At 38.0% G+C, this 263,888-nt stretch overlaps 8 protein-coding genes and 1 long non-coding RNA gene across 15 annotated transcripts; 4 read left to right on the top strand and 5 right to left on the bottom strand.

Annotated features, from left to right (window-relative positions):
* Positions 1–32,251: 32,251 nt before the first annotated feature.
* LOC145994999 (protein GVQW3-like) lies at positions 32,252–32,620 on the bottom strand. Its single transcript, XM_083131531.1, has one exon. It carries the CDS (start codon positions 32,618–32,620, stop codon positions 32,252–32,254), a length of 369 nt encoding a protein of 122 aa, XP_082987657.1.
* Positions 32,621–52,087: 19,467 nt separating this feature from the next.
* Hsc20 (iron-sulfur cluster co-chaperone protein HscB-like protein, mitochondrial) lies at positions 52,088–68,976 on the top strand. Its single transcript, XM_083131757.1, has 3 exons — positions 52,088–52,597; positions 62,078–62,331; positions 68,646–68,976. Exons 1-3 carry the CDS (start codon positions 52,328–52,330, stop codon positions 68,773–68,775), a joined length of 654 nt encoding a protein of 217 aa, XP_082987883.1. The 5' UTR covers positions 52,088–52,327; the 3' UTR covers positions 68,776–68,976.
* A 12,281-nt stretch (positions 68,977–81,257) lies between these two features.
* On the top strand, positions 81,258–82,451 carry LOC145994998 (zinc finger BED domain-containing protein 5-like). Its single transcript, XM_083131530.1, has one exon. The coding sequence runs from the start codon at positions 81,258–81,260 to the stop codon at positions 82,449–82,451; it is 1,194 nt and encodes a 397-aa protein (XP_082987656.1).
* Positions 82,452–85,106: 2,655 nt separating this feature from the next.
* Ak6 (adenylate kinase isoenzyme 6) lies at positions 85,107–101,345 on the bottom strand. Its single transcript, XM_083131756.1, has 4 exons — positions 101,103–101,345; positions 89,591–89,742; positions 87,932–88,077; positions 85,107–85,464 (listed from the first exon to the last, which is right to left on the bottom strand). Exons 1-4 carry the CDS (start codon positions 101,164–101,166, stop codon positions 85,272–85,274), a joined length of 555 nt encoding a protein of 184 aa, XP_082987882.1. The 5' UTR covers positions 101,167–101,345; the 3' UTR covers positions 85,107–85,271.
* A 499-nt stretch (positions 101,346–101,844) lies between these two features.
* Naa35 (N-alpha-acetyltransferase 35) lies at positions 101,845–157,619 on the top strand. Its single transcript, XM_083130907.1, has 13 exons — positions 101,845–102,382; positions 104,669–104,766; positions 118,386–118,534; positions 118,957–119,180; positions 122,887–123,067; positions 127,931–128,135; positions 131,554–131,735; positions 133,235–133,426; positions 144,317–144,457; positions 146,065–146,243; positions 148,069–148,273; positions 152,352–152,615; positions 157,138–157,619. Exons 1-13 carry the CDS (start codon positions 102,327–102,329, stop codon positions 157,276–157,278), a joined length of 2,217 nt encoding a protein of 738 aa, XP_082987033.1. The 5' UTR covers positions 101,845–102,326; the 3' UTR covers positions 157,279–157,619.
* Positions 157,620–164,013: 6,394 nt separating this feature from the next.
* Positions 164,014–199,061, bottom strand: LOC145994715 (uncharacterized). Its single transcript, XM_083130905.1, has 5 exons — positions 198,947–199,061; positions 173,366–173,474; positions 170,101–170,286; positions 166,140–166,451; positions 164,014–164,288 (listed from the first exon to the last, which is right to left on the bottom strand). Exons 2-5 carry the CDS (start codon positions 173,454–173,456, stop codon positions 164,062–164,064), a joined length of 816 nt encoding a protein of 271 aa, XP_082987031.1. The 5' UTR covers positions 173,457–173,474; positions 198,947–199,061; the 3' UTR covers positions 164,014–164,061.
* Positions 199,062–202,717: 3,656 nt separating this feature from the next.
* On the bottom strand, positions 202,718–219,254 carry LOC145994712 (uncharacterized). 2 transcript variants are annotated; one of them, XM_083130903.1, is made up of 5 exons: positions 219,110–219,254; positions 216,064–216,225; positions 212,510–212,821; positions 204,337–204,429; positions 202,718–203,158 (listed from the first exon to the last, which is right to left on the bottom strand). In XM_083130903.1, the coding sequence occupies exons 2-5, from the start codon at positions 216,206–216,208 to the stop codon at positions 202,893–202,895; spliced, it is 816 nt and encodes a 271-aa protein (XP_082987029.1). In that variant the 5' UTR covers positions 216,209–216,225; positions 219,110–219,254; the 3' UTR covers positions 202,718–202,892. The 2 variants fall into 2 exon arrangements, with proteins under 2 accessions (XP_082987029.1, XP_082987030.1); XM_083130904.1 differs by lacking the exon at positions 219,110–219,254 and adding an exon at positions 218,938–219,095.
* LOC145994714 (uncharacterized) lies at positions 209,176–230,225 on the top strand. 2 transcript variants are annotated; one of them, XR_014442393.1, is made up of 3 exons: positions 209,176–209,578; positions 225,010–225,188; positions 230,181–230,225. It is a non-coding gene; the product is annotated as an uncharacterized LOC145994714 (long non-coding RNA). The 2 variants fall into 2 exon arrangements; XR_014442392.1 differs by lacking the exon at positions 209,176–209,578 and adding an exon at positions 223,264–223,341.
* Positions 230,226–238,312: 8,087 nt separating this feature from the next.
* On the bottom strand, positions 238,313–262,969 carry LOC145994711 (uncharacterized). 5 transcript variants are annotated; one of them, XM_083130901.1, is made up of 6 exons: positions 262,827–262,967; positions 261,167–261,240; positions 256,302–256,429; positions 254,471–254,677; positions 252,686–252,778; positions 238,313–241,040 (listed from the first exon to the last, which is right to left on the bottom strand). In XM_083130901.1, exons 3-6 carry the CDS (start codon positions 256,390–256,392, stop codon positions 240,586–240,588), a joined length of 846 nt encoding a protein of 281 aa, XP_082987027.1. In that variant the 5' UTR covers positions 256,393–256,429; positions 261,167–261,240; positions 262,827–262,967; the 3' UTR covers positions 238,313–240,585. The 5 variants fall into 5 exon arrangements, with proteins under 5 accessions (XP_082987027.1, XP_082987028.1, XP_082987026.1 ...); XM_083130898.1 differs by lacking the exon at positions 238,313–241,040 and adding an exon at positions 245,812–246,550 and having other exon boundaries at positions 262,827–262,969; XM_083130902.1 differs by lacking the exon at positions 254,471–254,677 and having other exon boundaries at positions 262,827–262,969.
* Positions 262,970–263,888: the final 919 nt, after the last annotated feature.

Genomic DNA, 263,888 nt, shown 5'->3' with positions numbered 1-263,888 from the left:
GCCTTCCAATAAGTTCAGCGGAAATAAATAATCATCGATTACATAACAATTATATATTGATTTATTTAATTTTAGTACTTGGTGAACTTTTCGGGGCGGACCCCCCCTTAAATACGTCGTTGCTTCCAATGATATGCATCATTTTATTAGCGTTTTACTATAAAACATGCAATTACACCAGAGTATTAAAATACATCGTATGTAATCGTAACATACAATTTGTCCACACAATATTGGTGCAAAATTGTGCACAAACTTGGAATTTTGCACAATTTTCAGGATAATTAGACTCCGCTAAAGTTCCCTGCTGCATTTTTTTGCAGACCCCGTAAAGACTAAAATGCCGAAAAAGCAGTGGCGTGCGGTGACATTTAGACTAGGGTACGCAAGAGAAATACGTAAGTGAAATCCTTAGTGGATAATTTACCAAACTTTGAAAACAATACTAGTTGCTGTATCAAATGCATTCATATGCACATAAAAAGAAAATAAAGATTTCTGCACATTTTTTGGTATGTTAAAGGAAGCAGAATTTAAGCTTCCTTTATGCACACTAAAGCTGATTGAAGTTAGTTGAATTGAAATGGGATCTAATTCAGGACATTTTTATATAAAGATATAACATTAAAACGCTACCGGAGAGATTCAGATGTAACACGATAAAACATTTGTATGATATTTTACTTACTTGCTTCGCAAATATATTTTCAAAAAACGTGCAGCCCAACAATTCAACCTTGATTAGTTTCTTCATGCAGCGCGATGTACATTGAACGGGAACGAAAGGACATACAAATGTTTAAATAAGTAATATCTTAATTAAGGGTTGAGGAAGAAATACACACATAAGTAAGTTTTTTTCCTGAAAATGTCTAACATACTGCTTACCATCCTTCGTAACTCCTGCCTGAGACAAGTCCTCCAATTCAGGAACAGGCCTCTCATTTCGGATTATTTCCACTTTCTTTTCATAACTATATGACGAAAAACCCCTCTCCAGAACGTCATCAGCAACTCCCGATTTCATATCATTTCTATTTCACCTCTTCACCGCACTGACAAAACAATAACAATAAGAACGAAACACTACAAATTTCACACGCAAGACGGTAGAAACAAAAAACGTCAGTCTCTCGCGGTAACAAGTGTCTCCTTCCTCGAAATAGCCACTCACATTTGTAGATGAATGAATCAGGGTTGTCAGTCGACGAGATATTTTGTAGAATGAAGAAATTAAGGAGACTCGTAGAAAATGCATCAGAATAGAATGGTATTAATCCCAACACACTTCAAAAGCTCAAATAAACGTTGGGCAGGGTTCGAAGTCCTGAGGGGGAGAGTTTTTGTTATAACAATGAGAGATGAAGGATAATATTGAAAACATACACTACCTCTTCCAGAGATCTTTAACAGATCTACACCAATAGCAAAATATGCACAATAGAAGTAAAACAAGAATGCAAGACAAATATAAATATGATGTTAATAGAAAAACTATTGCATAATAAAACGATTCCAACTATTTTTGTAATTTATTGACATCTTTAACCCGTTAGTAAATGAATTAGTTTGCTACTTTATAAGTATCTCATGTATATAAAAGTAACAGATTGATTTCTTTCTATGTATTTATTAATAATGCATTTTTAAATATTTAGAAATTCATTATTTTTTTATATTGAATGACATTATAAATATGTATATCATAATTATATTATGTGTATATGTAATATATGCGCGCGTGTGTGTGTGTAGATTGAGATATCCCCCCCCCCACCACCAATATGATTTTGCACCCTTATGTTGGGCACAATGTAACGTCTATTTACATAACTTTGCAACGTAAGGGAGCGGGAGTACATTCGAATCCCATAGTAAGCAATGTGTTTATGTTTTTTCTTTCGTTCATTTATATCGTCGGGTCAACAGTCAACACCCATCCTTATCATAAGCTGAAATGCAAAGTGACACGAATACAATTTTGATCTCTAGAATGAGAAAGACAGGTACTGAGAATGGGGTGAAACATGCAAATTGTCCATATAATTTCCCTCTGACACATTGACATGACGACGCCGAAAAGGGTTTCAGGTAAAACGCAATGCTCAGTCGATCACTCCATTTCCCTCACCTCCCGATAAACATTTTCTTGCCTTCCGCTCCGATTTCTATGTCAGTAATAAATTTTTATAACGCATTTTTATTGCAACCAAAGCACAGGGATTAATTTATCTAAGCGTGTCTGTCCAATGTTAGTAAACTAAACATTAGAGAAAAAATATATGTTGACTACTACCAACACTGCAGACGCTGCCAAAATCTTAGGTACCCTGGCTTCTTAGAACCATGTGCTTTGAACAGGAAAATGCACCGTGGGATGAGCGCGGGAAGACCCAAACATATGGTGGGGGTTGATCGGAGCCAATGGGGATTGCCCTCCGAATTTCTAGGGTACCCAACAGAGGCAGCAGCTTTTGCTCGTGGAAATCGGCAGAAGCCACGGTGGATGGGGTGGGTGCGGGCAACACCGAAGGCACAATCGGGATCATTCGGGCAGACGTTCGGGACTGCCTGGAGGGCCAAGCTACTCCGGCAAGGCAGCAGCGTTCTCGGACGGAAGATAGAATTTCTGGCAGTGGAAGGGGTTTCGGAGAGACGATAGTTGAATTTTCATGCTCCGAGAAGGTGGGGAAAATTATTATTTTTTCTTACGGTGTTGTGGATACGCAGTGCGTACCTTGCGTATCCAGAATGCACGCCGCTGCGAAAAAGTATAGGCAGGTATCGGTAAATAAAATCCAACCCAACAGATACTTTCCGATACCGATAACACTGGTTAAAAGTTGTTCAAAGACAAAAATGGTAATCGGGGGTTGTTTTACGTAAGCGTTTTCGGTTCCCACTTTGGTTTTTCCCGAGTTCTTACTGCTTTTATTGGATTTTTTTTATTTTCTCGAAATTTCGGGAATGGCTGTATCCCCATTAGCTCCCCCTCCCCCCTGAGTACGCCAGTAGCCTATATGCATGCTCTTGTTTTACGATTTATAGATTTCTATATTTATTGTGTTCTTGTGAACATTTCTTATTAATTATTTGTAAAGCATTTCTTATAAACAACGCACACTCTAAAATAGATCCCATTACAATTGCGGTATTTCTGCTATCTAAATACTACGCAATTTAGATGGGATGAGAAAAATACAACTTATCATTCTCACGAATGGCTACGTGACAACATGTGGCTTCAGTTTCAACATAGTTTTGAGGCGCTGTTCATTCAAAGTCAATCTTTATTAAACAATTGTTTCAGTTACCTCCTTTTAAAAGGTAAATTTCCCAAACGTGAAATTCATTGCTATTTTAAAGTCAAATTGATTTATAAAATGCTGGGTAATATTCATTACAATCCAAATTACAATTTCCGATATCTGATCGAAGTACCTAACATTTATGTCTTGTGAGAATCAATGTGAACATTAGCACTGCTGCTTGAACAAAGATTTTCCTTGATTAGCATTTCTCTTTGTGTTCAAAAACAGTGAGATAAGCACTTACTGAGTCCTGTGGAATGCGCCAATTTACACATTTTTCGTTCTCTACCAATGTTCAACTTGTTCTAATAACATTATTCTTTGTATGTTTTATGGAACCATTTGTGCGGTAATGAAGTATCCAGAAACAAAACTTAAGTTCCATTATTGTCAGAATAAGCGTGGCAGGGATGATGCGAGACAATACGAAATTTAGAAAAACACTGTTTCATCTCATGAGTGAGAAACTCTGCTTTGTTCTCGGTTTCGTCCGGATCATGGGCACCGCGAAGGGGATCGAACCGATCGGTTACCCTCCCCACCCCCCACCCCCGAAAATTAACATTCTGTCCTTAGAACAAAGTTACCATTATTTTGATAGTCGACATCAAAGATAAAGTTCAGATATTTTATTTAATATTCCAGAAGAATAACCAAAGGAAAAAAGACAGCTTGAAAAATCATTTCAAGAAATAAATGGTTTCATTGAGTTATCAAAATCCCAAAATTACATCTCTCAGAAAGAGGTCACAAAATGTAAATTTTATGACTAAGATTTTTCCTTAACTTTCAAAGATTTCCTTGAGCAAGATATGAAGAAGTTCAACAAGCAATAAAATAGCTATTATTTCCGTATATTAACGGTACGAAATGTGAAAAAATAAAGAAAAATGGTTGTGCACAAGTAGAAGTCTCTCCCCACGGATCTAATAATAAAATTGATTATTAATTTATAGTAATTCATTGCTGTAAACTTTATACCAACACCCTTACAGTCCCTACGAAAATTTCTGGCAACGCCCATGATCAATACCTAAACGTAGTTTCGGTCTCGAAGTGTAATTAAAAATCTCATATTTAAACAAGTAAAAAATAGACGCTTTGCACTATACCAGCATGTATTTCCAATCTATAAATAATCAGATAGCCACTCCTTTGGTACTGAACAAGTTGCATAAAATGGAAATTTTGGTTCCAGCAGAATTTTCATAGGCCTCATATTCTAATATGCAGATGTAAGTCGTAATGCTTCAATGTGACTTATATTCTATTCATAATATGCAGACGTAATGCTTCAAGATCTAGTAGCTATTGTTTCGTCTAAATCAAATCCCTGCCTGTACGAGTATTTCTTTGTGTTTGCCCCCTCTTTAAATTCAACTACATCATCACCCATCCTCTAGCCAACCTCCGTGGCGGAGTGGTTAGCACAGTGCGCTACGACGCCAGGACTCCCGGGTTCGAATCCCGTCCTGAGCATGGGTGTTCTTTGTGAATGTCCATTCGCCCATTTCATCATATCATTACTCATCCTCATCTTCGCGATTCGCCAACAGTGTCAGAAAAGCATAATAAACCAAGTTAATTAATCACCCATCCTCGTCGTCACGATTAAGCTAAAATGGTAGAAATGCGACATAAAGTATCACGCGAATATAGGCTAAACATCAACAGGCGCCTTTGTAAATGTAAATACAGAGCGAACTGAAATCTACATAAAAAATATTTTACAAAAAGAATTTGGATTGATTGAGTTGATGTTAAGTCCACTTTATGCACAGTAAAGCTAATGGGGACTGGACCTACAGTTTAAAATGTGTATCAAGAAGCATTTGGACTATTTCAGGTGAATGTTCACACTACCGATTCAGGTACCATTGTAGTATTCCACGTGTACGGACGTATAAACCCAGATTTATTTTTCCACAGATATTTTTACACTATGTTTCGACCTTGCAACGTTCTCCGAACCAATACCGTATGGAATAGTGATTTCCTTCATGCTTTATCCATGTTACCTTATCTCGGGATATAACTTCCGGAAACAGGTTCCTGTCACCACGTCAGAGATGTTGGCCTTTCGTGTGCAAGATGAACTGCTGAATGTGCTTATCTGTGAGGTTTTCGAGGTCGTAGATGCATACGTAGCGCAAAATACATGCTGAGTACGAGCAGATGGGTATCTTGTATTCGTATTGTTATTTTACCTTTTACGTCATTTTCTGCCACGGCTAGCTGCGACGATGAGCATGAATAGTGATTGGATCATGGATGAAATTGACAAAGGGTCATTCACAAATTCCCAGTCCTGTACTCGACCCCCGTATCTTGGGTTTCGAGATGGTTAGTCTACGGCAGCTTTCAGACCGAAACGTCATGTGACAAGCGACTGGCTGCTAGCGACACGAGGGTTTCACACAGAAGTGTCAAGTGACACAAGCATTTCCAGAAAAAAAACAACTATTAACTGCGCAACCACAAGACCGAGGCGACACGATGCACAATATTGAGAAAACGGGCCACTCCGAGTGACACTCAAACGATAACCGTTACGTGCAGCTTGCTGTGTCACTTCGGTACGAAAAGTTTGCTTTATTTTACTTCGCCTTTTGTGCTACTTTTGGCTAATTTGCTGAGATGGGGATGAGTGATGATATGATGAAATTGATGAATGGACACTCACAAACATCCATGCCCAGGCCAGGATTCGAACCCCTGGCGTCGTAGCGCGATGTGCTAACCACTGCGCCACAGGGGCCGGCGGTACGAAAAGTGCATTTATTTATGAAGGTTCGTGCAAAGTGGCACGTCTTCTGTCTGAAAGCTTCCTACCAATCAAAGCGCTGAGCCAACAAGGTGGCATGTGCATAACGTGAGGGAGATTTCAGACCCAAGCGACGCACGACACATGTCGCTTGGGAACTAGCCAATAAACAGCACATTTCACACCGAAGCAGCAGGACGGATAAGCTGCACAAGCCCGCGTTCGATTGGTGAAGTGTTCAAGCGACACTTATCTGGAGACATAGTGTTTCACAAATAACTGTAGCAAATGCACACAAAGCGCAGTAGTAATGTCTACGTGGCATGTATGTAAATGGACAAGTGTAGTGAAAAGGATGATATAAAATTTTTGAAGTTTCATTCACTCTAGGGCTGAGTATATTATTTTCAAACTGGGTAATCGAAAATACTCCACCCTGTATAATAGTTAATTTAAAAAGTGAGATGGGAGGACCAATGCGTAGGATTCTTAAAAGGTAGATTTGAATTTTAGTTCGCAGCTATTGCTGATTCTTTATCTTGGTCAGTTTGAAAATTTGCTGTCTTCTTACCACATCGCAACTGTGAATAAACATTCTCTCATTTTGAAGAATCGTGATTTGACGAAATAAGTGAAGGAACGAACACAATTAAACAATAATCTCCTGATCGAGACTCGAAACTAGTAGAACCTTCCGGTTCCTTCGATGGCCCACTCACGAGTCACGATATCTCGCCAGCAAAGGTACACGCCGCAACCGAATTGCTCACAATTTAGATCCAGAATTGAGCACAGATCTCACTGACCTGTTTTGTGCACAGATTTTGATCCAAAGTTGCCACTTTGATAGCTTTAAAGTCTGTGCGCAAAACTGTTTTTTTCTTTAGACAAGAAGAGAGAGAGAAATTAGAAATAAAATAGTAAATCTCTTAAGGATTAAATAAAAACTATAATAATTTGACCAGTAAATGTAGCAAGTCAAGATACAATTTTCATACCAATTTACATAATACAGTAAGTCACTATTGATGTTTTCAAGATACAATTTTCATACCAATTTACTCAAACTCAAAAGTTAGGTTAGGTTAGGTAAATGACTGCACAAGAAACACTTCTGTGAATCGAAGCTCGTGACCTTCGGTATAAATACGGAGATACAATGACCATTACTTTCTTGTGACAGTCAGATTTACCGTCATTATTATTATTATCATTATTATTCATGTATGTAGCGGTAAAAAGACGTGTTGATTCAAAGTGTTGAGTGTTTTAATTTGTAAGATTACATATTTGATTTTTGCCAAGCCGACGGGAGGAACGAGACGTTCGCGTGTGTTAAGGGTGAGCACCTGAAGGGTCACGCTATGCGTCTAAAGCTTAGGAAATTCGACCGTAATGACAAACATTTAAATATCTCGGTTTCCAACGGTCAGATTCATGTGAAACTTATACCAGCGCAGCGGCATGTGTGCAAGGACGGATGTGTGGAGTTTCGTCACGATCAAGCGACAATTACGGACGCCAGATCAAATCGGCTCTAATTGATCAGTTTGTGGACAGCGATCGCAATTGAGCTATGGGCGACAGCCAGGCGGAAGCTTAATCCACACAAGTAAACTTCGGACACGGTCCGTCCTAGTTTGGAGACAATAGAGCGTGGTGGAATAACCTCTTCGGAAGCGTCACTCCAACGTGCGCCTAGCGTCCTTTTTCAAAATCCAAATAAAACGAAGGACATGGTTTTTCGTTACACAGTCTTACAGCGATCCTTGTAGCGAAAGCAGCTCCGTGCCTCTCCATATACAGTTTTGCCGCGATTCTTGGAACGAGAGCACCTTCGTGCTACCTTTCGTGTACAGTGGACTTTGTTGTGTTGTGCGAACACCAGTGTGTGTGATAGGCAGTAAGTCTACACGAGTGCGCCTACCTCAACCGCTGGGGGAAGTTGAAGCGAAACCGTGTTTCCGTGATTACCTTACGCCATTTATAATTTTTGAGAAACGAGGAACACCGGAAACTATGGCGGGCTAGAGGAAGAAGAGAGATGGGGGCGTTACGTCGATTCGCCCGATGTCAGAAGAAGCTACGCCGATGATGCCTATCCGCCGCCATGGAGAGAGAGAGAACGTCGAACGCCGCCCTATTGATACGCCGACGATGCCTGCCATCCGCCACGTTGACGCCCCGACGACGCCGACGACGCCTACCAGCCGCGACAGAGAGACGTAGAGAGAGATGTTGACGCCCCGACGACGCCGACGACGCCTACCAGCCGCGACAGAGAGACGTAGAGAGAGATGTTGACGCCCCGACGACGCCGACGACGCCTACAACGACCGCTCAGATGCGACGTCCGAACCGCGCCATACCACGGAGATCCACCGATCCCGAGAGGAAGAGGAGCCGGGGAACTAGGTGTTTGAACCCTTTTTGCATCTTCATCGTCACGACCAAGGAAACCTTTCGCGTGGATACTATGTGTTTTCAATCGCCCGTAAAGACGCCAGGATGCACCCCGGAAGCTGAGAGATGGTAAAGTATTCATCTGTGTGAACCTTAACACGTGACGGCCCGATTGATTTAGAGAACGCCCTTGAAATTCGTCGACATTTTGAAAAACGCCCACTCAACTCGAACTTCATACCAAACTCCCGTCGCGCTTGTCATTTGTAATCTATTCGTCTCAGGTCAATTTTTCTTATTCCTTGTGATATTTTTTTATGATCTTAAATTCATTGTTGTTTGTGCTCCTTTGTATTTGTTTAAAGTGCGTACTATTAGAGTAAAGCGCCGCCCGCTTAATTGCATATTCTACTTGAGGTTTGTTCATTTTTATGTGTCAGCGCTGTGTCGCTGCTAGCTATGTCCGGTCGCATATGTGGTTATTTGTTAAAGTATTTGCCTGGTAATGTGAATTGCTCGTCGCGGCGAAGTGTTTAAGTCCCGCCTGCTAGAGAGTATATGTTTGCGCCACTCAACGGAGGTTATTTGTTATGTTTGGAACCACGTGAGGTCTTGTAAAAGGAAAACGTCCGCCCACGTGAATGTAATTGCCGTTGAGACGCCTTTGTTTATACTGGTCAAGTAATGTATGGTCACCGCGCCGACTAGTTTCTTTTTTAAAAACAAAAGGTGAACTTAAGTAAGGGCTGGCTAGGATTTAAGTAGCACTGGAGCAAAATCACAAATGACCTGATTAGACAAAAAGTAAGATAAAATTAATTGAGAATGCAATAATTAGGGCTTGTCGTCATAAAACCTGTACATGTCATGTATAATTTCTTGTGTCGATGACCCCATGAGGATTGAATCTGAGAGAGAATGTGAGAGTGCAAGTGTGGGGACCTGTAATAATTCCATTTTTTGTTGGTTATGAATAGAATATACTTTTTATTTTCATGTTAATTTTGGGCTATATCATTTTCGTATGCATGTCGCTACCCGTGATTTTCAGGTATACAGCTAGCCGCTTCCCGGCTACAGGTAAAGAGGTGGTAATTTGAAAGTACATATGTCTTTGTTTTTATTCGATATGGCTTATTACTATGCACTGTTGGTCACCGGTTCCTACACACGAACTTAACCTGGACCGTAACGCTATTTCGCTTGCCCGAGGGAGATTTTGCCGCCTCTATCTAGGTAGTGGTAGCATTTGTTTTCCCGGGCAAGGGAGGGCGTAACATACATTCTAGTCCACCAAACGGGTTCATCCTCTATGCCTATCTAATGCTACCCTTCCAGCAAAAACACGTGTAAGTCCACACACACACACACACACACAGTGGCGCAGGAACGTTTTTCATTTGGGGGGGTACAAAATTCAGCCTCCCATATATATATATATATGTCCAATCAAGTGTCGCAATAATAATAATTAGGATAATTATATTTAATTAAATTAATATATTAATTAATTAAATGTGTACATTAATTAATATTGTATTGTTATTATTACATGAATAGGTAAAAGATAGTAAAAGAATAGAAATATAACAGCAAGTATTCATTATCTAACTTACGTGTAGTTAAGATCGCCAAGATTTGCACAAAAACAACTGCCCTGGCAAGGAATTTAATGTCAGATAGAAAAATAATTGAATATTTATTGAATAACAAAAAAAAGGAGTTAGATCCAATTAACGAAAAGTAAAGTTCCTGATCAATATTGTATGGATATTATCATTAGTAGTGTGCATAAATCTTTGGAATCCTTCAAAGCCATATGAGCCAAATTTCTTGCCTTCCAATAAGTTCAGCGGAAAAAAACATCGAATATACAGGGTGCAGCAGAAATAACTCCCGGATTTCATTCGTGAATAACAAAGCAACGATAGATGTTGTGCAAAATTTTATTTCACAGTTGGAAAGAACAAGGATTACCATTTTGTTTCCCATATGTACCGAGACAACTCCATGAACGCCCCTAGTTTTTTTAGGAAGACGGCACGCAGTTAATGTAACGTCTGACCGTTATGTATGGATGTTACGCAACTTCCTGCAGCCGCAATCGAACGAACGTGGCAAATTGGCTGTGTGGTTCCAACAGGATGGTGCCACAGCACGCGTATCGATGAACGTGCTACGTGAAATGTTTCCAGGGCGTCTGATCTCACTTCGAAGTCACCTTCCATTGCCAACTCGTTCCCCCGAGCTCGCACCCTGCGACTTCTTTCTGTGGGAGTACCTGCAGGCTAAAGTTTACCAAGGAAGGCCGAGGACAGCCAATGATCTGAAAGATGGTATCAGACAGGAAAGAGCGGCAATACCGACCAGACATGACTAGGAGGGTAATGCAGAACTTCAGGGCGAGACTTCAGAAATGCGCAAGGAATATAGAGATTAGGTAAAGCCATCCGAAGATTGCCGATCTTGCACGAACGCGTGACGTCACCGGAGAAGCAGTGAGCTCGGCTGAAGCAGACGGCCCCTAGCATTTATATGGGAGATTCAGAGAGCGAAAGTATATTATTACTTTTAGGAGGGGGAAAATAATAATTGTCATCCTCCAAGATGATCTTGAGGCATCCTTTTAATGATTAGTAACATAATTGAAAACGCGCTACTTTTAAAAGGGGGCAAAGTACATGTGAAAAAAAGTATATGGAAAATCCATATTCCTGAAACTTTCTGACCGATGCGTTACAAAGAAAGTTGCCTGTTCTCCTAAAGAATTTCGTCATTTTACAAATCGTAATATAATTTTAACAAAAACGTGGCATGCTAAAGAATAATTAAAGAGTTTAAAAAATAATTGATTAATAGACTTAGTTTATTTTACTTCGCTTATCTGTCACATATGGCTAATCGCAAAGATGAGGATGCGTGATGATATGATGACATTGAAGAAAGGAAAGTAAGACCCATGCCCGGGCGGGGATTCGAACCTGGGGCCACTTGGCATCGTAAAGCATTGTGCTAACCACTTCGCCACGGAGGTCAGCATTACAAGGAAATAAACAGAAATTGGCATCTATGTTTTAATATGCGAGAAACATTTGCGAGGAGGTTATTGAAGTAACAAATAATTATTACAAGACGTTGTGATGAAAATTATTAATATATCTGAAATATCGAGAGTTGACCTCGCAGTCTCTAAATGTACTTTTAGGGTTACGCAAAACCTTTACTCAAAATTGCTAGTGTAAATTTATGAGCTATTAAAATTTAAAACTTATTCCTGTTCGAAAAGAGAAACTACCAAGTCAAATTAATATTTCGTAGAAATAAATATATTTGTCTTCCATGAGGCCAATAGAGTATTTGGAGGGGACGCAGGCTTGGGAAGGCTATAGCCCCGGATCTCGATCTGCAAAGGGGCTTCCAGTGGGAAAACATTCCTATGAAATAGTCCAGAAGAAGGGGCGAAATGATTTTTTTTAAATGGCTCAAGAATACAAAGATATAAGTGGATATTTGACAAACTTAGTCTAAAACTTACAACTGAAGTCGTAAGTGTGTATGTGGGGGGGGGGGGGGCTACGTGTGGTAACACAGTGATTCACAATAGTAAAATTAAAATAAATATGTGGGAACAATAGAAATAAAAATATGTTGTAGCTAGTGACAGCGCAATAGTAAAGATGGAGGGGTAAATCATATTTTCCCGGGGCAATCATTTTTATTATTCCGTTACATACGACACAAAAATGCATATTTTGGCTAAAAGAGCATTCATTCATTTATTTATTTTGTCGTTTTACTGGGGGCAGATAAGAGAGAGAGAGAAATTGTCGAATGAGAGTTGGGGGCGTTCCTGCCCCCCTCCCCCCCGTAGTGTGGTCACTGCCTATAGCTATGCTGGAGAACAATGCACCAATTAATAGGCTATTAAATAAAACAGATACTTTTAAAACTTTTAATCAAATTATTTGTGAACTATGATTTAAATTTAGAGAGAGCACATACCTGTTTAATTTAATTTGGATGAGTTAACTTCTGAAGTCTGCCATTTCCGAGCCTTCTTCCGGTGTAACTACACTGCCCTTTGAGCCCTAGCTGCTGCGTTCAGGTGGCGGAACGTGCAGAATACTAATTAAAACAAATATGTGACAAATATATATAAAAAAAACAACGTGTTGAAGCTATTGACGGCGCCAAAGAAAAGACAGAAGAAGAAGAACGTGGAGTGTGCAGTGATATTTTACGGGAAGCAGCAGGCACGTATCCAGGAAATTCTTTCGGGGCGGCGGCTGAACACCATTTTTTAAAGGGGTATCACAATTGTATGTTTAAGGCCAGTGGTGGCCTTAAACAAAAGTATTTTTTATGCCATGAAATTCTCGGACTGCATACACAAAATTTGGTCCTGGCACAACCAAATCATCACTCAAAACTTTGATTTTGAGTTGAATGTGCAGCTTATCTCTTTTTTAATAAATCGCTCCAATGCCCAGCCCGATACTGCCGAAATGTTCACTTTAGAGAGAGAGACCTTCTATCTCTTCGTCTTTCGACCCGAACTACTCGTATCACTACTCGAAGTTCCGCTGTCGTCAATGTCTTTAGCTTTGGGACCGAACTGGAACTAGTAGTAGACTTCGTTACTTTACGGTATTTAGTCCATTTCATTTTCGAATCACTAGAACTTATAAAGCAACCAATGGACACTGACTGATCACTAATCGACTGTATGAATTGTCACACTTACCTCTGAAGTCTCCACCTATTCTGTTGTACAGACGGGATCAAATGAAATGTACTTCCCTTTTCCTACCAACTCAGAAGCGAGTTGGAAACTCTTCATTGCTCCTGTATAGATAAGAAAGTGGGGGGAGGGCAGTAGCAGACAAGGCCGTCACGCAAACTTGTTTCCAGCAAGCTTTCTGTTGGAGTCTTGGCAGTTTGTGGAAGGATTTTGTGTTCTTACCCCCCCCCCCCGCCTCTCTCTCTCTCTCTCTCTCTCTTTGGATTGAAAAACAGGGTGTGACGATTATGCGATGAAATACGGTAATATATAACGATAAAGCTTTATTTGAAAATTGTAATAATAAAAACAACCCGTGGCGCAACAGTCCGTGAGGACCAGGTCCTACCTACCGACTGCCGACCTCACTTCCACCTGCCGAGGTGGGAATTATGGGGTGACGTGTGGTCAGCAAGACAAGCCTTCAGTCGTTGTAGGTTTCCGTGACCGCGTTACGCTACTCATTTGTAGCTCCCCAATTTCCTCACGACGGTGGATGGCCACCGGTCCAATACACAAGACCAGGTGTCCCGGGTTTGAATCCCGGCCTGAGCATGGATGTTTCTGAGTGTCCATTCATCAATGTCATTATAACGTCACTTCCCCATCTTCTCAAATTAGCCAAAAGTGGCACAAAAAGCGAAGTGAAATTAAAGCAAATCAATCAATCAATTGTTAGGGCAGAACCATATATCACACAATACAGGTGAAATTGTTGTTGGTTGACGTGAATTTTTAATATGCCTAAACTCTTAAAATACTCTAATATCAGTTTTTCTGTTGCAATTATTATTTCAATTTTGAGGGCCTCCATGACCGAGTGCTTTGTATTGCTCTATGAAACCGGAGACCCTATGTTCTATTGATTGATTGATTTGCTTTATTTTAATTCGCTTCTGGTGCCACTTTTGGCTAAACGCGACGATGAGGATGGTAGATGAAATGATGAAATTAATGAAGCGACACTCACAATGAGACACCGAATGAACACAATGCCAAGGCCGGTCATTAAGCAAGCTGTGCTAACCACTCTACCACGGAGGCCGGAATCCTTTTTAATGTATAGCAAAAATCGTTCTTTGACATCGAACTAAGAACAGTTAATATGCGTCACCTCGGAATTATTATATTTTAAATTTCGAACAATCAATTCAGATTTATTCTTAACCATTCTTTTACCTACATCAAAACTTCCACACAATAAGATCAATTACACTAAGGACAACAGCGTTAGAGTCTATGCTTTTAGGAATGATTAAGCACACGATGATGACGGAAAATAATTCACATGATTATAGTGATGCATTACATCAGCGAAACATTAATTTTCGGTCATGGTGATAAATTGAAAAAACGCAGAGACACAATAACCGATTGATTGATTTATTTTATTTCGCTTTTCTTCCACTTTTGGATAATGAAAGGTGTGTTAAGATGAAAGTTGTGAAAGGACAACTACAAACGTAGATGGATAGGACACAGTCCAAACCCCACAGACCATTATACTGACCTTATGTCTAGACGCCAGATCCTCGTTAGTGTGCAAAATGCACTCCATGGTCACAATGACGAAGCATTCGTAGAATTCATTTGTATATTTTGTTTTTATTATTATTATTATTTTCGAAAAACGCGAGCCAAACTATTGCGCATTATGTGATATGCTCATTACTTCTCAGGAACACTCGCGGCCTTCAGCCAGTTTTATCCTTAAACAAAATTGCGGGTTAGGATGTTAACAGACACTTCCAAGACAATATCCAAAGAATACTCTCACATACGCGAAATGTAAAACATTTTTATTTTCTCGTTTCAACTACATCCCTGGGGAGTAAAAACGTCTGGAGCGTGATGCTGATCATTGACCTCCAAAATGGCCGAACTCGAGAATATGCGGCGCCCTACTGCCACATCCCCTAAATGTGCCTTCATGGCACGGTTCTATACGGACGACGAACATTGCCTTACCTTTACTACTACTAACTACTCATGTCATGAATTCTTGAATTTTTTGATCCTTCATTATGTCTCATTGCTAACCTGGTTCATACCCAGTCACAACAGCAATTAGTCAATGCAATAAAATACGTCAAACTTAAAATGAAACAGGTGTTGGCGTGCACACACACACACGCATTCACACTAGGGGTGGCCAGATCCGGATCCTGGCGGATCCGAAATCCGGATCCGGTTGGTTCCGGATCCTTAGGATCCGGAATTTTCAGATCCGGATCCGGATCCGCGGATCCGGAATTTTCAGATCCGGATCCGCGGATCCGGAATTTTCAGATCCGGATCCGGATCCAGAACTTTCGGATCCGGATCCGCGGATCCGGAATTTTCAGATTCGGATCCGGATCCGGATCCAGAACTTTCGGATCCGGATTCAGAACTTTCGGATCCGGATCCAGAATTTTCGGATCCGGATCCAAAACTTTCGGATCCGGTACTTTCAGATCCGGATCAGGTACTTTCGGATCCGGATCCGGTACTTTTGGATCCGGATCCGGAATTTTCGGATCCGGATCCGTTTTGCCATCCCACATGCGCTTCTTTGGAAAGTAAGAATGTGCTTATAACATATTGTTACCTGCTAATATACATATATATATAATATACATACACACACACATATATATATATAGTGTGTGTGCTCGCGTGCGCGGTTTGTAATTAATTAATACACTTACTTACTAGGGAGGTCTAAGTCTCCCCCTCCGATTTCCATGAAACTTGGCAGGTGTATAGAGCCCCCCCCTCAAATGTCAAGATGAGGAGAAATTGAAGTCCCCGAAACCACGTAAATATGGCATAGGAAGAAACAGGGGGCATACGGCCTCTCTATACACCTGTCAAATTTCATGGGAATCGGAGGGGGACACAGGGGTCAGATGATTCCCACGGCAATTTGTCCTAATCTTGACATTTGAGGCGGGTTTTGCCCCCTAAAACAGTATTTTAGCCGAAACAAAAAAACACGTATTTCTTCCTTTGGGCCCCTCTATACACCTGCGAAGTTTCATGAAAATCGGAGGGGAACACAGGGGTCAGATCCTTACTTCAATTTGTCCTCATCTTGACATTTGAGGGGATTTTGCCCCCTGAAACAGTTTTTAGCTCAAACAAAAAAACACGTAATTCTTCCTTCGGGCCCCTCTATACACCTGCCACGTTTCATGGAAATCGGAGGGGAACTCAGGGGTCAGATCCCCACTTCAATTTGTCCTCATCTTGACATTTGAGAGGAGGTTGCCCTCTAGAACAATTTTTTTTCCGAAACAAAAAAACACGTATTTCTTCTGCCAAGTTTCATGGAAATCTGAGGGGGACACAGGGGTCAGATCCCCACTTCAATTTGTCCTCATCTTGACAATTCAGTGGGTTTCGCCCTGTAAAACCGTTTTTTAGCTGAAACAAAAAAAAAAAAACATGTATTTCTTCCTTTGGGCCCCACTATACACCTGCCAAGTTTCATGGAAATCGGAGGGGGACACACAAATCAAATGCCCACTTAAATTTGTCCTCATATTGACATTTGAGGGGGGTTGCCCCCTAAAATCGTTTTTTAGCCGAAACAAAAAAAACACGTATTTCTTCATTTGGGCCCGTTTATACACACACCTACCAAGTATCATGGAAATCGGAGGGGGACACAGGGGTCCGATCCTCACTTCAATTTGTCCTCATCTTGACATTTGAGGGGGTTGTGCCCCCTAAAACCGTTTTTTAGCTGAAACAAAAAAAGCACTTATTTCTTCCATTGGGCCCCACTATACACCTGCCAAGTTTTATGGAAATGGGAGGGACACAGGGGTCAGATCCTCACTTCAATTTGTCCTCATCTTGACATTTGAGGGGGTTTTGCCCCCTAAAACCGTTTTTTAGCTGAAACAAAAAAAAACACGTATTTCTTCATTTGGGCCCGTTTATACACACACCTGCCAAGTATCATGGAAATCGGAGGGGGACACAGGGTCAGATCCTCACTTCAATTTTTCCTCATCTTGACATTTGAGGGGGTTTTGCCCCCTAAAACCGTTTTTTTATCTGAAACAAAAAAACACGTATTTCTTCCATTGGGCCCCACTATACACCTGCCAAGTTTCATGGAAATCGGAAAGACACAGGGGTCAGATCCTCACTTCAATTTGTCCTCATCTTGACATTTGAGGGGGTTTTGCCCCCTAAAACCGTTTTTTAGCTGAAACAAAAAAACACGTAATTCTTCCTTTGGGCCCCACTATACTGCCAAGTTTCATGGAAATCGGAGGGGGACCTTTAGATAACCTCCCTTGTTAGTCTTACACTTTGTAATTATTTAACACTACATATATTATAATGTTTTATTTTAATTTGTAAAACTGTAACTGTAGAACAATTGTATAATTTTTCTATAACATTTCTATCTTGTTATATGTGTTAAAGGTTTCATCCTGGAATGGAATGTCTCACATTTATGTGTGTTTTCATTTCCAATACATTCGAATGAATACATATTCGTTTCAATGGCATTTACAAAATCACTTCGGACATTTGTGCACGAGTGTGTTAGCCGATGCGTAGCAAAGTATTTTAGGAACAACACTTGAAAAAAATTCTTGTAGGACTAAGGTGTGGTAATATTATAATGGGATTGAGATACGAAACTCTTGGATCCGGATCCGGATTTTCGGATCCGGATCCAGATCCGAAACTTTCAGACCCGGATCCGGAACTCTCGGATCCGGATCCAGATCCGAAACTTTCAGACCCGGATCCGGATCCGCGGATCCGGAGCTCTCGGATCCCGATCCAGATCCGGAAATTTCGGATCCGGATCCGCGGATCCGGAACTCTCGGATCCGGATCCAGATCCGGAACTTTCGGATCCGGATCCGGGATTTTCGGATCCGGATCCGGAATTTACGGATCCGGATCCAAGTAGATCCGGATTTCTCGGATCCGGATCCAAGCAGATCCGAATCCGGATCCAAACGGATCCGGATTTTTCGGATCCGGATCCGTTTGGCCATCCCTAATTCACACAAGGAGAGAGAGAGGCGGGGGGGGGGGTAGGAACACAAAATCCTTCCATAAACTGCCAAGACTCCAACAGAAAGCTTGCTGGAAACAAGTTTGCGTGCTGGCCTTGTCTGCTATTGCCCTCCCCCACTTTCTTATCTATACAGGAGCAATGAAGAGTTTCCAACTCGCTTTTGAGTTGGTAGGAAAAGGGAAGTACCATTTCATTTGATCCCGTCTGTACAGATCAACCGGGAAATTGAAGCCGCGTATTAATATCCTCATTATATTCTAGAACGTTTCGCAGATAAAACGATTCGTAAATATTGCCAGTAGTTCGACTCTTTCTCTTCTTCAAGAACGTTCTCTCTCGCGCTTTCCAGAGATTAAAAAATTACAATGAATCCGAATCGCCCTACCTGCGGCGCTACCTTTGTTGTGCACCTTCCAAATGCTGACAAGTCTCTTCTACATAGTGTTCAAGTTCGCTACGACAACACCGAAAGCGTAAGAAAAGTTTACGTGCAATATTATCAACAACAGGGTTATAGAACATTCTCCGTCTTGCCTCGATAATTATTTATCTCCTTAAATTATCGTCACATTATTCAAGAAGTCTAAAACCTAATTTTATCAGTGCAAACTGAAAAATTTCCTTGGGGAGCGGGGGGGGGGGGCGCTCGAACCACCTGATCCCTACCTTGGATACGTGCTATTAACAATAACAGGCTTATAGAACATTCTCCGTCTTGCCTAGATAATTATCTCTCTCAAATTATCACCATATTATTCAAGAAGCCAAAAAGGGGGGCTTGAGCCCCCTGATTCCCACCTTGGATACGAGCTGTTACCAATAACAGGGTTATAGAATATTCTCCGTCTTTCCTCGATAATTATTTCTCTCCTTAAATTAACGTCACATTATTTTATTTTACACGACAAGAAACAAAAAATCTCATTTTATCTAGTGTAAACCGAAAGCTTTCGGGGGGGCTTGAGCCCCCTAAGCCCCCCTTGGATACGTGCCTGGGAAGCAGTCACGTTTATTACACCCTTACATTTACATGCAATATTATAAAGTTCTGCTTTTAGATCTCCCACAATGCCTTTTTCACAAAAATGGGCAATCTCGCATTTTTTTATATCAATCAAGCTGTGATATTTTAGTTTTCTTCCGTTAGTTTTCTGATAATAGTTTTCACAGCTTTCCATAGCATTTAGGCATGATTTCAGTTGACAAGAACAAAATAATCTTATTTCAAAACATACAGCAAAAAGAAATCGAACGCGCTTAAGTTAAAACTCCCTTACATTGGAAGCTTGGAGAGAACAAAACAGGGGTTCCTTCGTAACACGATTTCTTGAAAATCATTTTACACATTTGAATCAACTTTGTGATAAATTGATTAGAAACGATGAATCTTAACAGTAAAAGTTGTATCTTTTCCCTTGCTACTATATTTTAGAAGATATTCGTCGTCAAATTTCTCAATATTTGCATAAGGAACCAGCCTTTTCCGTGCCGAGTGTTTCGATGATGACGTCATGCATCCACGGACAACTGCGCATACGATCTGCGCCGCCGAACGAGCACCCCCTGAGAAATGCGTACACCGTGCAGATCGGCATTTGGACGATATCATTTTAAAACAAAGTCAACTATGTCACCCAAAATGGTGACTTGTGGCAATTTTGTAAAAAATAATTGGAACATTTTGTTCTTTGCAAATGTGCAATTAAATGGTAAACCTTGTTCTTTCCAACTGTGCAATAAAGTTTTGCATAACATCTATCGTTGCTTTGTTATTCACAAATGAAATCCGGGAGATATTTCTGCCGCACCCTAACTTTTAATTGTTACGCTGTTCAAGCATGGTAATGGCATTGATGGAAATTGAGTATAACAAATGCTAAACAATTATATTTTGATAAATTACTTTTACTACTTGGTAAGTCTTTTGGGGGGAAGGGGTCCGGACCCCCTGGACCCCCACAAAAACGTCCTTGATACCTAGGTATAATGTGAAGCCATGAGAAATATTCTCTTTTAGAACAGCACACACGAATGTCCTGTTATTTAATGCAAAATATGCATAAATATTTTTAATTGTTTTTGTTAGAATTTAAGTTTTTTTTTTTAAAAAAAAACAGATTTTAAAATCAGATAACAATTCTGAAACATATAAGGCCAGTGGCGTGGCGTGACTTTTTAAAAAGTATTACCGGCTATCAGTACGACATTTATGCCTGCTAGACGTTATTACAACCCCCCCCCCCTTTCGGTAAAGAAAACATTTCTTCGAGCTATATATTTGTTCATTTCGTTCTTGTTTTGCTATCAGCACATTGATTTAGCTACAAACACTCCTAGAAAGAACTACCACTCATGAGACAGTTACCACGAAAATCCAATGAATAGTGGTAGACCCTTGTCAATTCTTCATCTGTCTCCGTTTCTTTGCAATGAGCTGCGAAGGGGAAGAAGAAGAACCACACTTTTCTTGGGTCAGTTTGACGTTTGTGTGGTGAGCACTGAGCAGACGACAGAACTCCGCTCCTTCGTGGAAGGGAAACTCAGCTGTACGTACTACTCAGGGGGTGCTCGTTCGGCGGCGCAGATCGTATGCGCAGTTGTCCGTGGATGCATGACGTCACCATCGAAGCACTCGGCACGGAAAAGGCTGGTTCCTTATGCAAATATTGAGAAATTTGACAACGAATATCTTCTAAAATATAGTAGCAAGGGAAAAGCTACAACTTTTACTGTTAAGATTCATCCTTTCTAATCAATTTATCACAAAGTTGATTCAAATGTGTAAAATGGTTTTCAAGAAATCGTGTTACGAAGGAACCCCTGTTTTGTTCTCTCCAGGCTTCTAATGTAAGGGAGTTTTAACTTAAGCGCGTTGGATTTCTCTTTGCTCTATGTTTTGAAATAATATAATTTTGTTCTTGTCAACTGAAATCATGCCTAAATGCTATGGAAAGCTGTGAAAACTATTATCAGAAAACTAACGGAATAAATCTAAAATATCACAGCTTGATTGATATAAAAAATGCGAGATTGCCCATTTTTGTGAAAAAGGCATTGTGCGAGATCTAAAAGCAAAACTTTATAATATTGTATGTAAATGTAAGGGTGTAATAAACGTGACTGCTTCCCAGGCACGTATCCAAGGGGGGGGCTTAGTGGGCTCAAGCCCCCCCGAAAGTTTTCGGTTTACAATAGATAAAATGAGATTTTTTGTTTCTTGGGGTGTCAAATAAAATAATGTGACGTTAATTTAAGGAGAGAAATAATTATCGAGGCAAGACGGAGAATATTTTATAACCCTGTTATTGGTAACAGCTCGTATCCAAGGTGGGAATCAGGGGGCTCAAGCCCCCCTTCAGAAAATTTTCAGTTTACGCTAGATTAAATTAGGTTTTTGGCTTCTTGAATAATATGGTGATAATTTGAGAGATAATTATCTAGGCAAGACGGAGAATGTTCTATAAGCCTGTTATTGTTAATAGCGCGTATCCAAGGTAGGGATCAGGTGGTTCGAGGCCCCTCCCCCCGCTCCCCAAGGAAATTTTTCAGTTTACACTGATAAAATTAGGTTTTTGACTTCTTGAATAATGTGACGATAATTTAAGGAGAGAAATACTTATCAAGGCAAGACGGAGAATGTTCTATAACCCTGTTATTGTTAATAGTGCGTATCCAAGGTGGGGAACGTAACTCGTGGACTCCCCCCACGAGGAAAGTTTTCATTTTACACTAGATTAAATTAGGTTTTTGTCTTCTTGAATAATGTGACGATAATTTTAGGAGAGAAATACTTATCAAGGCAAGACGGAGAATGTTCTATAACCCTGTTGTTGATAATATTGCACGTAAACTTTTCTTACGCTTTCGGTGTTGTCGTAGCGAACTTGAACACTATGTAGAAGAGACTTGTCAGCATTTGAAAGCTGCACAACAAAGGTAGCGCCGCAGGTAGGGCGATTCGGATTCATCGTAATTTTTTAATCTCTGGAAAGCGCGAGAGGGAACGTTCTTGAAAAAGAGGAGTCGAACTACTGGCAATATTTACGAATGGTGATATCTGCGAAACGTTCTAGAATATAATGATGATATTAATACGCGGCTTCAATTTCCCGGTTGATCTGTAGAACAGAATACGTGGAGACTTCAGAGGTAAGTGTGACAATTCATACAGTCGATTAGTGATCAGTCAGTGTCCATTGGTTGCTTTATAAGATCTAGTCATTCGAAAATGAAATGGACTAAATACCGTAAAGTAACGAAGTCTACCACTAGTTCCAGTTCGGTCCCAAAGCTAAAGACATTGACGACAGCGGAACTTCGAGTAGTGCTGCGAGTAGTTCGGGTCGAAAGACGAAGAGATCGAAGGTCTCTCTCTCTAAAGTGAATATTTCGGCAGTATCGGGCTGGACATTGGAGCGATTTATTAAAAAAGAAATAAGCTGCACAGATCAACTGAAAATCAAAGTTTTGAGTGATGATTTGGTTGTACCAGGACCAAATATTGTGTATGCAGTCCGAGAATTCCATGGCATAAAAAAATACTTTTGTTTAAGGCTACTGGGTTCGACACACAGTCAACAGGCAATTTTGGACACTTGCGAGTGCTTAGGCATGAATATGAACAATTTGGTGGGTTTCGGCTTTTATAAGAGCTGCAAACATGGGAGGACAAGACACATTAGTGGTGTTCAGGCTCGAATGAGAGAGAAATATTTGTGAACTGTCTGATTCCAGTTGCCAGCACACAGTTTCAATCTTGCGTTGTCGAGTGGATTGTGCATTCCGTGCATGTGTAATAACTTCGTAAAAACACTTCTGGTACATAGATGTTTTGATGCCTGATGAGAAGAAATGGACAAACATACATACATACTGAGATGGTTCCGGCACACAATATTAATGCATGGAAACAGAGGAGTTGAGTGGTAGAAAATGTCCCGATTTCACGTTCTTATTAAAATGACAGCCTTAAACGCCGCACCCCGTGGCCGAGTGGTTAGCACATCGCGCTGCGACGCTGGGGGTCCCGGGTTCGATTCCCGCTCGGGCATGGTTGTTTGTAAATGTCCATTCATCAATTTCATAATTTCATCCCTCATCCCCATCTTCGCAACTTAGCCAAGAGGCACAAAACGCGAAGTAAAATAAAACAAATCAAACAAACAAACAAAGACAGCCTTGAACAGTGGCGACGATTTAGGAGATAGTTTCTCCCCATTCTTTTGCCTCCACACTATCACACTATGGCCTCTTAATGCTTGTCTCCTTGTCCACCCCCCCCCCCACATTTTGGAACCCAATTGCCACCACTGGCCTTAAACATACAATTGTGATACCCCTTTAAAAAATGGTATTCAGCCACCGCCCCGAAAGGAATTCCTGGATACGTGCCTGCTGCTTCCCGTAAAATATCACTGAACTCTCCGTTCTTCTTCTTCTGTCTTTTCTTTGGCGCCGTCAATAGCTTCAACACGTTGTTTTTTTATATATATTTGTCACATATTTGTTTTAATTAGTATTCTGCTCGTTCCGCCACCTGAACGCAGCAGCTATGGCTCAAAGGGCAGTGTAGTTACACCGGAAGAAGGCTCGGAAATGGCAGGCTTCAGAAGTTAACTCATCCAAATTAAATTAAACAGGTATGTGCTCTCTCTAAATTTAAATCATAGTTCACAAATAATTTGATTAAAAGTTTTAAAAGTATCTATTTTACTTAATAGCGTATTAATTGGTGCATTCTTCTCCAGCATAGCCATAGGCAGTGACCACACTACGTGGGGGGGGGGGGACAGGAACTCCCCCCAATTCTCGTTCGACAATTTCTCTCTCTCTCTTATCTGCCCCCAGTAAAACGACGGAATAATAAAAATGATTGCCCCGGGAAAATATGATTTTACCCCTCCATCTTTACTATTGCGCTGTCACTAGCTACAACATATTTTGATTTCTATTGTTCCCACATATTTATTTTAATTTTACTATTGGGAATCATATTCCACTGTGTTACCTCACGTAGCCACCCCCCCCACACACACACGTACGACTTCAGTTGTAAGTTTTAGACTAAGCTTGTCAAATATCCACTTATATCTTTGTATTCTTGAACCATTTAAAAATATATATATATTTCGCCCCTTCTTCTGGACTATTTCATAGGTATGTTTTCCCACTGGAAGCCCCTTTGCAGATCGAGATCCGGGGCTATAACCTTCCCAAGCCACCGTCCCCTCCAAAAACTCTCTTGGCCTCATGAAAGACAAATATATGTATTTCTACGAAATATTAATTTGACTTGGCAGTTTCTTTTTTAGAACAGAAATAAGTTTTAAATTTTAATAGCTTATAAATTTACACTAGCAATTTTGAGTAAAGGTTTTGCGTAACCCTAAAAGTACATTTTGAAACTGCAAGGTCAACTCTCGATATTTCAGATATATTAAAAATTTTCATCACAACGTCTTGTAATAATTATTTGTTACTTCAATAACCTCCTCGCAAATGTTTCTCGCATATTAAAACATAGATGCCAATTTCTGTTTATTTCCTTGTAATGCTGACCTCCGTGGCGAAGTGGTTAGCACAACGCATTACGATGCCAAGGGCCCCCAGGTTCGAATCCCCGCCCGGGCATGGGTCTACTTTCCTTTCTTCAATTTCATCATATCATCACGCATCCTCATCTTTGCGATTAGCCATATGTAACAGATAAGCGAAGTAAAATAAACTAAGTATATTAATCAATTATTTTTTAAAACTCTTTAATTCTTCTTTAGCATGCCACCCTTTTGTTAAAATTATATTACGATTTGTAAAATGACGAAATTCTAAAGGAGAACACGCGAATTTCTTTGTAGCGCATCGGTCAGAAAGTTTCAGGAATATTCATTTTCAAAATACATTTTTTCACATGTACTTTGCCCCCTTTTAAAAGTAGCGCGTTTTCAATTATGTTACTAATCATTAAAAGGATGCCTCAATACCATCTTGGAGGATGACAATTATTATTTTCCCCCTCCTAAAAGTAATAATATACTTTCGCTCTCTGAATCTCCCATATAAATGCTAGGGGCCGTCTGCTTCAGCCGAGCTCACTGCTTCTCCGGTGACGTCACGCGTTCGTGTAAGATCGGCAATCTTCGGATGGCTTTACCTAATCTCTATATTCCTTGCGTACTACTGTTGCCAACTGAGTATTTTGGAGCAAGGTTTGTCCAAATCACGAATCACACAAAGGAACTATACTTTCGTCTATTACCTAACTGGTCTCAGTTGCAGCCTTGGCTCTGCCTCTATTTGCTTCGCAGAAATTGTGTTTCTATTTAGGCGGGATTTAGCTCTTTTCTGCCAATCCGATGTGACAACACTGGCTGCTCCGGTGGGTCTGAACGGAAAATCAGGAGTGAGGGGGATCTTGAGCCACCCCAACCAGGAATAATCATCTCCCACCCACTGGATATAGAAACTACATTATATAGAGTTCCACTTCAGTTCCGTTCATTCTAATTTTAAAAGTCCCATAGCTACGCATACAAATATCTAAACAATTTATGGCAGATGTGTACCACATCCAATGCCTTTTAGAAGCCATGTATTTGGTATTTTCTCAGACATCTATAGGGTGTTGTATTAAAAAAGAAAAAAATGAGTTCAGATGGTTCCCAATCAACTCGTAGGAAATCTAACTTTGAAATATTTGCGAAAAATTTGACAAATCATTTATTTGTAATATAATTAGCTGTACCTAATGACGCTCTTCAAGTACTGAAAGTAATACACTAGACTCTCGCTAATCCGGCCCTCAATAGTCCGCCCTCTCAGTAGGCCGGCCCACATCCGGCCTGTAGTCACTCAAGCAGAAATGACGCGCACAACAATGAATTATCGTGTTCAACAATGTTGTTAGTTAAAAACGTTAAGCAATGCTATACATACGTACATTATTTGAAATTGTGACTTTCTTACAGTAAAGTTCAGTACATACTATGGCTTCTAAAAGAAAACACGTTACGCTTGACCTCAAGCAGAAATTCGAAATTTTAGATAAGTTGAACCGAGGCTTTCCGACCCTCTCAATAATCCGGCACTTCCGCGAATCCGGCACCCATATGTGCAAGGAATGGCCGGATTAGCGAGAGTCTAGTGTATCATTCGGTACATTTACAAAACCGAAATCCTTCAGCTCTCAGAAGTAGCAAGGAAAGCCATACGCTCAAAAGTTTATTCTTTCTTTTCAATTTTTGGTGGACAATGTGAAGAGCCGGCCAAGATTTATTTTCGTATGTAGTGGTATTAAATGCAGATACATGCGTGTGTTTTAGGATGACATGTCAATTTCTCGTTCATGTGAAAATGTAAACTTTAATGTAAACAGAAGCATGTGCGCGTCACAGTTAAAGATTTTCGCATCTACAAAGAAAATCCAAAACACATTCCCACCTCGCCGTACACCGTGGCGGAGGGGTTAGCATAGCGCGCTATGACACCTGAGGTCCCAGGTTCGAATCCTGGCCTGCCCATGGGTGTTATTTTTGAGTGTCCATCAATTTCATTATATCATCATCACTCATCCTCATCTTCGCGATTAGCCAAAAGTGGCAGAAATTCGAAGTAAAATAAACCAAATCAATCAATCAAATATTCCCATCTTACTCCCAGAGACCTTGTAAATCTAATCCAAAATCTACCAATAGAACCTGCAGTGAGTTTCATTTATCTCGTGCATTCATCTGACTAATGTAATTTCCTTACAATTTGACTTTAGAGTTTAACATAAAATGGCGTTGTGTTTGTGTTGCATTCGATATCACAATTAGATTTTAAGCAATTAATGTCCAATTATAAGTATACCTAATACATAGGTAAAAAATAGTCCCCCCTCTGATAAAATCGCAAATTGCACCCTGTTTAAATGTCTAGGAAAGATTTCATTTCACCTAGGAATGATATCGCGATGCGATGAGTCGAGAATTGTCACAGCCTCATCTCGTCTCCTGTGTGGTGAGGTCCTTCTCGTTCTTGTTTGTGCTTATTTTTCTTTCGGTTTCCACTCTGAAGTTATGAAACTTATTCCAAATTCACCTCATTCTCAGATAGGCTAATCGGCACTCTATTTTTTTAAAAAAATATATATCTTAATATATAGGTTTAAGTATAGTTTTCCCAACACCCTCTTACAAATTTATGAAAAATATGGGTGAGGTGCAGGAACAGTGGCGTGCCCAAGGGGGGGGTTGGTGGGGGTTATAACCCCCCCTTTGGCCCAGTATTCCTAAAAAAAGAATGTCAAAGTTAGGAAAATATGACAAAATGAGGGCTAACTACCAAGAAAAAGTATACATAACCCCTCCCTTTTGAAAATCCTGGGCACGCCACTGTGCAGGAGTGCATTGTAACACCCCCCCCCCCCCAGTTGGTCTGTCGTGTCTCGTCTCGTTCGTGTAAGTGTTCCGTTTCGGAAAATTCCATTATAAATATTCAAAAGAACATGGGGTCAGTCATATACTCTTCTGATGAAGATTTGTACCTTATCTTCGAATCGACGCGACCACTGCTTTAGAAATGTGTACCCCCTCCCTTTACGCAAAGCAGCAATCGTCTGCAGCGTAATTGTCTGAGAGTCAATCTGATTCCATCGTTCCACACATTTTAAACAATTTTCATCTCCTTAAAGAGGTTTCCAAGAACTTAGGTCAATGAACTAACTAGTAGCAAGCACAATGTAGTATAATAAGTTTACAATTAAATGTTTTGAATTTCTGTGGTAAGGACTATAATGCTTAATATTTATAAACAATAATACATTTTTTATTGGGCGAATTGATAATAGGTAATTTTAACAGTAGCGCCTTCCGTCTGCTGTCAAATTACCAAAGGGGGGTACAGGGGGTACAACTCGATTTACGGATCTAGGGGGTACAGTACCCCCCTTCAAAAATTTGCGGGGGTACAATGTACCCCTGTACCCCCCGTTCCTGCGCCACTGCACACACAAACAAACACAACAAAAGTGAGAACGGCTTGAGAACATTTTACATCTGACATCATCGCCTCAATTTTTTGTGTGCAATCCTGTACATTGTGACAGTTTGTTAACGGCTTATCAGATACCACTGATAAAACCGGAAAAGTGTGCGCAATCCGGCTGTAACCAAGGTACCGGGTTCAAGTCTCGTCCAGGCCCGTAGCCAGAATTGATCTCCAGGGGGGGCTCACGGGTTATCAGGGGGGGCTTTGTAAATCAAGTCAATTTTTCAAAAGTTTAACAGTGTTAAATGAAGGTAAATTATGTGTGTGTGTGTGGGGGGGGGTCATTAAGTTACATAAATTTTAGAAATATCACACAAATACTACATTTTTCTATACTATCATTTAAAATATCACTTGAAGTGTTAATTCGCTGCTACTGAAATCATCCCTTACTATACCCTCCATACTACATTTGATGATATCAATCATAGTGCCTACCGTACATTCCACTCTCCGACCGAAACAATAAAACTCCCCTTCGTTCCCAAAACTTGGGAGCTGTTAACCTTTGACGCAGATGCATAATTTGCATAATGACATCAAAGTCACAGATTTTTGTAGAGATGGGGGGTCGCAACAGGGCCAACGAAGGTACAGATACAGAAGCTCCCCTGTGAAGAAACTTTCTGAAGTCTAGAGAAGAGAATCTCCTAAATACTTGCCGCTACTTAGACTTCTTCTTATAAATAAGATGAACAAATGTAATAGCTGCTGTTCATGCTCTCTGAATATATCCTTCAGCAAAGTTGTGAGCAAAATATCTGCTGTCTACATTTTCACTTTTCACTGCAAACAAATTACACAAAATAGTTTTATCTAATGTCAAGGGGGCTGACCTCAGTGCCAGGGGGGCTGACAGTAGTTCCAGGGGGGGGCTCAGCCCCCCCTGGCCCCTGCCTGGCTACGGGCCTGGTCTCGTCCCCGAACACGAACGTTTCCTTGTGAATGTTCTCTTATTAATTTCTTCAGGTAATAATTCATCCTAATTGCCATGATTAGCTTAAAGAGTAAGAAAAGTCATGCAAAATAAGAAAACGCAGAAATCTCGTTAAGCAAGATGTTGTATCGTGCAATTAGTGGCATGCCCAAGGGGGCCTTGGTGAATTTCATAACTCTCTTTAGTCCAGTATGTCTAAAACAAGGAAAGCCAAAGGTAGGAAAATATGACAAAATGAGACTGAAAACTAAAGAAAAAAGTATACGTATCTCCCCCCACCCTCCATCCTTTTGAAAATCCTGGGCACGTCACTGCAAAGATCTTGGTCGGACATTATACAACATCCCCCAAAGGCTAAAAATTTGCAATCAGATATAGTATTCCCCCTCTCCCTTCCCTACAAATATCACCCTGGGTGTATGCAATTTTGTTACAAAGTAAAAGTGGCATAAAGTTAAACCCAGTCCGAAATTATCCTATCTGACCGTATAGCAGATGTTCTCAACTTTAGTGAGCCCACGGCCCGGTGAATTCTTTTGAATGTCGATGCCCCGATGCCAATAATTTTACTCGTAAATAGCTTTTTATTTCTTTAAAGTTTATACGTTAATTAATATGTACCCTTCATTAATAAATAAATTATGGCATAATCATAGAGAGTATTAGTTCAATTATGTCAAGGGTTGTTGTCTAATAAAACATTTGGTTCAAATTAGTGGACAACGACTAATGGAATATTTTAGTTTCTTCTGGCCAATATCATTAAATTAATTTGCTAAGTGTTGATTTTCATTAGCATGTTCCAATAGTGACAATAAAAACAGCAACGAATGACAATAGTTTCGAAAGTAAACTGACAGAGATGCTTCTGCGCTGCCAACGGCTGAACACTGGCATATTACCAAGATTATTCAAGTTTTTCTTTCACCCTGCCACACAAATAACATTAACATTAATATCATTACTCACTGTTTTATTTGTACCTGTATATATTTTAAATATTTATGTAAACCCACATACGGTAGGCTTTATTGAATTATACTGTTAAGCGCTTTTCAAATGTACGTATAATATTTTAATTACCATGTTATCTTTTAATTATTGTATTATGTATTAATAATGTATAATCTTTTATCTTGAAATTTATATTTATTATACTTTACATGTAGATACTGACAAGGGTAACGTACTAGAGCAGGCAGAGGCTGCTGAATGAAGAGAGAGTATTATTATCATTATTATCTCGGTAAAGTTAATGTATGTAAAGGAAAAGTACTCCGTGCATATACAGCACCGATGCCATGAAGGCACATTTAGGGGATGCGGGGGTAGGGCCCCATACATTCTCGATCTCGGCCATTTTTGCAGCACGTTCTGGCCGCCATTACCCGCTAGGCAGTGCCGGATCTACAACCCGCAAAACCCCGCAGTGCGGGGAGGCCCGGAGACAAGTAAGCCTTAAGGGGGGCCCTCAGCCATTGACACAGTAAAGGGTTCGTATATGCGCATATAAAAAATAAACGTAGTTACTTAGAGGTACAGAAACGAATACAATATCACAGGTAAAGTTCCCTGTGGAATGTGCATGTAGCACCGTGTCATGAAGGCACATTTAGGATATGTGGGGGCAGGGCCCCACATATTTTCGATGCCGGACATCTTGGAGGTGATGTGATCAGCACCACGCTCCGGCCGCATTTACACCCCCTCCCAACGGGTACCATTTGATTTGATGCTGGGTGTACCCTGGATCAGCTTTTTGCGGGGACAAAGCCGGAAAAATTCCAACCTTAGATCAAATCAGGCGGTTTCGAAACCCGGAGGGAGTGGCCCGGGCCAATCCAGTTCTCGTTTGACCCCCTAATAAGGGGCCCAACGCATATCTCCAACATATTACATAACTTTTGCACACAGAAACTTCACACACAACAGGTGGGAAATTACGCAGGATTCTGCTCTGAAATGGGCAGAATCAATCATGTGGGACTATCACTCAGTTTGAGTGTCTTTTTTGTGCTTGTGCGTTTACTATTTCAGTATTTCCTTTTTCAAACTGACAATGAATTAAGGAAAACGCATGGCATATTGTGAATGAATATGTGCGAGAATAGAGGAAGAAGCATGGGAATACTGCAGTCTTCATGCTCTTAAATGAGCCAGTCCATTGCAAAATAGGCTCCTTTGTTTCTCTTCGGAAATGTCAAAAATCGCTCGCCCAGATGAAAATTTTATCTTGGGTCTTCCTTTTTTATGTAAATACGAGGGGATATCTTAAAGTTTTAACAATCGCCCTGTTCTAAACGAGCTAGAATTGGTATTTCATATTGAGGTACTTAGGACTTCTGTACATAGTAACCATCCATAGCCACACATTTCTCCCATCGTTTCTTGACCTTCCGAAGGTCCTCGTTGCAGAACTCCCTGGATTGCGACGAAAACCATTGCTCAACCTCCATAATGACGTCATCTGTGGTGTCAAATCGCCGACCCCGCAACGGTTTTTCATTTCAGGGAATAAGAAAAAGTCACTTGGTGCGAGATCGGGAGAATTGGGTGGTTGCGGCAAGATTTTCTAGCTACATTGCCTTTCCTTCTCGATCGCAACTTGCGAAGAGTGAGTGGGTGCATTATCGGCCAGGAGACGAACGACTTTCGTGAGCATGCCGCGCCGTTTTTCTTTCAGAACACCACGCAACTTGTCCAGAAGTGTGCAGTAGTAGTCGCCAGTGATGGTCTGACCCTTCGCAAGGTAGTCTGTGAATACGACAATCCCAGAAAACTGAGAACATGACCTTCCCTGCCGACTTCTGCACTTTTTGCCTTCTTGGGTGGGGGAATGGGAGTGCTTTCCCTCCTTGCTCATGGTTTCGTACTAGTAGACCCAACATTCGTCCATGGTTACCAGACGACCAAATAAATCATCTTCATCCTACTCCAAAAGGGTCAACATCCGCCTCGAAAGTTCGCGCCGTGCGTGTTTTTGAAAATGAGTCAGCTAGCGTGGAACCCAGCGTGCAGACACCTTTGTCATGTGCAATTCTTCGTGAATTATTTCTGACACACTACCATAACTAAGCCTCGTTTCGCTCATTATTGTTTGGATGGTTGCACGTCGAAATTCCAGGATAAGACACTCCACTTTCTTCACATTGACAGCGTCGTCTGTGCATGACGGTCTCCCACTTCTTGGCTCGTCTGTGAGTGACATGTGGCCAGTTTGGAAATTCCTTTTCCACCTCGCAATAGTCTCATATGATGGGCAATCATCACCATAGACAGCTTTCATTTCATCATGGATCTGCCGGGCATTATTCCCCTTCAAATGCAGGAACTTTATCACACTTCGGGCATCAATTTTATCCATCTCACACTTTCCTCTTAACTCATGCGATTTCTGAAGAAACAAAAAAACACAATCACTTGGTTTTTGCACCATTAGCTACATAGGGTTTAATAAGTTTACAGACAAAAATTCACGCTTGTAGCTAAAAAACTTCATGGTGATTGTCAAAACTTTACGATACCCCTTCGTATGTGTGAAGATATTCAACTCCTATAAAGGATTGTAAGAATAAGTATTATAAACAGAATATGATAAAAAATTCTCAGTCAAAAGTTACATGTAAAGTATTATGTTGTATAATTACATAATTACAGTAGTGCAGTTAATTTTTTGTCCAGCTAATAAAGTTCGATGTACCCTGATATACTGTATATGTTTTGTTGTCAAATACAATTATTGCAATTACTATTTTTCAAAGGTTAATTCAAGTGTATTAGGTTCCATCTTAAGGAGAAAATATTGCCCCTCTTCCCGCAAACAGAAAGAAATCAGTATTTACGCTCTACCCCCCCCCCCCCCCAATCTCTTAACAAATCAGTGCCTATGCACATCACCCATTTTTAAAAATATTGAGTTGAATTCAATATGGCGGCCACTAATATGGTGGACATCCGCTTGGAACACACCAACGTGGTTCCCCTAAGCCTATCAATTGTACCCAGCCTAACTCCTTTACCTTTTATAGGGGGTGTTAACGGACTTTTGAATCACCCTCGTATGTGAGTTTGTCAACATGAGATCAAGAATTACACACACTGATATTATATATGTGTAATATATATATATATATATATATATAAAGAAAAGTAAAGTGTTCCCCTGTGCTTAGCACCACGCCATGAAGGCGTATTGGGGGTGCGGGGGTAACGCCCCATACTTTCTTAATCCGGTCGTGAGTGGGGGTGATGTGACCGCCTTTAAACCCCAGGGTTTCCCCCAGGTACCCATGTTATTCGACGCTGGGTGGACGCCGAGGCCGCTTCCAACGTTAGAAAAGTTCCCGGATTTGAACCGGCCGGGGATCGAACCCGGGACCTTTAGCATGGTATTCAGACGCGTTACCGATACGCCACATATAATACACACACACACACACACACATATATATATATATATATGCGTCTCTGTGTGTGTGTGTGTGTGTGTGTGTGTGTGTGTGAAGGTAGGTAGAGGGGGCCTTTGGTAATATTTTGCGGGGGGGGGGGGCAAGATTTGTAGATCCGGCACTGCCGCCAGGTAGCTACAAGCCCTAGATCCGCTTTATGCGGGGGCAAGCCGGAAATATTTCGACCTTAGATCACACACACCGGGAATCGAACCTGGGTTTCCCCCGTGGCAGTCAGACGCCCTACCGCCTAGACCACTGCGGCGCTATTATTATTTCGAACACCAAAAATTTCCAATTAATCAGAATATTTTCATCAATATATTTAATAAAGGTACAAAGTGAATAGTGGAATCATAAGGAAATCGTGGTTTACGAGGCGTATATAATTGTACATACATAAGACCCGTTCCGAAAGTCGCACGAGTTTAACGCGTTAAACGAGTTATGGTAACTTGCTGTCTCATAAGTGCTTCCGTGCGTTTCATTATGCTGTCCCAAAAGTCGCATTCCGTGCGTTTCGTGCTAGAACGAGATTCACCAAACGCACGGGCCAGGAGGCTGGTTTGTTCCGTGAGAATCGTCTGCTCCTTGCAGACAAAGCGCGTGCTGATGGATTCAAACTGCACTAATTCGGAAAATGTATTATAATTTTAACAGAGACCGATATGAAGCAACGTGCACAAGATGAGTATGCCTTGACCGTTCTTAGAATGTGATTAAAATGAGTAACAGTGTCCACAGTAGAGTTTATTTTTGCCATAAGGACATTCCTTCCGCTGACGCAATGCGGAAACTTTCTCTAACAAAACGCTGCGCCTGCGCTTTCGCCTAGAGTGTCCCATAAGTCTGTAATATAACTGGTTTCACCAGATTCACGAGCCCAGTTATTTTCGTTGAATGCATTCGTTTCGTTAAGACTTTCGGAACGCACCCATAGTTTATTGTAAATAGTGATGAAGTGAAGATATGTTACTTCATATACAACGTTCTGGAAAATGTACATAATTATGTACAGTATAAATAGTCATGAAGAAATAGTGAAACAAAACAGGAGAGCTTAGTTGTTCATACATTACGTTCTCTTTGTACTTATTTTCGGGTGGGGGCGGCAAAATTCCTAGGTCCGGGGCTGTCTGTGCTAGCACTGGCGAGAAAGAATTTCCTCTTTATCGCTGGTAAACCACAAAGGAACGAAAGGCCATCTATCCAGTTGGTTGCCAGCTTAGGCTGCAAGTCACAAATTTCAGGAGAATCTCTCGCGGCCGGGGGCTGAGAAACACTGTTCCTTAGGGATTTGCGGGACGGGAAATTTTTAAAATCCTTACATTAGTAGATGTATTTACAATAGGATGAGCGCCACTTACAAGTGTAGAAAAGGAGAGGCTATTTGATTGAATAATCCGATTTGCTTACACTTAAAACAATGCCAAGAGGGGCCTATACCCCAATTCTTCCAGTGTGATATGCTCTTAATTTTAAGAATTTTGAATTCTAGTGTAGAAAGGGTGAAAGCCTCTCAGACAGATTTGCTTATACTTAAAACTATGCCAAGTTCCCATATGATCTTATTGTTTATAGTGTGTTTTTCTGTCAAAATACCAGGAATTGAATTCTAGTGTAGAAATGGTGATCCCCCCCTCAGATTGATTCTGCCATGCATATTAATATAAAGCTTATAGCTACTGGGTTCTGAGGCCCAGTGGAGTGTGGTGCATAGCCCCATGGTTTTTATTGCCTTGCAATCAGGAGGCCTCTGGGTTTGAATCCTGATAAAATGTGAAGCCTCTCCTGATGGCAAAATGTTAATATTGTTGCTTTGTAATCGGGAGGCTTCTGGGTTTGAATCCTAATAAAATGTGAAGCCTCTCCTGATGGCAAAATGTTAATATTGTTGTCTTGTAAACAAGGGGCTCTGGGTTCGAGTCCTGATAGATTGAAATATGTGTGGCAAAATAATATCTCCACACGTGAGATTTTGAGAATAATTATTCCTAGTTGATATACAACTCCCAGATCTGAAAACCTGGTAAAAAGTGTTTTACAACAATATATTGTACAAAAACTGAATTTCTCAGTTTTCTTATTTTTTCATGTTTTATAACCACCCGCTCAGCCATACAATAGGGGAAAAGCGGGCAAACATAATTAATTGTTTGCATGTCTTGCCGGCACGCAAGAGATAAAATCTACACGCTAGAAGGGAGCATTAATGATTTTTCTGTACGATCCACTGAAGGGGCCATTAATCTTTCTGTGTGACATGTAAAAATGTAACAAAGATTGAGATAAAGATACACATTTTCTGTGCAACATGTAAAAGTGTAACAAAGATTATTGAGATAAAAATACATATTTTCACACAGTGGCAATGAACTGCACCCCCTTCATGCTGAAAGCAATTCTATTCTGATAATATGAGCCTAGGCAAAGACTTAGAAAATATTATGGCAGTTCAAAATCCAATTTTGTCTGTATTAAGGTCTCAGAACCTAGTAAAATGTGGGCATATTCCATATTGAGAAGTGTTAATATTGTTGCATTGTAATCAGGGGCTTTGGGTTCGAGTCCTGATAAAATATGAGATTGAAATATATGTGGCAAAATAATATCTTCATATGTGAGATTTTGAGAATAATTATTGCTAGTTGATAGCCCCCAGATCTGAAACCTGGTAAAAGTGTTATACAACAGCATAAAAAAGCAAAATTATTTTATATTTCGGGATCACCCGAGCCTAGGTTTTGCTGTTGTTTGGGTATAAAAGCACCAGCTCAGCCATTAACTGCTGTTATAATTGTTTTGACATATTGTCCATAGTTCTGTTTTTTCGGACCAGGAAATTGTATATAATAAACAACAACAAAAATGCCAAGTCAAAAATATTGCAATCAGTGTAATAAAAATATATCTAGTTCTCATTGGGCTAGGCACCGGCATATTTGCAACCGTAAGAAAAGCAGAAAGTTCACAAAAATGTGCCCAAGATGCCATAAAATATTAAGCAAGGCATATTACAAATGGCATAGGTGTAATTCTTATGTACAGTCATCAGCATTGCCCCCGCAGCCATCTACTTCTGGTCTGAAAAGAAATCATGAAGCACCTGTTAATGCTGGACCTGCAAAGCAGCCACGCTATGCACCCATCCGTAGCAGTTTTAACGGCCAATTAAGGGATCACCGGTTTGTATCAGAGCCAAGATGTGGCATTGAGAATTTTTTGAACAGTATAAATCCTGATCTGCAGGCAATTCTAAATGCACAAAATGGCTCTTATAAGCTCTCCCTCAAATTGTTTGTACAATATAAGAAGCCAAATGGCGCAAAATTTACGCAGCCCCACATAACAGAAACTGTACCGGTTTATTCAAATGCAAATTCAGACACAATAATAAGCAGCTTGATAAATCAATTGAATATTAAACACTCTGAATTTGCAGCAAAAGAGTCAGGATGGAGCCTATGCGGTTCATCACACAAGTTATATGTTAATATTTCTGAATTCAGCCCATTACAAGGTTCCACTTATCTGCAATTACCTGCCAATATCAAAAACAAAAGAGCCGTGGTTAATATAAAAAATGCCGACCAGAAATGCTTTTTGTGGTGTATATTAGCTGCTTTGTATCCAGTTTCAAGGGATCCTCAGAGAATAACTTATTACAAACAACATGAACATGATTTTGACGATGCAATGGAGGGTTTAGAATATCCAATGTCTGTTCAGAATATTGATAAATTTGAAAAAAGGGCCAGGCATATCAATGGCAAACAATTATCTATTAATGTATTTATTTGTTCCACTGGCAATTGCTTGATAGATCCTCTCAGAATCAGTACACTTGATGATGATTCTGCTGTTCCGATTGATCTGCTCTTAATTGAAGGGGATGATACACACCATTATACTCTGATACATAATCTTGAAGCTTTAGTGAGAAAGCAAATAGACAAATCCAATACAATATTCAAGTTGTGCAGAAGATGTTTAACTGTATTTGATGGTCAAAAAATGGTGAAGGGGGTTCGGGAAGTGAATGCAGAAATTGCCAAAAACAAGTTAATTGAGCATCTGAAATACTGTGGCAACCATAAACCTGTTCATATGGTGATGCCCAATCCAAGTGAAAATTGCAAATTCAAAAAGAATGAAGCCTTGTTGGAACACCCTGCATATATTGTCTGTGATTTTGAATCGAACGTCGAACCTATTGCATCCTGCAATCCAGATCCCGAAGAATCTTCAAGTACACCATACCAGCTACATGAACCTTCCAGCTTTTGTTATGTGGTTGTACAGGATGGTGTTGTTACTAAAAAAGATTCATACATGGGACCAGATGCCATCAAAATATTTGCACATAGAATAGAAAATGTGTGCCGTGACATAGCATATAACATCTTATTAAAATCAAAACCCATGTTGCCTTTAACAGAGGAACAGATTGAAGATTTCAACAATGCAGAAAAATGCCCGGTATGTGATTGTGAATTTTCAGATACAAATATCAAGGTACATCACCATTCTCATACAGATGGTAAATTCTTAATGGCCCTGTGTAATAGCTGCAATATTAAGATCAAGAGACCAAGATTTGTCCCCATATTTTGCCATGGAGCATCCAATTATGATTTCCATCATCTGATCAGGTACGAGGGGTTTGAGAAGCAGAATTTAAACATTTTAGCTGAAAATGATGAGAAATATATATCTATTAGCAAGATAATTAAAGTTGATGGTGTTCCTCTTCACATAAGATTTCTTGATTCTTACAGATTTTTATCTGCTGGCCTGGCCACACTGGCCACTCAATTATCTGATGATCAATTCAAAATCACACGTGCATTGTTTCCAAATCAGGACCTGAAATTAATTAGGCGGAAGGGTGTATATCCATATGACTATGTTACAGATTTTTCTAAATTTGATGAGTGTTCCCTGCCACCACAAGAAGAGTTTTACAGCAGAATCAGAGGATCTGGAATCACTGATGATGATTATCACCATGCCCAATTGATGTGGAACAATTTAAAATGCAAGACATTTGGTGATTATCACATGGCATATTTGAAACTTGATGTGACCCTCTTAGCTGATATATTGCAGGCATTCAGAAAATCTTCCATGCAAAATTATAAACTGGACCCAATATATTTTTTCAGTGCCCCGGGCCTAGCATGGGCCGCAACGTTTTTGAATACCAAAAAGCAATTGGATCTGATCCACGATCAAGATATGTATCTGTTTATGGAGAAATGTATAAGAGGAGGGATGGTGCAATGTTCCCAGAGATATGCCAGAGCAAATAACAAATATATGCCTGATTATGATCCAGCACGGCCATCAAATTATATAGTGTATGTAGATGCAAAAAGCCTCTATGGTCATGCCATGATGCAAAAACTGCCATATGCAGGGCTTGAATGGGTTGAAAATTACAATATTGAAGATCTTCAGAATTTTGATGACCGTGAACATGGCCTCATCTTAGAGGTTGATCTGATATTTCCTGATAATGTACACAACAAATTTTCTGATCTGCCCCCAATTCCCGAGGTTCAGTGCTCACCTGGCTCTAAACAGAAGAAGCTCATGATGACTCTGGAGCCGAAACAGGGTTACGTTACATATTACAAAAACCTCCAGTTCCTAATGAAACATGGTGTCCAAGTGACCAAAGTTGGCAAAGTCTTAAGGTTCAGGCACTCAGAATGGTTGAAACCATACATTGATACAAACACAAAGCTTCGAACATCTGCAAAGAGCCAATTTGATAAGGGCTTGTTTAAATTGATGGTGAATTCAGTGTATGGCAAAACAATTGAAAATGTCAGAAAACATACCGATGTTAAAATAATTACTGACCCCAGCCGGAGCAAAAAATTGGTTGCAAAGCCCAACTTCAATTACAGAAGAATTTATGATGAGCACATGGCACTTTTCAACATGATGAAAACAAAGATCAAATTTGATAAACCTATTTATGTAGGGGCTGTGATATTGGAATTGTCCAAATTACATATGTTAATATTGTATTATGATGTGCTGAAACCTTTTTATGGTGATCGTGTAAAATTATTGTACATGGACACGGATAGTTTTATTCTTGATATTCAAACAGAAGATGTTTATCAAGATATGTCACAGCCTGAATTGTTTCAATACTTTGATACCAGTGAACATACAAAGATTCAACACCACCACAACAAAAAGGTGCCTGGCAAGTTAAAAGATGAGACACTTGGTGATGTTATTGTGGAATTTGCTGGGTTAAGTGCCAAGGTGTACAGTTTTAAAACATGTAGTGGTGTTGCTGCCAAAAAGGCCAAGGGCGTTGGCAAAGTAACTGTGGAAAAAGTTCTTGAATTTGAAGATTATAAAAATTGCATCAAATCCCAGAATTCAATCAGAACATCAGAAAATAGAATTCAGAGTGAGGATCACTTATTGACTAGCAATATTGTAAGAAAAGTGGCCCTGGACCCACATGATGATAAGAGATGCATTTTATCATGTGGCATACATACTTTACCTTGGGGGCATTGTGATTTGAAAAGTGGCAAACAATGCCCAATTACAGAGCATGATTTGAAATAAATAAACATGCCTATGAACTTATTTGGGTTCAAAAAACAGGCTATTATGGAGCTGCCGACACCACAACCCTCTTCTGATATAATATCTAAACTGAGTGGCTTGTTAATTATTCATCTGAACAGCATACTTACAGATGTTGATGATGAAACAGGTAAAATATTGTACATATTTAACAATAATTTAAATCATTACCAATTACCTGTAGGTGGGCAATTACAATTTATTACAACCCCTGAGGGTGATGTTAAAATTTCAGTAGGGAGAAATATTTATAGAATTAAACACTCAAACATGATTTCTGGCACTGTATATACTGTTTCTGCTGGTGACTGCTTATATATTGAGGTCCCTGGATCCTATGACAAGCTTATACCCTTTTTTATAGAATTAAGAATCAGATACTCTATAATAAATAACCATTAAAACAAAAATGCCTAATGATATATTTGGCCATACAAGACATGAAGATCACAGTGATGAGATTCTTATGCTTGATGTCAGAGTCAAGAAATTAAGAAGTGATTTACAAGCTTTACAAACCACACTCAATGCCAGTCTTCAACTAGAAATTACAAATTTGCAATCACAATGCATGGACCCTCTTCTTAAAATTGATTCTGAACTCAAAGTGCTGCTTCAGAAATATACTGATCTGGCAACATTAGATAATTTTCAAAGTTTGGAAGAAGCTGTAGCAGCTCTTCAAGCCAAATTTAAGACCCAGGCTACCAACTCTGAGCAATTGAAACAACAATTGGAAGAGCAGATAAATAATGTCCAGGCACAGCTCCAAACAATTGTCAAAAGCATAAAATCACAAGAAGATTTTGATCTAGTGATTTCCACTCTAAAAGAACAGATTCAATCATTACAGATACCTAATCTGGACCCTCTGAACAATGCCATAGCCGAGGTTAAAGAAAAAATTGAGACACTTGAAAATTTTATGAACAATTTGCCATCTTCTGATGCTTTGAATGCAATAACTCGGAGTGTTGGCAACATTAAGCTGCAACTTGAAACATATGAAGATTTTGGAAAAATTCAAAGTACCATAACCCATCTTGAAGGTACAATAGCAGCAGTGCAAAGTGATTTGACAAATGTACAAGAATCCCGCCTGCCTGGTATTGTAGACACACTTGTCAGTGTCCAGCACCAAATCACAAAGCTTGAAAACCTCAACACTGAATCTGAGCTATCTCATTTTCATCACTTGATCGATGATATCCAAACAAAACTTGAAATTTTACAACAATCCACACCCACTCAGGCAGATATAGCTCTGCTCCAAAATGCTATGCAAAATGTGGCTGATGCTTCTGAATTAAACAATGTGAAATTGGCACTTGAATCTTTGCAAAATACAGTATCAAATCTTCCCACATCACAGGAACTTAAAAATATTAAGAGGGCAGTGAATAGGATATTGAAATCAGAAGATATCAAGAATATCCAGACAGAGATCAAACATCTCACTCAGACAGTGGCCACTTTACCAACAAATCAACATATTAATGAACTGCATGCCCTGTTTGAGGATATCAGAAGACAGGTCCATGATCTTACTGCTCAAAATTCAAAATTGGCAGTTGTTGAAAATTTACAGCAAATTGTAGCTAATATCAAGCAACAGCTAGGGACCATGGAATCCAATCAAGCAAATGCTCTGTCTGTTTTTGCCACCCAGCTTCAAGAGATTGTGCAACAATACAAGAAACTTATTGTGGACATAAAAATCAAGCCAGGCCATGATGATGTTGTTAGGACCATCAATGAGCACCTTGAATCTGTAACAAGCAGATTGCTCACAGCAGAAAAGGAAATAACAGGCATAATCGAGAATCCAAAACATTCAGTAATTCTTGAATTGTACAGCATCCCCAACAAAGAATATGATTCACCATTTACACCAGGTGGCAAAATATATATGCTGTCCCCTGTACAATTTTATTACCAGTTTTTTGTTGGGGGCACACTGAGACCAATCAAGATCAAATATTGGCATCAGCCACAGGCACACCACTACCCCACCTTATCAATAACAAATGCTGAGAACAAAGTGAAAATCACCAGTGTAGAATTAGAGGATTTTACAGACCCCAATACATTAGAAACAGCATATGTTGAAGATGATGGCACTTTGGAATTTAAAATACAAATAGGAGACAAACTGTATTTAGAAAATCCTGCAGTCTCAGCTGCTGAACACCCCATAGTTGCAATATTCTTGTTTACATATTATGTCTAGACAAATTATTGTTGATGAATTACACAGACAGGCCCGACATAATTTTAAGAGACTGCCAGTAGTCACAAAGGGCATAGATGATTTATGGCAGAGCGACTTGATTGAGTTGTCAAGTGGGCAGCTGAAAAACTTAGACAAAATCAACAAGGGCTACAAGTATCTACTCACTGTGATAGACACATTTTCAAAATTTGCCTGGGCTGTGCCACTCAAATCCAAGACTGGAAAATGTGTTACAGAAGCCATCAGGACAATCATCAATCAGAGTGGAAGATCACCGCGCTATTTGCAAACAGATAATGGCAAAGAATTTTATAATTCTGTGTTCCAACAATTTATTAAAAGCCAGGCAATAAAACATTACTCGAGTTACAGTGATCTCAAAGCCTCAATTGTAGAGAGATTCAACAGAACTCTAAAAAATCTTATGTATAAACAATTTACACTTCAAGGTAATTATAAATGGCTTAATATTCTTCCAGAACTTCTACATAAATATAACAACTCTGTCCATTCCACAATCAACATGAAACCCTCTGAAGTAACTTCATCTGATGAGCAAAAATTGATCAGCACTGTTTATTATCCTAGATACCAGCCAACAACAAGAAAGGCCAAATTCAGGGTGGGTGATCAAGTAAGAATCAGCAAGAGAGGCTTTACAAGAAACTGGAGCACCGAATTATTTACAGTGGTTCAAGTTAAACCCGGGACCCTTAACACATATATAATAAAAGATCACCGAGGAGAAATTCTCAAAGGCAGGTTCTATGAACAAGAGCTCAGCAAAACTAAACAGCCTGACACATATCTCATAGAAAAAATCATCCGCAGAAAAGGCAACAAGTTATTTGTCAAATGGCTGGGTCATCCGGAAAACAGCTGGATCGATGCAGACAAAATAATAATATGAGCACCTGGGATGTTATAAAAAGGCTGCCAGAACCTGAACAGCAGAATAAGAGAAATGGCAAGTTGCTGCCTGAAAATATTAGGTGTCTTATTGTTGGGCCATCTGCTTGTGGTAAAACTACACTAATGGTTGATAATTTTTTATTGGCACCCAACTGGTTAGACTGGAAAAACAGGCACTTGTATGTTTTCTCTAAGAGCTTGGAACAATTAAAATATCAGCAGCTGATGAAGCTATATGATGGATTGGATATTGCCACTTTTGAATCAGATGTTAAGCCACTTCACGAATGTCTCGATAATTCTGTTGTTGTGTTTGATGACGTTATACTGGATAATCAAAACAAGGTTAGAAATTTCTTTACACAGGGGCGGCACAAAAACATTGATTGTTTCTACCTGGCACAGACTTTTTCAAAAATACCCAAGCAACTGATCCGAGACAACAGCAATTTTATATGTGTGTTTCATCAAGATCATACCAACCTCAAACACATACATGATGAATATGTAGGTGGGGACTTGAGCTACAATGATTTTTCCAAGTTTTGCAGCAGGTGCTGGAACCAGGACAGTTATGGGTTTGTCACAATTGATATGACAAGAACACCCAGTAGCGGCAAATACAGAAATAAAATCAACGATTTTCTAGACGTTGAAACATATATAAATAACCATGAAAAGGCCAATCATTGATGATCTTAAGTTAAGAGATTATCTTGTAAAAAGATTTAAGGGATGGAAATCAGAGAACCGGGGAATTTATGAAAAACACAAACAAACAGAACAGCCTGTCATTGATGCTATTAATAATTTAGGTAAGAATATCAAAACTGTTACAGAGCAAAATCAAGATTTGATCACAGAGCTTGTACCTGTAGCTGCAAGAAACATATTAGATTATCCATTCACCCCACTTTCCAGTATTCATGCACCTAGTCCTATTGCTCCTCGAAGAATTGAAGCAACACAGGATCCTATTGAATTGGGTCTTCTTGCTCAAAAATATTTAACCACACCTAAAGACAACAAAGATGAGGTCTTTGGCTTATATGCCGACACAGAGCTTGATGGCAGTATCATTCATAGAATTGGCAATTTCAGAGTAACATTTATGGGGGATGATATAATTGTATATTCAGAATCTCGTCTCGGAGAAAAAGGTGCTTTTGTTAAGTACACCGGCACACCTGGGTTGTGGGAACTGATGACTAGGAAAAGGCCTGGCAGCTATACAGATCAAGATTATGAGGATTACAAAGAAATATTAATAAAATCAGATGCTCTATACCAGAACAATGATCCCACACAAAAAAGAGTTAAGTCGAGCAGTGGGGCAAAATACAATAATTTAATCAAGCCCATATGGTCACAGATCAAGACTGGCAGTGGAATCAAACAATACAACACCCTGCCTAAAGAATTTGTGTGGGTTGATGATGTCAGGAAACTTGTAGATAGGTTATTGGTGATAGCTGGGGAGGAAAATGCTGGGAACCACAATTTTTACAATGAAAAGGTTGGAATTATGGACATGATAAGCACAAAATTGTCTAATTTTATAGTGAATGACCCTAAGGGGATTGGATATCTCATAAAAATTATTAATACTCTACCCCCCAAATTTTGGAATGTCTCTGAGGGTCGGGGCCTGGTTAATGACATCATAAACAAGCTGCCATTTGAACTACACATTCCAGGCTATCAGTATTGTGGTCCAGGCACAAAATTGGATCATAGATTAAACAGAGGGGATCCTGGTGTAAATCCCCTAGATGCTGCTTGTAGAGACCATGACATAGCATACAACACACATTCTGATCTTGACAAGAGACATGTTGCAGACAAGAAATTAGAAGAGGCTGCATTTGGTAGATTTGTAAGCAAAGACGCTTCTTTGAGTGAAAAAATAGCAGCATTGGGGACCACCATAGCTATGAGCACCAAACAAAAACTGGGGTGGGGGTTGTGAACATGTATATAATAAACCTACGATGAAGGCCAAGGGTGTTATGTATCAAATACCTTATGCAGGTCTCAAATCTCTTAAAACTATTGATAGCCTTTTGACCAAAAAGCAGCGCAAGAAAAAAAGCTCTTGTATTGCCAAGGGACATGGTATGAAATTGTTGCTTAGTACCCCCCCCAATTAAAAAAATTACAGCAATCAAGAAAAAAATCACATGTGGGGGGATTCATATTTACCATCCCTGCCATCTTAGCTGCTCTCGGGGCTGTGGGGAGCTTGGCTGGGGGATCAGCTGCCATAGCAAAAACAGTAATAGATGCCAAGAAAAATAGGGCAGAATTAGATGAGCAGAGGCGCCATAACCTGGCCATGGAGAAAAAAGGCAAAGGTGTTAAGAGAGCCATGAATAAGTTTAAAAAAAACAAGAGCCGCTTACAAACCAAGATATTGAAGCTTTAATCAAGCCACTGGGCATCAAACATTTTAGAGGTGTGTACATGTCTGATTCTTTACCAGAACAACCACTCAACAAAGAGTGTGGCATTGTTAATTTGGATGAGTACAAAAATCAGGGCACTCACTGGATCTGTTATCTTAAATATTTAAAAGATGAGGCATTTGTGTTTGATTCATTTGGAGGTGTTCCACCTGAAAATTTAGTAAAATATCTAAAATCACCTAATCTTTATTACAATAATGCCCGTGTTCAAAATTTCAAAGATGTTAATTGTGGACATTTGTGTTTATCAGTTCTTAGATATATGTCTCAAATAAATAAACCATCAATTGAAAATTTTCAAAAGGCCTTGTGGTATCTGAAACATCATGGGGGTATTCCATCTCACCAGCCAAAATTCAATATTGAAACTCAAATTGCATGATGACATAGTGTATCCCAAAACAATAGCTCTCAGAGCATTTTACGGCATGTACCTGATCCCTAATATTACACACCACAACAATACAATTGCAGTAGGGGATCAAAAAATTGTCATCACTCCAGGGCAATATAATCTATCCACTCTAAATGCTCAATTACCCAGAGGTGTAGTGTTAAGTCAAAATTCTGTCACTCACAGAGTAGAGATTGTATCTGCTACAGAAACAGTGGATCTGGGTACTATAGGAGAGCTGTTAGGCTTTGAGAACAACACAAAACTTGAACCAGCCATCAAACACACTGCTATGAATATACCTAAATTCTTAGCCATAGAGACTCTGAATATTCACTGTAATGTGGCGGAGGGTATGATCACCAAATCAAATGGCATAGGCACTCACAAACAAACCGGCATCATTGCAACATTCAAACCTAATTCCGAATTCATGGAGCCCATCATCTACAATCCATCCCCAACATTATATTTTCCTGTGTGCCACAGAAATTGAGGTTGATCTTGATGTAGGGGATGGCTTTATACACCCCCACAGAGCAGATTTATACATCAAATTTGATGTTGTAAAGCTCGATGGTACAGATTATTTGGCAAATTCAAATATAAGATTGGTGGACAATTTTGTGCCGCATCTGTTCTCTGAAATTGAGATCAGAAAGCATGGCGTTGTTATAAACAGAATAGATTATCCCGGCATTACCTCCACAGCTTTGGCCACACTAAAATTATCCAAAACCGAGGCTTCTTACTACAAAATCGGTGGATTTGAGGCTGGTGATAAGATATTATCTAAAAATCACACAGTGCTGTTCCCCATGCGCCTGTTGCCAGGATTCTTCTCGGATTACAAAGATATTATGTGGAAGGGCGGGTTAAGAATCACATTTAGAAGAGCTGCAAATGATAATAATGCTTTGATGAGGTACAGTACATTAAACTCTACAGGGGAAGCTCTGCCTAATACCTTACCAGATGCAGGCAAATGCATTATTCAGACTATGGAGCTAAGAATCCCGGTTGTTGAATATGAGGCCAGTTATGCTCTTAAATACAAAGCTGATATAATAAAAAATCCACAGGTTCCTCTGCAATTTTACACATATCAATGCGTACAGAAGCCCGCATCTGGCACATATTATGAGTTTGATGCTACAAATTCATTCTCCAGCATACAATACGACATGCCTGATTTTGTAGTGGTACTGTTTCAGACTGGGAGACACAATAATCAGGAAAAAAATTCAAGTAGATTTGATAACTGCAACATCAAGAACATATATCTTAAAAATGGCAGAAATGAGGTCTTTCCTAGAGAAAATTACAATTTAGACATTTCCAAGGATGATTTTCTCAAATTATATGAGGCATTTTCGGCTTTCAAGAGGGTCACTACTGGCAGTACTGACATGTATTACTCACCAGATGAATTCAAAACACAGAGACCCATGTTTGTAATCAACACTTCAAAAAGGAAACAAGTTGTGGTGAATGACAGGACAAACATTAAAATGGACATTTCCACTCAATTTTTTTTACAACAATTTTAAAAACTACACCCTGGAAAAATGACCCCTGCAAGTTCTCGCGTTTCTCTGCGTCCAGTTTAAGGCAGAAAAGAGACTTCCAAACTTGCGAGGCTAGCGTTGCGCTGAAAACACGCCGCCGCCATGTTACTACGTCACTCCTTAGGGAGAGCTCGTTTGTCGTCTGCTTCGAGCGTCCAGTTCCGGATGGGTAGCCCACGGTGGGCGAACACGTGCAGCAGTTTTACAAATCTGTACCGATTTAAATAATGGAAGAAGGAGCGATAGGAGAAAGGAAAGCTATGCTTTGTAATGATCATTCTTCTATGAAATATTCGTGCTGCTCACGTGCAAGATAAATGAAAGGGTTCAGCTGCGTGTGTGTTCTCAGGCTATGCGAAAAATATTGCTTATAAAATTGATTGCTGACCAGACACTCAAAAATATTTTTTTAACTTATATTTATCGATATTTACCGTAACCTATGTAGTGGAAAATAGGAATTTTCACATTCTTCACTTTATTTATAAAGCCTATTTAACTTTCTTTTCCATAAAGCAATTTCAGTTTGTGTTCCATTTCTGTTGCGCAAATTATGATCAAATATTTTTGTGCAGATAAGAGAAAATACACTGAGAAGATTACATTAGTTGCACAGTACATATCTATACTTAGTTTATGTATAATTATTACAAGGAAATAATGTGTAAAACCATGGGCGTATTTAAGGGGGATTCAGTGGGTCCAACCGCCCTCTTTTTTTGGTTCACTAAAATTACTAGTTTCCTTGTTCTATCCGCTTGTTCATAAAAAATTCCTTCGGATTTATTTCATTCTCTTAGATTAGAGACGTATAGGACGGGATACGGATGGGAAGGGAATTTTGAAATTCCACACACCAGATGGGACTGCAGACCAATATCTGCAATTTCCTGATAGGTTCGGAATTTCTGCGATAAGAAACTGCATTGAGACTATCAAATCAGTTATTTTTTCCCCCTCGAATCATATTAAAGCAATTAATTTGGTTCTTAAAAACGTAGTGACACAAGATGAACAGAAAAGTATCAATACTTCGTGACTACAAACACACAACTTTGTCGGGTCAAACATCCCCTCCCCTCATGCTCCCCAAGAAGCTTCCGCCAGCAGTGTCCTGGATTTTCACTTACGAAATAAAGCAACCCTAATCATACCAAAAGTTGATCCATCTCTCCCCCCCCCCGTGAACTATATATACGCCCATGTGTATAACAATATCCCATACTGAAATGGTACGATATAATTATTTTGAATTTCGTGCTGCGAAAAAAGCCGCCTCATCTCGTTACCCCGAACGCATTAATTGGTTGGTTCACAACTTCACCACTAAGGATCCTGACGAGACGAGACATGGCAGCCTTGGTCTCGTTCTCGTTGAGAGTTGTAAATGTCTGTCTCGTGTTTATTTGTATATGTCTCATTGACAGTCTCGTCTCAATTTATAAACATCCGTCTCGGTTTGGGAGGGCAATTCTCGTTCTCGTCTCAAGTCTAGAAAAATATAGAATTAACAACGTATGCAGAGGTTTATCATTATAAATACAAAAAAACCTTTCTTAATATTTTTATTAGTATTATTATTATTTTTTGACTCCTCGTTTCGACGGTACAGCTTTCGAAAACTAAATATTATATTATTATATATATTAATAAATAATATAATTTGGTTGCAAACCAAACTGCAGATTCAGAATTACCAGGAATGAACTGGCGTTGTAATTATTATACACAAAATTCATGATTTATCTGAGGAAGTCGCATGTTCCAGGTTTGACTCTCGACCTGGGCATGACTGTTTCCTTGTGAGTGACATTTCATTGAACTGGAAATTGTTACATGGGAGGATGTTTGCTCGAGACTTCGGGGACAGCTAGGGGAATGCTTCTATTGTTAATGTTAGTGTTGCTCACGAGACGAGGCATGTTCCGTCTCGTCTCATAAAAGGAGATGGGACGAGTGACTGAGATGGGACAGAATAAAAAGTTCGTCTGTTATCATGGCAGGTTGGGTGATACTTAGATTGTGCAGTTGGTGGTAGTGTGTGTGTGTGGGGGGGGGGGTACTCCTGCACCCCGACTTCGAATACAGCTTGTAGTTATTCATCTTCATTGTAGCGATTAGCCAAAAGTGGGAAGAAATGTGATGTTAGAGAAGATACATAATAAATTAACCGTGCGTTCTCATCGTTGCGGTTAAACAAAGTGAACGGAAAAGCGACGTAAAAGTAGGCTAAATACAAAAATTTGCAATATAACTGAAGAAAACTGTCATTTACTGCAGGAAATTTAAAAACTCACCGTACCTTTTTATACCGTATCACCTCTTATCTTGCAGAAATTGGCGTGTAAACCAGTGTGTTCTTAAAGTATTATCTTAAAATTTGTGAAGAATATATTATGACGAAAATAATTGTAATTCCAGAAAAGGCATTCCTATAACATTAAGTTCTTGCCAGTCAGAACTAACCTATGTATTCGTAATGAACAAGGCTGTTCACGTGTTCAGCCATTGACTGTTACAAGGTTTGCTTTGTCACCCTAATGGGAAAACCCTCTACCGAGTGGCTGAATTATAGTAAATACTACTATACTGCTAGGGCATAATTCATCTCCAAGAAATGGAGCACTGATTTTTGCACTGGAAGTTGTAAGATACTTGTTTTACACAGTAACAAGTGAATATGCTGTCGCTTCTGCGGCTCATGCTAAGTTGACGGGACGAGCAGAAGCCCCGCCTGCACGCATTTGTAAGTGATGACGTCAGAGGACCTGCTGTCTGTGGAGAGGACGTTTTCAAATCCGTGACGTAGTAGGTGAATTTCAGCGGTGTTTGAAGGCGTGTTTCTCGAGAACCGAAACAAATATCGCCGAGATATTTTGCACATCTCATGTTTGTGTCATTATCTGTAAAATGAATGCATTTAAAACGTTATTCATGTCAAAGTGGAAATGTCCATTATCTGTGAATTCCACGAGGCATTACCTGATGACACCATTTGTAGTGTTATTCTCATAGGTGAAAAATCATATGTTTATGATGTAAGAAATGAGAGAGTCACGGAGCAATTCTAGAAGATATTTATTCTATTATCCTGTTGTACAACACACAAACCTCAACTGTATTATCAGCTAGCAGTGAATATCTTATGTGTGGGCAGTTGTATATATTTCAATCTATCAGGACTCGAACCCAGAGCCCCTTGTTTACAAGACAACAATATTAACATTTTGCCATCAGGAGAGGCTTCACATTTTATTAGGATTCAAACCCAGAAGCCTCCCGATTACAAAGCAACAATATTAACATTTTGCCATCAGGAGAGGCTTCACATTTTATCAGGATTCAAACCCAGAGGCCTCCTGATTGCAAGGCAATAAAAACCATGGGGCTATGCACCACACTCCACTGGGCCTCAGAACCCAGTAGCTATAAGCTTTATATTAATATGCATGGCAGAATCAATCTGAGGGGGGGGATCACCATTTCTACACTAGAATTCAATTCCTGGTATTTTGACAGAAAAACACACTATAAACAATAAGATCATATGGGAACTTGGCATAGTTTTAAGTATAAGCAAATCTGTCTGAGAGGCTTTCACCCTTTCTACACTAGAATTCAAAATTCTTAAAATTAAGAGCATATCACACTGGAAGAATTGGGGTATAGGCCCCTCTTGGCATTGTTTTAAGTGTAAGCAAATCGGATTATTCAATCAAATAGCCTCTCCTTTTCTACACTTGTAAGTGGCGCTCATCCTATTGTAAATACATCTACTTACATTCGGGACGGAAATATTCACAATTTCCAGAGAAAAAGAGCTCAATATAGAAAAACATTTTTTTCCCGATGCCGGTCCCGATTTTTCGTGATCCCGCACACCCCTACTGTTCCTACAAATCACAGGGAATCTGCGAATGATAACGCCGTTCAAACAATCTACTCTTCATTGCAAATACGTCTGCAGTGATCTGTAGTTACTACAATTAGTCCCTTGCTACACAGTGATCGGTAATTTAATGATGTAGGATTCAAATTAATTACAGTTTTATTCATTTAAAGTACATTACCTTCATGGTTTCTGAGGATAGTGATATAGGGCTCATTGCTTTCCAAAAGTTAAATAGTATCTATTCTGTCACGAAATTTCGGAATTTCGTATTTGGTGGGATAATTTGAAACACCGCGTCTAGTTCCGCACTCGGTCTTTTGGAACTCTACTATTTATTTACAAATACCCATAAAATACATTGGGATTACACAAGTGAAGTTAACCAGTAGAACAATGAAATAAATAACATTCATTCTACATGAATTCAAAGGGACACGCACTTGTCTCATTATCTGTTACGTAATACTGGTTTTGGCTGGCTTATAGATTATAATGTCTTCTGTTTAAACCGGAGGAGATTGTCCAGGAGAAACAAGAAATGCTGTCGAGATCAAGATGGTTGAATTACTTAGTTCTAAGAACATTTTCTAATGTAAAACGAAAGTGTTGGAAGTGTGGGCAAACGAACAAACAGACTGCGTTATTTTGCGAAAGTTGTGAGGTGTTGCAAGAAATTGATACTGATGCAAGTTATTTTGACGTTTTGGAAGTGAAGAAGACTTTTGAAGTTAATTTGCGTGACGTAAAGACAAAGTATCTTCAATTGCAAACAATGCTTCATCCGGATCGATTCAGTAATAAAACGGAGGTATGACAAATAAATAAAAAAGTCGTTTAACACTGAATTACGATAATTATGTTCGTGACCCTAACCGGGCGCCGGTGACTGTGTCCTTGCTCGAAAATTATGTTGACGAATTTATTTAATAGATAGATTTTTATGTTTTATGTAACAAAATTTGTTTAAAAACACGTAAACCACAAAAATAACCGATATACATGGTCCCGAAATAAGAAATGGTCCTGCGTAAGATAAATCTTATCTCTGAATATTTTTACCGTTTATTTATTAGAACAGGCGGTAACACTTTACTATACCGGAGACGGATTTCTTCGAATTTACAGGAGAAAGTACTTACGCAAATCATTTTCTGTAGCATTGTTGATGTTCGGGAATGTAGTTTTGATCCATTTTTATGTGAATGCATGTAGTTTTCTACGAAAATCTATTTCCGACGCGCTATTGCTGCTGCTACAAGCCGATGTTGTCCGTATATGCTAAATTGAACGAAAGCAGTGCTAATGAAACCTAACCTAACAGGCCTAACTTAACCTAGTAGGCATACCTCATCCCCGTGATGGTTCGTGGGGCTATCGTGAATTTTTGGGCTAACATCAATGGTTTTTGGGGCTACCCGTGGATGGTTTGTGGGAAATAAGGAACAACAGTAAGTACTCGTTATTGTAAGAAATCTACATTATTTTCGTTACAAATTCATTATTTCACCTAAAGAAATGTTCCGCAATGCAGAATAGTACGTTAGCAATGTAAAAAATGCGAAATAAATCATTGATAGGTGTCTCCGGTATAGTAAAGTAGTACCATAAAAATGTAAAATTATTGTCAGTTCCAAACTTGATAACAGTTTCATAGATCGGAGACACATTAAATTCGGATATTTTGTGTTTCACATGGTTCGTACTTACCAATTGTGGATTGCGGAACATAGTTCAAGGCAGTGATCAGAACGCTACATTTTAAAAGTAGCTCCGCTACAGCTACAGCTACTCTTCCAAAATGTAGCTTCGCTACAGCTACATCTACATTTATCTAAAAGTAGCTTGCTACGCTACTCCTGTTCGCTACTCGCTACTTCGCTACTTTTTGCACTACTTCTGCATAAAAAAATGAAAACCATATTTGTATTAAAAAATGCCCTACTACTGGTAGGTATATTCTGTTATTTATTATCATGATTCCATAATTTTGATAGCAGTGTTACTTCAGTTACTTATTTTTACTATAGTTTGTGAGAATACCAAACCTATGCAAGGGGCATATCAATTCAAATTTGATATATGAATATTGCAATTAGGGTGTTACCCAAATTAATTATTACAACTATACACACATAAAATTTGGTAGGATTACATATTTATGTTCACATCAACATATTTTTCTTGAGAATAAATATTTCATTTTTTATAGACTGATATGAAGTCATCATTTTGAATGAAAAGTACCTGGAGCCCTTTGACTACAAAAGGGCCTCAGGTTCGATACCCAGCGGAGGCACATAGTGGTTAGGATCCAGTCTCGATCAGCTTATCTATGCATAAAATGGACTCAAAACAAAAACTAGGAAAGACTCCAAGTTGGGAGGATGAGATCCTCCTGCTCCTCCATTCTCCACACTGCTCATCATTCATCATTCTTCTTCGTTCTCACAATTAGCCGAAAGAGGCAGAAAGCGACTATAGATAAGAGAATAATTAAATAAACCATTCATCCTCATTGTCTTGATTGAGAGAAGTGGAATAATAGATGAGGTGGTAAACAGAAGAGGACAAATGGGTGGTAGACTATCAAAGCATTCGAAGATTAATACGGAACAGGGATGTACCTATGAAATGCAAGAAGGTAATATATAACACATACTATGTGCCAATAATTACGTATGGAGCAGATACTTGGACAATGACATAGAGAGACAAAGAAAATATGCAGGCAGTGGAGATTAAATTTTTAAGGAGTCTTTTGAGGAAGACTAGAAGAGATAGAATAAGAAATTAGGAAATCCGACAGACAGTGGGTGTAGTGAAGCTTCAGGACAGAATAGATCAGGCACAGGTGAGATGGTTTGGACACATGAAGAGGATGGATGCAGAAAGACTACCAGTAAGAGCTTACCATGCACAAGGAGTGGGAATAAGGCCAAGGGGGAGACCAAGATGTCGGTGGAAAGAGCAGATAGCGGAGAGTGTTAGGAGAAGAGGACAAGATTGGATCACCTTGAAAAGAGAGGAGTGGTGAAAGACCAGGAAAAAATGGAGAGGCTTGACTTCTATGCCGAACCAGCCAGAGGCAGGAAACAGCGAAGGATGATGATGATGATGATGTCATGATTATCAAAAGTTACAGAAAAGTGACGTAAAGGTAGGAGAAATACATAAATTTGAAAACTATGTATATTAACTAAAGAAAATTGTTGTTTCTGCAGGAAAGTCAATAACTCGTACATACTTTTTGCAATATGAAAAAAAATATTGAGGAAACTGTCGTGTAAACCTGAGTGTTCTAAACATATTGTAATTTTAAAATTTGTGAACAAAATACTATCCCAAAATAATTGTAATTCCAGAAACTCTATTATTCTTGTAACAATAATTTCTTGCTGGTGAGATCCTATATACTGACGATGATCAATGCTGTTAATGTACTGAGCCATTTATTGCTGGCACTATTCCCTTGTCAGTGCAGTGGAAAATCCATCGCTCGTTTTTGCACTGCAAGTTGTGTCTTACACAGCAATTAATGACATTTTGGTGTGTCTTTCAAATCCGGGAACTTTTCTAACGGTGGAAGCGGCCCCGGCGCCCACCCAGCGTCGAATAAAAATGGGTACCTGGGGGAAACCCTGGGGGGTAAAGGCAGTCAGGGGCGTGATGCTGATCACATCACCCCCACTCACGACCGGATCAAGAAAGTGTGGGGCGTTACCTCCACACCCCCTATACGCCTTCATGGCGTGGTGCTATGCACAGGGGAACACTTTACCTTTTTACCTTACAACATGAATATCCACAGGATTTGTTCCGAGGGTGACGCAAACGAGGCACTTTTTTTTAGTGGTGCAGCAATCGAGGCATGTTTCTCCCCAAAATAGCGATGCAGCTAAAGAAACGTAGCTGTTAGCCGGAATATATTCATATACACGTATGTCAGTTAGTTATCTGGATATATGAAGTATTCAGATACTAATTAAATAAATTACGCAGACATCAATAATCTACAATCTAGATAATCTGTATCTCCATGTAATAGACTGTCTTTATGAACCTCCTGCAAAATTAAGGGTTATTGTCGATTTTTCTGATGCTGTTGCCACATTCAAAATTCACCTCAAAATGCTGAGAAAAAATGTAGCTGTAGCGAAATTTTCGCTACAACTACAGGAATTTTGTAGCTTCGCTACCGCTACAACTACAATTTTCAAAATGTAGCGTCGCTACAGCTACAGCTACAAATTTTGTAGCTAGCTACAGTAGCGATGCTACAAGTAGCTCGCTACTTCTGACCACTGGTTCAAGGTGCCATTATGCTTTTTACACGAAAACAAACTCAATTTTTCACATTCTGAGTGCTTTTTTTTTATCCCTTTCTTCGCTTCCGGAACACACAATATGGCCGGCACATCTTGACTCACGTTGTGGGTATGCAGCATTTTAACCTTCTGCACCGAAAAATACCTACTATCCTGTTCATCACCGGTGGGAATTGTACATTATGCATGGGTAGCTGACGGATAGCCCAACGAACCATTCACAGATAGTCCCACAAACCATTATGCACGGTAGCTAACGGATAGCCCCATGAACCATTCACGGATAGCCCCACGAACCATTTCCGATAAGGTTAGGTTAGGTTTGGTTACGTTAGGCAAGCATAGGGGGTTGAAACACTGACAGGGGCTTACGTCATCAAACATACGCAGCATCCAGTTGTCGTAGGACAAGCAAATGAAAGCAATGGCAATTTTGCGTCGGTGAGATATTTCTCTTGAAAAATACATGATATCCTGGTCAAATATATTCCACGTTGAAAGAAAATACCTCGACGAACGTTGTAAAACGTGGAGAAACTCATTTCCGTAAGTAGTTTCTTGTGTAAAATTGAAGAAATGTATCTCCGATGTATGAAACTGTTACCCCAAACTTTACACTTTCAGTACAACAAAAATGTGAAGAACTATTATTAACCTAATAATATATATAAAATTATCAGCATTGAGCCTAACAAAAATGTCAAGAATCACTATCAGCATCAAATGTAACAATCCTAACCTAATCTAACTCCATTAAATCTACCATTCCTATAAAATAAAACTGATCACCTCTAACATAAACCCCGTCACCAAGAAATATACAAACATAACTTGAAAATATGCATTTTCCACTACTTGGTTCCAGGCTTCACATGTGGGAAATTCTAACAGCAGTAAACCCAACACTTCTAACAGAACAGAAACATAAACTATGTATCAGCTGTACAATCATGCTCATGCACGAAATTTACCTGCACAGGTCCAACAGAAACACCAGAAACAGAAACTTTATTTTTTTAAGATAAATAACTTTTTTCCAATCGAAACAGTGCTCATTACTTTAAGGAAGGTTCAAATTTCGTGTGACAATGATTTCCAAAATTCTGCGATAATTAGTTTTTCTGCTAGGAGAATTTGAAAAAAATCATAAAACAATTGGAACAGTTACCTCATATTTCATTTATTGTTCATGGTGTATCATTTATGTGATCCATCCTTTAAGACATATGCCTTCATGGCACTGGGAACTTTACCTTTTCACCTATTCTTTAATCAATAATAATAATAATAATACGTTAATAATAGCAATAATTTTATAATTAGGAGCAACCGATTTTTCAAAGGGGGAAGGGCTAAACTGATCTCCTTGGGATGTCCCGTTTCTGGTCAAAATATTATGCTCACCCTATACATAATTTCCCATCTGCAGAACATATCACACAAAGTTGGCAGTGATGTTATGATGTGGTAAAAAGTACTACATGAAACCATTAATTACTTAGCTTTAACACATCTGTGCAAGCTATATCAGCAGAAACCATTGACATTTGATACAATCTTCATAAACCATGCAAAATTTTCCACTTTCTTGTAGGGGTATGGAGAGTCTCCCCTACCACTAACTGTTGCACACATAGAAGGTGAACTTGAGACATTCGGTAGTTTTCTGGTGTACCTTGCTTCTTGATCTCGAGTGAACAGTATAAGTTCTACAGGCCAATATGGTGCTGCTCATATGTGGCCTGTACTGAAAGTAATGAAAAAGTGGGGACAACATTTTTTATTAAAAAATCATGTCGTTCAAATTGCACACATTTGTACAGTAACTCTTCTCCTTCATTGCTGGTAAAGAATGGCTTCTGAGGAGAAGCAAAATACAATCATCGATTTCTTGAAGGTAATTTCATATTCTATAATGATAATTCTATATTTAGTAAATAATATATTTATAAACTAAAAGATATGTATTACCAATGGTTATCATAATGAAGAACATGACTGAATACAAGTTAAAAAAAATGACATTTTCATATCGACTGCAGTTCAAAAAAAGTTTGGAGGTCTGGTAGCCTTGCATCAACATTTATGCAAGGACAAAAATGAAAATTATTGTAAAACCTGAAAAATCGTCAAAGCAAATTTGTAGCATGTTACTTTAGTGTGAAAGTAGCAGTGGCTGCTGATGCTTAAGTAGTAGGATTGAACTAAAACTTATTTATTCTCTTTCATTGTTAATTATTAATCATAAGTTGTAGTGAATAACAGTGTGTATAATGTAATCATGAAGCAGACTTTCTGGAATTTTTCTGTTATTTGTCTACTCATGCTGTGATGTTATTCTTAGCTTCCACAACTTTACAGGGCATTGTTGGAGGCTTTCCTTACCTTTTGCATGTGTTTTTGGTACTATACCTACCTTTCTTCCTATCCTAGTTAATGGTGGTTCCAGGCTGGTTGCCACCACTTCAAGAGCGGAGGCAAATAAAAGTGCAAGAATGGGCTGAAGAAAAATACCTTTCTCCCTAGCTATGCTTATAAAAGTCTGCTGTGGCCCCTTTTCATGTTACTTCCAACCCACTTTTTTTTTTTTAAATCTTAAGAACATGATAAGGTAAGTTGCTTCAAAAATAAATACTGAGTAAGCTGTGGCAGCGAGGGGGGCAGTTGCCCCCACATATTTTGCCAATTTTGTCCCTGCACTATGCTAAACCTAATCTGTGAGGGAAATTAAACTATCTCTGCTCCCCTAGTTTTGGAACCCAATCGTCGCCACTGTGAGTGAGCAATAACCCCCCAACATTGTGGAGAGAAGGAATAAAATAATGGTCCCATAAGCGTAATGCATTTCTCCTTCCTTCTATGGCCATCCTGGCAGTCTTGCCAAACCTGATGTGCATAGAAGAGCTAAATTTAACCTTAAAAATAGAGCTAAAGTTGACTTTCAAGGAGCTAGATTAAGGAAGGCTGCATAAAGTGCCTCCCAGGGTAATTTTAGGTGTCACCTTTAATTTTAAAGTGATGACAATTTATTCTTAGTTTTCACCGTCTAGATCTGGCGGTATCACCCATCTTAATAATCCATCAATGGTTGCATGAAATTGGAAATAAATGAATCCCTGATAACAATATTGTCAGCTACGGTGCTATAAAAGAGCAGCCGAGGAGGTAAGAGGGGGTGGGCCAATATAACAATATCACACAACGTGCAAAATATATACTCATGGCGAAAGTTGGTTTTTGTGGTCCGCAGTCAGTGATGGGGCAGGGGGTGGGTGCCATAGTTCACAACCAAACGAGTGCATGAAAGAGCCAGATCTGGCTCCAAAAGAGCGAAGCAGGCAACAATGCTTGGCAGCTGCCACAGAGAGAGGGACCTAGGGGCATTTATTCCTCTCCTCCTTAAGAGGATAATAATAATAAAGCCCGTGGCACAACAGCCACTGAAGGCCAGGGCCTACCTACTGACTGCTGACCTCTCTCCCACCTGCCAAGGTGGGAGATCATCCAACCTGTTACGGGGTGACGTGTAACCTGCACATTTAACCCCCCCTCGTCGTCGTAGGTTCCCATGTCTGGGTTAAGCTACTCATTCGTAGCTCCCAATTTCTTCATGATGGTGGGTGGCCATTGGTCATATATATACAGGGTGGGGAAAAAGCCCCAGGACACCTGTTGTTCAGAAATATTTATTGGCCGTAGACACAGCAAATGAACAAATTACATTGCAACGTGATGAGTACAAACAATAATAGTAATAATAAGTACAAATTACAAATTTGTATCTCTGCACAAATACAAATGGAAATGTGATTGTTATGCATCGAGGACGTCCGTATGACTTCCCCCATGATCATGACACAATCTAATACAACACCATGTTCTTTTATGCATGTTGTGAAGCATCATCTATTTCACCCCTTAGAAGGTGTCTTGAACAGCTGCTTTTAAGGCTTCGTTGGAAACATAACGGCACTGCCGCACCTTCTTAATGATGTCCAACAATGCATTATCTGGTGTGGTGAGATCTGGACTGCGTGGGGGCCAAGACAATAGCGCAGGTAACTGTTCACTGCCGTGTCCAATCCAGCAGTGTGGAAATGTTGTTTCGAGCCATTGACGGACGACAATAGCTAACAGACGACAATAGCTAAGTGTGTGGGTGCACCGTCGTGTTGAAACCAGACAGTGTCCATAATGTGGGCTACTTGCAGCTGTGGAAGTAACCAGGTCTGCAGCATGTGAAGATACGACACTTGATTCACTGATCCCTCGAAGAAGTAAGGGCCAAACAGATGATCGGCATTCATACCCGCCCACTTCACCACATGTGGAAGATTTGCCTCAATTTCCTGATAAAAATGTGGATTTTCCTTAGCCCAGAAGAAGATATTTCTGCTTCGGGAACTCCTATAAATTGCGCATTCAAACAGGATGTCCTTTTGCCTTGCCTGTGTTGGAAACATTTTCAGCAACGCTGCACATGCGGGCTGGCGCCTGTCCAAATCTGTGTCTGTTAATTCATTCACAGGCACAGGGCAAAGAGGTTTCACTTGCAGCTCTTTCTTCATATGGTCGCGCATGGTTGTTCGCGACACTGCATCTCGGTAGAATATTTCCTTGTTGACTTCTTGGACGATGGAGCAAGTGATTCTGCAATGGCCACACACATTTCTCTCAGAGTAGACAGTCTCCCACTGTGTGGTGTGTCTTTACCATGCTAAAGGCTTTCTTTTCCCACTTACACAAGTTACTTCTGCTTGGTTGTGCTTTACCAAATTGAGCCATGAAATCCTGCATGATGTTCTTCATGGTTTTACCAGTCTGTGGGTGCTCATAGGACCTACAAGGCAGCCACAAGTCTCTCCTCCACACAGAACACACTAATATCCACCATTCTGACATCTTCACAATGACTTTCAGGTGCTGTTTTCCTCAGCATCCACCAGATGTCTCCCGTCACTCACTTCCGACGTCTCCCGATCTCTGACGAAGGTATCAAGAGTACAATTTCCAACACAATTTTCATGCACACATTTGTTTGCAGACAAAAGACAGCAAGAAAACAGGTGTCCTGGGACTTCTCGCCCATGCTGTAGACCGAAATATCAGGAGAAAAGTTGTTACGATTCTCCCAGGAGACTCAAATCTGCATGTGTCCCATAGCCGGAGCCCAAAGCATGATGCCTTAGACCACATGGCTATGGTGCGGGAATAATTAAGAGGATAAGGAAGTTATTAAATGAAATATTCATGTGTGTGTGTGCAAATGCGTGTACATTTAATTTTGCTGCAACTAGAAACATTCCAAACCCACGGATCATCACTGGAAAGGATGTTCATCAAGGTTTAAGTCCACAGTCTGTGTATTCAGATAGGCTGATCAGAACTGGATTTGCAGTTTAAATGGGATTGAATCTGGGAACCATTGATTACAAAGCAACAGCCATTGGGAATGTCCCACTGGAAAGGACTGATCAGTGTTGACTGATTGCTTGTTTTTCAGTCCACTTTATGCACAGAAATGCTAATTGGGACTGGATGTTCAGTTGAACGTGGAATCTGAACCACCATGTGCCTGCACTGGGTCCCTTTGATCACAAGGTGACGATGCCACCACAACCACTACACCATCCCAGAGGCATTGTATTGACTGATAATCTCATATTATTTTATTAGTCCAATATTTCTGTAAATAGTTCGTAATTGAGGAGGCAACTCTACCATTTGATTACTATTTTTCTCAATATATAAAGACTTATTAAAATAAATTATGGCCATTAAATATTATTTTATAAGCCAAATCCTAACAGAGTTAAGGTGAGATGAATTAATAATGGATGTGAATGAATCTTCCAATTTCTTTGTTAGACATTTTGATGTGATGTTGGGACAGTACCCATAAGTTAATAGTAAACATGTATTTTATAGTGTCTGGTAATTTATTATTTCCTTTCCTTTTTCAGAGTGAACAAATTTTGTCCGCGAAGTATTCTTCCTTAATAAATAAAGCATATAACACTTTACTTCATCCTCTGAGCCGTGGAATGTATATGATACAGTTGGAAGGAAGAAGCATTGAAGAAAGTGATATACAAATGGATTCAGAATTCTTGTTAGACATTATGGAAATAAATGAAAAACTTGATGGACTTAAAGATGTGAAAGAAATAAATGACATGGAGGTATCTAATAGAGAACAACTGGATAAATTAATTGAGTAAGTATTATTTTAATTACAGTTAAGGACCTCATATAATCCAAATGGATTGGAAGCTCTAAAATTTTGGTGTTAACCAGCATCATGAATACAATTGATGAGTTACTTGGTAACATTGATGGGATTCAGTGCATTGACCACATGCCACCCAGTAGAGAGTTAATACAATTTCTGTTTCTGATTGTTATCATTTGAATTGTCTGATATAACGTATGCATTCTAATATCCATCTGTATACTCTCGCACTCACTCCCAAATTATACTTGGTTCAATACACAGTGGAGGCACATAGTGCTTTGAATCCCACTTTAAACTGTAGGTCCAGTCCTGATTAGCCTATATGTGCATAAAGTGGACTTAAAACAAAAATTCAAACTCAAACCCAAATTATTATTTCTTTTTGTGCCAACACAAAAGTACTTTTTGATGAAACCGAACTGTAAAAAAGTGCTGAAACGTTGCCACAAACGAAAGAAAGTGCTTGTAATTTGTTTTTTGTTTTTTATGGAAATGGGGCTCAACACACAATATGCTGATCTAATATTTATATTAAGTAGCTTGCTATTGAATGCACTATTCCAGGGTTTTCTTATTTTAAATATAAAAGTTAAATTTGTTTACCGTACTTTTGTAAAGAAAATTTCCAATGCATTCTAATATCCATCTGTATACTCTCGCACTCACTCCCAAATTATACTTGGTTCAATACACAGTGGAGGCACATAGTGCTTTGAATCCCACTTTAAACTGTAGGTCCAGTCCTGATTAGCCTATATGTGCATAAAGTGGACTTAAAACAAAAATTCAAACTCAAACCCAAATTATTATTTCTTTTTGTGCCAACACAAAAGTACTTTTTGATGAAACCGAACTGTAAAAAAGTGCTGAAACGTTGCCACAAACGAAAGAAAGTGCTTGTAATTTGTTTTTTGTTTTTTATGGAAATGGGGCTCAACACACAATATGCTGATCTAATATTTATATTAAGTAGCTTGCTATTGAATGCACTATTCCAGGGTTTTCTTATTTTAAATATAAAAGTTAAATTTGTTTACCGTACTTTTGTAAAGAAAATTTCCAATGTTCAGCTTATTATTGTAACTCAAAGCTCGTCACAATCTTACATTAATTGAGTGAATAAATAATTCAGCCTTCATGAAAGCTTGACACTTAAAAAAGATCAATACTTTAAATTTTATATCAAAATTTTATCAGTATCAGTAAAAATTTCATATTTGTCCATAGTAAAACACACACACATTTTAAGATCATATACAGGGTGTCCAGGCTTCAGTTAAACAAAAAGAACATGCTATAACTTTCGAACGAATTGATAGAAATGTGCAAGCAAATACTCATTCCATAGGAAATATCTTCAAGATTTTATAGGCAACACTGCAATTGTCACGCTGCATGCTGCATGATGGGAAATCGCAAAATCGTTAGGTATCGGAGCATGCTTGCTTGCTTTGTTATTCATGATGTGGAACCCACAGCGGAAAGTGCAGTGCGTGCTTTGGCTAGCTGAATTGAAATCCGTTACACGTGTTCAGCGGCGTGTCAGAATGGAATGTAATGTGGATCCTCCCACGCAAAACCATTTACGAGTGGGACAATACTCTAAAGCAGTGGTATCCAACCTCAAAAGGTCTGAGGGCCAAAATTATATCCAGCAGTTGATTGGCGGGCCGCATTTTTTGTGGGGGGGGGGGATTAAAAATTACAAAAATTGTAAGTACTGAAATGAAAATATGTAGTACTTTCACATGACCTAAATTTCTAAAATGAGGCAATAAAAGCAATGGAATCACAAATCAAAATTGTATAATTGCAATTTATTTAACAAAAGAACCAATACTTATGGATGAATTGAAAGAAATGAAAAACCACCATACAAATGAGAAACCTTCATAGTAAGTGTTCAATGTAAAAATTGAGGCCGATATGCTTCTCTTATTAAAGTTATCTGTATTTGAAAGTCTCGGAAGGTGAAGCAGTGAAGAATCTGCCAGTCGGCTTCTGTAGCGGTTCTTGATGAACTTCATTGAAGAAAAAACACTTTCAAACATTCATTCCGCATAGCGAAGGGGTTGGAATGCATGGTGTGAAGAAAGTTACGTCACTTTAGATTCTTCTGATGATCATTATTGACTGCAAAATCAATTCTACCTGTGATATGGTCTTTCTTCACAGAGCTTCCGTTCCTTCAGCAAAAATAGAACGTATTTTAATTAAAATACATAAAATTAATGTATTTTGCAAACTGGCTTCGCGGGCCGTAAAAGAAGGTTTCGTGGGCTGCATGCGGCCCACGTGCTGCCAGTTGGAAACCCCTGCTCCAAAGGAAACTGGCAGTTTGCTGTCTCAGGCAGGGAAGTATCCAAAGAAGCGCGTAACTGAAGAGACTGTTGAACATGTGCTGGACTCGTTCTGCAGGAGTCTATGGAAGTCAGTGAGACAGGCAAGACTCTATGGAAGTCAGTGAGACAGGCAAGACTCTATGGAAGTCAGTGAGACAGCCAAGTAGAGAACTAGGGATTCCTTGTTCAACAGTACACAATATTGTCCACAAACGTCTATGTTTGCGTGCATACAAAGTGCAACTGCTTCAACACCTTAAGCCAGACGATCCACAGAAGAGAAGATACTTCGCTGTGACAATGCTGACCCGGATTAAATATGATGAAAATTTTCTTGATAAGGTGTTTTTTAGTGATGAGTCCTTCCATGTTTGTGGTAAGGTAAATCGATATAATTGTCGTGTGTGGGGTAGTGAGAATCCTCACCAGCTGATGGAATATGAAATTAGAATGGTGTGGTAGGATTTTTTTTTCCCATAGAGCCTGCAGTGACTGGACAGGTCTACCTAGACATGTTGGAGAACTTTGTACTTCCTCAGATACCGCCGATACCTTTCACCCCAAGATCCCAAGATTTGATGCCATTAGACTTTTTTGCTTGGGGGATTCATTAAGGACATTGTGTACCAAACAAAAATTCGAAATGTGGTAGATTTGAGAGAACATATCAATAATGCAGTTCAGCTTATAACGCCCCAAATGCTTGTCAACGTGTGGCAAGAGGTAGATTATTGTTTTGTTATATGTAGAGCTACAAATGGTGCTCATATTGAGATTTATTGACACATGAACACTTTCAGCTATTCTTCTACGATTATGAACAGTTCATACATAGTTTCCTTTCATTATTTGTAACTTGTAACGTGAAAATCATTTCATTCATAACATGGCTGCTTAAGAAATTCTACTCTTTTCATTTGTATACCTAACGATTTTGTGATTTCCCATCATGCTATAACGAATACTGTTATAAAGATCTTTAATTGTGTACTGTATTTATTTTTATGATGTGTTTTATTTTTATTTTTAAATCCAGGTTATAAAGGAGTAAGTTAAAAACACAGATTTTGATGTAAACTGTACATCGGTATATTGAAGCAGTTCAGAATTTCCTCACTAGGTGGCAGCAGTTTGTGGCACTGTCACAAATAATGTGATTTTACTCAATAGATGGCTCTTGCTATGTCTGCGTGCATAGAGAGCAGGTAGAAGTATTTAAGCGAATTATTACCACATTTTATTGATGGTCGGTGTGATGATTGCTGCGGCAATAGTTATGTGATAAATTTAAGGTTTTACGTCGTTTTTGCGAACTTAAATTGGAAAGAAAAGTGATTGACACGAGGGAGAAGGAGTGAGCATAAAATCTCTTGAAAATAGAAGAAGAAGAAAAGGATAGACGGGAACCGGAACTAGAGGTTTGGACTTCCGGAAAAAGTAAACAGAAGGGGAAGGCTGTCAAAGAAGATGATGGTACAGGAATCGAAAGTTATCGGGATTGCAAAGATAGTGCCAAATCTTAAGCCTATCGCCTTTTAATCACTATGCTTTGAGAATCAAGTACATGTACTTATATTAAGGCGAACGTCCACCAGATTGGAAGATGAACGGAATTTTCAACGGGCGACAGTAGTCACATGGTTTGTATTGTATGAAGACATGTGAGTACAAAATACTGCTTATATCTGAATGTCAATTGGAGGGTTGTATTTGGAACTTTGAAAAATCCACGTCCTGGTGTTCTACGCATGCTGGCATATGTTTGGTGCGACTATGGCCATATTTCGCGTACTTTCCGTGTAAAATCCTGAAACTTAACAAAGGGCATTGAGCTGTTTATTTCTTTGAAACGCTGCTAATTCAAGATTGAATGAACTATAAATCACTGGAAAGGAGTAACATTTGGACTCGTGTACTGAAGAAGTTGACATTTTTCATATCTGTATGTTAAAATAAAAAATGTTGAATTTCGCTCTAGGTCATGTGACTTTTCTCGAGCGTTTAAGCAAGTATTAGTAGAGGCATGGAACCTCTCATAGCTAATGACAACTTTGAAATGTAAGACAAAATGTTTGATGGCATGTTTTCGTGTAATAGTTAATTTTGAAATCCGTCTGATTTTTTTTTTTAAGGAAGTCAATGTTGGGTGGCATCTGTATGAAACATTCCAACTTGAGTGATTATTCAGATATGTTTGTTATATATATATAGGTGCATGTGTGCCTTCTGAAAAATCTGTAAGCTATTGAGCAGTTGCTTATGTGGAACATTTACATGAACAATGACGGAAAGTCAGTAACATTGGGGGTCAACGTCTGTGTATCTAAAAGTGATTAATACTCTTTTTGTCAATAAACTGGTATTTTTGAATCGCGGTGTGGTATTCCACCTAAAGGTTTTTCCCAGTGTATATTTTGCATGTTGTGTACTAATGACTGTCTTCCCTTCCAGGAAGGGGGGGGGGGGGATTCTAGTTCGCACTGGTCATTTAAGGTAACGAAAAATCTATGCGAGTCATCATCAAGTATTGAGAGCGGTATAGAGTAATTTTTGGTAAATCTAATTAAAATTCAGGAGAAGATTCGTCCGTGGCACTTACCATTGCTACCTATGCTACAGATTAGGCGAATGAAGACTGGTTGGTGGGTTTGATATATTTTGTTGGAAGTTAGGGACAATTCTGGAAGGTAAATAGGGAAGAATGGATGAATGCGAGACAAGCCTATCATAGTGAATTCGCTCATAATGCAACGTGGCAGTTGCAGTGTTTGCTATAAAATCTTGAAGATATTTCCTATCGAATGAGTATTTGCTTGCATATTTCTATCAATTCGTTCGAAAGTTATAACATGTTCTTTTTGTTTACCTGAAGCCTGGACACCCTGTATTATGAAATATCCATCATTCAATTGAATTGTGACGTGTCATTGGAATTTGAAGGTTGTTAGTCCAGTGCATATCTCATGTCTAGTTTTTTATGCACCAATGTGTTCTATCTTGTCATAATAATTCCATTGCAGCCACCTAAATGTTCTTCTAGTATACAGTTGTTGCAAGCATTGTTAGTCCAGTGCATATCTCATGTCTAGTTTTTTATGCACCAATGTGTTCTAACTTGTCATAATAATTCCATTGCAGCCACCTAAAAGTTCTTCTAGTATACAGTTGTTGCAAGCATTTAAACATGCATTTTGTTGTAATGTTTCGGGAGAATGCACACTTCCTTCACCAGACTTTTGTTTGTAGTTTGGTCAATGTCATAGTCATATCAAAAACATGTTTAAATGCTTGTAAAGAGAAGAATTTTACAATGGAAGCAATATGTACACATAATAATAATCTATAAGTTTGTGACTTATCATATTTGGAGCAAAACATCAATACTATTGCTTGTCAAGTGATGGTATACATCTTCAATACATAAATATTGCTGTGATTTGATTTTTAAAATTTCATATTGATACTTTTTGAGAGTATGCATTCTACCTTCACGCTTGAATTTGTCCTTAATGTATAAAAATGCTCTTATTTTGGAACTGAATGTAAATTTATATTCGAAGGTGTAGGATGACCTTTTGGGAAAACATTCAGTGCGTCAGTCTCTTTTCCCCATCGAATACCCTTGAGAGTAACTTTCCTATACTCTTTCTTTTGGTCAATTTCTGGCAAATACTTCACATGATCATGCATGTTAGATAAAGAATACATTTTAAAAATAAAATCAGTTTCACTAATTTACCAATAGTCTGTAATTAAATTGGTCAGTTTTCTTTTTCTTCTTCTTTCTTTTGTGGAGTCAGTGATTTCTGCTCATTGACTAGTTTCCACACCAGATATAATCAAGTTTTTTGTATTTCATTTTTAGTGTGGGATTAAATTTCATACTTCTAACTTAGCAAGTTTTTTTTTTTTTCATATGTATGTATTTTCTGACATTTTCTCTGCTCTTTACAGAGACTTATCTAGTGCATTTCAAGATGGCAGACTAGATGATGCACAACAATTACTGGCCAAGATGAAATATTATGCAAACATAGAAGGCAAGCTTAAAGATATAAATATAGAACTAGGAATAGTAAAATAATTGAGTCTGCAATTGCAGAAAAGTTGCAGAATCTGTCACAAGTGCTTGTAATTTGTTATAGCTTATATTAGAACTTGATTGTAAATTATATCTGTGATTGTGTGTAATATATAGGGAAAATAATATTTTTTTAACGAAAACTATTGGTCATGATTATTTGTTCTTTTGTGTTGAAAAGATTTCAAATAAACTTTGGTACAAGTGAAATTTTCATTTTTCACCTGGTATGTCTTTAATAATTTTCCTGCTTTAACATATTTGCCTCAAAATTTTCCACCACAGAGAACTTCCCTGGACAGATTTTAATGCCATCCACTTTTCACATTTCTACAGTACTTTACATAATACTTAATATTGTAAACATTGACATGAAATTGTGAATTCATCTAGATGTGTATTCTTAGAGCATGTGTTTATGTTTGTGTTTGCTCCAGCTCAAAACATTCAGGGAGACGGAGAGGAATTTTTGAAATTTTTTGTAGAGCTATACCGATACCAGTGGTATTGGTATCAGTTGAATTTTCTTTGCCGATACAAATGATATTGAGCCTTCCCAATGGCGTAGTGGTAACATCATCTAGGAGTCCCAGGTTTGATACCCGCTGGAGGCACATTGCACAGTGGTTCAGATCCCACTTTAAACTGTAGATCCAGTCCCGATGAGCCTATCTGTGCATAAAGTAGACTTAAAATAACAATTAAGAAAATGATCTTGAGATCGTGGACGTTTTTCAAAACCAACATTATTGTCATGCTAGGCTGATTCCAGAGTTCTTGGAAAAGGGATGAATGTCGCTGTGGGATTTTCTTCATGTGCTCTACCTTCTGTGTAAGTCTCTTCTTGTGCTCCATCTACCCTTCTGTGTTTTTGTGTGCAGTGGCCGATACAGATGCTGCAGTGACTTGTTTAATGACAGAGAATAATGGATAGCAGGGCATAAACAGAGCCAGACAAAGGAGAATTATACAGTGTGTCCGAAAAGTCACGCAACCTGGTGTTTACGACCGTATAACGGAATTAGAAGAAACGCTTTCTGCCAAGAGAATGCCCTGTATATTGGGAAAATTTAGAGAGACAAACATATGTAAGAACATGCATATTTTAATAACAAATAAGCAAAGTGTTGCCAAAGGCGGATTTTTTTTTTTTTTTTTTTTGCAAATCGTGTGTATTGATGCACAGAACTCACTGAGGTAAATCATTGCAACATTTCACAATACCAACGAACAATTTGGATGGCCAGGTATTGCATTTGGCAGAAAAAGAACTTTGACGAAGTTTCAAAAACATTGCACAAGGGAATAAATGGTCTGTTCCAAAAATCGATGTTTTCACAACATTACGAGGGACACTGGCAACACTGTTGCTGTCACGTGTCACTAACAGACGTGTTTCACCTCAGGCTATCACACTAAGGCACTTTTAACGACAAAGGAGAAAGTTGGTTATTCTTGAACATATGCAATAAATTACATACACTTTGCAACCCTGAAATGTGGGTATCCCTACAAATTAAAGCAAATGTTCGAAGTGTCCACCATTTTCTTGGGTACATAAGTTGGCTCGCTTGATCATGTTCTCAGATACCTTCCTGAGGGTTGCAGCACTGATATTATTAATTTCCTGTGTAATGTTTTGTTTCATCTCCTCCAATGTTCTGGGTCTCGTTTGGTAATTAACCCCTTTAAGAACCCCACAGAAAAAAATCTGCAATGTTAAATCAGGCGAGCGACTGCGCCATAAATCCTTGGATATTAGATGATCACCAAAAAATTTGCTCAGCATACGAAGAGATTCATTAGGTGTATGGCAAGTTGCTCCATCTTGTTGTAGCCAAGCATCACGTTCGTCTTCTTCCAGGAGAGCAACAAATTGCATTATGAGATCCCCATACACAGCGGTATCCACTGTTGTCTCAAAGAATAACGGTCCCACAATACGCGATATTCCACATCATACACCGATTTTCGGAGAGTGCAAGGGTAGTTACAACTCATGTGGGTTTTCTCTCGCCCAATGCCTGGAATTTTGGCTGTTGACATATCCATCCAATTGAAACCAGGCTTCGTCGCTAAAAAAAAAAACTTTATTCAGTACATTGACACCATTTTGTCGAACGAATGATAAAAACCAATGACAGTAATGCAACTGTGCCGGGACATCCACCGCTTTCAATTCATGAACAACACGAACTCTATATGGGTAAAATTTCAATTTCCGTATAGCCTTGTGAGCAGTTGATTTGCGTAAGTCCAATTCTGAGGTGAGCTGCCGAACAGACTTTTGTGGCGACTTCATCTTTCTTTGTTCGACATGCTGCAGAACATCAGTTCCTAACACAGAAGTTCACCCTGAACGTTGGCTGTCATGTACTGACCCAGTTTGGCGAAGCCTTTGCACAAGACGAAAAATTGACAACTTATCTGGAGAGGGAGTAGTCGGAAACTTGGCACTAAATGCTTCTCTTACGCCAGAATATGACTATGTTCGGATATATTCTTCAACAATAAACACATTTTCCTGTGTAGAATATGGCATTTTGAAAAAACACACACGACGTCAGCATAAGTAGACAATCTGGAATGCTGTTCGCGGCAAACAGCAACCACCTAAGGCACAGAAAACATAACAATAGATACACGTTCTTCTGTACCCACATTTCAGGGTTGCAAGGTGTATGTAATTTATTGCATATGTTCGGGAATAACCAACTTTCTCCTTTGTTGTTAAATGTGCCTTAGTGTGATAGCCTGAGATGAAACACGTCTGTTAGTGACATGTGACAGCAACACTGTTGCCAGTGTCCCTTGTAATAATGTGAAAACATCGATTTTTGGAATAGACCATTTATTCCCTTGTGCAATATTTTTGAAACTTCGCCAAAGTTCTTTTTATGTCAAATTCAATAGATGGCCATCCAAATTGTTCGTTGGTATTGTGCAATGTTGCAATAATTTACCTCAGTGAGTTCTGTGCATCAATACACACGATTTGCAAATAATTTGTCACTACAAACAAAAAATAATTTGTCACTACAAACAAATTATACAATAGTTTTACCTAATGACCGGGTGCTACCGACAATGCAAGGGGGGGGGGGAGGGCTGATGATGATGCCAGGGCGAGGGGGCTAAGCCCCCCCCTGGCTACAGGCCTGGGCAACACTTTGCTTATTTGTTATTAAAACATGCATGTTCTTACATATGTTTGTCAATCTAAATTTTCCCAATATACAGGGCATTCTCTTGGGAGAAAGCATTTCTTTTCATTCCATTTCGCTTTCCGTTATACGGTCGTAAACACTGGGTTGCGTGACTTTTTGGACACTGTATGTATGTGTGTGTGTGTATATATATATAGACACACACACACACACATACATACAGGATGTATCCTAAGTGATGGTCATAAATGAAACCAGAGATACATCACGTCAAACCCAGACGAAAGTCCTCTTCCACTTTTCCGAGAAATGCTCAGTGTCGGAGCTAGACACCACCAAAAGTGTGGGAAAGTACAGTTCACACCTCTGTAGGACGTGTACTATGGCAGTTAGAAAGGCGGTTCCAAAGAAATCATAAAGGAATCTTATGCGCTCTACCAGAAACGCACCATGGGAGATCTGTGGGACCTAATGCGGAAAGGACTCCCCATAGAAAATGGGGTTCCCCGTAGAAAGAATACCTGAAAGGGGTATCTGAGGAAGCAGGTGGACGTCAATTACATGATATCCAGATACCATTCACAATTACAGAAACATGAGAGACGAAACCGGGATCATTTGCCGGAGGGGCAATGGACATAGCAACACTGAGAGTAAATGCAATCAAAATGCTTGTTGGCTGACGAATGTCATGGGAAAACAGTGTTTAGCTGTGGTTGGTAGTTTGTAAAAGATTGAAAGAGTATGATGTGTGAAGGAGTCAACGAGGGCCTATGAAAAACCCTCCATCCCACCTTTGTGACGTAAGAAACACCCGTACAAAAAAAGTGTTGGTGTTGGTTTGAGTTGGTGTTTTAAGTCCACTTTATGCACAGTAAGGCTAATAGGGACTGGACCTAAAGTTTAAAGTGGGATCCGAACCACTATATGCTTCCACCAGGTATCGAACCCGGGACCCCTTGATTACAAGGCGATGGCGCAACTACTGCACCATCGGGGAGGCCCCGTACAAAAAAGAGAATACTTAACATGAAAGAAACAATACCAATACCAATACCTACAGTGGTAAAATGAATTTTGTTTTCCGAAGGCCACGGGAGTTGAATCCTCAACCTACTGGAATGTAAGCCAAATACTTTACCACTTGGACACTGTGACACAGTAGTGTTGTGGTGTTTATGCAGAATGTAGGGATGGTACCGAGCCAGAGATGACGAGACCACCACCCTTGAGATGTGTTCGAGACCGAGACGGCCACCTAGTACATGAGACGAGACCGAGATCACCCTTTTGAACTCGAGACGAGACAGAGACCAAGGAAAGTCTCGTCTCGATACCATCCCTAATCGAAACGTACATGACGTTATTGGAAATCACTGTACTTCATACTGTAGGTGCCTTTGAATCACGTAAAAGGTACGACGTGTTCTACTAGTATTATGTAATACGTAATTTGCGTAGTTCCTATCCTTACCATCAGGGGGCAGCATGCCTTGCATCAAGGCTAGAAGGCACACAGACGTAGTTCAGTAAGTGTGTCTGTTTGAGACGGAATACGTACCACAGTGTCTGTCAGTGAAGTGCATGTACTTCGTGGTTCAAATGGAACGTGTGTACACTAACGAGGAATATGCAGACATGTATTTCTTTTACGGAAAAGCAGACGGCAATGCAGTGGAGGCTGCACGCCTCTACCAGGAAGCTTTTCCTCGCCGACGGCACCCTGATCGTTGCGTGTTCATAAGATTACACCAATGCCTCCGAGAACACGGGAGATTTGAATATGGAGAAAGAAGCTGCAAGCCAACACGTATCACAGTGGAAGAAGAGGAAAGCATTTTACAACGCGTTGAAGAAGCACCAGGGACGTCAACTAGGAGGATCGCGGTGTTTCTCACAGCACTGTGTGGTTCATTTTACACTGCCAGTTGCTCTACCCGTACCATCTCCAACACGTACAAGGTCTCCAAGCAACGGATTGCAAAGCCAAGGTTAGGTTTTGTGAGTGGATGCTGCAAAAACTTGCATTACACCCATGCTTTTTAGATGACATTTTGTTCACAGGCAAAGCTGGATTCACTCGTGACGGAAATGTGAACTTTCATAATACTCATGTGTGGTGTGACGAAAATCCCCATGAAATGTTTGAGTCACGACATCAGCAACGTTTCACCTTGAATGTGTGGATAGGTGTAGTAGGTGATTTCATATTGGGACCTTACATCCTGCCACCCAAACTCAATGGTCGTGGGTACATTCAGTTCCTACGTAATCATCTTCCATGACTCCTGGAAGATGTTCCCCTTCACCAGGGGTTGTGTATGTGGTTCATGCACATTTTGCTTTACCTGTGCGGCAGCACCTTACGCGATGCTATGGTCAGCACTGGATAGGTCGTGCGGTGCCTGTATTGTGGCCACCACGGTCACCTCATTTAAATCCATTGGATTTTTGTATTTGGGGTCACATGAAGAGCATGGTGTACAGCTCTCCTGTCGATAATGTTGCCGAGTTAGAGGAACGTGTGATTGATGCATGTGCACAAATACAAAATACACCGGGGATATTGGAAAAAGTGCGGAATTCACTACACTGATGGTTGCGCTGTTGTGTGGAAATGAACAGAAGTCATTTTGAGCACTTGCTGTAACTTCTTGTACAGTGTTCTACCTGTGAAGTAAAGTGTATCATATGTGTTCAGGGTATTTTTTTTAATACCTTCCTTGAAACTGTTTCCCATGTGAGGTCACATTCAACCACAATGTTTTCCCATGACATTCATTAGCCAACGAGCATTTTGCTTGCATTTGCTGTCTGTATTGCTATGCCCATTGCTCCTCCGGCAATGCAACCATGCTAAAATTATCCCAGTTTTGTCTATCGTGTTTCCGTAATTGTGAATGGTATCTGGATATCATGTAATTGACGTCCACCTGCTTCCTCAGATACCCCTTTCACGTATTCTTTGTACGGGGAACCCCATTTACTATGGGGAGTCCCTTCCGCATTAGGTCCCACAGATCTCCCATGGTGTGTTTCCGGTAGAGTGCATAAGATTCCTTTATGATTTCTTTGGAACCACCTTTCTAACTACCATAGTACTCGTCCTACAGAGGTGTGAACTGTACTTTCCCACACTTTCAGTGGTGTCTACAACCTTGGTGACAATGAAGTTCGACCAGAAAGGAATACGTGATTAAATGCACAGAGGCATAGGCGGTGGAATGGGTGACCCGCAGAAGTGACGCATGTGTGTAAGAGGAGGCGTGTGAGCAGGCAAGAATCGTGATCCCCGCATGTTGCACCCAAGGTCACGTAAAGAACGAAAACGGGGAACTATACGCGTGACATTGAACTTCGACCAGGCACCAGACCCATACGGCAAATTCCAGATTGTGGCGCATTCGACGGAAGCATGACTCACGGACACGATAAGGGAGTCCGCTGTATATAAGCGCGTGCTGTGCACCGAGGAACCGCAGTGCATCATCACCATGGCCAGGGGCAAACCTATTGACAACACCGTGAGGAGAAGAGTGGTGGAGTTGCAACGGGATGGACTTAGTGAACGGGAAATAGGGTGCCAACTGACCTTACCCAAGTCAACCGTCCACTGCATCATCAAACACCACCAAAATACGGGTACTACAGAGCCAGGTAAGGCCCCGGTCGAAAACAACTGCTGAGCGTGCGTGACCTACGGATATTTAGGCGCTATATCCAGACCAACTATCATGTTTCTGTGGCCGAATTACGACTGTGGACTCGAGAACGCTTTCACATTGAAGTGTCAACCAGAACCATTCGCCGTTACCTACAGCGATGCGGTTACCGAGTGTACAAGGCGAAACGTAAACCCTTCCTTTCCATGTTGAACAAAGGCAATAGACTACGGTGGGCACGAATGTACCGGGGATGGACATTTCGGCAGTGGAACAGGGTTTTGTGGACGGACGAATCCATTTTCAATGTTGTGTACGGGAAAATACGGAAAACAGTCATTTCTCGGAAGGAGGAACAGAATGAAGCAAAATGTTATGCACGTCGGGTACAGAAACCTGCGTCAGTGATGGTATGGGGATGCATGACGGCATGTGGGGTTGGCCCACTACACGTCTGTGAGGGCATTGTGAATGCACACGCCTATACACGCATACTGGAGCGGCATCTTCCCACAGTGCGAAGGCACCTGTTCCACAGGCAGCGTCTCATCTTTCAACACGACAATGCCAGGCCTCATACAGCGCGGCTGACAAGAGAATTGTTGACTCGCCATCACGTGCGAACTCTGCCATGGCCACCATCGAGTCCCGACCTCTCGCCCATTGAGAATGTGTGGCGTGTTCTTAAGCGACGTGTGCAACAGAGGGGACCCACGACAGTGGCTGCTCTTATCGCCTGCCTGCAGGAGGAATGGCACCGCATCGATGTGGAATACCTTGAACAACTCGTCCGCAGCATGCCCCGACGTACTGCCACAGTTATTCGCCGACGGGGCAGCGTCACACCATGGTAAACAGGATCCCCTCTAACAGTGGTCGAACTCCAATGTCACGTGTAGATGGACGAAAATGTTTTATTTTGTGTGGACACCATACATTGCTGCGTTACATCGGAAATTTATGTTTTCCTTTGTTCCATGTAGCCTGCTGAATAAAATATGTTCACCATATGCATGTGTTCTCCTTCTTTCACAACGCACTCCTATATTTGTGACTGGTCGAACTTCATTGTAACTAAGGCTGTAGTTCTGACACTGAGCATCTCTCAGAAAAGTGGAAGAGGAACTTTCGTCTGGGTTTGACACGATGTATCTCGTGCTTTCATTTATGACCATCACTTATGATAAACCCTGTATATCTGTATTTCTATAGGCAACAAGAATGTTGTTTACATGAAATTGAAGGAGGCTTGCAACATTTCAAAACTTTTTTTTTTTTTTTTGCATCCTCTACTTCCAGGAAGACGTTCATATAAAATGTCTCAATACATTTTAAAGTGATATTAGGGTGCGGATTTATAGGCACTAAAAACCTCTCAAATAGGCACCAAAAATGATGCAAATAGGCACTTAAAAAGGTGCTATAAAATAAGAAAAGGCACTAAAATATGCACTTAAAAAGGCCCCCAAAATAAAATACATTAAAATAGGCATTTTCTACTTCCAATGCACATGCATACTGTATTAGTATTCCAGTTTACATATAAAAGTGCGCTAACCATTCACAAATTTCAGTGAATCGTCAGTTAAAGTCATTCTCACAAAATAACCTTGTGCTAACATTTGTTACATGAATAATTAATCTCATAATCTATTAATTTTAAATAGGTGGAAGAACTACTTTAATGACCTCTTAAATGTTCATGTAGGAGATAAATCAGAAGTAAATAAAGTACACACAGCAGAATCTTTAGTTCCAGAACCTAACTTGACTGAAGTTAAAGATGCTATTAAAAGGCAAAAAAATAACAAAGTACCTGGCATTGATTTAATACCAGCTGAGTTAACTAAATATGGTGGGAATTCGTTAATGTCAAATTCATAAATTAATGTTTAATATGGAATAAAGAAGAAATCCCTCAACAGTGGAAAGAATCCATAATTGTTTCTGTGTTTAAGAAAGGTGATAAAATGAACTGCAATAATTACCGTGGAATTTCTCTACTCTCAACAACATATAAAATATTATCTAACATTCTTTTAACAAGACTAACCCCATCTGCTAATGAAATTATAGGCTAATTTGCGAAGATGGGGATGAGTGATATGATGAATGGACATTTACAAACATGCTTGCCCAGGATGGGATTCGAACCTGGGACCCCCGGTGTCGTATCACGATGTGCTACCCACTCTGCCACAGGGGCCGGCAAACTTAGTATTGTTATATTCAGAACTGAGGCAATGTAAGATGAAGGCTCATCACAGTGTGCATTGTTCACCATTTATCCTTGTTCCTGAATAATGCGAGGGGTACAGTGGTATTAAAACAATTTCAGAGGAGTGGGTGTGGGTGAACAGCTCAGAGTTTTGAACAAGTCAATTACATAAAACTATACATATGTAGTACATAGGTACATTTGGTATTTCCCATGTAAAAAAAAGTTTATTTGTAAAGTAATTTAACAGTTAAACGTGTCTGCTTCATACAAGCTTGACAGAAAATAACTTTTCTGTGGGGGAAAGGGGGGGGGGGGGGCTCCGTGGCAGAGTGGTTATTCCAACAAGGCTACAGCTCAGGATTCCCTGGTTGGAATCCCGGCCTATGCATGGGTGTTCCATCCTCATCGATGCAATTTGCCAAACGTGGAGAAAAGCGGCGTTAAATAACAAACATCAAGTCAGCAGAAAACAACCTTCTGCAGCAATCCATTTTTTTTTTTTATTAATACACTTCTGGCCACCTTGTGCTTTGGCATTTTTAAACATATGAACACGATATCCCTACATAAACTGCCTACCTCCTTTCACACGCACAACAAAGCAGATGAGTACTGGTTGACTCCTAGATGCTTTCAGGTGGAAAAAAAGGAAGGGGTGGGTTGGCATCATTTTGTCCAAGTATGAATCACCAACAAGTTGTCCAGTTTGCTTAACGATTCAAGGACATTTGGTATTTCCAAAGATCTGACATCCCTTGAGACCCTCAAATCTTGCGAATACCGTATTTCAGTCACTTCAATGTAAACAATGGCTTACCTTATTCAATGTAGGGAAAGCCAAAGATGCATAAAAAAAAGGCTGGTTATCAACAATGACAGAATAGGCATGATTACGCAAAATCGGCACTAACCCTCAAAATAGGTATTTATAGGCACTATAAAAAATGCATTTTCAGACTACAAACACCATGAAATGAACTTAAAACATTAAAGCCTATGCTTTCCTACAAAGGAATAAAAAAATAGGCAACAATCCACACCCTAGCTATAATGCTAATGAGAATAATTTGACAGTTATTTAATGTTATGTGATGTGATAAGTTGTTACGACTCTGTAACTAGCCTTTGTTATTTTAAACTGGAATTATACAAGTATCGGTTGGAATGAGTCAGATTATCGGTATCGGTTCAGCCCCACTTTTTCCCACTGTCATGTGCAGTACAGCCAGGGTAGACAAAACTAGCTGGAAAGGACAATTCCAGATGCGAGAGGGGAAGCAGATAAAAGCACTCGCTAAAGTAAAGTGATATTTTGTTTGAATGTGTTCACTTGTTTTCTTTCTATTCGGTTGCTATATTGTGTTTGCAATCTGTAATAGCTGTTACAATACGTAACAAACCTTTCGAAGTGTAACAAGTAAGGACAGTCCGCGATCTGCTGCTGCTCTGGAAAATATAAAATATACAATGGGAAACTTACGCTCTCCTCTTTGGATCTCACAATTTAAATTATGCATTCCTAACAATAAGACACGACCTAATCATCAAACATTTTTTGTGAATAGAGCGCAAACAAACAGTCAAGAAATCCCCTATCTGGAGAATGAGTGTTCTCTACAATGCCTTAGGAAAGCGTAACAAAAATATTGATTTATTCTGTATGTCTTATATGCAATTTAAAAACGCTGTAATGAAAACACTATCAAATAACGCTCACTGAAGCTTGTATGAAAACCTGTATCTCTGATCCATTATGTAACCTGAACTCTCTAACTGGGCATCAGCCTGTTGAGTTCATTAATGTAAATAAATAAAAATGATCTTTCTTAAGTATTATGCTGGCGATGTTACTGTGTTTAAAACTTCATTCTTGTTTTCACAGCAGACGATTTTAAACAGAACCCACTTCCTGACCAAAGACCAGTTAGCTCATGTGCACTTCTGTCCAGCTAAGGCAGCCAGGCAGTAGTCTGACTGCTTTCCTTTTGTGTAACAGAAAATACACATCTTTACTGAGTTTTTCTTCTTGAAAGCTGGGATATGCTTGAAGAAATATGCAGTCTTCTGGTGTTGCAATTAGGGGTGAAATACATTCATAGAAAGAAACAACAGACTAGCACAAAGGAAACTGATGCACAGGGTTTGTACTCAAACATGTCCAGGTAATAAAACAGGGAAGAAAGCAAAGCTAAGTATATGTACGAACCAGTGAAGGTGTACAATGAACACCATCCATTGACAACACTAGGAATAGACAAAAATAGCAACCTTTGTATGCTTACCAGACATGCCAAATGATGTGTATAGCAGACATAAAGAAAAGATGAATGAATTAATACTTAAACACACCTAACAAACTTTAAACCCGTGTTTAAGTTAAGAAGGGTGGTGGAGACGGTCAAGGATTTTCTTTATTTTATTTCTAAATTAACTTCCAACTGGCCTTCCCTCAGAGAATATATTACTATCATAGTTTTTTTAATATTCATTTGTATTGTTATAGTGTTAACAACTTAAGACGAGAAAGCAATAACTGCACTAAACACACTTCATTTCAGTCTTGTGTTTGGCATCTGGGAAGAATTTGAAAAAAATGGAAATGTGCTATATTAAGAAAATAAATCTTTAACTTGGGCAGACAGATATTTTAAAAAAATTGGCTTCTCACAGAAGCAACTTGAAAACAAACATATATTTCTATTTTCTACCTCGTAGGTTAATCAAAAAATGAGAATGAATGAGAGACTAATGAAAGTTATGATGAGAGAATTTTCAAATCAAAAATGTCCACTTTTATTTAGTCAACAGGAACACATACTGTACATGTTTGTGGACTTAAAAAGTCCTAGTTTTTGCATGTAGTATCATGGTAACCCTAGATCAGTGGTTCTCAACCTATTTCCTATCACGACCCCCTTTTATCACATCCTCTTGCCAGCGACCCCCATATGTAATTTCTGGTTTGTAATAAGCGTTTAGTGTGTAAGCACATATACAACTCTGCGAAGAACAACAAAGGATCCCAAATGAAACCAATCCCTTTCCAATTGTCGACGAAATCATTTCTCTATTGCAAATTGGTGCTTAGCCTTTGTAATTACCTCAGCACTGCCGAGAAAAAAATAATTTTCTACAAATATAGCTGCTGCAACCTCAATGCTTCTCCAAAACAATGTCAAGATTTACCATTGTTAAAGATTGCAGACTTTTTTCCTTCCCGTTCAGGGTTCTTTATTGTTCAAGCAGATTTTTACAACTGTAGTTGAAATGTAATGACATCTATCATTGAGTTCAATCAGCTCTTCCATCTGCATCGCCAGATTTATGTGCACAAATGTAGCTAATACACGGGTGTTGCGGTGTTGTCGGTTGACTTGTGATATTGTGAACTGTAGCGTCGTGATTTGAATTCTGTGCTATTAATGAAAAATCAAGATGAATAAGTTCCTTCAAAGACCTGGAAGTTCTCGTTCCGCAGATGATGAACCATCAAAAAGACAGGTCAGAAGATACGATGAATCGTATTTGAGGTTTGGTTTCACGGTACTTGGAAATCAGCCGCAGTGTGTGCTGTGTAATGAACTGTTGTCTGCTGAAAGTACGAAGCCTTCCAAGATGTTACAGCACCTGCAATCTAAACATCCTTCGGTGGAAGATAAACTGCTCGAATGTTTCCAACACAAACTGTCTGTACTTGAAAATCAGAAGTTAACCATCATCCACATGACCAATGTTAGTCAAAAAGCACTTCAGGCACCATATCAAGTGTGTCTGAGAATTGCCAAAAAAGGCAAACTACATACTATTGCAGAAGATTTGATTCTGCCTTGTGCACTTGATACAGTGTCAACAATGATCAACCCCGAAGAGGCTATGAAAATATCAAAGATTCCATTGTCGAATAATACAGTGGCAAGGCATATTTTTGATTTGGCCCAAAATGTTAGCGACCAGCTGAAGAAGATTAAAAAAAGTGAATTTATTTCTATTCAACTGGACGAGTCCACAGATGTAACAAATTGTGCTCAGTTCTTGTGTTTTATCCGATTCCAATCGACTGAATCTGTGGAAGAGGATATATTGTTCTGCAAACCCTTGCCTCATCATACAACTGGTGAATCTTTATATCAAGTGTTTCTTGAGGCTACAAGTCCATTTGAAATAGAATGGGAAAAGTGTATTTCAATCTGCAGCGATGGTGCCAAGGCCTTAACTGGTAAGAATAATGGGCTTGAGGAAAGACTGAGATCTATCATGCCAAATGTTAAATGGGTGCATCGTTTCCTACATCGGCAAGCACTAGCCGTGAAGAAAATGCCAGATGAGCTTCTTCAGGTTCTGCATGATGCTGTCAGAATTGTTAATTATGTGAAGAGCCGTCCATTGCAGTGTCGACTGTTAGAAAAATTGTGCGAGGAAATGGGTTCCATCCCCAAAAAATTATTACTGCACACCGAGGTAAGGTGGTTGTCACGAAGAAAGGAGTTGAATAGGTTGTTCGAACTGCGCTCGGAATTGTTACTGTTTTTACAGGAATTCAATCCCCAACTAGCTGAATTTTTTGCCTCTGAAACATGGCTGCTTCAGCTGGCTTATTTATCTGGCCGACATCTTCACTCATCTAAATGACTTAAATTTGACCTTGCAAGGATGGGACAAAACCATTTTATTTGTTCAAGACAAAGCAAATGCTTTTCAGAAGAAATTAGGAGTTTGGGCATCCAGAGTTAAAACCCACAATTTTGAAAATTTTCCTCTGTCTCAAGACTTTATTTCAACTTACGATTATTCTTGTGACAGGAAGACGCTGCCCAGTTTAATGTGCAAACATCTAGAAGGGCTTTAAGAACAGAAGATAGAATATAGTGCCTTTGATGAAAATGCTGGTTCAAGATGGACATTAAACCCCATCGTTGAAGAGGCCATCAAAATAGCCAATCTAAGCCCACAACTTCTTGACAAACTTATAGAATTATCGTGCGACAAATCTTTGCAACTGGCATTTTGTAATGAAGACCTGGACAAGTTCTGGCTGAAGAGAAGAGAAGAATATCCTGGTCTGGTATCTGCTGCTTTAAAAATCATAATTCCCTTTGGTTTCTCTTCCATGGTAATCATTAAAACAAAGACCAGAAACCGCTTGTCGGTTGAAAATGACTTGATAATGTGCGTGATGAAAATTGAACCGGACATTGCCGCACTAGTGAAATCACACCAGGCTCAGGTTTCACACTAGCCTTCATTTTGCATTGTATTTCAATATGCAGTTTTCACTAGTTTCATACCTCTTTTATTGGAATTGTTTTTTAAACAATTCTTCACCTGTTAAAAAAAATGTTTAATATTTTTTGCCATATTTAACCATAAGTATAGAAATAAAAATATGTATCAAAATAAATTCAAAATAATTCAAAACATATTATTTCCGCTACTAGACCCTAATAACATTTATCTTTTTCGCCTCCCTAAGAAACCCTGCCCTAGATATATCCAATTCTGTGAAAATAACAAAAATCCTGAAAATGTAAGTCATACAAAGTTGTATTTTTTTAATATAAAAAAGACATTATGCTTTCATTAAATATATCTTAAGTAGGATATTTTGTTGCTCTTGCTAATGTAAAGACACAATTTGAATAGACTTATATTAGGCAAGTCTAAAAACATACTTTAATAAAAATAAATCTGAAATCTACTCTTCCCTATGTTTTGTCCCATTAGAACACACTCTTAAACCATGTTAAACTTCTCTAACGAGAATTATCATACGGGAACGGAACTTTAGGTAAATAAATGTTTTTTCTGTGATAAGATAGAGACCCTCGTTTTTGCCAAAATTCTGATCTCAGCCTTATATGTCAACACAGCAAATTTTATTTTACATAAAAACACATATTTTCCAGTTTTCCGTATGTAAATACATATTTTGCAAATTTTCATTTTAAATACATAAAATTGCTCATTGACTTCAGCTTCCTCGAAATCCACGAAGGAAAAATGTTTATTCTCCCCACCTCTTTCATATTGAGTGTGTTAGGTTTGTTTCGTCTTTGAACAAACTTTGGCAGACTTCTGGCACCTCGCCTACGATCCTATTGGGGGAAAATATTACCCCCACTGGATCTAACGCACAAGTGCTAATGTCTAAATGTACAGAATTTTTGGGGAAAAACCAAGGTTTTTAAGCTTTGTGCCAAATTGCACGTGTTTTGGGGTGAAGTAAAGGAAGCTTTGGAAAACTTCAGCGTCAGTGGCATTTCGTGTTTCAAATATGCAAGAATTGTGTCGTGACGTGGAGCGATCTTTCTCACAATATAAGAGATAATTGTCACAGATTTACAATGGAGAATTTGGAAAAAAACTATGGTGATCCACTGCAACTCTTCCAAAAAATAGCTCATTAACAGGTAAGCATTTAGAAACTGATTTCAGGTGTTTAAAATGCATGTTATATTTTGCTTTTGTTACAAATTTTTTTTTATGTTTGTCATATTTTCCTGTTCTTATCACATATTTTCAAGATTTATGACACATAAGAAAATAAATATTTCTGAGATTTTTAGCACATCAAGTTCGTTCCCTAATTATCATAGTGTAATATATGGACTATTTTTTTTGTTTGTTTGTTTCTGAATATTTTCCTTTTCGTGTTTAAAGAAAAGAAAATGGAGGTGGTAAAGGTATTTAGCTGTTGTGTGATGAGGAAACAGCAGAAATCTTTTAACAAATGTTCCCTCTTTCTTTTTAAGGACAACGCTTCCCCTATCTTATGAAGATCCTTGGGTTTTGAAAGAAATTTATTGGGTAGCGCAATTCAGGCTAAAACATCTAATAACTACTTGAATTTCGATCATGGTTATTGTCTTCTTTTGGGCCATTCCACATAAAGTAATTTAGAAAAAGAGTAAATGATTGGTTGAGAATTTTTGAAAATTCTAATTTTTTGTGTTGTAAGCCTGATATGTTGGTAGTTCGAAATAGACAGATGCTGATTTCTAGTATATTTTGTGGTTTGTTTATGAGTAGTGGCTATTTTACTTCCGTCTTTTGCTATTTCAGAGCTTTGGAGAAACTGAATCATCTCAGCTACTGTTACTCGTAGAGATCTGGGATAAAAAAACATTATTTTCAGTGAAGTACAAGCTTGAAGTAGTACTATGTAAATAATCCGAATTTTGTCTTGAACCTGAGACTTTTGACAAGATGTGGTTACTGTAGGCCTGCTGCTTCCAACATTAACTCAGAATTAGTCTTCTTGATTATTTCCAATTTCATAGTACAAAAAAGTGAACACATATTTATTTACATCAATATGTACATTTACTAAACATACATATTATGAAAATATTTCATGCTTCATATTATTTAGCTCCAATGAACAGATCTGCTACTTTTTTTTTTCACAAATTATCCATGTGGCACATAAGTTGAGGTAAATACAAGCACTTTTTAACACCCGTGATCCTTTTTCCACTGTGCAATCCACATAGTAATCTTTTCAACATTACTTTCCATATCATCTGGAGTATTGCTTCTAAGTTCATACACTACGTCCTGCTTATAAGATTCCCTTGCCTCTTCAAGGATGGTCTGGAATATTTCGCACTGAATGTTGTCTTCCAGCTTCTTCCCTTTGTATCCTCTGAAACGAAGCACAGTTTTTAAAATCATGGAAAGATGATTTTCAATATTGATTCAAATAGCTGTTTATTTTGAGCCTAGGATACAGAACGTAGTTTAAGTATGCTCATTGGCTAAGTTAAGCTATTTTTTATTACTTTTTAGTGTACATATTACAGAAATATTGCCAAGTGGCTAGCACAGGACATCAGGGGTCCCTTGTTTGAATTCCAGACTGGGCATGTGAGTGTTTCTCAATCAATTTTATCATACCATCACTAATTCTCGTCATCGTGAATAGCCAAAAAGTGGCAGAAAAGCGACATAAAATACCGTAATTCAATCAATCAATAAATGTTCTTTTAAGGAATGGAATTGTGCTGATACTAAAATTATGCCGTCCTCTGCTCACTGACATTTTTATTTCAATTCATCCTCACATTGCAGAATAAGTTACCTTTTTCATCCATCCATTTGGCCACCTGCTTGTACATTCATGGCATGTTTAGATTATAGTTGATGGATTTTCAGGCTAGTTCATAGTTTCTTTATTATCAAGTTTTATTTTTCGCTCTTTAAAATTGGATGCTAAAGTTTACAAGTAATAGAGAATTATTATTACTGTTATTATGTTACACAAGGAGAAAAGCTTTAATATTGAACTGTTATGATCAGGGAATTTATTTATATGTAGTACAAATGTGCTAAATATATTATTTTCACCAAAATATGGAGTTAAATATGGACTTAAAATTGTAAAAATTAACCTTTTTAATACTATAAGACTAAACGAGCTACACAAAATACAGTACACTTACATTGACATTAATTGTAAAACAACACAAAATGTCTTTGCACTTTCTGTTTTGAAAACAATGAATAACAAAATTTTCTTTAGAAGACGTGAGTACTGAAAAGATTTCTGCGAAACTTACTTGTAAATGTTCTATTAATTTCGGTGGCCTCTGCCACCATCCACTTGGGAAACTCGATTATTCCCTCTAAGATGAAAATTTTGTTGTAAGTGTTTGAACATGAATTTCCTTCTGTTGTCTATTAAAATGGATTTATACTGACTAAAACTACGTTCAATATCGCAAGAAGTAATGGGAGTGTGTTTGAAATTTGTCAGTTATTCGCAAGGCATTCACCCAACTCTTTTGGTCACACGGGGACATGTAGTTATTGCACAAATATGGAGTATATGTTCAGAAATGTTCTGAAATATGTAAAAATAACAAATGTGTAAAATATGAGCCAAAACCTAATATATGTAAAATTTTGGAAAATAAAAACTGCATTTTTTGACTCTACATGCCATGGTGCGCAAAGATAATACAAAATGTAACAGATTTCAGCTTCATACATAAATATGTATTTACATATAAATCCGTTCTCTAGTTATGATACAACACCTAGTCTGTAGCCAGGGTATGACACACTGTAAACTAATGTATACAACTTTTAAAAAAAAGGTATCCTTCATATTAATTCACTACTTACCAGTGGTGGCAATTGGGTTCCAAAACTGCGGGGGCAAGGACAGTTTACTCTCCCCTGGTAAATAAGGTTTAGCATAGTGTGGGGGCAAAAAAGTGGGAGGGGGGCTTGGAAGTTGACCTAAATAATCTTAAAACATGGCCTTTAGAATGACCTAAAAAAAAATTGTTCTTAAAATGAAAGCAATTTTGTTCATATATTACAAGAGAGTAGTTGAATAATTTGATAAAACCTGTTGTTTGGTGGTTTACACTACCGAAGCAAAGGGGAGAAAAGAAATTCAGTGAAATTTTCTTTATTTTTTCTCCACTTTACTTAAAATGCAATGCCAATTTTGTTTGTGTAAGTCATTCACCTTCTTTCAAAGTGGACCTTGAATGATACAGCAGTCGGTTAGCATACAGTTGTGTTTTGCATGCATAAATTTGTTATGTTGTGGCTAATTTTACATTAAAACTATAGATTGAACAATAATAGTACCCAGCAATAGAACCAAAGTATTTTAAGTTCACTGGAGGAAAAATAAATTTACCACAATTAATTATTTAATCTATTGTCAAAGATCTGCATTGACCATACTAGGAAATTATGCTAGCAAATGCATTTATTTAAAGTTCACGGAACAACAGGAAAACAACAAAAACTACTAAAAAAGGCTGGAAAATGCATTAAAAATTGTAAAATAAAAACAATATTTCTGGTTCTAACTGAGGGGACATTTATTACTATCAGGTTTCACATTGTCAAGATCCAGAAGAAAATATCATCTTCAGAGCCATAAACATAAGCGACTCACCCTTGGTCTCTCTTTCATATGGAGCCAAAAGGTTTCATCGTGTGGGCTATGTGGAATAACATGAAAGGCATTTCATTTATGTGACAAGATACAACGAAGAGTGAATAAAATGACTCTTGTTACGCAGATATTAAAGAAATTCAGGCTTGATAAAAAACAGTTTTCTTTTCAATTTTTATTTTACTAATCTTACCGTTTCACTAGTCTGTCGTACAATGTTGTGTTGTCTGTCCTGAGAACAAATACGATGTCAAACCACCTTTCAGGGAAGAAGTCACAACCATGATAATCCACTATCTTTCCGCCTCCACTCATTTTATCTTCCATGTCGTCAAGAAGCTGAAAGAACATACACAAAATTCTAATTCACATGTCAGTTTATTACTGAACCTGTAACTCAAATTCCCAAGTGAATACAGTGTTTATGGTGCAGTATGCCTCTGCTGAAGAAAATGGGGCAAGAAAACTTTCATATTATGCTTCAATTTTAAGTAGTGCATGAAATGGACAAATGCTAATAGCATTCAATAGTGTTTGCTTGCATCTGTCACCTATTACCAAAATTACATAACCTTACATGTACACTCCTGTTCAGATAAAATGGCACAATCTTCAACTGTTCAACCTTCTAAAAGCTGCCACTTTATGTGAACAGGAGTGTACAAATACATTTTTAAGACTGGACACCATACTGAAGTAGCAACAGTTTTAGGTTTAACTTCTGCTTCTAAGAATGAGTGCATCAGAGCATCATAAAATTTAGTGCACAAATAATTACCCATTTTTAAAAATTAAGATTTGGAATTGATTTGAGCAACAAGAGAAAAGTCAAATATAATGGCACGTTTTCCAGAACAAGTTCTTTAAAAATGTGATTTTATGGTATAGGAATAACTTTCTCTTATTTCTGAGCATATTTGTTGCAAAATTATTCTAAATGTCTGCCTCTAACATTTATCATACTTCTCATATTGTACTTGTGAATCATCCTCCACCATGCATAACAACTTGACATGTGCTTGATATAATTTTTTTTTTAAAAATATGACATCATTCAGCACTCAAAACAGAAGCTGTCCAAGATTAGATTTGTTTGTTGACAGAGAGAGATGCTGTAATGGTAAATGCACACTGCATCTTTGTTTAAAACATTTTAACATTGATTTTGCAGACAAACAGGAAATAGCTTTTGACTTTACAAAGTTTATGAATAATTGTTGCAACTATTTAGAAAAAGTATCAGGACAGTTATTATTTTTCTTTACATTCATGACCAAAATTGATCTGTAATCAACATCTGATTCTGTGAGATAATAAATGCAACACAATCCTTGGAATTCACCTTGTTTTTATTTTTTGATTGTGAGCATCTCTACTCAGAACTTAACTCATTGTAATTTGTTCATGTAGCCACCAAAGTATTCTAAAATATTACACTTGCTGTTACTGTTTGTGCACTGAAACAATTTGAATTGACATCTAATGCTAATTTTTTTCTTTAAATTGTCAACAAAGGAGTCCTAAAGTCTGACACCTCTGTATTATCAATTTTAACACTGGATTAATGCCTTTAACCTCGAGGATGGGAGGGAGCTTTTCTGCCTGTAAACCATCTCAGCATGGGAGGTTTTCAAGCATGTGATTTTGAAATGTGCAGTACTGTGGGATCATGGAATAAATACTACTTATTGCAGGCAGTTGTAGTTTGTTTTGCACTCTTTGTGGGAAGGGAAATTAACAGACATAACCTAAATTTTGATATGAAAAAAAGAAGAGTTAATTAGGAATGAAATGATCCTAGTTCTCTAGTTTAAAAAATTACAATTCTTGAAGACTAGCAATTTTGTCTTACCATCTCTTCATTAAGGACTTGACACTTGTACACTTCATCATATCCTTCAAAACAATCATTTTCTGTTGCAAATTTTCCGATATCAATCCATTCCATCCCTGTAGCTTCAGCCAATTGTTCACATAATGTAGATTTCCCTACACCAGGTGTTCCTGAAACGAGAGAAGGGGACATTTCTTAATTCATCAATCAATACCACTGTATTGAAGGATATCAAATACAAATAACCACACATGGTGCAGACATTTCTCCCAGAGAAAAGAAAATCCATATGAGATAGAGAATAATAAATATTTTTATAACAACAACAATAATAATAAAAGCTCAAAATAGGTTGATTTTCTGTGTAAGGTACAGTGGTTTGGCCTGTTGGTGGTTGGAGTGAAAAAAAATGACTGAAAATATGTAAAATAAAAAATAAATAAATAACAACACTTTACAACAATACTTGAGTAAATTGCACTTTTCTTCTAATTGTGCCTGTATTGAGATAGAATGTCAACTTTGTACCTCCTGTAAAAGCCATTCAATCCAAAATAAAAGAAACTCCAGGTTTCTTTGGAAAACCTGCACTTTTGGGTTTTCTGCTACCACAACCATCCCTTAAAGGTTAAACACAGCTCAGTTGACAGAGCAATGGCATGGCATGCCACACACCTACCTAGATTTGAGTCCTGATAAACACTGAAATTTCTACAGAAACAACAGTTTTCTCCGCATGTCAAACTTCAATTTAAAAAAAAAACAACATTTGTATTAAAAAACAATAACATACTATGAGTTAGGATAAAGATTTTTGTATGATTTCCAAGCTGTAAAAGTAGATTTTTGGGGTTTGCAACTGTATTCTGATGAAACAACTATTTGAAGGTAACCTATAGAGATAGAGACTAACGGTTCCGAATGTTTAATGATTTTTTTCAAAGTATCATAGAAGAAAGACGAAGTATTGTAGAATTGGTTGTTACAGCAGTAAATTTGAACCTTGATGAAAATAATTCACTGTTTGGAGGGCAAGAGTCTAGTTTACGTCCTTTTAATAAGGAATACATGTCATATATCGTTGGAAAGGTTATTGTATAAGGAATTCAACAAACTAAATCCCAAGGCAAGGAAAAATTTCCTGGAGAAAATCGAGAAAAACCGATGTTGTCCGGATAGCGTGATTGAATGTACTGAGGACATTTTTCGATGATGAAGCACATATTTAGGGGTGAAATGAGTGCTAATGGAACCTAACCTAACAGGCCTAACCTAACCTCTGGTTAGTGACAGAAAGTGTAAAAAGAAAAACTTACGTACTCTACGAGATGCCGGAGCGCTGGCTGTCTGCTAGCATGGTTTTGTAAGCGGACAATAAGGATTTGTAAACATGCAAGAAGGAGTGCGCAAGAAGAACGTAAACGGGCAAGAAGGACGTAAACTAGACTCTAGCCGTTTGGAGTTCTGAAAAGTGCAATTTATCAGTGAAAAAAAGATGTACCGTAAAAAGTACCTTTCGCAAGTATCCATGCTTACCATCGACAAGGCATTTTTCGTTCATAGAAGAAACAGAAAGTACCGCAGAATAGTGGAAATGATTGGAAAGTACCTTTGAAGCTTTCTGAAAGTAGTTAGGAACTTTTGAAGTTCCGGAAATCCCTATTCATTGGCGAAAAGAAGATGAAAAGGTATGTTATCCCCGCTTCCCATAAACAAGGCACTCTACAGACTACTGTCGACATGAGGTTGAGACTGTCATATTCTCAAACTGTCATGTTCAAAGTTAATATTATTTATGTTATTGATGTTGTTTTTAACTTATGCATGTTTGTTTTATAGATATTGTTATAATCATCTTATCACGCTGTATAAAATACAAGAAATGAAATTGATGTAACCATAGCAACGAGAAATAATAAGTACTAAAAATGGTGATGGAAGTTGTGAGATTTTCTGCGCCTGTATTGTATTTATTTTAAATATAACGGTTATCGTTAATTACGCAATTTTATTTGCATTGATAATTGTTCTGCAAGTTTAAGCGCAGCGACGGTTATCAAGAGTGGCGACCCAGAAGCCAGGATTGTTCAAAAAGTGTGCAATCTTCTGATAGTGGTAAGAATGTCTGTTGTAATGGAACAGAATTTTTGTCATATGCTGAATTAAGACTTATGTCACAATCTTCATTGTGCTTGTATAACGTAACTTCTTAAGTGAATCGTCATATGTGTAAAGATCACAATGGCTGATAAGTTAAAGCAAAGTAAATCTAAATCGTCGCGTAAAGAAACAAACATTCAGGCTAATACAATGACTACTTACTTTGATGCTGGTAATCCCGTAGTCGCTTTCAGTAATGCAAATACTACAGAACATGATGTTTGTTCTACAAAACCCGACAAATTATCTTGTTGTAATGATCCTGACAATGATTTGAGATATGTTCAGTGTACACAGTGCTCGTCATGGCATCACATATCTTGTCTCAAACTTACAGTCACTCACTGGACAATTTATTCGACTACACTAGAAAATTATTATTGTAAAGATTGCAAACCAGATTATGATCCTTTTAGTTTGCCAGCTTATCTAGAAACTCTTAACCCGAATTTTGGTGATTTGTTAAGTACTGTTAAGAGTATTCAATTGCTTATGGTCGCTTCTAATGAAGACCTCAAGACGAAACTAGAACAGTCTAATGCTGAAATGAAATCGCAGTTAGAACAGTCTAATGCTGAAATGAAATCGCAGTTAGAACAGTCTAATGCTGAAATGAAATCGCAGTTAGAACAGTCTAATGCTGAAATGAAATCGCAGTTAGAACAGTCTAATGCTGAAATGAAATCTCAGTTAGAAAATTCTATGAAATCACAGTTAGAACAGTCTAATGCTGAAATGAAATCTCAGTTAGAAAATTCTATGAAATCACAGTTAGAACAGTCTAATGCTGAAATGAAATCTCAGTTAGAAAATTCTATGAAATCACAGTTAGAACAGTCTAATGCTGAAATGAAATTGCAGTTAGAACAGTCTAACGAAGAACTAAAAACCCGAATGGATCTTGCTAACCAAGATATGAAATTACAGTTACAGCAATCTAATCAAGAATTTGCAGAGTTTAATGAGAATATTAAGTCTCAGTTTGAACAATTGGAATTGGATATTTATAGTAACCTAACTTCAAAATTTGAATCGGTTCATCAAGAAATTAATACTGTTAATCAAAGATTAGACAACTTGACTTCCGATGTTAAAACACAACTTGATTCAATAGCTTCTGAATGTGTCAAGAAAAATGAACATTTGGGAAGTATTTTAAATAGCAATATTTCTCAAATCCGAACAGAACAAGACGTTCAAGGACAACAAATTTTAATAAATAAAGATTTGATTAGTGAATACGATAAATCTATTACAGTATGTTCATCCAAAATAACTGATATTAATAATAGATTATCATCGTTGGAAGTTGCTGGTAAGGAAAATGTACATTTTGGAACGTATCTTATTGATTGTAATAATAGGTTTCAACATATAGAATCTCGTATTGATGTTTTGCAAACTAATTATGCAAATTTTCAACGCAACACAAAAGGAAATTTGAAACCTCCCCTTGCACAAAATAGTTCTCAAACTAAGACATCACGTGAAAGGGCTAGAAATGCAGTTGACTCGGGGGTGACTAATTCATCTACTTATTCATCTGATGAATCTTTAACAACCCATGTGAAAACAACGTTCGATGAACCGCATGTTCGAAATCGTGTTCGCTGGAAGCGAAACAAAAGATTTATTCCAACCTGGAATGAGGAACATTATCGAAATAATATGTCACCTAATAGTGTACAGTTTAAGGATACAAGTAATTATGCGATTAACAATATGCAGACAACTTCTAGATTGAATTCTACCGTTACAAATATTGATAAACGTTCCAATGTTCAACAATGTTGTTCTGCTGATGGTGAAAATAGTTACATAAATCAAATGTTTACATACTCGCAAGAACCTAACCTCCCTGTCGTTCATCATAGTAATGTCCCTGGTGAAACGTGTGGGTTTCGTCATATTTCTTCCTTGCAGAATGAAGCTTGCAGACCATGGTTTCAAGGTGAAAGGCGTAATGCAAATTTAATGACTGGCACAAGTTGTCCAAATGCTGAAATTGGTGTTAATGAGTCAAATACAAATAACAATTACTGTGATAATCCACAAAGTCAGTTTGATCATTGTATTTCTCCAACGTCTTTACCTGTAATTACTGTTGGGGATAGAGGAAACAGATATGTAAAGATAAATGAACTGTCTCATTTACCCAAATTTTCTGGAAAAATAGAAGACCAATCAGCTCGAGAATATCTAGAACATCTTAATTCTATGCTTGATCTTATGGGCATTCCAATTAACAAAAGGCTACAGAGTATTCAGCAGTGTTTCACCAACAGAGCTGCGTACTGGTATAGAACTCACAAACGTATGTTTTCTTCATATGATCATTTTCAAAGGGAATTCATGAAACAATTTGCAAGTCCGGAAATACTACAGTCTCAGTTATCAGTATTAAGGAACAGGAAGTATGATCCTACAGTACATGGTGATTTAGAAAGCTTTGCGTTGAAAACATATTCCAATTATTGCAATTTAGTTGAGAACCCAAACGAATTGGATGTTATTCAATTAGTTATTAGCCAGTTACCAAATAATATAGCTAATAACATAACTTGTCATGAGATACGTTCTATGGACCAGTTAACAACTATGTTAAGGAAATTAGATGTTGTCCGAACTAGTAGAAGAGGACTTATTTTCCTACCGGAAGAAACCGATAATAGTAGTAAGGTTAAACCGAACAAGAATCCTGACAGTATGAAATCAAAATTTAGTGTCAAGCAAATTAATGTTAAACACACCAAAAACACTTGCTCATCTTCTACTCAGACTTCGTCGATGGATGCTCAAGTACCTTTTACTAATGAATTTGGCAATGCTAATTCAAGATATGGACAGTTTAGAGGTAGCAATGGTAGTTTTAGAGGACGTAGAAATAATCGTGGCTATTCAGGATTTACATATAATAACAGAAATAATTTCAGATTCCAAAGAAATAATGCATACTCTGGTATTTCCGGTGACATTACAAATAGGAATTATAATCAGGATGCTATATCTTCTCAGTTACCTAACAGTAGTCAGAATGGAAGGATTTTCTACAATAGGCAAGCGCAGTATACAAGTGAGCCTTCTCTCGCTCCTACTTACAGTCAACCTGTTAATGTGACTTCATTACAACCGCAAGATGCATCTACAACTTCTGGAATATCAAATTCTCCTTCTGGAAATGTATCAAGGACCTTTACACGACAATCTGGTATTGGAACTTCTTACCAATCAACAACAAATTTAAATTAAAGGAGCGGATGGAAGTGCCTCGTTCACTCTGCTTTCTTTCAGAGAGGCCAAATTTGAACAAACGAAATTCATTTCAAACACAGGAAATTATGAATGTACGTGATGGTAAAGACTTAATATCGGAACCACTACAAGTGAATTTTTTATTGGAATGGTTTGAAGAAGGACCACGTATAATTCAATACGTTAGCAGATCTCTTAAAGGCAATGAGTTATCATACAATACTCACGAGATTGAATGCTTAGCGATATTATTTGCTTTCGAAAAATTCTACATTTACATAGCTGGAACTAAGGTGAAATTGTTTACCGATCACCAATCTTTATCTTGGCTAGAATCTACTAAAACTTTGAATCCACGATTAAATCGTTGGAGTTTGAAATTACAAATGTTTGATTATAATGTATATCACGTGCTGGGAAAATCTAATGAAGCTGCAGATGCTTTAAGCAGATATCCTGATTTAAGTACAGGTTTTCCAACTCTATCGGAACTATATGTAAATAACATAAGTCTTGATTTTCTTGACGAAGATAGTGTAACATTTTGGCAAGAAAGCCAAAATTCGGATTCTTATTGCAGTGCCATTGTACAAAAGTTACAAAATGGGAATTTGTCGAAGAATATAAAAAGGCAATATTCGATTCAAGATAATATATTATTCCTGAAACATTTGAAAGAAGACAAGTGGAAACTTGTAGTACCTATTATTGTTGTACCCAAAATTCTTCATAAATTACATGACTTACAAGGTCATTTTGGATACTATAAACTATTTAATAAGTGCAGAAGTTTATATTATTGGCCTAAAATGAAAGTTAGTATCAAGCAGTATTTGAACGACTGTCTAACATGCGCAAAAACTAAACAAGCACACACAAAAATTTGTAAGGATGAATTGCATGTATATTCTACTACTCCACATGATATGTTATCAATAGATCTTGTTGGACCGTTACCCAAATCACAAGGATATAGTTACATATTAACAATAGTTGACACGATGTCCAAATTTTTAATGGCTTATCCGTTAAGGAAGGCAACGTCACGTGAAATAATTAACAAATTCAAGCTCCAGTATTTTTACCACTATCCAGCATGTAAGGTAATATTATCAGATAACGGTTCCCAATTTAAATCACAAGAGTGGAAGTTATATATGAATGACTGTAACATAAAACATATCACCACGTCAGTTTATTCGCCTTTCGCAAATCCTGTGGAAAGGTACAACAAAGAGTTAATACGATTGTTACGATTATATACTTCGCAAAATCATCAGGACTGGGTAAAATATTTGAATCATGTAACAGGACTTCTTAATAATTCCGTTTCGGAAATAACAAGTTTCACACCTAGTGAACTTTTTCTTCATCACGAATTAAAGGATTCAATTATCAGTCAAATTAACTGGCCAGATGATTTAAAGTTTGTGCCCTGGAAACATAAGTATTTTATCGCCAAAGCACGTATTAAGGAAAGATATAAGCCCAAAACTATTGAGTGTGATGCTAATAAATTGAATATTGTCCCAGGTGATATTGTTTTAGTGAAAAATCATGAACATAGTAGGGCAATTAACAAGAAAATTCATAAGTTTATGGAATTATGGCTTGGACCCTATATAGTTGATGCTGTGAAAAACAATTATACAATTTTGATGTCTATGGACGGAAATAAGATAACAACAAGGCAGAACTTGTCAAATATCAAGAAATTTAATTGTTCTGATGAGAAAAGGGAAGAATTGCTTAAACTAATGTAATTGTTATGTAGTAATGCATAAGTAGCTGTAAATTCGAACACTAAGATGACATTTTCAGAACTTTAGTAAAAAGAGTATTGTAAATTTGTGAATTGGTTCATTATGTCAAGTGAACTTTCTCATTATCCTGACGAGTGTATATTAAAAGCAGGACTCAAATCTTATATATTATGTAAAAAAAATGTTATGTTCATTTTTTTTTCTCAGGAGAAGGGGAGAGATTGAGACTGTCATATTCTCAAACTGTCATGTTCAAAGTTAATATTATTTATGTTATTGATGTTGTTTTTAACTTATGCATGTTTGTTTTATAGATATTGTTATAATCATCTTATCACGCTGTATAAAATACAAGAAATGAAATTGATGTAACCATAGCAACGAGAAATAATAAGTACTAAAAATGGTGATGGAAGTTGTGAGATTTTCTGCGCCTGTATTGTATTTATTTTAAATATAACGGTTATCGTTAATTACGCAATTTTATTTGCATTGATAATTGTTCTGCAAGTTTAAGCGCAGCGACGGTTATCAAGGTTCAAAGATAGGTAATGGTTGAGACCAGCACCAACTTGATACGATGTTGAAAGCATTTAGAGAAATTATTGTAATGCTAAAAGTCCTAAACTTGGCCTGCCTAACCTAACCACCAAAGGATTTAAAATATTAGTTGAATACTAAGAGTCCTAAAACTGACTCGTCTAACCTGACTATGAAACCCATTCATACTATACACATGACCTAGATGGCAGCAGCAGTCTGTAACCAAGATGACAGTAAATGAATGACTGGTTGCAAAGGAAGAACAATATAGGCGTATATGGAAGTGAAAAACCATTCTCAAGCAAACAAGCAATCACTAAAATGTATCTGTGGCAGAGCTAATCTTAAATAATTACTAAATTGAATAGATTTACTAACAATTATGTAACTATTTAATTGCAGTGGAAACTATCTCGTGAAAGTGAGACTATTAAACCTTTTAATTATTTTCAAACAAATGGAAGATTGAAACAAAATTGAAGTAAGTTTTATTTGATAAAAAAATATCTTTCACAACGAATGGAGAGTTTATCTTACGGGTTTTGGGCTACATTCCAAATCAACTTTAAGTTGTCTGACCGAAGTTTCTCAAATTCAATTTGATCAAAACTTAAATTACAACAAAGGCACTATTACACATTTCTTTATCTCGTCTAAGAGATCTAAATAAATGGAAGGGGGAAAAATTACAGATTCAGTAATGCAAGTGAGATGAAGTAACCCATGCTCGCGTAAATAAAGAAAACTAGAAACCCCAAACTAATTACAATAAAGAGAAAGGAAGGAAGTGCCACACATATAAGACATTTCAGCCCACCATACATTACCAAACCCTTGTAAACCTACGGGAAACCAAAGAGGAGTGACCAAGAGTCTGCATCAGAGGAAAGTGAAACCTGAAACAGCACGTGACATCACTCCCACCAAGTATGTGTTAACAGACATAAATAGAAATAAAACCACGAAAAAATGCCTGTGTACCATGAAGAAATCGGAATTAACCCCTTAAGTGGGTGTTTCGATTTTATAAATTGAGTTGGAAGTGGGTAACCCGAGCTGTGTTCGGGGTTGCAATGTGTAACGTTAAGCGGGTAGCCCGAGTTAGGTTCGGGCAGGAAAGTTTTTTCCAACTTCAGATCGGATAACGCGAATTGTTCTCGGGTATTGTTGTGTACACTATGCAGAATCCGATGCGGAGTTGTTTTTGAAATAGATAGAGAGAGAGAGTGAGTGTGTGTGTGTGTGTAACTTAAACCTAAATGGGAATTGAAACTACTGCACACATATTTTAAAGTAAACTGTCTCACTACAATTGTGAAGGAGGTGGGGGGAGAGAGAGAGAGGGAGTGAGTGAGTGAGTGAGAGAGAGAGAGAGAGATAGAGAGAGATAGAGAGAGAGAGTGTGTGTGTGTGTGTGTGTGTGTGTGTGTGTATGTATGTATGTGTGTGTGTGTGTGAGTGAGTGAGTGTAACTTAAACCTAAATGGGAATTGAAACTACTGCACATATAATGTAAAGTAAACTTTCTCACTATATTGTCAAGGGGAGAAAGAGAGAGAAATAGAGTGTAACTTAAACCTAAAAGGGAATTGAAACTATTGCACACATAATTTAAAGTAAACTATCTCACTACATTGTCAAGGGGAGAATAGAGAGAGAGAAAGAAAGAGAGAGAGAGAGTGAGTGAGTGAGTGTGAGTGAGTGAGAGTGTGTGTGTAACTTAAACCTAAATTTGAATTGAAACTACTGCACACATAATTTAAAGTAAATCATTTTCCTGTAGTTTACGGTTATTACAAGCATAAGAAAACAGTTTTTTCTTTGTGACGTTCTGTACAAAAACATTTGTGATGTTCTGTATCTTTAGTCAAAATGAAAATAAATGTCTGATGAAAGGAGCGTGTGTTCTCCTGAAACGTCACAAAGAAAAAACTGTTTTCTTATGCTTGTAATAACCGTAAACTACAGGAAAATAATTCTATCATGCAAGCAATGCGTACATACAAGAAAAACTATTAAAGTAAATCGTATGTTGAATCTTAAAACCCAGTTCAGCGAGCCCTCAGTCTGCCCCTGTCCCAGAGGGCACATAACTCTGGAGGGGTTAAACAATCAGAACTTGGACAGACCAGCTACAGTTTTGTAAGATCTATATAGCCAGGACAGAACACCAGGCACAAATCAGATGGTTTGAACATGTGAAGAGAATGGGGCAAGAACTATTGCCAGTGCACGTATAAACTACAGAAGGAAAGTTAAAAAAGCCCAGGGGTTACCAAAGATGTCAGTGTAAAAAGAGGGTATAAATTTACAATATCGGAAGTCTCTCAGATTGCTTTCAAATTCGGCATACTCACTAATTTTGGCCTTGTAATCATGAATCAGCAGTTAAATTAGCGGTCACCTCTAGAAATTGCAAAATGACATTGTTAATTACCGCTATGATTCTCCATACTCTGTAATGAAGACGTCTTCCTTTCCGCACAACAGTCTTGCTACCAACGTTGCTCAAGTGTTGTGCAATAAGTGAAACCTGTTGCATGGGGCATACATTTGCATGAGAAAATGGCATCTTGCATAAATGTGGAAAACATGTTTGTCCATGAACAATTCATGGTAAGGTTGGGTTAGGCAAGCATAGTTAAAATTAAGGGTCATCATAAACATAGGGAACGAGTTTACAATACCGGACCACTCTCCAATTTCTATGAAATTTCGCCTACTCACTAATTGTGAACTCCTAATCACGAATCTGCATGTAATAATTGGTGGTCAAGTATGGAAATCAAGAAGAAAAAAAAGAAAATAAATAAACTATGTTTTCTTAATGTAACTTAACCCTACCATAAGAACAATAGCTCCACTGACGACGCCATTTTCCCAACATGAAGAAATCAACAGGCAAGACAAGGTATAGTTCTCTTAGCTAAAATATTAATTTTGCTTTGTATTTATGCTAATGGAACCTAACCTAACCTTGTAGGCATTCTTCGCCTGATGTCAGCAAGATTGTTGTGCGTAAAGGAAGATCATTAGCGAATTGCGAAAGAAAGATGGTTCCGAATTGCTGTCTATAGACAATCACCGTGGTGTATCGCAAGGTTATTTTACAAGTTCTACACGTAAATGTACAATTTTAACAAGTGACCGCCAAATATGACATACAGATACATCATCAGGACACCGAAATTAGTAAGTAGGCGAAATTTTATAGAAATTGGAGAGTGGTCCGGTATTGTAAACTCATGCCAAACATAGTTTTGAAACTAATCATTGCAAAAAAATTGTGGTTTTCTTCATAAATCAAGGGTGTTTACTCCGTACACGGACCCACTTTTTTCGACTTATTTTGCAATTTCTAGACGTGACCGCCAAATTTTAACTGCAGATTCGCGATTACAGGTCAAAATTAGTGAGCATGCCGAATTTGAAAGGAATTGAAGAAACTTTCGGTATTGTAAATTCGCTACAAAAAGAGAAGGGTGGAGAATAGAGGCTTCGCTTGTATGTCCAACCGACCGCAGACTGGAAACGATATAGAATAATCATGAATCCAGCAATCAAAGTTCGGCCATATATTGGAGTGGGACATGTTAGCGAGAACTTAATACCAGTCGAAATGTTTGTTGACATGCAACAGATGGCAATTCTTATGATGTACATTCGACATGGACAAGCGTAAATCTAAAACTAGTTCCTAAATTATAGAAAGTTAAGAATTACTCAGCCATAGTCATAGGTTGGAGAAATTTAATGAATATCTATACTTTGGTGCTCATCGATTGCACCTTTACTTCGCAATGTCAACTTACCTGTAATCAAAATATTTGGTAGTTTAATTATTTGCACATCATTGGATATTTCCATTGCTGACATCTTGCTTCACTTTCACTTTCCCTCATACACAATGCGTTTACTTTTGCACGAACCACTGCCTTTTTGTCTTGTGACAAAATAAAGATACATACAAAAGAACCATTAAATCAAACGCACATGGATCATAACAAACTTCGTAGCAAAGAGCTTCGTAGTTTAGAATATGTCTCCTTGAAACCATTAATATACTCAATACAGGGATATTTGGAGGTTTTTTTTTTGTATGTGTAGAGAAGGTGTCTGAAAACATAAAACAAACTGTAAAATCAACGTGAAGGAGTAGACTTCTATTGATTTGCTATTACGTATAGAACTAGACACTTATATTACATATTTGAAAGTGTGCAAGTGAAAAAACAGTTAAATCTAATTAAATCAAAATCAGGATAATAATGACAATATGCATGCTTGTTGAATGTTGGCACCATCTATATTCAAGTCTTACAAATTATCCTTCGGAGCGAGCGAATGCAACAAAAAAGAAATCAATTAGAAAATTTATCGGAAGCAATATTACTTTATGATAATATGAGGACCATATGATGCAACTGGGATAAAATAACACATCTAAAATGAATGCAGGATGTAGTTTTTCTTTTTACATACGTTTGGTATGGGACTAATTGGAAGATCATTGATTTGCCATTGTGCGTGAGCACTGTTGCCAACTTGGCTCTGCAAGGAGAAATATCTTACTCTATTTGAATGAAAACCTGATTACAATTAGAAAACTGCTCAAGAGTTTTCTTATCGGGGCATAGTTTGTTATAAATTAGGATGATCTTTTCTACGTGATTTTGTTGTTCTTGTCCTGTACATATTACACTTGTGCTCTATCATAAGCCTAGTAGTTTGTCTATGATCATAAGGCAGAAGAGGGGGTCTTCCTCTCCGCACAACAGTTTTGCTACGTTGTGTTCTGACGTCAGTCGAAGAATACGTACGAGGTTAGGTTAGGCCTGTTAGGTTAGATTCCATTAGCATAAATACAATGAGAAATATTATTTAGGCTAAGAGAAGTAAGCATATCTAGCCTAACCTAACAACGTAGGCATTTAGCCTAAATTTTTAAAAAATACATCTCCCGTGACGTCAGAACACAAAGTTGCTCAAGTGTTGTGCGATAAGTGAGACCCAGCTGAAAATTGGGACTGAGAGCAATGGCAGCGATCTGCAACGATAATATAGTGGACACGGATGATGAACAAAAGGAAACGTAAGGAATTGCAAAAAATAGTTTAACAATTATATTCCACTGTAACGCGTGCTTTCCGTTAATAACCCGATACATTAACGTGAAACCCTTGTTTTTGGTGGTGAATTGTTTGCCCTTTTAAGCCTTGCACTGGTTTTACTTTTAGTGTGTCTGTCAAGTGAAGTATGATATGACTTGAGGGTGGATATTAAAGAAAAAAGTTGTTTCTGAGCATGTCTATACGGCGTGTATCTATCCAAGCGCGATAAAAGCTGTATACAGTGTCGGCTTGTCTAGTATATACAAAAAAAATGTACATAATTATGCACACACTGACACACTGTGCACAGACACAATACAAGATTCGGTACTATTATAGTATAAGGGAAACACCTATAAATCATATATTTCGCACTTCTTTACATTGCTAACGTACTATTTTTGAATGCGGAACATTTCCTAAAGTGTAATAATGCATTTCTAACTAAGATAATGTCTATTTCTTACATTTACGAGTACTTACTGTTACTTGTTATTTGGATTCTGTAACACATTATGGCGGTCGAAAGCGTACTGGTTCAGGGTGCGTTGTGCGAGTGTTTTGTCGATTTATGCAGTGTTGCAACCTCGTTCACCAGAAAATACCTACTTTCGTGCCCGGATTTGAGATTATGCTAATACGTCGCAAACCATTGATGTTAGCCTCACAAACCATTGACGTTAGCCCCAAGACCATTCACTTTAGCCTTAAAAACCATTCACGTTAGCCCCAAAAACCATTCACGTTAGCCCCAAAAACCATTTTCTGTAAGGTTAGGTTAGGCAAGCATACTTAAAAAAAAAGAAATTCTCGACACGTCATGTTCTAGTGAAAACATGGGGTTTGACATCGAAACTTTCCTACAGTTCCATAATTTACTTCCAGAATCATCTTGCACCTATGTATCCTGCAAATCTTGTCCTTCTTCAACAATCCGTTTTCCTCGCACCATGTCAAACACTTGTCTCTGGTCCCGAAAGTAATTGCCAAGTGCTTCCTGTTCCAGAAGCCATCCAACCAGACGTACGCCATTCTGATAATACACACACACAACAAACGCAAGAAACCAATCACCACTCCGAATGCAAACGAGCGAAGTACACGCATTTACAACGTGGACCCAAACATGAGTCTGCAGTGTTGTTAACCCCCATTGCTTACCACCGAAAGGAAAAAAGGATGGCAAGTAGATTCTAGAAAGAATTGAAATCCATCCCAAAAATGATTTAATATTCTAGAATGTATTGTATTGTTTATTTCCTGTTTTATGTATTATTGTTATTTTGCATATTGCCACTGCCAGATTAATATTATTTCATCATCACTAATATTATAATTGTCCTATGTCTCATACTCTTACTTTATATACGCATATACTCTCATATTATCTATATCATATTGTAGTTCCATGTAATCCCTCTATATGTGTAATTATATATTTTCATATATACAATAGCAAATAATATGTAACCAATAACTGACGATATCTATTGCATTGTACAATGTCTAACGATGAGTAAATGTATTGTATTATCATAGTGACTCTCATTAATATTCGGACAGCACATTTTCTGCATTTCTTTACGATATTTCAAAATTAATAACATGGATATAAATAAAAAAAGGCAGAAGATTTTATGCATGTATCTATTAAAAGTTGTATTGGGTGTTTACTCAAAATGCTGTATTTGTATGAATCACTTTTGTGTTTTGGTTTCAGAAAGGAAACTACATTGAGGCCAAAACACGCCCGCTCTAGTAAAGACAATTTTATTATTATTATTGATAGTCGGACCATTGTGGATGCCTTCTGAAATTGCTCAATCTGTTAGTGTTTTCATGAGGTGACAATAGTCGCACCCAGTAAGACCTTCTAAGAAATAGGGTGACATAAATATTTGGAGGGATGCAGATAGGAAGATTTCATTTTAAGACTTGTTACATACATTTTAAATGAAAACATATTGAAATTATGTTTACTATTATGGATGTATTATGCAATGTGAAATTATTCTACAAAAAGATAAGTTAAATTCACAAAAAAAAATACCATTAGTCGTGATATCTCAGCAACTTTAATATTAATGCTTTGTGTCATAATCCTTAGGCTTCAACTGTCTCAGCATAAGAATCACAATCTTTGTGAAATCGCGTCAAATAATCCATTCATGTCCCACCCTTCTTGTAAATCAGCTTTCAACTTAATCACTGTTTTCTTACCTTGGAATTTCAATTTTAGCATTAATACCTTAATTTTATATTTATAGATACAATATGGGAGCTGATGGTATTGCCAGCCCGCCGTTGTTGGAAACACACTACAATTGGGTGGACATAACTGATGAATTCTTCACTGCAATTAAGGGTAAGAAACTTCTATCTGTAATTCTTGTTGTAAAATTTAATTTGATGTAATGCACGGCTCGAAAAATCCCGGTCGCCATGATTATAAATTTCAGCCTGGCGACTGATCTTGTGCTGTAATATTGCAGTTTGCATGTGCAAAATTTTGAATGTTCTAAGTTCAAATTGCAGTACAGCGTAAATTAGCAAATTCTTTTTTTATCAACGTTGTAAACATTCCATTGAATCAGTAACAATTTCTTACTATTTGTCCCCCATTTCTCGCTTTCTCACATGATTTAACAATGTTTTAAATACGGTGATGCTCAGCTTCTAATAGATTGATGGATTTTTGATTGATTTGCTCTATTTTACTTTGTTTTTTGTGCCACTTTTGGCTAATTTGCTAAGATGGGGATGAATGATGGTATGTTGAAATTGATGAATGAACATTTACAAACATCCATGCCCAGGCTGGGATTTGAACCCACGACCCCTGGCATCGTAGCGCGATGTACTAACTACTGAGCCACAGAATTGCTAGTAGGTGGCTTCCTGGCGCCTGATTCTCAGAGCTGGCACCTAACTCTGAAGAAGATTTTTCGAGCACCGATGTAATGCTTGATGTTCTCTTTCTTTAGTGGCATTCCATCGTCACAGGTGGAGCACGTGGACAGCATTTTTGATATAAAAGTAACTATTCTACTGATAGTTAAGCAACATTTTTCTTTCAGTTTCTGTGTAATGAAATATGAAACCTAAAACTGTTGAGTAAACATAACTACCCTTAAAATACTTTCCCAGATTTGTAGCTATAAGTGAACAATTTTGTGTCACAAGTGGGACAGACGAAACACTGCTTCTTCACTTAATAAGAAATTCATTGTAATTTCTGTGAATTGTCAAATTTTGAAAAATAAATGATTTAAGACAGAGAGAGAAAGCAATTGACCTTTTAAAATTCTAGTGGAGTTTAGAGGGACAGTTGGTGTATATTTGTTTTTTTGGTGTTGCGGGTGGGACACAATAGACAACAAAAGTAAATTAAAAAGTTAAAATAAACAAACAACATGTAAAATACCTTCTACCTAAATTATGTGAAGGGCTCGGGTGTAAAACATGGTAAGTGACAAAATGCAGGTTTCGAGATATTAAAAGTTGATTTTTTAAAAAAAATCTGATTTAAAAATTAAAATAAATTTCTAAATTATTTACAGCAAATATGATTCACTTGTATGTTTACTATCATACAAACATGATATTTCATCCGAATTATTTTTTTCATTGGTGCTACATGCAATTTGTTTGAGGGTTATTCAAGGAATTGTTGTAGTTACCATGCTTTACATGCAACAATATTATCAAAATGAGTGATCAGATACCGCTTTATTCAAGCTAACTTGTGATGTCAGTTTAATAAAAATATTTTGACATTAGACTTTTTATAGCAACCATAACAAATTGCAACACAAAAATTAAAGCCTTTAATAATAATAATTTTATTCAATAAACAATAACCTGAGCTACTTGTTGTAACAAGTTTTTGCTTTCCAATGTCTGATTGAAATGATCACCATTGGAAAAGTAGATTTAATCGTTTTATTACGTTAGTATTAAAAAAAAAAGTTCTGAATGCTTGTGATTAAAAATAACTTCCTTATCTATATGGAGATCAATATTTGTAAAAAAAATGGTAATATATGAGCGGTTTTTCAGCTTCACGTTTCTACTTCACACACACAGAGGCTTTATTTATTACCTAAGCATGCCAAACAAATTTTTTTTCGAAAAACAAAAACGATTTTTTTTCGAATAACAAAAAAACTATTTTTTTCGAAAAACAAAAAACTATTTTTTTTAAAGAAACGACATTTTTTCAAAAAACCAAAAAACGAAAAATCGAAAAATTTCATTTTCGGAAATCGAAAAACATTTTTTTTCTAAAGGCCATCCTTAGTTTAAATATCTCTATCTTCAAGATAACAATTACCGCTCCCCGGGGCGGAGTGGTTTGGAAATTGTGCTACGACGCCAGCGGTCCTGGGTTCAAATCCCAGCCTGGGCATGGATGATTGATTGATTGATATGTTGTTTTAACCTTTAGTTGAAATTTGAATTAAAATTAAACCAAAAAAAATAAGTGACTTGTCGTAATTTGGTTTATTTTTGACCCATGCAGCTTTAGATAAAATTATCGAGGGTTTGCCGCACTTATATTTTTATATTGGGGTGGAAACACTGACGTCGTTTTCCGAACAAGTTTCGCCATCATGTCATCCAAACTTTCTCCCTTCCAAGAAGCACACGTGACGTGTTCGAGTCCTGAGTTGACAGAGAAGCCATAAATGCTTGCTATTTATGACGCTGTTTTCCTTCCAGCTAAGAATGCCGAATGTAACACACCAGTGTCAAGGCACAGAGTTGTCTTTGTTCTTGAAGTTTGGGAGCTTGCTTGCTACAGGAGGTCTCGCTAAGTGGTTGGGGGTAGGGTCAGTTCGGGTCATCTTTCCAAAATAGCCGGAGAAGAGGGGGCAAACTCCAGATTTTCTTTTTTTTCTCGCAATGAAATTCGGATGTCGCCTCCCCGCCTGAAACCTTCCTTGGTTGGGGGTTCTGAATTGTACATGTTCTGCATGTCCAGATGTTCTAGCTGCATAACGAAAGTTATCCGAAGTTGATTGGTCCCATAGTGTCCGAGTTATAACAATTTTATGAGAAATATGCAAATTGGCTATTTTTGTGAAAAAAACAGAGTTTTACATTTTGGCTCATTATTCAAATTGTATTGCACCCACAAACATGAAACAAGTTTCATTCTGTTGCGAAAGGTCCAATCATTGAAAGAAAGTCAAAAGTTCGTGTGATCTACCCAAAATAGCGAAGAAAGAGGGGGCAAACTATGCATTTTTATGTTTTTTTCATTGACATTCGGGGGTTGCGGCCCCCGCCTGTAACCCCCCTGTGGTTGGGGGTTCCAAATTGTACACGATTGCATGCGCTGATGTTTTAGCTGAAAAACAAATGTTATCCGAAGTAGATTGGGTCCATAGTGCCAGAGTTATTACGATTTTTCTCCAATAAGTATACGAATTTAAATTTCGTGCTCAAAAGCCTTGGCAACACTGGGCTTACTTTCGTCAGACCCGCACGGCAGTCTAAAGGTTAAGTCCACTTTATGCACAGTAAAGCTAATCGGGACTGGATCTACAGTTTAAAATGGGATTTGAACCACTTGTGCCTCCACCAGGATCAAACCCGGGACCTCTTGATTACAAGGCGACGATGCTACCACTGCTTCATTGGGGAGGCCCTTTGGCATGGATGATTTTGAGTGCTTATTGATCAATTTCATCATATCACTCATCTCCATCTTCGCAAATAAGCCAAAAGTGACACAAGACGCGAAGTAAAATATAGCAAATCAATGAAGATACAATTATGACCTTGTAACTTTCTGTTGTATTATTCTTTAACTTGACATGTTTGTAAAGAATGATTTGAAATGTACACAGGGCTTAAGTTTTGAATAGTTTTCACTGATATTTAGCTGTTATGGATTAAAATAGTTATAATTTCGAACCAAGAAGAAGACATATTTGCAATATCAACAATAAAATAATTTGCTTTCATCGAAGTCACACATATCATAAATATGAAAGTTTATTAAATTAGAAATATGTTATTAGGTCCACCATAAAAATATTATAACTTTTAAAATGCGCATTACAGATTTATGAAAGAAATATTTTATAAAAAACTAAACTGTTCCAAATAATTGATATGATTCAGATCAAATTACATATTCCTTAAGTGAAATACATTTTTGACGTTGCTTGTAAGGCCTGGTATCTTAAAGCAGCCTTAAAAGTGCATACCCAATTAAAAATGAAACAAATTTCTATGTGACTACAGTTATTTATATCAAGTAGAAGAAAAGTATGTGCTTCTCTACTAGCTCGCAGTTGACATCCAGGTACGAGAGTAAAATTTAATTCGAAACTGCCATTATGATCACTGCTGCATGTAAACAATGGTATCTACAGTAGATACCACGTTTTACATGAAATAGAATGGACGTGGCCATGCACAGTTTTAGTCGCATTTTTGATTGGCAACCTCTTCATTCTCCTCATTCTTAGTCAGTGGTACATATTCCGGGTCATTATGGGAATCATAGACACTTTCTAACTCGTTCTCATCTTTGCTGTTGCCTCAATACTCGCAAACTTTCTGAGAGACGTTGCAATTCAGTAACAGCCGTTTTGCTGCCATCTTTGCTACTTACCATAATTTACATGAAACAACTGGTAGATACCATAACTTTCAACACGTCTAGCTCTGTCATCTGTTGACAAAACGAAACACTTCGAGTACAAGTCGACTCCATTTACGTTGGTCTACACGCTACACATTGTAACTCCAAAATGACCAAAATGTCACTTACCATGTTTTACACCCGTGCCCTTCATGTATAATACTTGAATTTTTAACTTTTTGTTTCATTATCCCCTTTATATCATTTAATTTGTAATTTGGTTAGTTTTGCAATGGCAAGATGATAAGATATCCTTGTAGCCCTAGTGGTTGAGAATGTCCTCCCTGACATTTCTTCCGGTTTTGGTGTAATTTGTTGAAAGTTGAATTTTCTTACTGTGAGACTGAATGCGAACATTCAAGAAAATGTTAAAACAGTATCATTCTAAAGACATTCTTGGCCAATGTATATTAGATTTTATTAGGTATATGTTAGGCTTGAAATGTATGATTTATTTGTTCAAGATTATTGCATGTGGTAATTTTGAGTTTTCATGATTTTATTGTTTGTTTATGTTTATCAATTTCCTGCAATATGTATTGTCATTTCCTTCCTATCAAAAAGTCTGCATGTTGAATCTTATTTTACTTTACTCTTATTATTTTGTAGCTGTAATAATTAGAGATATGGGTATAGTTGAAAATAAAAATATGAAATTAATTCCTGTGGAAGAGCCATTCAGGGGTGCCCATCCTACCCCCCTCCCCAAGGCCTATGATGCACTCCCCCCAAAAGGTAGAAGAACATCCCCCCCCCTTTATGTCGAATTATTTACTCCATTTATTTTGGTCAGACATAATTTGTGTATACTTTAGGTATTGTTCAGGGGCGCCGACTTGTCAAAATTATTGGGGGGGGCTCTGATCACTGAAAATGAATGAATGACTCACTCCCTCCCTTTTTTAAAAATAAAAATTATGTCTTCGTATAGCAGTTTTTAAGCAGCTATTATATTTCTCATGCAAATGAAATGTAACATGAAAAACGTTTAGAAAATGTTTCAAAGTCTCTTTGTTTTTGTGTCTGCTCATTTGTTTTTTAGATAACAATTAACATTTTTTATTTAAAAGTATGTATTTGCATTAAGAGGGCAACTTAACAGTTTTTTGCCGGCCTCGGTAGCCGACCGTGTTGGGTGGTCGACTCAACTCGCTTTGATCCGGAGGTCTCGGGTTCGAGTCCCAGTGAGGGTATGGGTGTGTTTTAATGTCTCCAACAGACCTGTAAAGAAAGGACATGTGACGGGTGCAAATAACCTTAGTGTTGACGTACTCATAAAAATATCGAATATTTACAATATTTAACAGTTTTATTTAATTACTTACATAAATGCTAACACAAATTGCAGGAAAATAGTTTTACTTTCTTGTTCTTGCTACAATATTTTACTTTTTAAATGTAATCTTACAATAATAACAAAGCGCATAGCATGTACACTAAGATATAAAGTGACGTACACAAGAAAGACATATGTACATGATTTCAAAATAAAGCAAAAGTTGTTCTACGCACTGGGTTATTCTTTATGAACTCATTAACGAGCGGTCTCAGGTCCAAATTATCAAGCACAGTTTGATGTATGTGGAGTACCGCTAAGCTGCTTAGTCTCTTCTGCCTCATTGTAGATCTCAAATATGTCTTCAGTTGGCGAAGAGCACTGAATGACCTTTCGGCTGTGGCTGTCGTCACTGGTACAGTGCGGAGGAGCATCATGAATTTGGCAACTTCAGGCAGAAGCTCCTGGAGGGTGCTGTCTTCCAAAAGAAATTTCCTTATGTCACGCATGGTAGTTAGAACCACTTTCTTCTGTTTGGCGATATCACCAAGCATGGACAGATGTAAGGAGAGCCTATCGGCATCCAAATCTTGTCGAAAGAATTCTCGCGTTTGCTCAAAGTTTGTTGTGCAACTGTTTACAGCTGAGATGCATTCTTTCTCTACGGCTGTTACTTTTTGTAGTCCTGTAGATTCATATCTTTGTTTAACACATGATTTAACTGTGTCACACACGTCAGTGTATATTGATTTATAATACTCTTTTGGAGTGGAGAACTTGTGAGGTTTGGCAATATCAGGATTTTCAAGTCTCTTAGGAACGTGACGTTGCCGGGGCAATTCTGGATCATCAACGAGATTCTGGATTTGCCCTCTGTGCATTTCTGCCAGAACTACTCAAAACACATTCGTTTTTCTTGAAAGATGTCAGTCAAGTATTTTAGTTTTGGTTCCACTTCTGTAGCACCAATCCGTGGAGACTGAATCTTACAGTTTATCTCTTCTATTGGACCCATCACATGGCAGTAGAGGGAGAGGAAGAAAAATGTCTTGAAGTGAAGCATTGTCTCCAGGTATCCAGCACATTTTGATGCTGCATCAGTAGAATCTTCTTCAGAAAATTTCTCAAAAAAATTGAGAAGGTTTTCATAGTTCTTTAAGATCTGTTGGATACTGGAGGCTCTCAACATCCGCCGATGAGGGCAAAGTGGTCGCAGTCCAGTATGGCCAGTCTTCTCGTTCACATCAATAATATTCCTAAATATTTGCATTCTTTTAGGGGATCCCCTAACAGTCTTTAACAAGTCGTTGGCTAAATTCATTATGTCTCTGATACAGGAAAGGTGACGCAAGTTGTCCTCAACTGCCAAGTTCAAGCAATGAGCTGCACAATGTACATAAATAGCGTGTGGCTGCAGATCTGTAACTAACTTTTGCAGCCCTTTAAACCTTCCCCTCATACAAGAGGCACCATCGTAACACTGTCCCCTCAGATTCTGTATGGGCAAGTCCAGACGCACCAGAATGTCTTTTTACAACGTCAAAAAGAGTTTTGGCCTCAGTGTTCGGAATCTCGTAAAAGCCCATGAATTCCTCAAAAATATCAAAATTTTCATTCACAGTTCGAATGCAGAATGTTAATTGTTCACGGATGGATATGTCACAAGTTTCGTCAACCATAATAGCAAAATATTCCCGACTTTTAATATCTGCTACCATGGAGTACAAAACAGATCTCCCTAATATATCAATGATCTCGTTCTGAATGTCATGTGAGAGACATCTGTAGCCCGAACGTCCCACCCACTCCCCTAGTTCATGCACATCGTCTTTTCGTAAGTGCAGCAGCTGCTGAAAATTTGAACTTAGGTCTTCATTTCCACGGATTGCTAATCCCTGGCGACAAAGGAATCTCAACGTTGTGAAAATAGCCATAAGGGCCGAGCGTGCATTCTTCATGTCACTGTTCAACTGCTCGTTTAACTGTACTGCTACACTTGGTTTGGAGAAAGCCGCCAGCTTCATTAAACCTTCCTTATGGGCTTTGGTATTTTCATGTGCCCGAAATTTTTCAAGGGCCTTTTTCCAGTTACAAAACCCAACAGAAATAAAAACATCCTCCTTCTTAGTGCTAGATTGTAGTAGTCCATTGGCATCTGCTTCTTTGCATGTCTTGCAAAACACCTTGTCAATGGAGGCATCCCATTGCATCCAGGCAAATGACGCCATCCATGATTTTTGAAACGTCCTACCCTTACTAGTAAACATCTTCTTACCTGATTCTGAGCCGCTCGCAGTGGAGGTCGAAGCTGACAACGTGGGAAGAGCTGGGGAGGCTTCTGACTTCTTATCCTCAGGCAATACCAAGCGTGGCTTTTTCACAATATATTTATCCATCATGAAATTTTTCTGTTAACTCATAAGCAAGAAACACGTAAGAAGACCAACGCATGAAAATGCTCTGTGCGTTCTAAACTAGAGAACGATCAGTCAGTTGTGCCAGTACGTTCTCGTAGATATCATGCAATGCACAAAAGTCGGTCCTCAGTCGGCATGGGATGAATGGTGGAAGCGATTTTATTATTGAAACACTAGCTTTGCAACCGGCGGCATACTTTTTAGATTGAAACAATGAACCCCACCCCGCCTACTAAGTGTTGCGGTTCTCTGCCGATAAGCACAACAAATAGCGGCAAATTGTTTTTCATTCAAATGTGTTCGCCGTGCTTTAGCAATAATGCCTTTGATCATAGCCGTTTCCGCTTTCTCAATACAGACTTTTCATAGGCTTTGATTGCATACTTTACTACAAGCCAGTGTTAAATAAACTCAAAGACTAGAATTATTTTCCCCTTATTCTTTGGACTAGAGGAAGAGATTTCGAGGATAACTAAATATCGTACATATCAATATTGCCTGAAAGTCATGTTTATGACCTCAAATTGTTCAGAATTCACTAAACAACATACTGGTATAATTGTCATATCACCTCGTTATTTTGAAACTCTTTATAGTAAAAATGTTAACAATACTCATAATTATATACTTAGTATATAGTAATAAGTTATGTGTTTTGCTGTCTCCGGTCATAGCCCCCCCAAAGTTGATGGTTTAGCAGTCTCAGCCCTCTAAAGTTGATGGTCTAGAACATTTCAAATGTGTATTTAAAGTTAAGTTCATGTGGCACAAGTCAGAGTAAACTTTAGAAGAGAAGCAAAATAATACATTAGATCTTCTTAAGCAAAATTATTTTGGGGGGGCTCTGCCCCCACATCGTTAATATTGGGGGGCTCGAGCCCCTCCAAGCCCCATGGAGTCGGCGCCTATGGCATTGTTTAAATTGTAGACAATTACATGTATATTACTTTGAGATTGATTGAAATAACATTTTACACAAATGATGATAATATCTGACGTTGTTGCAGCAAGCTTATTGATAATTTCCTCAATTGGATCCACTTTTAAAATATCGGACTCACAGGATGGAATTAAGGTAGACATTAACATAGTCTGTTTTAATGGTTCTAATGACACTCATTTTGCGTTCTGCAGAGCAATTTGTCAACTTATTTTATATAATACCTGCAAATTTGGAAAGGTCGAAAACTGGACAACGACGCGGTATGGTTTAAGAAATCCATTCTTAACCCATTTCTGCTGATCCCATCTTCCCCATAGCGATTAACCACAAGAATGCAACGTTAAATAACTCAAGATGAATAATGTTTTCCATTGCAAAGCATCAGAAACACTTTACAATCAAATCATGTGAACAGGAAGGATATTATAAAAAAGTTTTAAAATTATTACCTGTCACTTTTCTCGTGGCTCATCTCATTAGGCTGATTTTCTTCACCTGGTCCTGAACCTGAAGCACTTTCATCGTTGCTGCAGTTTTGCCAAGGTCCACTTCGAAACCTAACGTCCACAATTTTGTACTTCGTGGGAAGATTATTGTTAGTTTTATGTACATGTTTAAGCTAACAGTGTTGTTTTCACTTATCCTGGCGATGAATTGTATTATCACAGCCCGCTACGACCTAAATACTTAAATCACAAGCCTCTCAATTGTAAAGTTCATCTGCTTTAGAAGCATCTTGGTGGAAGCAGACAAGTTGGACATCAGCGCCATTTGGTGACTAGCGGCAGAAATTGTAAGTTCTTGGAATAACATGCAAACTGGTTGAGTGCAGAGGCTGGTAGGATCGTAGCGGGCTATGGTATTACACATGTACTCCATACACCTGTGTTTGAACTGCCTTGTAGGACTTGTACGCATGACTGTTCTGTTCCTTTTCAATGTACATAGTCAACAAAAGCAAGCTTTTGACAACGAAAACTCACAGTATTTTACAATTATCCAGTCAGTCGTAGCACATGAACACAACAAGCGAACAGCGGCGGCAATTGGGTTACAAAACTAGGGGAGAAAGGTGCCCAAACTTAGGTGGGAGGGTGGGGGCAAGACAGTTTACTTTCTCTTGGTAGATTAGGTTTAGTATGCGCAGGGGCAAAAGTGGCCAATCGCCACCACTGAAATCGAAATAATTCAAGCCGAAATCATCCATAGTGTTCGAAGTTCCGAGCCGACTCGGAACTACCACAGAAAACACCAGTCATTGTTTACCACTGGCCAAGATGCTAACAATCTAAATGTGCATAACATTCGAAACTTTTCATTGCAGTTGAAATTAAAGGACTAAAGAGAAAAAACATGGTTCACTTTCATGTTTCCTAACATAAAATGTACACAACTGCCAAGTCTCACTGCCATTGTTAGTGTACTCAGCCTTATTTTTAACATTTTGTCTGCTTGACTAAAATTGTATGCAGTGGCGGTGATTGAGTTCCAAAACTAGGGGGGCAAGGACAGTTTACTTCCCCTTGGTAGATACGGTTTAGTATAGTGCACGAGGAAAATTTGCAAGAAGTTGGGGGAGGAGGCGAATGCCTTCACCCCCATAATCACCGCCATTGCTTGTATAAATGCGAACAGCACATCCCCCCATTTCCAAACAGATTCTAAAGGCACAAGCGGTGGTGTTTCATTTCATCCCCAGTGATCACCCACAGGCAGGTAAAAAAAACTGGACATAATAACCATAACTAAAAACCAATATGAAGTGAATCGAATGAAACGATCCCCCACCCCCATATATACAGGGAGGTTATTGCAGCATGACACCGCAAGAGCGTCGGCCGCTTGCCGGCCCAGTCATGCAACAGGTGCCGGCAAATTGCGTAACAGATAGCCCGTTACACAAACCGCTTGTTTTGTAATGTTTCCACTTTTCACAATTATAGTTACAATTACAACTTAAATAAGCACGTACCTTGCCGCAAGGATGCTGGAAAAGGTGTCCTCTAAAATACAAATATTTCTGGCACTTTATTTCTGCCCATATCGCTTCTGACAGCAATGACTCATCCAACATAAAGGATTCAATTTTTCATTCTTGTCTTGCCTTCGAATAAACAAAACCGTGACTCTTATTTTGCAGATAACACAAGATTAATCCTTTTGAACACTAGAGTCAGTGGCGTGCCCAAGATTTTCGAGGGGGGAGGTTACGTATACATTATTATGCAAAACGAAAGCGCAGATAAACGAATTATTTAACAGTGTCACTTAATTTTAACGTGTGAATATTTTTGAAGTAAAGTAGCGATCATACACTGTGTGCGTTTTTCTTTCTGAGAGCGCCATTTGAAATAAGCACTTTTCCCCTTTTGCTACTATGGGATAAACTGAATATAAAAGGCTATAACTGCTCAACAACTGCATCTTTTTAAGAAATTTAAATTCTAAATGTAAGAATGAACAAAAAGCAACATTTTATGTAAATTCCGACAATTGTGAGTCCAGGGGGAAACGGGGGCCAAATCCCAAAGTTCTATTTTCCCCGTAATTACGCAAAATTTCTGAACGTCGTAATTTCCATTTTTTTTTTTTTCAAAGTTGCGGCAGGAGCATTACATATCCTCATAGAGTAGTCTTTTGTTGTGCTTCCCTCAAAATTTGGTCCATCCAGTGTCTATAGAGCCGACGCTAGAAGCGAAATTCCTCAGATGTCGCAAGAGCGTCAGCGGCTTATCGGAGTAGTGGTAAGCCGCGAGAAGCCTCTCGATACTACGCGAATGCGACAGCTGTCGGCTACCAGTTGTTTAGACGTGTTCACTTCGGTTTGCGTTTATCAGTACTCGTGTTGTTTATACTGTGTTATTGAGTTGGTGTGCTAAAGTGCTAGTGCTTTATCGTGTGTTATTTGTTATTCATTCATTAGTTATGCCGCCAAACAAATATAGTCTTGAACAAAGAGTTTTTATGTACGATACTTACGTGAAAACGAACTCTTGCAGAAAAGTAGTCAGGCGATTCGCAAGAAAATTTCCTGGCAATCCTGTTCCGGACAGACATACTGTTTACAACCTCGTTAAAAGATTACGAGAGACAGGATCTCTTGAACCTAAGAAACGTGTTTCCAGACGACGTGTTCTTACGGAAGAAAAGCTAGACGAAATTGGTGAACGACTTGAACATACTCCAAAAAAATCCCTCCGTCGGCTTGCTCAGGAAACAGGCATTTCAAAATCCTCAGCACGAAATGCCACTAAATTACTTAGATTAAAACCCTACAAAATTACAGTGGTTCATGAATTGCAACCGCGCGATCACGCGACTAGAGTTTGATTCTGTAACTGGATGCTGGGTAATATTGTTGCTGGCAGAGTAAATCCAGAATTAATCATATTTTCAGACGAAGCTTGGTTCGAATTGAATGGCCGAGTTATTTCACAAAACAATCGCTATTGGAGCGCAGAAAAACCTGACCTTGTGCATGAAGTTCCGCTCCATCCTGCAAAAATTGGTGTGTGGTGTGGTTTGAATGCGCACAGAATAATAGGGCCTATTTTTTATGAAGGTACTATCAATGGTGAAAGGTATCGAAGAGACATACTACAACCTTTTTTTGAACAATTAACGGACATTGAATGCCAGCAGTCATTTTTTCAGCAGGACTCTGCTACTGCTCACACTGCTTATGAATCACTTAATTTTATTGCCGAGATTTTTGAGGACAGAATTATCAGTACTGAGTTGTGGCCCTCTCGTAGCCCCGATCTTACTCCTTGTGATTATTATTTATGGGGAACATTAAAAAACAAAGTGTATCAGAATAACCCGCGTACAATAGAGGATTTAAAAGAAAATATAAGAAGAGAAATTGCCAGAATCACACCTGAGGAGCTTATGGATGTTCAGAGGAATTTCATACGCAGATGCCGGAAATGTATTGGTGTTGAAGGAGGTCATTTTCAACATCATTTATAACACAGAAGGTTAGTGATCATCATTATTATTAGTTTTAAATATAATTTTACACTTTCGGTTTGCTTTATGCGCCGCGATGCTGTCTTCCCTTTCTGTCAACCGAGGATAAAGTAGAGATGTCTAAGAAAGATTAGATGTCTGAAATAAGGTTGTAATTGTAACTGTAATTGTGAAAAGTGGAAACATTACAAAACAAGCGGTTTCTGTTACGGACTATCTGTTACGCAATTTGGCGGCACCTGATGCATGACAAGGCCGGTAAGCGGCCGACGCTCTCGCGGTGTCTAAGAAAGATCACATGTCAAAAATAAAGTGCCAGAAATATTTGTATTTTAGAGGACACCTTTTCCAGCATCCTTACGACAAGGTACGTGCTTATTTAAGTTGTAATTGTAACTATAATTGTGAAAAGTGGAAACATTACAAAACAAGCGGTTTGTGTAACGGGCTATCTGTTACGCAATTTGCCGGCACCTGTTGCATGACTGGGCCGGCAAGCGGCCGACGCTCTTGCGGTGTCATGCTGCAATAACCTAATTGGTAGCTAAACTATAAAATTTTGTCCCCCCCCCAAAAAAAATTCCCATTACGCAGGCATGTCATGAATCCCCCCTGTGGGCACCCCTGGAGCCATTCACATTTTTGTGTTGTGTTTTCCTCATTTTTGCGCAAAGCGACTTGGAATTTCATGATCTTATTTTTGTCTTTCCTTATTCAGAACTTGAATTGGGAGAGTTACTGCATGATTCCATGTTTGGACTTTTTGAAGCAATGTCTGCAATAGAAATGATGGACCCTAAAATGGATGCTGGCATGATGTGCAACAGGGGAAGCAAGAAGGCACTTAGTTTTGATCAGGCTGTGCAGGTACAATGACTGTGAAATCCTTTCTAGTTGTATTCAAATTTTCATAATTTATAATTGGTAATATTGATTCCTTGAATTTCTGTGTGCATTTCATCCCCATAAATTATTTACATACAAGCATCATTTGTAAAGTGTTATTTTTATAACTATAAATTTGTATATACCCTGATGATGATAGCAGTGTAAGTGCTCAAAACTTTGGAAGCTAATGCTGATTTAACCTGGCTGGTGACCCGAGAACACTTGTTCATTTTCTGATGTCCATCCTTCAAATGAAATTAGCAGAAAATTTTAAAATTGGTGTTTGAATTTCTTTACTGTAAATATTAAGATTATATACAAAGTAACAGTTTACTTGGTTGTAAATTTCATATCTAATTTAATTTTCACTCTTTCCGTTAATCAAATATTCTTTCTTTCAGGCTGGAACTCTCAAATTGCAAGACCTAAGGTCTCCAGAGCAAATTGGAATAATTGACTGTACTTTAGCTTGCGTGGTGTCTTGGCTTGAAGGACATTCTCTTGCTCAAACTGTGTTTACAAATTTGTATTTGCATAAGCCTTACCAGATTGAGGATAGACCGATAAAGGCTTTTAGTATTTGCATACTAAAAGTTGTAGATATTATTAAGGACTTTGTGAACAGGTTTGTAGAAATCATACTATTTGCTGGATTTAGTTATTTGTAGATATATGACAATTACATATACAATGTGTGAGTAACTGTTGACTAGCATAACACCTGTCTGTGCATTCTTGTTATTACTTAGTCTTTGTTAGGTGTTATGCCTTCTGCTTTCAGGGACTTAGTGCTTCCGAAATATACAACGTTATTGACCATTTTATGCTAGGCTAATCATGATCACGAGATCTTAATCTGAATTGAGGGCCTCCCCAATGGCATAGTGGTCATCACCTTGTAATCAATGGGACCCAAGTTTGATACAGGCACATAGTGGTTTGGATCACACTTTAAACTGTAGGTCCAGTCTCAATTAGCTTATCTATGCATAAAGTATATTAAATAAACTTCAAGCTATCTATACAAAAGATGAAATTACCATCAAGTTGAAATAACATACACTTATTATGACAATTACTTTTGTCACCAGTCTTTTTTGTAGTTTATGTGAGTGTATTTTAGAATTTCGTAAATACTCTTAACAACTTTCTGTAGCCAGTTGTGCTTTTTGGCTTTTCTTGGATTTTTGGTTCTAGACGGCGAGTGTAGGAAAACAATACAGAGTTGTGGAATTTTGACACTAAGGGTGACTTTTACTTGTCCAGCAATAGGAAGAACGTCCAAGTTGCCGACCGAGGGGGAGTTCTTTCGCAACACGTGTGAGGACTGCTCTGTTTTTTCTTCGCCCCCAACCCCCCAAGTGGACAACGAGGCTGGAAGAAGGACCACTGTCCAGCATTTTTTCTAAGCTAACGGACTTCGAGGCGGTTGATTTTTGAAGTTTCAAGTTTTCCCTAAATACCCCTGGACTCCAGAGGACCAATACAGTTTAGCGTCATAACTAGACCGAACACCATCTCCGCGTCACTTTGCGCGAGATACAGAACTTTGCTTTAACTTTTTGACCACGTCGTGTTAATTGTTGTGAGTGTGTGATCACAGTGACAGTGCCAGGAATTGAGACCGTGTTAATTACGTGTTTCACGTGCTCCAGTTGTGTTTTTCCCTTTTTTGTAAGGAGGGACAGTGAATAAACATGGGCGGCTGAAAACTACGAGAGGGACGGGACCTTCGGGTTTCCGATTACTGCTGCCATGAAGCCAAGAGAAGAAGCCACAACGCTTGCTTAACTATGCGACGCCTTAAGTCAAGAGAACCGCACCACGACGCTTGCATAAAGGCGTCTGAGATGAAAGCCACGCCGCAACGACAACTCGCATTTCCAACCCAGATGAGAGACGACAGTACGACAAAGTCGACACCGGTGAGACGGATGCTACGCCGAGAAGAGGAGAAGAGATAGAGAGAAAGAGAGAGATGAAACGACGTCAACCCTTAGACGACCCAACGCCCTGTGTATCGCCGAACGGCCATTTAAGCCACAATCGGATGCAATGTCCCGAGCAGACAGATGGAAGCGAGGTGCTTTTTCCGCCCATCTTTGTCGCCGAGATGGAAAAAGGGAAGAAAAATTAATGTTACGTCGAAGTCGAAGAGACAGTTTTCGCTCGCCAGGAGGACAGACTGGCATGGCCACGAGTGTCGTCGGGACGCCGCAACAAGGACCGTTGACATCAGCGAGGACCACGCCGCCATTGAGTCGGTATAGTATCCTCCAGTTATCTCTTTATGTGTGAGAGTGAACATTTGTCCACCTACTTCGCCACTGGTTCGTCATAAGACAAAGTGAGATGAAATCGAACAATGTTGCCTGCAATTACTAATTATTTTGGCCAAACAAATCAAAAGTACTATAAATCTTCAAAAATTAAGAACCTATTTCGCTCACCCTTCGAAATTCTATAAATGTAAAAGACCTACGATTTGTTATTGTTTCTCCTATTCTCGCGCCGAGTATTTATATAATTAATTATTTGACTTTTACCGTGCTCTTTGATATATATATGTAGTAGAAAACTAGGTACTAAATAGTATAGCCGACTTAATCATTTTTAATATATCCTAGTTTATATTACTGTCGTTTTTAATATCAGCAATCGTGTACTTGTAATAAGTTAATTTCCTCTTGTCATTCCTTTAGTGTATGCTTATTCTTTTTGCATAGTAGTGCCTCAACAAGTGTAATGTCAATTATTATTTACTTTTGGAAACTATGACGCCTATACTGCTTTTCCGGATTCTCTGGAGTAGGGACGCGCAGAGGGGAAAGCTTGTGGGTGGGGCCAGACTAGGTGGGGAAGGGTGCGGATGAAAGTAACGAAGTGTTGTGCGGTGTAACGGCCATAAAGCAAAAAAGGCTTTCTCCTGCCAATTTCTTCTTTTATTCTTAACAATGACCAGTGTATTGTTTTACACAAATAACAAATAATATTGCACGTTTATTTGTCTTTTGATGCTACGAAGAACAGAAAAAAAATTAAAACAAATTTAAACATACATTTTCAAAAAACATGCAAATAACCACAAACTATGAAACATCATGTATCAAAATGTGTTTTAAACAAGTCTGAAAAACATGTTTCAAACACTTTGTTTTGAACATTTGTAAAAAACAAAGCCATGTGTTTTAAACTTTTCAAACAAGTTGTTCTCGAACACATGAGGCGCTCTCCTGAATGCAGAGTTCCCCTAGACTTGCGAGCTGACATGTTTACTACGGAACTACTGAACCGCGAATGAGCAGTCGAGTCGCCCCCTCCCGTGGATGCCCCTCCCCTCCGCGCGTTCATTGGACAAGGCGCACACCCTTCAACATGCGCACAGAACGCGTTCGCGTTCTCTTACTCCAGAGAATCCGGGAAAGGAATATAGCTAATCGCGTCTCATACGTGACAGAGCGCTGGCCGTGCGTATTTACATTGAAAGCAAGCCTAAGGGGCTAATAGAAATCCCAAATGTTCGAAGGTACACGGGAGATAAACCAAAGAGGCAGTTAGATATTTTATCATGTAATGGTATCTTGTGTTCACCCCTGCAGCGTGTGTGTGTGAGAGCATGATTGAATGAGTGTGAGGGGATATGTAATGTGTTATATTATCAATTGTTGTGTTTATTTTTACCGAATACACATATATATTCGTTATCCTACAGGTGTTCTTGATTCATTTATATATAGGTATAGATGTATATCCTTGTATGGTCGATATTTTTGGTTTTAGTCCTGAGTTTGAAGCATAGCTTGTCACCATTGACCAGAAGGGTTATAGTTTTCTATTATTACAACAATTATTATTATTTTTATTGCTATAAATGAGCAACGGCACCACTTTATGCACGACGTGGCTTACCGCCGGAGGTGTAAATAACCGACCCGGTGACACGAACCTGGAATTAAACCGTTACCTGGTGGTAGGATTCGTGTTTCCTTAACCGGAGACGCGAACCAAGGACCGACGACCATCCAATCGGGCGGCCGCGGAACCCTGAACCAACGGACCAGCGGTAGAGTTGTTTGGCACCTCGAACTGGGGACTTCGGTCTCCCGGACGAAGCGTCAAACCCTTTACATTATTTTAAATGGTATAATGTCTAATGTTAAACAAGTTCCTTTAACAACGATCCATATTTTTCATCAAAGACATTGGTAATGGAATAAATCTTACCTGTAGGTTAAAATGGATATTGATACTTAATAGAAACTGACTAAAAACCTTATAACTTGTGTTACCCCAGGAGTAACAGAGTTTATTTGCTAATGTGTAACTTACAGGGCTTCAGTGTATGAAGAAGAAGATTTTCAGCCAATGGCATATGGTTATCGTCTGGTGCCAGATGTTTCAGAATCTCGGGCTTTGGGCATGTTACGTGAAGTTGAAGAGGAACTACGTCGTAAACTGAAAAACACAAGAGCCAGAGCTGCTGAACAAAAGGACCCGGACACACAAAGAGAAGTAAGTGAGCATTTAGTTTGTGAGTGCATGCATGCACATGTATGTGTATATATATAAATCTCATATCAAAATTGGATGGGTGGGTATTAGTAAATATAGGTGGATAGACTGAATAAATTGATGTAGGTATTCATGAATGAATGATCTCGATTGAAGGGGTGACCGTCCGAGAAGGCACCCAAAAGTCAATCTCACTTACATGTAGTACACCCTTGTAACTACAGTCTTGCACACTGGCACCTGAACCCTATCCAGTATAACCCTCTATGGGGTCAAGATGACCCCACAGAGGAGACGATTTCGCAAATGTATTGAGCCAAATGGATGCAACTTTGAGCACTTATTGTAATTTGTATTTTTTGTTATTATTAGCGTAATAAAAGTTTTTGAAAAGTTAGTGATTTAGATTTATATATTTATATAGCAGTTTTTTTGGTGTTGTCCAAACTTTTTTGCACCCTGTATATCATCAATTCATCACAAGTAACTCAAGAAGCAGCAAAGTGATGAAGAATAAATCCAATTGAGATATAGATATGTACACTGTAAAAATTCTTGAAGCTTTCCTGCTTGCGAATAAAGAAGAAGTTTTCTCGGGCAGTCAACCAGGTAATTTCCGGATGTGGCTCCTAGCTTTCGAGAGCTAACGTCACTCTCATCTTCAGGGATTCAAAGTTCGGAACCCTATCCGTAAATTACCTGGTTGATTGCCCAAGGAAACTTCTTCTTTATTCATGTGTACTGTAGTTTTCATGATGGATGCGGCAAACACTGTTTTAATATTGCAGATCAGATGCCGTATCCTCAGTTAATGTAGGCAGCATGGTTTCGAAATTAATCAGAATAAGAACATCCCATTTGCAGCACAGAAACATGAAGCTTTACATATGCAATATTGTAGTTTGTTTGCTACCACATTTGGCATAGGAAAAAATCCTCACATTGCTCTATCCTTAAATGATACACATTTTTGTATATTTGCAGTGTAATTTTGATTGCCAGTTTAGAGGAGTTCAAACAACACTTTATCCTTTTTATGATCTTCAACCTTTTTTATAACAGATTCAATCTATTGTTTTTTTTTAATGAAATTTATGCAACTTGCTTTATGGATAAGAAATTAAGTCATAGGCAGTTAAGCCACGTGCCAGGTCAAGTTTGTAGCAGGTTTTATGTATTAATCCACGTGAGTACGGTGCTCAGAATCATCCATGCCAGTCTTACCTGAACCGCCGAGCTCTTCGTCTTCGTCAGACAATGAGAGAATCGGCAGTGTTGCCAACCCATCAACACATCAAAACCCGTACATGCATGTCAAGCGGAATGTATTTCTACTTCTTTAGTCTCCTAAACCACACAATTTTTAATTTTTAATCACTTTGTGTGCATAAACTGTGTAATAAATGTGTTATTGTTCAATCGTGAAATATCTTTGAAACATGAGGGTGCGTGTGCAGGGGAGAATTAGGTTGTATCGAGCAATCAAAAAGGAAGAAAGTAAAATTAACGACATGCGTCTCTTGAATTTATGATAAGTTATTGCTTTTGGTTTACAAAGATTAAATTTATTAAAAAGTTTGTTGCACCATTTGCAAGCATCCATTCCTTATAAGACATATAAACTTGAAGTTTATATACCACAAAAAACAGCGTGATTTGTTATTGATCGTGTTATACAATGTACCAGTTAACGACAAGTATGTTACGTAAAATAACTTGTTGAAAATCTGGAATGTGCAGTACAATTTTGTATTCAAAATTAAACCTATTTTTTGCTAGAGAAGGGCATGCACTTCTCACAAAACTATGCCATTTGTGCTACGGATTCCTTACAATACCAGAAGTTACTGTTTGCGCGATAATATTAAGGGGGTGCTAGGCAAGGATAATGATATTTCATACATCAAGCACGGGTGTTGTTTGAGAGTGTTCCTTCATCAATTTTTGATATCATCACTCATCCTCATCTTCGCGATTAGCCAAAAGTATCAAAAAAGCTAAGGAAAATAAATAAAAAAAATGTTAAAAATAACTTTTTGTGAGGAAAAAGGGTTCCGGTATTCTCCATAACACAACGTGTTATGTTCATAAATGATCGTGCATCCTACACACATGCACGCCCGCATTGTCACGTACACAAACTGCGTTGCTTGTCTTTGAAATAAAGGACCATAGATGGCAGCATGCAAGAGGAACAACGGTTATAAAAGATGCTGCATAAATACGTTTGGAAAGTGGGTAAGAGATGGCACCACCCAGGAGAACTTATACGATTGTAAATAGAGACAACGGAAAGAGTAGATGTGATGAAATAACGATTGTATATATTAATACTAAGTATAAGGAAATAAATAAACAAGTTTAAAATAATAACAGGATATAAATAAGGAGAAAAGCTAAGGAAATTCAGTAATGACATAAGCGATTAATATACAAAATTAAAGAAGTCGAATTGCAATTTCGATTTTGTGTCATAACCGTAAACTACAGGAAAATAATTCTATCATGCAAGCAATGCGTACATACAAGAAAAACGATTTTGTGTCTATTACAGTTCCCACGAACTGAGAGTTTCGTGCGGCTTTTGGGTTGTTTTCCCCAGGTGTAGCGCCATTTCTAGGCAGCACCCAAGCACATTTGGAGGCGCATACATTGTAGCTCCAAGTCAAGGTTAGCGCCGGCCAGGTGGCGATCTTTAACTAACCCCTTTCTCTTTGTTTGTCTGGAGACCGGTGTTATTAATATTTCCATCAATTTGAAAAGATCGATAAAGAAAAGAAAGAAGAAAAAGTACACAATATGAAGCAGCCGTAGCAATTATAAGAAGAAGAATCATTATTAATTATAAGAAGAAACCTTATTAATTGCAAGAAGAAGGTAATTTAATCATAAGAAGAAGATGCCATATTAATCATAAGAAGAAGATGCCATATTGATTATAAGAAGAAGAGGCTATAAGAAGAAGATGCCATATTAATTATAAGAAGAAGATGCCATACTGATTATAAGAAGAAGAGGCCATAAGAAGAAGATGCCATCTTGATTATAAGAAGAAGAAGCCCGAAGAAGATTGGTTAGAATTAATAAAAAATAAAAATAGAAGAAAATTACTGTATGAAAAGACTTCAAAGTTATTTAATATTTGCACATAATTAATCAAGAATATAGTACGAATTGTACCCTCAGTAGTGGGTTAAATCTGTTGTTTCTTTCCATATATTTGTAACGTTAGTAACCCTGATCTGTGCCCAGAGGTATCTCATTGTCTCTCTCCTGTTCTAAGCTGGTAGGTGTTTACGCGAGGGACGTTTCAGCATGCACACACATTTCTTTTGTTAAAAATGTTATTAATCAATTTTATTCTCAATTTTAAAACTCGCTACGACGCCAGAGGTCCTGAATTCTAATCCCGGCCTGGGCATGAATGTGTGTGAGTGTCCATTAATTTCATCATATCGTTACTCATCCCAATCTTCGTAATTAGCCAAAAAGTGGCATAAAAGCGAAGTAAAATAAAGCACATATAAATTTTGAAAAGGAGCCTCATTGAAGCAAAATATTATGTTTGGTTCAAAGTGGGTTCATTCATTCACGGAACTGTAAACAAGCATCTTCCACAAAGCCTTCGTTGCTGCCAATGTGTGTAACAATAAGCCTCCCCCCCTCACTTTCCCAGTCTGCTGCTTTAATCCAGTGCTCAGCCCTTCAACAAAAGCCTGGCGGTGGTTTCGCACAGTGGTATCCTCCCATGCTTTATTCAAAGTGTGTCCCGCTGTGACCCATGTCTCGTCCAAATAATAAATATGTTTTTTTGTTGGTTTTTTCCCCCGCGGCGATAACTTTTAATAGCACTGAGATACTTGTGTCGCCAAACAACAATATCTTCACTCTCCAGCAACACAGGCGATCGTTTCCTCCTACTAAACTCAAAACCCAAATCATTCAACACCCGGCACACAGTTCGAGCACTCATTGGTGGTAAATCACTCTCACTTCTTATTGCCTGCACCAGTTTTTTTTAGGTTCGAAGTTCATTGCGAAGGTAAAACTGGTGTACTTTCTGGCAAATAAGTCGCTTGGAGAAATCATCCAACACCACCATTAATGAACGATTTCCTTTAGCAAGGGGCCTCTTCTTGCCTGGTGTTTCCATATTACCTGTTTTAAAAAAAAAAACACTCTTCGCCGCGTACATGGAATGTTCACTGACACCTGTCAACACCGATGTCATGCTCATCACCTCACGTCCTGTCTTATCCGGATATTGTTGCCTTAAGGATGAATATACATTTAAAACAACTTGTTTGGCTTGACTTTGGAGAGCTTTCCCTCTTGAATGCTGCCTAAAATAACATTCGGGCGAAACCGCGTGCTCAACAGAAGTCCTCGATTCAGCCATTCTCGTTGCTGTGCAGCTCGATTAGCAATGAATCATGATAAATGTGGGGTTAAAATAGTACGGTCTGCAACACTGGTGTCAGACGGATTGATCATTCCACGCGTACTGCAACCGTATTCAAGTCCACCTCGACTAACTCTTGAGTTTAAGTGATCATTGACCGCTATCGACAACCTAGTTGGTGATCTGCGGTTCCAAGTTCGTCTGCTCAGTGATTGCAACCGATCAGGTACATATCTGCTAATGTATATATTATTTTGTCTACATATTACAAATGTATTAACTGTTTCCTTGCAAGTATGCAGTTATGTCGGAATAGAACCCATCTCAATGGAACTATATTCTTTGCACACGTTTGGATCTACATGTGCGAAAAGTTGCTGCAAAGTTGACCTGGCGCTCGGCTTAGTGGATGATTATTTTTATTGCCATTTTCTTACGCATTTAATGCTATTGTCTTTCAGCATGAAGATCTCCTGGCATTATATTCTCGAATAAAGTTTACAAGAATGTTTTACCAAGCTCTAATCAGTTTGGGCAAAAGAGAACAGCCAGCATTAAATGAATGTCAAAGATTTATAGCTGGGTGCCTTGAAGTTCTTTTGATTTTGCAAAAAACTGTACGAAAAGGAATTCAACCAGAAACTCATCCTGACCAAGGGCCAAAAAGTAAGTGCAAAGTTCTTTCTAAGGTGGTTGTAGTTAATAGTTACCGTAATTCAGTGTTTTCTCTTTGGTTTAATAACTTGCTAACATGATCTGTATGTCCAATTCTTCTGTTATTGCTGTAAAAAGTAAAGTAAAGTGTTCCCCTGTGCTTAGCACCATGCCATGAAGGCGTATAGGGGGTGTGGGGGTAACTCTGCTAATTTAGAGTCTTGTCTTGTCAGTTTAAATCTGGAAAACTGGAAAAGTTGGGGAAATTTGCTCTTCTTCTGAAAAACCAACAACAAAAAAATGAAAACATTTTTGTTAATAGGAGATTCATTCAATTTCAAATCAGGCAGGTAATGTGCAAATGTGTACAATAACCATCACATACTTCACTGATAGGGTTTACAGACAAATATCAAAAGCTAAAATATTGAAAATTTTGTAGACATTTTATGTTGTATGTGCATGTTAATGATTTTTCTTAAATTGTTTTTTTATATAAAAGTTGAAATCGTATTCACAAAATTTACTTTGTTCAAAGGAGTTTTCAGTTTCATTTTTGCATCTATGTTTGTGTATTTCATCCTTATTGTTACCACTAATAGTTGCTTTGTATCGGATTCATTATTGATAATGTTTCTACCGAACTTAGATATAGATATGGAAATGAAATTATGCATGGGCTGTTGGTTATAATTGAAATATTGCATAAAAATAAATATATATACCAGAAGTATAAACAAATTACCTTGTGTCATACATAGGGTATTGTGTAAACTTATGATATGACCCTAAATTCCAGATATCTTTTTCCACACCAATAACTGACCCTTCACAGAAATCTTGTGGAAAATTGTATTAATTTTAAGTTTTCTTACTATTTTGCTGATTTTCACGTATGTTTCTGAGTCAGAAATAGCATATCACATGAAGTATAATTTTGATTGATGTTTTGTGGAGTTGTTAATTGGGACTAATTTTAATGTTCCAGCCTGTTTTTTTGTGACTATTAACAAATAAGGTATGAGTTATTGTTTTTAATATAAATGTGCTACATGTCCTTTGTAATTTCAATAGTAGTTTTGCAAAATTTGTTTTCCATACGAATATATGGCCCTATGAAAAATACCACCAAATTGAATGTGGTGTAATTTGGTGGTATCAAATGCTGTTAGTATTTGTAAGAATATCTACGAAAATGTAGATTGCTTTTCTTGTATTCTTATAGGATATGACGATAAAATGTTGTCACGTCATGTTAAACATTCTGAGATGTATAATTCAATTTGCAGGAGTTAAACCCATGCATCTGGAACTCACAGGCACTGGTGGATCAATTTGTATGTTCCTGTGTAAAGGTGACTGTGCTGAAATGAAACAAGGCATTATTTATGCTGCGTTTCTATTATTGTTTATTCAAGGTTTACATAAGATTCTGTTGCACAGTCTGTGTCTGTCACACTGCACATTTTATTTTCTGCAGATGCATGGAGTAAGGATGGTTTCAGGTGAAATTTGGATCCTCATAAATTATATTTTCTTCACTTGTTAGAATTTTGTCTGGTGTAAAAACTGGAAGTGTTTAAACCCAACTGACCTGTGTACCTCATTTGTTTTAGTTTTCTTATTTACAAAGTTGCACTCAGAAGTGTTTTTTCCCCCTATTTGCTTACGTACACACAGTCATTTTTTTCTTTTTTTAGGTAAAGAAGTCTTGTTCTTCATGAAAATACCTGACTTGCATTCTATGGGTCCCTTCTCATTTCGGTACCACTGTCTACAAATTGGCATTTAACAAAAGGGACATACACACCAATACTGTATAGAACAGATTATTTTTTAATTTGAAACTACATTTTTCTATGAGTAAAGTTCAGTGGATAAACTTATTACCGCACTAGTGACAGAATGCAGAAATACAATGAAAATACCATGAGCCACCAAATTGCCCAAATTACCCCATAGCGGTGGTATCATGATCTTCCTAAAAAATTCCACTTAGTCTTAAAAGGGATGTTCATTGTGAAGGTTGGCAATCCTGGGACATATATTTCAGTGCATGTACTTTTCTTTGGTATTCATTGATTTTAAATATGTATTATTGGTATGGAGATAATTGTAATATTTTGATAATTACCACCAATTTACCCCACATGTTGTATCATTTCTTGATAATGATCATATTATCACAAGGCATCAGCAACTCCGCAAGTCACCAAGCATGTTGACTGTCAGTTTACAATCTCTCTATCCAATGTTATGCATTTGGACTTGGTCCTATACATGAACGTTGCTTTGTGTCACTTCATCAGTAACAAGAATAAGATAATTACAACTCTAACACAAAGCATAAAACATATTTTTCGAGTGAGTGAGTTTTGTGAATTAAGCCCACTTTATGCACAGTAAGGCTAATCGGAACTGGACCAGCAGTTTAAAGTGGGATCTGAACCACTATGTGCCTCCAATGGATATCAAACTCTGGACCCCTTGATTATAACATTACCACTATGCCATCGGGAGACCCTATCTTTTTAATGAGATGCCAAACTTTTCTCACCACATTTGTGTGTATGTCTAAACAAGAGGCTTTAGTTCTGTTTTGTGTTGGTTTATTTTAAATCCACTTATGCTCGGATAGTTTAATCTGGAGTAGACCTACAGTTTAAAGTGGGATCCAAATCACTATGCAATGTTCCTCTACCAGGATGAAACCCAGGACACATTGATTACAATGTGACGGTGTTACCACTAAGTTATCTGCAAGATCATAGGAGGCTGCAGTGTATGATTCTGTAAACTTGATATATGCAAAAATTGTTTAAATGATTTTTATCAGTTTCATCTATTAATCTTCCAGTTTGTGTCATATGAACAATCTCATCATCATAGAATTGTGAAATCAGAGTAAATTCCAAGCCACTATTTGCTGTTTTATGAAAAGAATGATATAATTGATTATTATTTTTGCCATTTTCAATTGAAAATGGCCATCTGTTGATTTATTCTGTAAAGGAATTCAAACTGTTTGATATCTAGTCATTGCAATCAAATAAAATTCAAATATTTATTCTAACAATGTTCTCAAATGTGTGGTTTGACATTTGGTGTGATCATGCCTCTTTTTAATCTATTTCCTTTTATTTTAACATATCAAATCTGTACTTTCAGCATTTTTCATTGTATAATTTTATCAGTTTACACCTATTTTACTGCCTGATAGTAAAACCATTTTTCTTTTCAGATTGCAGTTTTATGATAATTTTTTTTTCGTTGGCAAGAACTCTAATGTCATTTGACTTAAATTACATTGGAATACACTTTTTCCTGATTTCTTTGTTAATTTTGTTTGTCATCATGACGTGATCGGAAGATGTAGATAACATGTATTAGTGTTCATTATGTTGAAATATTTTTATTGGTTTCCTTGTAGGTGACCACCCAACAATCATGGGCTTCGATCCACTTGTTAATCAACGATTATTGCCTCCAACTTTCCCTCGGTATACAAAGATAAAGTCAAGGGAGGAAGCATTGGAGTATTTTGAGGAGCTGCTTAATCGACTGAAGGTTGTTTGCAAGATAACCAGCTGTACTTCATTCCACAGTGCTTTGGTAAGTATCGTTGATAGTTGTAAGTCCTTTATGAATATCAAGGAGTACAAGTGTATATTGGTAGCAGCATTAACAAATACAGTAGCACTTTGTATATTTCAGTCATGTGTATCTAAAATGTCTGGAAGAAGTGGAAGAGGCCTATGTATTTCTCCCTGGAAAGTAGAAAAGGAATGGCAGGCCAAAATTACATACTTTGTACATATAATTAAATTTTGAGGGTCAATACGAAGGATAGCATCATTTAAGGGGAGAGGGGGTTTCTTTGCTTGCCCATTCCCACAAAAAGATCATGCCATTGCCTTGTTCCTTTTGAATGTAAAATTAATAATAATTTGTGAATATTTTTAAGTAGGTTTGCTGTGCAGGATGTGGTAAATTCCCTGAGTCGCTATTTTAATTGATGCAGAGATGATGATTTCTGCTTATGTCTAAGCTGTTGTCTAATTTAATTAAGATTTCTATCAGCCTCTTAATAATGAGCATCCTATCCTAATTATCATCACAATTAAGCCAAAGAAGTAGAAGGGCCAATTATATGAATGAATACAAGCAAACAATATACTTAATCTATCAGTGGGGTATGAAACTAACGAATGTTGTGGACATTGCAAACTGACATGATTCTAGAATAATGGAGCAGCATCATTACTTGTTTGTAATAGCCTCACTACTAACAGCACAGCATATTTTCTTATGCTAAAGCTCTATTATTTTTATCCTTGAATTTTTCTTGTAATAAAGTTGTATAAAATGATATTACTCGTGTAGATTCAGGGTGTAACAGGCTGGGCGAGTCATTCCTTTCTGAGTGCACATGCAAGAAGAATTTGTGAATAACTTTGCTTTATAAGATTGCCTTGATAGGTGTTTCCTTAGAAAAAAGAAACTTTACATTTAGAAATATTTTACATCAACATTTATAATAACATTTATATTCATAAAATGTAACAATGAAATGGTAAAATTTTACATTGAGTTACAGACCTGTAAAAGTTCCTTTTTCTCTTGTTTCCATTTTTACACTTTATGCATCGTACAGTGGAAACCCAATTTTACATTCCCGGATTTTACATTTTTCTGCATTATACATTCAATCTTGATGGTCCTAACACAGCAAAATGTTACAAAATTTTCCTCTATTTTACATTTTCCCACATTTTAAGTTTTTTCAGCGTATCCCCTGAAAAAGTAAAATCGAGATTCCACTGTATCAGTTTCCTCTATATAAATTTGTTACAACCGTTTGTAGAAAATGGACATTTTATGTTTTTTTTAGAATATGGAAAAATGAATTTTTAAATACTTTTCTTAGCTCTAATTTTCATTGTGGAAAAGCTTGAAATGTGTGAAATTTGGTAAACTAAATGTTAACTTTTGAAATTGTAAGTGCTAAAAAATATAAATATATCATGAAAATGATCGCCTTATAACATTCCGAACAGAGTGGTTTGCAAGTTGCTCCTTTTGAAATTTCTTTGTTTTTCCATTTCTTTCAGGACTTCTTTATAGAATTTAGTCGGCAAAGTCCATGCATTCTCTCAAGATCCATTCTTCAGCTCTTGTATCTACCACATTGTAATCGTGTACTTGGGGTCCATAACTTTGTTGACGTACTGAAAGATGCAGCGAAGAACTTCATATGTCCTCCTGTTTTGATGCCAAAGTCAACATTGCTAAACCATTCACAGGTGAGGACGTGTGATTAAAATTTGAAGCTTTATAAATTCTCCATTTTATGGTTACATATCGTAGTTGTGAAAATGAATCTGAAGAAGCAAAATATGATCAAATGATTGTAGTGTGAGTTTGTCAATATAATTGTGTATTATAAAAGAAAATCCTAAAGTCCTTCACAACAGTCTGTTCATTTTAATTAAAATTAAAATAGTATATATATATCTTAATGTTCTTGGTTTTGAACTGAATTGCCAGAACTGTTAATCAAGAGAGCTTGGTGGTGGTGGTGTGATGACGATGACATTGTTTTTGTTGCTGTTGTCTGAATTTGAAAGGTTAATAATATAAAATCTGTACATAATGCATAATAGTGCATTTAAATCTGCATTTTTTCCCATTGAAAGCATTTTGAGTCCTGGAGTTTAGTGGAGCTAAATGATGAGCACCATGTTCTGATTGCCTTTACTTCCTAGTGTTGCATCTGGGTACCCATTAATGAGAGGCTGATTGAGCCCCAGAGCTGCTGCTTTCACGGACATTCATATGTGGAAACAAGTATAATATTTTCTCTTCAGCCCAGTGGACAGTTAATTAAATAAATTATTGTGTTTAATTGTATAGTCACAGATGCTTCTGGGTTGTAATACATCCATGGAAAGTAAATAGAATTTTTACAAACCAGAAGTGTCCTTGACTGTACATATATGTCTAAGAATGACAGAAATACTATGTGTTTTTACAAACACATTGTGTTTAGCACAGTGAAGACCAGTGAAAATTTCGTCCTTCCCCAAATATTCCCTGTGAATTTTTTTTTTTGAATTATGTAGATGTGGATTACTAAAGAATTAGTTTAATGCCACTACAGGTTGAAAATAGTTTGAAGCAAATGTGAAATAAGTGAAAGGAAGTTCCTGGATCACATTTAATTTTGGCACTTCAAATTAGTGCCAGAGGCAATGACCAAGAAAAAGAAAAATATAATATTTTTTAAATTTATTAGGGAAGGACCAAAAAAGGAGTGAGAATATTCTAAAGTTTGTGCGAAATTAGTCAAATGTCAGCATGAAACTGCTAGAAATATGCAAGGGATTCGCAAAGTTTAGTGCATCGAAATGAGAGCCCAGGCCCGCTACGGTTCCTCTTGAGTGCAATGCTGCTGTTACCCGTGAACATTCCGGCAGCCAAAGTGAAATCCGATGCACTGAGACTAACTAGCACATCCATGATGTCTTGGTAGTGTTTGGCATATTTTGGCTGATCTCGGCAGTCACAGTATGTGGAACCAGGTATGGCTTTGAGTGCCTGAATGAAGATGCAGAAGGTGTTTTTTAATTACAGAAAATCTGCTTGCTGACTTGGAAATACAGTTTAATCCATATGTTTTTGATTCACAAGGTATTAGAAATGAACTGATAGTGTTTTATAGAACTGCACTACGATAAATCGCCATGTAAATTGGTAGCATTTATGATAAGCGAAAATTTAGACAATGCTTTTAAAAAAAGTTTTCAGTTTATACTCCGTCCCAGCTTACTGTGGAGCAGGCAAACGAAAACAAGTCTCTACGCAAGTAGTGTCACAAGACGGTTCCACCAATGAACACGTGATAGGAATGAAATTGCATGGAGTTGGGGGAAACCGACTGAAGTTACCAGCCTTCCCATCAGTGTCTGCTGCTTTGCTCTGGCCAATAGATTTCCCTCACTTCTCTGACGCTATGCGTGGCGTTGCACCACAGTTAGCTTGTACAGGCTATAGCTAAATTATTTTGCGCACTATTGCAGTTGAGGTTGAGTTTTTTTCTGCTCTCAAGAGAACTCATACATACATACATTCAAGATCAACTGAAGCAAATGTGCAGTTTGGCTGTATTATCCACTGAAAAATTCCTCTCTTGGAGTAATAAGAGGAAATAAAGAAATGCACGAGTTGTAGATTTCACAAAAGCACGAAAGCAGGGAGGCTAAAGTTTCTGTTCAAGTAAGATTTTAACTTAATGAGACCTATTTTTCTTCATAATTCATTCATGTTAATTTGTTATATTTAATTACAGAAGGAATGCAAGTTAATAAGATTTCATAATTCTCATCGTATGGGTCAGCTTATTTTATTCTATTATTCCTTTGTCATTTAAATGTCTATTGTATTGCAGTGAGCTTTCAAATTTGAAAGGGCAATGACCTCGCCGTTTATCCTGCAGAATTATTGCACCCCATCTCCTTCCTGGTTAAAATATCAATCCTGAAATTCGGCAAATCTTGCAATGACTACGTAAAAATGTCACGCCTCGTCACAGATTAGTGGACCCTAGGCTCAGGCCTGTTGGTAAAGATTCTTATTCTGACTATTAAATTTTTTGTGAATTGAACTTTCTGCCTGGTTCTCGAATTGTTTAGGGATTAGAAAATGGATACTCTATTGTGTAATAAGCACTGTATCTTTTAAAATAAAACTAATATTGTTACAAGATTTTGTACGAGGATATCCACAAAATAAGTTTCATTTAAAAATATGTATCTGCTATGACCGCCTACCTATTCTCGTAGCACTTCTGGCAACTGGAGAATCGCAGGGGACCAACTTCCTTACTTGGATTTTTACCTTTCAGGCTTAAACCACATACGCTAACTCATGAAAAATGTCAAAAAACAAGTCTGGTGTTAGTAAATTCAGATTTTTATTAATTTTTACATGCAAACATGCTTGAAATTTGTTAGAAAACAATCCGATTCACATGCATCGCAAAAACTTACAGCCACCGCTTCCATTAAGCTAAGCCACTGAATATCTCCACCCTCCTATTTCTCTATTTTATACAATGCGATTGCCAATATGACTTTTCTTTGCAGTGCTGTCAAAGTTATAATTTGTACAGCGTGATTGCCATTGTAGTTTTTTACACATTGCTGGCAAAGTTGTAATTTGTACAGCGTGATTATTTTTATATACAACATTTTCAACTAGAGAACTTATGATCTGTCATAAATTCCCCGGGGTTGGGAAATTTGACTTTCTTACTGAGAATCAAGAAGAAATGTCAAATACTTCATGCATTACTAAAATTATGACATTGTCTACATGCAAGAAGTTAGTTACAAAACAAACACCACATAAACAAACATATAACATGTAAGATTATGACAAAATATCAGATTCATATATTAAATAACTTAACATGCATAAACACAAAACAGAATACACATATGTACAGTTTGTATGCATAATCGCAGAACCAAATTTGTACAATTTTCAAGAATAAACACAAAACAACACACGTGCAGTTTACATGCATCAGTAAAAAAAAAAGAAAACACATCATGTACAATTTGCATGCACAGATAAAATCATAACATATGCATCTCGCATACATAAATTAACATGCATACATTCATAACATGCAATAGACAACATGTATCCACAAACTCCACATATCACAAATATGGTACCACTATAATTTACAATTTGTTATCATGCTCTTAATAAATATAGTTAGACAGCATCATGCAACTGCTCCAAACCTAACTCATGAAGTTGCAAATCGTTACGCATGCTTAAAAGTTTGTTTATCCAAAGTTTTTGTTTGTCCAATGAACAATGCCAAGCTTTGATATTTTTTACGGAAATATTTGTAATGTCTTTTCCAGTGTTGCAGCATATGGCTTTCACTGTGTTATCATCATGAATTTGCATACAAACAAAAGGACCTTGGTATAAATTACAATATTTTTTTATAATGCAAGTGATAGTGTCACTTTGAGGATGCAGTTTTATGAAGATCAGATCGCCTTGCTTTACTGGATTTTTTGTTGCTTGTTTTTCATGCTGTTTTATAATATGTTTTTGTCTCTTATTGAAACTACATGTTTCTGCCATAAGCAGCTTATTTTTCCACATCTCTACATCAGGAATGCGATCCGTTAGTACTTTTTTACAGATATTTTGAGGTTCAATATTTAGCCTGAGTTCTATAGGAGCATAACCTGTACTGGAACAAATTGAATTATTTAACAGATGTAAAATGGCAGCAACATGGCTAGACCATTGCTTATGTTTACCATTGCAAAATATACGCATCAATCTATTTATTTCCTGGTGATATCTCTCCACTAAGTTAGCACTTGGATGATAACTGGGTATGTAAAAAATTTTTACATTGAGAGCATGCATACCTTTTGTAAAATGTTCTGCACGAAATTGTGGACCATTGTCACATATAATGATTGTTGGTATTCCCAAATGGATGAAGTAAGAATGTGTTAGTTTTCTAGTTACGATGGAAGCTGTACTATTGCCAATAGGATATGCCACAAGATAACGGCTAGCAGAATCTAATACTGTTAGTAAATATTTTTCACCTTTGGAGGAACGTATGAATGGACCTTGTAAATCAATAAATAATATTTCACCTGGTTTTGAGGGTTTGTGCATGATTTCCAGATACTTAGGAGGATGTTTATCTGGTTTATTTTTCATGCAAATTTCACAATCAGTGATGTAAGACTTTGTGTCTCTTTTCATATGAGGCCAGTAAAATATTTGGTAAATTTTACCGAGTGTCTTGTCTGTGCCAAAATGACCACCTTGATCATGATACTTGTGCAGTACAAGATTTACTAATGATTGAGGCACGCATATTCTTATCCGGTTTGTATTGTGAAAATCTTTGATGGTAAGTAGATCATTGTGAATAAGGTATATATTCTTCCAGTTTCGATGTTTGCTCTGTTGTGAACTTTCACAACTAGCGAGAACAGATTTAACACCACTGCAATACGGATCACTATTTTGTTCATTAACAAAATTGTTTTTATCACATATTAATGACTCATCAAGATACTCAAAGTTATTCATGAATATGAGTTCATTATCATGGTCATTAAAAGATCGGCTCAACAGGTCTGCCAAGAGGTTTTCTTTACCTCTACAATACTCGACATGCAATGAGTACTGTTGTATTTGAATAAACCATCTAGTCAGCCTATTGTTCCAAGTGTGTGCAGATTCTAACCACGTGAGGGATTTATGATCTGTGATAACAGTAAATTTTCTACCTAACAACAGTGATTTAAATTTGTCCAGTGTAAAGAGTATTGCTAACACTTCTACTTCAGTGGACGTATATGATTTCTCAAAAGGTTTCAAAATCCTTGACACGAATCCAATCGGACGCATGTTGTTGTCTACCAGTTGAAAACAATATCCTGCAATGCCTATATTTGATCCATCAGTTTGAACAAAGAATGGTTTGTTCAAATCTGGATGGTAAAGCATTGTTTCTGCAATAATGGACTGTTTCAACAACTCAAAGGAGCATTGTGCACTTTCATCCCATTCCCACTTTTTGCTTTTTTTCAATAAGTGGTACAAGGGATGTGCCATGATGGCATAATCTTTAACATATTTTGATAGCCAATTGAAACTTCCCAAGACTTTCTGCAGTTGCTTGATATTGCAAGGGACAGGTAAGTCTTTTATGGTTTGAACATACTTGGGAGATTTCTCATAACCCTGTGCACTGATAGAATGCCCTAAAAATTCCACCTTGACTTGACAAAACCTACATTTGTCCAGTCTCAGTGTCATGTTGGCATCTTGTAACTTGTCAAAAATAAGTCTTAAGTGAAAAAGATGTTGTTCGAAAGACGTGCTTTTGACAATTACGTCGTCTACATAACATACTGTAAAAGATTCCGTACCTTCCAAGGTTCGTGTCAGAGCATTAATGAAAGCAGACGTTCCATTGATTGATCCGAACACTACCCTTGTGAACTGGTAAAGTTTTCCCTGAAAACTGAAAGCAGTATACTTTCTTGCTTTGGGGTGTAAGGGGACCTGCCAGAAAGCATTAACCAAATCTAGGGAGGACAAACATTGACATCCATGGAAACTCATTAAGAGTTCATTTATGTTCATAGGATGTAATTGCTCAAGCTTGACATGTTTGTTGATATTTCTTTGATCTAAGCAGAGACGAATGCCTCCTCCGGGCTTGACTACAACTAGGAGAGGACATAAGTACTCTGATTCAGAATATTCAATAATGCCTAAGTTGAACATTTGTTCTATTTGCCTGCCAACTTCATCCCTATATGCTAATGGTATTGGATAGTTTTTGTTAACTATTGGTGTGGAAGTATCCAGTTCTATTGTGTGTGTATACTTGTTACAGAGACCTGGTAATTCAGAAAACAATGTTTTATATTGTTTTAACAACTGAAATAAAGCTATCCTTTGTGACTCATTTAAATGTTCACACTCTTTAACCCTTCTCCACAAGTCTTCATCAGAAGGATGAGAGGATGACCGTGGGGATATGTTAGATACAGAAGGTCTGAAATCTAACTCTTCTTCCGGACAACTTTCATTTGAGACAGCGATAAATTTGGAGAATTTGCTTCCTTCGCTCGATTCCAAGAGTAAGCCTCGCTGGACAAAGTCTAAAGTACTATCAATATTGTATAGGACATCTAAACCGAGAATAATGTCTACTTTTAAATGTCTGACTACCAGGAATTTAATGTAAAAGGAAAGTCCACAAATTTCAACGTTCAAATGAGTGGAACCTATTAGTTTGTCTTTCCTTTTCCCTGTATAGTCAACTAATTTAATTCCCGTAACTGGCAATAGCCGTGGTTTAGAAGCCTGAGTACAAATAGACTTCCACAGGGTTTCCGAGAGAACACTGACCTCAGCGCCACTATCGAGTAAAGAAGTATATTCCTTATTGTTTATTCTTACTTTTATGTGAGCAGAAGGTTTACGCTTGCTATTAGTATTTATGGGTTGCTTACAATTTTTGATTTCTGCACTGCAATCTATTTCATCACATTCACTTAAGTTTATAAAATGAATAGCAGGATTTATCGCATCACTCACATCACCTGCTTTTTGACATGAGCTCGTAACTAGTTTAACGAGTTAAACTGGTGTATGTCTGCCTGGACTGTGATTTCATTTTGATTGACATCATTGAACAGACCCTTTTGTTTCAAGAAATCAAAAACTACATTCATCCCAGACTTTGACCAATGAATTAAATCAATTCGGCCATTCCTTGGATTTCCTAAGTGTTTTTCAAATAGATCCAATTTTATACTGGAATCTGCATTCAAAAACAGATGACTAATATTCACTACAATGAGATTCTCATCATTCCCTAACTCCATTAGAAAATTATTCCACTGACTCCACAAATCAGGATTGTCAGCAGTTAATAACTTTGGGATTGGTGGTAATGTGAGTAATATTAACTGATTCGTTAAAGGTAATAACTTGTGTATTAAACCTTTGAGGTCACTTTTCATTTTGTGTAGCTCTGTATATCTCAAAAAATCATTGGTGCCAATAAGCAACATCACTTTATTACCAACTTTGGTATCTGGACAGATCTTTTGAGATAGGTTGGAAATAGTTTGGCTGCTAGTACATAACCCTATGTTCCGTTTACCTAGTGAATCATATGAAACAGTGTAGTTTGCCAAGGTTTCTGCTACGCGGATCATCATGGAATCACCTAGCAAATGGACATTATTGTACAAGGGTTCAATGACCTGTGCTTCGGTATTTGTTTTGACTGAATTGTAAAATTTTTTGTGTGTGTGATTAAGATTACTAGAGTTGGGTTGTTGCAAAGGAGGATTAGCAGGTACACTCATGACACCTCCCTCTCGACATGAGCGACTTACTCGTTTCCCGAAAAAGTAGACTTATTAGAATTGGTGATTACATTTCTTTTCGAGTTACGCTCTGTGCTGAAATGATCAACAACCTCGCACTTGAGTTTGTCACCTCTGTCTTTAGACTGATCAGTACATTTAGTTTGAATAACTGCTACGTTTCTATTACTATCAAAGTTTTTAGTTCTTCTGTTAAATACTGCCTGTGGCCTTTCACGTAATGAAGTTTTGCTAAGGTCTTCGGAATTTTCTATTACCGTTATGGCTTCACTCAGCTCGGTAACAGGTTTCATTATGAAAATTTCCTTGATTTTGAAAGGCATCAAAGTAGCAATTTGAGCTAGCCTTTGTGCTTCGTCAGTGGTAGGTTGAACAATCTGCAAAATTTTCCATTGGTCCATGAAAAATGTTAGCAGTGACCCATGAACAGACTTTTGATACTGGGAATTCAAGATTTTGGTGAGCATCGTTGTTTTCCAATTAGAATTTTGATAATGATTCAGAAACTGAATTTTGAAAGATTGGTAATCTGAAAATTTTTGCTTTGAGATCTTGTACCATTGCTTAGCATCTTTTGTTAGCAGCGTTGGTACATAAGTCATAAAATCTGTTTCTGCTATTTGAAATAACTCGAAATTCTCTTCGACATCATCTAAGAATTCAGATGGGATTAGTTCACTAGAAACTCCAGAGAATTTCGGAAACCTATTTAATTGATCTGACTTCAAGAAATATATTTTAGTAACATGTGAGGAAACTTGATTTTCTTTGCACCTAGAAACACTCTTACTTGTTCCATTAGGGAAAAGTGTTGTTACACTATCATTATCATTCACATTGGCTAAGGGAGACTTTTTCCTAGACCTATTCTTTTTTCTACTCTTAAGCCCAGATGAATGACAGCTAATTGTGCTGGGTGAACTATCTGAGTCACTTTCCCGAAACCTGTGTAGCATAGTAGTAGTTGAATTCTGTAGAACTTTAACTTGTTGAGCTACACCTGACAAAACGGGCAACACTGTATTGTTCACAATACCCACTAAATGTTCTACCTCATGGCAAAACATTACCATTTTGTAATTCACTAGTTTCGATGGGAATATTTTCACTTGTATGGGATTTACCAGCAATAAAATTAAACCATTCTTCAGCTTCTGATGGCTCTTCAGTAGATTCCTGGTGATCTACAGGTGAAAATGCAGGCTTCTTTTTGACAGACTCTGGTACTTGTACTTGACGATGACACCATACAGTCTTGGCTTGATTGTTTTCTATTCTTTCTTCCAGTTCAAAAAGTTTGTTTTTCACAACCACCAGTTCCTGATGCAATTCATCCTTTTCTTCTATCAATTTTCTCACTTCCATGTCAACTTTCTGGGTTTCACTCCTAACCTTCTCATTCCTAGAAATGCATTCTTGCCTGTATAGGGACACATCTTTCTGCATGACATTCAGTTGAATGTTCAGATCAGCTCTTATATATTTTTCTAGATTCTTTAGATCACTCTTAAATTCTGCTTTCACTTGTCCTAACTCCTGTTTAAGTTCCTCTTGTGACTTCGAGATAGCTCGTAATTCAGCCAATATTTGCTCCATATTTCTTATTTTTCACGTAAAACCACTTAAATTCACTTTGCACCAAACAAGAACTAGTTGAACACTATCACAATCGTGGAATCACATATTTCGTTTTTGCAAACTAGTTGCGATGATAATGTAAAATATTTCACATTATAATCTTTAGACGAATAATCTTTGAGACAGCGTACTGAGTCTCATGATCTTTCATGACCGCCTACCTATTCTCGTAGCACTTCTGGCAACTGGAGAATCGCAGGGGACCAACTTCCTTACTTGGATTTTTACCTTTCAGGCTTAAACCACATACGCTAACTCATGAAAAATGTCAAAAAACAAGTCTGGTGTTAGTAAATTCAGATTTTTATTAATTTTTACATGCAAACATGCTTGAAATTTGTTAGAAAACAATCCGATTCACATGCATCGCAAAAACTTACAGCCACCGCTTCCATTAAGCTAAGCCACTGAATATCTCCACCCTCCTATTTCTCTATTTTATACAATGCGATTGCCAATATGACTTTTCTTTGCAGTGCTGTCAAAGTTATAATTTGTACAGCGTGATTGCCATTGTAGTTTTTTACACATTGCTGGCAAAGTTGTAATTTGTACAGCGTGATTATTTTTATATACAACATTTTCAACTAGAGAACTTATGATCTGTCATACTGCAACACTACTGTCACTTTGGTGTACATGCATGCTGAGTTCAGTGATTCTTTGGCAAGGCACGTACACAATTTGCAGACATTTGAATAGCATTTACACATCATGCTCTATGTTTATAATGTTTAAAGAAAAAGTCGAGAAACTTGCTACAAGTGAAATGCTATCAGTAATCTGTATCTTCAAACAAGGAACATCAACTTTTTGAAAATTATCATAATCTTTGTGAGGCATATAAAGAACATGCCATGATTCAATGGTGCAGATATGGGTGTGACTGTCCAATGAATTATGCGGATATGTTGTGCAGTTGAAGTCCAGACAGTTCACCATTATGTCACTACCCTGCATTTTTCACAAATTTCAGTTACTTCTTCACAAAATTGTGTCTAATATACTTGAATTTTGGAAAATTGTGTGCATGCTGGGTGCTGAATATGCTTATGGAAGAACACAATGTGAAACAGTAGGCCAGTGCATGAGCCTTTCTGATATGATACAGTGAATGAAGCCGGGGATGAGTCATGAGTGTTACATGCAACCCCTGAATTGAAGCAGCAGTGCATGGAGTGAATTCACACTTCATCAACAAACACTTCAACCCATGGTTTGTATCACAGGTGGCATCATTCTGTGATGAAGGAATACACAAACTAGTGCCCTGCTATGACAAGTCTCTCAACAATGATGGTAACAGTGTCGAAATGTTGTGCAAATGATTTGTAAATATGTTCTTGTTTTTTCTTAATAGCCTACTAGAATTTACTTTATGGGTAACCCTCGTATAAACATATGATAACCTTTATTTTTGGTATTACTTTCTGGCATATATTTTATTCTTTGATTAGGCATTGTATTCACATAAGGTGTAAGCTTTATGTTATTAGTTATGTTTCCTCTTACATACATCTGTTTAAGCTTTCCTATTGTGTATAATTGATTCAGTTATTTTCAGTGTATTATTATTTTTTCCAGGCCAAAGAATATGTTGATACATTTCTAAGCCATTGTGTTCGACCTTTTGGCAGTTTGATACAAATATGTGGACATAACCGTGCTCGGCAGAGAGATAAATTAGCTCATCTCTTAGAGGATTTTGCAACTTTGCAAGATGAAGTAACTATGCTTTTGCTATGGTATTTTTCTTAAAGTATCGAATTAATGATTCTCTTCCATAAATAAATAATATATTTGCAGGATATAACTTGTGGGCAATAAGAGTTAGTGTTTGAAATAAGTTTGTGTATATACTGAGGGAATAAGAGTGGAACATAGTGCCTTTGTTTCTAGTTTGCAGCATGTTCATTCATGAACTTTCTACCCAAGCAAAGTAAAAATTGAGTTATTTTTGTGGAGTTCTAAAATAATTCGGAGAAGAGGATCAGTAGATTTATTAGAGATCATACAAACTAATTGGTACTCAATTGATAGCAGCCAATATAGGCATATCTGTTGTAAGGAGATAAATTAGTAAACATTACTGATAATTTTACAATCTGATATTTCTATAAGTAAGATAGTGAAAAATTCTGGCATTTTGTTACTATCATAAAAGTATAATTCATATAGCCTGGTTTTGTAAAATAAATGTGTTTCTTTTCGAAGGCAAAACCCACTGGAGTTGTGTAGTGTCAGAATTCTTGCAATTTTATGTAAGACCTGTAGAATATTAGTTAACTGTATCGACAAATTTTATGTAGGTATCCTCAAAAATTTCATATGGACACCTGTAAAATATATTGAATGTCACAGAAATGCATGTAGGACAATCACTAAGTTTTCAACACATGACACTGTGGGATACATAAATGTTATGAGGCAGCTTGTCCATCACAATGTCTACTCACTTTTTTTTTTTGGAATGCATGGTTGAAGAATTCAAACAAAAACATCCACAAGGCTGTTGATAACTTCTGCATGAAAATAGATTGAATTCCTTAAAAACACGAACAATGAAAGCAAAATGAATGAAAATAGCTATGGATAATTTGCCTGTTATTTTTTATGTTTCCCACTGTATGGAATCACGTTTTAGTTGTGATTTCAACTGTTGCTACAGAACGATGAAATAATTACAGAATTAAAAATCCTCTGACTAACCTACATAGAGATGTAATATCAATTTCTTCCAATGTCATTAAGATGTGGTTGGAGCAGTGAAAGCCAGAAGAGGTCAACTGACACCAGTAACAGGCTTGACTAGTCCTTTTAGGGAACTGCTGTGCATAAGTGCCTTCGTATTTGTCAGTGAGAATTTTTCATTGTAATCATAATCACATTTTACAAAATGAAACTGCACATTAAGTGATCGACTTTCAATCTCACCACCAAAGTTCCCTGGTTCTAATCCCAACATTGACATGGGTGTTCTTTGTCCTTTCATCAATTTCATCCTATCATCTTTATTGTTGCAATTATCCAAAAGTGGCAGCATGTGACACTAAATAACAAAAATAGAAATAAATAAATCAACCAAAACATTCTATTGTCAAAAGGACTGTTCAAGACAGGAGAGGGAGAGGATGCTTTTGAATGTACAAATACCAAAGAAAGCATTGCAGCATGAAGAACACTACTTTAGGATTTTGTATCAAGAAAATTCAGAAACATTTTTCTCTATTTCATCACTCACATTAATTCATATTGAAAGCAATGTTCATCACATTAAACAAATCTAAGCTAATGGATTTTTGTTATATTAATTCCCTTTCTTTTTGTTTTAGGCTGAACGTGTAGATGCATTCCTCCACAACTTATCTCTGAAGTCTGATACACCTCGTCCACATTTGGCATGCTTTGGAACATGGATTTTGTACCACACTTTAAAAATTATGATTATGTACCTCTTATCAGGCTTTGAACTTGAATTGTATAGTACTCATGAATATCATTACATATTCTGGTAAGAATAGCAAACTAGTACTATCTGCTATTCTGTATATTTGATAAAGTGAATATGTTGCATAAATGAAGATAAGTGTTTAAAAATAATCATATTAATAAAGCTTTTAAAATTTACTAGACATTAGAATGATACCAGAGCTAGGTTGCACATTCTGTGCTAATAGATAATATTTAACCTCTAGGAGCCCGATTGTCTCGATCGAGATGCTCTCATGTAACCCTGGGGGGCCCGATCGTCTCGGTCGTAGTTTTTACGTTATAACTTTGCTATTTTTGGCTAGAATTTCGATTTTCTTTTTTCATATTGTTGTTAACACATGTATTTAACAGAAATGATTGTTGCACGTTTCTTCTTTTCATGAAAATTGTGGGAAAAATGCAACTTCTTTTTTGCATCTTTTTTTCAAGGGAAAAATTTTGCCGACAAAGGAAGGCCGGCTTTGTTGTCCTAAAGCAATGCGTTTCCCTCACCCCTGGAAACTGCATTGGAAGGAAGTTTGTATATCGGTACCCGAGGTCAAAAGGAATGTTTTCCGTGCGGGAGCAAGCGGGGGTTGTGAGTTGGGGGAGGGGGAAGAGGGGTTGTTGAAACTGCATCGTAATAATGTTAGTTCGAGGCATGCTGAAGAAAAGCTTTTGTTCTTGAGCACTGTGTTTCACAAATGGCTAAAAAGGTTACCCTGCATTGTCTAAAAATAGAATTTGGAAGTAGCTGCAAGAATTGGCGTGCTTTTGTCACTCTGTTCTAGCTTTTCCTCCTGGAAGATTGTGCGTACGTGAGACTCGTTTTGTGCCCAAGTGCCATAGATTTGTTGAGTGAAGTGTGACTCTTCCCAAGACTTTATCATCATCTTTGCTTTACATGTCAGTGATAATTTCTATGTGCATGTTGACCTTTTAAATTCCTTGGGGGGGGGGGGCACCATTTTAAAAAAAAAATTGGGGGGTGTGGATTCCTCTTCCCCCCTCCATATATACACAGAATGTGCATAAATTTTATATCGTCTGAATCTGTGATTCATTCTGTGTACAACGGTATATCATTCATCTCTCTAGGGCAATTAGCCTCTGATCTACACACATTTAATTGGAACTCTGCATTTTGCTCAAAATCGGCTTGGGCATCAAGGGGGTTACATGTGAAAATGGCCTTGGGCTCCAAAAGGTTAAAAGCTGCTATGTTTCTTAATTATGTGCATGTCTTGTGCTAATGTTATGCCAATGCAAGTCTTGACTTGAATTTTGTTTGTGGCATAAAGAATTGATGACCCTGGTTTTTAGTCATGATAAATCTATGGACTGTGATATATTTTTCTGAAAAATAAAGATTTAATTACATTTTGATTTTGTAATATTCTGCTAAGAATATCTACTTGAGTATTGTTGTATAAGTTGAGAGAAATGTCCTCGCTAGATATGATTACTTACATTATATTTTACTAAGTTGACTTTTGTATTTTTATTTAATTTGCCATGTAAATATATTATTTTTATTAGTTTTATCTCTTACTGTAGGCAAATGTATATTTTAATTTATTATTCAACAGTTTAATTATGTAATACTGCAATTGCATTTGTTGATTTTGGTAGTTGCTCTGTTAAAGATAAATTGATCTAAGAGGTGATGTATTTTAAATCTGATTTAATTGATGTCTTTTTTTGTAAAAAATACAAATATGGCTTAAGTTTAATATCACACCAAAGATAAATTTGGTCAAATTTGATTATAAGAAAGATGTTTTTTTATAATTTTATTTAAAATATTCTAAAATAGACATATATATTATCAGTTGTCAATTAATTTTGATTTTGCTGTCTTCCAGGTACTTGTTTGAGTTTTTGTACGGTTGGTTGGTGTCTGCCCTCACTAGAGCTGATAGCTTTCTGTTGGAACAAGAGGTATTGTCTGAGAACCAGAAAGGCCGTGGTTCAAAGAAGAATAAAACAAAGAAAAAGAAAACAAGATCTTATGGAAGAGACATCACACTGTATCAAGCCCTTCAAAATATGTGTGGAGGCTATTACAAGGTAATTTTATGTACATATTTAAGTAGTAATGCAGGTTCGATCAGAACTTGAACCCAGGCATCTGGTATACTGTGTGCCATTGCTCTACCAAATGAGCTACCGAGCCACCCTGTTTTTACCTAACTTTTCATTTTCTCTGTTTTTGCCTGTGTGGAATTATCTCTGTCAATGAAAGCACAATGGGATCAGTTGCCTTTGAAACATTGATGTCATCGACCATGTTTACCGCTAGTAAACCAACCTTTTTCATATATTTAATTGCTTACATATTACAACACTAATAAAACAACTTATAAACCAGAATTTAAGTAAATTATTTAAAGAGCTTATCATTCTCCATTGCACCCTTCTGACAACTAGGTTTCTTCTCGGATTGTATACAGTGAGGCGAGGGAACCAAAGAGAAAGTGGGTGAGTGGCTATTTAAAAAAACACACAGCCTGCATGGTCAGTTCCACCTCGGGAAACAGCATAGCTGGGAGAACACAGCATGTTCCTCCCTGCTTTCTGTGACATGCTTGGCTACATGAAGGGTATTTTTTTCTTGGTACAGGAAAATTCAGGTCCAATTAGGTAAAAAGGGAAATTTCATGAAAAATATAGAAATTGCCGGAAAATTTGAAGTCCGACTTCTGTTTTTGTTTTACTTGCATTTCTGCATTGGTGTTTGTTTTTATTATTATAACGGTACCATAATGTGTACCATTATAAAATAAAATAATGCAATCATGTAAAATCTACGATTCAAATTCATATTTGTTGTTTATATTTGCCCAAAATTAAATTTACATTATTCTGCCTTTGTTTGAATTGAAGTGCATATCTAAACTTCAAGCATTCAAAAATGTTTAAAAACTCATCGAAGTAATTTGGTCTATGATAGATCAGGAATGTACTTAACGGTAGATTTCCAATTAATGCAAAAATGCAGTTAAGTTTGGTTTCACTAGGTTTTACTTGACTATTCATAGGTATATGGGTACGTACATGTACTTCATATGGATTACCAACACATACATGCAAATTGAAATGTGTTATGATGGAATTTCGACTAAAAAATTAAGATTTGGTACAACAAACATCTTAAATAGCAATCCTAAAGTGATAAAGTTGTTAAAGATAGCCAACTCTCATGGAGGGAAAAATCTAAGATATGCGTGAAAAACCTTTTTCCCACAAAAACTTTTATCTACCTTTAATAATTAAAAAGAAATACAAAACAAGTAATAGAGTATTGTAATATCTGATTTATTGTACTAACTTTATTTTACAATCATATTCATGTATTAACATTGTACAATTTTATACTTATTACTTAAAAAATATTAACAAGTTGCTATGCTGTGCATGTAGTTGTAACAGTGTGAATTTGGATACACTTATCTTCTAAAAGATCGCAGACTCTGAGAAAGGAGTCATAAAATTTGGGTTAAGATTAAAAATTGGTCTTTTATGTTTGAAAACGGAATGAATCCATAAAAACTTTGAAATATTTTGCATAAGGATTCATACGTTTGATATGTATCTTAAGAATTGGCATGGATACGTCTGAATGTGAAGAAGCATGAAAATAGTGACTCGTCATGAGGATAGTGTTTGTCGGCCATTTTGGGTCGTAGGACTTTCAGATAAGTATTGATAACTTGACAAGAGTATAAAATACTTGGACAATTGTGTTATCAATATTTGACACGTTCAGAACAAGTATATGATAATTATTGAAAGACGAAAAATGTAATTTTGTCCTAAAGATGGATTTCTGTATCTTTGATTTCTGTAAAAACGTGACAACTTGTAGTTTGTAAAATTGGAGATACAAATTGATTATTTTTATGCATAAGCATGTGATGCGTAAACAAAAAATGTAATTTTCAGTTATGTTCATGTATTTAATACATTGTTGAATATAAGATTTTTGACGTGAATCATTTTTGTTTTAAGAACTTTCAATCTGATTATTCGTAATGAGTCGTATATTTTGTTGGTAAGACTAAAAAATCCTGAGACATGATAAAATGATTGATATTGAACAATACATACCTATTGACTTGTAATTCTTTGGTAAACACATAATATGCATCACATTAGACATAAGTGCTGCAATTTTATCTTTTGCAAGTGATATACTGATAGCTGATTAATTCAATTTTATTTTTCTTGTGAGGGTAAAATTGTATCTATTATGTTACCGAGAGGTTTCGTATAACGTTAAAACTTCTGATTAGTCACATAGTTATACGGGCAGTCACCTAGAATGCATGAAATTATATCTAATTAATCTAGATGGAGTGTATAATAAATATGTACAAGAAATATGAATTGTTGTGGTAATGTGGTATAATATTGTTTTCAACTGTACATGACTATTAGTACTGTTCGTCGATTTTCAACCAAACAACCATACAGTGGCGGCTGCTCAATATGTGCTACCGTGCTATAGCACATTACTCAATTTGCTAAAATGAAAAGAAAGAAAGGGACACATTTCAGAGATTGAAGAAGTTCATTAAAACATTGAAGTGAAATAAAATTTCTCACGTTAAGAGGCTTAAAATTTGCAGCGTGCTGTGTGTTTTCCGCACCCTGTTAAAACGTATACCGGGCTATTGCCTTCATAGCATGTATTCGCCACCTCACGGTGCGCCTGAAAAAACTCCCGTCATGGCCCTCTGTTCTTCTTCTTACGGGGAAGGTAGGGTCTCAGCTCGGGAAAACTGTCTGCTAGCGTGCTATGCAGATCATCAGCATGGTTAAGTGTGGCCATCTCAATATAAGATGAAAGTTTGCGGATCTTCACAGATTCAGACACGATTTTTTTTTCGCGCAATTCATTGTTAGGCATGTGACAAGTGATCACTTGTGTTTTGTTGTTCCAAGCTACATGTCATCTCGAAATTTTGAGTTTCGGATGAAAGCATGAAGGTTTAAAACTGTGATTGCAAAATATGTTATAGTTTATTTCGTGCCTACCTAGAAAGCAGCTATATGATACCGACTTTTACAATTATAGTCCCCTCAGGAAAAAAATCTTGCTTATGCTAGTGATTCCAAGTGAGAGTGTGTGTGTGTGGGGGGGGGGAGGAGGGTGGGAAGGGTCATTGTAAATGGAAGAAGCATCTATCTGTAGCATGTATCTTTGAAAATCATGAGCTGCTGCTGCACCCATATTTTACATGGATTTTTCTCACAAATATATAATTCGTTTGCACGTATGATACTTAGTGAAATATTTTTGCACTCACGATTACAATTATATATGTGCTTGCAATGTTTTTCAAATGTGGAATCAACGAATTGTGTCATAAATTCAGGATGTACACGGAATACTAGCCTTGCATTTAGGCTTTATATGCGAAAAGATCATATACATTAGATACAGTTTGATACCAAAATTTGGTTATCGAAAAGAATTTGTGTTAATATGAAATCAACAGATTTTTGCAAATAACTTGTTTTGTTCTTTCCCATTCTCTTTGTGCGAAAAGTTACGCAATATAAAAATATCATATCTATGTTGTCAATAGTTATGTAATAAAAAAATATCAAATCTGTGTTGTCAAAACAAAAACACACATATGCCACTGAGAGTACGTTGCACTCAGGAAACTCCACGAACATGATTGTATAAAATAACGCCGTTAATACCTGACAAATTAAACTTACATACATCATTTGTACATGTTACAAAATTAACGTAAAGACACTTTACATCGATTTGCATTCTTTCATAAATAACTTCCAAAATCAAAGTAAGAGATTCAAAACCATCTTGAGTGAACTTGATGAAGTATTGTAATCGAGTTCACAGTAAGTACACTGTTCTGTACACACACATGACATCTGTCCACATAAGGACGAACTAAATGCAAATCTAATGACTCGTCATAATTCTGGTAATTAAATTTGAACCGATACTTTTGACAGTGACACCACTGGGATTGGCTAAGTTCTAGTTTTGATATTTATACACTATTTGTACAAATTTTCCTATCCTTTCGGAAAATTTGATCCATGTTTAATATAGAGAAACAAAAGTTTACGACATAAGTAATATATTATTGTGTGATTATATTTGCAGGCAATGGCAGGATTCAGACTTGATGGTAAAATCAAGTTGCCGCATCCAGAATTTGACAATGAGAAGGTGCGGTATGAACATCGCTTTGCTCCATTTGCAAGTCTCCTCACACCACCTCCAATGCAGTATGCTGAATTCAAGGATATGACTTCATTAATGAGATATGATCAGCCAGATTCAAGTGTAAATCTGTATTTGGCTGGCTGCAAATATTTTCATCAGGCAAAGTCTTTGCTGGAAATGATATCCAATCCTGATCAGGAAGTAAGAATGCTTTGTTTCTTATTTTTATTGAATTTTACCTATTTTAGTACAAGGTGCATTCAAGAACTAAGGTCTCCTTTTTTCTTACATTCAAAAGTTTTGCAATTCAGAAAGCTGTCATTTTTCAACATTGTCTTCCTGTAAACATACACATTTTTCATAACATTTATGCTACAACTGCATGGCTGCTGCAACATTTCTTTTGGAGGTCTGTTGAGACCTGGAAAATGTATGCTGCAAGAGCCATACAACTGGAAAATGTACAACCATAGAGTCTGTCCTTAGAAGCCAGGAAAAGTAAAAATCAGTAGGAACAAGATCATCCTTCACACCCTTATTATTATTATTATTTTTTTTTTTTTTAAAAAAAAGGCCATCTTCATTTTATTGGCACTGCTACCATCACATGTCACAATCGCCTTACTCATTGTTTCTTGTACAGCCTTGTGTTCATCAGCCAGCATTTGCAGCACCCTTCTGTAAGTAACTGAATTTTCAGGTTTTCTATGGTATGCACAGATCCAACAGAAATACCAACTGGCTGACTCCTCCACTTACAAAACCACCACTGTTGACCTGTCAACCACACATCTCAGCAAAATCCAGGATTCGATGCACACCTGAGCCCCACCTATGGGCCGCACACTTCTACTATATCCCACTAATCCCAGATAACCCCCCCCCCCTCACTTTTTAGTTACTGCCCAGAATTCACAAACCTGTTAACCCTGGCAGACCCACCATGTCACCAACCGAAATAATTTCAACCTCTGTGAAATTCAACCTTCAGCCTCTTGTGAAAGCTTTGCCCTTCTATCTTCTAGACACCAACCACTTCCTCCAGAAAATCAACATCCTTCCTGTTGCCTCCCGACACCATCCCTGCTATCTCTTACAACCACATATCTTTATACAGCCCACCTTGTACTTACATGTAACAACTTCACTTTGGAGGACAAACATTACCTCTAAATCTGAGGTATGGCTATGAGCACAAGAATGCAAATCTCATTATGAGCAAACTTGGAACAGGAGTACCTGGGTACCCAACTCTTAAAGCCATTCTTCTGACTCCATTTCATTGATGGCATTTTCATGCTCGGGACTCTTGAACTATCCCTGTCCACTTTTAGACCAACTCAACTTCAGTTCCATCAAGTTCACCTTGGTCCACTCCACCAATCAAACCACCTTCCTAGATGTGGACATTGAGGAAGGTCATGTGAAAACATCCATCTACATCCGACCCACCAACCACATGCAGGACAGCTCACCGCTCAGGAGATGATCCCTGCTGGAAGCAAAGTGACGTAGCGGCAGGCGACTTCACTATTACGGTTTGGGGGAATGTGCTCTAAACCAGAAATGCACACTATGGTCTCACTTTATGGTGTTGGTTTCTTGACAGAGTACACCGATTTTTTTTGGTATAAAGAGCCTGCCTATTGTACTAACTACAATGTTTAAGAGATTTTTAACAACGGAATTGGCTTGCGTTAGAAGAAAATGACAAAGGAGAAAAAAATTTCAAAAGCAGAGAACGTTTACTTGCACTTACAATGTGCAAAACTGCACTATTTTGTTGGTCTAGGTTTGGAATGAAAATTTTTGGGCTCATTGTTTCATATCGACATTGTTGATCATTTCTTTCATTTGAAAGTTTCCAACACAACATGACAAATATACTTCAGGTTGTAAGGCTAGTTTCAAGGACCCAATTGTTACGCACATCGTGTGAAGAGTTCCATCCTTCGACTTGAATAAAAATGGGGAATAATTTTGCAAAGGAAGAACAAGTTTGTTGTTAATCTTGATTCAGAACTATATATCAAGAACGATATTTTCCCATGGCAGATGGTTGACTTCCTTTGCAAACACACACGCAAATGACTATTTGGCTGTCTACAAAAATATGACCCTCAGTAAGTTTGCTTTTTTGATTGATTGATTGATTTACTTGTTCTTGTAAGTCCACTTTATGCACAGTAAGGCTAATCGGGACTGGACTTAAAGTTTTAAAGTGGGACCCGAATCACTATGTGCCTCCACTGGGTATCGAACCCGGGACCCCTTGATTACAAGGTGACGACGCTACCACTGCACCATCGTTTGCCCATAAGTTTGCTTTTTTATTTAAGGATTTTAATTGATGTGACAGCTTGGAAAAAGATAGTAACAACTAGTTCTTATGGTCATTGAAATTTTTTCATTGACTGTAATTGTAATTTGGTTGTTCAGGTTTTTTTTCTTTCAGGTACATGAAAGCGAATATTTTGAAAGTTTTTTTTTTTTTTTTACATAAACTGTCAATGCTGGCCTTGCTCCTTAAACGACGCAAAGAACAAAGAATCCTTCCACGGGAAATTAATTTTTTGTGGTATGACAGACAAAGTTTGACAGGTCAGCACACTTTTTTTTTTTTACTTATGAACATATCACGAATTGAATTCCTGATGACATTCATATCAAAATCATCAAGAGACATTACGGTGTGGTGACCTTTTTTCTATTCTTTCCAGGGTGGGGGGGGGGGGACAAATTTTCTCACCGGAGACCTGTCAGACCTATCCTGCAATTCTTTCTGAACTTTCTTGATCGTCAGCTCCGATAAACCTGTTGCTGCAGATGCACGCTTGATTCTCTGTGTAATTGGCACTAACTTAATATACTTGGGGGGGGGGGGGGAGCAAGATCAACATAAACAATACTTTATACATTTAAATAGACAATAAATGTGACCTTCTATGTGAATTTGTTCGGTGGGGGCCAGAAAGTGCCTTGCCTCTCCAAAGTTGCCACCTATGGCACCAAATATTGCTTTTCTTCAGATTCACGATCACAGAGTACTTTGCTGACAATTTCACGCACTTCACTATGCACAGTAACACTTTGACCACAGCAAAAGATTTTCTGCTACCCCTAAAATCTGCAAAGAGCCTCAGCCTTTAACCAAGGTAAAGAAATTTTAGTTTTCAGACATGCTTTTATTTTTGTTATGAGGAGGGGCTGGACCCCGTATAGCGTGATGGGTGCAAAATAGCCTCAGTTCTGATGTACCCAAATTTTTTAAATTCAAAATCAAATTCAAATCCACCGACACAAAGCCGTGGCCAATCATGGTTATCCTTCCACCTTGGTCACAAAACAATTATCCTGTGCTGCTCATACACCTCCACCAAAAAATTCTGCCACCAATTTCCCTGTACTTGTCACCCAATATCTCTCCTACCTCAACAAAATCAGAAACACCTACATTCCCTCCTCCCCATTCTCCACAGTGATTCTGACATTAGAAATATATTTCCTTACAAGCCCAGAGTTGTTTCCAATACCCCCATTCTGATCCACAACACCCCTTCACCCCACAACCAGTACATCCTGCTCACAAATTCAACTACCTAAGGTGCAAAATTTGTCCCATTTTCATCACTTCCCTTGCCATTTAGATCCACACTGCCACCCTCCACACCAAAGGAACCTATTACACACCACACCTCAAGGGTCATCTATATTCCTACCTGCAACATCTGTGGTGGCTTTTACCTGGGGGAAACATCCATAGCCATCAACCTGAGGATCAACAACCACTGCTCCTCCACCCAAAACCGGGAGTTCACTGTTGCTGTTCACAGCAAAAATCACAATATCCGTTTCAAAGACTGCTTCCAGGTTTGATCATCAACCCTTTACCCCAATCCACTAACACCTCAGCACAGAAAAAATGGGAGGCATGAGTGCAACCTCATCCCCTGGCTTGCATGAGGCCACTCGGTAACTTTCCAAACCAAACTCATCTCCACCCCTCATCCCCATTCCCAACTCTCTCTTCCTCTCCTCACATTACCCCCTTCCCCCCACACACCACATCCTACCACTCAAGAGAATCACGTTTCCCCATCTGGACCAGGCAACTTTGCAGCAAACACTCACTTCTGTTTCCACCATCTCTTTTTCTTGTGACTGAAGATGCTGCTGTGAAAATTTAAATATGTGACATTGCCTATAGAATTAATATTAGGTACCGTATTATAACACGTTTCCATGCAGATGCCATGAATTGCCTGGACCCATTTTATACAGACTGATACCAAGGGATAACATCATGGTGCAATCTGGTGAATTCTGAAGCATGCATCTTCAATGCATCGGCCTGCAAAGTATATTTAGTCCCACTGCATGCCTTCATACTGTTAACACAGGCATCATGGAAACACCAGTTTTGTGATCATACTGTGTTGTATTTACTCTTAATGGTTTGTAATGTAAGGTTCTACTATTCCTACTTTTCAGCTCCGTGATGTCTCTCTACATTTATTATACATAAACTATTATTATTTTAGATGTAGATGACGTGATATATTTTTTCTCCAAAGTAACTGAATCCTTGACTTGCATTTGGGATATTTTACAATTTGTAAAATTTTTTAAAAAATGTCTTTCTTTGGGGTGTGTTGTGTTTCACTCCCCTGGGGCAAAAGTCTCGGTATGCCCACAAGTATTATGTACTTCTTGTCTTTTACAGATTAATGATCTACTGAAAGTTGCCAAAACAAACTTTGTGGTTCTAAAGCTGTTGGCAGGTGGACATAAAAAGGAATCTACAATTCCACCAGACTTCGATTTTTCTGGGCACCACCACTTTCCAATTATCAGATTGCTGTGATAAAGTGCTAGATGGAAGATACTCTGCATTGCAAGTACAAATATATGAATCTAAAGTGAAGAATAACTGGTTGTAAGTAGGTAGCTAACAACAGATACCTTTGAATGAAATGGACACATTAGCAAGACAAATGTGCAGTTTTTGTTGGATTTTTGCACTGTGCCAACATTTCTCTACATATTTACATTGTTGCTTTTTAATGTTATTTTGTACATATTACATGTTAAAAACACACTAATGTATGTGTGAGTGTATTGAGCTTCAGTTTATTGTGAGGAAGCTCACTTGTTGCATGAAAAGATGTGAGAATTTTTTCAGTAAAACTGAAGTTATTGTAAATCATCAGAATTTTTATTTGTCAATTAATTATGAGTAGGTACCAGTTTTGCCAAACAATAGCTTAATAATTTTTAAAACCACATACGATAATATTTGCCACTTCAGGTAACTTGGAAGAGGGGTTAAATTTCTATATTTAGGGAAACTTTTTCATGCTCAGCCTGGCTATCATTGTATATCATCATTGAAAGCTTATTTATTGTAGAAGCTCTTTAACTCTCCCACCTGTATAGCCTCTAAGGACAGGACTTTTCAAAAGCATGCTTTTCAGACTCTGTGGGGGGAAAAAAGAGAGAGAGAGAGAGTAGCTCTAGAACTATTTATTGTAGACTTGAATTTTCTTTTCGGACGAAGAAAATAAAAAAATTACAAAAATAATTGGTATTCGGCAAAGCAGTGTGCCCATCACAATAGACGAAAGTGAATGAAAAATGTAGTATGTAACAGTGACATTCCTACATGCAAAGTTGCATTGGAAATAGACTGATTCTTCATGGGGGTAACGACATTAGCTGTTTTACCAGCTTACAGGGAAAAAAATGGAAAATTGTTTCTAGTATTGCCCTATGGATGCTGGATGGACCAAATTTACAGGAAAACATCACAAAAGGACACTATTTGAGGCCATGTCATGCCCATCCCCCAATTTTAAAAAGAAAAGAAGAAAATATACAACATTTCAGAAATTTGTAATTTTCGGAAAATTTTGAAAATTGAGCATTCCTGCTGAACCCGTAATTGTCACACGTTGGTGATATGTTCTTTTGGTTTTATTATTACATGTAAAAGGAAGTAAAATATATCATGAAGTGGTGGTTAAAGAGTGAATAGCCCATTTATATGATCTATCTCATAATACTCAGAGGGAAAGATGAAGACAGAACTGAAATATCTCTGAAGAAATGGCATTAATTGCTGCCATGTGGTGTTGGTAAGACTGTCTTACCAGTCGTCCAAAGTAGATTACATGTGCTAGTAAGACACCTTTACCAGCCATCCTCTAAAGGTTAAATTTTTGTTTTCATAAGTACTAAGTCTTGAAGCTTTCCTAATGGTAAATGATGATAAGATTCTATTGAGTTGGGCTTTTGGCCAGGTGAGTTGTGGTAAGCATTCTAAGCTTTCGAGAGCTAACATCATTCTCATCTCATGCAGTGATGAGCATCAATCTAGTGTATATGTCTTCATAGATGGAGGTTCCCGGTGAAGATGACAGACTAATCGGGAATCGTGTCTGATGCATCCGTGCTTGTTGACTATCACTATCCAGGCTGGTTCCAGTTTGAGCCCCGCGCTGATAAGAGAGTTTTTCCCCATGAATTGGGGATGGGCTATTGCTTCTTTGATGATGCAGTCCCGGTAGTTTGCTGTTTTGGCTGTAATTTCTGTGTCGTTGAAATTAAATCTATTTTCTGATTGAATGTTCCGCTAGTCCCGACTTTTCCGAATGAAGATTCTTAATGTAACTTTGGTGTTCTCTGCAGTGCTGTTCTATTGACCTACCCATCTGCCCAGTGTATGCTTGACCGCATTTTCAGATAATATGGTAAACTCCAGGTGTTTTAAGTTCCATAAAATTTTGGGGTTGTATAGTAGGCTTCTGATATTTGTAGGATGGCTATCTTCTGGTGTGTTTTTCTCTAGATTTCCTGATGTGTCCGGGTTTTCTGCTGTGCTGGTTTTCTTGGACAGATGCTGTATTTCCTCTGATAGATGCTCTGTGTCGCTGATGGAGATGGCCCAGTGGAATAAGGTGTAGAGTACTGTGGCTCGAGATGAGTGGTGAACCTATTGACATTGAGATATATACGAGTGTGAGTCAGTTTTCGGTATACACTGTGTCACAGGGATACATCTGGCTTGCGATTGATGAGAATATCCAGGATCGAAAAGGCTGTTATTCTTCTCTGTCTCCATGGTGTGAACAATCCACAATGCTGGGGGTCCAATAGAACATGATCGGTGGGGCCGGCGTGGTTTCTCTTAAGGTCAAAAATGGTCGGATATAAAGCGAACAACCTCTGTATTTATTCCCATTATCGTGCTTTTACTAGATGTGTATAAACAGAAGTGAAGATTTTATATCACAGAAAGATTGAAAGAAGTAACAAGTCTTTTTGTTTTAGATCAGACTCGTAAACTGACGTAATTTGTATAAACTACAATAATTGTCGATGATTCACTTCATTGAATTGCAAAACTGTTTCTTGTATTTTGAAGGAACCACTGAAGGAACACAGTTCCCAGTCCAAAAGTCTATGCCTGGACAAAATAAAACCAGATGGCAATGCAAGATAAGGTTACAAGCTGCAGGGTGAAACCTCCCTCCCCCACCCATCTTGCTGAGAACCGCAGATGGGAGGGATGACCATAAGTGAGTGGAATGTTGAGGAACGACAGCAGCGCAGAAAACTTCAGAACTTGTAGGAATAGGTCTTCCGGCAAATTCTTCTCTTTTTTGCAGTAAAATAGTGTGATTACCTTGAAAAATACTGGGAAAACAATTTGAGTTTTCTATATAATTTCACAACACACAGATCCACAGCATTGAATCTATCTCCGTAATATTTTAAAATTCTTCAAACACCCAACTTAGAGCTGTTTTGTACTTCCACTTAATGCATTTTTAATATTTTTTGTTCGCCAAACCAGAACACAAAATTGATTTTTTATAAATTACATATATTCATGTATCCTTGTAGAAAAGCTTTGCAGAGTATCGCAGAAATTGAATGTTTATGTTAGGAGATTTTTTCTAAAAAAGTAGAAGCCATTTTCAGCTGTTGAGACAAAGGTCCAGCCGGGGCTTAAGACATTTTACTCCAAAATGTAAAGAAACACAATTCTTATGAAACATGTCATTGTTTCATGCATATTTCTCTGTATGCACCATTGTTAGAATTTATGTGAATTGTAGTTAGGTATCATACAGGGTGTCCAAATTTTCTTACCAAAAAAATTACCGTATGAGAGACATATCTCCAAGCATTCAAGTGGCATATCAATTGAGAAGTACCCTTAAGAAGGAAATGCAACTTTCACACCAGAGTGGTGCCACATGATGGGAATACTTACACAAATTGTCATAGCTTAGGGGATGGTTTGTGCCATTCTCCCCACTTTGAGCACTGGCTATCAGCTGCACCTTAAAATCCATTCCCTAGTTATCAGCATCACATATAGTACAATACACGCTAAGAAGATAAGCATGAGATAAACGTGCTTTGACACACACCGTTTGGCAATACTTCCTTGGCGATTGGTTTCCATTTTCTACTTCATTGATGCCTTCCACTGACATGTCCAAACTTTCAAGTGCACTGTTACCTTCTTTCCTGTCGTTTTCCTAAACTGTTGAAGCTCTTCAAATCCTAAGGCTATCATGTAGTACAGTTGCCAACTTTTCTGCCAGTTGCGTGCACAAAATGGAAGCAAAATGTCAACCAAACATCATGTGTACTCATATTGAAACTGTGGTATGAGATTTCTTTTACAATTTTCTAAATACAGTGTTATTAATAAAATGTCAGAGTGGTGCCAAGTTTTAGATAAATAAACATTGCCTATACAAAGTGCAAGTTGCAGTAAGACTGTTGAACATATTGCTAAAGCGAGTTGAAGCATGTCTTTGTTGTGCCTTCCACACCTGCCCTCCAATTCCACCTATGCCAAACCCAGGTGGTGAAAATATAGATCGAGACTTTTGGCTCCATATGACTTGTGTTCGGTGTTGTCACGTTTGTTGCTTTAGGCTCATGTCATAAACCATCCTTCAGTCGGTCAACATCTGGTGTCCATGCAGCTAAACTTGAAAAGATCGGGAAGACAGAAGGCATTCCAGAAACTTAACTTCCTATTGGTATGTCGTTGCAACACCACACAATGCAGTACAAAACAAAACATTTACGTTTCCATAGCAGCACACTACCCTCTTCGTATTGGCTGCAAACTTTAACTTTTTTAAAATATTTCGATATCTTTATTATTGTTGACAATCATCTGTCCTTTACTTCTAGTTTCAAAGTATGACGAGTGTTGTCATAAGGCTTATTTATCTCACTGTTTTGCATACGTAGGCCGGAAGATTGAGTTAAACATTTTACTTCCAAAGGTCATACGCACATAAAGTTAAGAGAATTCACAATAGGTGGAGTGCAGATGCTGAAAGAAAGCATCTCTGCTTATGTTAATTCCGGGAAAAGTCACTAGATGGCACTGGCCATTCTACATATTTAAACCGTAAATTCTCAAATTACGCCTCACTTGTCTGTCAACTATATGGCAAAATCAATTTCATTGTTATGTTAGTTTCGTTGTAGTACAGTTGACCTAAGTTTATCGTTAGGCTTGGTGTCGGCATATGCGCTGGGACCTTTCAGTTTGATAGTGGTTTTACCGGGTTCTGCAATATGGACACGTAAATTTAGATAATAAAATATACAGCATGTTACACTCCATGCTATTGCATAAATTGACAATTAGAAGTATATATGGTATAATTACATCAAGTTCCGTAATACACACACGTACGTCCATAGAACTCAATTAAGCATTCATTAATATGTCATGCTATTTTTGGTCAAAAGTGTTGTGAAAGAGTGAAGGAAGGGAGTGGGAAGGTGGTCCCTCGAAAAAATGGTGGAAATAAAGCTACTTCACAATTGAAAGTGTGAGGTGACCACTGAACATATATTTCTTAAAGACTTTTTTCATGAAACAAGAACAGTTTTATTAATAGATCATCAGCGCTCAAGGTGTGTAAGGGATGACCATTCCATGTAGTTCACCCAATTGTTAACCCTTCCACATAGTACACCCTGGACTGCATTTTGCAGACTAACGAGGCTCTGGCATCTGGGCCTACGGCCAATATAATCCTTGTAGGACTGTGTGTGTGTGTGTGCTGGGTGCTCCTTTACAGTCTCGGCTTTTAGGCCAAGTAAGAATATATTAGTCCTCCGACATTACAGTTATGTTATGTTAGCAGTGGTGAAGCATGACATTTGTATGTAGTAATCGCAAGAGGTGCCAAATGTCAGATTGGGCATGGGAGATAGAACTGGGCTATCATTTCGATGTTCTAACTTGAGCTATTCTCTTGCGCATTTCGAGCTGGTTCATGGTGCCACTTAAATGGTAAGAGGATAGATTACATATAATGTGAAGGGTGCAAAATAGCCTAAGTGCTGATGCACCCAAAATTTCAAATTCAATCAATCAGTCAGTGCTCGAAGTGTGTGTGGGGAGTGGGAGGGAGAGAAGCAGGGGTATACTATCCCTTCAGCAAAGAAAAATTTCATAAAGCATCCCCCACAGCTAGGATAATTTATATAATCATCCTCCTCCACCTACTGCATTGTCTTCAAGTTGATCCCAGACTCGAACAAGAAAATTCGCAGCTAGGAATTTTCACTTTGAATACTGTAGATTACAGAATCGTAACACGGGGAAAAGAAGAAGTTCAAGAGAAATGAAGAAAAATATCAGTATGAAAGAAAAATTAACTTCATAAAATCCTCCAAAATAATGGTGACATTTAACTCTTACACTGTATACCCTGCATGATAGAAGAGGGGCTTTGGCCCTGCCCTGAGGGTAAAGGGATAATTGCCCCTGGACTCCACCTACTACTGAATTTTTGGTCCCCTTTGAAGTAAAACATAACAAGTGTGGACAATGTGACACATTTCTCTCAGCACTTATTTCAATATGAAAAAGTTTGGGATCCTCTTGAAAATGTTTGGTGGGAAGTTACATTTTATATATCACCTGTAAAACTAATATTAGTGGTAAAAGATCATGAATTACCAAGTTTGATTCTTAATTGTGTAGAAACAAGACATCAACTGGTTGAGCAACTGAATCGTTCTACTGGATTCATAACTGTAGACAAATGACACTACTACACTATGTTTACGATAAGCTGCAATATTTTTCTATCGATGGTCATATGCTAGCAATTAAGTTAATTCTGCTTTCGGAGGGATCTCCCATGTCAAGTTGCCTAGGCCTCTCTAGTTGTGATAATAGCTGCTGCTTATCACCCCCCCCCCCAAATGATGCCTCACTGATGGCATAGTGGCCACCTTGTAATCAATGGGTCCCGGGGTACCCAGTGGAGGCACGTAGTGGTTCAGATCCTGCTTTAAACCGTAGGTCCAATCCCGATTAGCCTATCTGTGCATAAAGTGGACTTAAAACACCAAATCAATCCATCAAACAAACGTTAACCTGAAGACAAAGAATGACATTCTCTCTTGATACGTGTAAAAATAGCTAAAGTAAAAACAGGAAAAATCACGATGTCCAATTAAGATTTTGTGCTTATCAACTCTAAAACCATGAAAAATAATGGTTTATTGTTTTTGTAGTGGAGAACACAATGAAAGAATAACATTTCTTTGTAACTACTTTATTTTTTGTTTAAAATTAAGTGAGAAACTTCTACTCAGTTTCAGTAGCATTTCTACCTTGAGACACTTTCGTTGAGTTTCCTAGCAAGTCACCGAAGTCAATGCAGCCAAAGTTTGCAGTACCCAGTAGTTTGCCATTGAAATCCATATTGGCGCCCAAACAGCCACTAAAGATGGCATCATGTTGTGAAGGGTCAGTGAAGCCAAAACAAGCTCTCATCCCAGCCAAACCAAAGCAAAATTCAGGATGTAGCAGATCTGTGGAAAGAAATAAAACCATAATATTCCGCCATGGTGCATGTGCAGATTTTGTAACATGCAGCCAATAATTGAGCGGGTAGGGATTAAAACTTGACCGCACTCTGTTCTAAGTTGGGTTAACGTTGGGTGCTGTCTCCTACACTGCACAGTTTCCTGTGGCATACAGTATCTTATCGCTGTACAGGTACTGCACGTTCCCCTCTGGAAAATGAATGACCACTTGAAAATTATATATTTCACACATAATTTCATTTCAGTTACAGTCATTTATGTTGTTATAAATTCGTTGAAGAAACATGATAATTTGAGACCGAAATAGTGTATTTTTGAGGGGGCATCACTATTATGAAAAAAAATATGGTCTCTTGCCTCCCGCCTGGAAAAACATTACCTTGCTTGCCCCTCCCTAGAAAAAAAACATCCTGTGGATGTCCATGGCACCGTCCCCTTTAGCTGTATGATTCTCTGTGCACACTTTGTGAGTAATTTGTTATAATATTCACAAGTCTCTCCGAAAATTGAACATTATTTTTCAAAGTGGCACCGAACCATAATAATTAATCAAAATTTTAAAATGTTAGAGTGAAAGTCTGTTTCAAGAGGAAATAATTTGTAACACAACACATTATTCTATGGTTCGCACAGAACAACCATTTTTTATGAACAAGTGCAGAAAAATATGGAGAAATTCTCTTTCAGAATGGTTGCAATGCAAACCTGAACAGGACTTTTTGGGATTTGTTGGGGATGAACAAAACTATTTAAACAAATCCCAAATGGCGCTGCTTCCCTATCTTGAATTTTATGTAAGTGCTTGACTTTCCATTTCAATGATGATGAACATGGAAGAATTGCCGATTTAACCAACAAAATTGTTTACCGTGGTAAAGCGACCTGCCTCACACACGGGAACGCAGAGAGGTTAACATAGCATGTCACGTCACTAGCGGGTCTCGGGTTTGAATCCCAGCCTGGGCATGAATGTTTTTTGTGATTGTCCATTCATCATATTATCCCTCACCCTCATCTTCACGATTAGCCAAAAGTGGTATAAAAGTGAAGTAAAGTAATGCAAATCAATCAATTAACATGTGGAAATGTTAATTGACATAATTGTCACATATGGGGAGACTAGAAACCAACAATTTGTCTTGAATTGAAACGAGACACACCGAAAGTGAATGTTAAGCTAAACGCTTTGAGCTTTGTAGACACTGATGTTTGCCATGTAGAGCATATAGTTTGAAATAAATATATTTTCTAGGTCTTAAGCCTGATTTTCGAAATTCCATTTACCGGTCTCCGTAGCGGAGTGGTTAGCACATCGTGCTGTGACGCCAGGGGTCCTGGGTTCGAATCCTGGCTTGGGCATGGACGTTTGTGATGTCTATTCATCAATTTCATCATATCATTACTCATCCCCATCTTCGCAAATTATCCAAAAGTGGCACAAAAGGCGAAGTAAAATAAAGCAAATCAAATCGAAATTCCATTTTATTTTACAAAATAGTGACTTTTGCAACACACTGTATAATTGTGCATGAACTTACTAAATTACTACTGTAATTACATGATCGAACTAGCCATTTAATAGAATTTTAATTGACTGTTTTTAATTAAGTCATTTTATGTTGCTTCTTCTGCCACTTTTGGCTAACCGCATTGATGAGGATAAGTGATGATATGAAATTGATAAAGGGGACACTCAGAAAAAACACACGTAACCAGACAGATTCGAACCTGCTGTGTTATCCACTTCGCCACAGAGGTTGGCTGATATAATATTAATATCCAGAAAAATCGACCTTCTCCTCATTCCTTTTTAGAGATTTAATTATTAGTCCTTACCTTTCATTTCATACTTTAATATAGGAGTATGCCTGACGATTATGCTAAATGGAGGTGGCAAGTGTTTAATGTGCTTTATTATATTCTGTGCAGAATCCGTTACTCCTTCCACAACTCCTGTGAAGACGGTTGCAGTTTGTCTAATTAAACTTTGTGCAAAGGAAGAAAGTGGCCTGTTACTGCCCGGTTGGAATATTGAGTCGAAGATTGCTCGACGACCACCACTTAATGCTGGAATTGGTATTGTAGGTCCCAGAGCCACTTCTATGCCGAAGGATCCTTCCCTGAAGTTGTACAGGAAGTCAACACAAACTGGAAAGCAGAAAACATAGATCTCAGTGACATAAATCCTAAAACATCCACTTTTCTTTGGTTAAATTGGCCATTATGTATGTGTAGCACATCCATACTTTTAAGCAGATCACTTGGGCTATAATTGGACTTTTCCGGAGGTGACAAATGCGAAGGGATTGGTTCTCACACTCCCAGCAGTTCAACTATGGTGGCAATATATTGTGGACAGAGAGGGAGATCTTGAAGTAGGAATGCAGGTGCGACTTCTGATCGGGCAATGTCATTGCTGAGTAATGGAAACTGAAAGACATTGGCCAGGAGGAAGTCGTGTCTGATCGGGGAGTAGTGTTTGGTGGAGCGTGGGGAGAAGATGGTGTTGCGGAGAGAGTGACATGGGGGAAGTAAGGAGATACCAGGACCAGAGAGAGAGAAGGAATTAGTAAGTGAGAGGGGTCTACTTCTAGTCCAAATTCGGATCCGCATGGTCAAGGTGTTTTAATAAATATTGAAAAGGAACAAAAGTGAGTGTCTCTTCAGTTACATCCCGGGCTGCCAATAGGTAGTTCAACATAGTGGCTGATTCGGGATTTTAGTGCGTTTTTTCTTTCTCTCGTAATGCCTAATGCAGAACGAGTCCCTCGTGCACCTCGAGCAAGAACTAAGTGATTCTCTAAATTCGATAGAAGATTTAGCAAATGCCGTCGTCACAATTACGCCCATCACAGATGGACGGCTAACGTCTGCAAGTACGGAGACAACGAGAGCTTCAACAGGCCATCACATCCATTCTTAATTCAGAAAATTTAGAACATCCTAACCCCACCACGGACATGGCTGAAAATATCTCCCCTCTCATAAGACCTTCAACCTTTTCGGGAGGAAGCCCAGAACAGATTAAAGCCCACATCACAAGGAACTGGATTTCCAGTAGGTATGCCCTAGTTTGCGCTGGAGTGGCTACCAATTTGCTAGTTTTCGCCTCACACGATACTTATCAGCGTACTTGTCGATAGACTTTTGTTCCCATACGAGGCAAGTTGTAATGAGATGTAAACAATGTATCACTTCACATTTTTAAAAGCCGATAACTATTCAACCGAGAGGAATAACGTTTCGTATAAAACGTTATTAGGTACAAACCAATGGCGCTGCTTAAATACATACTTTACAACGTTTACTGTACACGTATGGAAGAATATTTTAATTTCAAATGTAAACACCGTGCACTGGTGTAACTCAACGCGCCTTTCACGCTGTATACATTATACATTGCTGGAGTAACACTCGTAAACCACAGACAAAAGTGCTCCTTTGCACACTCACAGATTATCTTGACATTGCGAAACTTTGCTCTGATTGGCTGTTCCACAGAATCCAGTCGAGGAAAGCAAGTAGCAATTAGAACATGTCCTATTCCTCCAAAGCAGTCAGCCAGGCGGCCATGATTGCTACCTAGAAAGTTAGTTCAGCGCCAACTAGGCCATTCCTACTTGAAATCCAGTTCCGTGTGATAGGGGCTTTACTATTTTTTTTCCAGCTTCAAAATATAGGTGACACCCATAATTGGACAGATGTTAAAAGGAAAGCCATGTTGCCATTAGCATTAACGGAGGTAGCTCTCGATTGGATCACGACACAGAAATTGCAGCCAGGATATACAGAGAAGATGTATGCAGAGATTAAGAACAGCATGTATACAACATTTCGTGATAACAGCCAGTTTCTCCTTATAGAAGATGCGGTGGTACTCGTCAGATCCGGCAACACTGCAGTAAACTTTGCCCGGACACATTCCGAACTATTCATCGCTCTCAGAAGCAGCCGTACGGACTTCCATTGCTGCAATACAGGAACGACCAAGGGTACAAAGTCCAGATCCACAGATGAACCTGCAAGGACGTACTTCGAGCGGTACGACGACCTCAGGCGAGCAAAGTGTGCTCCCATCAGCTGTTCCCACTGACATGCAATGGCTCGGGTCCGCATGGTCAAGGTGTTTTAATAAATATTGAAAATGATCAAAAGCGAGTGTCTCTTCAGTTACATTCCCCAGCTGCCAATAGGTAGTTCAACAATATGAACCCGAAGTTCTCTAATCAAAAACACATACAATGTATAACTATGACAGAACTAAAATATTGTGCTAAATGGTAAAAGAGGTATATCTATCCTTCGATTCTTGGTGGCCCTCATAGTAGCGTATACTTCAATTTAAACAGTGTGCTCAATCCTGATTAGCCTATGTGTGCATAAAGTGAACTTGACCAATTTTTTTCTCACAATTAAATACATTCTTGAAGTCAATCGTTTGTTAATTTATTCTAATGGCCTGTGCTCCAGAAAGTTTATTTTAAATCCACTTAATGCTCATAGGCTAGTCAAGACTAGGGATGGCCAGATCCGGATCCGGTGGGGGAAGGGGGTTGCCCCTAAAACAGGTTTTTAGCTGAAACACAAAAACATGTACTTCATCCTTAGGGCCCCTCTATACACCTGCCAAGTTTCATGGAAATCAGAGTGGGATACAGGGGTCAGATGCCCACTTCAATTTGTCCTAATTTTGTTATTTGAGGGGGGGGGGGTCGTCCCCTAAACCAGTTTTTTATACGAAACAAAAAAACACTTATTTCTTACTTTGGGCTCCTTTATACAGTTGCCAAGTTTCATGGAAATCAGAGGGGGACACAGGGGTCAGATCCTCACTTCAATTTGTCCTCATCTTGACATTTGAGGTGGGGGGTTGCCCCCTAGAACAGTTTTTTAGCCGAAACAAAAAACACGTATTTATTCCTTTGGGCCCCTCTATACACCTGCCAAGTTTCATGGAAATCGGAGGGGTACACTTAGATAACTTCCCTTGTTAGTCTTACACTTTGTAATTATATAACACTGCATATATTATAATGTTTTATTTTAACTTTTAAAACTGTAATTGTAGAACAATTGTATAATTTTTGTATAACATTTCTATCTTGTTAAATGTGTTTAAGGTTACATCCTGGAATGGAATGTCTCACATTTATGTGTGTTTCCATTTCCAATACATTCGAATGAATACATATTCATTTGAATGGCATTTACAAAATCACCTCTGACATTTTATGTTAAACAAGTAAGATTATTTTTGTGCACGAGTGCGTTAGCCGATGCGTAGCAAGGAACAACACTTGAAAAAAAAATCTTGTAGGACTAACTAATGATTTTTTTTTAATCGAAGATCATCCTACCTTTTAAGGTGTGGTAATATTATAATGGGATTGAGATGCGAAACTCTTGGATCCGGATCCGGATTTTCCGAACCGGAACTTTGGGATCCGGATCCGTTTGGCCATCCCTAGTCAAGACTTGCGATACAGTTTAAAGTTGTCTCCTTCAAGGGAATGGAACTCGGAACCCTATGAACGCAATGGGGCAGCGTTAACGCATTGTGCTTCCGAATTAAAATATTCATACCTAACACACATAACTATAACATATACCCTTTTGTATGTCTTGTTTTATAGAGTTACAGTCCTTGGTATTACCTGCAAAACTTAACCTAATAGTGTGGTTTTCAGCCAATCAATCAGCTTATTTCAGTTTCCATATATATAAGAATATCTTGTTCTAATAACACATTATTTTTACTAAATGTGATAAAGAAGTATGTAAAAAGATCTAAACTTACGGTCAAGAACGATGAAAGGTATTCCTGGACAGCAACAGTCGCAATGCGTCCTGTAGCAGTGACAGACAGTGGGGAAAATTGGGATTCTCAGACCCTTTTCATCTGTGATCCCAAGCAAGTCCATTCCTCCTTCGATTAAATTTGCCATAGGCAGAGCTGTTCTTAACGTATTAGAATCATTACTCTCTGAAATATAAAAGTGTAAAAATTAGAACACATTTTATAGATGTTACCCATCCAAAGCCTGCAATAGAAATTCTTCCCTCTTCTATTTATTTGACAAGTACTTCAAGGTGCCGGCCCCGTGGAGGAGTGGTTAACACATCGCGCTACGACGCCAGGGGTCCCGGGTTCAAATCCTGGCCTGGGCATGGATGTTTGTGAGTGTCCATTCATCACATCATCAATCATCTCCACCTTCGCAAATTAGCCAAAAGTGGCACAAAAAGCAAAGTAAAATAAAGTAAATCAATCAATCAAGTGCTTCAAGGTAACTTACAAAAGTTTATGTGGAGATTATCCATGCATTCCTAACTCCTCCCCCAGTGTAAAAATGGGTATCCTAACGCAGTTGCCCGAAACGCCAATCTTTCAACGATCACACACACACACGTAATGTAAATGTGTAAATGACAATTCCAGATGGAGGCAGGTGTGTGTGTATATACAGGGTGTTTCGTAAGTTCGTTTACAACGCTTGGGAGGTGATTGTACGAGTGAAAATAAGGTGGAAAGTTCATGTAACAAAATTCCGGAAACTGCTTTGTTGCCGAGTTATTGACGTTTGAAAACGTGGGAAAATGATTTTCCGAAGTGAATAATGGCAAAACGGGTGGACAGAAGTCGTCGGTGTTGGGCGGTCCACTAAGAAATTGGGTACGCTCTTGTCAAAAAAGTCACGCGGCAATGTTGTGCAATGTCGGCGCAAGGGATTCCCCAAAGGACGCGAACGAAGATGTTGACGGGAGTGGGGTGGGTGTGCATTCTGCGTGAGCTTGTATCGACGAAAATTGGCATGTGTTGAATGGCACCAAAAAACAAAGAAAATTTCCTGAGCGAAGGGCACCATGACGTAAAAACGACAAAAATGAACTGTCATAGGTTGCATACCCTGAAGGGCAGATGGGTGTCCGTGTGATCTGACGTTAAGTACCACATTTCCCGCTAGGGCCGCCAACAGTGTAGGTTTCCTCATGAAGGAGCGCACGTGTCTGTGCCATTCGTGCTTCAGGTGTTGTGCCAGCAGCAGGTTGTTAAACATTCACGGTTGAATATAAAGACGTGAGATTCTTGGACAGTAGTGTTGGGCAAACATTTGACCTAGCAGTGTTACGTGTTAATTCTTAGCCACAGCCTATCGTGTTCTGTGAAGTGTACTAGTGTTAACGGCCATAAACACTTGTAGCCCGGTGTAAGCAATGGCTGCATACACGTCCCAAGAGCTGGCGGACATGCATCTGATTTATGGGGAGGCTGGCTGGAGGTAATAGCCGTGCTGGCAGGCGTCTGTATGAGGCACGTTTTCCAAATAGTGTGTTACCATCGCACACCTTATTTCAAACTGTAGACACTCGACTTCGGGAAACATGATCAGTGTTGCCACCTCGTCGAGAAGTTGGACGACCGCGAAGTGTGCGAACACGACGGTTTGTGGAAGATGTGCTAACTGCAGTGATGGATCATCCAGGCACCAGTACGCGCGCACTAGCCCACGAACGAAACACCTCCCATGTCAATGTGTGGCGAGTCCTGGCAGAAGAGGAGATGCACCCGTACAAATTGAAGAAAGTGCAAGATCTTTTACCTCGGGACTTTGGCCTACGTGAGGACTTTTGCCAATGGTTTGTTCATCAAATTAAAACTATCCCCAATTTTCAGAAAACGGTACTATGGACTGATGAGGCTATCTTCATGAAAACTGCTGTGTTCAATAGTAAAAACAGTCATGTGTGGGAACATGAAAATCCACATGCACTGATAGTGGCACATCATCAGCACAGATTTGCAGTGAATGTGTGGTGCGGGATACTGCATGACCATTTAATTGGACCGTACATTCTCCCTGTTCGCCTATGTGGATCCATTTATCAAGCATTTCTCAGTGAGGTTTTGCCTGAACTACTAGAGGACGTGCCCTTGGCACTGAGACAAAGACTGTGGTTTCAACATGACGGTGCACCCCCACATTTCGATCGGAATGTGCGCCATTTCATCAATACCGTATTCCACAACCAGTGTATTGGCAGGGGTGGGCATGTGCCATGGCCACCTCGATCGCCTGATATTACGCCCCTGGATTTCTTCCTCTGGGGAGAGATGAAACGCCTCGTTTACGAAACACCTGTCGTGTCAGCCGAAGACCTCGTTGCCCGTATCAATGTAGCTGCAGCATCGATAGCAGAAACGCCGGGGTTGTTGGGTCGCACTAGACAATCCTTGATTCGCCGTTGTCGCCTCTGCTTGGAAGTACATGGTGGACACTTTGAAAACCGTCTGTGATGAGGTTCCCTTCACATCTCCATTAAGCATACTGTGTGCCCTTCAGGGTATGCAACCTATGACAGTTCATTTTTTTTCGTTTTTACGTCATGGTGCCCTTCGCTCAGGAAATTTTCTTTGTTTTTTGGTGCCATTCAACACATGCCAATTTTCGTCGATACAAGCTCACGCAGAATGCACACCCACCCCACTCCCGTCAACATCTTCGTTCGCGTCCTTTGGGGAATCCCTTACGCCAACATTGCACAACATTGCCGCGTGATTTTTTGACAAGAGCGTACCCAATTTCTTAGTGGACCGCCCAACACCGACGACTTCTGTCCACCCGTTTTGCCATTATTCACTTCGGAAAATCATTTTCCCACGTTTTCAAACGTCAATAACTCGGCAACAAAGCAGTTTCCGGAATTTTGTTACATGAACTTTCCACCTTATTTTCACTCGTACAATCACCTCCCAAGCGTTGTAAACGAACTTACGAAACACCCTGTATAAATATGGATACTTTTGCTTTTACAGAGTTCTTTCGCAGTTAGTAAGCAGAGTGAAATTACTTTCGTAACATTTCCAGCTGTTCTGCATTTGCAATTTGGGAGCGAGTCATAGCACGAAGCATCCAATCAACAAGCGAGCCCCTGACGTCATCTCTTCTTAACACCTATCGCTAACCACTTTGCTCACATTCCACACTGTTGGTAGACTCGCTCGCTACACGGGCGCAGTCAGCTGGACATGTTCGGAAAATGTTGGACATTTTTAGTCTTACCTGAGAGTGATCCCCAGAAATCTTCTGGCTTCACTGGCTCTATCCACAACGTGCTACACAGGAGAAGAAACGCATAACACCGATACTTCATTTTCCAATTCGTCTACACCTGGAATGGAGTAAATACAATAGTGTCAGAAATGCAACTTCAAAGCTGCTAAAGAAAGTGGTATCACAATTCACAACCATTGGCGGATCTAGCAGGAGGGACTCGGGGCTACGTGCCCCTACCAACAGGGATGACTAAGTATCAAAATAAATATTGATAGTGACGTTCAACACAAATATGTTAATCGGGACTTGATTTACTAGACACTTAAACAAGGGAGCATAAGCGTAGCTAGAACTTTATATTTGGGTGTGCACAAAGAAGAAAAAAAAGGTATTGTACCTTTTTAATAGCATATTTTGCAACACAATCACTTGGCTCTTTAACTGCACTGATGTTTGTAAAGGAATATAAATTCACTAAATGACAGTGTTGAAAATTTATGAATATATGTAGTAGAAAAAAATCAAATTGCATAGAAATTACACACACAAAAAATGTTCATAAATGTTAGAAACAAATATATCAAAATACACGTCATCTATAACAAGAAACGTCTGTCAAAAGGTACAATATTCTTAAACTCATCAATAACTTCATTTACATCAATAGCCTAAGCTTTTTCCTGTTCCACAAATAGTAAGAGCAAGGCTTCCAATCTATCCTGCTTCTGAGTTGCTCTTAATTTAGTTTTAACTTGGGTAAGCTTGGAGAAAGCTCTCTCTCACACGTGCAGCTTCTGACAGGTATAGAAGAAAAGCGCTGCAGTACAGAGTAGAATGCAGTAAATATCTTCTTTCTCCAATGACATCAAAAAATGGAAAAACTATAGACACTCGTTTCATCAGCGATAATGCACACGTTTGTACCAAGTAATGACATTTTAAAATTCTTACAAACTGCCGCTTGTTTTCTCTCTTATTGAAATATCTGTCTTTAATTCTTTTTTAATAAAGGAGCCCATTAGGGTGTGCCTAGGCACACCCGGCACACCCCGTAGCTACGCCTATGCAAGGGAGTTTATTGGTAACATCGTCGTCTTGAAATGAAGGTGTCCCGGATTCGATACCCGGTGGAGGCGCATGGCACAGTGGTTCGGATTCCACTTTAAACTGTAGGTCCAGTCCCCATTACCGTTTCTGTGCATAATGTGGACGTAAAACAACAATTCGATACCGGAAATTAAATCCGGGACTTATTGCATACAAGACAATTACCGCAAAGCGAGAGTATTCTAGGTTAAATTTTCGCCATGTTTCTGACAGTTTCGCTTGAGGAACTCCGTATTCTCAAGTTTATCCCTTTTTGTAATTAGCTTCTGTTTCACACACACAAAAGCTATTAATGCTAGAACAAAGCGTCATGGGTTCGGTTCCTGTAAAATGGTTTACATGATTTCACGTTGAAGGTCCATTCCCGATTAGTTCATGTGTCCACAAATAGAAACTAAAACGATCCCTTGTAATTGTCTTGATGTGAATATTTTACGCAGACTCGCGTGTGTGTGTGTGTGTGTGTGTGTGTGTGTGTGTCGCGCAGGGCCGGATTTAGACGAAATTGGGACTGATGCTGTCACATCAAAACCTAACAATGAAATACCGTCGATTTTTTCTGTACAACTAACTTTCAAGGTGAAAAATTTACTACGTCGCACTTGCCGAACACTAATAAAGTGGCAACAATCGCCAGGATATTGCAAAAAACGCAGCTAAATTACTAAGTTAACTGTTTAACGTAAAATAGTTAGCATAAACTTTGAAATCATCGGTGAACAATAAACACAACGACGTTATACTTACGTCACTGCGCAAAGAATAATAGTTACTGTATAATAAGTAACGCTGTGTCTAGGCGTCCGAATTTGGGGCTCCAAATTTCATTCTAAGATTTATTTTCAGGTTAATATAACAAAAGAAAACTGTTCAGCTTTCGGAAAATTCTCGTCTGTTTTCATCTGGGCCTATTTCAGGAATGTGCCTAATGCTGCAGCATCAATCGCACCCACCTTAATCCGTCACTGTGTGTGTGTGTGTGTGTGTACACATACTAAAAATCCTATCATATGCTTACGGCATATTCTGTACCACTCCCAGAAAAAATCTAGATCCGCCTGTGGTCATAATGTATATCCTGTGAGCATAGGCGTATTTACGGGGAGGTCAACGGGTCCGACCCCCCCCCCCCCTTTTGGTTCATTAAAATTACCAGATTACCTGTTTTATCCGTTTGTTCATAAAAAGTTCTTCGGACTTATTATATTAAATTAGAGACGTATAGGACGGGATACGGATGGGAAGGAAATTACGTAATTTCACACGCCAGATGGGGCTGCAAACAAAATGTCTGCAATTTTCTGATAGTTTTGGAATTTCTGCGGTAAGAAACTGCATTGGGAATGTCAAATCAGTTATATTTTTTCCCCTTGAGTCTTCTTAAAGGATTTTTTTAAAAAGAAGCAATGCAAGAAAACCAGTGAAACACCGTAGCATTCTCAAGTTCTTTGACACAAGATGGACAGAAAAGTATCAATACTAAGTAGAGTGATTTGTGGAAGTGAAGAAACTTTAGAGGTTTTACAATTTACCAGTACAAGAGAAACATTTCAGCAATCTCTTCAGTTTATTCAGTGTGTAAACCTGTGGGGTGTATGATATATCGCCACTTGTTCTAACTAAATTGCTTTATGCAGTGCAACATTATTTTGAGCACCTCAAAAGGTGGACTGTACAATATTGTGAATATGTCAAGATATTTTTTTAAAAAAATTTAAGAGAGAGTTATGAGAACGTATTGAAATTTGTTCCAAAGCAGAGAAACTACCGTGCGTTCATTTCGATCTTCAGCCGAAAGATCGGGAGAAGCGTGGCGCGCGGCGCTGACGGAGATGCCGACATTTGCGGCCTGTAATGCCCGCTTATTTTTATGGACGTATGCAGACATTTATATAAATATTGCAAAACGAGCACTAACCTGTGTTATAGGAGTACGGATTTAATTTTAGTAGCTTAGTGGCTGTATGTGCTGATGATTTTGACACGCCCATCTGTGAAACACAGCGTAGAGGTTTGTTTGGAGAACGTTTTAACGCTGCACCAATTTCATCGAGTTTTGCTTCGGTTATAATCCGTCGTTTTTGCTTAGGTGTTATAAAATTTAACGATCCAGTTTCTCGTAATTTAAGGACAAGATGTCTAACCGGATCTCTATGTGGAGGTGAAACGCCTGGGAATTTCTCTACAAATTGCCTACACACGTCTCGACACGAGTCTATTTTCACGTAAGTGTCATACATAAAAGTTCTTTGTTCTAACGTGAACCTTGCGGCTGGCATTCCAATCGTCTCACTGACACAACACACATACACACTGCAATAACACAAACAAGTAACGGCAAGTAACCAAGAATAACACTCTTGTTCACAGTACGAAATTAACACGCTCTTGGTTTACATCTGCTCGCCACTATATTCACAGCTCTGTCTTCATCTAGTAGCGAAGGAACAAAAAACTCGAGCTCGGAGATTTCGGATTACAAGGAAGCTCACGAAAACAATTGACTTTTAACGGTTTCGTCTGCAGCGTAATCTTGATACAGTGTTGCACATTCGAAACCTCCAAACGATCCCCATCGACACAAAACTCTTTCAAGGATATAAATTTAAGCAGAACGTTACTGGTCAAAACTATGATTAAATGTTTTATTATCTGTGGCTCTTAACATCGTTTCTAAAGCGTATTTATTTGTGTATATAAGGGCAGAACTTGGAGGAATTACAGAAGAACTTTTGCGCGTTATAACACAGGTTAGTGCTCGTTTTGCAATATTTATATAAATGTCTGCATATGTCCATAAAAATAAGCGGGCATTACAGGCCGCAAATGTCGGCATCTCCGTCAGCGCCGCCCGCCACGATTCTCCCGATCTCTCGGCTGAAGATCGAAATGGACACACGTACTTAGAGACTATGATAAAGAAATGGAGAGACCTAGAACACTCAGCCGTCAAATAGGAGGAATAATGTACTAGCTGAGATCACAAATGAATATTACAAAGTAAACCATTATCGTCCAGTTTTTAACCATTTGGTAGTAGAATGGAACTCACGTTTCTCTGAACACAGTCAACACAATGCAAAATTGCTACTTATTCCAATAATGGCTATCCCTTATTCATTGGAACAGTGTGTCAAAATGTTGGATGGCCTGGTTGATAGATTGGATTTCGATAGCCTGATCATACCTAGCCGTGCTGTTCGTCCCGGATTTTCCGGGACAATCCCGGAATGATATAATTTGTCCTGGTGTTCAAAATAGTTTCTTCGGGATGTACGTACAAATGTCCTGGAATCGGGTGGGAAAGAAGAAATGATGAAGACTATACTTTGCTGAACTATATTTATAAGTAATATTAAAATGCTCATTTTACTAAACAATCAAACTGTACATTGAACTGCTCCCTCTCGATAATACAAGAGTTATCGAGTTACAAGAAGTCGCTGCAAAGTCAAATATCACGATAGCGCTGATTTCGGTTGCAAATCTCTTCCATTTCATAGTGAGCTGTTTACTGTACCCGCACTGTTCAGTCCGAAGTTCCCAAATAAAGTTTCGACATTGTGAGATAGCGGCTTAATCCATTATGACACCGAAAAGGAATTGCAAGATTAATGATATACTTCGAAGTGGATTTCTGTTGTTGTTGTTTTTATTTTATTTTAAGAACTGTAAAGAATATGAAATGGATATGTACGTACACACAACTTTGTCGGGTCCAGCATCCCCCCCTCCCCCACGCTCCCCAACAAGCTTCCGGTCAGCAGTGTCCCACATTTTAACTTATGAAATATAGTAACCCTAATCATACCAAAAGTTGACCCCCCTTACGTGAATTATATATGAACGGGTTAAAGTTACAGTGGTGCAAGTCACTTTGTAAAAAAAAAAAAAAAAAAGACGTAGACACAGAAACCAGATCGAGGTAAGTCAATCTGTTAACAGAAAACGTGAAGTAAGTCATAGATTCATTCAACTGGCAACATATGACAGTTTAAGGTCTAGTGATAAAGGAAACAGCTGTTGTGTTGATCAGCAAAGTGCTGTGAGTCAGGCTCTTTTTTTAAAAAAGAAAAGTGACTTACACCACTGTAACTTTAACCCGTCCATATATATGCCCATGTCTGTGGGTACAAGACGCATGTAAGCAAAGCACTTGCCGCTCCTGCCAGATACGGGTGACTGTAACCTGCCGTGTAAGCAACTGGAAGATTAATTACGCTCTAACAATTCGGCGATGTCTTCATCCACGGGAACGACAAAAATTACTGAGACTAAAAATGGGTGTAGAATCGGACTTTTGGTATGCACCTCGTAAACAATAATACTGATGTCATTATTTATTAACAGTTAATGTAATACTTTTTCTCAGGGACATCGGAACTTATTTTGGAGTAAGGAGCAGGTTCTCAAATCCGTCAACCAGATTTTACAATCTCTTCCTCCCATATATATATATATATATATATATATATATATATGAATATCTACAGTGGCTCATAAGAGGTAAGAGGAGGGCGATCGGCCTCTATTTTATTTTATTTTATTACTTATAATTCCATTAAACGATGCTTAATGCAAGAAAACTGAAATATTATGTCTTACGATAATTACAGCAAATTTCCATCCCTGCCTGGTACTCGATCTTCGCATGCAGTTAGACATGATGGTATTGAGGCGTTTCTTTAATGATTACTAACATAACTGAAAACGCGCTAATTTTAAAAGGGCAAAGTACACGTGCAAACGTATTGAGAAAATCCATGTTTCTGAAGCTTTCTGATCGATGTGTTGCAAAGAAAGTTGCTCGTGTTCTCATTTACTACCATTTCATCATTTTATAAATCGTAGAATAATTTTAACAAAAACGTCGCATACTAAATAAGAATTACATGAATGAAAGAGTTAGAAATAAATAATAGATTTAATTTATTTTACTTCACTTTTCTGCCATTTTTGGCTAATCGCGAAGGCGGTCGATGAGATTGAGGCAATATGGTATATTTTACTTTGTAGGCGCTATATTTTTAAAATTTTAACATATAAAACATTTCTGCTTCTGAAAAGGCGTAAAGAAATGGCGCAATAGAGCAAAATATTATTTCACCTTTTACTGATATTTGCAAATATCAGACTGCCATTCACAGATTGAGATTAAAAATGAAACTCTCAGTAATTTTAGAACATTTGCTAGGCTAAAGTGTTCAAACGAAGACTTTCAAATGTAGTGCATGGTTGGAGAGAGCCGAGGTATCGAATATGGGTCAGTTCGCCACGCCAAGCCAACATCTTTAAAATTAGATATTTTGATCTGTAATTATCATAGCAGCTAGGTACTGGTATTGCATTTGAATGAAATCAGTCTGAACTTTACAAGATTGAAGGCATCAGGAGAGATCGTCTCCCTCTCACCCCCGAGAGGTCTAAAATATCGACCATGCCTCGACCTTGCCACCTAAAACTAAACAATTACTACTCCCAACGTAAAAATATTCACCTGCTAACATAAGAATAAATGCTGTTACCTCTCTCTGAGGTCTAAAACTAAGTCATCAGTCCTGAACATGACGTTTAAAACAAACAGTACACTTTTAATAAAAATGTCCAAGTAATAAGAGATCCTCCCTTCCTACGAGAGGAGGTAGTTCATACACTCCAAAGTTTGCAGCTTTAAAACCCGAAAGGGCAGATGGTATACCGAGACGATACTTGTCTGTCTCTAATCTCGTCTTTTTCAGCTCCGTTAACCCCCTCCGCGACCAATGCCGAATCAATCGAGACTTTGCGTGCAATATGTGCTCCATATGTCCGTTTATGTGGGCGAAAAATTTCCATTTGTGCGCGCTTAATAAGAACGCAATTAGATGTCAAAATCCGTGGAGCAGTGTAACGCCTCTCCGCGACTTTCAGATAATGATCTCAAACTTCGTCCCCCATATGTGCTCCTTATGTGCGTTTATGTGCGCGAAAAATTTCCATTTGTGCGCCCTTAATAAGAACGCAATTAGATGTCAAAATCCGTGGAGCAGGGGAACGCCTCTCCGCGACTTTCAGATAATGATCTCAAACTTCGTCCCCCATATGTGCTCCTTATGTGCGTTTATGTGCGCGAAAAATTTCCATTTGTGCGTGCTGATTGATTGAGTTGGTGTTTTAAGTCCACTTTAGGCACAGAGTAAACGGGACTGGACCTACAGTTTAAAGTGGGATCCGATCCACTATGTGTCTCCACGGGGTGTCGAACTCTGGACTCCTTAATTACAAGGCGACGAAGCCACTACTGCGCCATCAGTGAGGCTCACGCACTTAATAATAAGAATGCAATAAGAACACAAACTAGCTCGCGGAGCAGGATTAAGGTTCTAAGACAAACCTGAAGTAAGATACAATGATTTATTAGTCAATGCGTGTCATTCAAAATGGAGCCGCATGAGGCGTATACGGAGATTTCGAAAATCAGGGTGCTCTGAACCCCTTGACCAATCATAATAAATTAACATTTTTTTGAATCAGCATCAAACATCCTATAAACATTCTCATCAAAATTTAAGTTTCTTGGGTTGCATGGCCTGGATTATTGGATGTGATATGATCAATTTTGTGATCAAGTGGCGACCATCTTTGATGACGTCATGTTAAAGCTGGAAAACTATAGGTAAGAACAAGACTACTACAGATACAAAAATGGAATAATAATGAAATGATCCTGCTGAGTGGGGAAGGATAAGAAACGTAGACACCCTACACATCTCCATGAGATTTTTTGATTTGATTTGATTTGATTTAGTTTATTTTACTTCGCATTTTGTGCCTCTTGGCTAATTTGCGAAGATGGTGATGAGTGATGAAATGATGAAATTGATGAATGGACATTCACAAACAACCAAGCCCGACCGGGATTCGAACCCGGGACCCTTGGCGTCGCAGCGCGATGTGCTAACCACTCGGCCACAGGGTCGGACACATCTCCATGAGAGATGTTAATAATGATCTCATGTACTTCCCATACAGGACACCATGGTTTCAGGCATATTACTGTTACGTAACTCCTGAAATATTGAAACATTGCAGCAATATTGCGAAACATTACAGTAATGTTTCAGGTATGTTTCGGTAATACAAAAATGTCCTCGATCATAACATAACATTTTTAATTTTAGAGAAACTTCTCAGTAACATTACAGATACAGTTATGTAAGGGTTGTGTAATATTTCAGTTACACGACTGTGGTACTATTCTGCATTATGGTTATATTGCATGGAATCAGTACACTATTAATGAATGACATATTTAAGATGACTTATTTTGGGTTAACCCCCTTCAAAAATTGGATGGTGGGTTGAGTTGGTGTTTTAAGTCCACTTTATGCACAGAAAGGCTAATCGGGACTGGACCAACACTTTAAAGTGGGATCCTAACTCTATGTGCCTTCGCCGGGTATCGAATAGGGATGGCCAAAGATATCCGGAATCCGGATTCCGTAAAATTTAAAATCCGGAATCGGAAATTTGCTGTCCGTATTTCGGAGGGATCTGAATTTCCGACAATTGATTTCGTGGGGAAATACAAAGGAGTTCGGGAGAGGGCAAGAGAATACGTGTTTGTGACACGCGTAAATTTTATATACGCCAACGCTAATTTATCAGCATTTGGGACCTGTCCACCCGGTCAAAATAGAAGCCGACTGCGCTTAGTAATACAGTAGATACTGAATTTTTTTGCACGTATGACATAACTGCAAGAAAAGTTTGATCGAAAGCAGAAGGAAATCAGCATTTTGTGTTGCATACGATTCATTGTTCGAGCTCTGAAGCTCGAATCTCAGGAAGCAGGTGTCGTTAGAAGGTGCTTGCTCATTGAACTAAAGGGCGAACTTGTCAATCTATCAAAATCCCGCTCTTGTGCAACTGCTATTTGCATGGAGCAATATGGGCATGTTTGGCCGAAACAAAGAACTACTGTAGCTTTACAATACCGCTGCAACAACTCTTATCCCGAATCGAACAGGTGTTCTCGTGTTACCAGCCAGGTTAAATCAGCATTAACCGCTGTGTCACAGTGCTCATATGAAGGCACTTAAGAAGTAAGCATGCAACCGTTACATTGTTCAGTGTCAGCTGTTGTCCAGTTCGAATGCTCTTTATTCGTAGACTTTCAAAGAATGGTTTATTATTATTGACTTGATTTATTTTACTTTCGCTCTTCTGCCACTTATGACTGATTGTGAAGATGGGATGAGTGATGACACGGTGAAATTCATGAATGGACACTCGCAAACATCCATGGCCAGGCAAGATTCGAATTCGGGACCCTTGGCGTCGTAGTGCGATGTGCTAATAAACACTTCGCCAAGAGGGCCGGCTCTTTAAGAAGAATAATGCAAATGAACTGATTCATAGTTTATTGTATGCGCTCGAAACGTTGGAAGCTAACGACGATTTAACCTGGCTGGTAACACGAGAACATCTGTTCAAATCACGTTGCTAGGAGAGCTACAATTCCAAATACTTTTCCCATTGCTTTTGCTTTTCAGATAGCCAACTACTTCTCTTTCTCAGTTTGAAATTACCTGCAAACATTTTCAGTAAGACTTACTTACGTGATATTGAACTTATTATTTTAAATAAGCGTGAGCCATGATGGGTCGAATTCGAAATACGGATTCCCTCCGACATCCGGATTGCCTCCGATATCCAGATTCCCTCCGAAATCCGGATTGCCTCCGATATCCAGATTCCCTCCGAAATCCGGATTCTCCGTTTTTACTAATCGGATCCCGGATATAAAAAATCCGGATTTGGCCATCCATAGTATCGAACCCCTTCGAATTTTATTGCACTATTTACTTGTAAATCATTTTCTGAAAATTCAATTAAAAATGCCGACCGCCCCCTCCGAGACCCTTGAGGGAACATCGTGGCGACTTCCACCGAGAACTTTTTTAAAATTTTTTTACATATTGATAAATAATTTGCACAGTTGGAATAAAATACAGGGTGGCTCAATAAGTCACTTAACACCCCCAGTACAAGGCCACTGGGGCATGGAACGTGAAAATGGCGATGACCAATCGTTATCAGGCCAAGGGGGAACCACATTGACGTCACCCGCATGGTCGGCAGCCATCTTGATGTCAACTTCAGAAATTTAAATGGGAAGGGGGTCGTGCGACATATCAAAATGGGCTAGAATTTCACCAGGAAAACAACTGTGACATTTGTTTTAACCTAACTTTAATTGTTGCAGAGTTAACAATACCACAAAGTTATGGCTCAATAAGTCACTTAACACCCCCAGTACAACGCCACTGCGGCATGGAAAGTGAAAATGGTGATGACCAATCGTTATCAGGCCAAGGGGGAACCACATTGACGTCACCTGCATGGTCGGCAGCCATCTTGATGTCCGCCATCTTGAATTCAACTTCAGAAATTTAAATGGGAAGGGGGTCGTGCGACATATCAAAATGGGCTAGAATTTCACCAGGAAAACAACTGTGACATTTGTTTTCACCTAACTTTAATTGTTGCAGATTTAACAATACCACAAAGTTATAACACATGCTCAATATGACGTCCCTCTTGCGCAACACACACGTGTAATCGTCTCTCCCATGACCATACCACATTTTGAAGAACCTCAGGAGTTATTGCAGTACAGGCATCCACAATGCGTGTGCGCAAGTGGTCCAGATCCCTGATTTTCGTAGCATACACCATGGCTTTCAGGTGTCCCCAGAGGTAAAAGTCCAATGGTGTCTGGTCAGGTGAGCGTGCAGGCCATTCCACAGTCCCTCGGCGACCAATCCAGTGGTGAGGGAATTGTTGATCCAGGTACTGACGGACTATCATCCCATAGTGCGGTGGAGCACCATCTTGCTGGAACCATTCAGGATAGCTCCCATCCTCGGACAGTAAGGATGGTAAGATCTGCTCCCGTAACAGAAGCAAGTAGCCCCCTGCATTTAAGTTGCCCTCAATGAAAAATGGACCAACAAGTCGGGAACCCCAAGTACCACACCACACCATTAGCTTCCCGCCTCTCGTCACCTTGCTGGGATCTGTCCAATGTGGATTTTCGGGTGACCAGTACCGCAGATTTTGCTTATTCACCTCTCCCGACACATAAAAATTAGCCTCATCACTGAACAGAATCTTGCTACCGACGGCAGGGTCACGTTGCAGTTGTGCTATAGCCCACTCACAAAACTGCAAACGCCTGTCTGGATCGTCCTCACTAAGGTGCTGCTGCAGCTGTATCTAATACGGATGCCAGTGGTGGTCACGTACAATCCTTTGAATTGAACCCCTGCTGACACCGCTTTCCAGCGCCAGTCTCCGTGTGCTACGGGTTGGGGACTTTGCAAATGATGCCAACACCGCTACAGCAGTACCCTAATCCGTGGCTGTTTTCGAACGTCCATGTCGCGGCTTGTCATCCACAGATCCAGTATCTTGGAACTTTGCCAGCAACTGGCTGACGGCCACATGTGACACCGGTTGTCTTGCAGGATTGCGGTTATTGAAGTCTGCGGCAATGTCACGCGTACTTCTCTCCCCTGACATCAATATGATGGCAATCCGTTCCTCATGTGTTAGTGGCATTTTCGTTCAGATCAGTGAAAAAGGAAATATGCTACTCTTGACACGATCAATTCACATCATCACTCTTTTAAACTTTTATGTAAAGACAAAACACAATCGTAATTCCCATGCCAACCAATACTACAAGATATGTACATACCGGTAAGTCAATATCCGGACATTTTCAGTGATTGGTCTAACAATAAATACCACATAATCACATACTAACGATTATTTGAACAATAAACATTTAAGCAAAAAGAAAAGGACGTGTCACTCTCCCATGTGGAAATCGCCCTTAAATTTAAAGTTAGGTGAAAACAAATGTCACAGTTGTTTTCCTGGTGAAATTCTAGCCCATTTTGATATGTCGCACGACCCCCTTCCCATTTAAATTTCTGAAGTTGAATTCAAGATGGCGGACATCAAGATGGCTGCCGACCATGCGGGTGACGTCAATGTGGTTCCCCCTTGGCCTGATAACGATTGGTCATCGCCATTTTCACGTTCCATGCCGCAGTGGCGTTGTACTGGGGGTGTTAAGTGACTTATTGAGCAATAACTTTGTGGTATTGTTAACTCTGCAACAATTAAAGTTAGGTTAAAACAAATGTCACAGTTGTTTTCCTGGTGAAATTCTAGCCCATTTTGATATGTCGCACGACCCCCTTCCCATTTAAATTTCTGAAGTTGAATTCAAGATGGCGGACATCAAGATGGCTGCCGACCATGTGGGTGACGTCAATGTGGTTCCCCCTTGGCCTGATAACGATTGGTCATCGCCATTTTCACGTTCCATGCCGCAGTGGCGTTGTACTGGGGGTGTTAAGTGACTTATTGAGCCACCCTGTATAATGCACATAGTGTCAATGAAGAAACATACGTCTCATCTCATAAATCTCATCTTTAGGGTACAAGTGTCCACTTCTACCCTGAAAATGAGAGTGACGTTGGTTCTCGAAAGCTTAGAATCATTTCCATAACTCACCTGGTTGATAGTCCAAGAGAATCTTTTCATTGCTATTGAGGTTCGAAGCTATACAATGTTTCATTCAATCATAGAAATACACACAGTCTTAACTATTATAAAAATACGTCGCTGCTACCACACATATCTTCGTAACGTAATTAACAATAAATTATGAGTCAGTTGATTTGCATTATTCTTCTTGAGGAGCCGGCCCTCTTGGCGAAGTGTTTAGCAAATCGCACTACGACGCCAAGGGTCCCGAATTCGAATGTTGCCTGGCCATGGATGTTTGTGTTTCCATTCATCAATTTCATCGTGTCATCACTCATCCCATCTTCGCAATCAGCCATAAGTGGCAGAAGAGCGAAAGTAAAATAAACGAAATCAATAATAATAAGCCATCCTTTTGAAGGTCTACGAATAAAGAGCATTCGAACTGGACAACAGCTGACACTGAACAATGTAACAGTTGCATGCTTGCTTCTTCAGTGCCTTCGAGCATTGTGACACAGCGGAACAATCGTTTTAAAGGCCCGAAAGCAGTTGTAGACACACGGAAAGTGATACAACCTTATTTATGTCAATACTTACAGACACTGAGCTTCGCAAAGAACCTGAAAAATGCGAAAACATTTCCAAACCTTCATTTCAGTCACAAATATTGGAAGTTCTGTGAACCACAAGATAAAATACATGATGCGAAAGAGCTGGCTCATGTCCTTGTGTATGGAACATAGTTTATTGACATCCAGTTATCGTGTTGTGTTCACGGCTTGTTTCATGGACAGTTAAAAATGGAACACCTAGATCCTGAAATACTGGCTTCCCTGGAATGCTCAATTCTTCCGCGACTTCAATAACAACTTTATAATGGGAAGTTCTGCTCTCGCCGTAGAGTTAGTTAGTCAACACATAACGCATTAGAGGGAAACCAGTATTTCAGGATCTAGGTGTTCCATTTTTATTGCCGTTGACTTAATGTTCCTCTCTCAGTAGCAAAGGCAGCGAGACCGTTCTTGAAATTTAAAATTATAGAAACCTATTTACGCAGTTCTATAAATGGGTCAGGAACGTCTTAGTGGTCTGGTTTTACTTTCAACTGAAAATGGCAGCCAGAGAATAAAGTTCTTAAACTTTAAACTTTTTAAAAAAAGTTTTACTTAAAAGAAAGTAATCAATGTCTTTCCATAAATTAGAATAAATTAGTCTACAATGTAAGCATTAATCGTTAATCTTAATTTGTTAGTGAAATAATGCGTGTCACAGTATCTATTTTATTGGTTATTTTCTACTCGTCTCTAGCATTTATAAAAAAACAAACACAACTTTAATCATAATTAAGAGATATTCTAAAATTATGCATTTTTTGTATTCGTAGGTACAGCCACTATAAGTTGTAACTGGGCCAGGAGGGCACAATTAGTCTGCCCCGGAGCCCCCACGAGTCTCGTTACACCCCTGCTACACATTGCATTTGCTTGCTCGCAAACTTGCATTTCAGACCTACCCTAAACGTGAGGCCCAATGAGCAATTTACTAATAATTGTGTTTCTTTTAAATAAAGGAAACCTGAAATGGTTTATTTTAACTCTGTTGACTCGTAATTAAGGAGTCCTGCATTCGATCCTCGATAAGGTACTTTGCACCTTGGTTCAAAATTCATTTTAAAGAGTACGTCTAGTCCAGATTATCCGCTCTAAGCATAAGACGGACTTAAAGTTTAAAATAAAGTATTGAAACCTAAAGAAAATAATTTAATTTATCGTTAGATATGTTGATGTACGTTGATATTACACAGTGAGTAAACATTATCTCCTCCGGAACAAAAACACATGATAAAGTACTTGGACAAATATATATTTTGTACTTTAGTAATTACATATTAGTACATGGATTAGGTTGCAACGAAAATTTATTGCAAAACAAGACGAATGCAAACATACTTACCTTAAAAATGATTATATTGCAGTGTTCCTGAGTCAAATGAATTAAATGAACAGCTTATAAGTTGACCTCGGATTTTGGGTTATTAACCTATTTTTTCCTTTGATAAGAAATAACAAGTTACGTCAACGTTTCATTAAAAAAAGCAACAACTGATGAAGTTTCATAGTAACTAAAATACCCTATTTTGTTTGTTAGGGCCTATTTTAGGTTTATGCCCCTAAATCAAACCTTTTTTAGGTATTTATGTATTTTTAAAGGTTTTCCAGGTTTCTATGTCACAGACACAGATATTTACTCTGTTTGGTGTCGAAAAATTCAATCACTGACTATCGTGAAACATACTCTATGTTGATTTCCCTCTCTCCAAGTCCATGATGATTTTTCAAAGCTCTAAATAAAGCAAAATGTCTGGTGCCACTGTTACCAGCACAGTCCAAAGTGCAAACTTCTGATCCGTGTGGTCTTGCTCACTTTCGCATCACTTTGGTGCTTTTTGGTATTCATGCCTTGCGAAGTAAAGTTTCAGTATTCAAATTTTAATCACTGACTGTTTCTGTTCAAATATAATTTTCAGCATGTAAGATGATCCTCACAGACAAAAGGCACAGTTTGACTGTGGATAACATGAAAAATATTGTTTTCTATTGAGGTTGGCCACTGTAACATAAAAATTAACTATAATTCCCTTTTTCCAAGGCGAACTTCCAGACATTCAAATGTACAAGCAGATGTTTTCTCTATTTCAACTCTACGTATTACCAGTGACGTGCGGTGACGTCGACACTTGGGGTAGCAATGAGTGGTGTACCCAACGGGTCATAACCCCCCCCCCCTTTTAGGGCCCAGTATTCCTAAAAGAAGAACGCCAGATACAGGAAAAATTGCAAAGTTAGGAATGACTACAAAAAATTGTACACATAACTTCCACCCAATTTCGAAAATAAAAAACGATTTGATTTGACTACTGAGCCAGAGATGCCGGGTTTGAATCTCGGCTTGGCAATGGGTGATCTTTGTGTGTCCCTTCATCAATTTTATCGTATCGTCTTCGCGATTAGCCAAATACTGCGGAAAGCGAAGTAAAATAAACCAAATCAAACAATCATATAAAATCAGATTACTCAGGGAATGAGACTTTTATTATTAAATGATTTGATTTGATTCGCTTTTTTGATACATTTGGTTAATCGCAAAGATGATACGACAAAATTAATGAAGGGACAAACACAAAGAACACCCAGGTCCAGGTAGGGGTTCGAACCCGGAACTCCTGTTGTCGTAGCGCGCTGTGGTAACAATTCCCCCCCCGGGATGGTTGATTTGATGGTTGATTTGACGTTTTAAGTCCATTTTATACACAGAAAGGCTAATCGGGACTAGGCATATAGTTTAATGTGGGATCCGAACCACTATATACCTCCATCGGGTACAGATCCGGGACCACCTGCACTCCCCCACGGAGGTAGGCCGACAACAAACATGAGAGGAAGGCGCTAACCATTCGGATACGTGGGTATCGGTAAAGCAAACTGCATTTTTTCTGAGTAGTAATTTTCAATTGAATTTTTGAAATACCATCTTTATATATGATTAATGTTTTTTCAAAAATTTTGCATTGCTTGATTTCCCTAATTTCCCCATCTCACGATCTCGTTACTGAAGGATCCGGGCTCGAGCCCTGGCCTTTGCATGAGTGTTTCTTTGCAACCACTCTTCACCCGTTTAATTTAATCAACGTTCATCGTCATGGCAGAAATTAGGTAAAGCGATGGAAGAGAGAAGAAAATACAAATAATTTCCACCAGTGCATCTGCAGGGCACTGTGAAATCAGGAGCCTAGAATTCTCTGTTCATGATTGTCCCTCTCGACTTTCCAAGCTCTTAGCTACTTATTCCGATTAAATATATACAGCTAGAAAAAGCGATGGATAACAAAACACACCTTCAAATAAACCTTTTTCTACATTCTTCAATGATATTCATTTGGCTTTTTGAGTTCTGGGATACATTTTTCATTTCTAATTTTTTCATTATTCACTGCAGGCAGAGTACAACACATAAGAACAAGAATGCACGCTCGTCACGAAATCCGGCCTGAATTGTTCTTTGTGAGGTCCGTTCATCAGTTTCATCATATCATCACTCATCCTCATTTTCGCGATAACCAAATGTGGCAGAAAAGCGAAGTAAAATAAACCAAACCAACAACAAGAATTAGAAAGCGCGTTCCCTTGCCCAAATAAGTACATCCGTATTTATGATTGTTTAGATTATTCATTTTTTTTATTGGAGGTCAAGAGATTAGTATATTTAAATAAAACACTACTAAATCAAGAGCAAGAGAGAGCGTGAGCAAATATTTGTTATTTAATCATTATATATTCCATATTTTTTAAAAAAGCATAAAATTTTTGTCTGCACATAAGACGTTACAATTGCATAAAAGTAGTGTAAATACAGAGAACAGAAGTACTGCAGAAAAATTTCCTCTTATTTCTTTAGAGGATTTACATAGGAAGCGAAGGGAAACCAGTCCCCTATCTGTCCTATAGGAGATAGACTGGAGGACCTGAAACCACGGGCTTTCAACCATTGGAGCGGGGGCGAGGGGACAAGGAAGGTAGAGGCAGAAATCTTCCCTTTCCCTTCCAAAACCCGTTTCTACCTGGAACTGTGAGGCGGAGAAAGAGCGAGCTAGGCCGCTGAACGCACCGAGGGACGAGAAGCTCGTGAAAAAAAGTGTTTCATGTGAACTGTGGCTTCAACAAGACAATAATATTGTGATTTGAAAATAATTAAAGATTTGAGATTGATTGATCTATCTCTGCTAGACTAGCTACTCCTCAGTGCACGTCACTGCGTATTACCGCCTCTCACACACACACACAAATATATTAATAATATAAAGGGTCTACGATTCCAATTAAACGGTAATTTTTAAAATATTTAATTTAAGGTTCAGAGTTTACATTTGCATTTCACATACTCAGATTAGAGATACATCTACAGACACAAGTCACAAGAATTTCAAAATCATATTTACCTAATCAACTTCAAGATATCTTGTAATAAACTTCACGTCTGTGAGATTGTTCTGTAAATATCACTAACAAACTAAACAGATTGAAAGAGTTATGTTTTATTTTCAACGCATCAGGGCAAATATAAATATATATATAAATACAATAGGATTTGGATTAATAAAAGTTACAATTATTCACTTCTATGGAGAAAAATTCACGCATAATTTCCAGAGCCAATCATTCAAGCATACTTCACGGAATTCAAGGAATTCTTAGTAAGTGGTCACCCAGGTAATGTGCAGCAAATTATACGTAACTCATTCTTCATATGAAGAGAGTATCTTTTGCTAACAGCACAAGTATATTTGTTTATATCTCTATTAAAATTTCTTACGGTTGATTTCAAATTTTGTTTCTCACGATTCTACCCAATCAGATTTTTCAGAAATTTTGAACCGTTATCAATGTTTTGGTACTTACTTCATGATTTTTTTAGCCTAATTTCAAATTTTAGAACCCATTTTGGAATTTTTAGAACCTATTACGGGATATTATAGCCGTCTATTCGTTCCACAAGTAAATGATGGTCTCTTAGAGTAGCGGCAGTACATTTTGTTCCATTACAAATTTCATCTTCTCCTTTACCTATTTTTTGGGTGCATACAAAATACTTGTCACTTATCATTTCCTGTAATAATTTTTCCAAGAGAGTTAAATCGTTGCATCCTGTTGATAATTGCACCGATATTAAATACCATCTCGACAATCTGTGAGCACGTGGAAAATGGCTGTTATCACAATCTGTGGAAACGGGCACTGAAGGAAAACCTCCAAACACAAATGGGAGAAGTTCAGACATGGATGTTTCACAATCTATTTGATATACATCACATGGAAGGGAAGACAGTGACTTGTTATTTGCCATGAACTGTGCTCTTTCTCGGTAAGTTTTGTTTGTTTGCCTTTGATTAGGTGCAAACAAAACGTCCCTAAGAAGAAAAAAAAACTTTAAAATCTAGAGCGAATTGATTGTACAATTCACTGTCGCATATTGCAGCAGGTAAAAATGTTGAGCAATTGTATCGAATGCGCAGGTATTGGTTAGTTGAACCTTTGCTTTCAGAGTCTCTGTGTTAGACGTTTCTCTGGGTTCCTCACTGATAGCTGTGGGTGGTATGTTTATCATTTGGGGCTTTAAGCCAGGACGAAAGCCATTTTTTAACACTCCTATCGGCCCAAGCCTTCTCTTATCGCTTAGATCCATTTGAATCAGTTCCAAATTTGGTTCTAGATAGGAACTTCGCTTTCTCTTTGGAGGCAGCGGATTTAAGCCCTCCACTGTTCCTCTACATGGATTTCTTCAATTTCCTTTCTCTCTGTAATTGATTTTCCGAAGCATGTAGTGCACATAGTTCTCCCAGTTTCATCACAGCAAAACAAGAACTGTGATCATGAAATGAGATTTTACAGTAGGAGCATATAATATTCCCGCTTGGTGGGATACCTGCAATGCAAAGTGGACACTTATAATTATTTCGGCTTTCGTTTCTTTCTGTGGTAGATTTATCTTCTCTTGTTTTTGATCACCGCGCACTACAGGTCTAGTAGTTACTGTTCCGGTAGACGGCTCTGACAAAAAAAATCTACTGTCAGTGCACTTTCGTCAATCACCCATCCCGTTCCACTAGAAACACATGCCTCCTTTTCATCCTCGGAGCTCTCATTGTTAGTAGTTACTTGGTTTGCTGCTGCTAATTTTATAGAACCTGAAAGAGTGGGTATGTGGTGGAAAATGAACTCATCCAGGCGTGTGGGAAGCGTAATATGTTGAAACAGCCTGTTTTTTATACCGTTGAATGTGTTCTCTGCACTTGTACTCCTGGCCGTTTTACCTCCGAATCCAAAGTACGACACCATTAGAGCAGTCCAGAAAGGTATAATTGAATCAGAACGTACTATATCATCCACAATTCCTTCAAGATATTATTGGTTTTTGCGGGAACCCTCTTCTTCGGCAATGTTTTCTTTTACTTTCTGGACAATTCCCTTAACCCATGCTGTAAAAGGATTCTCGTCTGTTTAGACTGCATCCTCAACAATTTCCGGAAAGCTATATTGTGAATCTGTTTCTTCTGTCATTCCTTCAGGGAAACCTGATGCAATTCGGGTTTGTAGGCGCACTTTACTCTTCTCACACAAGTGGTATCTCCTGTGTGCACATCCTTACCTTCCGTTTCCGAAAGTGCAACAGTAATAATGTCTGTTAGAATACATTCAAGATCGTCTATTGCGGTAGTCTGTACATATTGGGCCAGGCTTCTCACATAAAAATCTTTGTCCCACGTAACACGTCTCTTAGGCTCTTCCAACCAACTATCAGCTTAATAAAATGTGCAACATCATTTCTCACGAAGCACCGTGGCAGATTGCGTGGTTCAGCGCCATTTAGAAGTATTTCTGCACATTCATCTACATAACTACGCAAAGATGAAAATCCTGTAAATGACAGAATACAAGCTGTCATGAGCGCAGGGCTCATATCTATGACACACTGTTGCGGAACCAGTGCGCCGTCACGAATCCAGTTTGCCAGCCAATTCCTTATTGTCTCTGTATCATGAGCGTCTGTCATCATGCTGCTTACAGTGTATATTTTGTTTGACTCCACATCGCGCACAGTCACGTTATATAGAAAAGGATGGCCACCCCTCTCACCAAACCGAATAACTGGTTTCACCATTTTGCCACTAGCATCAATGCTCACTTCAGATATGTCGTTATTATTGAGGACATAGTTGCGATACACTGTCACCTACGTTTGTGAGTAATATCGAACATTCAAGGGGTTATACTATAAGTTTGTATTGTCCCTCTGTAACGAGTAAGGAGCATTCCCTTTGCAACTGATAAAATTGGATCATCGTCGTGTCTTAACTTTTTTAGATGTCGGTGTTATGCGGTACGCAGAACGTTTAAGGAATGTAAATGGGGGATGAATTTGAGATCATTATCTGAAAGTTGCGGAGAGGCATTACCCTGCTCCGCTGATTTTGACATCTTATTGCGTTCTTATTAAGCGCGCACAAATGGAAATTTTTCGCGCACACAAACGCACATATGGCACACAAAGTCTCAACTGATTCGGCGTTGGTCGCGGAGGGGGTTATCGGAACTGTTTGTTTCTGTCCTTTCACACGGAAAATATAAATTAGTAAATAAATGTAAGGAGAGAAGTAAAACTTACCAGTAATTTGATTCTATATCAGGCGACTAACAGTAAGTGCAGTGCAGTGATCTTCCGACGCGACCTTGCAGTCGGTGTACTTTCTGCAAATGATTTACACGTACACGTGCACAGTTATATCGCTTGGTGCGGAAAGAAATCCAAACTCATTACTACAATTTCCAGAGTAAATGCCGAAAAACGCTTTGTGCAGTTGTTCTACTCTAAACAATAACTGTGTTGTCTGACCAAGTCTAAATTTGGAAAGGGAAGGGTAGATTAGCCTAGACTTGAATTTCCAAGAACTTGCAAGGTGCACCTTTTCTATGGTTGATGACCTTTTTGATAGCAATGGGTCCTTAATGAAAGCTCGTGTTGGGAAAGTTCACTGGAAGATTTAAAATTAAGATGTCCTCTGTCCCTCTACCCCAATGCATTGTTATATTCTGCGAGCTTCAAAGCAAAACTGGAAACAGATGCAGGGACAGGGAATTCCTTCGGGGATACTTGATTTGCAGAGACCTGACTGCGATGTCACGTGTTTCTTACTGTTAACGGAAACTTGAGTGCACGTTCACAAATCTAGTGCCAAAATATTTTTCCAATATTCTTCAAAACCAAGATAAGTTGAAATAGATATAGTCTCATTTTTAGGGAGTGAATGCGGGTGGGGGGTGTGGTGGAAAGGGGAGCAAAACATACAATCTTGCCCCTCCTCTGTGATTTCTTCACATCAGGCAATAACGAAAGCATTTGTAGATAGAGGCAGAACAGCCAAAGAAGGAACGTTTGTTTCTTGGCCATTTAGATTTAATAAAAGTTTACTGTTTGTTTTAAACGTCATGTTCAGGGCTGATGGCTTAGTTTTAGATTTAGACCTCAGAGAGAGGTAACACCATTTATTCGCGTGTGAGGTTTTTTTAACCGTGCATATAGCACAGTGCCATGAAGACACATTTACGAAATGTGGGAGTAAGCCATGAAGACACATTTACGAAATGTGGGAGTAAGGCTCACACATTCTCGATCTCGGACATTTTGGAGGTGATTTGATAAGCACCACGCTCCAGCTGCCTTTACCCCCCCAAGGTTCCTCCCAGGTTCCCATTTATTTGAGGCTGGGTGGGCCCCGGAGCCACCTTATGCTGCGGAAAAAGCCGGACAAATTCCGACCTTAGATCACCCACCCCGGGAATTGAACCCGGCTCTCCGTGTGGCAGTCAGAGAGACACTCTACCGACTAGACCTCCGCGTCCTCTCTCATTCGTCTCGAATTGTTTTTCACCTTGAACTTTTTTAGCTAGAAGGCTCAAGCTTCATCTGCCCCCCAGTGACGGCGCCAGCCTGAAATAAGGGGGGGGGCTGCAGATTTCGGAGTCAAATTCTAGGGGGCTAACTAATACCGGCTAAAAGGTATTTACTTAATACCTTGTTACGGTATAATTTTACCAGTATCATATTTTACAGTCAGATTCAGAGATAAATCACTGAGATGTTGCATTTTGATCCATCATACAAAAAGGCACGAATCTTTCATGTGAAATAAAAAGCAATTATTATATTGTTTTATTTTTTTAAACCATTATTGAGTGGAATAATGTCACAGACTTACTATTCATATGAGCAGTACAAAATACACCATAAAATCTACACTTATGATCAACTCTGAATATACGTATAAATATTATACTACACGTAACATTATTTCTATGTAAAGAAAGTGAGTATTTTTTTTGCTAAGTTGAGAAAATGAATCACAGCAAGAAACTCCGATAAGAGTTTGATGAGCAGCTACAACCTTGCAAACCCAAGGGTTTTGCAAGCTCTTTTTGAAAGGACAGAATAGATCTCGTTACCAATTCGGTTGATGGGAACCTGCACACTTCAATAACACAAAGCTTATAAAGTTCGTAAAAGGCAATTTTGAATGTTTCAACCATTGCAAGCAGCTGCTGAAGGGTCGTTATATTGAGTTCCTTTCTGCCTCGTAGCGTGCCATAACTCTAAACGTCTAAATCACATCAGTAGGGAGAAGGCGAAAGATGGTAGCTTTTCGTGCTTCAGAAAAGCGATATTAACTTAATAAAGTACACATCAAATAAGCAATATCACCCTTGAATAGAAAGTGTGTTAATGATACTTTTCTTCACTGCAATGATGAAATATCTTCAACTGAAATTCAGAACTTAGGGCTAAACATTGGGAGGATGCAGATATACCATTCACTTAGGAGGTGCTACTTTCAAGGAACAAACATATTCTCACTACAAATTCCCCTCCACTAGGTTACATTGACGTAAAAGCAATGAATATAGTTGCAACTCTTGCATTGATTATCATTTTATTTCAGAATATATTATGCATAAATACTGATAAGATTAGATCAATAGTTTTTAGATGTGTTTCAAAGATTGATTCTGCTGCACGAAATCAAATTTGACCACTGTGTGTACACTGACTCTCAACTCTCTGGATATAAGTATAAATATTACATGTAACACTATTTACATGTGAAGAGCGTGAATACTTTTTTTTTCCTGAAATTAGAAAATGACTCATGAAAAGAAACTATGAGCATTTCCTGACATTCGCTACGAGACTCGACGGAAAGCGGCCCGGCGTCAACGCTTGTCTTTCCCGGTGAACGGGGTCCATGACAGTCGCTAGAGTCGGCTATTAAAATTACAGTTTTCATATTGTGTACTAACCTTGACTACAGAAGGTGTTGAAAATGATGTCCCTCTGCTGCAACACATTCCTGGCATCTCCGAAGGAAATTGGCATTTACAAGTGCAAGTTCGTCTGCTGCAATTCTCCCGATTTCTCGTACAATACTCTCTTTTAACTCACGGATGTTGTGCGGATTGTCTTTGTATACTTTATTTTTTAGATTTCCCCATTTTTCTTTCCACTTTTATTCAGAACTGACCCTGTTACTCTAAACTTTTTTACGAGGTTTAATATAGTGGTCCTATGTGGAACGGGAACACTAGGAAATTTCGTTGCAAAACGTCGTCGCACTTCTCCATAATTCCTCTTTCCGAAGTAACACTCAACAAGATAAATCCTTTGTTGTAATGTAAACTTTTGTGGTGCCATATTAAGCCACAATCTTCAACACACGGACACGACACGACACAACTTCCGAGGGAGGAGTATACTGGCATCAATCTGCAACGTCAACAGAAAGAGAAAGAGAGCGAAGGCAGGGAGAGCGAAAAGAACAGACTGTAGCGTGCGACTGTCGCGGACCCCGTTCACCGGGAAAGACAAGTTCTGACGCAGGGCCGCTTGCCGCCGAGTCTTGTAGCGAATGCCAGGGAATGCTCTGTTCAATAAGATATGCCTATTTTTATGAGCAGCTGTAATATTCGAACATAAAGGCTGATTAGAATTGGATGAATAATTTTAGATTTGCTTCAAAGATTTATTCTCCTCCACGGAATAGTAATTAGCCACTGTGACGGTACAGAAGAAATTATTTGCTACCATCACAAATAATAATTTATTAACATGTAGCACTAGGACTACGAGCAATAAAATTGCCCAACGTGCTGATTTTTGTACCATATTGCAATGATTAGTTGATTGGATTTGTATTAAGGTCCACTATATGCACAGAGGCTAATTGGGACAACTACAGCTTCTAGTGGGATGCGAACCACTTAATGAAGTGTTACCTCAACCGGAACCCCTTGATATCAAGGCAGCAGTTTTATCGCTAGACTATCGAGGCTAAGAGCCCAATTTTAATCTTTTCAATTCTTAGCATTTAAAAATTATGTAGTTTGTGTACCTCCTCGATTCTTTAACATCGTATTGCACAGTTGAGGATAGATATAACGTTGAAACCAATGAGAGAACATTCCTAACACTCATGCAATTGTCGGTTACTCGAATGAGGACCTAACAAACAGAAAAGATATATGGAAAATGTAAACTTCTACTTTTTAATTATTCGGTCAAAATGCATCTACCGTACTACAAAAATCTAGGGGGGCTATAGGGGATCTGAGACCTGTTTTGGGGGCTTCAGCCCCCCTAGCCCCCCTGGAGCGCAGTCCCTGCCGACCCCCTGTTCGGAGTCCTTGCATCCAGGCAATGGAAAAGAATAGATTTAAAATTAAGCTGTTCTCTGCCCCCTCCCTTCCGATCGGGGTACGCTGGGTTTATTGTTTCACATCGACCGCACCTATACATACAAAACCTGGTAGATACAAAGGAAAACTGGAAACCGAAGCTGCGAATTCCTAGGGGGGGGATAATTCCACCTTACACTTGATTTGCGGAGACGTGGCTGTGATTATTATCTGCATGTAGATTTTTCTGTTACATACTTCTTGCTGGTAGCTGAAACTTGAGTCCGCGTTCATTTAACATGTCCAAAAATATTTTTTTCCATTTTTTTCAAAACGAAACATAAGTTGAAAAAAATAGTGTCTGTTTTTTATCACGCCACCGGCGGGGGGGGGGGGACAAAAAGACTATCTTGCCCCCTGATTATAAGTGGGGGCAAATCAACCCCTGGCCCCCCGGTTCCGACGTCCCTGCTTCTTCTAAAAACCGGAAGCTGCCGCTTTGAGCTTTCTTGAGCAGTTATGATTAGAGATTCGCCAGGACTTCAAGATGCCGGCAGCTTCATGCAGCCGACTCCTGGGTCTGGGAAAAATGGTATAAATGCCTCTCAATCTGAAAATACTAGAAAAATGTTTTGTATAATCGAAATGTCTTACCTTTGCAGTGGATATGAACACAATCGAAAAACAGGCTGGCGGCTGCAGAGTCAAAATTCCCAGCTGAAATCGTACTTTTATACAGAAATATATTCCTACTCCATCTTAACAGTTAAATGCTCCATTAATTGCTGACTGGGTGAATTATCATCAGTAATATCGATAAAAGAATAATCGATTTTGGTATGGTTTTCGATATAAAAGAAAAGCGTTCGTAGGATAAGGATTCATTGAAGATTTTTCACCAGCCCACATGAAAATTTAGTAGGTGTTTATTGCAAAATAAACAATTAGCTTTCTGCATAGGACAATTATCAAGAATGATATTGTCTCATCTTTGACAATAACTATTTGATGGTGGACTAAGTGCAACATCGATCTTCTTTATTGAGATGGATGTCATTGTCCCCAATACGGTATAATTGTTCAGAATTCTTCCTGTGTTATATTTGAAGTTGTCAATGGAGTGTTACAAAATGGAGCAGGAGTTGTTGCTGTGGGATAACTATTGCTTTTAACTATCGTTTAAATATATTGAAAGCACTGAAAGGGACTCTCATCACAAGAAGAACAAAGGAAAAGGTAGAAATTTGATTTGAAGCTGTAAAAGAACAAATACTCTGCACCTAAACGTCAAAAATGAAAGAAAGAGAAACGCACAAACTTTCTAATAGTCTTTTGGTCACATAAGAAGAGATAAAGCATAGTTAATGTTCAATTGGACGTGCAAGCGTAAGAAGGAGACAAATTGAGATAGACACATCAGCGTGTTCTATCGTCTGCTGATTGTAAACTGTTAAAACTGTTACGTGTGGCGTTTGAGTAGAGGGAATTCTTCCAATATGTGCCCGCAGCCAATGGGCCATGCATGCATTTGTTCTTCTCAGGCCCGTACCCAGGATTTTTTAGGAGGGGGGAAGCCCGAAATTAATCATTTTATTTATATATGTATTTATATTTATAAACATATATAAACAAATTAATTTGCTACATTTATAAACTAGAACAAATTAATTCCTTTAACAACTGGTTCAAAATGGCAAGAAATTAAAAAATAAGTGAAATATTTTTAATAAGTGTTAAATTTTATTTAATTATTGCTCTTTATTAATAATGATAATTAAATTATCATTATGTTTCTATAACGGTGTAAATCTATTAATGGTCTCTCGAAAGGAAACATTTCCTTGTCAGAGTTGATGCTATTTTTAGAGATTTCATCACCCAGGACGAGAATAGATTTTCGCACCCCCTGCACCGAATTTGCATCCCCCTCTCTAGATGCAACTGGCATACTTAGACATTGAATACATTTTATGTACGTACTCTTTTCCGTTCGTTGAATCCGATGAAAAGAAAACCTAGCATTCAAGAAATGTAGCTAATAGAAGGGTAGTCGGTTCAGTTGTATATCCCATATCATCTTCATTCATGCAGTGTGTGTTATTGTTCAAATCTGCAAACTCGATTGTAAATTAAAGATTACTATGTTGAGGAACAAAAAATGAGATACTTTAAGAAGACATTGTTTCCTTTTAAATTAACATGTAAGTGCTATGTTTTATTCCCGGCGAAAGTAGGTAAGAAATGGAGGAGAAATAACAGGTCGGTCTAATTTCTATGTTCCAGGGGCCTAGGGTGACAATGACAACCACCTTCGCAGCTACGGCTCCATTTCTTACTAGACCAATTTGTTATAATTTTAAAATCTTATCTATGACTGTAGATGTACGTTTTTACCCCATGCTGTTACCAGCCCTAAAGAGAGAGAGAGAGAGAGAGAGAGAGAGAAGAGAGAGAACAAGAGATGTATGCAACATTCACACACATACAGAAATCATTCTTTGTTCTTTCTTATTTGTATGTGTTTATGATATTATTATTAGTATAGAATGTTTGAAGTCAAAACTAATTGCTTATCTTTGTTGTTATAACACAAACTCTTAACCTCGGAAAATTTTGACGGGGGAAAAATTTTAACAGAACAACATCTTTGGGGGAAAGGTGGGAGACCCCCCTTCCGCCATGGGAACTCGTACCGTGTATGTGACCACCAACGCTATGGAATGATCTTTATAATGAAGAAGAATATAACTGAATGTGAATTAACCAAAAAAATAGACATTTCCTCATCAAGACTGCAGTTCGAAGAAAAGTCAGAACAGGGAGTAAAAATGGTGAACCGTTCCGACCAATTTGGGTCGTTTGGTACCTTCGCATAAATGTTATAAAACTAAAATGAATAAATATAGTAAACTGCAGACTTCTGGAGTCTGCCTCTCTCCAGAAACAACGCGTTCATTTATGAAAGAAGAAAATAGAAACTCTCTTAAAAATCGTCCGTGTTATTTTTGTAGGTTTTTATAGGTTCACATTAAAATATTTCATGGCTCGAGGGGGGGGGGTGATATGGCCCCCTTGCCTCCCCCCCTTGGGTACGGGCCTGGTTCTTCTACCATTCAGTTTTCTTTCTTTCATCATTTTCATCATCTGTACCTTGCTTAAATTTATTTTCCTCTTTTTGTTCTCTGCTTTATTCGAGTCTTCATTTTATTTTATCTTTCTTTTTAGTCTCTTTATGTTTTAGAAATAAGCTTCCCCCTCTTCATTTCTCGTTCAAAATTTCTTTTTCTACTCTTTCTTACTTGCGGCTTTTCTCTTTGTTTCATTTGTGTCTATTATCTATTTTTCATGGTGTTTGTGTCGTACGGGATTCCCGGTGACGTTTATATAATCGTTCCTTATTGTTTGATTTGATTTCTTCGATTTGTGTTATTTAGCGTCGCCTTTCTGTCATTTTGACTAATCGTGACGATGAGGATGTGTGATGATATGATGAAATTGATGAAGGGACAATAGCAAAGAACACCGATGCCCAGGCCGGGATTCGAACTCGGAATCTCTTGAATCGTAGGGGCTGTAATATCCACTCCGCCATAGAGGTTGGCCAATAATTCCTTTTTATAATCAACTCTTTAAAATATTGAACTAGTATACCCGTAGTACTACCCCAGAACACGAATGACGGGGCGGGTGGGGAGACAAAGAGCGGATTTATTGACAGCAAAGTACAAAATTATGTTTAAACTAGTTGTCAACCATATTGTCGTTTCCTAAGGCCAACGTTGTTAAAATTTTTTGGTAAGTGATGCTTTTCGTGACACGTTACATTTTTCACCGGAAAATTTCAATTAGTGCTAATTGGGAAATCGATGACTATATTATTATACTCGGAAAACTGATAACTACATGATAAATTTTTATTTTGACGATGTTGGTTGGATGAACAAGCCGTAGTGAGGGACTATTTATGCATTGCAATTCAACTCACCAATTCTGTCAACTGAATAGGGAAAGCGATAGAAAGATGTCAACTTCAGAACGAGACACTTATCACATTTAGACGTCAAAATGCGAAGTAGGCCTACGTTTTTTTTAGTTGTTAATGAAAAGTTTTGAGCAAATTAAATGACAATTTCAGGAGAACTTCTAACAGCACGCCGGGTTTAAAGTATCAATCAACAGTTCGTGTAGGGACAATTCAAATATATTCACAAACACGTTACTCTTTTGCTATTTATGGGAACGTTTAAATTCAGTGATGAAAGTAACATTATGTAGGTTATTTTCTTATAATTTAAAGGTTCCTTTTCAGCTCATTTCCTCAAGAATTTTTAGGTCAACGTCCGAGTTCTGGTAATCTCTATGTAAGTTGAAAAACAACAACTAATTAATATGGTATTACAATGTAAGTAAAGAAAACTATATATGGAGAGTTTAAAAATTTTATTTGATACAACACAGTGTTCAGGTGACATTAAGAAAAAATTAAAATGATTTTGACATTTTGTTATGTATTTAGAATCATCTAAGAATACCCAGGTATGCCAACGGCATGTATGAGAGTCCCATTGGCTGTGCTGTTGCTTGCCTCTATCCTATTGGTTCATCTGAAAGAATCAGGTTGTTCTTTGTGGAACTCCCGCTCATGAGCTTCTGGGTTCGGTTCCCTGAAGTATATCGGCAAAGACAAGGCAGAGCGACGAATGCAGCCGAAGTACACTCTCTTGGTCAGCCTGCCGAACAGGTACAGGTCCGCGTGGGAACACACCTGGAACTTTGCCTTCAGAACACTCAACCTGACGTTATACACGTGGAAACAGATTTTTGCAGTTTGAATGGTACCCAAGCATATCTCTGGATCCTTTAGAGCTGCAATTACAATGTATTAAAAAGTTGTAGTCAGCATAGTCTAATGAAACATCACATCACTTAAGCCGTTTACACCGGGGTTGCTAATACGTGTTACCAAAAAATGTTGGTAACATTTCGAAAAACGCTTGTGAATTTGTTATCAACATCTCATGTTAGCAACAGATTTCCCGTGTTGTCAACAGAAATTTTGTCCACAAGAAGTCGGTAAAGATCAAAGAATGTTAGCAACATTTGTTACCAGCACATGTTAACAGAGCCTCTTCGATGTTAGCAACATTTCTCCCGCTCGCTCTCCTGCCACCATCACCCCAGTGACAGCCAGCCAGCGAGTGCGAGAGCTTAGTTTCGTGAGAGGTGTGTTTTGTTTTGTAATTTATTTATTATGGAAAAATCTTTTGAATGAGATGGAGTGGTCAAAGGATGAAGTGCTGAACTTAGTTGAATTGTTCTGCGAGAAACCTGTCCTTTGGGACAAAACTTGTCCACAATTTAAAGACAAAAACCAACAGGTCACTTCCGCTTTAATTAGCTCTTGCCAGTAGAGAAGGTTTCACCCAGAATCTTTTGGTCTTCTCTGTTGAGCCAAAATGGCACATGCTGCCACACTCGACACCTTGCAGCCAACTGAGGTCACGCACCCAATATGTTAACAAAGTTATTAACAAAAGTAAAGTCAAACAAGTGTTCTGGTTACCAACATTTGTTGCCAACACTTGTTGTTAACCGTGTTGGTAACAAAAAGTTAATAACATTTGTTGGTAACATTCGGTGTAAACGCGGCTTTACATGTAGAATTCAACTTCTTCTCTATATACAGGGTGTCTTCGTCGGGACTTGACCTACAGTTTCAAGTGGGATCCGAACCACTATGTGCCTCCAAAGAGATCGAACCGAGGACCTCTTGATTACAAGGCTACAACGTTACAACTACGCCATCGAAGAGGTTCTCTATAACCGTGATATTGAATTGATCCACACGTACTAGCGTCTCTGACTACAGCACTATATCAGTGATAACACGTGCTTCTTAAGAATGTTTCCATTGCTCTTTAAAAACAACTCTCGTATATATAATCACCTTAAATATTACTTGAAGACAAACCAAGTACATTTCGGTTATTTTCAAAATTATTTCACATTATTAATATTTTTTGCACTTAAACGCTCTTTCTTACCTGGTAATGTCTCTGATTTAACTGTGATATTGTTTACAACTATCTCAATGTGAAGTTGGAGGTTATCGAAGTTTACATCTATTTTGAAACAATCTGTAAAAAAAGAAAGGATGTAATATTATTAAACAAATATTTCATATCAATCTATCGACGAAGTTTTAATATTGTACATGCAGGTTTCTTGAACATGAACACATTTTGATTATATGTACATACAGGCCAATAGATTAGAAGTGTGGTCTTATTTCTTTCTTACTTTTAAAGTACGAACCATCGCATGTTAATCTATTCCTATACTATGACGCTCCTGTAACATGTTGACTTATTTACGTAGCAATGAGAGTGAATGACGATTGAATGAAAATAGATATCAAGAAGCATTTATGCCTTAAATTAGATTAGAAACTAGTATATTTATTTATTTATTTATTTATTTATTTATTTCGTCTTCTTTTACATGGCGAAGTTAAGGCTGTGGAGCCTTTTCTTCCACTTGACCATGTTTACAAAAAAATTGAATATGAAATAATTAAAATATTGAAAAAAAGGAAGAAAAAAAATATATAAAAAATTACAGAGAAATAAAAAATACAAAGAGAAATTACATATAAGAAAGGTAATCTAACCTATAGATACGGGCACACACACTCACACACACACATACATATTTTTGCCCTTACACACGTACAAGCATATACATAACACTACACTTTCTTAAGCACAGTCCAATATTACACATACTTAAAACACAGTCCAAAACGATATACTTTGACGATAATTCATCTTAACTATTACGCTAAATAATTGTTGTGCCTTACGTCCTTCTATCATTCTCTGCACCCGCCATATTAATAGGGAAATCAAACATTTAATTTTCATTGTATAATATGTGTAACTTTAACAATTTTTTGAACGTCACAATTGAGGAAGAGACATGAATTTCAGGTGGCAACTTGTTCCAAAGGCCTGCTGAGGTAACAGTAAAAGAATTTGCATAAAAGTTGGATTTGTGGAGTGGAATGGACAGCAGAGACCTTTCGCGCGATCTGGTGTTGTGGCTGTGAAAGTCGGAAAGATGTTGAAATCGGTTATAGAGATATTGCGGGTCTTTTATTTGGAGGATTTTGTACAGTAAAATTAACTTATGAAAATTACGTTTATCGCTTAATTTAAGCCACTCGACCTTCGCAAAGTACGATGTCAAATGGTCTGAATATTTTAGGTCGAAAACGAAACGAATGCAGGCATTTTGAATTCGCTGCAGTCGTTTAGCTTGCTCGTGATTGACATCCAAGAAAGCAATGTCGCAATAGTCAACAATGGGAAATACAAGAGACTGGACCAGTTTAATTTTTATGCGTTCAGGGAGGAAGTTTTTGAGCCGATAGAGTGAATGCAATGCACCGAAAGCTCTTCTAGATACAGAGTTAACTTGCTCTGCCCAGGTGAGATGTTGGTTGAGTATCACACCCAGATTCTTAACAGTAGTGGAGAAGGGCAGATGAATATCATTTACGTTGAGTCTAGGGAGGCTAGATTTATCTATTTTGCTCAAAATTCTACGGGAACCTACAAGAATACACTGGGTTTTAGTCGGGTTTAGATGTAAGCCATGGTGTGCAGACCAAGTACTTATTTGTTTAAGGTCATTGTTCACAATTTCTATTGCATGCAGTATTTCTTGCGGGGGGAAAGAGAAATATAACTGAAAATCGTCGGCATAGATATGGTATTTACAGCCGTTAAGCACCGTCGGGAGGTCGTTTATATACAGAGCAAATAAGAGGGGGCCGAGTACGGTGCCTTGAGGGACACCACATGGAATGTTTTTCCACGACGATTTTCCATATAGGTCAACGACACATTGTCGACGTTCTTGTAGATAGGAGCAGAACCAATTAACCGCGGAGTCGGAAAAATTGAAAATCGATGATAATTTAGCGAGTAGAATTTCATGATCAATTGTCTGAAAAGCTTTTGTAAAGTCTAGAAGTACCAGAATCGTAAGTTGTTTATTGTCCATGGCTAGCCTCATGTCATCGGTTACATTGACAAGAGCCGTGCAAGTGCTGTGGTTACTTCGAAAGCCAGACTGAAGAGGATCTATTAAATTATTTCGCGTTAGAAAGTCCCGGGTTTGATCGCTAACGAGATGCTCTAGGGCTTTAGACAAGGCTGGGAGGATGCTGATTGGTCGGTAATCGTTGACGTTTATTAAGTTGTTTGTTTTAGGTATAGGGCGTACCAGGGCGAGTTTCCAAGACGAGGGAAATGCGCCGGTAATTAAAGAAAAATTAAAAATATGAGTGATAGGAGCAAGTACGTGGTAGAGAATTTTTTTAATCATGAGGATAGAAACTTCATCTACTCCTACGGCCGATGACTTTATCTTCTGTAACGATTTTCTGACCTGTTCCGGCGAAAAATAAGAAAAACAAAATTTTGGAGCAGTTGTGGGGCGTGTTTCAATGTTACGAATCGTTTCGTGTTTCACATTATCATCGACGATCGGAAGATCACAAAAGTGATCGTTCAATACTTCCGGTGGAAATTTATTCACGGATTCGTGGTTTCTCCGTTTCCCAACTCCCAGTATTTTCAATTTTTTCCAGAGGACGTCAGGTTTGCTTTCGTATGTTAGTAGTTCAGACGCGAATCGACGCTTTGATTTTCGTACTTCCTGGGTGCAACGGTTCCTCAGAATTCTGTAATTTTCAAAGATGGATGTGTTATAATCACCGACCTTGATCGCCTTCCTATATTTGGTGTACGCTTTGTCACGCATCGCCATAAGCCGGTGCAACTCGTCCGTCAGCCAGGGAGCAGGGGGACGCGAAACACGCTTCTTCCTGACTGGAGCATGTTTATTGTACAATTGGAGGATAAAGGTATTTAACAATAAGACTTGCTCATCCACTGTAGGTAACGTACTGATTAAATGCCATGGTACAAGGGCAGCGTCTTGATTTAGGCGGGCTTCGTTAATGTTTTTGAGGTCTCTATATGAAACTTGTTTTGCTTTGTATTTAGGAATGCGAAGATAATAGGACACGTAAATTAAATCGTGGTAGGAAATTCCAGGCACTGGTATTTGGCCATGGCGCGTTACACGATTTTCGTCAGAAACCAAGATGACGTCAAGCCACGAGTCGGAAGTGGCCGTGTGGTGGGTTGGATTTAAATGGCAAATGGAAAGATTTAAAGCAGAGAACGTATCACGGAATTCTATAACCTTTTCTTTTTTGCTACATAGGTCGGTATTCATATCTCCCAGAACGATCGTGTGTGAATATTTTGGTAGAAAGTTTGCAACGTCGTTCTCGAAGTTATCAAGGCGAGTGCAAGGTGGACGATAGACTACCGCCAGGAGGAGTTTTTGTTGACCGATACTGATTTCGAGGATTATATATTCCGACGAACCTTCATAGGCATCGGGCGACTTTGAGAGAATTTTGGCAGGGACGTCCTCGCGCAAATAAATTGCCACTCCCCCTCCCCTCTTTCCGATTCTGTCTTTCCTAAATAAACGAAATCCCGGAAGATGCACCAGATCGTCCGAAAGACTCTCCTTCAACCATGTTTCCGAGACCAGTAAGGCATGTACGTCTTTGTTTATTTGAATTATATTTTCTACTTCTAGGAAATGAGCGAGAATACTTTGCGCGTTGATATGAATTGCGTTAAAGCTGCCGGGTGCAAGATTCAGCTGCGGCCCAGAATATGGATAAACCGTTTCCGTTTGTAGCGTTGCAGTTGAGTAGGAAAGGCCATTGTTGCTGTTTGTTGGAGAGGTACAAATGTTGCAAAGTTGGTTGAAAAAGTTTGACGTCGGCGTTGCCGAATTTACAGTACACAAATCGTCTCTATCAGCCATAATATTTCTTACGGTTTTTAAAAGTGCTGACAAATGGATGGAAAGCACTCATTTTAAACGAGATTACATATATAATTAGTTTAAAAAAGATTTGACTTACCATAAAAGTAGCGTTGATGAAAGGCAGGTGCAGTGAACACAGAAATAACACACTTCCATTAGATTTAAATTTAAAGACACTCAAATGGACGGAACGTATGCACAAGGAAGAAAAATTGATACGCAAAGGAAAAATAGTTTCACGCGCTTGTACACAATAAAAACACATAACACACAACACACACACAATTGCATTATTTAAACATACACTCATGAATCCTTATTGCAAATTTACTTTTCATCCCGCATTTATTTCATGTTGTCAAGTGCCGCTAGTGTTGTGACGGATACTTTTCGGCCAGTCGGTAAGAGGATGATAATTCTTCCATCTTGGGTCCACACGTTCCGTTGGCCGTGGCGGTCTTTTGCCCTCCGCAACACATCTTGTCGCACGGACGTCAGTATATCTCGCTTAAGGATTTACCCGATAGTTTCAGTTTGACGAATAAGGAGTTTTTTGATGGAGTGCAAAGGTAATAAGAGAACCAAAATGTTTAAGTTATTTTTTGTGCAAAATATGGGAAATGTTGCCGAGACTGTGGTGGAAGGTATAAGTGAGCGTGCACAATTAATGCAACGAGTTTCCAAAGCAGTACATGAGTTTTGGAAATCATTATTCATTTCAATAAGTTTTGTATGGGTAAGAATGGAAAGTATTCAAAAGGCACTGTGTAAAATAGAAAGTACATTACTCTCTCTCCCTTTCTGCTACAGAGAGCTACTTGAAAATAAAATAATAAGAAGAAAATCCGTTATTTTTAACCTATTCTTCGTGCGCACATCTCTCCTCTGTGTGTGTTTGTCGCTGCAACTCCCTCTATCGGCTTATAACGAACCATGTTCCGCTGAGTGGAAGAACTCGCTCCCTCTCCAAGTTCTGTATCTGCGTGAGTCACACCACAATGTACCTGAAGCAGCCTGAAGTAGTCCCTGAAGCTCGCTACAGCGAGGCTTCGAGGATTGGAAGCAAGGGGAGCAGCAAAATGAACACACGGGTGAAGACAGTGTTAAGCTAAGTGAACGTGGAAAACCATTGTATGTGACTTGTTGCAAGGATAAATGCAAGTGTTCAGGGAACGTAAAAAAGTAGCGACATACATTTTTTTTTTGGGAACACAATCATCAAGAAACTAGTGAATGTGTGTTGAACAGACGGAAGTTAAAGAACTCTGCGAAGGGAAAAGCTCTTGATTCGTGAAAATGCCGCATTAAGGTTCTACACAGGGAGTTGGTGGAAACAGACATAGCTACGCCAACACCATGCATGAGGTAAGATATATTCTAAGTACCCAAAAGTTTAAAATCATTTAAAATAGTAGTTGTTGTAGTTTGATCGTGCGTGTAGGTTAGAGCATGAGTTTACAATACCGGACCACTCTCCAATTTCTACAAAATTTCGCCTACTTACTAATTTCGGTGTCCTGATGACGTATCTGTAGTTTATATTTGACGGTCACTTGTTAAAATTGTACATTTACGTGTAGAACTTGTAAAATAACCTTGCGATTTACCACGTTGATTGTCCATACACAGCAATTCGGAACCATCTTTCTTTCGCAATTCGTTAATGGTCTTACTTTACGCACAACAATCTTGCAACCTTGAATATTGACGTCAGACGAGGAATGCGTACGAGGTTGGGTTAGGCCTGTTAGGTTAGGTTCCATTAGCAAGTTAGGTTCCAAATACAAAGACAAATTAATATTTTGGCTAAGAGAACTATACCTTGCCTTGCCTAACATGAGAAAGCTATCTCCCGTGACGTCAGAACACAATGTTGCTAAAGTGTTGTGCGATAAGTGACACCCATTCCGGGGAAATGGCGTGTTCGGTGGAGCTACTGTTCTTATGGTAGGGTTACGTTACGTTAAGAAAACATAGTTTATTTAGTTTTTTTCTCGATTTCCATACTCGACCGCCAATTATTACATGCAGATTCGTGATTAGGATGTCTCAATTAGTGAGTAGGCGAAATTTCATAGCAATTGCAGAGTGGTCCGGTATTGTAAACTCGTTCCAATTTTCATACGCAAACAGTTAGATGTAGACATGGTTAAGTCGAAGAAAAGGCTCCATAGCCATTTTTGTCGACGATAGGCAGAATCGTATTGCGGCTTTTACAAAGAAATTAAATATAAAGAATGTTTGTGTAAAATGGGCACTGTATTCTTTGACTGTGCTTTTAAAAGCTGTCCAAAATTATTTCATCCGATTTTCATAGTTCATGATCGAAAGTATCTGAATATTTATTTAAAAATGGCTGGATTGATTCAATTTGTTTATTTTACTTAGATCTTCTGCCATTATTGGCTAATGGCGGATGAGGATGAATGATGATATGAAGAAATTGATGGGACACTCACAAAGAACTCCCATGCCTAGGCCGGGATTCGAACCCGGAATCCTTGCAGGTATTTATAATCGGTATCATCCTTCTTCCACATTAAGCAGTCAACAACGTATGCTCAGTCATTTCACATGTGGTTCATGAGTGCATAAATACGGTTTAAAACTTTAACCAACGTTTATATTATGTAATTTAGAGTAAGCTGTTAATGTCAATGTGTCTAGCGTTTGGCTCTAGCTATTACTAAGGGTTGTTGTTTCCATGTAGCTCAGATTCGGTGGAGGAAAAATCCAGCATTGAATTTAAGTAAGACATACCGAGAACCAGTGGCGGCGATTGGGTTCCAAAAGTGGGGGTGAAGGTGCCAAAACTAGGGGGGGAGGGCAAAGGAAGTTTACTTTCCCTTGATACAATAAGGTTTAGCATAGTGCGGGGGCAAAAGTGGCAAAAATTGGGGGAGCAATTGCCCCCCCTAATCGCCGCCATGACTCCGAAATTAGCATTTTTCTAAAGAGCTTCTTTGCATTATCCCTGTTGATTGCAGAAGTGAGTGAATTTTTTGCTGACAACTTGTACAGGTTCAACGAAATTAGTAATAAGGTGTGTTTTATACAGCGTATATTGATACAAGTGTAGATTGAATTGTATCTATGCAAATATGCTGTATAAAGAAACAAACTGCTGGAGTCGGCTACTTGTTGAGGCTGCCAGAAGTGTCCGTGACTGTACCAAGATGCTAAATGACGAACGCGTTTTAGCTGTCCATGGATGTATATTAGAATCTTACATTGTCGAAAAGAACATTTTTCCTCCAGAAATATGGACCAACTTTTCAGAAAGCTTCGCCCTCACTACACCCAGCTGTGAGGCGTTTCGTGCCCAACTAAACGGACTGTTATCTCTTCCCACCCACATGCGTACACATCAATAGAACTTTTAAGGCAGATTCAGTGTGACATGTTATAATCAGATCAAGAAATAAAAAGCAGACCAAGAAAACCTACAATGAGAAGGTACAATTTTGTTGGAAGTGTGGCATGAAGATGAATTTCTGTAACTCTGTTTAGTTTTTCACATAGGACGAAGTAACTTTGAACTGATAACAAGATTTTTTCAGTACAGCACAGCGTTAAACAGTTCTAATTCTGCCGAGTTCATGATGAGGGAGAGTTTATTAAAAACGTCAAATGGTGAAATGTCGGGAACGTGTTCCTGTTAACTGTGGGAAATGTAATTATGAGTGAACTCCTCAAACCGGTCTATACTTCACTTTAATTTCCTAATCATTATCTCTGACCTTCAAATTCTCTCTCGACTCTATATAACTGCTATATATGCAACTGCTTCGTACACACTTTTTATAGAGAAATTTAAGCTAAATGTTTGAGTTTGAATTGGTGTTTTAAGTCCACTTTATGCACAGATAGGCTAATCGGGACTGACAGTGGAATCCGAACCACTATGTGCCATCGGATATCGAACCCGGGACCTCTTGATTAGAAGGCGACGACGTTATCACTCATCGCGGAGGCCCGTTAATTTACGTGTGATTTTAAATTGAAATACCAAATAGGTTTAGATATATCAAAGATTCAAGTCCATTTTATGCTCAGATAAGCTAATTTGGACCGGGCCTGCGGTTTAAAGTTGATTACGGACCACTATACAGTGTGACTCTATCGGAGATCGAACACTGCACCCCGTGTTTAGAAGGCAACAGCTTTACCGCTACACCATAGGGGAGACCCTTGGAGCTATCACTGGAAATGAACCAGATAACCTTTGCCATCGCGATGAAAGACATTCGAAATATACAAACCATTCTTTCAAAATAACATACAAAGCTACATTACTTGTTGTTTTCAAGATGAATCCTTGTAGCAGCGTGCTGATGCAGCAGGTGCAAGAAGTAAGACCTTCGCAGTTGCAGAGATGAGGAATGATCGATTTCTTCTCTTCTTGCTGTTCCACTTTAAATTCTGCTTTTTCTATCTTCTCAATGGCTTGCTCGAGGTCTCCCAGTTCTTCAAAACCGTCTTCATCGACCTTTTTTGAAGGACTTATCCTGGGAACCACCAACTCTTTCGTACTATTTCCATCATTAGCTGGTTTCTCACTTAATTGGTCTTGGGATACATTCTTCTGCTTGTCATTTAGTTCGCTTCCTGAAATAATAAAGAATATAAACTCATCGAAGTGGACATATCGCATAAGAAAAAGAGCAATTACTTTTGAGAAAACTAGTTCGAACCACAAGCAAGAAAACCTGCGTAGACCCGCGACTCCTGTGCACCTTACTTCCGCGTGGAGGGGTGGGGGAGAGTGGAGCACGCTTTATTATGGCCCGAGCTGAACGGAGGAAGGGAAAGGTGCGCGGAGACTTTTCGCCCAAGGTTATTTTCCTTGTGGTCGCTCCACAGATTAGAAATAGGTTGCAGCAGTGGACTACGGTGGTAATTAGGGAGGGGGTGGATGATACCTGACAGTGGGGGGGGGTCATAATCCCCCCCTGGTTCAGGATTCATAAAAAAAATAACGTCAACGGCAGGAAAAATGTCAAGATGAGGACCGACTACTAAAAAACGTACACATAACCCCTTCCTTTCGAGAATCCTGGGCACCGCATTAATGCCAGAGACTCTCCCATAGATCCTGGCAGGGATGGTTTTAGTCCCTCATAAATAATGGTCATATTTGTAACAAAATTTATATTAGATTTTTCATGAATAGAGTATCATATCGTTCTCACCAATGCCAAAACCACGAATGTACTTAATCTTACTTTTGAGATAAAAGTATTTTAATATTAAAGTTCCCGGAAAAAATGGGTAATTGTTGTCATTGGTAAAACATACGCTTACTTACTTCTTGTTTATTAGATCGTATAAGTAAGCAGAGGAATATAGCGACAAAAAGTAGTCGGGAACTGCACTAGGTGTAGAAGTCAAACGTTACACATCCATGGTTTTGGCTTTGGTGCAACGATATCGCACCTTAACATGTTGTCATCAGTGCAAATCGCCAACAAAACCACCGAAAGCTCATTATCAATAAATAAATTGTCTATGGAGTTAAATACGACAACCGTCCATTGACGGATTGTCCTTAGAACAATCGAAGGGAGTATGCGTCAAGTATGACACCTGACTTCGGATGACTCGTGTTGTATGAAAACTTCACCAAATAGGCGTCTTTGTCGTTTTTCGGAAGGTTCGTTCCGATAGCGGTCTTACTTCACTGAAGGTAAGAATTCGTTTGTACACCCAACGGCAAAATAAACAGTAGGCGAATTGTCCATCACAATTTTCATTCGGTCTGTATTGCACAATATGATGATAATGGATTGAAATAAAGACGTCAATAAGCAGAGGGCAATGCCTGTTTCGCACCAACATCATTTCATTCCTTAAAACAACACAGGATGTAGAATAAAAAGTAATGAAAATAACGATGAACAATTTACCTACCATTATCTTTGCCGTTGACTGTACTTTTTTTTTTATTTAATTTAGTTTATTTTACTTCGAGTTTTGGGCCTCTTGGCTAAATTGCGAAGATGGGGATGAGTGATGAAATGATGAAATTGATGAATGGACATTCACAAACAACCAAGCCCGACCGGGATTCGAACCCGGGACTCTTGGCGTCGCAGCGCGATGTGCTAACCACTCGGTCACAGGGTCGGGCGTTGACTGTACTACCGAGTAAGCTTTAAGTTTTCCTAACACTATATTACGTGATTGTACCCCTTATCATACCTATCCATTTAGAAGGGTGTATTGTATTTAATGTTCAACACGTATTTCAATAATGAAGCCTATGAGAATGCAGTGCAGGAAATTCGCCAAGTATGATAAAATTGCCTGTATTCACTTATACGAGGGTCACTATTTATATTTTGAGCCTTAGCAACACTGATTGAAGTTAGGCGCGATTTGACGTTTGCACGGAATCGTCTGGCATTATTGACCATAACGTACTTAATTTTCTTTTGTCAATAGCTTGATTTGTGTTGTTTATGTTGCCTTGGAGATTGCGCGACAACAATAAAATGAAATTAACTCGTGAACATTTTCGTGCGATGATTTTTTACGATTTTCGACGTGGATTATCAAGACAAGAGTGCATCGATCAACTTACTTCCACATTTGGCGATGAAGCCCCATCCTTTGCCACTATGAAAAGCTGGTATAACGAATTTAATCAGTTGTTGTTCAAGAAAACATTGATGCTGTGCAAAAGCTAATACTGCAAGATCGTCATGTGACATACTGTGAGATTGAGGCAACCATAGGCATTAGTTCCACCAGCATATATAAACTATTACATGATCATTTAGCTGTGAGAAAGGTATGTTCCCGTTGGATCCCACGCAATTTGACAAAAACTCAAAAAGACGCTCGCGTCAATTGGTGCAAACAAATGCTCAATAAATACAATCGTGCTGCTTCAAAAGACGTATATAAGATTGTAACAGGTGACGAATCATGGATATATGCATATGAACCGGAACGTAAACAGCAGTCGACTGTATGGGTGTTTCAAGATGAACCCAATCCAACAAAAGTTGTTCGCGCTCGAAGCACATCGAAACAAATGGTCACCTGTTTTTTCGGGAAAACTGGTCATGTGGCAACTGTGCCTTTAGAGGAACGTAGAACGGTCAACTCTGAATGGTACACAACAATTTGTTTGCCAGAGGTCTTCGGTCAAATACGTAAAACAAACAAACGCCGTCAGATCATTCCTCATGAAGACTATGCCAGCTGTCACACATCTAATCTAACAACCGACTTTATGAACAGTCAAAAAATCGAATTGATGGGTCATCCGCCGTACAGTCCTGATTTGGCACCCAATGACTTCTTCTTGTTCCCGAATGTCAAGAATAAATTGCGTGGACAACGATTTTCGTCGGCGGAAGATGCCGTTGATGCATTCAAAAACCATATTATGGAGGTGTCTCAAGAAGATTGGAAAAACTGCTTTGACAAATGGTTCGAACGAATGCAAAAGTGTATTGACCATAAAGGAGAATACTTCGAAAAACAATAAAGCAGTTTTCAATGCCAAATTAGTTTTTTTTTTCATTTTTAGGCTCAAAATATAAATAGTGACCCTCGTATTGGGTAAAAAATCCATACGAGTTAAGATTACATCAATAGGTTTTCTATCTTCATTTATATTATCGATTATTATGTAAAACGAATTATTTTTAAGAACTTAAAATGTGTACTAAGTAACACATTAATAAAAAAATGTCATATTCACGTGTGTGATTTTAAACCAATTTTCTTAATGTTCTACAAGTAATTTTCCACTCTCTCTCTCTCTCTCTCTCTCTGGTTCTGAATGTATCGTTATTGGTTGAAAAACTGGTTCTTACAGAATATTTAATGATTCTCACCTGCATTTGTTGCTGCAACTGCTAATTCCGTAGACGTTGCAGTCGTATTAGATGCACATGACGTATTAGTGTCAGTTGTACTGTCAGCCGTTATTAGAACACTACTACAAACCAAAACCACGACAATATAGATATGAACCATCATCGCTCCTTCTTCGTATGCTAACAATAAAATATTACAACAATTAGAGCCACATTTTTATGGTGAGTGAAAGATTAATATTTCGCTACAAAAACTGGGCACATTTCGAGCTAAAAAGCGGCATGTAGAATGACATTTCAGCTGAATATAGTCCTAAATTTGATTATAAAACTATGCTTTGTACGTAAAATATACATTTCATTTTTAACAAAACATTTATGTAATAGTTATCAGAGTATTAAGTTTATTTATGTGTAAAGTAGTCCAATGTTGCTTCTGAAATATTTACAACAGAATTAATCTACTATCCGTGATTTTGCATAACTCGCAGGATAATTCAGACTTCAGGAAGTTAAATGAACTCTAAATTTCGTGTTTTAGAGTTTATTTTTCATTTTGAAGTTAATTTCGCATCATTTCGTGTCAAAATATGGTAGGGAAACGTATCTCACACCCATCGAAATCACAAGATAGAACATTACAACGTGTTATTAGTCACAATTACTGCTCAAAACTCACATTTCAGAACTATTTTCCCCTACAAATTTACAACACAGTTTTCTCTTCTTTTTTTTTTAAAAAAAAAGTAATTGAAAGTTGGATGCTATTTCACATTTCGGGTTTCCGTCAAAAACAAAAAAAATATTCACGCCAGTAATTATTTAGTTATGGAAGCCCACACGAAAAATTACCCAAAAATTGAAATTTATAGGTTCAAAAATCTATGAACCTATCTCAAATGTACTTACTTATTCATTCAATGATGAAAGTAGTATCCAGGGGTTTATCCAGAAATGTGAAGTTTGGGAAGGGGTGCAAGGTTGATTTCTGTGGGTATCAATGTAAATTTTCCTGCTAAATTGACCATAAATCCGGTTCTTATGAAAACAGTTAGTGGCTGTTACAGATAATTGAAAGGGGTGGGGTTGGGGTGTGTGGATAAATCCCTGGTAGTATTGTAGGCTCTTGCCGCTCTTATCCGCCCAATCCTTTCACAGAGGGGAGTCAGACAAGCGTGAGTGCCGAATGAAGGACTTGAAATTGATGTAATTCATTTTCTAAAGTTAGTGTTACAAGTTTATTGTACCATGTAGTGTAAATTCTGAAAACATCTAATTATTCTGCTAATTCTAACCTCACTTGTTTTCTTACTCAAGTCATAATTATAGATTAAACGTCGCACCAACCGATTTCCCGTGTTACCAAATGTAAAATAAAACCTTTCACACGTAGCCGTAACAGGTCCAGCTGTCCTAACAATAAATTTATCCTGAGAGGCTTGCGCCTTTCCCCGTCCGCTAGTGACGTCACTGTTTTGGCTTAGGATGACGACGGGACGATTTTCCAAACGGAACGTAACACACTGGCGGAAGCATGATTAACGAGAGTCTACTGTATACTCTGTCTCTGGGCAAGTAGTGACTCGAGAGCATGGGCGTCGGGAGGGGTTAAAAAGGGCCCGGTCCGTCTACCCCACCCCCCTTGAAATTGGAATCGTTCATTTCAATTACAAGAATGTAGAGAGCTTGTTATTTTTATTGTTGATATTCCAATAATATAAATAAATAAATTTCATTTAGTTAGTATTCGATCAGAATAACCAAAGTTAAAAATGCATTAAATATAAAATAATTGAATAAAATATACTACAGGAACCAGGTTAAATTTCCATATTCCACCATTCAATCCAAAACCAATTTGAAAGCAAATCCTTATGAGTAAAATTCCCACCTAACGTTTACAGTCTTTTCTTGAATGAGGCATGCAAAAGTTAATAATAGTGTACTGTGAATTTCAGTACACTAATTTTTACACAATGTAAAAAAGTATTAAATAGCAGTTATGCTGGATATTCACTAATCTGTTGGATCGAATATTAAAGTCTCCCCATTTATACAATAATAACAATAATGGTAATAATAATTTGGAATAAAATAGCTTTATTCTTTATTAGATTATGATATTTATTTTGTATAATATTTATATTTTTCATTTTTATATATTTTTAATATTGTTCCTGTTATTATTTCTACTATCCAAGTATTATCATTGGCCTGACGCCTCTGCAAAACTTTCTGGCGACGCCCATGCTCGAGAGGGCTGGACCAGCGGACACATGAGAGGGAACGAGATTGCGTGGAGGGGAAATGCGACCGCAGCTACCAGCCTTTTGTAGGGGCGTGTACCATCCATTCGCTTTCTCTCCTTCTCTACTGTTATGTGCGGCCTTGCTCAAGATAATCCCAGGATAGAGTATACTTTAAATTCAGTGATGGTTATATTATCAATTTTAGAGGACATAGCGCGTTAGAGAGAAAATGCTGTAATACTCCTGTGATTATCGTTCGATATAATCTCAGTCTATACAGAGTTTTGAAGTTGGCATAACTTGTCAAAATATGGAAACCTCGTTACTGAGGACATTTTGAAGGGGAATGTATATCGTGTTCTGGACTTTGATATGGACTCATAAAGGATCTAGGCTCAGATTCCATAATGAAAGTTTTCGCTTAGCAGTAAATAGATATGCAATCATTCTGCAAATGCGGTATCCATATAAACTGACACAATCAACTAAATTGCTTGCTGCAATTTCCTATTAAATAATGAAAATGCATTTATAGTATTATATCCAGAGATCTTTTGTTCTCTTCCAAAGTATAGTGCAAACGAATGTAGGTAAGTAAATATAACTGAAACCATGAACCACTGGCTCCCATAGTAATACTTACATTCTTTGAAATGAGCGTTATTTGTTAGTAATGCTACTAAATTTTCAGAACTTGTTTACTGGTACACTTTTCAAGAATATAACTAAATGTGTTTACAAACTACTTCATGTGATATTCCTTCTATCTGCAAGAGAGTAATTGTAACAATGAAGAAAAACCTTCCACTTCTTACCTGATAAGATCTTCCAACTGGTTCAAACAAGAAGAGTCGGCAACTTTTTTTTAGGTACTTTTATCGTTTTCATCATTCCATGCTCCTATGACCACAATAAAATCACGCCGATTTGTCATCGATCGTAACCAATTTCTGACTATACCCAGTCGCTCTATATGCCCAAAGTACTTGCCCAATACAAGAAATGAACAGTAAAAGTCAGTAGTTAAGAACGACCACGGGTGATTTGAGCACCCTTGCAGGTAACACATGAAAGAGATGAATGTGATATGAAGTACATACTTCAGAGCGAGGAACAATACAAATTTGGATTTTTGTGACAAATTATCAAGGAAATATGGGTTCGATTGCCTTTGTTTCCTTTCTAATTGCATCCACATTTATTCCTAAATAACATTTTTATGCTACTTCCTTACGAAATGAGTTCTAGTTTTTGGAAAACACGATATCGTTTTAAGTATGTAACTGGAATCTTTATTGCTGTACTGTACCAAAGATTGAAATCACTATAGTAACATATGACGCATAATATACACGAAATGATAATCCGCAATTATAACATGGTAATACTAGATATATTAGGACAAAGTTGAATATCTCTTACACTGAAATTAAGATTTGTTTCATATTCCGAGTAACTGTCAAACATATTTTGTGAATTACAAAACTCTTTATTTCTAATATTCGTATTAGAACTCTAGTTCTAATAATCTTGATGGTAGGGAAGGTTTTCCAAAGTCGGACCACCAATTCATTTTTTCCGTCATAAATTTCTTATTGTTGAAGTTGGAATTGATTTTTCAGTGTCAAAAAGGTTCTTTCTCAGAATCCAATTAAATAAATGCTGTGAACAGCATAATGAAATTTTGCAAAAGAGTTTACGAAATGATGGTTTCTAGAACGCCCACCAATGTAGGAACATCTTTTCAACACCAAGTTCGGACCTCCAAATATAATTTACGAGGGCGTTTCAAAAAGTAACACCAATTTGGCAATATTTCATAAACGAACACCTAAGATATTTTAGACTCCCGCGTAAGGAAGATACATTCTTAGATATAGTGCTGAGTCTGTTATTTTTTGCAATGTTATAAACACCAGGTCGTCGTTAGATTCGTCACTACTTCTGAATTCATCACAGTGTGTTTAAGATGTAGCCATATTGTTATTATTTCATTTGATCTTTTTTTGTGGCATATTAATGGTGTCGAATTTTTCGACCTTTGTACATTTTTTATCGAGAAAAATTAAGTTAGTTAATGAAAATCACAGAGAAGAATTTCAAAACTCGATTCAGCTCCGCAGGTAGAACCTAAAGGTGGTAATTGGACCCTCTGAAACTGTGAATTATAGTTTGCAAATTATTATTTTAGATTTTTAAGAAGATAATGTTATGGTGCTTCTCTGTTCGCAACTGATAAGAGATATATTTCTACAGTAATACAGTGAAAAAATGCATTAAATTAGTGATCCCATGTGGTCCACATCACATTTTGGTCAACCTTCAATCTCAATGGTGTTAAAATTATGTTGATCTGTGTTATTTTGACAATGAGGTTAAATTATCACTAAAATGTGTTGTGGACACTTCTGTTTGTGTCGCTTTAACGCCATTTTTTTTACAATGTAGGACTGTAGTTGAGAATATAATTTTTATAGGGACTTATTATGTGACTTATCGCAAGGGCACAGTTTCAAATACGCAGACTATGTCAAAATATGCTCTTAAAATGCCACAATATACAAGTTAATATAAATATATCGACAGTGATTTTTAAAGGCAGAATAAGGTTTTGTTATGATTTATTTCGTATTATAAAAACTATTTGTGCGCACCATGATTTTTGGTGTGTGAGTATTCACTATGTGCGCAGGGGGCCTTGTAATAAAGAGGTCCCGGGTTCGATACCCGGTGGAGGCACGTAATAGTTCGGATCTCACTTTCAACTGTAGGTCCAGTCCAGGTTGGCAAATATATGCATAAAAGTGGACTAAAACAAACACTCAAACTCGATTTAACAATTGTTTTAACGCAGCACCTAATCAAGTGTTAGAGATCATCAATACTTATTGTTTGTCAACCAATGGTGTAACAAGACAACAAAGGCGCTAAACAACACCAATTACGCATTAGCCCCAAAAGAAGTGTTCTGCTGTGGCAAGTCTTGTGTATTTGTAAGACCAAACGTTTTTTTTAAAGGGTAATTTTTTAGAGAGAAACGCCAATCAGCGTTAAGGGAAAAACTTTCACCACTCGCTCCATACGTTATAAAATGTTTAAGAACTGGCTAATCATGCAAAGGAGTTAGATTTGGTTCCAAAAGAAGCAAGTTAGCAACAGTGACTAAGATTATGTTTTTCTTTAAACATAATCTTAAACTTTGTATTTCCCTTGATTAGTTTGGGGACGTGAAAACAGCTGACATTTTTTAAAAATCAGTTTGGAAGAGAAACCGTTTCCAACCGTTCTACAGAACAATTACTGTGCTCTTATTGACTTCAATTCACCCTAAAAACCATTTTCAAGCACCACAGGTCTGCAAATACCGCAAATCTTTGAATCGTGCAAGCATAGTACATTCGTGACCACGAATGCATCAAATTAGAACCAGTCGCCGAACATGCCGCTATAATCGCCTTTGCGGCCGAAAATATAATTTTCAGGTAATATAGTTTGTAACAATAAAAGACGAAATGGTCAGTAAATATCATCCATGGTGTTGCTGAAGAAACAATAACAATTGTACACACTATAGACATCAAAGAGTGCGGCGTTTTACACGTAGATATTGAAGGTAAAAGACGCTAAAGTAGTACAATGTTTAGAGTGAAGCATGGATAATTAGGTTGAAAAACACTAATGAGGTGCTCATAACTCCATTGCAATGCAAATCATTGCACCAGCAATTGAATAAAAATTGCGAACAATGATTAACAATATTGTAAAATGAAAATGTAACGATTCTCGATTTGTTGAAAACTGATTAATATAATAATGCTCTGACTATGTGTACCTACTGGTGTATCTAATGCACTAATGTACGAGGGGCGTTCTGACCATAAGGATAAGAAAATATGTACCTCCTTGTCTCCTGTCCCTGATTTAATTTTTGTTATTTAGCGTCGATTATCTGCCATTTTGGCTAATCGCAACAATGAGGATGATGAAATTGTTGAACGGACACTCACAAAGATTACTCATGCCCAGGCAAGCGATTCGAACCCAGGACCCCTGACGTAGTAGCGTGCTGTGCTAACCACTCCACCACGGCCGCATAACATTATCGAAATTATTTTGGATCTGAAGACATTTTGGAGAAGCTTAAACCCAATAATCTCCTCTTTTGATGCCCCTACACAAATGTCCTTATTACTTGTGCGTCAATGAAGTGGATTTACATAAATAATGTGCGAGTTTTTATGATTTTAAAATGGAAAATTACATTATGAATGTACATGCTTACTATTCCTTGAACGTATTCAAATGGTTTTTAAAGTTATTTTATTTTGTTGTGTTGTCTTTTTCAACGCACAAGGTTCACAATGTAGAATCTACAAATATGATTCCTGTATTATTTTATCTAGAAGTGCACAATATCTTACAATCCCTTACAGAATATATTTATTCTTTCTTACATTAGCAGTAGCACCATACAATTACAAATATCTGAATTTTCTTAAGGAATATAGGTAATTTCTCTTTGAGTGTCGAACCTTTCTAAAATCGTAAAGTAAAACAGTGTGAAAAATTTAACGATAAATCAATCTTTATTTACAACGTATAGGAACAAGTATAATACACATTCTTTTGTTTATTCTTGCACTTTTTTTACAAATATGTTATGACAGTTGGGAAATTAATTAAAATCTATTCCAAAAGAATCGATAGCAGCCAAAGAGACTGGAATTGTTTCGAAGTAATTGAACGTCACAGGTCGTAGAATTGGTTCGCAAACTTTATAGCAATCAGGTCATTGTTGTTATATGGTTTGACAGCATGACTCGGCACCAAGATTATCATTTCTAACTTTATCTGCATGTTACTGAAAAATAAACGCAACTACCTTTTGTTCATTGATTTTTCACTGTTTTGAATATTACTCGGAAAGAACTGTCAGGTTAATTGACACGTACTTCAAGATATCGTCGAGGTGGAAAATACAACGGATCTAATCTAGTTGTAGGGAAGTATTTGTTATAGGACACTTTTCCAGGATACAGTTTTTGATGTACGTACTTTTTCCAAAGTTCTTCTGCTTATTATAATATAAAAACCAAGTATGTTATGGATCCAGAAAGGAATGTTATATACCATAATTAATATGCTTATTTTTATATTTAATTTCATCTCATAAATTTGTGAAAAATTCTAAGAAGTAGTAACAAATTTGATCGTAAAGTGTTCATATTTTGCGTTTAAACTTCGCCTGAAGTTTATAGTTTCTTCATCTCTACATATAAAATGTTAAAGTTGAGTAAGACTGCATACGTGTATTGTAAGTACCTAGGTACATTGTATTGTGTGGTGCCCATGCATAATATTGTGTTTTTTATTCGAATTTTTTAATAGCTAGACTTCTCTTTCATGTAGCTAATTTTATTAATATATGAGCGTAACGGCTAGGGGGGGGGGGGGTCAAAACTTTCGGCTTCACTTGTAAATTCTCTATTTCACGGTAATACTCGTTATGTATAAGTTATAATTGTGTAGGCAGGAATAGTATTACAATTGTTTTAATTTAGCGTTGGCAAGGAGTAAAATGCGATTGTATAATTTACTTGGCGCCTCTCTTACTCTATTTAGTCGCACTTTGGCGACCACACAATTAGTATGCTTATACACGTAGTTGAAAATTTGCATGTTTGCTTGTACTTTTTGGATGCCAACATTTGGAATTCTGATTGATTTCATATAATTGGTAATTTCATCTAAGTTTCTTCGGACGATAAATTATACTAACTACACTTTACTGTATTTAATTTATTTTCTTTATTTTGTTACGCCACAACTCAATTGCGATGATGTGAATAACTGAGCATTATATGAATTGTTTGAGACATTAACCTCAAGGAATGTTTAGTTCGGGATTCAAACCTGAGACCCATCTCTTCGCATCACCAATTAATATCATCGTAAAACTCGAGGTGTGATTTTGACCAAAATATTTAATCTTTCAAATCAAGCAGTAATAACGAGAAAGTGAAGTAGTTATTTTAAATACAAGTTATATTAAATATATAACCAGAATTTTGCAATTAAATCTCCGTGGATACAAAACTGCACCTGTGGAAGCCACGTAGCGGGATCGTTTGAAGCCAGCGATAAGACGAAAATGTCATGGACTTGCTTGTTGGACAGGCATTATCTTGTCAACATTTCAATGTCCGTCTACATGCAGCTACTGCGACTGTTCAGACCATCATTGACGAATGGAAGTTATTCCATATCCCTTACTCGTTGAACTTAGACTTAGCCATTATTGGTTGTTCGGAGGAGGCTCTTACTTAACTCCTGGTTGAGACAATTTTCTCCCGAAGGCATCGAATGACTAGTGACACGTTGGCACAAGTGCATCGTCAGACAAGAGGACCACGTTGAAAAATTACATCAATGCTCGACTGTTAGGACTGTGAGTAACACTATTGCTTAATTCTGGTTATTATTGAACATGTCTTATAAGGCAGTTAACATTAAATATGTTCTATTTTGACATTTGACTTTCTATGTATTGAATCAAATTTTGCCGATTACATTTCTAGATTTAGTGCCTACATGTTATGCATTGTTCACAAAAGCACACAAAAGCTGAATCTCAATTTTCAACACCGAATTTTATAAATGTCATTACATGCAATGATGTCATCATCAATTTAAAAACTTTTTTTTCTGTCCACAGGGAAACAATTTAGGAAATGGCTCATGGTGATTGGATTAAAGGAATTCCAACTTCCTTTGCAAAATGATGGGTAATGAAACAATCGGGTAGTAGTATTCTACTTCTCCAGAGTTTACGCAGGACAATCACTCGCTTTCAAAAGCCCGAAACCGTCGCAATATTTTCCTATTTACCAAGAGGTAAGCATATTGTAGTAAAATTGTTTTCTACTTCTTATTTTTGCAGTAACTTTGTCTAATGCAAAGTAACTCACTCTTAACATTTACCGAGTGGAACATAGATGAACACATTACTGCGCCGTACGTCTTCATTCACTATGAATGACATGTACCATGAGATTAATTGATCAACAATCCATGTTCAGGTATATTTTGAAATGAAGCAAAATAAGTTGGTATTTCGGTTATTTTCATTTTAAAACATGTACATGGCAGCATAATTCTGCATCTTAGCAGATTTGTATGGTAATCCCCAACCCCTTTCGTAAATATCCACCCATGCAGGAACTTGCGCTCTCTGCTTAGTCATTGACGCATTTTGTAATTACTTTTAGATCTTCATGTAGAATGGCGTATTTAACCTTTCCCTGGCATTCCCCCTTCACATATAACTGCAACGGACGTCATGAAAAATTCTTGGCAGAAGTGACTTATTTACGACCAAAATTTTATATCCCCCCCCCTCCAACCCGATTTTGACACAGGAATGAAAAGGCTTGACTTATTTACATTTTGGTTTCAAAGTTACCTTAAGCCTCTGAAAATTGTTTTGGCATATTCCTAATTCAGATGATTCTTCCGTTTTAGACAAGAGGTTCCATCTCATAGTTGATTGATTGATTTGCTGCTTTACGTTCACTTTATACACAGGAAGGCTAATCGGGACTGGACCTACAGTTTAAATTGGGATCCGAATCACTATGTGCCTCTATCGGGTATCGGACGCGGGACCTCTTGATTACAAGGCGACGACGCAACCACTACGCCATCGGGGAGGCCCCATCTCATACTTGAAAATTCGGTTGGACGGCTCTCACTTTCGATTACCATTTCTGTGCATTTCTTCAATTGAACTCCAGTCAGGGCGGATAAGAATTATGATTTTAATTTTAAAAATCATGTTGGATGATTTCTTTGCTAGTAGTGGAAAGGTATTGTTTCACCGGCCCTCCTTGTAGGTATGCCTAGTATTTAACCTTAGTTGTGACATATTTTGATGATTTTTTTTATGGATCTTACTGCCTTGGACGATGTTCTAGCCCTATTTTTTGCTCAATCTTATTTTGGGACTTTTTTTGTAAGGTGGTGGAGCCTCTTCTTTGTAGGTATGCCATGATCTTACGTGATATAACTTAACCTATTCACTTTTTTACTGCCTTTTACGGGTTAAAATAACCTACAAAGTGTAAAATGATTGTGTCTACGCAACCCTTGTAGGTGGACCTAGTATTTAACCTCAGTTGTGACATATTTTGATGATTTTGATGATTTTTTTATGGATTTTATAGCATTTGACGATGTTCTAGCCCTATTTTTTGATCAATCTTATTTTGGGACCTTTTTTGTAAGGTGGTGGGGGGCCCTCAACGTAAACGCCTACGGGCCCTCAGCGTAAACGGCTACGCCCCCTTTTCACGATGTATGTCGTGGCCTTGGTTCAATGCCCCCACTACTACTTTTGGAGGGGGCCCACAGTGGGAGGGGCTCGCAGTGTTGCCAAATTACTCCACAAAAATTTCACCATATGATATTTCACAGGCGAAGCTAACCTACAAATAGAAGTTGGCACTACTCAGTATTGTCATAAATTTCTATAGTATAGTGATTTTTTTTGTGTGTGAAGAATGTTTGGATCTAAGGTCAGTGTAATTTTTATAGAATTATCCAATTTTTTGTCTTGTATCTAAAACTGTTCAGTTACTCTTTCATTCTTGACATCATACACAAAAGTTTTCTCTGCAATAAGAATGACGCTGCATAGAGTATCGGCAGGCAAGGCGTCATTGAACTCGCACACGATTTTGATGTTGGTACGATCGTTAACAACCACCTGCTTTCTCTTCGATGTGTTAATGACGAACATGGGTCTGCGAGCTATGAACTCATTGGGGTTGTAGTACACGTCCACATTGCCGGAGGTCACTCTCTTGTAAGCTGTGTATGCCTCGTACAGTTTCAGGTAGTCGTTGTTTGCAATGTTCAGGTTGTAGTTCTCACGCGGGAATATCTCGTTCCTGCCATTTTTGAGGTAGATGTTCTTGATCTTGCAATTGTCGAACTGGCTCGAATCTTTTTCTTGGTTGTTGTCCTCCCCTGTCTGGAAGAGCACGACCACAAACTCTGGCATATCGTACCGGATGCTGTTAAACTGTGTGATCACGTCAAATTCAAAATGGTTGCCGGAAGCAGGTTTCTGCACGCACTGGTAACCGTAAAATTGGATGGGTACTTGGGGATTCTTCAAAATATCTGTTTTGTACATGAGAGCGTAGTTAGTTTCGTATTCCACTACGGGCATGCGCAGCTCCAAGGGCTGGATGATGCACTTGGCAGGATCAGGTAGTGTGTTGGGAAGTGCTGAACCGTCTGCACTCAAGGTGCTGTAACGCATCAGCGCATTGTTGTCGTTGGCGCTTCTGCGAAAAGTGACGCGCAAACCACCCTTCCACATAATCTCTGTGTAGTCGGAGAAGAAGCCAGGAAGCAGGCGCATGGGAAACAGTACTGTGTGACTTTGAGTTTTCATTTTTGTACCTGCTTCGAATCCCCCTGCCTGGTAGTATGCTACATCGGTCTTGAAGAGTTTCAGTGTTCCCACAGCTGAAGAGGTAATCCCGGGGTAGTCAACCCTATCGATGACGGTGCCATGCTTTCTAACTTCCACCTGCGAGAATAGGTACGGCACAAAATTATCTACAAGTCTTAAATTTGCATTGGCAAGAAATGCTTTGCCGTTGTCTCTCTTCACAACATCAAACTTGATATACAAATCAGCTCTGTGAGGGTGAATGAATCCATCTCCGACGTCCACGTCGTATTCTATCTCTCGGTTCGGTTCATTGAGGTTGGCAAACGTGCGACGATTGGGTGGGAAGGACTGCAACTCGTAACTTTCGATTTGCCCCATGATGGTTATTTATTATATGTTAATCTCCACGACGGCAGTGGTCGTGGCTCCTGCAAAATCAACCAAATCTCCCTTCTCGTTGGTAATTGCCAATTCTATGTTGTCTATGCGATTACGAGATACAGGAAAGTATATCGGTGGGGAGGGTGTGTATATAATTGGCTCCATGAACTCAGAGTTTGGTTTGAACGTAGCGATAATACCTGTCTGCTTGTGACTCCCTGGGATGACGTCCAAGGATTTGGTGATCATACCTTCTGCCACATTGCAATGTATGTACAGAGTCTCGATGGCTAGAAATTTAGGAATGTTAGCACCGATGTGCTTGATGCCAGGTTCGAGCTTTGTGTTGTTCTCGAATCCCAAAAGCTCTCCGATGGTACCCAGGTCTACGGTTTCCGTGGCAGACACCAGTTCCACCCTGTGAGTTACAGAATTTTGCGACAGCAATACACTTCTTGGCAATTGAGCCTGCAAGGTAGACAGATTGTACTGACCAGGGGTGATGCTGATTTTCTCGCTGCCAATTTTGATGGTCCCAAAATAAGATTGAGCAAAAAATAGGGCTAGAACATCGTCAAATGCTATAAAATCCATAAAAAAATCATCAAAATCATCAAAATATGTCACAAATGAGGTTAAATACTAGGTCCACCTACAAGGGTTGCGTAGAAACAATCATTTTACACTTTGTAGGTTATTTTAACCCGTAAAAGGCAGTAAAAAAAAGTTAATAGGTTAAGTTATATCACGTAAGATCATGGCATACCTACAAAGAAAAGGCTCCACAACCTTACAAAAAAAGTCCCAAAATAAGATTGAGCAAAAAATAGGGCTAGAACATCGTCGAAGGCAGTAAAATCCATAAAAAATCATCAAAATCATCAAAATATGTCACAACTGAGGTTAAATACTAGGCATACCTACAAGGAGGGCCGGTGAAACAATACCTTTCCACTACTTTTGCTTAAAATCTGATTTTTTATTTAAAAAATACCCTCAAAATTGCTTGTGTATTTTTTGGCACCGTACATATAGATACCTAGGTATATATAACAGGTGCGGCAGTGAAACGGGCGATTTGGCCACCCTGGAAATAGCAAGTTACGTAAGCAAGCAGAAAACGGGAGTGGTGCCATCTGGACAACAAATCTTTGCCATTGACACTGATATCGGTGTTCAGTCGAAATGGTGTCGTGGACCGGTGAACAACGCGCTTTTGCCGTGAAGGCGTTTTACAAAAACAACGACAGCTACGTGGCCGCGCAGCGTGTATTTCGTGCCTATTTCCATCTCGCACGTCATGCCCCAGTCCCGTCGTCGCATGCTATCAAATTGTGGGTACAGAACTTTGAGGAAACGGGTGATATGGTGAGAAAGAGGGGTGTAAGTGCATGTGTGTGACGGAAAATGGGTGCCACCTGCGTGATGTCATTTTCAAGTGGTTGACATCTTGTGCCGTGACATGTCTGTGCAAGATGTGCACGTTGTTCAGAAACATTCATCACAAATTACAAGCATTGTAAATTCATGTTGTATTTCTTTGATATCGCTGTGAATAAATTTATATCTCTGGTGGAGGTTTCAAAATCGCCCGTTTCACTGCCGCACCTGTTATATTTTTATAGAAAAGCTTTTTCTGGTAAACGGCCCTATAAAATATTTGAAGAGTTGGATTAAAACAGATCAAACATTACATGTAAATTAACATTTTTCTATTTCCGATACTGTATGTATGAACCTACTATGGAAATGTTTGTTGTGTGTGTTAATGCATAGCCCGCTACGATCCTTCCATAGCTAATGAAATTATAATAATTTGAGTAACTTTTCTTCTAGTGAAAATAAAATATTCTGGATATACTTTATTATTGTAACATAAAATACGTATATATTTTTTGTAGCTTAATTTTGGCGATCTTTTTAATGATAGTTTGCAAAAATTTCAATTCCAATGTTTATTTTACAGCTTATTGATAATTACACTATATACGGTTTAACATGATTAGTATTTTGTATATACAGTGCGTTTGTTTTTGCTCTAGGCCGAGATAGCGCGTGAACAACTTTGAGCAACTTATAACACAGGTTTGTACTCGTTATGCAATATAAATATAATTGTCTACATGCTAGAGATATGTGCGTAAACGTTACGGGACGAAAATTTGTTACGTTTCCCCCAGGACACTCGAATCTGCGCGCGTCTCGTGCCCACCTTACCGAACGGCCACGTTGCGGGACGTTTCCTTTCTTAGAGCCTGATAAACACCATTCAGTGATCACGAGATCAATGTAATTTCATCAAAACTGATTCTGTTATCTACAAATTCCATTTGTACATTATAAACTATTTCTCTAAAGTGATTACAAAAAATCACCCTATTTAAAATGCGATTTCAATCAACCTGATTTAAATCAAACACCTTGACTCCAGCACTATCTGCGTCTATCTGTTTGAATTACTCATCAAAAATATGAAAATATTTTGCCATTTAATTATTATTTCATAATACTTTGAGCTTTAGTTTTTTATTTTTAAATTTAATTCTAATCACCCGGAATGTTCATAACAATATTAGCAAACAGAATAGTCGATGCAGTTTAACGAAATAGTTTATAGAATAATGTACTCGTACATAGGAATTTATAGATATCAGAATCACTTTTGATCAAATTACATTAATCTCGTAATCATTGAATGGTGTTTATTAGTCTCTAACAAAGGAAACTCGAGGCTCTGCACATATGAAAATAAATTTACTCAAAATAAATGCTTTACATTACTATTGCTTTTTGCAAATAGGCCTAAGTTTTGAGAGTTTTATTGCAAACGTGCAATGTTGAATTCACATAACATTCCTTGATGAACCATTCTCACCTGCATCATATAGTAGGAGAAGCGGGGGCTGGTTCCAACACTTTTAAAATTTTCAACTTCAAAAAATTGTATAATTTTTGCTTTTGAACATACGTCCACGAAACTTTGTAGTTGAAAGTTCACTTGCACCGAAAATTTGAGAACCTCGAAACTCATGTACTTTTGTTGGAAATTTGAAATTTCCAAACACCTAACTTTTGTTGCAACTTGCCCCGTATGCGGGGCAAGTTGCAACATTGGAATGGGCATATTGCAACATTTGGAAACATAAATAAAAGTAAGAACGAAAATCTTAATTTATTTAACAAATGATACAAAAAACGATATGAATATTATGTTAGAAACTGTTCGACATATGCTGACATTGTAACAATATTTTAAACTTCAAGTAGGCCTAGACCTAAATTTACCATATTTGTGTTTTAAAATGTACGCTAGATAGAGGAGTATACAAACAAAAGAAACACTTTCTTTAATCTGAGAAACAATGATGACAGACATAAAACGCATCTTCTTTCGGACATTTCTTGAAATGTGCCCACCCGTCACACTCTATACACTGTACACACTCCCTTCCACCTGTTGCAACTTACCCCTCACCCACTTTCCTTAACAAAAGGACGAAAATGTCTTCAACATGAATCTCATTGTAAACATGGCTGTTATTATTTTACAGGTGAAAGTACATGTGTATCATTAATAGCAACATAGTCAACGACAGTTACTTGTCCTAGTCACCAGTCACTTCAAAATAAATTCTTCAAATTTTACTCAGCTGGTCTGAAAACAATAATTCCTATTTCCTGTAACTGTTATCAGCTCGCGTGCACCAAAAATCTAGAACGCTTCTTCCTCCACAAAATGCGCATGCGCGAAGGGCAAGTTCGTTCTCGTAACTCTTCACATTGAGGAGATATTAACAGTGTTGCAACCTACCCCTGTTGCAACTAGCCCCCGTTTCCCCTATCAGAATAAACTGGGACATTATGTAATTACGTTCCAGTGTTGCCACTTGGGAAATTTAACCCTAAATTTTTAAAGAACACAAGATTATTTTTGTTCTTGCTTCTTTCCCATTGTTACACAGAAGGTTGTTCGCTTTATATCCGACCATGTTTGACGGGTACTCACCTTAAGAGATACCGCGCCGCCACCACCGATCATGTTCTATTGGACTCCCAGCATTGTGGACTCTCGCCCGGCATCGCTAGTGTTGCTCACGGGACGGGACATGTCCCGTCTCGTCTCGTGTCTCGTCTCGTTTTCGAGACGAGACACGAGACGGGACAAGCCTTTTAAAATTCGAGACGGGACGAGACGGAATGCCTTTCTCGTCTTGTTTTCGAGACGAGACACGAGACGGGACTTTTGAAAAGTCTCGTCTCGTCTCGAATGTCTCGATAAAATTAAAGCAAAATATTTAATCAGTTGCAAATACTTGTTTGCTTGGAATAAAGTATTTCAATTAGAAACGTTGATAAACGTGTATTAAGTCAAAAGAGAGGAATGATTGAATACTTAAACTTATTTTCAATACTCTTTCGAAACATAGCATTACTCCCCATTTTTGTTTTTCAATTTATTCCAGGTTAATAACTTTATGTAACGATAGTACTCCAGATACTAATACAATTCTGAATAACATCAAGTAAAAGGGCAGGTAGAGAAGGTGGAAGGAGGGGCCAAAAGATCGTGGAGTGTCTGCGTCCGAGGTTTATCTTGTAAAAATAGTCTCAGCTCTATAGGTTGGAAAGATAAACGGACCGACGGATAGGGTTTATTATTATTATTTAATTTTTACATCAAAGGGTGTACAGAAGTGAATGTTATTAGGAAGTAGGAAAAACATTGTGGGAAACATGGCAGTACAAATTGATAAGGAGTTGTTGGGAAAGTTATTAAGGAGTCCAAGATATTAGCAAGACTAAGAGAAGGAGATAATTAGGGACAAATAATCTTGCATTATTCCACTCCGAACATCTGAGAGCTAAAGAGGAGGAGAAAATACGGGAAATATGGAAAGAAGTAATTTGGTGATTTTAGTGTTTACAGGGAACCACGACAAGATTTTACCACATGATTATTTGCACGGGTTGCGAAATTATTAGAATGTTATGGAAATTTCGGATATGTCTTTGTTGAGAAAATTCTTGTTCCCTCAGGCATTCTGCAGGTGGTTGGATTCGATTTTTTTACGTCCGTTTGAAGATTATTTCCAATGCATTTTTTATTTATGTATTTCTTATTTAAGGAGAATACTATTCCTTGGATTGTAATAACAAAATACTGAGGCTGATATAGAATAGATTTCAAATGAAGGAAGTGCACTAAGTTCTGTATAATCGTCGTAGAATGAAACTTTGTTCTATGGGGACTCCCCGATGGTACAGTGGTAGCGTCGTCACCTTGTAAGCAAGGAGTTGCCGGGTTCGATACCCGGTGAAGGAACATAATGATTTGAATCCCACTTTAAAGTGTGGGTCCAGTCCCGATTAGCCTTTTTGTGAATTAGATGAAGGAATGTTGTAGCTGTTCTTTTTATTCTGTGAATTTAGCCTTCAAGTTTATGAGCAAAATACATATAGTATCTACTGTCTACATTTTCAATCGTTACTAAACAAATTTCACAAAGTAGTTTTATCAAACTTCAGAGGGAAGCTGACACCAATGTCAGGGTAGCGGGAGCCTGTTTACGGCCAGGGTGTATTCCGAGACTATTTTTCGCCGTTCCCCACTGACAGAGGTTTCGCTTTGAACAATGGACACCGTTGCTTCAGGGGGCAAACCCCAAACATAGGGGCGAGGTTGACCTTCAGTAGCGGGTAAGTGCCATAAATCCAGGCCTAGGAATGAAGGTTGATGCAAGGGAGGGGCAATAAAAATTCTGTAATTTGGTTTGCTTGCTGACAGGAAGTTTTGCAGGAAAAGCTGAAAAGGAAAACGGCAGACTTTGAATGAAAGACGGACAGTGAACACAAGTTATTTGTATTATTCGCCGACACACAAGCTTCCATTTCGAAGGTGAGGCTATCAGCAGCGACGTTATTAGAGGGTTGGAAGCAGTGACGACGCCAGAGGGGCAGGGGGACGCCCCATGTCAGACACTTCGCCCCCCCACCTGGGCCCCCCAACTGAAGTTAATTAAATAGCGAATAATAAGAGAGTTCATTTATAAGAGTATGACGATTTTCACCTTTTCAAAGTGGTGTATTCTGCATGATATCACTTTCCTGCTTATAATACCAACTTGATTAACAAATATTAATTTGCTTCGTCAAAGATTCGAGCGCCGACCTGGGTATAGGTGATTTCTCATTCATTTATGTCCTGTAATAGCCGAGATTAACCTAAGTTTTAACCAGTCTTAAGAACTGGGAAAAAGTGTTGAATGTGGATGATTTTAAAACATCGCGAATATTTTCAGGACCACAAGACATCATCTGTAGTACGGGCAAATTATTCTAATCGTGGTCGTTAGTGACAACGCTAATTATTAAAAGACATTGAAAGTTGATTCAAGATTTGGTTGGTTGGTTGATTTGGCGTTTGAAGTCCACTTTATGCACAGTAAGGCTAATCGGGACTGGACTTATAGTTTAAAGTGCCTCCACTGGGTATCGAACCCAGGACCAAAGGTGATCGGAGAAAACCCGTCACTACATGTCAGTTGTTGTGGATTCATCGCGGTTTCTTACTATTCAGGGACTTGAATTTCGAGATGATGAGTCTGAGGAAACCGTAACAAAGGGAATTTCTTCGATACTCTTGAAGCTAATGAGGGGATATTATTTGTTAATGTATTGAACGTGAACCTTAAAATGCAAATTACACTTAAAATTCGATTCAAAACATATCGCGGCAGGTAAAAGAACGCTTATTAGGATTTGCCACTCTTCAATCATTAGATGCAGGTTCGCTCTTTCTCGAACATATCAAAATCGAAGAACTTCTTCTCACGAACTCCATAGGTGCCTGTAATTGGGTAGCACAGACATACGTTGGAGTGGTGGAGTAAGAGTAAGTATTGTCAGGGTCAGAATATTTCTTGAATTATGAGATAACTGTAACCTTTGTCTGATTTTTTTATCCTGTGATAACATTTCCCTGAAAGGTGAAACACAAATTTTGCCCAAAACTCTTCAGCGTTACGAAGATGGTTGTCCTTAAAATCTTTGAAAAGGCTTGCTCGAAACAGGATGCTGGATGCAAACTGCCTCATTTGGCTGTTCTTGCCATTGAGAAGAAATGTCAAGTCCTGGACGTACCAAAGGTGCGCAATGTGTTCTCCAAAGCACATAGAGCAGAATTCTCCTACAGGAGAATTGCACTTCACTAAGTGCCTCACATTGTTTCTAATACTTAAGAAGATTCATTTCTTCCAATTTTGCAAGAAAATTAAACTCTTAGAAGCATTATTTTCATCATTTATATTATTATCTTATAACTTAAATATTTATATCAGTAGTTTCATCTCATGAAAGACGATGAATTATAAAATTATGAATGTCTTTCAATACTGAAATAGGCCACTAGAGACAACGCAACTTACCAATAAAAAAGAATTAATGTCTTTATTAAAATGAATCATGTGGAGATAAACTCGTAATCAAGAAGTAAATTTAGGCAGTAAACGTCCACTCTAAATAAAAGACACACACAAAACACCATAAATGAATATAATAATAATTATTATAATAATAATAATTATTATTATAATTATTATTATATAAGTATATATATGTGTAGTGTTTTCGGGCGTTTTAATGTGACTGCCCCCTTACAATATTTTGTTGCCAGGCTTCCCCCCAGTCAAATTTCCCTGGCGCCGTCACTGGTTGGAAGTAAATTTATTAGGACGAGGAAAGTAACATTAGCTGTTGACAGTGTTGCACCAAAGGACGTGATATATGCTACTGTTTGTATAAATGATAGGAAATTTAAGCAAAAAATTATAATTGTTGAGACTTGGGAGTTGTTTCCTTCATTTGATCTTAGGAAGAGGTTTTCTGAGACAGAGTGGGATTATTTTACACATACATGGGAAAGGGTGGTTGTTTAAAGATAGAGACGTATTTTGCACATTTTTTAAAAGTTCAGATAAAACGAGAATTTAGCCTTACTGTTATGAAAAGAAATAACGCAGTACGGGGAAATAATAACTTCACATTTTTCGCACCTGGTGGGATGCAACACAAGAGTATTGCAGGAAGTCTATGAACGGGGATGAAGAAGGATATGTGAAATTTGACTTACCTGCGGGTGAATTAGTTTATTCTAATATTCTTAAGGTTGATATTTTTTTTTAAAAAAAATTATTTTTATTTTTTAAGTCCACTTGATTCGCAAATAGGCTAAATCGCGAGCCGACCTACAGTTTAAAGTGCGATCCGATCCACTTTGTGCCTCCATTGAGTATCGACGCGAGGACCCTTCATTACAAGACCTCGACGTTATTACTACGCCATCGGGAAGGCACCCAATTTACACAAATATGTTGATTCCAATAACACGTTATATGCATAATCTGATAATGATGCACTTTGGGTGCATCTAAACATATTTTTTTCAACTATAGCATGTCTAAAAGAATCATTGAAGTTGGGATTTTTATAACTTCAGGAGGCACGGCTCTGTAAACGTGCGATATAAAATTAATGCAGGTTTGCCTTCCATACGTGGTGGTTTTGTCACGTTTCTTCGCTTCGTAAAACATACACTTTTGCAGGAAAGGCTTCTTGCATCCTCCTGGGGCCCTGCTCTAGCTAAACAAAAATATATTTGTTTAGCATAATCGAGGGTTACATATTCCTGCCGAACTTACTAGAAAACATGGATTCTATTGGGATCATACTGCTTTGAATGACAGTATCAATGAAGTTTTATGTATGCTACTACTTATAATAATGAGCATAAAATATTAATCAGGAACTTTATTTTTCGTCAACTGGATGTAACATATTTTTTTGTTATTCAGCAAATATTCAATTCATCACCTTTTTTTACATTAATTTTCTTGCCAGGACAGCTGTTTTTATGCAGATTTTGACGATCTTAACTACACGTAATCTAGATATTAGCTAATATTCGTGCTGTTATATTACTATTCTTCTACCATCTTTGTAACATGTCATGCAATAACAATAATAGAATTGATTAATTTACATATTCAAGTGAATAGACATATGAATTATATTAATGCATTAATTTAAACATTACTTAATTGTTGTCGTTAATGTTATTATTATCATTTTTTCTGAAACACTTGGCTCAGACACCCTCTCCCGACATATATTTCTAGATGCGTGCCTGCCGAAGGATAAATTACAATAGATCAAGCGGTGGTGGTACCGGACTTAGAGGCTAAAGGGAAAACAAAGAAGTATGTGCGTCATAAGCTGGGCATAAGAAACAGCACAATATCACAAAGAAACACTTTTTGAAACTTATGTCATAGAAGATGTTTAACAATATTAAGAACAATAAATGCTTTCTATTTGTAATATACTAAATATTGAAATTTTAAATAGTCTTTTGTGTTCGTACTACACATTTAAAAACTTTTTTGTTGCTCCCCAGCGCCAAGCTTAGAATTTAAAGAAAAAATGTACATTTTCATAGTACACGGAAGTTCGACATTCAGAAAGAAAGAAGGTCTATTGGAAAACATTTCAAGACTTCCAAAAGGTATAGCAGTAATGAAAAAGAGCACTCACTTATACCATGTTTGTTACAACCTGTCCGGCTTCCCGCGGTAGCTGATCGCTGGCTTTTCTAGCATAAATCAAGCGGTGTTGCTGCTGAAGACCGCCTGAACTCCGTGCTGGAGAAAGACAAAGCCAGGCAGCAAATTAAAATACGCAACGTGGCAACAACGTCTACGTAAGCTCCTCTCTTCTGGCTTCCATTCGCTCCTCGCTGCCCAGCAGACGACTTTTTTCTCGTTTCTCATTGGCACCAAAACTGTCGAGCGATGTCCTCTTGATTAACGAACCTTATTTATTCTCACTACGCAATGGGTAAAATATTTGGAGCTTTATCCCACTTTCCGGAAAAATATTTCGTGTTTCTGCTACTTTTGACTTTTGTTGGCATGATATCCCGGATCACTTTTACGAGACGAGACGGGACAAAACGAGACGGGACGAGACGAGACGAGACAGAACCCTTCGAGGCGGGACACGAGACGGGACGAACGAATATTTTCGAGACGAGACACGAGACGAGACAGCATTTTGACGAGACGGGACGGGACGGACCAAAGTCTCGTCTCGTCTCGTCTCGTGGGCAACACTAGGCATCGCAGTTTCCATTGCAGCAAGCTCCGGCGCAGGACAGGCATGGGAATTCTGTCCCACTCCTCCCTGCAAACTTTCCATAGACCATCCAGGGTGCGCGGGCGGCGATGTTGAAGACGTCGTTTCAACAGTACAAATGCGCAAAAATCCATTGGACTGGCATCTGGGCTTTTCACAGGAATGTCTTCAAACGGAATGACACGAATTCCTAATTCCTCTGCCATATCCTGATAAAAACGTAGTGATGTTCTGGCGGTATGACTCGAAGCCTTGTCCATATGGATCATCACCTGGTTCGCGTCGCGTTCGAGTCTTGGAAGTATCTGGCATTCACCTTCACGTTTTTGTCCATCTTGCATATCATCAACTTCCCCTCATATCCGAATCCCGTGACAACCATAAAGCCACGAGGAAAACTTTCCCTCCACTGACGAACAAAGTTGCCGTCAATGTCACGGTATGTGATCACCCGAATGTGACTACCAGCAGTGAGGTGGACATATGATTCATCCATTGTGACAATTTTCTTCCATTTGGATCCCGCCAGGTACTTTTCATACAGTTTTACAATGCGTACGTATGAAAACTTAGCATGGAAAAGGGCCATTACCTAACCCTCCCAATACCGGTTGATTTTCGGCGCCATTTGATAACATTCACTGCCAACACTCACGCACCTACAAGGTCAGACACAACACTGCTCCCGCCAGCAGACCCATAGTTCCAGCATGATACGCCAGGTGGCAGCACCGAATCGACAGTGGTCGGATATAAAGCGAAAAACCTCTGTATAGCACGATGTATGTGAAGTTTTTAAATGATAGACTATAAGATAAGTCACTATCTTGAAGTTACATTTTCCCAAATTTTAGGAAGCAATACTTTTGTGACATTCTAGATTTAATGTAATGACCGGAAACTCGAAAATTAGGGAAGTATATTTGTTAAAAAGTGTAATATAAAATAAATGTAATATAGTACAGGTTCGATGCTACTATTTTCTGTATGTTTCTCTTAGTACTATATTTGGACACATTCGTGAAAAGAGTGTTGGTGGTATTCTATTTTAGTAATTTATTCAGTAACAAACGTAGAAATTACTACTAAAAATATTTATTGCTTGTTTAAAACAAACATTAGAACAGTTTACAATTCGTGCGATTCAGTTAAAGTTTAGTCTCCAGAATGTGTTTTTTTACGAAAAAATTATCGTCATATGGTTTCTGCGTAATAATCAAAAGTCACAGTAACTAAAACATGTATTGACACGTTATCAGTTTATGTATAAGTAACATTTCATCTTTTATCTCATAAATTATAATCACGAAGTTTAAGTGCTATGTTATGATACTACTGATTTGTCTGCCTGATTGCGTTTCATTGGTTTATATTAAGTAAATTTACCGATCCAATAATGCAATAAATATAGTGCAACTTCCTCTGTTACAATTGTTTTACTGGTATTTAAGGTGAATTTGTAAGGTGTACTAAATATGTGTGTGTATATATCATATGTATGTAACACAACTGAAGTTAATTTTCAATATATTTTATTATGCATTAAGGTGTTTAACAGTTGAAAAGTTTAGTTCATGTATTTATCGTAACATCACATTCTTAACACTAACAGTTACTTAAAAAAAACAGATACACTATTTTCTTAAATGAATTATTATAGATTAAATGTTGCTCTCCTAAATAGAAATTATATATTTTAAAGCAATATCGGTTCGTGTTCACAGTGTGTATGTGTGTGTGCACACACACACACTGAAAATGAATGTAAAATGTGTCCATACACTAGAAATCTCATATTTCTCTCACATATATAATTTTCATTGTCGTAAATAATAAGTACAAGCTAAGTTTTAATGATGCCTTCTTATATATTACAATTTCAGGTGGCGTTAGACACGTTACATTAAAGTACAATTTATTTTGCAATTTAGCTAGAATACAACAGATTCTCTCAAACCTGAGTTCATGGATGCCTACACAATGTAATTTGTCAAAATAATCAATTTTGTTGATTTCACGTGGGCAGACTAGAGAGAAAATTTTCACCAAAAAGATTTATTCAACTTTTTCTCTCTAATGAGACCCGCAGAAGCCATGAAAATGGCATCATTCAATGACAAATAACAATATATAGGCATTCATGAAATCCTGATCGTGACAATCTTAGTTGTGTTGCACCAAATCGCAAGAAACTACTATTTGAATGTCGTCTGGAGTAACTTCACTTCAAGAGTTCTAATTGGGTCAGCAATCCTTTTACTATTCGTCGTCGTCGTCGCCATATTCCTGTCGGATCGCTTTAAGAATATCAGATTCGAAAACTTCAATTCCTCCTTCCCATTCTCCCAAGTTCTCCCATTCTCCTGTGGTTTCCTCCGTGTCTCCGTTCTGCCACTCCCCCACTTCCTCCCAGTCATCTTCGTCCTCATTCGTCGACCCACCTGCCGGACGCTGATGGCTCCCTTTGCTTTCCCGCGAAGGGCCGATCGCATAAGCTGGACCCATGGAACGTGCATTGGACGATACGGACTCCAAGCCGAACTGGCTAATGTGAAGACAATCGAAGGTCAAGGTCACGACCTCCTTGGAACCGAATGCAGCCCCTATCGGCGCGTGAAAGCATTTCGTCTGTAGGTTGCTTCCTTCTATGTCCATGCACGCTTGAAGGACGTCCATCTGAGGCCAGGGGAAACAAAATGGCTTATTTTCTATGCCTGAAATTAGAAGAAGACATTGGTTAAATACAATGAAGAAACGTCACCCCAAACACATATAAATCAGAATTGAACGATAGCCATAGGAAGTAATGGGAGAAGTTATTGGTGACAACGAAAGCGGGAAAACAATAATGGCAACACGATTTTCACCATAATCTGAGAATAAGACTCATATGCAAACAACTACTTAGATTCGGCATTCTCGTCATACATTTGCACATTCACTTTCATTAGTTTATTTCCACGCGGCTTTCTTAATATATTTCGTAATTTGAAATCATTTCTTGATGTACGTTTTCTCTGGGCGAGACGTTTCAAGTTTTGGTCAAATCTTCTTTGAACACCCTGCAGATATTCTGTTTTTCTTCGTCCCATTTTTTTCTATTTTTTTTACGCCTTTTGTTACAAGCTAGCAAGTTAACAACCCGACAGCTAGCTTTGCAGAGAAGGCTGATTCTGCAGAATAAGTTACAAGGGCTGTAAACAGAGTTCGCCGAGAGGAAACGCGGTTCAAGGTCCGTAGACCGCTAGTTTCCCTCGCTCTTGAAGTCTCGTCATAACTCGCCTCCTTTTCAGCCCCCATGTTTACAGCCCCGGCAGGGTCTCTGTGACGTCATTAGGGTGAGACTTCGAGTGTCTGCTATTTCCAACACTGTAAAGCATTCAACGCTCTTGTTTTTAAGAGAAAAGTATATATTGAAGAGCATCGCAACACAACTTACAATAAATACATGAATGTGATGGTGCATAGAAAAAAATATAAGTAGGCAAAATCACAAATTTACTCACTGTTAGTGCTGGAAAGAATTGGAAAAAGAGCAGCACTGGATCCATTGTTTTTGCTTGATGGTATTTTTCCTTTTAATTTTTGGATCCTACGATTTAAATATAGAATTCGGAAAAAAATAATGTTTGACAAAACACGATGTACTTTCTGTTGTTTTGTATTTACGATTTTTTTCGTTTTGCATTGAACGAAGGTCGTATTTAGAGGGGTCCAAGGGGTCCGGACCCCCCCCCCCGAAAGACTTATGAAGTACTAAAATTAGACAATGAAAAATATATTCGTTTAGCCTTTGTTGTATAATTTCCTCTGAACTTATTGGAAGCCATGGATTATATTGGGATCATACGGCTTTGAAGGACATTACAAACAAGATTTATATACACTACTACTCAATATGCATAAAATATTAATCATAAACTTAATTACTTTAATCAGAGCAGGAAGGACGTATTTAGGAGGTCCGGACCCCCCCCCCCCCTTTCCCACTCGAAAGACTTATTAAGTACGAAAATTAAGCAATTAAAATATTAGCATTTGTTGCATAATCGATGGTTAATAATTCCTTTGAACTTTTTAGAAGGCAAGGATTATATTGGGATCATACGGCATTGAATTACATTACAAGGAAAATTTATGTATATTATTACTCAAAATAAGATGCATGAAATATTAATCAGAAACTTACTTTTCTCCAACTACATGTAACATAATTTTTGTTATTCGATAAATATTCAATTCTTCATCTATTTGACATAAATTTCATTTCCAGGGCACTTCCATTTATGTAAATTATTCCGATCTTAACTACGTGTCTGTATTAAACAGACGAATCATAGGAGTAATCAAGATTCTTGTTCTCGATCTGACAGACTCACTCAGAACATTTTTCCTAGCAATCTTGCCTTCACACTAAGGATGGCCAAGAAATATCCAGATTCCGAAAAATCTAAAATCTCGATTCGGAAATTTTACTATCTGAATTTCGGGGATAGAGGTTTATATGCTATAAGCACTTTCCATTTTTCAGGTCAAATTTATTAACGAAGCTCTCAATGTGCTGCACTTTAAGTATCGCTTTTATCCCCCAGAGTTTCCTCCAAGTACCCACTTTATACGTTGCTGGCTGGGCGCCGGAGCCGCTTGAACATGTGCAAAAAATCCCGGTTCTCCCACCGGGGATCGTACCCGAGTCTCCAGAATGGTAGTCAGATCATATACTCCGTAAAAAGAAAAAGTCCGCATTTGGCAACCCCAACTTCACACGTCTTGCAAGAACACTGTTATCGTCACTAAGCTAGTGTAACTGGGATTATCATTGTAGGAACGGCGCCTTTCTTCAGACTATTCTTTGCTGTTATTCCTATTAATTCGGATTATAAATCATCATAACACACTGGTATAAAGAGAAAAATAGCAACCTGAAATTTGTCTTTCAATAGCATTTGCTTGGAATTTCTCATCCGACGGAAATATAAACAATTTGGGAATTTTTCGTTTTATATATATATGCGCTTGCAGCACAGTAAGACATTATTTATTGTCACCCAGACACTACAATATAAAATGCATAAAAAAATACTGGAAATACACGAATATAAGCGTAAGGAAAGAACAGAGAAACATGTTTCCCTTGCTAGAAGTAGCGGATACCAAACTTTCCCCAGCCATCTGTCATTACTATGACGTCACAGTTTTACAACCACCTCGGCTTGCTCAAAATGGTCGTTATGAACACACCTTCCAAAGCAGGCGGCAAACAAGTCAACGGACCTTGGACGCGGTTGTTAGTGCAAACTAAAGCGTGGTAACTATGACAGGTCTCGATCCGTGTGCCAAGTAGTGTGCAGGTGGAAGGCTCGCACAGCACGGAGTGCTCGTTAGCTTCAACAACCGCAAGCGAGTTGTTCAAAACTGCTGTAGACATTAAAAATCATTCATTTTTTTCACTACAATTAACTAGACGTTGCAGAAAAGCCAAGCTTTTGCACATTATACAATAACCTACTCCAAGAGCCATCCGCTTGCATTGGAGTATGTCAATAACGAAACTTTGATTTACTAGCCTATAGATAATGTAGGTAGGTATCTCAGACTTACTTCGTTGTTTTGATTGCTTGCTTGACTGATTTGGTTTATTTTACTTCGCTTCTCTACCACTTTTGGCTAATCTCGAAGATGAGAATGAATGATGATATGATGAAATTGATAGGGGAGACTCACAAGGAACACCCATTCACAGACCGGGAATCAGACAACACTTTACTTAATTGTATCCAGGTATTTGTAACATATATTTGGATTTTAAAATAATATTTCAACTGTTTCAATCTTTGTCAGGATACATATCAAGGAAGCTAAATCTGACGTTGAGTTAATCTTAGGAAGATCGCATGTACCAGCTTTTATACTACATAATAATCTATGACGGGCTATAGTTTGGACTGCCCTGGTTTTAGTTAAATTTAAAGTATGTGCAGATACCGCCCATAACTGTTGTCCTGTTTTATACGTGTACAGTAGTGTCTATCAGATTTTTGAGAGGGAGTACAGTACTTTCAAAATACTTTGATCCGAAAGTACCTCTTGTACGTACCCGCTCAAATTATTTGATAGACGCAGGCTGCTGCCTGAAAATAAGTATTTTTTGTATCCCTAAACGAAATAATTCAAAACACTGCGAACTTGTAATACTATAATTATGGCACTAGTTACGTTCCTTGACATCCCCAGACTTGTTTCCAGGAAGGGAAAAAACCAATACATATTCCAGGGAGGCCAAGGAATATATATTTCGACATTGTGGCAATGCTTTATTTTGAATTAAGTCGACCTTCGTGGCAGAGTGGTTATCACAGCGCACTACGACGCCAGGGGTCCCTGGTTCGAATCCCAGCCTGGGCATGGGTGTTCTTTGTGAGTGTCCCTTCATCTGTCAAAACTCATCCGAATCTTCGCGATTAGCCAAAATGCGATGTAATATATCAATCAATCAATGAATCAACCATGTTATTTAGGAACCATACCAAATTCAACCTCCAAATGTATTTCCAAGAAGGAACATGTGTTTGTTTTTATGGTTCGTCTTAATCAAGGTTTGATTTACAAATGTCCGAGAAGTTGTCAGTAACCCCTGTGAATTGCATTGGCACATCATACTGTATCAAGACTAAGTGTACATGATAATCCTGAATTATTGCAGAGAAATATATTATATTAGAAAAATTGGTAAGATTTTCTAACATTTGCTCGAAAAAAGAAATTAATTGTGGTAATGCAAAGTGTCGGTAAAAATCAGGCAAACTGGGCAAATGCTCAGGGTGCTAACTTACTGGTTAATGGTTTTACAAGTTGCACCAGACATAGTGACGACAAATAAAGGAAAATTTTTAAATAACGTGTAGAGTTGAGTTCAAGTATAAGCACGGAAACAATAACACAGGTTCGTTATTTGCCTCAATTGGGCAATTTTATAAGAAGAAATGCGGAAGATATCCTACAGTATACCGCATACTACATGTTAGTGTCTACATTGGGAAAAGGGTGGAAATATTCAAATAATTTAAATACAAGTATGATTTCGGGGACCGAGAGAAATCAAATGTAGCAGCAGAAACAAACAGTTGGCGACTGAATATTTTTAGATGGCTCACAGACTTCTCGAATATATCTACAGTGGCAATGTTTAGATATATGTGAAATAAACAAATAAACCATTTGTAATTGTTTGATAATAAATTTGGTTATTACTAATTGCTAAAACTGTTTTGATTACTCTCCCAAAGTTATATATATATATATATATATATATATATATATATATATATATATATATATATATATATATTATCTTTAACTTGACAATTTCTAGAGTCGATTTTGTGTATACATTATAATGGGAATTATCATATGTGGTGTGAAAGTAGTCTTAATAAGTAACAAGAATTTTGTAAATCACCTTCGAGAACAAATCAACAATGTAAATTTCCAGATTCAAAAATTTGGTAAGTCTATTAAACCGTAATTGTAATGTTAACGAGCAGGATATTCGGGTCAAAGCATAGGATAAACTAAAATTTTAGGGAATAATATTTTGTCTCATTTACTAAAATCATATGTGAAGTCAAAGCGTCAAAGCAGCTATCACAAATTTCAATGAATGGAGAGGAATGAAGTCCATATGCGTCTCTTTCGAAAACCATATCCTTGCAATACAAGCCTTTCTGTCATTGTGGTATTTCAATACTCCTTCATTCTGCGACGGTTTCTGAAATACTGTTCGATTGAAGCATTCCCATTATTTCCGCCTGAAGAGCTTCTATGACGTCATCTTCGAAATCTTTTAATCCTCCTTCCCATTGCCCGATATTCTCCCACTTGTCACCACTCCCTTCATCATCTCCCTGATTCCATTCTCCAACTATTCTCCAGTCTTCGTTGTCGGTGTCTTCAAGATCTCCTTCATTCTTTTTCAATTCATCTTTACTTGTTGCATTACCAACGTTCACCTCATTGTTATCGTTAGCCGAATTAGTATCCGTGTTGTTCGAAGGATACGAGCAATCAAAGAGCACGTTAACGTGTGAGTATTTAGTGCTCAGTAAACTAGATTGTAGTTTGAGTTGCATGCAGTTTGTACCTGACCTCGTGATGTTGTATATTTCAATGCAGACTTTTATATCAGATATCTTCATGAATGGAAAACAAAAGTGATGAGGCAAAGCTGAAATGCAAGGAAATATCATGCATATTATTGGCACATTGAATAAATCGTACTTACTTATTTGGACACAAATTTACTTTGATAGTCCAAAATAAACTGAAAACAAATAAATTAATATCATACACTATATCCATCTCCAAATGCCTTTCAAGCAACTGACAGAATTTTAGCTGTTTCCATGTTCTCGTCTTGCAGAAAATATTTGCAACATACATGCTGCAAAAACTAATAACAATGTCTATTAGAAAGGGAAAGGAATGACAACGGTCTATTTCTCCTTGAGGGGAATGGTGGAGTTTGAACTAGATAACACTGTATGGCGAATGTTTCCATATAGTGTGCGGGAAATGCTGATTCTTTGACCTCATTCACTTTACCTTTCATGTATGTGACACCAGCATGGTGGTACTTGTAGGAGGGTCGGGGGAATCTCCCCCCCCCCTCTGGTACTTGTGTCACTTTCTCTGCTTGATAAATCTTATCCCTGGAGGGAATTATATTTAGTTTGGAGGGGGAAACAAAAATTATTAAATTATTGGCAATTTCTTTTATTTTTCCACATCGCCATTCAATTGCAACACTTTTCTGTCAGACAACTGGAAACTCCATTTGGCGAACGCAGATGTGGCCTCAAGCGCTATTATATTCCTTGAAATGTCTTTGTCCACGGAATTTGGCAGAAAAATGGCACCCAATGAATGTGAAAGTTATAAATGAGTTGTCATGTGACTCGAACTTGTCACCACAGAACGTCTGTGTTTGTATAAGTGGAGCAATAGTACGTACATGAAGATAGCCTATATGGAATTTATGATGCGATTGCGATAGAAGTCATTTTGAAACGAACAGTGTGCATTCTTAGACCAGTGAGCTATATTATTTGTGAAGCTATGCGAGTGAAAAAAGTGAGCATTGCGGGTTCCAGACTCTGCAATATCGGGAATCTGCCTTCAAAACAAAGGAAATCTGATAAAGCTGATGGCGGTGAAGACTGTGTTGATCAAAGGATCCGTTCCGAAAATTTGCAAGTCCATCTACACAAGAAGGCAGTAGTAGTAAAGTGCTGAGTTCCTTTTAATCAATGTTTGCCCGTGAAAAAAGTAATAAATGGAAAATTACACGGTCATGGCTTGACACACATAATATTTCAACATCACTGAAGTATAACACATGGGTGAGTTGGAAGGTGGTATCCTTTGTTGGAAATATTTTTCGTTTTCAACGCATTATAAAGTTGGTGGTTTTTTTAATTTTGCAAGCTAAACACATTTATAGAATGTCATGACTAAAAATACAGAAGAATCGATATTGAATTCATTATCTTGATCAGTTCCATGACAACAATTGATCATGATATTGCGTACACAATGATGGGTACACGAAGTATGGGGTGACCTCATTTACCTTTTAAAATTGTACCCCTCTTCTAGCGGCCACAAAAGTACATACACGCACATATATGTATATGGTAAATGGGGCCACCCCACATTGGAGATTTCTTAAATACCACACTGGACACAAGTGAACTTCTTCCAAGACTGTTTTCGTGACCATAGTTATACACAAGGGTGCCTGCAGAGGTGGACATTTGCGCTCTGAGATATCTGGAGAGACTTCGTAGATTCAATCTATTGAAATTATAGCTTGAAAAACATGCACGAGGGGTGCCGTGAAAGACAGCAAATGCTGGGGATGCGTTGTGAGAATTCTCTTAACTTGGGCAAAGCATATTTCCCTCACTTTAAGCACTGCTGCCCCCTGTGAAAAAATCCTGCAGGTGGATTTGGTTATACATACCAAGTAAGAAGTAGACACACATTGGAAAAGTATCTTAAACTTGCCAGATACGTACTACATAAACATGATGACAATAACACCTGATAATTTGGTGCAGCTAGGAGTGGGGTGGAAGAGAAGTGGCAGCGCCAGAATTTATCATCAAGGGGTGTTGAGGCCATAACGTCCGCAGGAACTTTTCCAGGGAGGGTCAAACAACACACATTTTCTACCATAATAGATTTCCCCTAAAAAAAACACTGAGTTTGAAGCTATTATGTTCCTGCAATGCCCTTGTAACAATGAATATAAATGAAAAATAATATGTGAAAATATAATTTTACGCTGACATTCATTTTCCAGGGGAGGCGCGGCCCCCCTTGCCCCCTTCCCCTCCGGGCGTCCATGCTGACGGGTGCAATGTTGCAAAACAAAAACGTGCATGCGTGCTTTAGTTATCACTACATCAATACCAATCAACTTTTAGCAGAGTTCTGTAGGAAAATATGCCAATGAAACTAAAAACTACTAGGGACTTACTTAATTTTTGCTCCATTTTACCACGCTACTGGGTGTTTAATTTGTGTGCGTTGGGTAGGAAAAGTTAACTATGCTAGCTGAAATTCTGCAACTTGAAAAAGAAAACATACGCATAGACACAAAAAAATATGGAATCGTGTAGTTGCTTTCTTGTAATCATAAAGGTACTGTTTTGTGCCTCACTGATAGCGTAGTTGTAACGTCGCCGCCTTGTGATCAAGGGGTCTCGGATTCGATACCCGGTGTAGTTCGAATCCTGCTTTAAAGCATGGTCCAATACCTGTAAGTTTATCTGTGAATAAAGCGGACTAAAAACTCAGGTCATTTCTTTTGGACTGTTTCACATGTCTGCAAATGTTGCCATGCATTGTTTCCTCTTTATATCGCATGCGTTCATATATAAGTATCATTGCCTACCTTCATCAAAGAATACGTTATGCGACATTTTTGTGCATATCGTATAATTAAACAATTATTTCATTTCTTGTATATCTAGATTTTTAGATTATCCTTCTCTACAGCCAGCACAGCCAATGTTGGTCATACGTCGATTGCATAGATACGCTCACAACCGCAATTGAGGATGGTGTAACAATTGCCATTGTTCGTTGTTTACACACCTCATGAAAGGCAAGTTTGTACTCATCAAAGAAATTCAGAACTTCAGATAATTATATTGCCTATTGTGAGTGGCAGCGATTGGGTTCCAAAACTGGGAAGGGGAGGGGGGCAAGGTCACTTGACTTTCCCTTGGTAGATAAGGTTTAGCATAGTGTGAGAGCAAAAGTGGCAAAAAAGTGGGTGGGGGGCAACTGCCCTCCCCCCCTAATCGCCGCCACTGCTTATTGTGGTTTCGATCTCGTTTACTGATTTTGATTCCTGCTTCTATGCCATCTTATCCTTAGTCCAGGGATATGACTGATATAATATGATATAATAATATGTCTGACAAATTTACAATTCATGATGGGTTAAAACAAGGAGATGCATTATCTCCATTGCTCTTTAATTTTGCCTTAGAATATGCTGTTAGGAAGGTAAAAGAAACTAAAGAAGGACTAAAATTAAATGGTGTAACTCAGTTGTTAGCATATGCAGACGATGTAGACTTACTGGGGGATGATGTGAATACAATAAAGAATAATGCTAAAATATTTTTCAAAACTGCTAAAGAGATAGGTTTGGAAGTTAACAAAGAGAAAACTAAATATATGCTTACAGGCCGAAACCAAGTGTTAGGTAATAATCAAAATCTAATTATTGATAACAACTCATTTGAACCAGTTTCCAAATTCAAATACTTAGGAGTAATATTAACAAATGAAAATTATATTAAAGAGGAAATAAAAAGTAGGCTTAATTCAGGAAATGCATGTTACTTCTCTCTTCATAAACTTTTGTCTTCTCGTTTAATATCTAAGAAACTAAAAGTTAAAATATACAAAACAGTAATTTTGCCTGTAGTATTATATGGATGTGAAACTTGGTCCCTTACATTGAAAGAGGAACATAAATTGAGAGTATTTGAAAATAAGATCCTTAGGAAAATCTTTGGACCTAAAAGGGATGAGCAGACAGGTGAGTGGAGAAGGTTACATAATTTAGAACTACATAATTTGTATGCATGTCCAGATATTATTAGAATAATTAAATCAAGAAGACTTAGGTGGGCAGGCCATGTGGCACGAATGGGAGAGGAAAGAGGAGTTTACAGGATTCTTGTTGGGAAATCTGATGGTAAGAGACCTGTAGGAAGGCCAAGACGAAGATGGAGGGACAACGTTGAGATGTACCTAAGGGAAATCGGTAGGGATGGAAAAGAGTATATAGAACTTGCTCAAGATAGGGAAAGATGGAAGGCCTGTGTTGCTGCAGCCATGAACCTTCGGGTTTAAGAAGGCTAGGGAGTTAGTTAGTTAGTTAGTTAGCTTCTATGCCATCTATATCACACCAGTAATGTGCTACCATAGGGTATAGTTCATTCATGTTGAGAAACTTCCGTGACTTAGGATGGAGACTCAACATTACTTTGATAATATGCTTGTTCACCTGCACCAATGATCCAGTTCTGGTAGAATCCTATCGAATAAGGGAGAGAGCCGGGTCTAAAATAATCATCTTCTGTTATTAGGATATCCTTACGAAGGAAGTCGTCGATCTCGAGAAGACTGCTGTCATTTTCTTCGATTTCTAGGACAGCGTTGAGAATACTTGACCTTCGGCCAAATCCTACCGAACTTTGAAGAAGAACTGAGTCTTCAGTGGCTCAGCCAATGTCTCCGTCTATGTTATGCTTTGAAGCATATTCGGCACTCCTTTGATTTATCTTAGAAGAGAGCGAACGTGCAAAAGGGAACGACAAACTTATGGTTTATACCACGAAACCCCTCGCCTCGTGAGTCCGCTAGCTTTCCTCGTTAACAATTGTGTGAAGAAGAACGAAACCAAGATGGCAGGCAAAGTCCTTTTCATTACATCAAAAACAGCAGATCCTTTCCAGCTTGGAGAATTCAACTCCAGAACACTACTCGCCGTATCAGGTTGCGCAATAACAAAAATGGAATGAATCGCCGAATTCGAATTCAACATGAACACGTACGTACAAACTCTGTAGTGATAAGAGGTACTCATTAGCAATTTCAGTGTTTTTGCACAAATCTACTATGATCAGATTCAGTCGATGCTTGACACATTAAATATAAATCTGTTGAAGCACTCTTTCCGAATTAAGCACTCCACTGACAGAACCCTCCATAATAGGTTTTTCCAAGTTAATACTACACTTCCTTCACACATTCAAGCTAAGATTCAGCATCTAATGAAGATGAAGGAAATAAGCCAAGATACGTTTCGTAAATACACATACCTCCTTTGTGTTTATTATGCATCTAGATTTGTCAACAATTAAAGAGTAAAAAATGCATATATTCCTGTCTATAAGTAATTTACATCACATTGATCTTATATTAACTGATAGCCAAGTTGAGAACCTTCACATAGTAGACCCTATTCTATTGCATTCATGGAGGAACTTGTTTCTTTACACGCAACTAGTAACAGGAATGCCACTTTTTAATTCCTTTTGCGTTCGTCTAAACACAAAAGGCTAATAGATTTATAATTTCTGAAATCTGAGGGCAGTTTGACATCTAATTTTTCCCACTTTTGATCCCGCGCTATGTCCTCTTAATGCTAAGCCTTGTCCACTAAGAGAAAGTAAACTGTCCTTCCCCCCTCCCCTAGTTTTGGCACCCAATCGCCTCTACTTCTGTTAATATAGTTGAGAAATATTTGAGGTTATATGAATAATGATAATTAATAACATGAGAACCTTGAGACTTATATGATCATAATAGTTACGATTACATGTAGGTCTTCAAGATTTGGAGAACAATTTTTCTTTACTCGTATCTGCTACTAGATAACGATTTAAATGTTATTCTATCAAATAATTAACTGGCATATTTTTCTGAAAACTATACATGTAGGAAGACGGTATTACTTAAATATACGGAAATATATCAAGTCCCCACATGGACGTCCGCAGGATTTTTTCCAGGGAGGGGCAAGCAAGGTATTTTTCCAGAGGGGAAAAGGAAGCACATTTTCCGCATAATAGTGTCGTCTCCTCAAGAAAACATTGCTTCAATTTGAATTTATCATGTTCACGCAATAATTAGCACATATGTGTGAAATATATAATTTTTGGTTGACTTTCATTTTCCAGGGGGGACCGTGCCCCCTTGTTCCCCGTTCTGGACGTCCATGAGTACCCATTCCAGACATGAATAATGCATTACAGTGAAGTATTATACTCACCAGAAATAGAACCATTGATGACTGGAACATTGTTGTAAAGCACACTAATGTCAAAAATATTTGATGATGATCTATAGTGGATTCCGAAACAGTCTGGAATATAATAAATTGAATATACATTTTGCAAATTAACGAACTTTACGTTTATCTGTGCTTCAAATGAATACTCAAATAACATATTATGAGATTACTACTTTACTGGAAGACAATTAAACAAAACCTCTAAATTACATTTGTCAGAGGTCATTTACCATTCATAACTCACATTGCGCTACGACGCCAGGGGTCCCGGGTTCGAATCCCGGCCGGGGCATGGATGCGTGGATGTTTGGGAGTGTCCATTCATCAATTTCATCATGTCATCACTCGTCCTCATCTTCGCATATTAGCCAAAAGTGGTACATTGCACATTGCACAGTGTTTCGGATCCCACTTTAAACTGTAGGTCCAGTCCCGATTAGTCTTTCTGTACATAAAGTAGACTTAAAACAACAACTCAATCAATCAATCAAAACCATTCATAACTTTACTATGCTTGTCTATTTTTACCATTGATATTATTATTAATATTATTAATAACATTCGGTTGTTGCTCCAATAAATGCTCCTAATTCGGATTTATTATTACATTACCCCATTCTTTCTTAAATAAAAGTAGAATGAAATATAATATTTGTATACAACTAAAACGTAACTCGAAACAGTACAATTATGTCAACAAAAAAAGAAAAGTGAAAATGCGCGTTTTGGAAAAATGTGGGGCACCTTACACAGTGGCGTGCTCGGGATTTTCGAATTTTAAATTAAATAGTGAGTCCTCATTTTGCCATCTTCTCCTGCCTCTGACTTTTTTCAGGAATAATGGGCCAAAGGAGGGGGTGGGAACTCTCATCCATTCCCCATTGGGCACGCCACTGACCTAACACTGATTCCAAGATGGCAATTTTTTCTGATTTACCCATCCCGAAAGCCTAGAATTGAACACTAGATTCTATTTTGTAGGCAGCTAGATATGAGTTATTTTACACTTTTTTTACACCATCAGCCATTTTGCAATGATAGCCGATATGCTACCAGTAACCCAAATTCGATGTATTTTCGTGCATTTCGTCTTTTTAAACTATATTTTCAAATTCGATTCGATTTTTCAACCAGTTTGATAAAAATATAGATTGATAATTTCTATGAACCAGTCATTTTTAAAAATTTAGAATACTACAAGACATAAAATTTCAGAACCTTTTTCAATATTTTTGACTTACAAAAACCCAATTCTGGCTCAAATTAGAATTTTCAGACCAACTGGATCAAAAGATAGGCAGACTTGTTTTCATGGATCTATTATTTTCCTATTTTATGATTTTTAAAATTGTGGATAAACTACACGAAATCAATATTAGACATAGACCAATATGAAGTTTTCAGACCAACGGGATCAAAATACAAGTTAAATTATGAATCCACCATTTTTCAAGCAGAAAGATCTACTATTCCGATTGGATATTGTATGGCTTTTTTCGATTCTGAATTTTTTAAAATTTGACTCTACATTTTTTTAGGACAGCTACATCAATAGATAGACATTTATAGCAAATCAGCCATTACTTTAAAAAATTCGCCTAAAAATGTCGCGCCAAAATCAACATATCTACCCAAGGTTTCTGCAATTCTTGCATGTCTTAAACACGAATCGGCAGAGAAGCTCTCTGGAATTTAACATTTCTACGGAGGTATAGCCTGCACGCATCAAAACCTAATATGAGGATCGTTAGATACCGTACTCACTTCTTGTATGTAGAAAGAAAAGGTCTACTATTTTATTCACACAGCAGTCACATACGAATTCCTTGCACGTGCAAGGGACATGAAAAAATTTCACTGTAGGTTTTCCTTCGTCAACGGCATCACTCAACTTTTGTATTGAATCAGATAGAATCGGTGGTGCATCCATAACTGTGTGGTATGCATCATCGTTTTGCTCGTATGCTACATCTGGAAGACAATAGTATATGCATTGAATGATATTTTTCAAAAGACAATATCTTTACATTCAAAAATATTTAAAAGGAAAAGAAAACACATTACCTGCAAATACATTTTTGCTATTAGCAAACACACAAGTGAGATTCTACCAATATGAGTCCTGAGGTTCTTTTTTCAAAGGTAATTTGGGCCAAACATTGGTTATGACACCCACAAATTTTCCTTGACGCTCTTCTATTGTAGTGTTTAAATTAGCAATAATAAAGAGCATATTATACGTTTTCCACCTTCAAAAGGGCCATATTATACAACGATTAGGAATCTATAATCGGCTCAGAAGAAACAAATATTAATTCACAAAGCGATCTAAAAATCAAGGAAATCAAACACAACGCATGACTAGGTTTTGAGGAAAAAAGAAATTATACTCAGTTACTTCTGTTGTTATCTGAGAAGTATGCATATGCATGAAATTGGTAATTCAAGAGCCATGGTTATGTGAACATGAACTTTTTATGGCTTCTTTTAGTGATAAGGTGAATGTGTTGTGCAGAAGGCATAGTATAAAAGCTTGTTCGTTAATATTTGAAATTTCCCGATCATTTCAATCGTTGTGAAAGCTGTTTACCTTGCTAGTGCTCAACAAGTTTAAAGCAGAAGGATAAAATGGTGTTAAAAGTATGAGAGATTTTTATTAAAAAAAAACAACGAAGCTAACAACTTACGCAGACACGCTGATATATTTATGAAAGACGTTCAGAGTTCTCACTGTGTTCACTTTTATCACAATTAGGAACATGTTTTCTTCTTTAAACTTGTTTTCCTACCTTGTACAAGTGACTGTCAATGGTGAATGGCATAGGGTTACAACAAGTCATATCTTTCAAGGACACGTCTGAATGAAAAATTCCGTACCTTTTGAGCATCACGTTATTTGCATTAAACAAACATGTCTTTCAGATGTAGAAACAGAAAGTCACAGGAAAATTATATATCTCCTAAGGCAATCTAAAACTTAGATTACATTTTTGTCGGGTAGAAATATAAGATGATTTTATTTTTATAATACCTGATTATTTTATCACAGTCAACAATCTACAAACAAAATATAAGATAGGCTATTTTCCTATCTAAGTTTAAAGAGTGTCATTCTCCCTCCCCCCAAGATGTTTCAAATGAAATTTACTGTTTTATTACAAGTGTCAAAGTTGTAGCTATACATTATAAACAGCAAGAAAACACACACACTGGTTTTCAACTTATGTATTCTACAAATGTAAAGCCATTGTAAAACAGGAAACAGTAAGTTAAAATGTCATGCAATTATAATTTTTAAAGTGTAAATTGTTTTGTAAAATTTAGGAAAAACAATGACGATCTAATAGGGCATAATATTAGATTTTAGATTTTATCCTGTCTTCAGGTGATTTTTTATCTGTATAGTGGAGATCTAAGATGAACCAATGACTACTTATTTATCCAGACAATGGATAGTGTATAGTCACGGACACTTCTGGTTTATTATAGCACTAGTAGAGAAGTATTCGTGACTGTAAAATTAACATTACATGCTGATGAAGAAACATTACCACCAACACTCAGAGAATTATTAAAAAATTAAATCTTTACTCACCATTAAGTGGTGCAGAAATTTCTTGTGACTGTGAGATTTCCACCGGTAAAAGTAATATCCCTAATATATTTATTACTAGACAGCGCTTCATCTTTTGTGACTCAACTGAATTGGGCAGTCATCAAGTTCTGAAAATCAAATATAACAGATTTTTGTAAGGATTAAAGTCAAAGTTTGTTTCGAGCCCACTTGATGCTCATGCTCAGACAGGTTAATCAGGACTGGATCTACAGTTTAAAGTGAGATCCGAGACATATGCAACGTGCTTCCACCAGGAATCGAACCATTATTTAAGGTAACATAATGTGTGTGTGTGTGTAGACATATGAAGGTTGGCCTGAATACTATAAGATAAGTACCAAAATAGTGCCGTTACGTGTATTCTGGAGCCGCTGATATCTTCTGAAAAATACCCAGCACATTTATACTAAGTTATGGCTGATTACTAAATGGCTAAGGATTTGTTAGTGTGTAACCTTAATACATTTATGTAAACTAGCCTTAATGCAACAATTTTGAAGCTGCAGCCTACCAATTATGAGAATACATTATAATTAGAAGAAATACATGTTTAAAAATTAGGAATACCTGCAATAGATAGATTTATATAAGTAACAAAGAAGAAAAAGTCTTGCAGAATCTAACGTGAACATGCTTCTCGAACTGCACAGCACAATACTGTAATATAAAATAACTTATATATTTTATTCTGTGGTACGTCTGCACATGCAAGGAAGTTTGTAAGTAGAACACAAATTCTCCTTTGATGGATCATTAACCGAGATGAATGTAAGGAAAGTTATTGCATTTCATGACGTACCTCAACTTTGATTTGACCTTGATATCATAACGGATACGTATATTTAATATTTCATTCTTTCCCTTTTGTGGCCGAATAATTCCTAAGGAGCATTATGTTTACATTGTTTTTATTTCTTCCTGGAATACAATGTTCCGTATTTGTTTTGGGAAATGTGAAGCATTCAGGGTTGATTTGTACTTTGGTAATTTATGCTTTGTTCTCAAGGGCGGCGCACCCCTTAAATTTCTTCCGTGTCCCCTTCAGCACCCCCTTTTCAAAACCTACTTTCAACCGAATACATTATTAACTCTTGCATTGCCATATTACGTTTTGACTTACTAAACCTTCCTAAACCTTGTCGTCGTCGAATTGAACGCAACATCTTGGATGTTGAAGTGGCACCGCTGTTATTGTGCAAGCCACTGAACCTAATCTAAAAGAGAAGCCGCATTTGCATTCCTCTACTGGATGGGGCAGTCTGTGATGATTAATGGCTGCTGTATTTCTGTCGCCATTTTGTTATTAATAAATGATTTTTCATTTTAAGGCGTTATATGATCATTGGCGCCTGCCTAAACAAACTTTGTTCGTTTCACTTATAAGAAACACGTGTGTTGTAGCCAAAACAAACAAAAATGAAACAAGAACTAGGAGTCTAGTTTCATTGGCATATTTACATAAAAGCCTACTAAAGTTCATTGGTGTTTGATGTAACGGATAAAGCATGCGTGCATATTTCATGTTTTCTTTATTTTCAATAACGCTCCGCCAAACTTTCATTCCACACCCCCTACCCTCAGCACACCTAGATGATTAATCCTGGAGCCGCCGCGCCGTTTTCTTCCTCTGTTTTTATATCTCCGTCGTTCTGTTTCTCTCTCTCCTTCTCTCTCTATCTCTTTCCTCCTTCCTCTATTTCTTTTTCTTTGTCTGTTTCATTTTTCTTCCCCTGTTCCTCTATATTTCTTCATTCTTCCTCTCTTCTCTGTACCTTTCTACATTTCTCTGCGGGAAAACATAATTTCAGGGGTACGTTCGCCTGTATAACGTAAACTGTGAGGCTGGCCTCTCTGCCTTCCGAAGAGTGCCGATCGTGTACGAGCGCGTGACGAAGCAGGCAGTGGACGCACAGAGCTTGTTGAAGCAGCGTTTCCATGGAAGATTAAGAGTATGACGGGAGCGGGGCACACCCAGCTGCTAACACGTCGCGAGAATGTGTTGCTAACACCTCTAAACCTGGCCTCCTAACCTATCAACGTAGGCATTATTAGAATTCTAACTGCAAATAATGCATGTAAGTTGGTTACCAGTGTTAAGTTTGGTGCTTTCAGCTTTTTTGAGGAACCTCTTTTCGCGAAGTGTAAGCTGCTGGATGTGCCCCACACCAATCTCGATTCAGAGGGGGAAATTATTTTAAAATTATTACTTTGAGGAAAGGGATATTGAGGTGAAATTTCCTTTCATGTATAATGACATAACTGAAAACGCGCTACTTTTAAATGGGGTCAAAGTACAGTGCAAACGTATTGAGAAAATCCATGTTTCTGAAATATTCTAGTCGGTGTGTTACACAGAAAGGTGTCGGTGTTCTCATTTAGCATTTCATCATTTTCTAAATCGTATTATAATTTTAAATAAAAGTCGCGGAAGAATTTATATGCATAAAAGAGTTAAAAATGCCCCCGTGGCGGAGTGGTTAGCATATCGCGCTTCGACGCCAGGGGTCGAATCCCGGCTTGGGCATGGATATTTGTGAGTGTTCATTCATCAATTTCATCATGTCAGAGATTGACGAAGGGACACTCGCAAAGAACACCTATGCCCAGGCGGGGATTCGAACCTGAGGCCCTTGTCGCAGCACCAATCCGCCGCAGAGGTCAGTATTAAATAGAAATAAATACTAAGTGACGATCAAGTGACCCACTTCTTTAATGCGAGAAACATTTACGAGACTGGTATTGAAGGAGCAAATAAACCGAGACAAGATTAAAGTAGAATCTGAACCAATGCCTCCAGAGGGAATCGAACCTTCTGCTTCTTGATTATAAGGCGAGAGCGTTAATGACTGCATTATCCTTTACAATTCCTATCCCGACTTTTTCGAACAGCAGTAGATGATATTCAGGCAATAATGTTATCTTTAATTTTCCAGGGGCTCTATTTTAACATACTACTTTTTAAAAAAATTCACAGCTCCCTCCCTACTCAGTCCTGTGCCTACCCTTCCAGAGACAGCACGCTTTTTCGTCACTGGTAAAGCACCAAGATAAATCTGTTACTTTTGTAATGAAGAAACTGGACGACCATCAAGGCTATTTTGTCCGACACGATTAACTTCCTAGTTACTTTCTTGTCACATGTTCACATTATATTGCTTTGGAGTTGCTGCAGATTTTGTTAATTTTCGTGGTTTGGTGGATATTTTAAACATTTTCTGCATTTATTTATGGATGTTTATTTATTTTCTTCTTTTACTTAACAGACAATTATTACCTCATTTAAACGAAAAACACGACTTTATTTCGATTTTTTTGTTCTCAAATTGCTAATATTTTTTTTATTCTGTTCTCCCGAACACAACTTAGCCTAAGGAGGGGGGCAGAATAGTTAATATATCACTGTAGGAATTACCAATAGCGTAATGTTAAGAAAATTGGGGCCTTCCCGATGGCGCAATGGTAACGTTGTCGCCTTGTAATCAAGGGATCCCGGGTGAAGGCACATTGTGGTTCGGATCCTACTGTAAACTGTAGCTCCAACCCCTTGTGCATAAAAATGAACTTAAAACAAAACTGGAACTTTACAGAAATTTGACGTATTGAAGATGCACGTTCATGATCAAAACAGGAGAAACCAAGTGCCACCTATAGCCAAGCGGGAATGTTAAGCGGCGATCGGTTGCAACAAAAGTTTCGCGGTTTAGTGGTTTGTACTTGTTCTCAAAATGCTAATTATTTATTATGGTTTTCCTTTAACGAGCTAATTTGTATTATCATCCCTGATCAGAAAGGAGAAATAACAATCCATTGTTTGTTTGTTTGTTTTTTTGAAGTGGTGGGAGTCGATATCGGTCTGGAGATGGAAGAAGGACTATCAGGTGCCGCCGGGACTTGTATGTACACACACACACACACACATATATATATATATATATGTATGTGTATGTATTGTATATATATGAATATGTGAAAATTAGGCAAGCAGTACGTAGTTAATATTTCAATTTACAGCTGATACGTACAACTTCGTCCAACGATTATGAATTTCTCGGTATCAAAGGAGATGTTAAGGAGAAATCAAGATTTTGAAAAATTTCGAAAGAAAGAGACACGAACTCAAATTTTCGCCTTAAGAAGTGTCTCTTGACACTGTTTCAGCTGTTATAATGTTGAAACAGGAAAAAAATGAAACAAATTTGGTAGGGTGAGGAAATTCAAAGATCATAGCAATTATACTTGATTTGATTGATTTAATTTATTTTACTTCGCGTTTTGTGCCTCTTGGCTAATTTGCGAAGATGGGGATGAGTGATGCAATTGATGAATGGACATTCACAGACAACCAAGCCCGAGCGGGATTCGAACCGGGACCCTTGGCGTCGCAGCGCGTTGTACTAACCACTTTTTTTCGCTCATATAATTTCATTCATATTTCAATTTCAGGACTTTTCAGGACAGACAGTCACAAACATCCATGTCCGAGCCAGGATTCGAACCCGGAACCCCCCGGCGTCGTAGCGCGATGTTCTAACCACTCCGCCCCGGGGGCCGACTTCCCACTCGGCCACAGGGTCCGGCTATACTTGGTATGAAAAAGTTCAAACAAAAACAAGACGAAGAGAAGATGGCAAAGAAAATTTGTGATAACTATAGTCTATTTGTAATAACTAATTATGTAATATAGGTAGGATGTTCGATACTTTATAAAAGTATTTTTTGTCTTTAAAATGAAATATTGTACAATGACGTTTAGTAGTAGTAATCTAGAATTGCCAGAGAATGAGTATATATCAACTCACAAAGCGATTTAAAAATATAAGAATCAAAGAGAAAGCAAAACATACCTCAGACTTAAAGAACACCGCTCGTCAAGATAACGAACATAGGTTATGCATGCAGACAGTCTCAGGAGATGAGTCTGCAAATAAGTGTGTGTGTAATTATATTTTTTATGGTCACCTCAGTGCTGCAAGTTATTAAAATATAACAATGTGTTGTAACCGATTGCGTCGAAGAGTAATTCATTTCATGGAGTCTTAAATAATGTCACTCGAGTTTGTAGCAATACATCACGTGTGTGAAGGGGATAAAAGAAATGAATTGCTGCTACGTGTCAGATGGGACACTGCATGTGGATGTAGTAAAATTGAAATTTTTGGTTTGTAACTGGGTAAATTTTTGCAACATATTTCTTTCGTAGATTTCGCAAAGAAATATTATTGTGTTTTGTATAATTAATTCAATGTAAGAGAAATTATAAATTTATGGTAATGGAATTACGAGACTATTATACTTTTTAAATATTAACAAATGAACCAGTTGCACAAATTTAGCAAGTTAGCATACATAATTGTCCATTGTTTTTCTAATGGATGATATTCAACTTGACGTCATCACGCAGTGCACTTTGGGAAGAGGCAGCATGAAGTCGGGCAAGCAGATTGCCACACAGATTGATTGTCACGTGTTAAGGAAAACGTATGAAAAGCTTTCTTAAAGTGGGAAGTTTGCAATATTTTATACTTGTACATTCCTCAGGTGATCATGATAATCATACCTTGAATTACATCGGCAAAGATCATACGCACAATGCAGAAAGAGCTTTATTTTGTAACAATTTTCGAGCTTTGATATTTAGATATTTGACAGTGCGGTTTATGTAAATAAATACGTAGTAAAAAAAAGTTTAAAAAATGCTTTGGAGACACTGAATGTGATAATTTTCCGAATTTTATGCTGCTTATCATTAACAAAGCGACGTTATTAGAAAGTGAATCGATATCTGCATATAAAATTTTGTTGGATAAAATCACTTGCCCTCGAAAAGTATGCCTTTCTCAATTATTAAATGATCTGCAAAGGGAAAACGCACAAATGTCGTGAGAAGGACCAAGCGAACGAGAGCCTCCCGATGGCGTAATGGTAACACTGTCGCTTTGCAAACAAGGGATTCCAGGTTCGATCTCCGGTGGAGGCGCATTACATGGTGGTTCGGATTCCACTTTAAACTGGACGTGCATATTAGCCCAACTGGGTATAAAGTCGACTTAAAGTTTAACTTTCTGACCAAGCGAAGCAAGCTATATTTTGCCTCCGGACTCTGGATAGGTTATTGTACTGTATACAGTAGTAATTGAAAAAAATCCAGTGGGGGAGGAGGCGTTTTCAGTAACTTCTTTTAAAGTATCACGATATTTATGTTATATAGTTTCCCCAAAAGCCCAAAATTTACGAGAGGGGGGGGTGTTGTAACCAAAGCCTGGGAGTTCCCCCTCATCCTTCTTCAAATACCACCTGGACTATGTAAGATATATCCTTGTTGTGGAATGTAAAACTTAAACATCAGTTAGTATTGTTGACAGAGAAAAAGTTAATTGTTTACGAAATACGTTTCTGTAAGCATGTTGATTGCATTATTATTCTGTATTCAGTAGATTGAAGTTAGGCCCACCACTTTTTCCTGATGAAAATTATGATATAAAAATAAAATAATCTTTTACGTACCGTAGCTACCTAACAGATTTCCTGCCGTTCTTCCCTTGGTAAAATCCATAAGATGCATGAATGGCACTGAAAATTAACATTAGATTTGAATTGTGCAAGTTGACATAAAAATACACCGTTCGTCTAATGTTACGTGAACAGTTTTCTTAGAGTGTATAGTAGCATGATTGATTTAAATGTGCAAGTCCTGAAATAAATGCGTTCCACTGAGATTAAGTTCATAACTTATCAATAATTGCTCATATTTTCCGAAAGTAATATAATAAACAATTAAACTTTGCAGTGTTTAGGCACATGTACACGTATCAGGAATTTATAGAGCGTATACTTTTGGAAGCACTTTATGTGCCTCAGAAGCCAGATTCAATTCTTAGATTTTTCATGTTGAATTTGAATAACTTTGCAGGAAATGTCACATTATACATGCAGAGTTTGGAAATCGTTTATGTTTTAGCGTATGTTTCAGTTTAATTAACAAGAGGGCATAGAAAGAGCTTTGAACTAATTGACCCAGTGGCGTAACAAAGGCCTCGCAGTTTTTTCGTTGCGAGAGCAGTGCGTCAGGTATTCCGCCTTCAGACTGGATATACAGACAAGTGAAAAAGTTGAACTCACAAGAATTACAAAGAGTTACTATTAAATTGTTGTTGATTTTGCACAAATGTTGGTGTATATGAGAGTCGAGAAACATCCGAAGTCAACATTTCTGTTTCTCAAAGTAGTCCCAATGTTTGTGTGTTAAGCAGAGTTGGACAACTGAGTTACTAGATACGCATTTTACGTAAACTACGTGTAATTTACTAGTAAATTACTTGACGTAAAAACCGTCATTTTTGTCTGCGTAAAAACTGTTTTCTTTATTCTATTAATAATAATGACTTACTCAAAACATGAATTCACCCATAATTCAATGACATTCTTATCCTGTATAAACATACGTTCTGTTATATGGTAAGTGCAATTGCTCAATGAAAATACTCCTCATTTAAGGAGAAAAAGTCATTTTTGGTTTTCTTTTTTCAGTTGCCACAAATGAAGTGGAACCTTTGGGTTCCTCTGTTC

The sequence above is a fragment of the Lepisma saccharinum genome, chromosome 11 (assembly GCF_977018435.1).
Source record: "Lepisma saccharinum chromosome 11, izLepSacc3.1, whole genome shotgun sequence".
Taxonomy (NCBI): domain Eukaryota; kingdom Metazoa; phylum Arthropoda; class Insecta; order Zygentoma; family Lepismatidae; genus Lepisma; species Lepisma saccharinum.
This window is presented reverse-complemented; position numbering and strand designations above follow the sequence as displayed.

Coding starts and splice junctions, on each gene's coding strand:
- LOC145994999 (XM_083131531.1), bottom strand. CDS start 32,620: ATGGATAAAATTGATGCCCGAAGTGTGATAAAGTTCCTGCATTTGAAG.
- Hsc20 (XM_083131757.1), top strand. CDS start 52,328: ATGCTGTCGAGATCAAGATGGTTGAATTACTTAGTTCTAAGAACATTT. Junction 52,598..62,077: donor GATTCAGTAATAAAACGGAG/GTATGACAAATA, acceptor TTCCTTTTTCAG/AGTGAACAAATTTTGTCCGC. Junction 62,332..68,645: donor CAACTGGATAAATTAATTGA/GTAAGTATTATT, acceptor TGCTCTTTACAG/AGACTTATCTAGTGCATTTC.
- LOC145994998 (XM_083131530.1), top strand. CDS start 81,258: ATGAATAAGTTCCTTCAAAGACCTGGAAGTTCTCGTTCCGCAGATGAT.
- Ak6 (XM_083131756.1), bottom strand. CDS start 101,166: ATGTCAGCAATGGAAATATCCAATGATGTGCAAATAATTAAACTACCA. Junction 89,743..101,102: donor ACCAAATATTTTGATTACAG/GTAAGTTGACAT, acceptor CTCTCGTTTCAG/GAACACCTGGTGTAGGGAAA. Junction 88,078..89,590: donor AAGTCCTTAATGAAGAGATG/GTAAGACAAAAT, acceptor ATGTTCTTTCAG/CTTCTTGACGACATGGAAGA.
- Naa35 (XM_083130907.1), top strand. CDS start 102,327: ATGGCAGCGATCTGCAACGATAATATAGTGGACACGGATGATGAACAA. Junction 131,736..133,234: donor CTTCATTCCACAGTGCTTTG/GTAAGTATCGTT, acceptor CATTTCTTTCAG/GACTTCTTTATAGAATTTAG. Junction 148,274..152,351: donor TGTGTGGAGGCTATTACAAG/GTAATTTTATGT, acceptor TTATATTTGCAG/GCAATGGCAGGATTCAGACT.
- LOC145994715 (XM_083130905.1), bottom strand. CDS start 173,456: ATGAAGTATCGGTGTTATGCGTTTCTTCTCCTGTGTAGCACGTTGTGG. Junction 170,287..173,365: donor TTTCTGGGGATCACTCTCAG/GTAAGACTAAAA, acceptor TTTATATTTCAG/AGAGTAATGATTCTAATACG. Junction 164,289..166,139: donor ATTAAAGTATGAAATGAAAG/GTAAGGACTAAT, acceptor TTCTTTCCACAG/ATCTGCTACATCCTGAATTT.
- LOC145994712 (XM_083130903.1), bottom strand. CDS start 216,208: ATGATGGTTCATATCTATATTGTCGTGGTTTTGGTTTGTAGTAGTGTT. Junction 212,822..216,063: donor AGTTGCAGCAACAAATGCAG/GTGAGAATCATT, acceptor TTATTATTTCAG/GAAGCGAACTAAATGACAAG. Junction 204,430..212,509: donor ATTCATCTTGAAAACAACAA/GTAATGTAGCTT, acceptor CTTTTTTTACAG/ATTGTTTCAAAATAGATGTA.
- LOC145994711 (XM_083130898.1), bottom strand. CDS start 256,392: ATGAAGCGCTGTCTAGTAATAAATATATTAGGGATATTACTTTTACCG. Junction 252,779..254,470: donor TTTCTTTCTACATACAAGAA/GTGAGTACGGTA, acceptor ATTATATTCCAG/ACTGTTTCGGAATCCACTAT. Junction 246,551..252,685: donor CATCAATGGTTCTATTTCTG/GTGAGTATAATA, acceptor CTTGCATTTCAG/CTTTGCCTCATCACTTTTGT.